At 37.9% G+C, this 288,358-nt stretch overlaps 6 protein-coding genes and 2 long non-coding RNA genes across 17 annotated transcripts in view; 3 read left to right on the top strand and 5 right to left on the bottom strand.

Moving 5' to 3' along the window:
* The window catches only part of LOC129414666 (beta-1,4-galactosyltransferase galt-1), a 23,198-nt gene extending 17,075 nt beyond the window's left edge, over positions 1 to 6,123 (bottom strand). Inside the window, exons 1-3 of one of the 3 annotated variants that reach the window (XM_073867734.1) lie at positions 5,879 to 6,122; positions 4,947 to 5,091; positions 1,961 to 2,105 (exon numbers count right to left, since the gene is read on the bottom strand). The gene's annotated coding sequence lies outside the window, so the exon portion shown is untranslated. Of the gene's footprint in view, positions 1 to 1,960; positions 2,106 to 2,909; positions 3,157 to 4,946; positions 5,092 to 5,878 lie in introns of those variants that run through there. The other 2 variants (XM_073867735.1, XM_055168741.2) reach the window with 2 other exon arrangements.
* Positions 6,124 to 25,023: 18,900 nt separating this feature from the next.
* Positions 25,024 to 29,207, top strand: LOC129415075 (uncharacterized). The gene is made up of 4 exons (XR_012369657.1): positions 25,024 to 26,928; positions 28,146 to 28,495; positions 28,587 to 28,651; positions 28,964 to 29,207. It is a non-coding gene; the product is annotated as an uncharacterized lncRNA (long non-coding RNA).
* Positions 29,208 to 41,712: 12,505 nt separating this feature from the next.
* On the bottom strand, positions 41,713 to 54,244 carry LOC129414701 (beta-1,4-galactosyltransferase galt-1-like). The gene is made up of 2 exons (XM_055168799.2): positions 53,839 to 54,244; positions 41,713 to 46,834 (listed from the first exon to the last, which is right to left on the bottom strand). Exons 1-2 carry the CDS (start codon positions 53,858 to 53,860, stop codon positions 45,522 to 45,524), a joined length of 1,335 nt encoding a protein of 444 aa, XP_055024774.2. The 5' UTR covers positions 53,861 to 54,244; the 3' UTR covers positions 41,713 to 45,521.
* Positions 54,245 to 61,978: 7,734 nt separating this feature from the next.
* ralgps1 (Ral GEF with PH domain and SH3 binding motif 1) lies at positions 61,979 to 217,045 on the bottom strand. Of its 3 annotated transcripts, XR_012369656.1 has the most exons (22): positions 216,754 to 217,045; positions 207,180 to 207,257; positions 206,208 to 206,342; positions 201,787 to 201,891; positions 200,225 to 200,275; positions 190,092 to 190,175; positions 187,668 to 187,757; positions 181,526 to 181,618; positions 151,490 to 151,616; positions 80,046 to 80,183; positions 79,800 to 79,893; positions 74,226 to 74,293; positions 70,182 to 70,308; positions 69,900 to 70,054; positions 69,575 to 69,623; positions 69,411 to 69,491; positions 69,152 to 69,257; positions 67,438 to 67,530; positions 65,433 to 65,538; positions 64,927 to 65,018; positions 62,362 to 64,783; positions 61,979 to 62,327 (listed from the first exon to the last, which is right to left on the bottom strand). XR_012369656.1 is itself a non-coding variant. In XM_073867733.1 (21 exons), the coding sequence occupies exons 3-21, from the start codon at positions 206,262 to 206,264 to the stop codon at positions 64,754 to 64,756; spliced, it is 1,746 nt and encodes a 581-aa protein (XP_073723834.1). In that variant the 5' UTR covers positions 206,265 to 206,342; positions 207,180 to 207,257; positions 216,754 to 217,045; the 3' UTR covers positions 61,979 to 64,753. The 3 variants fall into 3 exon arrangements, 2 of the variants coding, with proteins under 2 accessions (XP_073723834.1, XP_055023573.1); XM_073867733.1 differs by having other exon boundaries at positions 61,979 to 64,783; XM_055167598.2 differs by lacking the exon at positions 207,180 to 207,257 and having other exon boundaries at positions 61,979 to 64,783; positions 206,208 to 206,341.
* angptl2b (angiopoietin-like 2b) lies at positions 120,915 to 147,313 on the top strand. 3 transcript variants are annotated; one of them, XM_055167601.2, is made up of 5 exons: positions 120,915 to 121,183; positions 133,073 to 133,943; positions 143,225 to 143,418; positions 144,235 to 144,505; positions 146,677 to 147,313. In XM_055167601.2, the coding sequence occupies exons 2-5, from the start codon at positions 133,094 to 133,096 to the stop codon at positions 146,874 to 146,876; spliced, it is 1,515 nt and encodes a 504-aa protein (XP_055023576.1). In that variant the 5' UTR covers positions 120,915 to 121,183; positions 133,073 to 133,093; the 3' UTR covers positions 146,877 to 147,313. The 3 variants fall into 3 exon arrangements, with proteins under 3 accessions (XP_055023576.1, XP_055023575.1, XP_055023574.1); XM_055167600.2 differs by having other exon boundaries at positions 120,915 to 121,584; XM_055167599.2 differs by having other exon boundaries at positions 120,916 to 121,573.
* Positions 209,243 to 211,221, top strand: LOC129413822 (uncharacterized). Its single transcript, XM_073867352.1, has one exon. The coding sequence runs from the start codon at positions 210,065 to 210,067 to the stop codon at positions 210,908 to 210,910; it is 846 nt and encodes a 281-aa protein (XP_073723453.1). The 5' UTR covers positions 209,243 to 210,064; the 3' UTR covers positions 210,911 to 211,221.
* Positions 217,046 to 218,637: 1,592 nt separating the features above from the next.
* Positions 218,638 to 241,007, bottom strand: zbtb34 (zinc finger and BTB domain containing 34). The gene is made up of 2 exons (XM_055167673.2): positions 240,857 to 241,007; positions 218,638 to 226,385 (listed from the first exon to the last, which is right to left on the bottom strand). The coding sequence occupies exon 2, from the start codon at positions 226,349 to 226,351 to the stop codon at positions 224,837 to 224,839; it is 1,515 nt and encodes a 504-aa protein (XP_055023648.2). The 5' UTR covers positions 226,352 to 226,385; positions 240,857 to 241,007; the 3' UTR covers positions 218,638 to 224,836.
* Positions 241,008 to 262,214: 21,207 nt separating this feature from the next.
* On the bottom strand, positions 262,215 to 270,836 carry LOC141363945 (uncharacterized). 4 transcript variants are annotated; one of them, XR_012369653.1, is made up of 8 exons: positions 270,228 to 270,836; positions 269,306 to 269,391; positions 269,084 to 269,158; positions 268,465 to 268,619; positions 263,837 to 263,904; positions 263,625 to 263,719; positions 263,459 to 263,558; positions 262,215 to 262,342 (listed from the first exon to the last, which is right to left on the bottom strand). It is a non-coding gene; the product is annotated as an uncharacterized lncRNA (long non-coding RNA). The 4 variants fall into 4 exon arrangements; XR_012369654.1 differs by lacking the exon at positions 270,228 to 270,836 and adding an exon at positions 269,557 to 270,114; XR_012369652.1 differs by lacking the exon at positions 270,228 to 270,836 and adding an exon at positions 269,568 to 270,110.
* Positions 270,837 to 288,358: the final 17,522 nt, after the last annotated feature.

The raw sequence follows: 288,358 nt of genomic DNA, 5'->3' as shown, positions 1-288,358 counted from the left end.
GGGGGAATTGGTGATTCTCTGCCCATCTTGACTTCTGACAGACACTGCCACTCTGAGAGGCTCTTTTTATATCCAATCATGTTGCAAATTGACCTAATAAGTTGCAAATTGGTCTTTCAACTGTTCCTTATATGTACTTTTAAATTTTCTGGCCTCTTATTGCTACCTGTCCCAACTTTTTTTGGAATGTGTAGCTCTCATGAAATCCAAAATGAGCCAATATTTGGCATGACATTTCAAAATATCTTACTTTCAACATTTGATATGTTATCTATATTCTACTGTGAATAAAATATAAGTTTATGAGATTTGTAAATTATTCCATTCCTTTTTTACTCACAATTTCTACAGTGTCCCAACTTTTTCTGTTTTGGGGTTGTACTTAACCCTTGTGCATCAATTAAAAAATGTTACACATAGGTTCATACACAGCAAAATCACCAGTGTTATATTAACACTCCTGGTGTATATATGGGTACCACCAGGTCTGGTGGTACCCATATAAACACCAGCAGTGTAGATTTAACACTGAAGATTTTGCTAGGGGACAAAATGTCTATGTCCAAAAAGTGTCATAAAAATATTATAAATGTATATTTTTTTTCCACTTTCACTTATGCCATTTCTTTTAACCAACATCAGCTCTAATCACAATGACTAAACATTCATTCATTTTCAAAATTTTAACCCTTTAAATGCTGGTTTGTTTACATAATGCCACTGCTGTTTTTTATGAAAAAAAAAACGACACCTCTTTTGCAGCGGTTGTAGTTTTGTACAATATATATTTTTTTCATTCAAACTGTTTAAACACACATGCACACACACGCACACACACACACACACACACTTTCTGGTTTCCATGTTTTGTGGGGACGTTTCATAGACGTAATGCATTTTATACCATACAAACTATATATTCTATTCCCCTTACCTACCCCATTCTCTAACCCCAACCATCACAGAAACCCTTCTACTTCTTCACATTTTCAAGAAACATCATTCTGTTTGATTTATAAGCTTGTTTTCTCATGGGGACCTCAAAATGTCCCCACAAGGTCACAGAAATACTGGTATTCCTATCTTTGTGGGGACAATTGGTCACCACAACGTGATAATTACCAGGTACACACACACACACACACACACACATAAAATTTCCGGTACACACATACAAACCACACTCTGACATTCATACCAACACACCCACACAGTTATAGCTTCATAATATATCTAATATATCTCTATAAGCCGAAAACAGCAGAAAACAACAAAGTGATAATTTGCTTTATATGCCAAACCTAAAAAAATGGCACCATCTGCTAAAAAAATAGTAAATATTTAAAATTTGAAGCCTTGCCAACAGAATGACAGCCTGTTAACAAAGATTGCATCATTTTATAGTTGAATGGCACCGGGATTAAAAATTGCAGTTTTAATGGGTTTCAATGGGGACATTTTTATCCAAAAGGTCCTGAGAGGAAGTATTTTGTGTACCTAGTAGAAAATAGTTTTTTTAAAGGAAATGAAGGTGAAATACTAAAATTCCAATAAAAATACACACCTGTGGCAAATTTTATGCAGTTAGCATGAACGCAGGCAAAGTTATCAAAAAAAAAAAAAAAACTGAAAAAGCCAAAAATGTCCTCAAGGATGCACAAGGGTTAAGTTTATTTGATATTATTTATAGTAATTATGTTTCAGTTCTTAATTAAGCTTGAACTTAACTTATTTTAGTCACTTAGTTTTTGCTATAGACCGCAGCCCTGAAGTTCAGTTTCATTAATAATGTCTATTTATCTTCGCAATTTTCTTTTTCATTCTTTTCCCATGATGATGATAATGACAGCGTATTGTATTTAAGGACCCCCCCCCCAGTTATTTCATTTGTATATATTTTTTAAAGTTTATTAAGCTTTTAATTATCAAGAATTGAATAAATAAGTTGTTTTATAATTACCTGATAAAAGATGATTTTCAATGAATGTGTTGTCAACAGTGTCACCTACAGGCCGGAACAGATACTACAACTGGTCACTCAGCTCTGCTCTACTCGTTGACTTCTCCACAGGTACTTTTTGTTACAGTGTCGTATGAGCTACACACTGTGAAAAATAAGTGTGTAGTAGAAAAACAAATTAGAAGTAATAATAATAAAATGTATATTTTTTAACCCGAAACGTTTTTGTTCTATACAGATCATCAGGGGTTTCTGACAAAACATTAGGGTCTAAGCTGCTGACAGAAAAAAAATAATTTTATTTAAACACATGCCTTTACTAGTACATTTAGAAAAACTGAAATAGTCTTGAAGTGGTCCAGGGGCAGTCCTAGACACTTTTTTAAGGAAAGTGGGTTCAGACCCACTGAAAATTGTTGTATTTGTTAACATTAGTTCATGCATTAGTTAACATTAACTAACAATAACAATGAACAATACTTATAAAGCATTTATCAATCTTAGTTCATATTAATTTCAGTATTACCAAACTTTTTTTTAAAAATGTACCTGTTAAGTAAGCAACACCCAAGTTGGTAATGCAGCACAACGCGAAGCGGATTCATTTCAAATAATGAATAAACTAACATGAACAATTGTATTAACATTAATTAACAAAGACTATAATAAATGCTGATAAATTATTGCTCATTGTTGGTTCATGTTAGTTAATGCATTTAAAAATTATAACAAATACAACCTTATTGTTAAGTGTTACCAATTCAAAAACTTCTTAGCATTTGTCATAGAACTCCCTATTACAAGAAGTGAAACAGACATAAATACAAAGTCCTGGTGTACACTACAATGGACATTATTAATAAAGTAACTAGCCTTAAAAATGCAGTCAAATATTGCTGAGATATTTACTTACAAGAAACAAAGACAATTTTTTTTTAAACTTACTTACTTTACTTATGAATTTCTTTCTCAGCTTTTTTATCTTTCATAACATGTGCTTATTGAAATGGCAATCATTTTGAAAAGACAAAATAAGTAGGTTGGCAAGGCCACCCCCCCTGACATGTAATGTCATTTTAAATAGAAAATTGTGACCTTTAGGAACAATAGGATTTAACAGAATGACATGCATATAGCATGAGAGATACCAAGGACAAAAAAATCCCTGTTGACTCTGAGACAATACACATGTGGTAATCCTGGTCATGGGCAAAGTTTAACTCCAACCCTAATCAAACACACCTGAAGCACCTTAATTAGCTACTTCAGGTGTGTTTGATTAGGGTTGAAACTAAAATCTGCAGAGACACCGGACCTCCAGGACCAGGATTGGTGACCACTGCAATACACCAAGGGGTGGGGGGTGAAGGGGGGCATTAACCTCACAGAAAGAATTTGTGCCCCCCCCCCCATGTTTTCTTAACAAACATGAATTAAATTGGAGTGCTAAATACAATCTTATATTTTGAAAAAAGTGCATCTTTCAAAGTAAAACAATTGCATCAACTTGTTACATTTATATATTCTTATAATTTTTTTCTCTACCTTTCCCTGTAAACTTTTTTAAGTTGAAAAAAATATTTAGATGTAACAAGTTGACGTAATTTTTTAGGCTATGTAATTCATAGACACTAATGCAGATCGGAAACATAAATCAAGGAAACGCAACCTGTGTTGCTAAATTCCACTGCGCCGTTTTTCATTTATGAGTTGAATCATTTGCCTGAGATTTGGTAAGAGATAAGAGAGTTAATCCATGATTAAATAAATAAAAAGGAGCAGGAATCATTCTAAGTCGAATGTCAGGTAATGGGCACAACTCCTAAACTGAGCTGGCTGAAGAACAGAATCACCCTCAAGAACAGCAACATGGATCATATAGAGTAAGACATTAAAATCAACTATTGGAATTATGTATAAAAATGTACAAATAGAAAATTATATATAGTTTGTCATTTTTGTACTTAATTAAGTTTCAATAAATTAATGATAAATGCTGTGCTACAGTATCTCAACAGATGGCAGCACTTTAATGTTTTTAAATCTTCAACCAGATGACTCAGGAACATAAACGTGCCTGGCTGTCAGCTCAGCTGGCCAAGAGAGCAAGATCTATATCTTGTTTGTATCAAGTGAAAGGAGTTTGTGTATATATGTGCAATTATAGCTTCATAATATATCTAATTGGCTCTATAATATGCATAAGGCGAAAACAGCAGAAAACAACAAAGTGATAATTTGCTTTATATGCCAAACCTAAAAAAATGGCACCATCTGGTAAAAAAATAGTAAATATTTAAATTTTGAAGTCTTGCCAACAGAATGACAGCCTGTTAACAAAGATTGCATCATTTTATAGTTGAATGGCACCGGGATTAAAAATCGCAGTTTTAATGGGTTTCAATGGGGACATTTTTATCCAAAAGGTCCTGAGAGGAAGTATTTTGTGTACCTAGTAGAAAATAGATTTTTTTAAAGGAAATGAAGGTGAAATATTAAAATTCCAATAAAAATACACACCTGTGGCAAATTTTATGCAGTTAGCATTAACGCAGGCAGTTATCAAAAAAAAAAAAAACTGAAAAAGCCAAAAATGTCCTCAAGGATGCACAAGGGTTAAGTTTATTTGATATTATTTCAAGTAATTATGTTTCAGTTCTTAATTAAGCTTGAACTTAACTTATTTTAGTCACTTAGTTTTTGCTATAGACCGCAGCCCTGAAGTTCAGTTTCATTAATAATGTCTATTTATCTTCGCAGTTTTCTTTTTCATTCTTTTCCCATGATGATGATAATGACAGTGTATTGTATTTAAGGACCCCCCCCCCCCAGTTATGCCATCCCGGCGCCCTGCCTGATCCGTTTAAATGATTGTTGCAATTCTGCCTGAACTTTTGATTAAAGTTATTTCATTTGTATATATTTTTTAAAGTTTATTAAGCTTTTAATTATCAAGAATTGAATAAATAAGTTGTTTTATAATTACCTGATAAAAGATGATTTTCAATGAATGTGTTGTCAACAGTGTCACCTACAGGCCGGAACAGATACTACAACTCGTCACTCAGCTCTGCTCTACTCGTTGACTTCTCCACAGGTACTTTTTGTTACAGTGTCGTATGAGCTACACACTGTGAAAAAATAAGTGTGTAATAGAAAAACAAATTAGAAGTAATAATAATAAAATTTATATTTTTTAACCCGAAACGTTTTTGTTCTATACAGATCATCAGGGGTTTCTGACAAAACATTAGGGTCTAAGCTGCTGACAGAAAAAAATAATTTTATTTAAACACATGCCTTTACTAGTACATTTAGAAAAACTGAAATAGGGCAGTCCTAGACACTTTTTTAAGGAAAGTGGGTTCAGACCCACTGAAAATCTATTGTTGTATTTGTTAAAATTAGTTCATGCATTAGTTAACATTAACTAATAATAACAATGAACAATACTTATGAAGCATTTATCAATCTTAGTTCATATTAATTTCAGTATTACCAAACTTTTTTTAAAAAAATGTACCTGTTAAGTAATCAACACCCAAGTTGGTAATGCAGCACAACGCAAAGCGGATTCATTTCAAATAATTAACAAATAACATGAACAATTGTGTTAACATTAATTAACAAAGACTATAATAAATGCTGATAAATTATTGCTCATTGTTGGTTCATGTTAGTTAATGCATTTAAAAATTATAACAAATACAACCTTATTGTTAAGTGGTACCAATTCAAAAACTTCTTAGCATTTGTCATAGAACTCCCTATTACAAGAAGTGAAAGACATAAATACAAAGTCCTGGTGTACACTACAATGGACATTAATAAAGTAACTAGCCTTAAAAATGCAGTCAAATATTTCTGAGATATTTACTTACAAGAAACAATCAAATAATTTTTTTTTTAAAAACTTACTTAACTTATGAATTTCATCCTCAGCTTTTTTATCTTTCATAACATGTGCTTATTGAAATGGCAATCATTTTGAAAAGACAAAATAAGTAGGTTGGCAAGGCCACCCCCCCCCGACATGTGATGTCATTTTAAATAGAAAATTGTGACTTTCAGAAACAATAGGATTTAACAGAATGACATGCATATAGCATGAGAGATATAGGACAAAAAAATCCCTGTTGACTCTGAGACAACACACATGTGGTAATCCTGGTCATGGGCAAAGTTTAACTCCAACCCTAATCAAACACACCTGAAGCACCTTAATTAGCTACTTCAGGTGCGTTTGATTAGGGTTGGAACTAAAATCTGCAGGGACACCGGACCTCCAGGACCAGGATTGGTGACCACTGCAATACACCAAGGGGTGGGGGGTGAAGGGGGGCATTAACCCCACAGAAAGAATTTGTGCCCCCCCCCTCATGTTTTCTTAACAAACATGAATTAAATTGGAGTGCTAAATACAGTCTTATACACAGCAAATTTAGCAGAGTTAAAATTACGGTGTTAATGGAAATATAAAGAGTTTGGAGTTAATTTAACACTGAATTGAGTTAAAACTATTTTATTTAACTCTATAAAAATAAAGAGTTGGTGTCAAAACACAGTGTTACCACTTTTTTTTAAATTAACTCCTACAGTGTTTTGTTAGTGGAGTTTGTTAACTCTTAGGGTGTTAAATAGAGAAGACCTCCCACTTTTTACAGCACACACTGAACCGTGTTTTTGGATGATGCAGTTCAAGCAGAAGGTCGTCTCTTCACTGTAAATGGTAAGTAAATGTTTAATAAATAAAATTTTGATCAATTACATTTGAGAGTTGTGAGGTGATATGTTTTATATTGCTGTTAGTATCAAGTTTAACATTAAGAGTCATGTGTTATTGTCATTATATGAATGCGGCAGTTGAGTTTAGGTCTTAGCCTCAGATGGAGCAATTCATACTCGTATAATGGTTTTGGAAGTTTTTTTTTTTTTGCTTTATATGCTGTTTAAGTTTAAAATATATGTTTTTAAATCCATAAATGTGTTCAGGAGATTTGCTTTGGGGACTTTGGAGGAGCACAGAAATAGGCCTACATGAACATTTCTTCAGACGAAGAGCAATTTTATAACAAAGTGAGTATTTTTGTGCAAAACATAAATGTATAATTATTTTCAAAGTATTTTGTAATGTGTTCTGTATGTGAATTCTGTAATGCATTTTGTATTGTTTTTTAATAATGAATGTTTCCCTTTTATTTTTGTTTTATTAACAGAAAAGTTCAATATCTAGTCCGAAGATCTGACCGAGGATCATATCACCTCCTTACAGCTACTGGTTCATCATATTCTGCTGTTATTTTGTGAAGACCAACATGGATTTTGGATTGAAATGAAGTCAAACTTCTTTGTATGAACTGAAGCATCCCATAAACTGTGTTTATAAATATCTGTACTGTTGTTATACATTGGGAATGTGCTTTTTAGTTGTCTCGGATGTTAATATATGTTAATTTAATGAACACTTAAATGCATGATACATTGAGAACAATTTTTCTGTCATAAATAAATGTTGATCAGATGGCATTTTAAAAAAATCCTTAACAGTTTTTTAATTATAATGAAAGATTATACTGCTGTATTGTTACATTAAAAAAACTGTTTAAAAATAAAGTTTTTTGTCCCAAAAGTACCGTAATATGTTTCTGTCTTTACATTTACCATATTAACACCATAGTATTAAAAAATATAACACTACATTGGAGTTAACAAATTACACAGAGGGAGTTCATTTTTAACAAATAAAAAATATTTAACACTTATCAGTGTAAATTTATAGTTAGATTTTTAACTCTGTATAGTGTCAATTTCCTATAACTTATAACTATAGTTATATTTCCTATTTAAACTAAGGCCTAGTCCTGGATTAAGCTAATCCATGTCCGGGAAACCGCCCCTTTAAATTGAAAAAAGGTATTTAGATGTAACAACAAGTTGACACAATTTTTTAGGCTATTGTAATTCATAGACACTAATGCAGATCTGAAACATAAATCAAGGAAATGCAGCCTGTGTTGTTTAATTCCACTGCGCCGTTTTTTATTTATGAGTTGAAATCATTTGCCTGAGATTTGGTAAGAGATAAGAGAGTTAATCCATGATTAAATAAATAAATGAAAAGGAGCAGGAAATCATTCTAAGTCGAATGTCAGGTAATAATAATAATAATAATAATAATAATAAACTTTATTTTCTATAGCGCCTTTAAATGTAAATCTCAAAGCGCTGAACAACAACAATATACAATAATACACACATATATAAAACAATAAATAAAGGAATAAAATACAATAAAATAAAATACAAATGTTCAATTAAAAGCTAACCTAAAAAAATGAGTTTTAAGGCGAGATTTAAAAATGCTAAGAGTATTAGCTTGCCTTATCTCAATAGGTAAGGAGTTCCATAGTTTTGGAGCTAATGAAGAGAAAGCCCTGTCGCCCATTGATCTTAAACGAGTTAAAGGAACAGTTAAAAGGCCAGTTTCAGAAGAGCGAAGGTCACGTGATGGAGTATATGGAATTAAAAGCTCAGCCAAGTATTGAGGGGCCAATCCATGTAAAGCCTTGTAAGTAAGCATCAAAATTTTAAAATCAACTCTAAAACCAACAGGGAGCCAATGTAAAGACTCCAGAACCGGGGTAATATGGTCACTCATGCTAGTTCTAGTGAGGATTCTAGCAGCTGAATTTTGCACTACCTGCAATCTGTTTAAGGTAGCTTTTGATGCCCCTGCCAGCAAGGCATTACAATAATCAATCCTGGTAAACACAAAAGTGTTTATCAATCTCTCAGCAACAGGGAAAGACAGCATCGGACGTAATCTCGCGATATTTCTAAGATGAAAGAAGGATGTTCTAACAGTGTTTTTAATATGAGGTTCAAATGTTAAACTAGAATCGAAAATCACGCCTAGATTCTTCAATTTCGGTTTAAATTCCATAACTGAACCATCAATGGGCAAAGTAACTGACCCAGCTTTACGTAATTGGTGTGGTGTTCCAATAAGCATAACCTCAGTTTTTTCACTGTTAAAACAAAGAAAATTGTGTGTCATCCAATCTTTTATCTTTGAAATACAAGTGGTAATAAAATCAACAGGCACATTGTCATTAGGCTTAGTGTGTATGTATATCTGAGTGTCATCTGCATAGAGGTGAAATTTTAAACCAAGAGATCTCAAAAGCTGACCAAGTGGGTAAATGTAGATGTTAAAAAGCAAGGGGCCCAAAATTGATCCCTGAGGGACTCCAGATTGCACAACACTAGTTTCAGACCTGAAACCACCCATAGACACAAATTGTTTGCGATCAGAGAGGTAGGACTTAAACCAATTCAGTGCAGTATCACATACCCCAAAAACAGTTTCTAGACGATTAATTAATACCAAATGATCAACAGTGTCAAAAGCGGCACTGAGATCAAGAAGGATCAAGATTGAAAGATACCCAGAATCTGAGGCAATTAACAAATCATTTGTAACTTTTACCAGCGCTGTTTCTGTACTATAGAATTTGCGGAAGCCAGATTGCAAAGGCTCAAAAAGATTGTTCACAGTTAAATGAGAAATTAACTGAGAAGCAACCACACGCTCCAAAATTTTGGCAAGAAAAGGAAGATTTTATATGGGACGGAAATTGGAAAGGTTTTCATAACCAATATTCGTCTTCTTTGGTACTGAAGTAACTGCAGCAATTTTAAATGCTGAAGGAACAACTCCAGTACACAAAGAGTCATTTATGATACTCAAAACGACTGAACACAGGGAATCAAAACATGACTGAAACAGACTAGTAGGTATGGGATCTAGTAAAGAGGTGGTTTGCTTCATTTGAGAAACCTCCTTATGAAGAGAGATTAAATCAAGTATGCAGAAGTTAAAAAAAGGAGTACCCGAGTAAGAAAAATTAACCAAAACAGACGACAGTGAAGTTGAAGCACCTAAACCCTTGCGTACAGTATCAATCTTGGTATTGAAAAAGTCTGAAAACGCATTACATAGTTGATTTGATGCAGTAACATGTGAAAAATTATTACAATTCAGCAATTTGTTTATAGAATAAGTGTTGTTTTGGATTTTTTTGGTTGTCACCAATCATCTTGGAAAAATAATCAGATCTTACAGATACAATCCTAGCCTTATATAGTTGTAAACAGTCTCTCCAAGCTTCATAATGAACAGTCAAACCAGTCAGACGCCACTTACGTTCCATTTTACGACAAGATGTCTTCATCGTATGCAAGTCATCATTATACCAAGGAGCAGGACGTACATATGAAACAGAACGTGACTTTAGAGGTGCAAAAGAGTCCAGGCCAGACAGGAGAACAGAATTTAACATAGAGACTTTAGTCTCCACAGGATCAGATGAAGAGAAACCGTTTAATGAGGAATCAATAAAAACAGAAAAGTCAGAGGGCTCAATAGATTTCCATTTCCGATATGTCACTATACGAGAAGAGGAGACACTGGCACCAGGTAAAAACAGATCAAAAATGATAGCCATATGATCAGACAATCCAAGATCAACAGTCGACAACTGAGACAAAATTTAATGGGCACATATCCTAAACTGAGCTGGCTGAAGAACAGAATCACCCTCGAAAACAGCAACATGGATTATATAGAGTAAGACATTAAAATCAACTATTGGAATTATGTATAAAAATGTACAAATAGAAAATTATATATAGTTTGTCATTTTTGCACTTAATTAAGTTTCAATAAATTAATGATAAATGCTGTGCTACAGTATTTCAACAGATGGCAGCACTTTAATGTTTCTAAATCTTCAACCAGATGACTCAGGAACATAAATGTGCCTGGCTGTCAGCTCAGCTGGCCAAGAGAGCAAGATCTATATCTTGTTTGTATCAAGTGAAAGGAGTTTGTGTATTTTATCATGTATCTTAATCTAACCCTAACAGCTCTTTCAAAGGCAAAGATGTTCCAGCATCTGGCTTAGGGTCTCAGCCAGGTATCAGGACATGACAACCCCTCTTTTTCCCCCAAGTTCTCATTTAGACAATACTTTACTCTTCTATTAAAAAATGTTCTTATTTTCACGTTTAGCCTACTTGATCTTGATGTCCTTTTTAAAGTTTGTCGAGGTGCCCTAATGGGCCCTCTGGTTGTGAAACACTAATAATTATTGTGTGTGTTTGGAGCTCCTCCTGCTGTGAAGCGAACCGAGCAGAACAGAACAAGTGGCTGTGGACCGCAATCTTCTGCTAGATGGACATGAAACTCGCTTTCTGCTCTCTGTGTGCCCAAGTGACGGAGGACTTTACAGCTGTGTGGCAAGCAACCAAGCAGGAAGCAGTACAAAGACCTTCAATCTGAAGCTAGGTATTTGTTTGAGTTTTAAAAGTATGCAAGCTTGTGAACCTTATAAGTAACATACTGTTCTTCCTTCCAGAATTGTAGGTGGTCAGTATAAAAATACATGCATCTATAGGTAGCAGGCAGGCTCAATGGGGTGCTCAACCACAAAAAGTTAAGGCAGCTGTTATTTACACTAACTGAAAATATAAACATATGAAACATTTTTTTTATTTACAGTAAGTGACAATATTATTGCATTTTCTTAGTAATATACTATTTACAGTAGGTGAAAATAGCAAAATATTCTATATTTCTATAGATGCTATTTATATATATATTGGCTGATACTATTACTAGGGATGCAATAATAACAGAGTATAAATTATTACATAATGGGGCGGTTTCCCAGACCAGGATTAGCTTAATCCAGGACTAGGCCTTAGTTTAATTAGGAAATATAACTAGTTTTAAACAACATGCCTTACTAAAAACATTACCTGTGTGCATCTTGAAGTAATACAAAGGGCCCTGATGTATTTTAAGATCTGTAAGTGAAAGTTGTTTTCAGTTTGGAGAGCTCTTAAAAGTGTTTAAGTCTAGGACTAGTCTAATCCCTGTCTGGGAAACTGCCCCTTTATAAAATTATTAAATGAATGCTGCATTATTGTAAGAATAAAAGCCCTTCCTACACCTTTACGTTGTAATACTTAATAAACACTTCCACTTTTAAACATTTTGTTAATTTACAAATAAACAAATGCATTTTTGATGTGATATGTGATAGGAAAAGGGAGAATAGTGAAGCCGCATGGACATCGCTACTGCTGACTTGCTGAAAAAAAAATGTTGTGCATTTTTTTTACTTGAGTGAACCAACCAGATATTTTTGGGTGGAGCTAGTGTAAATAGCATTTGCCAACAAGGGACATTATTTGAAGAGTTTCGTTGCAAAACGAAATAAATCAATTTTTTAACATTTTTGTCAAAACATGTTTATTAATATGTTATCATGTTATTATTTTTGTTTTATGGTGCTACTTAGCTGTATTTTTTAAGTTATGAAGGTTTAAATCAAAACAAACCAACTGCAGTTGCATTGAAATTAATTGGAATGCACAACCAAAAAACAGGATTTGTGAACAATTAAAAAAACGGTGGTTATCTCGTTTTGCAACGAAACTCTTCATTTGCACTTTGTGTAAATAGACCCTTCGAAAAGGTTAATAAAAAAAGAATCCAAAATGAGAAAACTTTATTACATGTGACATTTAGAAAGGTGACATGGTGGCTTTTAATTAAACTATACATTAAAAATCATAGCATTAAAATTTTTCATTACTATAGCCTGGGAGTAGTGTAACATGAGAACTCGATAAACTTGGCAGCCTAAGGGGCCAGTCACACCAAAAGCGCTTTAAACGCTTGCAAACGCAAGGCGCGACGCAATGCCTTTTTTTAATAAAAGAGCAGTGCGACGTGGCTTTTCATATTGCTAAGCAACCACCGAGTCAGCTGTCTTGTCAATCAAATATTGAAGCGTGAGCGCTCTTTTGCTGTTAACTGTCATATTAGCAGAAACTTTAAAAAGAGGGCGCTTGCTCTGACCTTGTTAGAGGGTGAGAGGTAAACAAACACGCAGGAGAGAGTGAGCGAGTGGAGTCCGGTTCTTCAAAGCAACTGTAAACTTCCCTCACCACAACGTAAGGCCCGCCTCTCCCCTCATTCGATTGGACGATGGAAAGCCGCGAATGACGTTGGGCGCTTTTCCGCTCTCAGCGCTCCTTCAAAAACACGTGCGCGGCAGGCGGCAAAAAACCGCAAGGCGCTCGGCGCGCATAAACAGCGCGCAAACGCGCCCTGCCCATAGAATATCATTCAAAAAAGGCCCCTGTAACTGCCATAAACGCTTTTGGTGTGACTGGCCCCTAAAGGTGTAAACATGTTTGTTGGACTAATAAAGCCCAGAGGAAAAATTCGTAAAGTGGTTTCTCTTTTAAACCTCATGAGATTCAAGGCGATCTCAGATGTTGTTTCATTTTAAGATTAACTTTGTTTCTGTTGTTTCTCCTAAAATTAAGTTTAAAAAATTACAACAAAAAACCGACAGATGCTCTTGGAAATTTGAATCAATTACAATCTTTATTGAATGTGACACACGTGAGACTTTCTCAACATCATTGAAAGATCACAATGTTAGTAACAGCAGCAGTTAGACCAGCACCAGATCTGCGCTAGTTTTGGTCTAAACAGGTATTTTTAGCAATTATGTTTTCTTACTCAAATCTGATTTATCTTTGTATTTTCATTGTAGAGCCACCCAAGATATCTGATTCTTCATCTCCTGGGGTGTATTTCAGAAACCGAGGTTAACCTACCATCAGTGAACCCCTGAACTTTTGGTTGATTAAACCAAAATTTGCTTACCCTGATCACGTAAGTTCCAAAACACCTGATAAGAGTTAGTTCAGTCAACCTACACTGTAAAAAATTTCTGTAGAAATTACAGTATTAATGGGTATTACTGGCAACTAGCTGCCAGTAACTTACTGTAGATTTTACATTCATGTTATTTACTGGCAACATTTTGTTCAAAGTTAAATGAACATGAAACATTTTCAGTCTTTATCTTCTACAGTAAGTTAAGTTCGGGTGCTGAATAAGACAATGAGAAAGAGTAATTAGTTATTTTAACTAGCCATTAAATGTGTTTTGGTTAATGCATTGTGTATGCTGTCATGATATGGAATAGGTGAAGGATGCAGGTCTGTATACCTGCCTTGCCACTAGCCCAGCAGGAGAATATGGCAGAAACCATTGGATGGGCATTCAATGTAAGTAAACCTAAAGTTGATCCTCACTTTTAGCATTAAATATTGTAAATATACTTTACTATATTACATAATACCAACCAAAGGTCATTTGACACTGGACTTTCAAATTGATGGTGACCCTCCACCAGAGATCGAGTGGTACAAGGATAATGTCAAACTACAGGTGAGGATAGATTCATGTACTTGTCACACGGTGACGATCTTTCCAGGGGCGGAACCGAAATTAGGAGAGTTTGGTTCCGCCCGGACGGGAAAAGACGAACACCGGAACTTCCGGTAGCGCCGCGAGACGGAAAATCAGCGAATTGAATGCAGGTGTGTCTAGTTAACAGGAGCGGCTGATGATTGGAGTATCACACTGAGCAGGGCAGTATAAAGGATCATGTAAAACCACAGTTTGTGTTGATTCTGTGTGCAGTTTGTTGGGCTCGTTTGGTGCGCTTGTTGTTGGGCTGTTTTTCCTCTCAGGCTGAAGCTGGCGTGGCTGTGTGGGACGTAGTAAACCTTAGTGGTTGGAAGACGATCGGAGACTACTGGGAACTGAAACGAAAACAAAAGGAGAAGCGGAGTTAGCGTGAGTGGTTGCTATATTGAGGATATTGTGACAAAGTGAAATCGGTGTGCAACCCGGTTGGGGGAAGAAACGCCTCGTTCTGTGTGGCTGGAGTGATCGCCTGTGTGTAACAAAGAGGAGAACATTAGAAGAGATCTTACAGCGATTGTGAGTATGAAACATTGAGTTTGAAGACACACTTTACATTAACCTGTTTCGTCGCAAATGACTCCAGGAAGAGGAGGACGGCCCTACCCCTAACTAGTGTGGTGGGTGAGCCGAAGAAGGATAAACTGGGGCTATCACAGCGACGTAAAAGCGGACTGGGCCGTGCTAAACATCGCCAAATGGACTCCGGCGAAGTGGAGGAAGACGGGCGTCCTGAGTGTTCACTTTGTGTGCGGTGGGTGAGTCTTTGTTGTTGTGGAAATTTCACTTTGACGTGGTGCTGTGTACTGCTGTGTGTGTATTGTCAGAAAAACCCCCGCCTCCGCTTACCTCGCCGTGGGAGAACGAAGAGGCTGCCGGTGTCAGTTGATATTACCTAGTATATGCTGTGAGCACGCTCTGGATGTACAGTATTACTATGGTGTTGATAGCAGTCGTTCTTTGTGTCCGGGTTGTTCTGAAGAGTGGTGGTGAAGAGTTGGACCGCTCGAGGCTGTGTGAGTACAACTAAGGATTAATGCTACTTGTACATTCATCTTTATAACGCATACTGTTGCAGAGTGTGGTGTAGTAGATCCCGTCTGTCCCGAGGCCTCCTCAAAGGGGCGCCCCTGTCCGGTGTTCTACCGGCTAGCAAGTGGCGAGGAGAGGGCAGCGCTCGGCTCGGTGAGACAGCGTGGCATTCTTCCCTCTGCAACTGCAGCAACCGTCGAGAGGGTTTGTCCCCGACGTTTCATCACTAACAGTCTCGAAACATCTGGTAAATTGAGAGAACCCGGTCACTGTAAGTCCACCACATTTCATCTAAAAACTGTGTCTATATGGATTGACTGCCATTTGTTTTGGAGTGTCACTGTGTGAAGTAGAACAGGAGAAAGGGAGCGAGAAACCTACCTGCACCGTACTTACTGTACGTCGTTCCAAGTGGAAAGGTGAGAGAAACCAGCAGTCCGAATAACCGATCTTTGTGTCCCAGCCCGCAGCCAGTAGAGAGAGAAAGAGAACAAGAAACCTACCTGTACCGTACTTACTGTACATCGTCCTAAGTAGAGAGGTGAGAAAAACCAGCAGTCTGAATAACCAATCTTTGTGCCCCAGCCCGCAGCCTGTGGAGAGAGAGAACGAGAAATCTATCGTACCGTACTTACTGTACGTCGTCCCAATTGGAGAGGTAAGAGAAACCAGCAGTCTGAATGACCGATCTTTGTGTCCCAGCCCGCAGCCTGTAGAGAGAAAGAGAACGAGAAACCTACCTGTACCGTACTTACTGTACGTTGTCCCAAGTGGAGAGGTGAGAGACATCAGCAGTCTGAAAAACCGATTCTTGTGTTCCAACCCACAGCCTGTGTAGAGAAAGGGAACGAGGAAAATCTTACCTGTGCTGCACTTACCTTACGTCGCCCCCGGCAGAAAAGGTGAGAAGGAGTCCGCTGCAGTAAAAATTAACCAAGCTTCTGTGTTCTAGCGGCAGTCTGCAAAGAGAGAGAGAGAAGAGAGAGACACGTGAGCCCAAGGAACACTTTCGACAAACAACTCCCAGCACCACTTTCAACAAACAACTCCCAGCACCACGTACGAAGAGACACGGTGTTGGTCAGAGAAGGGTACGTAACGCAGGAAGCACCACAAGCCCCACACTTATCTTGTTTTCATTCTGCCTCCAGGAGGAAGAGGAGGGCGCCACGGGAACTCAAGATCAGGCGGAGGAGCCTGAGTCCTACCCCCCCCCCCCCCAGGGCACTGGATCCTCTTCTGTCCCCCCCCTTTTTACTCTTCCACGGCCCACCTGGAGGGCAGAGCAAAGAGAATAGTTTTAATTCCCTTCCCCCTCCCCATCTCCCATATTCATTTTAATTAATTTAAATAAAGTTTATGTTTTTATACTTACGTGCTCTTGTGTTGTCTGGTCATTGGGTTGCTTTGGGGACCTCCTCGAGGTGGAAGTTAAAGGGGCGTGGCTTTAGCATAGCAGCAGCCAGCCCCGACGTGTGACATACTTACATAACACATAGACAATATCATTAACTATTGCATGACATCTGGACCTTCTCATGCCCTGGCTATTCTGTGTCTTTTAGTTGGGAGGTGAAAGACCTGGTATCACAGTATCTGGAAATTGAAGATGTGTGGTTACTGGTTACCAACATTGCCGGCAGCACCAGTCTGTTTTCACTGTAGAGATTCTTTGTAAGTTGTCTGAGAGGGAATTTTGTTTTGTTTACACAAAAGTAATCAAATGGTCATACAGGTTTGGAATGATATTGAGGTCCAATTACAGGTAAGTATATTTTGGGTGAACTGTTCCTTAATTCCAGTAGGTTTTTTTAGCCAAACATCATGTTGTCATTCACTTTGGTTTAAAGCCAACATACTCTTTTTTTTTTGTTCATTCAGTGTAGCCGGTCATCAAAACAGGCAGTTCACTGATCATAGCACATGTGTGTCAGGATGCAGTGCTTTCCTGTGAGGTGGAGAGAGAGGTTTCCTCTTCTGTTTTATGGAGTTAAGATGGAGGCAAGATGGAGGCCCAGTTCCACTTCATAATGGCAGTTAAGCTTGAACCTGAAATGTCATGTTGAATCAGGCAGGATCAGATCAGCGTGGCATGGACCTGAAAGTTTACAGTACTGCACAACACTAGCACTTTATTGCAGAACTGCAATCCATACAGTAACTTGTCTTGGTTAAATCTATTATTGAGCAAGTACAATAAAAAGCTTTTAAAACTCCCCACAATGTTTTATTGTGTATGCTGAGCTGTCAGGTATGATTCTGTGGTTATTGTGAATTTGATGTAATTTAACTTTAACTTATGTAAACACAAGCATGTAAAGTAACTTTACAATGTTATGTTTCTAACAGAGATGGTGATAGAGAGGCAAAGGTTAAAGGCCGAAGTATGGTCCATTTTTTACGTGTACGCGAGGGCCTGCTTACAAGTACGCGTGACACAATTTTCGTCATCAAAAGAGTGTGCGTGTACTGTATGCACACTGCCAGACTTTTGAAACCCTGCATATATTGTTTGCATAGGTCAGCATGCATCTACAGGAGAATGTAGTGTGTAGCCTAGGAAGTGCATTGTATTATGTCGCAATGCGCATACACTGAACGTCTATGTACACGTACAAGTCAAATAAACTATGCTTTACTCTGCACATCAATAGCAAAACAATGCAGCCATGCGGGATTCTGCACTTGCTCAGCCCAAAACAATGTTGGTAGAGCCAGCCAGGGGTGTGTCACGGAGTGACTTTTTTATGGCGGAACCTATAGTGGCGAAGAATAGTTCCGCCCGGACGACTATCCATGAAACACCAGTCACTTCCGGTAACTCCGGGCAACCCAAATTTGGGTTGTATTGGGAACAGGTGTGTAGACAAGCGTGGCGATTGATGATTGGGCAATGCAATGAAGAGGAGGCATATAAATAAGGCATCGGAAGAACAGGAAGGAGAAGTTTATTCCGGCGAATGTTGCGGGTGAGACGGAGTGGTTGAGGTACTCAGAGAGACGTATTCATTGTGGATATTGCGGACTGGGCGAAGTGAAACGAAGGATTTGGCCAAAGATACACAGAGTTGAGTATTAAAGTATCTTCATTGAAGTGTTGTGTTGACATATGCTACTTACTTTGATGAGATCGTGACCATTGAAGAGTCACCGGAAACACAGTGAAAGGAGGAGGAACGAAGGAATGTTGTACTGTCAGCCTCGTATACATCAGACATCTGGAAGGTAGAGGAGAGAATTTAGTATCGACGGAACTGTGAGTACGCTGAATTGTCGTCGTGTCAGTGCTAACCTTGCAAGTGTTTTATCTCCGTGTGCTTCTTGTGAGTGAGATCAGTGTGTAAGCGGCCCCACCCGTGGAAAGGATTGGTGGGCGAACCGGAACCAGCTAAGGAGAGGAGGGAGTGTGTTGCAACGTCGTGGCCGTGACGTCTTTACCTGGTCATCCGCTGCGTCAGCTACTTCGCCTACTCAGGACGAATTCCCGGTCCAACATGGTGTGCTGACCTTAATTGACTGTGAGTGTGTGGAGTGCAGTGGGTGAGTCTTTTCTTTGACATGTATAAACCGGAAAAATTGCAGTGTTGTGCTGTGTCCATGTTGTCAGCGATCACTCCCTAGGCCGGGAAAGAAACCCTGTATTAGAGAACGTGAACTGGTGTTGGTGGACGACCCCTCTTTCTATATATGCCCGCCTGTGACTCCTGATCCCTTTTTCCCACCTGGTGGTGGCGTGGCAACGGCAACAAGTAAGGAATTGTACGAATATTGTGGGGAACGTCGAAGGAGGGAAGCATTGGCTGCTGCATGGAAGAACTATCTGTGGTGTCACTGTGTATGCTTATCTGTCTGTGGAGTGATTTCAGAAGCCTGTCCCTGTCTAGATCTCTTGTCCTGTCAGTTGGAAGAGAGGAGAGGGAAGTGTTCGGCCCATTCCCATGGTACATACTTGGTGTGACACCCTACCTGAACTTACCCATTGTGGTGATACCAGCTGAGGTCGCGTCAGGCCCAACGAGCAGCAGCTTCGACCCGTACCTCCACTTGCCCTTGTTCGAAGCCAAGAGGTGGTGTTTCTCTCCCCATATATTCACTGTAGTAATATATCTGTAAAGGGATTCCGTGTGTTTGTCTGCTGCCAGTTCTGTAGGTCCGAGCCTAGGGCTCTGTGTCATCGTGGGAGTATTTCCTTACGGTCGGAAGTTACAGTTCGAGTGTCTTTCCTGAGAAGTCTGTCCTGGTGAGGAAGACTAGAAGTTGTCGTGGCAAATACGTCTTCTCCAGTCCCCCAAGCTTTGAAGGGCTAAAGCCTGGCATCCACCTACCTGAGGGTCTGTGAGTTGTACCCATTTCCAGCTAAAAGTTCTGTGTTGTAAAAGTTCACAGGGTGACTCAAGAGCGGAACCAAAAGTGGCAACTAATAGTTCAGCCGGGACGAGAATCCGTGATGCGCCGCTACTTCCTGGTTACTCTGGGCAACCGAATTTGGGCTGGTTGTGTATAGGTGTGAAAATAAACGTGGCGATTGTCGATTGGATGAATGTAGGAAGAGGTAGAGTATAAAAAGAGTATTGAAGGAACAGGAAGGCAGTTGTTATTCCGGTTGAGACGGGTGGTGAGACGGAGCAATGAGCAGGCTGAGAGAGAGAGAGACGTACCGAAGATATTGTGGATTTGGTAGCACACACGAAGAGGAATTAATGGAGTAGTGAGTGGAATATATTTATTCATTTATATATATAAGTCTTCATTGCAACCTTGTGTTTACATGCACTGCTTGCTCTTCAGTCTCCGTGGGAGAGTGTTTTCCCTGTCTGATGCTTTGTGGATACTGGACAGGAGAAGGAAGTTGTCGTGTGCCGGCGAACTTGTGAGTACCCATGGCTATGGCCCTTTGAATGTTTGTATGAACAGTGTGTGCCAGCACGACTCAATAAGGAACAGCAGTGTGGATTATGATCGCGGGGTGACGCCTATCTAGCCATCCTTCGCGTCAGCCTGTTTATCCACCATCCCGGATCTACTCTTAAGCCAGGTGGTGGTGCGGCCTTAAATCACTGTGTGTGGATTGCTGTCGGTGAGTCTTGTCATTTGCTGTGTTTACACTTGAAGAGTGTGGTGTGGTGTAAATGTTGTCAGCACTCGCCCCTTAGGCCGAAGAGGGAGTTTTGGATGAAGGAGAGTGAGCTGGTGTCGCTGGATGACTGCTATCTTTATACATACCCAGACGGCGATCTGTGACCCATTCTTCCATCTGCGGGTACTGTGAAATCTGTAAGGAGAGGAGGTTCACTGTGAGTATTGTGTGAAGCACTTAAGGCATAGAAGTCAGTTCAACTACCATGTGGAGAAGTGGATGTGCTGTATTGTGTGTGATTACATGGTGTGAGTGTTTCAGATGCCCGCCCCATTTAGATCTCTGGTCACGTTGTGGAAGAGAGGAGAGGGAAGCGATAGGCCAACTTACACCGTACACCCTTGGTGTAGCACCCCAATCTGGAATACCCATACGAGGGATCTTACCGTGGCCGTGGTAGGCCCTACGTGCAGCAGCCGGCCTTGTACTTCCACCTACACCTTTGTGCAGCCCAGTGGTGATGTATTGGCATTTAATTGCTCACTGAAGTATTCCTTTGCTTATAAAGCTCTGTGTGTGTTGCTACCGATCCTTAGCATCAAGCCAAGGGCTCTGTATCGATGAGGGACTGTGTGACGACATGTTGGGAGCCCCCGTCTTAGTGTGTCCACCAGAAATCCGTCCCAGTAGGGAGGATCCGCTGCGTGTGTGTGAACTTACGTCCTCTCTCGATGTTGAAGGTCTGGAAACTAAAGTTGTACCCCTGCGTCTCCGGGTTGGTGAGCCATCTCCGTAAGGTTGAAGTTTCTCCTCCTTTACACTTGCCTGTATATCCAAGTCACGAGCCCAGGGTATTTGCCCCTTGACCCCCACCTGTATATTCAAGCCACGAGCCCAGTGTATTTGTCCCCTTGACACTCACCTGTGCCTTCAAGCTACTAGCCCAGTGCATTGCCTTTTTCACTTACCTGTGCATCCAAGCTACAAGCCCAGTGCATTGCCCATATTCACTTACCTGTGCATCCAAGCTACAAGCCCAGTGCTTTGCCCCTTTTCACTTACCTGTGCCTCCAAGTCACGAGCCCAGTGCATTGCCCATATTCACTTACCTGTGCATCCAAGCTACGAGCCCAGTGCATTGCCCCTATTCACTTACCTGTGCATTGAAGCCACGAGCCCAGTGCATTGCCCCTTTTCCGTCCCTGTGTATTCAAGTTACGAGCCCAGTGTATTAGCCTCTTGATACCTACCTGTATATCCAAGTCACGAGTCCAGTGCATTGTCCCCTTTACACTAGGGATGCTCATCAGTTAATTTTTCCGACCGACAACCGTAGCTTCTAAACCGAACATTAACCGTTAACTTTTAACTTTTAAAAGATTTTAATATGAAATTGTCATTGAGTAAAAATACAGTTGACGGTTGTCTGTGAACTAGTAAAAACAAAACATTTAATTTGAACGTGCAAACAGCAGATCAACAACAGAACCAGGATTCATACATTATCAGATATTCATGCAACATTACCTTAATAAAAAGCACGCGATCGGTCCAGAGGATTAATATCCAAAGGGCAGATTGTCTCTGTTTCATCTACCACAGTGGCCATTTCTAAAGCAGGACGCTTTTCAGAAAGTTTTGGTTTTGCGTCGTCTTTCTCTGTTTGTGCAAAAAGAGAGATGTTTGGTCAGGGTCAGAGGCCATCAGCGAATGTCTTTCCGGATGTGCGCGAGACGGACCGCGTCATCTTGCGCGGAAACGCGCGCGTCTCCGTTCAGCTTCCAAACACGCATACAAATGATTTCTCATACAAATGATTACTTTATCGGACCGTCAGGGCAGCAATCATTTGTGTCATTTACAGGACATTCACAAATTAAAGATAGAAAAGTGGCGAAATGTCTGTCGGCTCATGACGACACGCACCATGTATTAACAAATATTTTTTTATTTTAACTGATAATGTTAATCGGTCATAAATTCTTACCTACGGTTAAACGGTCAATGTGAACATCCCTACTTTACACTTACCTGTATTGTGAAAAAAAATTCAAGCTACGAGCCCAGTGTAACTGCCCTTTTGACATCTATCTGTGTATCTAAGCTACGAGTTTAGTGTACTTATCTGGTTCTCCTGCGTCATTGTGTAAAGCTGTGTACTACCTTCTATACTCACCTGTAGAACTCCCCTGACGTCCGGAGACGGAACGTTGGACCCTTTGCACTTTTCTAAATAACTGAATACCCACCTGTGTGTTTCCTAGGCCGTTCTAGGCTGCTCCTCGGGATCCCACCGATTCTCTGGACGTCTTCGTATACGACCACAGGATACGAATCTGCTGGACCAAACAACCCCAGGTACCGCTCCCTCCCTTATCTGTCTCCATACTTACAAGTGTACATCCCTTCTGTGCAGGAACCCAGAACGAAGGAATTGGGCTGTGAAAAGCTGTGAACAAAACAAGCACACTCGATTAGGAATACGCACGGAGAGCCACGGACGGACAAGAATTGACAAAGGCGGAGCAACCTACCCCTTGTCCCCGTGAGAGTCTAGGCGACTCTAGAGATTCCGCTCTCCCTGGGCTGGAGAGTTTTAGTGTCCCTTTTTCCCCTGCCCCTATCTCTTTTTAAATAATTTAATAAAGTTTGTTTTAATCGATACTTACTCTCTCGTGTGTCTGGTCATTGGCGTGCTTTGGGACCTCCTCGAGGTGGAAACTAGGGAGGGGGGTGACTCACTACATTTGTGGTCTGCTCCGACCTGTGACATATGTACTCCCCTGTACGCCCAAAGCTAAAAGCTAGTGTCCCCCTCTGTATACTCACCTGTACGCTCAAAGTCAAGACCCAGTGTACCCCTCTGTATACTCACCTGTACGCCCGAAGTCCAGACCTAGTGTACCCCTCTGTATACTCACCTGTACATCCAAAGCTAAGATCCACTGTATCTCTCTGCATACTTACCTGTATGACTAAAGTCAAGAATCCAGTGCAACTTCCTGAAAACCTACCGGCACGCCCATCGTACCTAGCCCAGTTTACCTCCATATACTCACCTGTGTACCCTCTAGGCGCCTCCAGCATCGAGCCCAGGAACACACTCGGATACCATCTGGACGCTCAAGCTTCGAGCCAAGGGTCCCCCTTATACGTCGTGGCCGCCAGCCCAAGGTACCCATCCATCTGTTTGTTAGTGCAACCCACGATCTTCATTTCTTTGCATCCAGGAAGGGAGTGTGGAAAGCTCCACCGGCAGTGCACCAGGGAAATACCAAAAAGGACAAAGCTGTGAATATTCCATTTGTGGTCACATGTGGAAATTAAAGAAGTTAATTTAAATTAAAACCTGTGAGCCCCCGTGACAGAGTCAGAAGCGACCCGGAACCGACACTCTCCGGCCCTGAGAGCTTGATTTTAGTTTCCCTTTCCCAACTTACCTTTTTTAAATAAGTTAAATAAAGATTGTTTTAATTTACTTACTCTCCTTGTGTGTCTGCCCACACAGCAAAAGGACTCCGTGGCGGATCAGCCGCGGAGGTATCGCGGCTTTCGGAACGGACCCGCTAAACGGACCCGTGTCGGGGTCCACTTGCGCGCAGTGACGGATCCGCAATGAAGGCGGATCGCGGACCCGCCGTGGCCTCGCGCTGCATCCGCTCCGCATCCGTGGCGCAAAATGATTCATATATCCGCCGCGGACCCGCAACTGACTCATTAAAAGTCTGACTCAAGCTCCGGGACGGATCCGCAACGGATGCAGACCGGAGCTACTGACTTCGGAGCGGGTCCGTTACGGATCCGCCCCGGAGCTTATTGCTATCAGGACCGGGTCCGTTTTGGACCCGTTTATCTCACTTTCAAATTCAAAATCCCTTCTGTTCTTACTGTATGATAAAATAGGATAAACTAAACTAAAGGATAAAACCAAAATTATCACTAGGCCTGGCTACTGCAGCAATATAGAACCTTAAATCTGCATTGCCTTGTATTTTTAACCTAACAATATTGTAAATAGGCCAAACAGAAAAGTTTCACTAAAAGATATCAATTTACTGTACAAAAGTAATTACTACTCCATGGAAATATAAAATTGCCATTTATGGACAGTTATAGGTTATAGCGTATTCTGTTTTTGTTAAAAAAAAATATTTTTGTGGTCAAAATTTAGTGCTTTATAGGCCCAGGTGAATGCAAACATAAAATACTTGATCAATTAGGCTACAACTTCAATGAAATGCTGCACTATGCACAGCTAAAACATCTGAAAATGAATAACTGGAGAAAGACAAGTTGTTCAACAAAAATGTTTTTATTATTTAATCATTTCTCCCATTACACGTCTCCTCGTTGCCCGATCTGTTGCCAGGTTGAACACAGCACCTGTAATCAAACAGACAAATGTTTATGGTATAGCATGCAAAGTCAAGTGCTTATCGTAGTAATGCCGTAAAAGTACAGTTTTTTCACTAGAAATTTACTTGAGGAAATGTATCCTTAAAAATCACTTTAAAAGCACTAGTTACCCAAAGCTGTAAATGAAATTCGTTACACACCTTTGGTTAAATCACCCTGTTAACAGACGCTCAAAATAACAGATGAGAAGATTACCAACCACACAGTCGCTCTGACTGACACCTGCATTCATTTAGTCACTGATTAGGTCACATGGCATCTTGCAGTCTGAACCGAGTAAAACAATGATTAAATTGCCAAAGATTAATTTTCATTATAAAGAAGATGGCAGATACACTACACCAAAATTGCCAACATGTAAACTTAATAAGCTAGGGCTAAACCATTATCCACGAGTGAACATGCTAAAGTTTTCCTAATATCAACGTCATTCCAATCATTAGTATACAGGATGATTAAAAAACAATGTTTACTGCCACAATTATATCAATAAATCAATACTTACTCAAAAGAGGGTTCAACTCAACCGTGTCCCAGCACAGAAAGTCTCGATTGACAGGTGTGCATCGTTTAACCGTTAAGTAAAGGCGCGTCCGAAGATCCAACATGGGTCCGTTCAGGATCCGCTGTTTGACAGTAGAATTTACGGCGCGGCCGGAGGCGGAGCTGATCCTCTGTGCGGCACCAAAATGAATGTGACAGTCACGCGGGTTTGGCGACTTGAACGCGGATCCGCATAGGAGTCTCCTGCTGTGTGGGTGGTCATTGGGGTGTTTTTGGGACCTCCTCGAGGTGGAAACTAGGGAGGGGTGAGACTCACGACATTGGTGGTCTGCTCCGACCTGTGACAGGTGCATTTCCCAAAAGCATTGTTAGCTAAATTTAGTTTCCATAACTCTATTGGTAATGACAGAACTTGCGACCAAAACAGGTAATCTGACCTTTGACCTATTTATAGGCCTATCTATACTACTGTAAAGTAAAGCAGTGATTGCTTAGTGATCAGTTAAGCAATTAGTGTTTGCACATGTGAGGAGTGTGTCTGTGTGACCTGTAGTGTAGCATTTTGATTGGTTGTGTTTGAAAAAAGGAAAGCAAGTCACTTCCTCATAGATCTTTGTGTTTTAGGTAGAGAATTGTGTGTAGTGTTTTGAAAAAAGTGTTTTATGCAATTGAAAACTGAGTCAAAGGGTGGGAGTGAGTGAGTAATACAGAAAGAAGTTTCTGATCCAGTGTGTCTAAGTAAGTGTGTGTCTAACATTGTGTGGATTTCAGTACAGTAGTGAAAAATACTTAAAAAGAAAGAAGACGCCTCCAGTATTTATACAGACTTAAATTGCTTTCCTCCTGTAATACATTGCGTTACTGCATAATGATTAAATCTTATAAAAGGGAAGGGTTTAGCTGAACCGCGTTGTACCTTCGTCATAGCTCTTAGATTTCAAACAGGTGTCTTTTATACACTGCCAACAGTACAACAACAGATATTTGAGCACACCTGTCTGTCTTCCCAGAACCTCCAGTGCTTCGATGGAAAGCCCAAAGATGGGCTCTTTGTGGTTTCATCCCCTTGCACAATGGCTCTCTGGCTCTTTACAGTGCAGAAGTAAACATTTCTCTGTAACAATGGCTGCAATACCTTTTGTACGTTTCGTGTAAATGCTTAAATAAGATTTTAAAGCCTATTCAGAGTATAGTAGGTTGTTGAATGGCCCACTGCTGCAGGTAGCTCCAAAAGGAAAGTTTGTGTCTGTCTGTTGTGTAGGAGAGTCTCCACGATGTGCACCGAGCTTTGGTTTGTCTTTTTTCAGATTTCTTCCAGCTTTTGGGGTTAGGAAGAACCAATAAATATAATAACCAAATAGTTGTCTTTGAACATGAAGGTGAACCACAGTGTCCACGTTTGTGTACATGTTCCAATTACACAGAATTAAGCATTATGGTGCAAACAACAAAACTTGATGTCTTAGGAGGTTAAAGAGAAAGAGTTTATAGTTGCCTTTATGTTGGCCAATATCACAGAGAATACAGCAGATGGCACCAGCACTCTTATGGCTCATGTGGAGAACGTTCCTCCAAGTGTTGGTGAGTGACAAGAACTACTTTACATAGAGTAAAAAAAATCTTGAACTCAACAATGTGTTATAGCATAAAAGCAATGTTGGTAATACTTTATTTCGATAGTCCTCTTTATAGATATTAATAGATAACTACAACTTTGCAACTTCTTTTCAACTACCAGTCAGTAGTAAACGGTCTACTTAATATACAGCGATTATTAACTTGAAGTAACCCATGAGATTTTAATAAAATATTTGAATAATTGAATACCACTTTGCATGTTTTACTTTAACAAAATTTTTTCATTTGTTTTAAAGTAGTATTTTGCATAGTTAATGTTATTATTACCTGTTATTGGACCTTTATCTAGTTTTCAGTTTTCTGAGTCTAATATAATCATGACAAACTTTTTATCATTGAAAAATGTCTCGGTTACTATCGTAATCTCGGTTCCCTGAGAAACAGGAACGAGACATTGCGTCAGAGGCTGAGGCCATGGGAGGTCCTCCCCTCTTTTGATTCAGACTTTGATTGTTATGTTGATCATTCATAATAACATACATTATAGTATGAGAAAGAGAAAAGTAAAAAAGAGTTTCAATAAGCTCAGTATTTGTTTTGGGGTCAAATATCAAGTACATAAAGTAAATAAGTGACATTAAGAAATCCACATTAAACTCTCCCCTAGTGGAATTTGGTGGTGCAGAAACTAAAAGTTTCACAGAAACCTGGTTGTTTGTTATATCAAGCTTAAACACAGTACAAAACTTAGCTTTTGTATATGAATATGTATGTGTCTGAATATGTTCATAACAATAATTTTACAATAATGTTTTTTATAAATATTTTATAATGTGTTCTTTTCATCATCATTTATCTGTCAAGTTTCTTCACATTCGACTAGTTCCTTTTCTTGTTCACCTTAAGTGAACTGTGTGTGTTTCTTTTAAAATGAACTAGGCTATATGTGAACCACAGTGTTGTTTGTTCCTACGTTTACAAGGAAAGTGGTCAGTAAAACCACTTCCTTGTAAACGTGGGCTTAAACAACGAGTAAAGTAAAACATTAATTTAGTCCACTCTGTTAAAACAGTGCCATAACAAAGATGTTAAAAAGAGCAGTATCAAACTATTGCATGAGCATGAGCATGTCGCAGGAAAGCAAGTCTGTTTTGCCTTGGATGTTGGTTTTGCATTGGATGTTGGTGTGTCTTTGTTTTTGAAACTTGTCTGCGTTGCAGGCCCTTTGTTGCGAGTACTCGTGTCTGTCTTTGCCCCAATTTACTAGACGACCATCTATCAATCACCAGAGACACAAAATGGTTACTTTCTTACACAAGGGCAGTTCAGACAGGAATCTCAACTGGAGTTTGAGTCTTTGTTCAGAAGCACTAACTTTATACTTTAAAGGTCACATTGTAACACCCACTGCATGTGTGTCTCTTTTGTCTTGGTATTTGAAATGACAGGAGAGATCTTGAAGTTGACCCATGTAGCCTGAGGTCTGGATGCAGAAGGGGCTTTATTGGTGGACATTGTTATTAACAGCTTTGTTCCTCCAACGCTGGTCTCTTCTAATCTCAACCTACAGGTTTCTTCTTTTAGACTTTATCATTTATCTTGATTTCAACCACTTTGAGCAACCAGTGAAGAATGTTGCTTTCGTTTTCTGTTTGCGTTAGGGGATTGATGAGTCATATGTACAGACGGGCTCAGGGCAGCTATATTCCTGGTCTTCCCAGACAAGGTCAGTATGACTGCAAGCTTACTCATACAAGGTCAGGGTTTATTTGAGGATATGTGACCTGCTCTGTAAAAACCCAGCAAAGATTTTTTTTGTGTGTGTGTGATTTAATGTTTTCTACATAAAATTATCCTATATTTTGTAAAGAACAAATAAAACCTTGATATATTTAATAATAACTAAGGTCATATCAAAGATTGAAATCAATGTGAAATCAAATGTTTTCACCAAGTTGAACGTTAGCAGATTAACAGTTACAATATATGTAAACCCAATTTGTTTGCAATTTTACATTAGATTTTGTTTGTCTTACAGATATTAACAAATGCACCCAAGGTTCCAACTTGTATCATTCCAACCAGCAGTGTGTGAACACTGTGGGGACGTATTGCAGTCAAGCCAAGTGAGGAATGGCTTTAAACCCAGTGTGTTGGGCACCAGCTGTGAAGCTTACTTTGCCATATTATTAAAAAAGACGTTTGGATTTTAGAAAAACTTTAGCCCTGGGAACAATCCTACTGATATTGGACCAGTCATTTATTAAATTTGGAACATTTTAGAAAACAATATGAATATTTTCTTAGATGTGGATGAGTGTCGAGAGTCTGTGATCTCCCCATGCAAGCAGCAGTGCTTCAATAATCTGGGCTCTTATCGCTGCGCCTGCCACCCGGGATACCAGCTAGTAGGCCATTGCTGCCTCGGCCAGTAACACTGTGTAATACTTATGTCATGTCATGTGAGTGTGGTCCTGATGAGTCCTTTCAAATATTATATATATAAATTAGTGTTTGAGGAGTGTGTGTCCAGCACATCAACAGTGCACAAACACAGATGGAGGCCATCAGTGTTTTGACAGCTGCCCAGCTGGTATGACCACAGCAGAAAATGCTCTCCTAATCCATTTAAGACTCTGTTTTGTTTGAAAGATTAATGTAGTTGATAATAAACATGTCTTCCTGGCATTAGTCAATATCGGCACACAACAAAATGGTAGTCACATTTTTTGCTATAGTCAAATATGCCAGAACACAATTGGTTGCATTTGTCCCAGAGAGTATCACAAGGTGCAGGTCGACCTTTCCTAGGTGACATTCATTTACTCAGTTAAATATCACAAATATTTAGCTTTTGAAATAACATGCATAAAATACAATAAAAAATAATATTAACATACCATCCAACAGATATGACAGTAATAAACAGTCAGACATATATTTTTAGTCAATCAGAAAAGCTTTTGGCTTCTGGGTAGTATGAGACATTTAGGATTTTCCGAATTTGGATTGGCTGACATATACGTTAAAGATAGCTTGTTGAAAATCGCTAAAATCACATCATATTAAGTATGTAAAACTAAACAATAAAGTTGATTCATTGACTGGGGTTGTTTAAAATTAATTTTTTGGGATTGCAGAAATTGACGAATGCAGGTGACAAACCCTTGTGCTTTTCATTGCCAGAACGGTCCAGGCAGTTTTTGCTGCCTGTGTCCACCAGGGACAATTTTTCTTGGTGTTGGCCGCTCTTGTGATGGGCTTGAGAGAGGACATTTGTTTACATTTACATTTTTACATTTAGTCATTTAGCAGACGCTTTTGTCCAAAGCGACTTACAAATGAGGTAAACAATAGAAGCAATTATAGCAACACAAGAAGAGTAATACATAAGTGCACTGAAAATAGTCGTCAAGTCCAACACAGTATACATAGCCAAGGGTTGGTTAGGGTTTTTTTTTAAAGAATGTACAGATAAAGAAAAAGAGAAGTAGAGATAGTAGGTCCTATATTAGGAAGTGAGGAAATGGCAGAAGAGATGGGGTTTTAGCCGATTCTTAAAGACGGCTACAGAGTCAGCAGATTGTGTCGCGACAACAAGGCGCTGCGTCTCCCTTGCCATACTTCTTGCATCCCTGTAACGCCGTCTTTGGCAATATTTCAGATAGCGATATACTTCCTGGCTCCCGCGCAGTGGTGGCGCCAGGGAGGAGCTAGGTGGTGCTGTAGCTCAGCTCCGGCTATAATATCCATAGCACCCGCCCTGCACCCCCAAGAAATATCTGTAATTTTTTATATTTATATTTTAATGTCATGTTTGAATAGTCTTTTCATGTTGTTAAAAAAAGGGAATTAAATAATAATTAAAGAGCCAGTAAGATGACAATTTTAAGCATCCTATCACTGTTTATAAGTCCCGGACAACAGGTTTAAATGCATGCAAGGTCAAAACACTGTAATTTTCTCAAAATATAAATTTAAAATTACCCCATTTCTCAGAGATCCCCAAACGATTCGTGTGAAGCCGTTCAATGACTCAGTCTGCCTAAACCCCAGCTTTCAGTAGCCTACTCTGCTCTGATTGGTCAACTGACAGAGTGACTTTGCACAGATCAGTCCCATAGACCACAGATCAGTGGCACAGACCAACAATAGTGCAACATGTATTGACCTCGTGCTAACATGATTTACTGAGAAGACATTGTCAACATCAATACACATCATTCATCATTAATCCAGGCAATAACAACGATGATTGAAACTAACAATTTTACACTCATTTAAGTATTTATGTAAACTAACTAATGCGTTAACCACTTGCTAATGTGACTCTCTGACAACGACATCATTCATCATTAATCCAAGCAATGAAAATGATGATAGACATTTTACACTCATTTAAGCAAGTATGTCGCTATAATCATACTTACAGGTTGTGGTTAGGAGACGCATGTTGTTCCAAATAAAGTGGGTACTGAACCATCTTTCATTGCCAAACGTCTAAATTCCTCCATTAAAAATTTATTTTAACCACTGATTCTTCACAGCCAGACACGTTTAGTATATCCCTCCTTGAAAAAGTCTCCTTTGGTAGTGAAAACAACACAAACTGAAAACACAGCGTGAGCTGATGTTTACACACACTAACTAGCTGTGGGCGGGTCATAGTTTTTGTTTCTCCGCGGGCAAGGCTGTAGGCGGAGATTAGTATCTCACGTGACGTGGATGCGTTTGTGTGACTTGGCAAATATCAGGAAGAAGACTCACTCCCTATAATGACTCGTTTCAGCGATTCAGAGTCGACTCCCTGCTTTAGAAGTCAATAACTTTATTAATTGTGCACTTTTTGGTTCAACTACTTTACACGTTATTTACATTGATGGACAGCTACATGACACACTGCAATAAAGGTTAGTTTCGATTTTGGATCCTTTGTGGCTCTTTAATATATATATATATATATATATATATATATATATATATATATATATATATATATATATATATATTAAAGAGCCACAAAGGATCCAAAATATATATATATATAGATATAAGTCTAAAATATCCCAAACAGGTGATCTTCTTTGGCCAGTGGGTGCAGCGCACGGTGAACCTTTGACCTTAATGCACGGCAGTTTGTGTTTGATAGCGAGTTTGGAAATTTAGCCAAGTAAAGTACACCAAAATGGATACACTAAAAACTACCCGAGACACCGCAGTGGAGACACTAGGACCAGTAATCTGGCAGTTTGGGCTATATACGGAGAGAACGAGGACCCTTGACTACGTCAACATCATTGATGATGCGATTTTGTTGTGAAGACGTCTATGATAAGTGCTTGATTTTCCCCTCTGTTGGCTTTTACAAATTGAATTAATTTTGTGGTTAAAGCACAAATCTTGGCTCTTCATTGTTACATCTATAGGGTGACCACACGTGCCACTCCTCCCGGACGCGTCCCGGCCAGGACCCCGGCGTGTCCTCTGGAAGTCGTACCCGTCGACCGCATATGCCATTCAGTTAAAAACCTAAGATATACAATCGTAGTTTAATTCCTACCTTGTAGCGTAACGGTTCCTTTTCTGTAATAATAATAGTAATAATCCTCTATGACGTATGCGGTTGACAAATACGACTTCCAGAAGACGCACCCGAAATCCCGGACAGGATGCGTCCGGGTCCGGTAAGAATGGCACGTATGATCACCCTTTGATGCTCTAACAATAGAAACAATGCTGATTCAACACTAGTGATGGTAACTGGCTGTGTGATTTTGTGATCTGAGCATTTTAAGCTGAAGCGTGCACAGTGTTTGTTGCTGCGTTTGCTGCTCCGTTGTATTCAGGGCTAGACTGTGACAGAACTGTGAAATATTATTTTCAGGGGTTTACATTGGCAGGCTTAGGTATGTTGTATCTATAGCCCTTGTGTTGAATACTTTTACATAGTCGTGGAACGAGTACAGGCTAGTTAATGCAGCAGTGTACACATGTATAAAGGGTGGTCCGATGCGACCTCCTCAATGTAACGCCCCAAAATTCAAAGCACCTTCTCTTAAGTGTTGAGCATCCCCATAGCACTTGCATCAGAAAATCTCTGAAGCCGCCACTGCTCCCGCGTCACCCTGTCTTTGTCGTTAAGCTACACCATTGGTTGAATTTGATATACACATTCAGACGCACTTACCCCTGGAGGTGTCCCCAAAGTGTCACCACAGTGATGCAGCGCAAGTTCCCTCGAAAGGGAATTGTAACAATGTATCTTAAAAGGTAACACTATATAACCTTGCTCTCTCTTGAAATGTGTCCTCACATTTACCCCTTGAATTTGAGGGTATTGGACCTGGAAAGTCTTTGAAAGGTCCTTGAATTTGAAGTTAACTAAGGTGTAACCCATTATCATCTCCCTGAAGCTAGAAGTGCTGCTCCTGTTCCTATCAATTTTTGTGAGGATTTATCTTGAGGCCGGTGCAACCACAGTTGCCCCCCCCCCCCTTCCTCACGCTGTGTTGGTTTCCAGCCCTGTTGTATCTAGGAAACATAGTAAAGGAGGAAGGAGTATGGAAGGCCGAAAGGTCTAAAAATTCTATTTATGTACATTTTATCCCATTGCTGCTTTTAGTCGCTCCGACGCCAGGAGACGGAACTCAGTCAAGGTAGTCACTGTGAGTACTTGGATTTCGGTGTGTGTGCTGTGGATAACTACGTGTGTGAATAGCCATGTGCTGCTGATGTCCGTACCCTTGGCTGTGAGTACTGGTCGATTGGAAAGGTGAAGTGTATCCTTAACTAGCATTGGATTATATATTGCAGGACTGGACTAGACGGTGTCGTAACTTCCATACTCAACATTGTCTACCTGAAAGGAAAGCCCCCTTCTGAATACTCACCACTGCCGCCTGTTGAAGAAAGCCCCAGGAAAGCCCCCTTCAGAATACTCACCGCTGCCGCCTATTGAAGAAAGCCCCCTTTCTGTAAACCCACTCTGTTGTCCATTCGTCGTGTTTGGCCTGAACGAAAGAGGCCGCAAGGAGGACTTTTAAAGGAGAGAGACTATTTTTAGACTGTTATAACTAATTTACAGTTTTTCACGATTGCTAAAACACTATAACCAGGCTTTTGAACTAAAATTTAAAACCCATAACGCCATTTTTTTCAAGAAGCACAATCATTTTGCTGAACAATAAACACTACTCCCCTGCTTTAACACATGAGTCAGATTTGATGAACTGTTACTTCAAAACTCTACACACAAATCCCTACATTTCTCAGTGCTTACACCATGTGGTCATATGGAAAGCACTAGCATTCAAAACTGTTGACTCAAGTCAGCACAGCTTAGGCTTAAATAGCAAACAATTACCAAGCTGGAAACATTAAGAATCAAAATTTAACACACATCAATCAGATCGTTCGATAGATAGATAAAATGGCCCGAATCAGTTCACTGAGCTTTGGAACAATTGATCAACAGAGAAATGAAGGAATAGGTCGAGGAGAAGGAGGAAGAGGAGGAGGAAGAAGAAGAGGAGGAGGGAGAGGAAGAGGCAGAGGAGGAGGCAGAAGAGGAGGGAAAGGAGGAGGACATGGGGAAGGAGGAGGGTGAGGACTTGCTGAATGAGTAGGGAGGAGGGTGTGGTAAGGAGAAGGGAGAGGATATGATGAAGGAGGAGGAAGAAGAGGAGGAGGACGTGGTGAAAGAGGAGGAGGGAGACGAAGGGCAAGGTGACAGGCAGTCTCAGATGAAATTCGAGCCACTCTAGCTGACCATGTCCTTGTCCATGGTATGACTATGAGGGAGGCTGAGCAACGAGTAAAGCCTAATTTGAGTTGTTCACTGTTGCCTCCATCTTCAGAGCCTTCAGGGAGGAAAACAGATAAATGTACTTACAGTAAGACTGCTCTGTACAGTAACTTTATTGTGCATACACTAATGGACTATGCTACTGGAATAAAGAAATGCAAGAGGATTTTACCCTTGCTGTTTGGCTAGGGCCAATATAGTCTGTGATGTGGATGAGATTCTCTGGCCTGACCCAGAACAAAGACAGGATGTTGAGGCGGAATATTTTTTTTACAGTTGTGCTGTGTAGCACATGAATGAATAAAAATGTGCTAATGCATACATTGATTATGTCTTTTTTGGTCATGTGAAAGGGGGAGAACCACAAGCAACTTACCAGTTTTGAATATATTGTTTTGAATATATTGCACCAGTGTGTAAGACTATGTTGTAATGTGTGAATTTTTTTTTTTTTTTGGTTTTTCAGTGAGAGTGAATTGTTTTGAGTGTAGAGCTTCATTTTTACCTTAAAATATGATATTTGGAGTATTGGGTGAGGCGTTATGATATTGTGTTTACTGTTTTGAGAATATGAGGCATAGTTTCAATAAATGTGTTTAAGCAACCAAGAAAACCTGTAATAAAAATCCAATTGTTACGTTTTTAAGTTCAGTGTCTGTCTGTTCTTTGGGGCCTCTGGGAACTACTCAAGGTGGTGTCAGGGGCGGGGACTAGAGTGCCGGTGGCCCACCCCGACCTGTGACAATAGTCTGTGATGTGAATGAGATTCTCTGGCCTGACCTAAAACAAAGATGGGATGTTGAGGCAGAATAATTACAGTTTTTGTCTGTTGCTTGAACACTGTAGACCCATGCGTGGACTAAAGTAACATAACTTGAAGCTTTTGATACCATACCTCAAACAGATCCCTACTGAACAATCCAGCTAAGACCAGCATAAGCTGGTGAGCTGGTTTTAGCTGGTCTCCAGCTTGGTTTTAGCTGGTTTTGCTGGTGTAGGAAGCTGGTTTTGCTGGTGTAGCAAGCTGGTCTAGCTGTGTTTTGGTCACTTTTTTAGCTGGTCTAGCTGGACTTAGCTGGTCAGGCTGGAAGACCAGCTGGCCCACCAGCATGACCAGCTTTGTCAGGCTGGGAGGACCAGCGTAAACCAGCTAAAACCAGCTACCAGCTTATGCGGGTCTTAGCTGGATTTTTCAGTAGGGATGTACTCATACCTTAAACCAATGCGCTTCTTTGCACTCTAGTTGCAATTCTGCAACACACTTACTCCTTTATGCAGCACACTTGATCCTGCATACTACACACTATTTCATACATAAGGCACTTCATTCAAAAATGAAATCTCAGGGTGCTATTTGGAAAACACATTACAAAACACATGGGGTAATTGAAACCACTCAAATACACACCTAAAGGCACTCACTTGCAAAACTAAACACCAATCAGCCAACTACAAAAAAGTCTTAATTTTAGCCATTTCAAGAACTTTGCAAGCATGGATGGAGGGAGAGCAAGAGGCAGAGGTGGAGCAAGAGGAGGAGGAGAAGGAAGAGAAGGACAAGGTCAAAGAGGCCATGCACGGACCCATATTTCTGATGATATAAGAGCAACTTTGGTGAACCATGTCATCAACCAGGGCCTGACTATGAGGGAAGCTGGGCAGAGAGTCCACCCACATCTAAGCTGCTTCACAGTGGCATCTGTAATAAGAACATTCCGACTAGAAAACAGGTATGTCTTCACCTCTCTACCTTCTACTCTACTCAGCTGGTATTTACAGTACTGTACTACAGTATATCACATTACCACATCACCTGTACAGGGTATTGTGGGGTGCTAATGCTCCTTTTGCAGCCAAAGTGCTAGTTTTTGTAAAACATACAATGATTACTTATATTGTTCATATACAGTCCATTCACCATATTGAGATGTTTCAGTACAGTGGATGATACAGTATATACAATAAAGTTTTGTAGGGAAAAGAAGCAAAGCGATGACAATTTGTGGTTGTATTTCTCTAGAATGACTAGAAGACCTTCTGGGGGAGGACACCAACGCCTGTTCACACAACAGCAGAAACTTGTCATTGTGGACCTAGTGAGGTCCTGTGGCCAGACCCCAACAGACGGGGGGATCCATGAGCCCACATATGCACAATTGCCATGATTGTTTGTGTTTACAGTATAGTGTTTTTTCAATTATTATCTTTTTTTTTTGCTTTAACCGGATTCACGTAACTGCAATCTACAGTGCTGCAATGTACAATATTGAGTAGGCCTATTTTCTTTTTTGGTTGTTTGAAAATGTGCCTCCTGAAAATATGCCTTCTGAATAAACAATGAAAATCAAAGACTGCAGTGTTTTATATAAAGTAGACTAATGTGTTCACCCTGATCTGAAAGTGTATGCATATGATGCAACTATGTGTCATTTTTTCATTAGAGTTACATTTTGGCAAAGGAATGTTAGGTTTTGATAGCAGAGTTTCAATTTGACACAGATGTGAATGGTATCTTTCCCAGTGTTGTGTCATGTTTACTTGTGTGTAGAGTTTTGGCACAATGAGCAAAGTTTTGCAAAATGTGTTCAAGCAACGAGCTAAAACTGTAATTAAAAAAATACGTGCTGTGTAGCACATGAATGAATAAAAATGTGCAAATGCATACATTGTGTCTTTTTTTGGTCATGTAAAAAAATTTTTGAGCGGGAGAACCACAAGCAACTTACCAGTTTTGGATATATTGTTTTGAATTTATTGCACCAGTGTCTAAGACTATGTTGTAGTGTGTGTGTGTGTGTGTGTGTGTTTGTGTGTTGTCTGAGGGAAAAGTTTGGTTTTTCAGTAAGAGTGTAGAGCTTCATTTTGACCTGAAAATATGATGTTTGAAGTATTGGGTGAGATGTTATGGATTTGTGTTTACTGTTTTAAGAATATGAGGCATAGTTTTAAGAAATGTGGTTAAGCAACTGACAAAAACTGTAAAAAAGTGTTGCAATGGGAAGCTAAAGTACATGTGTTGCCAACCGGCTCTCCTGATTTTGCCAAGTGGTTGATGTCCTCAGGGCAGCATAATGTTGACCCTGGGACAACATTTCAATCAACCAATCAGATTTCAGAAAAAAGTTTACAGTTTGTTTTAAGTTTAGGCTTACAACCAGGATTAGCTGTTTCTAGACCATTGTTTTTCACTTATCATGTCCATCGATTTTAGGGTTTGGTTATGGTTAGGGTTGGGGTTTGGGGTAGGTTTAAGTTTTATTCCGAAAAATGTTGCCCTTGGGTCAACAATGTTACCCTGAGGACATCAACCACTTGGCAAAATCAGTTTGAGCGTTTACAACCATCGTTCAGGGGTCAAAACCTGAAAATGTGAATATTTCACATACAGCATTGTGCAGTTATTAATAATTAACAATGGACGTAAAAACTTACTGTAGATACATGTTCCCATTGAAGACTTTATCACTAGCAAATTCTTTAAATCAAAACTGACGTGCATATTTAGTTGTATTTTTTGTAGTATTATTTTTTATTATGTTGTATTAGTATATTCCTGTACTGTACATTAACAAGTGTACTCTAAAATGTCTGAGAGTGTAGGAAGTTTGAATAAATGTCTTAAATGTTTAAATGGAAAAGCTTTCTGTGATGGTTTAGTTTGTATAAACTATTATTCTTTGATAATATCAAACTAAAAAAAAGACATCAACGGAAAATCCCAGCCAGCTAAAATGAGATGAGCGTGTACTTGTGTCTTATATATAAACCACTGTAGGAGTGTTTGTGTGGTATGTGATTTGACTGCTCACGACTTCTCGAAACTAAAATGCACAAGTCTACACAAGTATGCGAAGCCGGCCAGGGCACAATTAACCAAACCGTGCCTGGGCATGTAAACACATTGAATTGCCCTGGAGGATTGATATTGAATGTGTTGGTGTTAATATATCATTGTCTGTCGAAATGTCATTTACCCTAATTTGTATGTATAGAAAACCTTCAGCAAAGTTAGACTTCTATGATCAGTTAAAAGCTCTTCTCAAAAACTGTGATTTTAACAAAGAGGTTATCATAATGGGAGATTTTAACTTCAACTGGAATGATAAGTGTGGAAGAAGGAATCTTAAGAACATTACAGATTATTATAATCTCACACAGTTAATTGAAAAACCTACTAGAATAACTCATCGATCAGAAAGCAAAATAGATTTATTGTTCACAAACAGACCTGAAAGAGTCACAAAGACATTTAATCTTATGACTGGCTTGTCGGATCATAATATAATTTTATTTTCCAGAAAATTAGCAAAACAACGCTTTCATTCTTCAGCCAAATCTATTTATAATTATGAAGCAGTCCCAATTGGTCAACAGCAAAACCTTGGGACAGCCTTAGGAGAGGTGGACTGGGATAAAGTCCTCTCTACAGGTGATATAGAGAGTGACAGTAACGAATTCACTTCAAAAATCAAAGAAATTATGAGGCCTTTTTTTAAAAGGTGGAGCCAACCTAAATTAAGGAAGGACCCTGGTTAAATGATGAATGTAGACATCTCATGAACGATAGAGATCAGCTACTGAAACGATCTTTAAAATCAGGCCTAATGATTGACTTCAATGAAAAATAAAGTAATAAAGACAATAAGGCAAGCTAAAGCTAATTTCTTTATCAAAATCATTGACGATGCTAAAGGGAATGGGGAAAAAATCTGGCAAAACATTAATAAATTGACTGGTAGAAAACAGAACCACAATAATAAAGAGTTAGAACTGAACTGGTAATTGATCCTAACATTATAGCCACAGAATTAAACATCTTTTTTATAAACTCAGTCAATGAAATTACCCAACTTTACAAACAACCTAATTACCCCCCTTGTAGTGTAAATCTTACACAGCCGGGCTTTTTTATAGACCAAATAACAGAAACAGAAGTGGCAAATATCATAGGGACTCTGAAAAACTCCAAGGCTAAGGATTTCCATGGGCTTGACACCAATTTCATGAAAAGTCACAACGAGTCTCTTTTATACCCGATCACGCATGTTTAATCTGTCCTTCAGACATTCAATCGTGCCGTCAGCTTGGAAGATGGCCATGGTCAGTCCCATTTTCAAATCAGGAGAAAGATCAGAAATGGCCAATTACTGGCCAATTAGCATCCTACCTGTTGTGTCGAAGGTAGCAGAAAAATGGGTTGCTAAGCTAATGATTGAACATCTAAAGACAGGCTGTAATCCATTACATCCTATGCAATTTGGGTTTCGAGCCCATCACTCCAATGAAACGGCAAACTGCCTTTTTTTTTAGAAAAGATCAAATGCTATCTGGATAAGAGCTCTTATGTCGGTGCTGTGTTTCTGGACTTGAAGAGGGCATTCGACACTGTAAATCACCAAGTTCTTTTATCCAAATTAACATATTTTAATTTTTCTGAGCAAGCTCTCCGCTGGATGAATTCATACCTGTCCAGCAGAAAGCAATGTGTCTGTGTTAGTAACACCAAATCGGGGTCCCTCAAGGCTCCACACTTGGTCCAATTTTATTTTCACTCTACATTAATGATTTGCCTGATGTATGTCAAAATGTTAACATCCAGATGTATGCAGATGATGCTGTAATTTATACATATGGCAAAAATTATCATGAGGTTTCATCCATTCTTACATCTGCAATGATACATATTGATGATTGGCTTACTAGGTCTTGTCTTAATTTGAACACCAACAAGACCGTTTGCATGGTATTTTCAAAACAAAACACAAAGGTGATACAGTCTAACGTGTTTCTTAGAAGAGAGGAGTTAAAAATTGTAAAGGAATTGAAATATCTGGGGCTGACATTGGACTCTAACTTAACATTCAAACGCCACATAAAAAGGGTGGCAAATAAGGTTAAATTCAATCTACAGAATTTCAAACAAATCAGGCCATTTCTCAGTCTAAGTGCTGCTAGAATGTATTTACACACAGTGATATTCTCACATTTTTTTACAAATTGGTCACTAACCAATATAACAACACTTAAGCCTATTGAAGTACTCTTCAAAAAAGCCATTAAAATCTTTGATAAAAAAACGTTATCAGTTCATCACTGTAGCATACTGGAAAAACATAAATTATTGAGTTTTGAAAATTTTATAAATTTTAAGTACGCCTGCTTTGTTTACAAGGCTATAAATGATCTTGCTCCTCCCCCACTGAATGACTTTTTTAAACTGAGAGTGAGGGTAGAACGAGGGCCTCTACAAAAGGGGACTGTGTAATACCCTTTAGGCGCACCGCATTTGGACAAAATGTCTTGTAAGTAAAGGGAAATAAAAATTGGAATAGTCTGCCCTCCACAGAAAACCCACATGTTAATAAAAAGTTTGTATACGTTGTAAGTCGCTTTGGATAAAATGTCTGCATAATGCATAAATGTAGCTGTCATCAATATATCATTTTGATAACAAACATCCTTATTTATTCTAGCAGTAAGGATGTGAAGCTCCTTTTATATATAACTTCCGGTCTCTGTTTGCTTAATAGTAAACTGAACTCTGAAACAAATACCTCGTCGAAAATAATAAATGTTTTGGTTTCCTAAAGACGAGGGGAAACAGCGATCATGGATTACCGGTATTTGATGGGAGATCTGTAGTTAAGATTGCAATTAAATTACCACATTTTGTGTCAGGACATTTTGTTAGTTCAGGACATCTCTGTGTTATTTTTGGAATAACACGTTTTTGTGTTGTTTTAAAACATCTTGTGTTGTCCATTTCATTTATTTGAACTCAATCTTTAGAGCAGTGTTTCTCAAACTTTTTCAGCCCAAGGACCACTTTATCTTCCAATTTTTTTCGGAGGACCACCTAACAGAATCCCACTTTAACACGCCCCCAAAAAACAACAAAATAGGAAGGATAAGCTAAATTTAAGTTTAATATGCAACTGTTTCAAGTCAAAAACTAATTTTTTAAACACAAATGCAATGCTATGTTCAGAAATTATGATATGAATTTTATTTCATTTGAATAAGTAAATGTGAAATGAGTTACAGCTTAATATGAACAACAAACTGCACATATGAAGAAAAACTGCAATTAAACATACTATAACAGCCTAGGTCCCATTTAATGTCATTCCAAAGAGCCATTAGTTTAAAACTGAGGTGGTGGGTATATGAAGTCTATGGTTGTAACTATGGTAACAATAAAATGCTGAAAAAAATGTTCCCCTTAATGTCCAAAATCACTGAAATTACAGGGATTTTACACATGAAACAAAAACTAGTACATTACAAAACTAATAGATCTGTGGATTTTAGCTGCTTTCACTTGACGCTTGATCCTTCTTTTGACTCCTCTTTGGTTTAGCCACCGATCCATTTTTACGTTATTAAAACAGAATGGCAAGAACCAGTGTTGGGAAAGTTCACTTTCTACATGAACTAGTTCAGTTCACAGTTCACAAATTTTAAAATGAACTAGTTCAGTTCATAGTTCATATTTTAAAATTTTGAACTTGTTCACAGTTCCAAAAATGAACTAATTTATAGTTCTTTTTCCCCATATTATTATTTTTTAATTATTGCCATTATACCCCATATAGAACCACAAACAGCAATTATTTTATCAGTTTTAACACTGAAGCTAAATGCGTCAGATTTCATCTTCATATCCAACTTTAAATCCTTATCCAACCAGGGTTTACATTAGCATTGACTGTCTTTTAAGTTTTGTATTTGATTGCAGATACCTTGAAAGGCTAGCCGGGTGCTTCAAGGGGGTTTTCCGGGCGAGAAGTCAGAGTCTATCAAGATCCAGAATATGCGTTAGCAGCCTATGTTAATCGTTAACCATTTAGGACAAATATGATGTTATTTAATGTTAAACTATGTGAGCAGTGTCCAGTGCGTCACCTCCATGCTGCTATTTGTTTTCGCCTGGAAGACTCTATAGAAATCTGGCACCCTATTGAAAGACGTTAAACTGAAAGAGCGTATCGTTCACAAGCCCCAGAATGAACGAGTTCACAGTACATACATCAGGCAGTAATACAGGACGTTCAGTTCACGTTCGCCCAAAATATGAACGAGTTCATGAACTTTCGTTCAATGAACTCGTTCAGGCACAACACTGGCAAGAACTGATATCACAGTTTCACAAGTGCATTAAAAATCTACTTAAATAAGTGACGATTGTATAAACACTTGCCTAGTTTAGGTCATCTTTTGGCGGACCATTGGGGGGGTTTGGCGGACCACTATTTAAGATGAGTAGTTATACGAGCAAGTTTGGTGGTACAAAATAAAATGTAGCGCTTTTCTAAGCGGATTTAAAAGAGGAACTATATTTTATGGCGTAATAGCACTTTTGGGAGTACTTCGACTCGCCTGAAAAGTCCGCTCCCCTTCTCCCTCTCATAATGGGAGAGGGAGGGTGTTACTGCACCGAGTCGAAGTACTCCCATAAGTGCTATTACGCCATACAATATATTCTAAGATGAGGAAACTTCCTACAAACTATTGCAACATCATCATCTACGGATCCTCTATGAAAGGACATGACATTTGCATCACTTTGACTATGTTGCTTTGACGGTCTCTGCACTCAATTATATCAACTTTGCTTTTAAAGTCATCTCAATTTTAAATTTGAAGTTTAAATTTAAGTGTACTAAATATATAAAATAGTATGTTCAAATGACTTGCACTATCGATTTGATTAAACTTTTTTTTTTTTTTTTTTGATTAAACAAAGACAGGTTCTTTTTTTACAGTGTATGTAATAAAAATGTACGCAATTAATAAACTAACAAGATTTAAACATCGCTACTGCTAAACAGGGGAGGAGACTGCGAAAAACTCTTAGTTTACAGAATAAAACCTGCTCCCTGCTCGCTGTTACCCTGAAAACAGATTATGAGTATAAAGTTACCTCTCTTTCTGAAACAAACAGGCTTGACTTGCCCCTCTTTCTATCGTTTAATGCCTCCACTTATGAAACGGAAAACTCAGAGTATCCCCCATTTCAGGGTTAACATACTCAGAGTTTCCCCCATTTCAGGGTTAACATACTCAGAGTTTCCCCCATTTCAGGGTTAACATACTCAGAGTTTTCATATTAAGGGCCAATCCCATTTCTCTGTCCTACCCCTTCCCCTTACCCCTACCCCTTAGTTTTGCACGTTCACGTGAGAGTAAGGGCTATCCCAATTCTCGTTTTGATCAAGGGGTAGGGCTAAGGGCAAGTGGTAGATACCCCTTAAAACCAAGAATTGCCGCGAGCTTACTTGAAACCAAGGGGTACCCAGAATACACTGCGCAACCGGCAAAAATGGTGGCCAGAGCGTCCAGAGAGTCCCATAAATGTAAGTATTTTCGGGTTAATAATTAATTTAAAAATTACTAACGTCTTGTTTTGTGCTCTACACAGTCCTGTTCATATATATTTGAATTATGTTCTTAATTTAAATGTTTTAAAATTCCGCTAGTTTGCTACGCTAACGTTACGTTGCTGATTTGCACAACATTCCCGTATTTGCTGATTTGCACAACATTCCCATATTTCTCTAACTAGCCATGAATGGACTGCATGCTTGTCAACAGTTTTACCTGGCAGCCAGCAAACGACGATGTATGATGACGTAACCGTAACCAAGCGGTGTCTCATTTCATAGGGGTATGTTTTCACCCCTAGCGCTTAACACTTGGTTTTGAGGGACAAGGGCTAGGGGTAAGACGAAGTGGTAGGGGAAGGGGAAGGGGCAAGACAGAGAAATGGGACCGGCCCTAAGTCTTAACACTTTTTAATGATGTATAGTTGTTTAATGTAAGTACATTTAAACTAACAGTAATTTAAATTATGTAAATAAAGACCTCTTCAGTGCGCCCACGCCCTCGTGCAGGCTATTTAACCTCCTTTCTGAAATGGGCCCCTGAACTTAAAAAGCCACAAATGCAACTGACAAGTGCTTGAGGAAATAATATTACAGCGTCATTTCCTTTCTGAAATGAACATATCACCATCACAACTTCACCTGCTATTCTGCTTCACTTTTTAATTTACTTGTAACGATAAACAAAGTTTACAAGTTAAATACAAATCCCATTTTGGCAATACAAAACAATAAAATTTGAATTAATTCTACCTTTAAAACAAATTAAACATATCTGATCTTCAACAGTCCACAATCACATCTTTCATTTCATTTTTATATAAACCAGTCCTTTGGGACACCAGCAACCTAATATCATATGCTGAGGACCAGCAACCAAAACGCAGAAAATGTAGATCTCTTTAAACAATATAAATTTCACAGTATTATTATTATTATTTTTATAAAGCACACGTATTAAAACAGATGTTGCCTAAGGTACTTCACAAAAGCAGTAAAAAAACAGTAGCTAATTTAAAAGTAAAGACATCACAAACAGGACAATGTAAAAAAAAAAGAAACTAACCTACCCCTTACAATAGGTCCAGTCCCCAAAGACTATCCCCATGATGCATTTAGTAAATTAGTTTTTAAAGGGCCTTAAAAACAGCCAAAGATTTTGATGATCTAACAAGGGGCAGAAGGTCATTCCACAGAATGCTCTGTAACCTTTTTGTTTACAGGTTTGGTTTTCCGATCTAAAGGACATATATGGAGTATAGGCCGATGTTTTCTTAATATCTCTGGCCGATAAAATGGTTTAGTTCCCGATAAAAGCCATAAATAGAAATAGATATTTATTTGCTTGTCCATTTATATCCAGAATAAAGCATTGTATTATATTTTATTATAATACAATGATGTCAGCTCTAAGACTTTAACAAACCAGAAAGCTTCAGTGCATTGTCAACATTTGGTAGCAGTTCTTGTTCAAAGTCCCACAATCTTTTGTCCACATTCAGCTGATCTTTGTTAAGATGGCCCTGCAGTGGGACTCTCACATGTACAATCCTACAAACATGAAACGGGACACGGTAGGAATCACCAAAGTGTTTCAAAGAGGAATGCACTGAAGTTTGCTCCTCCAACCTTGGATTAACAATCATCTTTGTGGGATTAAAAACATTCTTTCGGTCAGGTTCTCTATAAATGTGCTCCATGATATTGATTCCAGGAATTTTACTCCATTCTTGCCGTTTGAATCGACCACTGTCATCAAATTGTGTTTTGGGGAATATGTGGTTCTCGATAAGGAACAAACCTACAGTGGGATATGCAGCTTGAAGGTTTTCCATAAGAGATGGTAAATTGTCATATTTGTAAGGCATGATGATCTCATCGATGTCATTAAGAAAAACATACTTAGATTGATACATGTGTCTGTAAATGCACTCATTAAGTGTTGTCAGCTGACCATAATAATGAAGGTCACCCTTGTGTTCCTGAAAATTCCAACCTGAAGATGGATTAAGAAACTTGTCAATTGGCCAAGAAACAATCTCCAGTATCCCCTCTCTTTCATAATGCTTTAAAAGTTTTTCCAGGTCCGATCCACAGCTAGTGTTATAGATGACCACTCGCTGAACGCCCAGAAGCTTGTACATCTCTATAGTTTGAGCAAACTGCAGCACATTGTTGTAGTCACCAAAAAGGTTGGAGATGCAAACTGTGAAGTTATACTTGAAGGTCTCACTCATTACACGATTTCTTATTGGTATAAATTTTGTAGTATGATTGACTGAATCATTAGTTGAGATGAGGACATGTGTTGCATTTTGCAAGTGTTTAGCTTTACAGATCACATCCGAGACATGAAATGGGAAGCCAAAATGGTCACTGTGTATCTGGACATCAGTCTCAACAGTTGTACATTCATTTTCAGCATTGCAGTAAATGCAGTAAAGTGGCTGAAGACTTTCTCTGTTGATTATGCTGATGACTCGAATGGTCCCATCAATTCTGTGGTCGATAAATGCAGACACCATGAAGTGTTTTGAGTCTTTGATGGGCGTTATTGAATTTAAAGACACTGGGATCTTCTGTTTATAATAAAATGAAGAAATCTGTATGTAATAAGGATGCCAGTTTGTGTAGGTCCATATCAGAATGACAATAACATTCATAAGAAATAATATTCCTAGAAGTCCATGCCATTTGATGTTTTCCATGTGCCTTTTTATACCTATGGAAAGATGGGGAAGACATATAGTTATAAGGGGATTTTTCTAAACTGTGAATGACCTATTTCCTGTTCAGGGGGCATATAACATAAACTTTTTCTCATCTTATTTCACCAAATCTTATCTCATCTCTAGTAAAGAAATCGGCTATCAACTCTTAGGTTTCTTACCAAACAAAATATATGAAGAGTTTGGTTCCAAAACGCAATAAATCCATTTTGACAAATTTTGGTAAAAACGTGTTTTCTATACCAAGAAAGCGACAAGATAAAAACCACTATTTTCTGTTACAAACTTTCACATAGCATCTTTAGGTTATAAAAACATAAAAAATTCAAGTCCATAACTTGATTTTCAAAGATTTATTATAAAAACTGATTATTATTTTTTCCACAAAATGCAATAAATCCATGACAAGTTTTTATTCAAAATGCTATAAATCTATTGAATCAATAGCCTATATAAATGTGCATTCATCTTTGTCATGTTATATTAATTTAGTTGACTACTTGTACACACTAATTGAAAATATAAACATTAATGGCATTAATCAAAACACTTACTTTGTCATATTAAGAACACTGTCATTGCGGTTATACTTGACGTCGTCGCTTAACGTTTTTCACAGCGATCAGCTGTAAAATGTTTTGGTCCAGCTCGATTTTCGTTGACTTTGAGTAAAATTATGGAAAGTTTTTTATTAGATCCCCTGGAGTCAATGTGTTATCATGCTGTCGGCCCGGGCAAACAAGCACCTGTCTCCCGAGTGCCTCTCGTGTAAATTATTAGATATTGATGGCTTACGTTTCTTTCCCGTCACAGAAAACCACCACAGGTTTATCAATGCTATTAAAGTATTATTTTGTTTTTGTTTGTTTGTTGATCACGAAGTACAAAGTAGATGAGGAAAACGCTTAGGTTACTCACGTAACCCCGGTTCCCTGAAATAACGGGAAACGAGCATTGCGTCAGTTAGCTGACGCTATGGGGGAAACTCCTGTTTACTCCGTGATTGAAGCCTATTGGTAAACGTCTGTAAAAAATACAGACCAATGACGTTTGAGCCCGCGCGCGGGATGGCACACGTCCTTATATAAGCGCGGGGTCAATCGTCAAGAGCTCATTATTATTCGACTGAAGCGCGCAGCCAGATAACACGCACTGCGTGGACGTTTGTAGCACGGCCAACTACGCAATGCTCGTTCCCGTTATTTCAGGGAACCGGGGTTACGTGAATTTTGCATTGCGTCAGTTAGCTGACGCTATGGGGGAACGTAATCCCATCACGCCGTGCATACACAACGTACTGAAGTGCCTTACCGGAGAGACACTGCATGTGGCCCTATATCCGGCATATTCACAGCTTTAAAGCAAAAGTGTAAGCACCATATATAAGAATAAGTAAGTACAGAGTCACGTTGGTGAGCTCGCTGAGCGCACCCCGATGTACACATAAAATGCATGAATGCGCGTGTATGGTTAAGCCGAGAGAACCTGCGCTCGTGGGGCAGGGACGTCTAAGCTGTAAATCTGACAAACGTAGATGGCGAAGACCAGCCGGCCGCATTGCAGATATCAAGAATATATTCCTGTAAACCAAGCCCATAATGAAGCCAACTTAGCAGAGAGTGGGTTCTAACATCATAGCCTATTGAGGAAGGCGTGAGCCAGCGCGATGGCTTCAACGATCCATCCAAATAGCCGGCATACTTAGTGAGTGATCTGCGAGGCTCACGAACGGCCGATCTGACTATAATATGCGGCAGAACGGTTCGTAGCGTGGGATTATACAGATGCCACAATAGTGTGAACCCAGGTGAGCCCTAGAGCGCATCGGGGATGCATATACAGTAGGTAATATTATAGTGCACAGGTCGGTGAGCTTCCAAGCGCGCCGTAAATGTGTACTGACCATAAATTGCACGGGCACAGGTGAACACTTGAGTACATCGTGAATGCAAATAGATGAATCAGAGTGTTATAATGCACAGGCCGGCAAGATTCTTGAGCGCGCCGTCATGTGTTCTGATAATAAATTGTGCGCACACGGGTGAACCCTTCAGTGCACCGTGAATGCGTATAGATAAATCAGTGCACAGAACGCGCCGTGAATGTGTACAGATATGATTGATGAACGTAACGGTGGGTACCCAACGCACCGTGAACGTACACAGATGAACAACAATGTATGTGTCACAAAGGATAACACAGCCGTGTATACACGTGAGCTTCTCCAAGCGCATCTTTAGTGTATACCGCAATCTTATAGTGTGCATATGTGAGCTTCTCTAAGCGCACGGTGGACACATTTAATTAAAACCATATCGTGCATACAGGTGAGCTTATGGGCGCACCTTTAATGCAACAAACCCCACTATTGCGAGGCAGGGATGTTGAAGCTGTAAAATTGACAACGTGGACGGTGGGGACCAGCCTGCCGTGTCACAAATGTCAAATGAGAAACCTCTAAGACCATGCCCGAGGTAGAGCTAATCCATACATGGAGTAGATTAACCACAAGTGAGCATCATTGTCACGGGAGGTGATAACTTCAACGATCCATAATAACCTGTATTGACAGGAGTGCTAGTAAGTGATCTGTGAAGCAGATGAACAGCTGATCGTCTGATGTACATCAGACGTATCTGTCATACAGGATCTTGAACAGTTCCAGAGCGCTGTGCCTCGGGCACCGTCCGCATCTGAGAAATGACAGGCTTATGAATAAAGTGAATAGCCAGCCGTAAAAGCGTGGTTCGCTGTTATCGCCGCTGTCCGCATCTGCGAGATGACAGGCTTGTGAATCGAAAGAATGGTCGGTCATAAAAGCATGGTTTGCTGTTATCACTGCCACATAGATATAGCGTAGGGGGAGAGAGCCGCCGTGCACGAGCCTCTGTAGTGAGGAGAAAAGTGTTCCACACCACAATTCGCGGGGGTTTAAACTTTTCGCTGTCACTAGACAGAAATAGATCAGACTTTGCATAAGGACGCGCAATATTCAGCTTTCTGGGGCTCGTCAGAGCGGTACGTGAGCCCGTCTTAAACGAGATGCCGCGCGTCTGACTGTGAACGCGCTCTGGTGTTGAGCTCGCTTTCCGAGCGTCATAGACGAAACTCATTGTGGCGGGTAGCAAGCTCACTTGAGGTTGATATTACCCTTAATATCTCTGAGTATTGGAGCGGAGCGGAGGTGTGAGCATCTTCGGATCCACTGATATAAACCAGCTATGGCCGAAAAACGTCATAAACCGATTGGCTGTAAGCCCTTGAGTGGCCGTCCGGAGAGGGCGCGATTCAAACGCTTGGAGCCATGAAAAAGTCTGAGGCTGCCGTTTCTCTAGGAAGAAAAAATAACAGCCGTAAGACCGTGCTCGTTTGCACCGTCAGTATCGTAGCAGAGTAATTGAGGTGGGCTGCGAGCAAATTTCAGCGAGAAAGTGTCAAAACCGGGGTTTTTCGGCGAGTGTCGATTCAATTATGGACGGGGGGCCGTGTGTGCGTATGGCTGACTGCTTGTCGGTAAGGCAAAAAAGTGTTTAGAGACACGATACAGCCGTGGGGTGTCAATACACAGTATATAGCCAAACCGGGGTTTTTTCGGCGAGCGTCGATACAATTATGGATGGCGGGCCGTGTGTGCGTATTACTGACTGCTTGTCGGTAAGGCAAAAAAGTGTTTAGAGACACCGTACAGCCGTGGGGTGTCAATACACAGTATAGTAAGCACAGAAATTGCTCTTAGAGGAATTCAATACCGTTCGCCACTACAGTGAAGTCGCATAACCGACAATATTACACAGTATGTTTTTTGGATAAACAGCACACAGAAAGCATTTCAGGGCAGTCCAGCCGAGGCGCGACTTAACCCTTACTCTCCCAGACAGTTTGTTCTCTGTCCACGCAGCTATGCTGCGAAGACCAGAGCTCGGCCATTCAGGTGCACAAGCCTCAGTAGTGACGGTGACCAGAGCGGCTAACAGAGCAGTATGTCTAGGTGGTTTAATGTCAGACTGGACCCATCACAGAGAGGAAGTCTGCCGTGAGGCCCGCGGTTTTGCCATTTATTAAAAGGGCAGAAAAACCGGGGTATATAAAAATTTACCAATATTCAGCGCACTGATATAGGACGGGACTGAATAAAGGGAGGTATTCGAGCCTCAGCATATTATAAACAAATTTTTTTCTGCCTCTGATTCCGTCTAAGCCAGAGAGAAATGACCGGGCAGACGAATAGTGAGCTCTACCGAAGTGAGACAGACTCAGGCCGGTTAGGCTCTTATAACAAGTGTTCTTAGTGCTCCAATAGCGGCGTCTCTGCCCTATCGAGCAGACGAATGAGATCGCGCCGCTCCAGGAGGGGAGGGGCATGAAGCTCTGTAATCATTAAACACTAGATGGCTGCATTTAGAGGCAACGAGCCGTAAGACCGCGTGCTAACTCTAAGAAGCCGCTAAGAGACCTCGCTACTGCTGGGGGAGGAGCGAGGGACTCCGTGAGCGTAGAGCAAAACAGATAGAACAGCCATACATCGTATGAACGGTATCACCCGATGCACTCGGAGGGGATTCATATAAACGTGCCAGAGATCTCGCCACTGACTGTGAGAGGAGCGAGGGACTCTGTGAGTGTAAAGCATGAACGGTTGCGTTGTGACAGAAACGGGGGGGGGGCTTAGCTCGTGTGTGCTTGTGTATGCATCCATCATAGTCTCATGGCTCGCCACGTGTTCATCTCAGCGAGAGAGGAACAGCAGGGGGAGCACGAAACATGGATAGGACAATCGATGCATATGAGAGCGGTCTCGGCGTGGGAGGTGCCAGAACGGTGACGCGCTCGGAGGAAATTCATAGTAGAGAGGCTCACTCGAGCCGCTGTGCTGGACGTTATTACAACAGCGCCTGCTCTTTTAGCTTATAGCTTTATGCTTTATATTAAAAATATTGATCTTACTAGGATTCCGTGTACTCAACGCGCCGCCATTGTTTGTTTACATTGCGTGGAGTGGTGCGCTGTAATATATGGAGAGGATTTATGGCATTCTTTAGAAAAGGGGGAGTGGCGTTTATTGCATTTTTGGGAAAAAGGGGAGAAAAGATGACAGAATAACACGGCGTATATTGGATTTGCGTAAAAATAAGAATTTACTTTTTAATACTGACCTGATATAATACTGATTCTTTAGTTTAGTTTAAGTTTAGTTTAAAGCTTTATTAATCCCGAGGGGTAATTAGTTTAAGCTTACGTACATAGTGCCCCACACAAACACTTACACATATACTAAACATCTAGTAAAAAACACAAAAAAAAAAAAAAACATTACAAATCACTTACATTTGTTATATAACCTTATTGCTTTGTGGAGCATTTAATTGCTCTTAAACGCGCTGTGAGGGCATCCACTCAAAGTCTTGATTCAACGGATGGGTACAATCTCCTAATATTTTATGTGCCATCCTCAGCACTTGCTGTTCATAATAGAAGCCAACGCTTCTTAGGGGAACACCCATAATTTTCGAACATACCTTTACAATGCCCTGCAACTGATTTCGTTTTTTTAAGGACAGTGATGAAAACCGAATGACAAAATACTTTCAACAAATCAATTATAAAATGACATAAGAACTGCTTTTTGTACATTAAAAGAATTGAGCTTTCTCAGCACGAACAATCTTTGATGCGATTTTTTGAGAATTAACTCAGAATTTTGATCAAACTTTAACTTGTTGTCAAAGATCGTGCCCAGGTACTTATATTTTTCTACCACCTCCACATGTGTGCCATTAATTACTATCGGTTGAAGTGATAGTGTTCTCCTGCCAAAATTAACAATCATCTCTTTAGTTTTTAAGACATTCAAATCCAGTTTCATATTTTCACACCAAGAGATGAAATTGTTCAAAAAATTTCTGGCAGTAACTCTTTTTTTCCAAAAATGGCGTTTATTGCGTCTTGGAACCAAACTCTTCACATGTTCTTTTATATTTCAATTGGGCAGAAAACATAATCATAATCTCAGTTTTTTTTTATATTGTTTTAGCATCAATGTGCTGCACATCATGTGAGTTAACGCTAAATTTAGCAAATGTGACTTACAAAATTAGAAAACTATTCTTCCTTAGGTTGTGATACTACATTTTAACATTGGATAGAGACATGAGAAGAAATAGAAACAGTCGAGTGAGTGTACTGTATTGTATAATGGGAGTGGTGTATTGGCCATTTGTGAATGTAAAACAGTCTAAAAAACTAAAAAACTTTGATGTTTTTCATTCTAAACATTGTTTCAAAAAATGTTATGTCATTCTCCTGCTTTCATTTAAGTTTTTAGTAAGGACAACTGTGGGTTAAAGTTAAAATCGTTGGATGTTTTGCTTAAGAGATTTGCACTGTCTCTGCTCTTACATAAAATAAAACTGGAGATAAACGGTCCCGTGTTAAAATTGGGAACAAGATTATGCTCTACAGCCTATTCCATTCAATTCAATGTAGCTTTAAAAAAGGGCTAAGGACAAATACAAAAGTAGAGACGTAGTGCAGAAATAAAAAATGGAAAATAATGAAATAATAGAAAACAGGAATATTACGAAATGTACACATCATTGAAGAATAGACCTACAATTCTGTATCAAAATATGACTTAGACTTGTTTTTGAACAACATGTAAATCACTAAACTATTAAATAGATCAAACAATTTGTTAAAATCATTTTATAGATTGCAATAGCAAACTACGTTCTAGATAGCAAACTATCTTACTACACAAACGATAGAATAATTGAATAAAACGGTTTTGCACGTTTACTTTCACTTTAAACAGCGAGCTCGATTAGCGGGATATTGTGGCTGTACTTATGTACAATATGTATTCCCGTAATAAATATGATAAACTATATTGATAGTGTACAATAATCATCACTATGATTTACAATACAATTCGGTCTCGTTTTTCTAAAAGAGTTAAAAAAAACTACAAAACATGAAAATAATAATAACAGTAGCTTACCTTTAATAACGATGCACGACATACTGGACTTTTGAAGGAGACCAAGGTCGTTTGTCGTTTACAGTTATCTCCCTATAGGCTATGAAACACTTCATCGGTTGTAACCCGAGGTGCAAAATGTGCGTCCGCTTCCGCCCATGTTTGCAAATCGTGATAACCAGTGGTGTAGTGCAGGGTATACGCTTCTTTATTTGATGGCATAGGGTATACCCACTTCTACTTTAAAAACATGGGGGCATAAAGTCAGAGTATACACTTCTCCATGTACCACTACACCACTGGTGACAAAATCTGAACGTTTTACAGAAAGCGCTAGCTGGTACAGTAACATCTTTTGGTAAACTTCTTCAGTGGCGCGCACATTGCAACAGTTACAATTTGTAGAAAACATAGCCTATTAAAAATGCATGAAAATGTCAGACCCCACCCATTTCCTTTTAGCTCTGCCTCTGACGAATTGTGAACTGGAAAAGGAAAAGCTTTTAAAGCATTACGAAAGCATTACTGGAGATTGTTTCATGGCCAATCATTTTTATAATTGTGAAATTAATGGTAAACATAAAAATAAAGCTGTTTACTCGGTGCTTTTGTTGTCCGTATTTATCTTCGGTCTGCCCATGTTTTCCTTTTACTCAGTTCTGCCGGTGTTTTCCGTTTGCTGGGACGTTTCCTTTTTTTGCATTCCCACTGTATCTCTCTTTCATTTTATGTAGTTTAATAGGCTTATGCAGTGTCCTTTGATATTTCTTATAGGCCTTCATTTTATTGATTAAAGTTATTTTTATATTTATAGTATTGACATATAAGCTTTGATAGGTTATTAAGCTTTTAAGTTATTAAGTATTAATAGTTAAGTTAATTGTTTTATTAACCGATGAAAATACGATTTTCAATAAATTAATGTTGTCAACAGTGCCACCTGCAGGCCGGAACAGATACTGTACTGTTTATTACCAATAGGCCAAATCAAGATTTGAATTTGTTAAAATCGAAAAAAAAGCATTTAACAGGGCCATGATAAAACATTAGTTAATGCAATAACATGAACAATTGTACTAAAATTACTAATATTAAAAAATACTATAATAAAGGCTGTGTTACCTATTGCTGGTTCATGTTAGTTAATGCATTTAATAATGTTAACAAATACAACCTTATTGTAAAGTGTTACCAATTATTTTATTCAAAAACTTCTCAGCATCTTTCATAGATATGCCTATTACAGGAAGTGAAACAGACATAAAGTCCTGGGGCATGTTCAATCTCACACCAGTGCACAACGTTTTGCTACAGTTTCCGGGTTGAACGACATGTTTCCTGGAAACGGTGTGCAATGGAATGCAACAGGTTTTAGAAGCGTTTTCTCTTGCTTGGTGGGTGTGTCAGAAATGTCGGCCCAATCAGCGGCAAGATGTATAAAACCACGCGGTAGTAAAGAGACAGCTCGCTCAATGGGTTCAAGTTGGAATGTTGTCTTTCATTCTAGACGGCAAAGTCAGTGACTGTAACATTGAGCGTCTTTTACAGTATTAAACACACATTTATAACGATTTCATCAGGCTTCAGAAACATTTAAAAAAGAACACAAAGAATGACCTCTCAGCTGCCATAGTTGCAACTCTTGCGTCATCACAACAGGGCGTTCAACACATCACCGTTTCTGTTTAATAAACGTTGTGCAACGTTTTGTCTGGGCTGACCTTGCCGTCCAGAATGAAAGACAACATTCCAACTTGAACCCATGGAGCAAGCTGTTTCTTTACTACCGCGTGGTTTTATACATCTTGCCGCTGATTGGGCCGACATTTCTGACACACCCACCAAACAAGAGAAAACGCTTCTAAAACCTGTTGTATTCCGTTGCACATCGATTACAGGAAACATGTCGTTCAACCCGGAAACCGTAGCAAAACGTTGTGCACCGGTGTGAGATTGAACGTGCCCCTGATGTACACTATGGACATTAATAAAGTACAGTTTTTCCTAGAAAATAATTACGCTTCGCTTTAAAAACTCAGTTAAATATTGCTGAGATATTTACTTACAAGAAACAGTCAAAGAGTCATGTTTTAAAAACTTACTTGCCTAACTTCATAATTTCATCTTTATCTCTTTCATAATATGTGCTCATTGAAATGGCCATCATTTTGAAAAGACATAATAAGTAGGTTGGCAAGGTCACACCTCCTTACATGTGATGTCATTTTAAAGAACCAAATGGTCACTTTCGGGAACAACAGGATTTAACAGGATGGCATTCATAACATGGGAGATATAGGAAATTTATCCACTACAGTGGTGGATGTCCAGGTCTCAGGAGGTTTAAAGCATTTTAAAATGCAACAATGAGTTTTTTTAATTTGTTGTCCCATTTTTTAAATATATTTACAGTTCACAGACATTACATTTCAATTTAACTTCTAGAATAAGACATTCTACAGATATTCCTTAATTTAGGGGGTAGGGATGGTTAAAGGGAAATGAAACTGCTGTTTCAGTTAAATGAAGGAAACTGAAACAAATGTATGCGTTTGATATTGTAATTTGATAATAGTTTCACACAAGACACAAATGATATCAAAAAAGGTCAATGTATCCGTATGGCTAAAAGAGAATACAGAGAATTGTTTGCAAACAAAATGTGTCCAAAACAGTATGTCCAAGTCAAATAGTATCAATAAAGAGCTGGATTTTTGTGTGCCAGGAGGGAGGCTACAGGTGGTCTCTCAATTTAAATGCCTTTACAGAAAGGATTCATTTTTTTTGTCTTATGCTTTTAAATCATATGCCCCAATTTCACATTTTCCTTTGTTTTCAGAGTTTTAAAAGATGTCTGTGCACATTAAAGATCTGTAAATTTGCAAAATTACAGTTTCAAACTACTTTGTTACTTTTGCCCATATGTTCGATTGTGTGCTGTACATTTTACAGAGGACTACTTTCTTTATTGGGGGGAGGGGGCTTAGAAGGCTGGATGTACACAAAGGTTTCGTTTAAAAAGTGGAGCAATTCCAATTTTGCAACTACAATCTGGTTCAGCCAATGTTTTCATATTTAATGAAGTTTCTACTGACAAACGCAAGTTCTGTGCAGTGCAGAGTAGCGCTTGTTTGTCATTTCTATAATCACAAATGCAGACATGGTTTTATGTTTTAGTATCCTTACCAATCTGTTACGTTCCGCTCACATTGTTTACTTCCTGGGATTGGTGATGTAGACAAGAGCGACATTACCATAAATCCTCCAGCTCCAGACTCACAGCCTGTAAGTAACTCCTGTCAGCATTGCATTGTGACTGAATCTTTCAAACATGGTAAAAAGCGTCACATTTACAGCTGACATCAGAGGGATTCAGACCAATCACAACGTACAGATTAGCTGGCTGATCAGGGACACAGAGCTTTTCAAATCCGTGCGTTTCAGAAAAAGAGTGAAATCTGAAGGTACAAAAATGTATGGTATGTGGAAAATAATGTTTTTTAAGCCTAAACCACGCAAACATGTTGTATAATTCCAAATACACAAAATAATGTTGTTTTTAGCAATGAAATAGGTGCTCTTTAACACACTATTTGTCATTTAACATGTGTCATTTTAACACATTTTATCACAGCTGATTGTAACCATTGACTTCCACAGTAGAAAAAACAAATACGATGAAATTCAGTGGGTACCATCAACTGTTTGCTTACCACCATATATTAAATTATACAACAGTTCTTTCTGGTTCTCGAATCTGATTGGCTAAGAGCTATGCGATATTGTGCTGATAACGGCACTGTAACCGCTTCACCTTTCGTATCATTCCGCCACCTAGTGAATCGAGGTCCTAAGCAGGCTCATCTCTGAATGGAAAAACACAGACTCTCCGTGTGTCTCATTAGTTTACTAGCTCATGAATCAGTCTGTGAATCCCCAATCGGAAGTTATTATTCCGTCAAAGATCAGCGCTCTTGGATGTTACGTTAAAGTTAATGGGAGAAATGTCTTGTCACATCGTGTGGACGATTAACACTTGTTTTTTCTGGAGCTATATCTCTTATCAGAACACGAAAACACCGTGGAACTGCAGGTAAGCACAACAGCTTTTAAATGTGGACATTGATCATTTACTTTTTCGTGACGTGACTATTAAAACATGTTATGAGATATCGCCACTGATATATTTATAAGCAGCATGCAAAAACATCTCTCTGACACTTATAAAAAAAACGTTTTATATAGTACTGACAAGAACAAAGTTTAATAATAATAATCAAGTGCTTGTATCGCGTTAAGAATAAATGAGAAAGCAATAGTAACGTTATACAAGTATAGTTTTATTAACTTTTACCTCGCGCCAAAACAATAACAACACAAAAGGCACTAAATATGAATAAAAAAAACAAGTAATAGTTTGATCATGACACCAAATACTGCTGATTTGATCAAATTTTGACGATCATAAACAAACAAGGCCAACATGAGAGCCAGGGAATCCCTGTCAGAGATGTAGCCCCGGGAAGGGCGGTGGTCAGCGGGGTGAGTGAACACTGACGTCCGCTCATGCTTTGGTTCTCATTCGTAACGAATCTCATTAAGCAAACGTTCAAACAGGCGCTATCTTTACTAATCGACTGCAGATTTAACTATAATACATATACATTCTTGACTGAACTAATCTTAAAACTACACTTTGTGACCAAGAAACGGTAATATAAAGTAACGGCTTTTCCGGCTTTTCTGAGTTGTTATGAGCTTCAAAGCAGCCGCAAGTTGCATCAAAGGTGTATTGTATAAATGGTTCTTTTATGCCACATTTATTTTTAAGAGTATATGGTCAAACTCACAGAAAATTGCCATCATTATCTGTATTAGTTATAGTCAGTATAGCACAGAAATAGCTGCCCAATCCCAGTTACTGCATATGTTACTGTATAGTGTAGTAAATAAGAGGTTTAATAAAAAAACTAAAGCTATAGTATGCTGTTTATTTTTTTTTCTCGCAGCAGGAAAGTTACAGCTGCTTCATACTTGGGACATCTGGCTGTATTCAAGTGTTGTGAGGTCAACAACGGGCAGATAAAGTTTACCTTCTTATCCCTGTTCATTTTATCTTTAAGCGAATTTTGGGAGGCACTGTTTTATAAAAACAATTTCAATACAGTTATAATTACATGATTACATTACTATACAAACACGTCAGCTGGAAAGACTCACAAACCCTGAAAGTTTCAAAATCTGATCAACATTTTGTACCAGTGGAAGTCACACAATCTTTTGTCCACATTAAGATGGCTCTGCAGTGGTTTCCTCACATGTAAAATCCTACAAACATCAAATGGGAGATGGTAGGAATCTCTAAAGATCAAACCCATAACGTTTGCTAACGCAATACAGAAATCAACAAATGAAGAACTGATAAAAAGAGATGGCAAAAAGCAAAAACTGTTTAACACCCCCTAAGTGTTAAGTCAATGCAAAGTTAGATTTGCTGCTTTAAAGTTTTTGTTAATGATTGAATGATTTAGTATCAAGATAACTTGTAATTATTTAATTACAGTTTTTTTATGTCATTGCACAAGAGAGACGTTTTTTCATTTGTAATCTTGATATTATTTAGCATTGTTGGGTTACATAATATTATAATAATTATTATTAAATATAATCAGTAATAGCACAATTTCCAAACTATTGCACATTTTCACCTGCCTTCGATTGCTTTACACAGAATCCTGTTAATAATTTTTGGGGGTGGGGTTATACTGTGGGGCGTGTTTGGTTTATAGAAGTAATGTCACTCTCTGTAGACCATATTTTTGCTACACATCCTCATCCCATGTCGTCAATATTTGACGCATTTGACCATGCGTCAATATGTTACGCGGAGGGTATACCTTTCGCGTCATTTTTTGACGAACTGGGGACTTCAATACTATTACGTCCGTTGCATTCTCTTTCCTATTTTCTTACCATTGTCGCGTCGGTTTAGGGCCAGATTACGCAAAATTAAACAGTGTACGCGAAATTAAACAGTTGTCACCTGGCGTTGGGGTTAGAGTTAGGTACGACAGTTATCACCTGGCGTTGGGGTTAGAGTTAGGTTTGGGTAGGGATGTCATTATGTAAATCTAACCCTAAACCGACGCAAAAATGGTAAGAAAATAGGAAAGAGAATGCAACGGACGTAATAGTATTGAAGTCCCCAGTTCGTCAAAAAATGACGCGAAAGGTATACCCTCCGCGTAACATATTGACGCATGGTCAAGTGCGTCAAATACAGCTTGCTGTCAACTGCCACAAGATGGAGCTACACGTTTGCCTGCTTCTGCAACACCATAGACCAGAGGATCCCTGTATGCAGGGGTGGGCAATTCCTGGTCCTGAGGGCCACAGCCCTGCAGAGTTTAACTCCAACCCTAATCAAACACAAATGAAAAAACTAATTGAAGTCTTCAGGACTGTTTGGAAATTACATTCAGGTGTGTTCGATTAAGGTTGAAGCTAAACTCTGCAGGACTGTGGCCCTTGATGCCCACCCCTGCCTTAATGGATAGAGGAGGAGAAAGAACCCCCAAATACACGTATCAAATTAAGACTATATTTACATACTTTGTTATGATAGTTACTAGAGATATTAAAATTTATATATTTATAAATATACATTCATATTCTACATAACATTTTAAATTTACTGAATAGATTTTTACATGGTAACCTTCATTTTAATCAAGTTTCAATTCAAACTATATTTAAGGCCCCCATAGACTGTAAAAAATATGAACGTAGTGTCTGTGATGCCACAGGTTTGTAAAAAACTTTTATGAAGCCAATAGATGGCAGAGCCTGTCATCGCCATCTTAGCTGCGCATCACTTGCGGATAACCAAAAATGGGAGGGATGTGGGTGAAGCTGAGGTGGCTGGTTGCTAAAACAACGCCTGTCTAGCTCGAGTGTAGTGACAGCAGTGTCAGTTCACCCATAAAGTGTTCACGCCCTTAATTATGCAGAACTTTAAGGCATAATATGATTTAAAAGGATGAGTTAAAAATTTACCCCCACACAGTTTTCATTATACAGACCAAAAAACACTTTTTGTGCGAGGCTGTAAACATATTAATTAAGTTGGGCATTTTAACATGGGGCTCTATGGGAATCGACTCCCTTTTGGAGCCAGCCTCAAGCGGTCAATTGCAATTTAAGTCACTTCCGTATTGGCTTCATCAGAGAGATCGGAAGGTTGCCCCTCGTGGGCCCCCCAGTAAAACCACCACAACCCCCCAAAGGGAGGTCTAATTTGGCACAGTAAGATTTCTCACAGAAAAGGTTGGTGGTGTTACATTGTGCCTAGGACAGCAGGCTTTAATCTAACTTGTCTGTGGTCTGATCCACAAATGCACATCCTCTTTTTTTCACAAATATGTCTCTGTTTGTACAATTGTAAAATGCTTTAAACGGCGAAACGAAAGTCTCGAAATCCAAATTAACAGAACGGGATAAACAACTCAGGCGTATCACCTGTTTTACAAATGCCCACCCTCTTTTTTTGCATGTGCAAATTATGATGTTTGAATACAAAATAAAACAATTAATTCACATATGTCTCTATTTGTACAACTCGATACACATTCATTTAAATTCTGAATTTGACATATTCAAATCTCAAGACATTGTAAATTCCTTTGTAACGTGCATCAAGTTCACAGATAAATGTGCATGTATTACTTCATTATTTTTAGTCTAATTTCAACCCATTCATGTCATTCCTCTCTTTGAATGTTTGTAACCGAACCAATCAGAGGCCTCTGCTTCAGTTTGGTTACAAACATTCCTCAAACTATCTTCATTTGAGAAAGAAATATATACAAGTTTGTAACAACATGAAAGTCAAATATGACAAAATTTTCATTTTTGTGTGAACTACAACTATCTCAAACTAGGGTTGGCTGAAAGTAGAAAGTCATACACCTGTGGCTTGAGGTTGAGTAAATGGTATTTAAATAAGTTTAAATCTGGGGGTGAAATATTTCTTTAAAGAGCTATGTCTCAACATTGTCACGCTAAACCAGCACGTAATAATACTGAAATGCAGCCTAGTTAGAAGCTGACCAAAATATTCATGCATGTTTCAAAGAACTTGGAAACAAAACTTTGTTTGCACCTTGATCATCACTTTATTTACTTCATAAAGCATTTAGATCAAAGTTAATTTGACATACATTTCACAAATATTACACTTTTGTGGAAGAAGTCTTTCTACACCTTACAAACATGTGTCATTGATAAATGCTGGGCTTTGCAACATTACAATTTATACAAGCTTTTTGGTGTCATATTTCATAAAATAAATAAATAATAAATAAATAAGCTGAATAATCATATGAATTATGTGAACACTGAACTACAACGCAGAGCTTCCGTGGTTTTCCAAAGAACACATCAAGAAATAAAGAGTTAATTCTGATGTACCTCCACTTGTTAAGTCATGACAAAACATACCGTGTCCAAGCCTCCAATGATTTCAAGGGAGACAGCAATCTAAACATTCACGACTTAACAAGGACCCGGAAGCGGTGTCGTGTGATGTCAGACTTATATTGACCACATTTACAATCCTTCACATTTCCCAGGAAATTATTTAATTTGAATACATACACAGCTGCCCATGCTCTGATGTCTACTAAGCAGAGATGTAACAAACAAAGTTTCACAAGCTTAATTTACTCCACGTAATGTGCTCGTGTTAAAAAAACATCTGTATTTTACCAAAACGAAAATGAGAGTTGTGGCATTACTAAAATTCACCTGTGTTTTTTCTTGTCTTTCCATTAGGCAGATACACATTATGTGCCTATGCTTGTTATTATGCTGCAGGCAGTGGCGGCTCGTGACTGCTCATCCGAGGGGCGCAAATTCAAAATAAGTGTTCGGAGTGTCATGTTTGTTGCTCGTGTTTTCAAAATATGTGTTTGTTGTGTCATGTAAAGTACCATGTGCGTCACATGTTTTACAAAACAAGTGCCTGCTGCACATGCGTCAAAACCGTTTATAAAAGAGACACGTAAGACACTCCCTTATCAGTAAACTCTGAATACGCATGAGATTATGCGAGTATCTGCCAAATGCGATCGTCTCTTTTATCATAAACCCTTTAGACGCGCCCGCAACAGGCACCCACCCTGACAAGACACGTGATGCACACAGGATCGCTCGACGCGCAGAACACATATTTTGAAATCACAAACCACACACATGACGGGCTACATACATGTTGTGACGAACTTCGCATCGAGCGCCCTCAAAAAAAGAAGTCACTGGCCGCCACTGGCTGCAGGGATAGACTGTCTTCCACCTTAACATCTAACATAAACTAAATATAATCCTACAGTTGTCAACCGATTTTACACATTTCTATAAACTTTGGTCAATGCTTATAACACAGCCGTCAAAACTGCTTTTATTTTTTCAAACCAGTGTGCATAACACTGCACTGGTTTCAGTCAATGCATCTATCAAAAGCATTAAAACTGCTGTCTATTGTATATGCTTGCTAAAGAACTATATTAGAAAAAATAGGTATTAAAGTTTTAAAATGAATATCTTTTCTATTTTGTTTTTGCATTTTGTCTATATGGGCTATAATGTGAGCCAACATACATGAAGTCATCTTCAAAATGGCAACAGTATGAGTACCAAATGAAGACTTGGCATGCATGTGTCTCAGTTGGAAAGGTCAGAGGTCACTCTGTCATAGGCGACAATGATCAAATCTATTCAGCGGTCATCTCTGAGAGAAAACAGTACTGTACACCTGGATACAGTAATAATAGATGCAGTAATGTAAAGTATGGGGGAATGATTAAAATGTGGACACATACCAGTAACAAGAAAATAAGGCTCATCACAGTCTGAATCATGCTAGTTGTTATGGTATGTGACACCATGAAGATGTTGAATCCTTAGAGACCAGCAACACTGACCAATGAAAGCAGCCATAAGCGATGACACATCTTTCTCTCTGCTTTATCTGACATTGAAGTCAATGTGAATCAATGAATTCAAGAAACCGGGTACTCTTCAGCTTGCATTGATAACTGTTTCAAAAGCATCAACCTTAAAGAAATGTGCAAAATCGATAGAGCAAAACTATAACAATACAAAAGTCATTATGTTGGCACTTAATCACATAGAAACATCAAGTAGATGATGCTATTTTATACACATTATTTACAACATATTTCACACATAGCTTCGGTTTTTTAAGGTAAAACTGAATTTCAGACAGACATCAGCTGTGACTCCAATGACCAATGTCGCTTTTCCATTGTGTGGTACGACGCGGCTCAGTTTACTTTGGCTCGATCTGCTTTTTAATGGTAGTTTAGTGCCGCTACAAAGTGGGTGGGATTATAGACTTATCGTTACAGTTGCTCCGCCTCTACTGCCGTGACATCATAAATGCGATACAAACAAATGCTCAACACTGGAGCAACGAAGCATATCGATGGAATGGTGTTCTTGATATCGTACATTAAGCAATGTCGCCAGTAGTGACGATTCTCTCTGACCAATCAGTGATCTGCAGTGTATACGCCATGTTTTGGTATAGGTACGGCTTGCTTGAAACCTTAACCGGGGCGGTACTAAAAAAAGTATTAGGTACTAGGTACTGTACACAATGAAAGTGAGCTGTACCAAGCTGTACAATCCAATGGAAAAGCGTCATAAATTAATCTCTGACTTTTGCAATATATATACAGCTTCCAGAGACTCCAGTATTAGGTCCGCTTGCATGGAGGCTGAGGTGCCCAAAACGCAGTTTCATTCTCCGAAGTGTAAAAATATCATCACCTTTTGGCTACAGATCATAAATCTTTCACATTTTGTAGGTATTCACATCTTACAATTCCGCTGATTTGTTTTTCGCTTTCCAAGACTATTCAAAAGACATGAGGTTTGCTGGTATCTGTGGAAAACAAGATGAGGGATACTGTATTCCTGCACTTGGTTCGTTGTAATCATTTTTGCAGATGCTATTATATAAATAGCTTACAAATTAGAAACATCTTTATACAGGAAAGATTTTAAATTCCGTGTTGAGATATTTACCTGTGGTTTTGTACTTCTGCAAGCCTCGGCCAGATGTTTGTGCCAGATAACTGCAGAGAAACGTGATCCAGTCTGGAACTTGTAAACATTGCCTGCACCCACAAATGAAAACAAATTATCTTGCTTGACCTTATTCAAATGATGTTTTGAAACATAGGAAAACTAAACCACATGTTTGTCAAACACAATTAACACGACTAATTTTCAAAATGTTGACTACTATGTGATTTAAGCACGTCTGGAGACGGCCATTTTTTTTATAAAACACATAAGTTTCCTCTGCAATACCGAAGTGTGGTGTAATTTTAATACAATCTGACTGACTAGCGCTTAGAATTAAAAACACATTTTCATGCAACATAAAGCAAAAGAAGAGCCATAAATAATAAGTTGATGCATGATTTGCAAGGCAGATGCATAACTAATAAATTCAACTAATAATACTTTACATAATGTGTCATATATCAGTGCATCACCGGGAAACATTAGACAGGACATTGTCGTACCTCTTTCAGGATCAGTGAGCTGGAAAATGTTTGGATGTTCAGGGTTGTCGGGCAGTGCCACCATCCAACCTGTGAGTGTGATTTTTTTACATGGCCTGGATTTGTACTTCAAGACAAAAAACAATTTCAAAGAGATATATAATACAGTAGATTAACTTTAGTAGCCTTAAATGTAAACTTTAAAAAAAATATTTCCCTAAAATGTGATGTCTCCAAATTAAATTGGACCACACAATGGTTGCTTAGGGTGCTTTCACACCTGCCTTGTTTAGTTCGGTTGAATCGTACCAGAGTTCGATTGCTCACATGGTGCGGCTCGTTTGGGCAAGGGAGAATGCAGAAATCCAACTCTGGTGCGCACCAAAAGCGGACCAAACAAGCGGATGCTTTCAAACAAACTCTAGAGCGGTTCTTTTGTGGTAAGAACACGATCCGAGATCGAACCGACCTAACTGCAAAAGTACTGCGCATTTTGGACTAAACCAGCTGCCGTAGTCAGCTGTGCAGTGCTTTATCGGATGAGGAAGTGTTTGGCCCTGTCTCATGTGGACTTTCAGTCTCGCGGCCTTAAATTGCGCATGCTCGCTTAGTCTACGAGTCCGTAGGGTGCCCCATCTGTCATTTGTACGCTCCGAAGTGTGCTCATCAGCGCCCCCTTGATGCAGTCTTTGGCGAAGCCCGCACTGCAGCAGGCCTTGCGCACTTTACCAACCCAAAAGTCCTTGCGAAAGAGTAATCAGACCAATCAGACGATGGAAGGGAGGAGTTCATACTGCCGGCAACTTCTCTTCCTATTTATGGCGTGACGCTTGAGTCTGTCCCAAAATACGACTCCGGTACACCCACGTGGACTCGCATCAAGGGTCCCTAAAGTCTGCACTACATGATGTCATTAAATTCTGGACTCTGAGGAGGTCCACAAGTCCGAAGTGTGCCATTTGGGACAGGGCCTTTGTTGACAGTTTCTATTAGCAATATTAGATCGCGGACATACCTGGAGTTGCGAGGAGGTGCGGGCGGAGCCTCAGAAAATTGGTGTGTTCGCCGTTTGTAGTGCATTAAAATGTTGTTTTTAAGTCGCCTCCGCGATTCATTCTGAAAATGAATGGTTTGTCTAGAGTGCTGTATACAAACTATGTATAACAACCACGGAGACATAATCACAACGTGCAGCTGTCTGTCCATGGTGTCTGCTGTATTTTGCTTCTTTTTGTTTAATTCCAGGGTTGTTGGAATTTTGGGCATGTTGATTCTGACCAATCAAGAAGCAAGTTAGGAAATTAGTCCAAATACATGTGGCCAATAATGTGGATCTTATCACATGACTGAATTTTGGTTTGTTTCAACTGGTGCGGATCAAAGTAATCAGTGTGGTGTGAAAAGGAACCAAAACTGCTAAAAAAGTTGCAATGTATCATTTCTTGCTTTTGGTCCGGACCAAATGAACCGCACTACAGATGTGAAAACAACCTTAGTCATGACGTGGTGCTGAATGTTTATTATTTGTGTACTATCTGTGGAAGTTTGGTAACTTCAGTCTAAACGTTTGCAGTCATTTGCAGTTAATGTTCCTCACCCTACTAGCTAAATTCAAAGACAGTGTATATGATGTCACATTATTTAAAACTAATGCTGGGTACACACCAAAAGATTTTTTACATCTTATAAGATTTTCAAAATGTGATAGACACATGTTTAATATTTACATGTTTAATATTTACGATTCGTGATCGGGCGGCTCCGACGTTGTTCTGATCAGGTATGGATGGACATTCTCAACACACCTCACACCAAGGGAAAATCTGATAAGATAATCTGTAGAACCATCAAGATAATTGGGACATAGCTAGGATTGTGGGAAGGGGGGAAATCGACCCCAAATCAGCCCGATTATCTTTTGGTGTGTACCCAGCATAACCAAAACCCAAGCATGAGCTCAATGGCACCTCATACGCTAAGTAACACTGTATTTCTTATTGAATTGAATTCATAAAGAATTACTTACATGTCTTCGTTCATTTGCTCTTAGTGCTTTAGAACCAAAATAGATAAGAATAGAGCCAGACAACACAATCCAGTATCGCCTCCATGATGAGAGCTGTCATACAGAACAGACAAAAATATAACTTTGTAAAAAAGTGTTAAACATTTTGATTTTATTTAACCAATTGGAACCCTTTTGGGTCATATAATAATTTATTTAATTCAATGTTTAAACAGGATATTTCTGGACATTTCATTCCTTCATATTACCCCAGAATATAACTTAACCTAACTTTTTTACAATTTCACAAAAAAATATAATTTCCAGTGTGTTTCTTCATTTCCAAAGTGTTTCGGTTTACCTGTGCAATCATGCCCATGAGGTAAAACACATGGGTGATTCTCACGAAACCATTGAAACACCACGGCACTAATGATTTTAGCTTTAAAATGTGTAATATAGTAACATTAAAAAGCATCAGAATTAACACAATACTGTGTTCTACCTTGCACAATGTGTGATTTCAACATAAGAATTTATAATTGTAAATTTTATCTCATTTTCGGCTGAAATTCTCATTACCGCAATGTGTCCGGCTGTGTTTGAACATGCGTTATGTTGTAATTTAATCAAATTAACACAAAAATATTAAGAAAAAAAAATAAATGGATGTTTTGCTAGACTACTTTAGATGACAGAAAAAATATTTACTGAATATTCATGTATAATAATAATGAAGAAAAATTAGGAAAATGATGTGTCCATGCCTGATGTTCTCATCCTCCGCAACACTTTTTGATAACAGTTTAAGCACACATACAGAATTTTAATAAAGTTTGATTTTGAGTGACCAAGCACATGGATCAGTTACTTCAAGATGGCTACCAGGTAAGATCATTTTTTACAGTTAATTTTAAATATTGTCTTGTCAGAATGCTTACACGACATCTTGATTATCATTACCGCAACAGATGCTTATTAAATGTTAATTTAATTAATAGAAGCATAATACTTTGATTTTAAATGCATGTGCAGAATCTTCAAATTATGTTCTTTCAGGTTTGTCATGTCATTTTGAAAATATGTCAGTGTTGATGTTTTCTGACTGTTGCGGTAATGAGATTTTTTAGGACTAATTTTTAAAATTATGTTACAAAAAGTGTTAAATGATAAGTAAAAGTTTTTAAATTAATGTTCCCATTTACTCCAGACTTTGTTTTTCAATGTCTGTTGGGAAAAAAGTAAATTTAAGAAATTTTTAAATTATCATGCTTGACATTTTTAAAACCAAGTTTTCGTGAGAATCACCCACATATTTTCGATCGCATATTATATGATCATATCTCTCATGTGTTGTTCTTTACTTTCCTTTGTTTTTGTTTTTTTTTCTTTTCTATGTATTTCCTTATGTATTTATTCTTTTATAAACTCTCATCCCCCTGTACCAGGTGTAGGCTGTTGGAATAGGATGGACTGACATGTTAAAAACTAATGTTATACTATATCATGTTGTTTTATGATTCAAAATAAAAATATAAGTTAGAAAAAACACACATTTTCTACAATGCATTTGGGAATATAATTAAACTAAAAATGAGGAAACAATCGTGTTTGGGGCTCACGATATGCCATTACCATGTACAGAACTCTTTTTATTTATCTATGCCTAGGTAAATACAGTTGTACATTTTACGCCACCATTAAATATTCAGAAAAAAACTGGCCGCACACTTACAGTTGGTTTTTTGCCCTCCTTCATCAGTGTCTTCCTTCGTAATGGCCCTTCAATGGTTATACTGCTCAGAGAACTGCATTCATAGCTGGACACAGCCCCAGAGGTACTGATGAAAAATAAATGTATAATTATTTGCTTTCAATATGACTTACCCCAAACATCCTTCAAACATGTCATTCAACACAAATCACAAAGTTTTATAGAATAACAGTTCAATTACATCAAATCCAAAGCCATGTACTTAAACATCAGCTCATACCTGTAAACATAACTTCTGCTTCTAGGGGACCTACAGACTGGAACTCGCCAGTTTGGACCGAGTGTTGCGTACATACGACCTCTGAAATAAGATCAGAAGGGATAATGTGTTTTTGATTTGCATTCAGACATGATTAAAATAAAAATAAAAAAGTGATGTCTCACCTTTCAACAGTACTTGATAATTCATCACTAAATGAACTTTCTCTACTGCCTGCAACAGAAAAATGATAAATGATGAGAGACCAATAAACAGCTTTCTTTATTTCAAAGTCAAGGGCTGAAAGAATATTGAAGAAAAGTCTATTAATGCAAATAAACTCAGATAACTGATACACAGAGACTAATGTGAAGTTTTCAGAAAGAAATAACCCAGTGCAAACATACCTAAATACTGCTGCCATCTAGTGGTAAAAACACTAAAATGACACATGAGGGATTTGGTCGGTTTATAAGGCTGTAATTTACACAAAGGACAAAACAGAATTACCCAGTGAAATGCCATTGGTGAACACTGAATCATGGGTGTGGTTTCTGACAGGACTGTGTGATTCCAAGAAACTATCGTCCAGCAGGTGTCGAGCCTTTTCTTTGGCTGGGAAAGTTGCACTTTTACTCTCCGCCACACCAAACTGGCACATCATACTGAAAAGAGAAAAAGAAAATTCGAGCTTGTTTGTTGTTTTTAATCCATTTAGTTGGGACAAGGTGACCAGTGTTTATGTCATAACACATATGGTAGTGTTTTAATGTACTGTAGCATGATACTAACTTATTTCCCAAGCTGTGGCTCTTCCTGTGTCGGGCAGGAGGAGGGGTGGGGATATAGGCTACCACTGATGTATCAGGACAGGTCGGCCGGCGGTTATATCTCACTGAAGCTGACACTTCTGAGGGACCTGTACAAACACACATGCACGGATTTACATAACCTTACATTTAGCAGACGCTATTATTCAAAGTGACTTACAAATAAGGTAACAATTGAAGCAAGTCAAATCAACAAAAAAACATAAGTAAATCTCGCAGTAAACAAAGCCATAAACAATTTTTATATTATATATATGGAAGGAATAGAACAGGAAAGAATAGGAGAAGTAGATGTAATTGCTAGTATTGACGGAAGGGATTTATTTTTCTAACTGTACACAAAAGTTTTCTTTTCTGTCCACAACAAACAACCATAAAAACTTACGATAAAATCTCTGGCTCTCGATTGAAATAATTGAAATAGTGGCATAGTTTCACAGTTAAAATAAGAACATTCAATTTTATAAACTAGCCATAATATTACTGGCCTGGTAAAAAAACAGACTTCTTTCTCCAGTAAAAACATTTCCTGCTGCCTTATGTTCATGGCCTTTCCACAATAAAACGAAACCAGAGAAGTTTTAGTGGCAATGCTGGAAATAGTTTTTATTTATTATTAGAACTGCGTTAATCATGACATTCCCTGTCTTTAAAAGCAGTTTAATAGATCCCATAGTGTACAAGAAGAGCTCAAGATTAAACAGAAACAGGTTAAACTGCCTGAATCGGAAGTTGCTTCTAATGCTACCAGGAGAGGTTGTGTCTTAGAAACCTGCAGATATCTGGGTCAAGAAAACATTTGTTTTCCTTTTAAATATGCCTTTATAGTATTTATTTTATTTGACCAAGTGTGTTTTTCATTGTCTATGACATTAATCATAGAATTAAATTAAAATATTTATAAATGCTTGAATGTAATTAGAAATTCCCACCTGATGCCTGTTTGCTCCACGTGTACTATGCATTAATGGAATGGTGAAAATAAATTCTATATTTATCTGAAAACGAGGTATGTTCAGGCACATTTTTGGCATGTTGCTATTTTGAGGAAATTAAATATTTTTTGGGTTACACTCACCTAAAGGATTATTAGGAACACCTGTTCAGTTTCTCATTAATGCAATTGTCTAATCAACCAATCACATGGCAGTTGCTTCAATGCATCTAGGGGCGTGGTCCCGGTCAAGACAATCCCCCGAACTCCAAACCGAATGCCAGAATGGGAAAGAAAGGTGATTTAAGGTGATTCTGCTCAGTTACTGGGATTTTCACGCACAACCATTTCTAGGGTTTACAAAGAATGGTGCAAAAACGGAAAAACATCCAGTATGCAGCAGTCCTGTGGGCGAAAATGCCTTGTTGATGTTAGAGGTCAGAGGAGAATGGGCCGACTGATTCAAGCTGATAGAGGAGCAACTTTGACTGAAATAACCACTCGTTATAACCGAGGTATGCAGCAAAGCATTTGTGAAGCCACAACACGCACAACCTTGAGGCGGATGGGCTACAACAACAGCAGAAGACCCCACCGGGTACCACTCATCTCCACTACAAATAGGAAAAAGAGGCCACAACCCGCATGAGCTCACCAAAACTGCACAGCCGAAGACCGGAAAAATGCTGGCCGGTCCGATGAGTCTCGATTTCTGTTGAGACATTTAGATGGTAGAGTCAGAATTTGGCGTAAACAGAATGAGAACATGGATCCATCATGCCTTGTTACCACTGTGCAGGTTGGTAGTGGTGGTGTAATGGTGTGGGGGATGTTTTCTTGGCACACTTTAGGCCCCTTGGTGTCAACTGGGCATCATTTAAATGCCACGGCCTACCTGAGCATTGTTTCTGACCATGTCCATCCCTTTATGACCATCATGTACCCATCCTCTGATGGCTACTTCCAGCAGGATTATGCACCATGTCACAAAGCTCGAATCATTTCAAATTGGTTTCTTGAACATGACATTGAGTTCACTGTACTAAAATGCCCCCCACAATCACCAGATCTCAACCCAATAGAGCGTCTTTGGGATGTGGTGGAACGGGAGCTTCGTACCCTGGATCTGCATCCCACAAATCTCCATCAACTGCAAGATGCTATATTATTATTATGGACCAACATTTCTAAAGAATGCTTCAGCACCTTGTTGAATCAATGCCACATAGAATTAAAAGGGGGTCAAACACAGTATTAGTATGGCGTTCCTAATAATCCTCTAGGTGAGTGTATTCAAAGAGTGCATTAGTAATATGCGCCTGAAAATGTGACAAAAATGCATGTACACATGGACACGCAGCAGCCCACAAACATTTTTAAATATGAAAAATTAAAGGATTTAAATGTAAAAAATGTTATGGGGTCTCTCAATTACAGGACTTTAGAAGGTCCTAAAAACATTTTTTTTTACATAAATCTTAACATGGTGGTCTTCGTCCTCTGCTTACAGTTTTTCCACACAAACTCTGCGATCTAAATAGGGAATCGGCATGGCGCGAGTGCAACTGGCTTTTAAAGTGGATGAGAGATAAGACTCTCATTGGTTTATTGCACATTACGCCCAAAACACACCCATTACTCATTACGAGAATAGGAACAACCCTTTTAGACTGTGGGCCAGGCGCATAGACCATATTTCCCGTCGTTAAACTAGCAAAAGTGGATTCGGACACCCCTTAAGTGCACTTGCGTTGTGCGTTTTAGACCATGCTCTTAGATTGTTAAAAAAGGGCTCTTAATGTGATTTAAACATGCATTATCACATCATTTACTGATTTGTGAGAATGATCATTGATGCCTTCAGCAGAACATTATCTCAATATTCTATTACCAATTGCCACACTTCTACCACAGCTGTTACAGTCATAAAATGCTTAATTTAATTCAACTTCCAGCACAACCATCTGATAGACAGAAAAAGGAAACATGCTAATTGTTCTGCTTCTCCCCAGAGGAAATTACATAAGCTATGATGATCTCATTCAAGGTCTCAAACAACTTGGCCCTTAATATTGAGATGCTTCAGTTTATATAAAGACTGTCTGTGTGGTGAAAACTATATTTTTTGGGGGGGGGGGGGGTCTAAAGCTATTTCATGCATTCTGACTTATTAACACTGTTTAACAGTTGGATTCCTTATGCTAAGCATGCAAAGTGTCCAAAAAGCAGTTGGACGTATGACCGAGTATTCCTGTGCCGAATGCACTTTGCCAGGGTTCGTACAAGTTTTGAACAGTTTTTTCAAACATGAAAGATTCATACGTAACAATCTTGATTTATTTTTTCCATGGGCAATTTCAGAGCAGGAAGTACAGTGGAAGTCCTTATATGGACATATCGCCCAGAATGGCTCAGGTTTTCCGAGAAAGTACTTGTACAGCTAATCTGTATAAATCTGATTAAACTAAAGACTCTTCGGATATATGAAGGATGTAATACTACTCTATAGGTACTCAAGATTAACATGAGATAAGCGGCAACAGCTTGTGTTATGTAAGCTTTAAATTTTCACTTTTCTGCAGGACTAAATTAGCGCAAAGGCAGCCTTAAAGGGACATTGCTGGGTTAAAAAAACAGCATTTTTAGAATGTAGGAACCAATATGAGTCATATGGGTTGAATTTTGATTTCTGTGTGAACTTGTAATTTAAGGTCTAGATTAAAAAGCAAACAACCTATTCACATATTGTCCTATTAAGAGTTAAATCTACTGCCCAAAAGAGGTTCAAAAGAAAGTTACTAAAGACTCCCGAACCACTTTAATGGTGTCAGGTGGTTCCTATCAGTCAGACTGAGAGCAATAAAGCTCATGGAAGAAGTTTCTTCTGTTTAAATAAGCGTCTGTGGGGCTTATCTATAACACCCTGAAAATACTAAGGTTACACAGGTCTCACTTTTCATTGGCCCACCAACACATGCATCTGTGAAATCCCTCCAACTAATTCTTTAGCCGAATTACTCATGATTCCTATTTTCCACTGGTTAACACGGAAGACAAGAGATCAACCTTTACCTCCAAGATCTTCTTTGGAGGACACCAGACGAGGTGAGCTGTTCCCAGGTTCAATCTTCAAAGATAGTCTGTGGTGAATGAAAACAAACAAAAAGTGAACAGTGTGAATGGCCTTTAGTACACAAAATATGCACTATATTTTATTTATATTCTCTATTGACTCAGCAAGGCGACACAGAGTTGTCTGTGTAAAAGCAGTGCCAAATGGCAGGATGTACTGTAAGTGTGGCCTAATTATTTTAAGACTATCGCAAGATCAATGAGGAACCAGAGCTGTAGTTTTCCAACCTCAGAGAGGTCCAGACGATGATGTCAGGATCCCAGATGAAAATTATTACCAGTTTTTTTACCCTGCTTTCCTTTCACATCCACCAAACCGTGAAGATGCAAGATTGCCAGAGTGTCCTGGAAGCCCTAATCCCTGTCTTAATAGTGAAATGACATTGTATGATGGCTTTATAATCTGGTAATGAGTAGGTTTTCATAGGGGGTAACTTGGCTATGAAAACCCTTTTTCCATGTATAACTATTACCACCTGGCATTCATGTAGTGACTATCTAAAGTAATACAGTATTTTAAAACAGCTCATATTTAAGAACCAAGTTAAAGACAGTCAGATCACAAAAACCGTAAAAGCCCTTTATTTACACCTTAACTAAACAGTGTGCGCCTTTGATATAAACTACAGTTTATCTTCACAACCCATTTCTTGTGCACAGAACACTGTACACAATCTACATAAACAATAATTTCCTGCATGACCTAGATTTAGTCGAGATGCGTTTCATCTGCTTTGAAAAGTAAACCAGGCATGTCATTTCTATATAAAGCCTGGAAAAAAATGTGTGAATTATGTCACCGTGCCACAAAGAGGTCGTTCTTCATCTTTTTAGGTTTTATTTTATCATTATCTTCATGGCCTGTGTTTGAAAACCTTACCAGACCAACAGCTTCAACTAATTACTGTCAGCTTGTAGAATGTGTCTGAAGAAATAATCCAGTACATTTTAATAAGATGAAATAACCATCTTCCCCTGGAATAAAATAACTCAAGACCTTGATGCTGTAGGCGCAGAGATCCGGTTTTACATACTGCACTCATTATTAGAAAAATAAATGTGGGAATTGACTGAAGTCACATTATGTTTAACCACATGACATGAAAATCAAGATTAGCACAGATCAACTAAGATCAGTGATCTTAATTTGCTATTTGCGCTTGTAAGTGTAATTAAAAAAATAAGTTTAATAAAAAAAATTATTTAGGTAAAGTAACATTGCCTATATGTACAGTTTCCAGCATGCATTGCATGGGACTGAGTAATGTTCAGTACTTGTTCTGTTGGTATTTAAAGGAAAACACCACCGTTTTTTCAATATTTTACTATGTTTTCACCTCAACTTAGACATACATCTATTTTTTCAATGTGTGCAATTAATCATTGTCTGGCACAGTAACATTATCACTCCTGTAAACTCCCCCCTCTCACGCAAACTCAGTAAAAGGAGGACTGATGATGTTACTGCACGCCGAGGTCAAAGTGCTGCAAACTAAGTGCTCTTTCGCCATACAATATAGTTCTCATTTTTATCCGCTTAAAAAATTGACAAGTTTTATTTTTTGCCACCATACTTACTCGTGTAACTACTCATGTAACAGTCTTTAAATAGGGAAAACATGGAAGTGTTTGGTGGCTTCTAAATTCATCCCTGTTTGGATCCTAAGGAATGAATAGGGCTAGGCTAAATGCTAACATATTCACAACGCACTGTACAAAGATTAAAAGTGCACTCATTGAAAAATGCATTATTCGTCTAAGTTGAGGTAAGAACATAGTAAAATACAGAGGTGGAACGTAACGAATTACATTTACTCACGTTACTGTAATTGAGTAGTTTTTTTTTGTGTACTTTTACTTTTTTGAGTAGTTTTTAAAATCTGTACTTTTACTTTTACTTAAGTATGTTTTGTTTAAAGTATTGTACTTCGCTACATTTTAAATCATATCCGTTACTGAGTAAAAAATATTTTAAAAAAGCAAGGTGATAAAGACGCGCAATGGATGATTGATGGGCGGGGCCCGCGGGGAATGCGCAAAAAGAACCATGGAGACGGACGAGACAGGCGCGCGCTAATGCAGACCCGCCTCAGTTCAAATCTCATGAAAGAAACCCCTGGTCATATTTAAGCGACCATTTCCACTGACGGGAAGCTCATTTGCACGACCCGTTTTTAATACAATGCGCATTATCCTCCGCAGTCTAGCAGCTTCGCGTCAAGTCAAACACAACTTCAGAACGTCCTCGAGAATGCGCAGGTCATTAGACATTGCAGAGAGAGAGAGAGAGAGAGAGACAGAGAGAGAGAGAGAGCGAGAGAGAGCGAGAGAGAATAAAGGTCTGACATCAGGTACCCAGATCAGGGAAGCTAGAAGACAAGAAACGTGTCAAAAGTATAAAGCCATGGCACTCATCTCATTATATGCTCATTTAAACTAGATTTATAGTTTAATAAAATAATATATATTACCAGCAATACATCAATTACAACCTTACTATAGTGATTGTATTTACAAGCTGCTGACCACCTTCAAAAGTGCATAACTCACATGTAAAATCATTAAATAATTCCATAAATGTTTCTTAGTTTAAAAAAGCTTTTTATTTTATTAACTTTTTGTTATTGCACTTTAATTGTAAAGATGTTCCTACAATTAAAAACAACTAGTTTGAGATTTATATTCCCTTGTCGTTTTTGAACTATACTAAAATCCTCCACCTTTTCCCGCTGTAAAAAAGTAACCTTTACTCTGAATAAAGTTAAAATGATTTACTTTTTACTTGAGTAGATTTTTAGACCAGTAACTTTACTTTTACTTAAGTAAAATATTATTAAAGTAACTTTACTTTTACTTGAGTACAATATTTTAGTACTTTTTCCACCTCTGGTAAAATATTGAAAAACAGTGGTGTTTTCCTTTAAAAGAGGTTATGTTACATTGTTAAATTTTAGGGGGTTATCATTGGGCATTTGCCTAGGCTAAAAAACTAGTATTAGATCTTGCTTGGATAAGAAGGCATTACACTGATAATGCCATCGATGTGATTGGCTGTTTTTACTTCATTACAACTTTGAGCTTTGTTTCAAAAATATGTTGGACCAATTAAAGACATGCATTTGACATCTGAAATAAAATTAAATTATTTTAATTATAAAATTATTAAATTATTTATTTGGTTTAGGTTAAATTAAGTTAGTTTAGTTGAGTCAACTAAATTGTGCTGACTCAACAAAACAAATCTAATTTAAATGAATAAATAAAATTTTGAAAATATTTGTTCAGTTAAATTAAGTAATTAATTCACTTTTTGAGAAAAATTTCCTCATCCTACAGTCGTTTCATACAAAATTCTGATGAACACTAAGGAAGATATGAAGAGTTTGGTTCCAAAACGCAATAAACGCCATAAAAAAAAGAGTTACCACCAAAATCTGTATTGTATCAGGTCAGTAATATAAAGTAAAATCTTAATTTTATGCAAAAGTTGATATCTGCCATGTTATTCTGTCATCTTTTCTCCAAAAACGCGATAAACGCCAGTCCAACTTCTTCGCAAAACATAATAAATCTGCCCAACAAATCACTGCACACCATGTAAACAACAATGGTGGTGCATTGACTACACACAGATTCCTAGTTTTCCTCATCTACTTTGTACTTCGTGATCAACAAAAAAACTAACAAAAAAATAATACCTTTGTTGGAATGGATAAACATGTGGTGGTATTTTGTGGCGGGGAAGAAACGTAAGCCATCAAAATCGAATAATTTCCGTGAGAGACGGAAAAATGAAAGCTGTGCTTGTTCTCACACAACTGCATTAAGCTTCTGTCATGCTAACACATTGACCCCAGGATCTTATGAAAAACTTTACATTGTTTTACTCGAAGTCAACAAAAAGCGAGCAGGACCAAAACATTTTACAGCTGATCACTGTCAAAAAAGTTCAGCGACAACGTCCCAAGGATAACAGCAGTAATGATAGGGTTCTAAATAAGACAAAGTAAGTGTTTTGCACTAGTCAACAAAATAAATAAAACATGCCAAAGATGAGTGCACATTTAAATACTGATTCAATAGATTTATAGCATTTTGAAAAAAAAAACTTGTCATGGATTTACTGCAAATTTGAAAATCAAATTATGGATTTTAATTTTTAATGTTATTATAACCTAAAGATGCTATGTGAAAGTTTGTAACAGAAAATAGTGGTCTTCATCTTGTCACTTTCTTTGCATAGAAAACACATTTTTACCAAAATTTGTAAAAATTTATTTATTGCGTTTTGGAACCAAACTCTTCATATTTTGAACCAAACCGTTCATGAGCCCCATTTACTTATCATATTATTATTTTTTCCTACTATGAAAGACAATGCTGCTCATGGCCGTTTTGGTAACAAACATTCCTCAAAATATCTTCCTTCGTGTTAATCAGAACAAAGATTTTTACACAAGAGAACAAATAATATACAAAGAGAGAATTAATTTGAATCATCCACACGGAGAAACCAAAAATACGGATATCCAGAGTTTTACAGTTCCCTGATGTTGCGTTTATAAATGTCTAGACTGCAAGAAACTGGACTGCAATAAAACCACCTGTCCCTTATTCAACACAGACAGACAGGACCACACAGTACGAATAAAGAAAACTCTGAGCTCTTGGACTGTGAGTTTGGAAACAGGAACCAGGAAAGCCTCATCTAATGATGATATCACCCTGTAAAAACATTTACGCTGTAACAGACTCAGAAGCAGAGGGTTACATACATGGTATCTACAGCATTTAACGTTTAAAAAACCTAAATTCAACTTTTAAAATCTCACTCATCATAACACTTTATTTGTCATACCTCACCATGTGTGTACAGAGTAGACCAGTGTTTACATTAAACTATATTATATAAGACTAGTAGGAAAATGCATTATAGGAATCATATGTTTCTGTGGCCTGAGGTAAAGGAAACAGGGATTATATTGCAATTTAAAGTTATGCCAAGCTGGTGCAGCTGTGGCGGGTAAATTAGGTGTTTGCTTGCCATATGGGCCATGCAGCTAAACCGAGACAACATAAAGTCCACAGACACCATGTTTTAATAAATACTATAAGCAGCTGTGCAAAATAAAGTGTTAAAACTAAGAGGGGTCTTGGTTTACAAGGGTCTTACAGATGTGAATAGTTTGAAGTGAGAGCTGGCATAGACATTATGATCAGTATACAATAAAACGCATAGGTAAGCAACAAAGCAAAACTGCAAGAAACTGTCATCTGTCATCATCAAATGTATATATGTATATATGTATATATGTATATATGTATATATGTATATATAAATATAATATATTTAAAAATATAAAAATATATACACTAATACACATACAATAAATGTGTTAAAATGTTTAATGAATTGTACAACATACAGTATTTCAACCTAAAAGGTGTGGATCCATATAAAGAGTTATTACTTAAAAATTCTGTTGTGGTAAAAGTGCAATGAGCAGAACTTACGTGTAATTGTCATCCTCAACAAACTTCTGCAGCTCTTCAATGTAACGCACTGACATCAGGTACTTCTGCACATGTGGTAACATAACCAAATGATCTGTGGGGTGAATACAAGTGGAGATTTCATTTTTATAACGTGATAAAGAAAAAAACAACGCGATAGCTTTTATTTTTTTATATACATTTTTATATTTTAACAAAACATTATATGAACAATAATTAGTTTATGTTTTGAGGAAAGAAACTGACCATAGTTACAAGACATTTGAAGGTCGGAGATGATGCGCAGCAGATTGTTCATCTGATTGGTTCTCTGCTCTGTCTCTATGATGCTGTCAGAGGCAGGGTAGGCGGAGTCAATGTAGGTCATATCAAACAGGTAAATTCCTGTTAAATGTAAACAAAAATAGAAAAGTGTTTATTATAGACATGTAAAGAAGATGGCTTAATAATGAACTTTTGGGATAAACATAAAAACTGAAGCAACTTTCAAACTGTAGCTTTTCAAGCGATAAGCTAGAGTACTCATAATAAAGTATTGAAATTATTAACTCATTCCCCGCCAGCCATTTTTTGGAAAGTTGCCCACCAGCATTTTTTGTGCTTTTCACAAAAGTTTCACAGAATGCTTTCCAGGAAAATTTTCTTCTAAAAATATATAAACATACAAATATATCAAATGAAAGAATAGATCATCTGCTTTCAAATAAACAACAAACAAACAAAACAAAAAGAATTTTTTTTCTCTGTAAACTCTTAAATATGGGTATTTTTCTTTAAAAAAATTAATAAAACATTTAAGCAAAAAGCTGAAATATTTGCATTTTGTGAAGGAATTGTGTTACAGATCAGATTCAGAATGATTATCAAAAAAGTAAATTAATTAATTAATTTACTTAATTAGATAATAATTAAGTAAATAGTAAGTAATTTTTTTGTTTCAGTTTTTTTATAAATTGGGTAAGTAGATAATCGCGGTACTACAGATTAATATAAAACATCATCAGAAACACCTCTTTTAATGCAAATTTTTTCTATAATTGACAAGATAACTCGTCAATGGGGGGGACTGAGTTAAAGTATTAATGTAGGAAAAATACTATAAAGTTACCATGAAAAATCAGTTATGTAAACTTCAAGTTAACAGCAAAATTTGGCTAAATACACTGAAACTATTACTAAATCATTACATATAATTTTAAATATTTATAGGAATTTTTGAATTTTTAGTCATTTAGCAAATGATTTACTAAAATAAATTCCAGTGCTATAAAATTAGACTTTCAATCATGGATAATTTTTAACACTTTGCATGAGTCAGAAGACAAACATTTTCAACATGCTGACCTGCAAGAAAAAAAATTAACTCAATAATACATGAAACACATTAAAAAGCAAAAGTTCAACAATATACATATACAATAATACACAATATATATCCACGTTCTATTATCCTATTTATCACAGTTTAATCATATTTTCTTCTCTGAAACACATTGCACATCTGGACCCTAAACTCTTTAGATCTTGTAAAACTTTAGGTTTTCCATTGTCCACATTAGTGGACTGTCACCCCACTTGTAGCACATCCTCTAACAAAAATGATCTCTTCTCGAGGACTTCACTGATAATTTCTAGGCGACAGGAACCCAACTAAAACCACATGCAGTGCCTGTATATGATAGCCTCAGGGTACAACCTGACAGCTCTGGCTTGCTTTTTAGGAATCTGTTTCCGCTATTGTGGACAAGGAAATGCCTTCTAATTATCATGTATAGGTTATGGGTCTCCTAATGTGGAAAATGAGTCATTAACTAAAGAGCTAAAATGTGTTTTACACATGTGTAATGTGCTGTCTGGGCTATCTGGTGCTAAATGAATTACAGGTGTGAATGAACAGACAGTCAGAAAGTCAATCAATCAGAATATGGTGAATCAGGTCATTTCATTGGTACCATGGCACAGTCAATCTGTGCAGTTAAAAACCAGATTACTTGCTCTCTGTAATTGTATGGACATTGAAGTGACACCTGGTTTTGGGTTGGGATACAGGAACATTCTTGTGGCGCTGTCATTATTGGTCAAATCATACGTGTATGTGCACTTCCACTTATTGTTTAATAACTGAATTATGTTTTTATGGTGCATGCTGTCAGTTTAAAACAATTTATATAACAGCAAAAAAACATAACGTTTAACCATTCAGTTAAGTTGTGTATTAAGTGAATGTCAAAGTTGACTTGACATTTAACACAATTACACAGTTGGACTAAAATAGTACTCGGAATTATGACAGACACTGAAGCTGTCATTTCAAGCCACAGAAATAGTCTAGCATGAGGTCAGAGGTCAGCTGTACAGATGAGACTGACCCTGACTGATACTTCCTGTGAACAGTGAAGTGGGAGGCTCTGTGACCTCTAGTGACCTCTCACTGGGTTCAATTAAAACACCAAAACCACACTGAGTGTGTTTACATGCACAGAATAAGCGGAAAACTATCAAAAATCTGCTTATTATTGAAAACAGTTTTCATGCGTACAATGCAATCAATAAACCGGCTATGAGATTTTGAGATTTGTCAGGTTTCTCGCATGTAGTTATGTCACCGCCTATATTACATATAGTCGTTAGAGCTGGGCAAAAAAATCGCCTGCAATTCTCATGCATGTCTCATCAGTAAAGCTGGTTCGGTGATTAGTAGTAAATCGGCATCACCTGCTTTCAGATGGAGCGGCATTTACTACACAGAGCTGTATTTCACCAAGAAGCTAGGCAAAATCACGTTCATAATCGAAGACGATCTTCCACGATTATGAACGCGATTTTGCCTAGCTGTCGGTGAACTATCAGAAGTGATATCTGTCTTAAGCTACACTGTTGTATCTCTTCTCATGTCTGCAAAACCTGTAAATGTAACATAAGCTTTTATTTTCGCAGTTTCTTTGCTTAAGTCCAGCTGAGACTTTTATGCGTTACTTTGCGCTTACTTCCACGTGTGATTGTTTATCTTTCACACACACAATCCTTTATAATAGTGTGGAAAAGTCTACAATAGACAAAAACTGTTCAATCAAAAAAAAAAAAAAACAACAACAACAACTAATTTGCTCGACAAAAACAAAGATTCCAGTTTAACTCAATATTTATTTTACTTTAGGTATAGTTAACTAGCAATTCAACTTTGGGCGTCTTTGGCATTCATGGTGTGACATTAAAGGTGCAATCAGGGAGTTTTAGCAACATCTAATGGTGAATTGCAAAGAATAACCTGTCCTTTTTAAAACGCATAGTAAAGCTATGGTAGCTTCCACAGGACAAACGTAGTGATAAAACGCCCTCTATAGAAAAGTTTGTAGAAACATGACAACGACTTCCATGTAAGGCGACATGCGGTGTATGTAGATAAAAACGGCTCATTCTAAGGTAATAAAAACATATCTGTTATTATAAAAGGTCAGTACACACTATTGTCACCTAATCACCTACAAAGCTTTAAATGGCCTAGCACCCTCATATCTTAGAGAATTACTATCAGAATACTATCCATCACGCACACTACGGTCGCAAAATTCGGGTCTCTTGATTATCCCTAGACTATCAAAAGTGTCTAAAAGTGGAAGGTCATTTTCCTACTTAGCCCCTAAGCTCTGGAATGATTTACCAACCGATGTCCGAGAATCAGACACAGTCGATAATTTTAAATCTAGACTTAAAACTTTTCTCTTCAACAAAGCATTCGCATAATTTGTCTAGTAAAAGTACTTAACTCGAAATGGTTATCTGTACGGAACAAAGCACTCGCGGTCATAACACAGACCAACCAAATAAATAAATAAAAACCTTATCTTAACCTATACTGCCCTCCAAAGGCTAAGTGCAGTATCTACGCAAACACTGAAACTGAGAAAAATGGCTTTAAAGTTTTTTACACCAGCCAGTCAAACATGTTACTGCAATTTTGGCACACATGTTTCTCTGAAATGGGACAAAATTGAACCAGGAGACTTTGTCACAAGACACAACAGATCTCGCAAAGCCCATTTGAACCCTTAACTCAATTTTGACCAAATGCGTAGTTACTGCGCTTTGGCTTTGTAGGGCAGTATAGTCGGATTGCGATTTTGGAACTTTCGTGTTCATGTGAATAGTATGCCATACAAACCCGTTTGCCACTGAACCTGCATTAACGACGACAGTGGGGCCTCCAGCCTTAGTCAAACGGGTTGGCACGTATGGTTGGGTTGTGATTTTGGCGCTTTCTTTGTATTGCAAATAGTATGCCATACAGACCCGTTTGCCACTGAACCTGCATTAACGACGACAGTGGGGCTTTTGGCCTTAGTCAAACGGGTTGGCACGTATGGTTGGGTTGTGATGTTGGCGCTTTCTTTCTATTGCGAATAGTATGCCATACAGACCCGTTTGCCACTGAACCTGCATTAACGACGACAGTGGGGCTTCCGGCCTTAGTCAAACGGGTTGACACGTATGGTCAGGTTGCGATGTTGGCGTTTTTTTCGTGATCTTGTAAATAGTATGCAATATAGACCCGTTTGCCACTGAACCTGCATTAACGACGACAGTGGGGTTACAGGCCTTAGTCAAACGGGTCGACAGGTTTCATTTTCTCTTAAAAATCGGAAGGTGACCCTTAGTTAACATATATACCGTCGCAGTGGGCCCCCAATTTGCAAAATCCTCAACTGTGGATAAAACAATTATGGCTCAATAGTTAGTCTGTCTGAAACTAAGCTGATTAAACCACATCACTGTGTGACACTTGCATTACATGTGAACGGCCCCTACGCTAATATGATTTTGTTTTTCTCTCCCTGTCTCGTCCCTGGGTCCCATTGACCCTGAGGACAATGGGACAAACAGACCCAGTTCCGGTAGATGTGAAAGTCGGCACACCTCTGATCTACTGGTCGTCCTTCAATGTGATGCCCAGCTGATGCCTGACCAACGACCACCGGCAGGACCCGCTTAATATCCGCTTAATCTCCGCTTAAGCTCCTTATCCGTTTATATGCGTGTATATACATGTATATCTCCCAAGGGTTTTTCCCACCTAGGACTTTTATTTTTATTTCCTCGGCTAAACAACCCGGGGTTTTTGTTTTTTTCTCCTAGGGGGTTTTTTACCCCGGGGAGGTAGCCTGCTTGGGCTTAACTTAGCTTCTTCTTCTAGACGTTACATTAGTAATATGCTCGCTCATAATGTCGCGTCATAGCCTTAGCAAATTTGACTGCTTATGCTATTGTGTATTATGTTGTGCTATCTGTCGTTTTTCTATGCTTTTACTGCTTCTATCAATGTAAAGCTGCTTTGAAACAATTGAGTATTGTGAAAAGCGCTATATAAATAAAATTGAATTGAATTGAATTGAATATTGAAAACATGGTTATGTCAATTATATTCCATTTCTGGCAATATATCCTCCTAAATTTTACACATATTGTATAAATGTGGAAAAGGGCATCCCTGCCTGACATGACAAATAAGTAAAAGCTGAAATTTGGAAGGCTTTACTTGGCATTAAACATGTAATAATTACAAATAATGATACATTATACTAGGCTTTCTGGGACACACTAAATAAAAGTCAGACTTCCTGGAAATAAATGTTCCAGTGGCTGGTTTTCAATGAGTCCAGTCCTTCTACAGTCTAAGTTCAGCTTCACACAGAGAAAGAGGCAGAAAGACAACAAAAGTCACTGTCCATAACTGAGCTTTACTGCAGTCAAAACCAAGGTCACTCCTATATTCATTCGTACATTCAAAAACAATGCTATAAAAAACGCAGGAATCCATTGATTTCTTTCACACAAACTTATTATATAACTTTAAATGTAGAACATACTGTAGCATACTGTGCAAATCTGTCTACAATCACAGTTTCTTTATTTAATAATATTCATATTAGTGTGCGCTCCATTCAGAAGTGATTACCCATATTCCCCCTGCACAGTTACTCAACAAATCATTTAATAACCTTTAATAAAGTTTATTGAGAACTTCTGTTCTAAACAAATTTACAACAGTTTCCATGATTGTTCTCCCAAATAAATGCCATTGGAAGGCTTTATTTATGGTGTTTGGAACGCACTGAGAGTCAGCAGGTGATAAACAAATGAGTCCAGCAAATATTGAGTCCAGCACTGATGTCTCTGAATAGAACAGGGAGTAACGCTGGAGCAAGATTTCCCTGCCTGTGCTACACCTCCCAAAATCATAGATCATTATCTCCGAATACATTTACAAACTTTAAGGTTTATACTCTCTGAAATGCTATACTTGTTGTCATGCATTTAATTTCTCTTCTCAAGAACTTCACAACACTGTATTATTTTTAAATACAATGAAAAATCACAGTTCCGTTCTCTGTAAACAAAAAGTCTTAATAAATTTAATTTAAAATGAATCCTGACATGACCCAGATCAATGATTGATTTGCTTCACCTGTGATCTATTGCTAATAATAAGTAAATATGATCGCATACCAGTAAACCACAGTGGAAATGCAAATGAGACAGCTGTGGATTTTGGCCTATAAATATCAAAAGCATTTAGGCCACAGATCAGGCTGGAAGCCCAGACACACTTTAGGACTACAGTGCATACTTAATTAAAAGGGGCTTCACAAATAAATTGAAACAAATCCAAATTAGCAGTTTTAAAAAGCTTTCTGCACCTGTTCATAGGGTCATCTGTCATTGGTGTCATTTCCGGGTTCTCGGTTTGCATTGAGAGTGATTCAAAAGCAGTAATATTGCGATAGTTTCATGTCATACGCTGACAAATCTGCGCAGTGCTGCATGCGGATGTATTACTGTAGATTGCATGGGAAAATATGCACAATACAGAAGTTGTGGCTCTGTTGTGGCTTTTATCAGACACATTACAATGTTACGTTATAAAAATTCCAGCTGTCATCGAAGGTAAAGACTACAACTCCCATCATTCCTCGCTCTTTAACTCTTTCCGTGCCATCATTTTATTCTTTAAAAGTTGCCAGCCAGCACCACAATTTTTTCATGACTTTTACAAAAGTTTAATGCTTTTCGGAAAATATTCTTTTTTAAATATATAAACATACAATATATCAAAATAAAAGAACAGACCCTGTGCTTTCAAACCAAAAAACTTTCATCCTATCATCATTTTTTTAATCACCAGATGTGTTTCTTCAAAAAGAACACATTTTGAGCAAAAAGCTGAGATAAATGCATTTTTGTAAAAGGACTTTTGTTAGAGATCAGATTCAGAACGAAGATAAAAAAACATAGACAACGGGTTTTTTTTGAATCCATGGATGCTTTAGTGTTTTATAAGTTGGGTAAGAGCGTCACCTGGTGGATAATATCAGAAATATGAATTGCTGTAAAAACTCGTCATTGGCAGGAAAGGGTTTTCTCTTAAAGGTATAGTTCAGCCAAAAATGATATTAAACCCATGATTTACTCACCCCGATGCTGTCCGGGATGCATGTGTCCATCAGTTTTCAGACAGGCATATTTTCAGTTATTTTAGAAAATGTCAGCTGCTAAACAGTAAAGTTACGGGGTCCACGTCCTTCAAGTCCAAAAAATGTGCATATATCCTTCCCCAAAAAAATCCAAACGGCTCCAGGATGATAAACAAAGGTCTTCTGAGGGTAATCCACGCAGTGTTGTTGTAGAAATAACCATATTTAAAACTTTATAAACGAAAATAACTACCTTCCTGTAACGCCGCCATCTTAGACTCCTCTGTATTCAGGAGAAAGTATCAGAGTACGCACTTTTTCTTAGTGACGTATGACAAATTCGGAGGGTGGGGGCACAGAGCAGCAGAGAAACCTACATAAGCTGCGTAAACTCTCATTTTGAATGCGGACGCGACTAAAATGGCGGCATAACTGGAAGCAAGTTATTTTCGTTTATAAAGATTTAAATGTGGCGCAAATTACCCTCAGAAGGCCTTTGTTTATCATCGTGGAGCCTTTGGAAAGATAGATGCACATTTTTGGACTTGAAGGGCCTGGAGCCCATAACCTCACATTTGATTAACTGAAAGATCTAAAACATTTTCTAAAATAACTGAAAATGTGTTCGTCTGAAATATGATGGACATATGCATCTCGGATGGCTTCGGGGTGAGTAAATCATGGGTTTAATATCATTTTTGGCCGAACTATCTCTTTAATCGATTAGATAACTTGTCAATGGCAAAGAAAGTGTTAACAGGATCACCAAGCTGCAGTTGTTGTTGTTCAGCAACGTCTAGCAAAATTACGCATTATGCCGTTAATATAGACGGTTTCATGGGACGCACGTGATACACTTCTGGATCCGAACGTTACTTCCGTTTTCATTTTTTTTAATTGTCTGAGTTGCTGAAACTGAACTCTTGAACAAATACCTCGTCGAAAATAACAAATGTTTTGGTTTCCTAGGTAATCTATGTTTTTTTTTGCTTGTTATATAAATAAACTACATTTAAAGAACTTCGTTGTTATTCATTCTTAGCAGAGTTTACCAGAAGTTACGTGCGGACCACGACAGCCGCTTGTTTATGTTGTTACTGCTGAAACCGTCTATATACATGGCTTCAATTCTGATTTATATGGCCTGAAGCAGGTAGAATATTGAAAAAATTTACGTGGAATACATTAATGCAAACTTTACTTAACTATTAACTAATAAAATATATTAAATCTCCATGCCCATTTCGACTGCAGTGGTGTTGAAATTTTGATAAAGGTTGATAGAGGCCAGCATACAGTAGAGGACCTATGGACAGTTAAATGTTTCACAGAGGCCAGCTGTTTCTTCACAACTTTAACGGCCAACATTGTTCATGAGATCAACAACCTAAAACCCCTGATACGAACCAGCCAGAATGGAAAACTTGAATAATGAACATGACAATGAGCAGATGTTTTGTTTTGACTCGGTGGTGATGCAATGCGAGAACAATTTTTTTGTTCGTTCTTGCAAAATGTCAGCTTGAATAAACAAGAATGTTTTAAAATCAATGAAAGGTTTTACATTAACGTTATCTGATGGGTTAAAATACAGTACAAATCAAGTTACAAATCAAGCACGGTGTGATGGCAAATGCATACCAGCACTGTGTAAAGGCATCATGTTTAGAGTTTATGACTGTCAGCCAATCCCAGTTTAAACTCGCAGGCTGCTCTTATCTAAGGCATGGTGTCAATGGTATTTATCATATAACCCGTTCTGTTAACCCTTGCTTGAATAAGCACAGAGCAATTCAGCCAGAGCTGCTAAATTATTTAAAAAAATCTACAGTATGTGCAACTTCAGTAAATGTGAGACAAAAACTTAATAAAATCAAATCAGCAGCCTATTAAAGCTGTTTTTCCTACATGAAGTGGGTCACCTCAAGCACGATGACAGACATATTGACATGAGGCGACCAGCTGAATACAGCTCACTTTATCTTGGTAACCCTCTTATACCAGGCACTTTCAACACTTCAATGCTGCATCAGGAATAAGTATCATTATAAAGTCCAAAACCACTGTTGTATCAGCCTGCGAAACAAGCCAAAGTGCACCTTTAAAACAGTGCAACAGCCATTAGTTCTTGAGAATGGGAAGAACATCTAAGTGTGGAATAAAAATTGTGGAAAACGGCTTAAGGTTTACGCTTCATAGCCATGTGTGGTTTGGAGCTGTCTGCAGTGATGAGTTACGATGGAGAAACTTTGATATGAATGCATGTTTAAGTAAAGTGCTGGTTAAAATGCAGTGACATTGGCCTGGCTGAAGGCTGAGAAAAATTCCAGAGGTGTGATTTGTCTTTCCTATCAGGGGCTTTCCAGACTGCAGGAACAACTGGGAAATGCCAACAGGAACTCCACAACATTAGATACTGTAGATCACTACAACAGTCTACAATGTCAAATAAGAAACTTAATATGCACATTTGCCTTTTATAGTTCGATTGGAGCATCTTGGTCTGCGCCAATGCATCCCTAAACACTTTTCATGAACAGCAAGGCTAAATATGCTGATATTACTATAAGCAAACTGCATGATGGAACAGTGTGCAAAACTAAAGCATATTTTAAATAAATAAGTAACGCTGAATTTATAGTCTTACATATCCTGAGACTTGAATGAACTAAAAAAGGTCAGGTGCATGTTGCAGCTTATTTGGCCTATAACCACTTAGTTAGGAAAAATATTTGCAATTTACCTGCCAAAAGTGTTTTTGTGGCCAGTTTCCTGATCAGAATTATTTTGTTGTTTATGAGTATAAACCTTTTAATAGACAAAGCAGAATATACATTTCTGTGCATGGCTAGCTAAGCCCAGTGGTGGTAAACTCTAGCACAAACACGGGATATAAAGCCTCTCTCACCAACTCGGTTTTCTAGCACGTCTGGAAACTTTAGTTTATTGAAATAGCCATGTGGATGGCATACTTTATTTACTGCAAAATGAGATAAAAGGGTCTATTGTGCTGTGACTCAAGGGTTGTTCATAAAACAGCTAAAGACAGTGGAAAATAACAAAGTCTACACTTAGCGACTTAATACACTTAATGGCTTCAGACCCACACATATGCAGAATGGCAAAACCATTTCTTGGACGATGTGACAAACTTATGCAACTGTTTCTCTTTGGTACTTTGATGTGGCCAAAACGGTTACATTTGACATAAGACTGCTGTCACATCTGTCACCTAAAATCATTTATTAGAAATTTCAAAACTTTCAACGCTATTAACATTACGCAGAGGGATTTAATACAGATAAACACAGTTAATCTGCATTTACAAACACAATTTCCATGCATAAAATCCAAAAATAACTTTTTCTGCTTGTACAAAAACATAAATTTGAGTTCAAACATCTGTAAACATGCCTATTATAAATTACAAGCAAACTATTCATGTAAACAATTAAGAGTTTTCAAGTTCATTATTAAGTAAGAAATCTTCTTTCTCAGATACTGTCCTTCAAAAATAACAACCTCATAGGTCGTTTGTGCAAGCAACTTATTCTGACGTAAAGTGACACATTATAAAACATCCCGTTCTGGTTCTTCATTCTGATTGGTTGCCGTGGTAAAATACCCCGGTAACCCCGCGGTTCACACCGCATTACATAAGTATCACTGCGCCACTGTTGCTACGTACTGATTTATGAAAATAAACACCACAGTCTTTAATCCTTTTTTTTATTTTTCTACAATTGCACTATTAATGGCGTTATCCAGATAAATGTCAATAAATATTGTTGAGTCATCTCGTCAATAAAGAGAAAACGCTTCTCTTTATTGTTCTTTAACTTCAAATTCATATTTCCGCTATTATCCACTGGGTGGCGATCTTACCCAACTTAAACACTGACACATTCACTCGACACTAAAAACAGTGTGTACGTTTTGATGGCTCTGAATCTGATCTCTTACAAAAGTTCTTCACAAAAATAAAATTATCTCAGCGTTTAACTGAAAATTGGTGATAAGAGGACAAATGAAGGTAAGATTAAACGTTCTCATCCTATCCTCTTTCATTTGATATTTTATGTTTATTTAAAGAAGATAATTTTTCTGTAAGGTATTAAACTAAAAATGGGTGGCAACTTTTTTTTAAAAACGCTGACGGGGAAAGAGTTAAGCGTGCTTCCAAGCATATTTGATCATCACTTCAACATTTGCACGATATAAATGTTAATGTATAAATTAGATGAATTTTGACTAGATGAAATTAAACACCACAGTCTTTAATCAGATTTTAATTGTATCTTGGCTGCGTCTGTGGTGCTTGGGAACTGCGCTCTGTTGCAGCCACCCTTGATTCTAAGGAACTACTTTGTTTGGCGTAATATTTGTACGAATATAATTACAACGTATTTGTGTTTTATTTTATGAAATCCTGCTATGCATATGAAGTAACCATTTTATAAAAGCAATAAGCCCCGCGAAGCAGTGGCATTACAGTGCATTTTAAAACAGCTAAGGGGCATTGTTAAAGCGTAACTAAACCCCTGGTCAGAGCCTGACTCCACCCACTGGCAATATTTGAAAAATGCAAGAAAAGTGGGCAGATCCCAACAGAGATAGAGGGGACAAACTAAGCTTGTACAAAGCATGTGGTGAGATCGTAACAAGGGCGTGGTGAGCTTGAACCTGCTTACATCACGAGTTACTTTTTGGACCCAACATCCAATAGGAAAATTCAACTGCAGTAGCCACCGTTCAACCTGAAGAGGGCAGCACTCAGACGTTTTTACACCATATATTGTAGTATTGAAACACTTTATATCCATATGTCAAAAAACTTACTAAAATCAATGAACAGCACTAATAAAGCATCATTCTTACAGATCATTAACTAAAAAAGTTGGTTAAGGGTTTAGTTACTCTTTAAGCACGACGCAAAGCGGAGCCACTGCTTCTTGGGGCTTATTGCTTTATTAAGGGTTTATTGTCCTCTAACAGTTGTTGCGTTTTAAGGTTTTTGCCTTATACATTAGACACATTTAATTTTAAGATTTGTAAATGTAGAAACGGTTTCATAAACATTTATGGTTTTAAAGATATTTTAGAGCAACTGATCCCACCCTCACCCTTATCCTAAATACAACCACTTCTCAACCATATAAAACACAACACGCAAGTACAAGTACAGTCACAGGTATTTATTGCATAAAGCAGTATAAAAGTATTACAAACCATTCGCATTGCAAACCTTGCGACTGAAGCCATACGATTACTTTATATGAAGAACTCTGTGATCAAAATGCCAGATCTCTTTCAAACATAAACCAGCATGATGTAGTCGGTCACTAGAGCCAATAGTGCTTCACAATCTTAGCTAACGTAATGATGCAATCGGTCACGAGTCACACGAGAGCCAATGCCTTTTCACAATCATAGATGACGTATAATCGCTTCTTCTCGCGGCTGTTTTGGAATCAGTGTTGTTCACCGTATCCGATATTTAGTCATCACTTTTACATCTTTTCTTCAAATAAATTGATCGTTTGACCTCGGTACACATGGAATATTTTAAGTACATTTTTAAAAAGTTGTGACTGTTTTGTATGTTCTGTTTATATCATATAATAAATAAATTGGTATGGTATTTGTCTTAAATGCCTGAATAGTGTAATGTGTAATAAAATACAATTAAATTGAAAATCTTATCCCAGTACATATCATCATAGCAAAATTGTACCCTAAAATATCATTTTATACCCTAATATATTAAGCTTCACCTACTGCCAGTGATTTAGTAAATGCATCTATTGGTCATATTTAGTGAAATGGAAAAATGATCAAAGCAATTGTATGGGTTGGAAAATAGGTTGGTCTAAATCGGTATGGTCTGATATAACACTTTTGTTAGCAGCAGAAGCCAAAAATGTAGACTGTGGTTAGACTTACGCCTTCCAATTGGCTTGCATGAAAATTTTATTTTCATAATATAATGTTTTGATAATTGTGACATTTCACATAAGGTTTAACTTGCATGTAAACATTTATTACACTTTGCCAAAAATAGAGAGGTATTTATCGCATATTGCCGTGCATCCCAAAACATCCCTGATATAAATTTCAGTCAACATCGCCCAGCCCTAATTGTGACCTCCTGAATACTGCTGCTTCCTCTCTGGGATATCAACAGGGATGTGCCTGTTTTTGATCAGCATGAATTCTGCGTAGGTATTCTATTTAATGTTGGGTTGATGGAAACAGAAAATGTCAATTGTCACAGATTTAGCAAACAGTACAATAGAGCAGAGGTCCCCAACCACTGGGTCAGTCTCCAGACCTCCGTGCAGCGAGAAATTTTCCGGCATCCAAATCTCCGATCACTGCTAATTTTTTTCTCTGTGCAGTTCTGTTACTTGAAAAAGCCCGGCGTCAAGTTTGTGCTGCCTTTAAGGACAGCAAGCCAAGTTTGTTTTCCGTTAATTATTAAGAATGGGCAGGTGAACTCGTGAAACAATGAAAGTAAAAACAATCCGGCAAAATGTGGTTCTGCCTCTACTAAAATTAAGCTGTTATTATTTCCTCATGGATGGTTCTTTGATCTTTACTTCTGTTTAAAACTTTATACATTTCACAAAGGAGGATTTTCAGCACTGACAGCCACTAATACTAAGTGATGGAGCAGGTATTTGCAACACATTGTACCAAATACACAAAGTAACGTTGTTTTTAGCAATGAAATAGGTGCACTTTACCTAACAAAACAGAAATTATTCGAAACCAGTACAGATAACCTGTTTCACATTTAGATGATCCAAAATATAAAATTATATCATTTTAAAGATTTAATTTTTGTATGATACAATACATAATCTATTCCGAATTTAATTGTAACTAAGTAACCATAGGTTTATTTCCCTAAAATGTGTATGTGTATGCATATTTATTTTGCGACGTTAGTCACTCATAAATGACACGTTTCACCTTCAAATTAATAATACATTACATAACTGCTCCTAGGTGTTGATGGATCTACTGTACACCACCAACACGCTCTCCAAATCCACACTGCTGTAGGTTCATTTCCAATAAAAGAAGTGAGGTAAAATGATAGTCAGCACTGATCTACAGGGACTATGGGAGCTCTGAGGATGTGGTCAGGCTACTGTTCAGCTCTGTGCTGAAAGACGTTGCAGACGTCTAGCCAGACAATGAGCTCATGAGGTTCAGCAGGGACCACAGTGGAGGGCTGGGGAGTATTTTCCATCCATCCCCTCTTCTAGGATCTTGCTTTCTAAATTTCATTACAGAACCTGTGGGTGTCAAAACCGCTAAAAAGAAACCCTCCTTACCCATTACTTATTAGTGTCAAAATCTGCTTTATTCATCAGAATCGAATGGCTGAGGTAAACTTTTGAAATAAATTAATTCAAGCCTTTGACTGAAAAAATTATCAATGGGGAAGTACACCTTGCACTTACAGACGTCACATTAATATCGCAGAGGTACACATTGGTACCAAATGTTTACATATCTGTACCTAAATAGTAGCACATATTAGGACATTTTAAAGGGTACTGCCCCAGTGACAGCTTGGGATCATTTCTAGACTATTTTTTTATTAAGAAGGTCAGACAAAGTTGTAAAAATGCACCATATGACATATTTATTAAAACGTAATCTGTTCTGCTTGAGATAAATTCTGCACATTTTAAGGATATCTAAAATAAATACAAAAAATCTCAAGGTACTGTGGGAAGTGACAAAGCCATGAGCAATGAAACAGCATTGAAAGCTAGCTGCGGTTGATTGAGGCACTTCTTTCAATCAGGCAGGAATCATCATACTTACTGAACATGGGAAATAATAACAAACGGCGAGTTCCTCGCACCGGGTATGTGCTGTGCTTGGAACCTCTCTCTAACCACACCATCAAATAGCCTGAGGCTGACGCCTGGATTTTTCCATACTGCTCAGGGTTGTAATGAAGAGCTATTGTTTGTATAGTATCAAAAGATGGAAAAGGGCAGATATTTGAGAATGGAAGGTTCTCCAAAGGGACACGGGGGTCTCAGAGGAAACCTTGGCTCCAAAACTAGCAGACAATAAAACACAAAACCAGGCTGGTTATTTAACCGTAAAAAAGCTTTAGAAAAACTTTGGCTAATCTTTAATAATGTGGTTGGAGTAAAAAGATCCAAGATTTTGTACAAAAAGTAAGCATTGTGGCTATTAGGGCTTTCATAGCCCTAAGCTAATGAGTTGTTATATTTTATGCCGTCAAACAAACACGTAAATCCATTACTGGATGACTGATTTAATGACTGAATATACAGAAATCCTTTAGGTGAGTGAATGTGACACACCTTTCACAGTTCTGTCAGCGAGTGGAAATATCTCTGGATCTCTTTTATGTAAAGTTAATTCCATGATTTTTTCCTAGTGGAATAATAACTGATTTATAAAGTAAAAGGCTATAGAGACAAAAGGAGAGGTTTATATCAAGACAGACTTTCAGAATAATAAAAAAATATTTGGAAAGCCATCCAAAAAAAGTTAAACATGGAAATAAAATTAAGAGGTAGAGGTGACAAGGTAATGAATTGCTTCCTTTTCCATCCCTCTGCTTTTCTCATTTCAAACAGCAGCTCTTTGCATTTGTCATTTTAAGAGTAGTTTGTGCAATGGATATCAGTGATGATTTGTATGCTCACATGTACTGTATCAACTACAGAGAAAAGACTTGTGGATTGAAACACGTGTTTGCACTGCTAAGCCTTATTTTCTCTTAAGTATATAAATTATATAAAATAACCTAAAACCACATAAATTAAAAATAATAGTAAGACTGGCATCATTATCAAATGACTTGACGATCTGATAACAACCTCTAAAACTACACAACTAAGAAAGGATGTGTGTTAATTACACATGTTTTATGCTATAATACTATTTAACACATTACGTGCTATTTTGTGTTGATTTTCTGTTCAAATAAATAAAAGGGACAACACAAGATGTGTTAAAGCAGTGTGTTGTTCCAATAATAACATTAAACGTGTCCTTAACTAGACACAACATGTGTTGTTTTAACACATTTGTTTTAAGAGTGTAATAACACACCAATCGGGTATTACAAATAATCTCGACAGATGCACTTTAATACTTAATAAATTAAAAATAAATATGCATAATTAATAACATATAAGAGATTATATAAAAAAAAGATTAAACCAAACTTCATAATTGTCTTGTTTGAACTTTGGGCCTTGGTTTACAACTACTAGGCAACAGGTTTTCTTTGAAAATTGTCTGCATTTGATATGGATAAGCTAAAGAATATTTCACATATTGTGTTCATATATTTGCTATAGCAGGTGTAATTTGTGTAATAATGTATAGCCAGCCAAGTTGATCCCGAGACACAGGGATTTATTTATTTTTTATTTAATTATTTGTTTAGGAGTTATACCTAACCCTAACCTAACCCTAACCCTAACCATACTTTATTCATTTGTTAAGTCTGCACTGCACCTCATGCACTGGTTCAGGTTCCAACCAATCTCAAATGCCATAGGGAAAAGAAAAAAAAAACACATGCTAATATACACTTTTTAGTGTATATTACAAAAAAACACAAATACTACTTTTTATCTCCATTACAAAATCTGAGCAGACCAGACATGGACTCATAGATACTATTTTTTAATCAATTATTAATATACTGCTGTCGGTGATTCTGTGAGCCTGGAGAATGCTGTGTTCACTGTGAGTTTATAAAGTTTTCGCTTAAATATGTATTAAGAATAAATAGTGCTCATAAACGACTGTTTAAATAATATCCTCTATTGAAATGAGTGGAGGTTTGGACCCGGAAACAGTATTCCTTACGTCATGACTTAACAGGGAGATTCTTCTTACACAATTGAGAAATTCTCTAAAACAAGTTTCTCTTGCTTTAAGCATAACAAAATTTTAGTGTGTATGACTTTTTCTGGTAAATGAGCATCTTTTATCGAACCCAGTCTTACAGAGTTGCGTATAAATAGCACAAAGTGTAAAAATCATTCAATATGGCAAATTCCACTTTGGCGTGCATATGATACGCCAGTCCTTCCAATTCACCTAAACGGTGCATCTTTTTTTGTCGTTTTATTTATTGGTTTCTCCTTTTTTGCTTTTTTTACCATTTTCGCTTAGGTTTAGGGTTAGAACAACGTTTTGTTATATAAAAATGACATCCCAAACCCCAATTCTAACCCCAACTCCAAGCGACCATGGCTTAAATATAGACAAAAACATGGAGAAACCTGTATATTAAATAACCTCCTTAAGCAAATCTCAAATCTAACCCTAAACCCAAGCGAAAATGGTTTAAAAATCAGAAAAAAAAGAGAAACCAATAAATAAAATGACAAAAAAATGCGCCGTTTAAGTGAATAGGAAGGACTGGCGTATCATATGCACGCCAAAGTGGAATTTGGTGTATGTATTGCACGATTTTTACACTTCGTGCTTTTTATATGCATCTACATGAGACTGGGTTACTTTTATCAGACTTTTAATGAGGCCGGGATTAAGTGGATTTCAGGGTGGAAGTATTTGATGAACGTATAATACGTGCCTAGAACATTCAGTTAATATAATTATCTCATTTTTGATGAAGGTGGTGTTTATTGGCTTTTGCCAATATTTTCTTAAAGTCCAATCATACAGAATTTGGCTTCTAAAATCATTTTTTAATTTTTTTACTGGAAAAAAACATTTAACTGGAATAAAGACAAAATGTAGAGAATGTTAATTAAGTTAAAGGAGTATACTTTAATATAAACACTCATGTATTTACGACTCCATAATGACAGATTAGAGGATGTAACGTCTGCAAAGCTCATTTTGACTACAAATGGAATGGAAAACTAAGTGCCAACAACACTTCATTCAAAGACAAAACTGAGATTGCATTCCAGAAGAGCTGAGAATCTGCACTTGGCAATTAAGAACCATTGGCCAGCAATCTCCTGATAATTCAGTTCTGCATACGGATTGGAGTAATTTAAAAAGGGCCGATATAAATGCAGTTGAGCCAAACTGAGAGGAGAGAACAGAATGAAGTGAATAAAATATCGTGCTTCAAGGTTGAGCCTTCAAAAAAGGGCCCTAAAGACAGAACGGTTTTGTGTGGGGTGCCATGACGATCCAAAACAAACAATGGCTCTTTCAAGTGCAGCGATCACATGCTGAGCACATCCTTCAAAGATACAAGGTCTATTGCTTTACTCATCCCTGCTTCTCCTAGAGGAGGTCTCGTCCTTGCCTCTCTACCGAGATCTGCACGGAGGTCCTGAGCAACATAACATAAACATTGGTACAGGGAACCTAATGATGCACATCAGAACAAATACACTAATAAATCACTTTAATCCCAAAGTCTCCGAAGGCAGAGGTCTTCAATGCTTTTATGTCGAAACAGGAATGAGCTGAAACTCAATTTATTTAGTATATTATGTCAGTTTATGTAAACATGGACCACAATTTAGGTCCATTTAAATTAGTCCTTAATAATAATAATAATAAAGTACATGAAGAGAAAAGAAAGTCACAAGGTCATAATGACAGATTGCATATTTTTGGGCGAACTGTCCCTTTAAGGACAAAGAACGAGGTCATCTCATGTTCCTGGTTTTTGTGGGTCGTATTTTGGTTGAATTTCTCGAAACTATAGTGTTTCCCAGGGATTTCTCCTGTAGACAGGATATGATCTCATGCTGATCTTTGGCCTGCTTCAAAATGAGAACAAGAGTCAAGTCTTAAGGACACTCAAGCTATAATGATGAACCAAAAAGCAGAGGACAAATTCACAAAACACATTGCATTGCTCAACTAAAGATCCGCCACCATCCAGTACATTACCAGACGTCTGAAATGACTTCTGTTTCTTTAACTAAAAAGGATTTCATGAAAAGCATCGCTATGTATCTGCCTCATAAACTCCCATGATGTGGTGACATGTGCGGTCAGTCTCTGCTCAGACGTGTTACTTGCCCCCTACTGTGAACAATGTCTAAAAAGGCTTTCTCATTCTCACATGGGAATAAGTCATCCACTCAGCAGGAGAATGACATGTACCATGCTGGCTCTCGCTGCACACATGTTGCTTACATTTCACAGGACTCTGAATGTGAGGAGGACAGAATGAATTACGGGTATACACTCACTTAAAGGATTATTAGGAACACCTGTTCAATTTCTCAATGCAATTATCTAATCAACCAATCAAATGGCAGTTGCGTCAATGCATTTAGGGGTGTGGTCCTGGTCAAGACAATCTCCTGAACTCCAAACTGAATGTCAGAATGGGAAAGAAAGGTGATTTAAGCAATTTTTAGCGTGGCATGGTTGTTGGTGCCAGATTGGCCGGTCTTAGTATTTCACAATCTGCTCAGTTACTGGGATTTTCACGCACAACCATTTCTAGGGTTTAAAAAGAATGGTGTGAAAAGGGAAACACCCAGTATGCAGCAGTCCTGTGGGCGAAAATGCCTTGTTGATGTTAGAGGTCAGAGGAGAATGGGCTGACTGATTCATGCTGATAGAAGAGCAACTTTGACTGAAATAACCACTCGTTACAACCGAGGTATGCAGCAAAGCATTTGTAAAGCCACAACACGCACAACCTTGAGGCGGATGGGCTACAACAGCAGAAGACTCCCCCGTGTACCACTCATCTCCACTACAAATAGGAAAAAGAGGCTACAATTTGCACGAGCTCACCAAAATTGGACAGTTGAAGACTGGAAAAATGTTGCCTGGTCTGATGAGTCTCGATTTCTGTTGAGACATTCAGATGGTAGAGTCAGAATTTGGTGTAAACAGAAAAAGAACATGGATCCATCAGGCCTTGTTACCACTGTGCAGGCTGGTGGTGGTGGTGTAATGGTGTGGGGGATGTTTTCTTGGCACACTTTAGGCCCCTTAGTGCCAATTGGGCATCGTTTAAATGCCACAATCTACCTGAGCATTGTTTCTGACCATGTCCATCCATTTATGACCACCATGTACTCATCCTCTGATGGCTATTTCCAGCAGGATTATGCACCATGTCACAAAGCTCAAATCATAGTCCCCCTCCCACAGTCACCAGATCTCAACCCAATAGAGCATCTTTGGGATGTGGTGGAACGGGAGCTTCGTCCCTGGATGTGCATCCCACAAATCTCCATCAACTGCAAGATGCTATCCAACATTTCTAAAGACTGCTTTCAGCACCTTGTTGAATCAATGCCATATAGAATTAAGGCAGTTCTGAAGGCGAAAGGAGGTCAAACACAGTATTAGGATAGTGTTCCTAATAATCCTTTAGGTGAGTGTATGCTTATATATTAGATTATATTAAGAGTTCCAGGTAGTTGGTACACACACACACACACTCTATGCAGGGTCAATGACTAGCAGTCACTTCCCCCTACAGTTAACACAAGCAAATCAGGCAATATCTTAAGCATGACGTGACACATACTGTGCCAACTACATCGCTCCAGCTTTGTTTCTCAAAGCAGTGAGCATTAAAACCATCAGACCTAAACCTAAACAAGCATTAACTCATCACACATCGACAGAGCACACCTTGTTTTCTGCAGCTATCCCGCTGTGACTTAACAGGAAACACTCCCACAGTCACAAGTACTATTAAGATCAAAGCTGCCTTGTTACAATTTTGTAGACACTTGAAACTTTAGGACCGTGTAGCATGAGAGATCAACACCCGAAAGGGAACTGAAAACATATAGTCGAGACCTTTACGCTGCACTGATGGTTACAATTACATCTAATATTTATGCATTTGGAAGACACTTTATCCAAAATGACTTACAGTGCATTCAATCTATACACTTCAGCATGTGTGGGATCAGTTCCCTGGGAACGTTGTGTTGTTGGTAACACAATGCTCTACCAAATGAGCAATAGGAACACCTGGCAATAAACAAAGAAATACAGGACAATAGTATAGATCTGGAATGAAAGCAGTCTACTGTGAGTGAATTTCAACAAGGAAGCAGGCTGAAACTTAGGACTACACTATTTCAAATGGAGCCTTGTGTAAGACACAATTAGGGATAATTATGAAAAAATGCAATTCATCAAAGGTGCTCGACGAGAGGCATGAACTTTTGAATTATTTCTTAAAGAGTTTAGGAACAGTAGAATAGGCATGTTAAAATCTCAAACTTTACTTTATACAGAAATTCATTTGAATTTAAATTTGTTGTGTTATATATTTAAAGGGGACTTTTTAAGATGTCAAATAAATATGTGGTGTCCCCAGAGTACATATGTGAAGTTTTAGCTCATAATATCATATAGATAATAACATGTTAAAATTTCCACTTTGTAGTTTTGATAAAAATGTTCCATATTTGGGAGTGTCCTTAATGCAAATGAGCTGATCTCTGCACTCAATGATAGTGCCGTGGTTGGATAGTGCAGATTAAGGGGCGGTAATAACCCTTTCTGACATCACAGGGGGAGCCAAATTTCAATTACCTATTTTTTCATATGCTTGCAGAAAATGCTTTACCAAAACTAAGTTACTGGGTTGATCTTTTTCACATTTCGTAGGTTGATAGAAGCACTGGGGACCCAATTACAGCACTTAAACATGGAAAAGTCAGACTTTCGTGATATGTCCCCTTTAATATTATAAGGTAGTATATAAATATGATGGAAAACAAATGATGATTTAAATTGTGATATTTCTAAACAAAAATTAGAAACATCACCAATGTAATGAACAGAAGTTATTTAAATATACTACAAAAAAAATAAGGACAAAATTCACAAACACATGGTATTTGCAAGCAATTCATTTCAGAGGAAACTGTAAAATAAAGCATCCAAAAATGCTTTGCAATGGGTTATGATGTAACACAGCACAACAGATGCATCAATGTAGATGGCTTTACTGATCGTAATAGGAGCGATTTGCTTTTGATGCGTTTGATGGTGTAGACAGCGTCAGGTTCGAATTCTTTGGTTTCAGGTTTACAAGCCTCTGGAAAAAAGTAACTCAGCGGTTTTATTAGAAGTGTGCATGGTTTCAATCTCAAATTCTTTCTCCCACAAAAGTTCAAGGGAAAGTATTTCGTGGCAAAAGGAAAATATCTTCCGATATATTGTTACATAGCTGAAGCTTCTCCTCATCCTCTAAGGTACAACTTCTTAAGTTGTTGTTGGCAGCCGAATTTCATTTTCTTTAAGATGGGGAAACTATGGTAAATGCTCTTTCAGTTTATCTCCCTGGCAGAGATCCAAACATCACTCTGAATGAGATTTATCTGGCATCTCTGATCTTCCTCAGCAGTTAAATGAGACGTCTTCTTACCACAAGCACAATGTTTACATTAAGCACAGCTACTGAATGATGACCCCGGGTAACATACAGTACAGCAGATGGAAATTAAATGACGTCTTTAAGAATGCCTGAGGTTGGGATAATTACTCGAAGGAAAAATGTGTCTTCATCCCTATTTAAGCTGCATTATCTCAGTAGTGGTGTCACCCTATAAAAGCCTTGCTCTTCTTTTTTGTAACATTTTACTACAATGGGCCTCTAAGGTTATACAATAAGGCACCTTTTAAAAGCTTTATAGATTCATAGGTATATAGAAATTCCTTTGATGTAATGGAGAACTTTCTGCATCTGGAATCTATAGGTTTACATGATTTTACATGAAGTATACATTAAAGGTGCAATGTCGGACTTTTATAAGGATCTCTTGATAGAAATACAATATAAATAACTATATTATCAGTGGCGTAAAAAGACCCTACAAAATGAACTGTATTGATTTAGGCACCGTGCCATTTCTACCCCCTTAATACTTTTATTTGGTTTTGAGTGCCCTCAACAGTAAACTCCCCTCACCGAGGGAAGTGGGGGTTCAAATCATTCCCTATGAAATGGGTCACCACTATATGGAAAGTAGCATAGCGAATCTGCGCACCTAGGTCACGTGCAGCGTGATTATTATTAATATGATTTAACTCTCGATAAGCCCGGGTTATACGTGTTCATGTGAACGCCGGAACGCACGTCCCGAATATTGACAAAACTTCCCAGATCAGATGTATATATGATGGACAGACTCTCTCGAAGCAGTCGGGAGCAGAGTTGTATAGTACTTAAGTATTTTTACTTTCTACATAAAAGTACATTTGCAATTATTCATATTTTATTAGTGTTTTTCTTTGGAAAACAAACATTCCAAAACATATTATCATAATTTTTACTCCACTACATTTCATAATTTCAAGTTTTTGGTTTATATTTAATATTTAAGTACATTAAACATCTAGTAATTTTTTGTACTTTTACTTAAGTAAAAATTTTTTTCTTACTTTTACTCAAGAAAGTAAAAGTACACAATTTTTATGTAATTAGGAATTAAATCAATTTTAATATGCAATATATGATGAATACACAGTATGATTTTATGCTTTAGAATGTAGTGAACATTTTTTAGTAAAGAAAAGTAAATTCCCTTTCAAGGGATACTTGACGCTGTGTCATGTAATGACATTATGGGGAACGCTATGCAGCGTGACGCGCGTGAATATTGTGTCAACTAGGTCTATATATAGACGCCGGCGGATGACGTCAAGAGTGACGTGGCAACGCGAGGCTATAAATAGGCGGAAATAATATAGGTCAAACAGCTTCTGCTATTTCAGCAAACGCTTGTGTGAATGTGAATGTGTCTAAATCTATATCTATATCTAGTGAGATTAGATTAGATTAGTTTAAAAAACTAGGGAAACATGGATAAGAGAAAGGGATTTAGAAGTGTGTTACCCCCTGTCCTAGATTATTATTGACGGGGATAGCACGAGCTTTGTGTGTTTGGTGCGGACTACACGCACGCTTTCCCCGAGGGGCAGGCGTGCGGGCATTGTGAGAAAATACCATTCAAATGCTCCGCTCTCGATGGGTTTTCGCTAGCGTGGTTCAACGGGTGCCCGTGAGCGGCTTCACCCGTTTTATCCGCGAGTGTTGTGAATTACTCTAGTTCTGAGGATCTAGATGTAATTAATGTGTATACAGAAAACACAAAGCTTACTGATTTATACCCTTTCTCCATGCTACGAAGAACTATTATGTTGTGACCCGATCGGCTGTAACAATCTAATATTGACTTTACTCACCAGCACAAAGTGAAGGCTGCCAGTGAACTTGACGAAAGAGGTTTAACTTTCTTCCCTGATTTACACTGATAAGTTTTTAAACGGAAGACCACGCAGATATGCAGACTCCTCTCATTTATTGTTAAACACATCAGCGAGTTTCTTAACCCTTTTTGGGGGGGTTTTAAATAATGCAGATACGGCAAATGCCCGTATTGAAAGTATCTCGCGGTTTATTTGTTGCGAGAGACAGCAACAATGTAAATGGATTAACAAGTTTATATGGTCGCGGGTCGCGATGGAGCATGCCTTCGCAATATTGGCATTCTTCACGCATATCAAGCAGATATTGTATGAAATAAAGGGTGAACCTGAATCCTGTAATATTAGATGAGCTCAGGAGAGCGGCGGAGCTTTCTCTCCGTGCTACTAAAGAAACAGGTTTTTCCTCGTCGCAGTTTCCCCCGAGAATCTGCATCTAAACAGTATTAACACAACATACAGATAACAAAAACAGAGTGTTGTCTCTCGTGCCCCCCTCTCCCTCAGAGAGCTTGGGGGACGAAACAACAACCAGCAACCAGAGAGGCATATAAGGCTGATCTGAGAGCAGTCATTATCTCAAATCATAAGGCTGCGTTAAAGGGGTCCTGTCGTTCACAAGTGGCCTCTTAAGGCACTTCTCATGGGGCACGGATAAAACCTGTGCCCGATGTGCCCTCACATACAAAATAGTTTGTTAACCCCTTATGTTCCGTCTTCATTAAAGAAGACCTAATTTTTGTCTCCATTAAAAAAGACATATAAAACAGAACAATAGGGCATTTTTAGTAGCTCAGCTGTGCCCTGCCGGTCCTCCGCTTCAGGGCAGTGAGCATTCTGGAGTCAATCTCCTTTTTAGAGCATTTTTTCTATGAGTGAAAAAAAATAAAAAAAAAAAATAAATAAAATTAAAAAAAAAAAAGTCACAAAAATGGCTGCTAGAGGTTATAGAGAGAGGTACATAATTCAGTTTGTTTCCCATCCTCCCAGGTTCGGAGGGGTTTTACCCACCGAGGTGGGCCCCGGAAAAAGACCACCTTATTAAAGGAGTAGGTCATTGCTTTATAGCCATTATTTTATTGTACCAAAGAAGGATGGAGGGCTGAGGCCTATTTAGATCGATCTCTGAAGAGATAAAAATTCTAAAACTGACAATTCCTTTTATTGTGGCGTTAATCAGGTCTGAGGACTGGTTCGTCATGATACATTTTAAGGACCCCTATGTCCATATATCTATCCTCCTGCAGCATCTGGAAATCCCAGGTTTGCTTTCGGGGGCAAACCATACCAATATCGGGTTCTGCCGTTCAGAGTAGTTCTTTCACAGCGCATAATGCATGGATTTAACCCTTGCTCCTCTGAGACTTCAAGGGATCCAAATACTTAATTACATAGACTATTGGCTTGTGTTAGTCCAGTCTCGAGACATGGCAGTTCGGCATCGAGATGTCGTCCTTGCCCATATGAAGCGCCTAGGGCTACGGAACAACGCCAAAAAGGGCATTTTAACCCACTAGCAGAAAATATTATTTCTTTGGGTAACTTGGGACTCAGTGAGGATGTAGGCACGTATGTTTCCTACACACACAGAGTCGATCCTGGCATCAGTGTCTAGGATCAGATAAGGCCAATTTTTACACCGTAAAGCACTTTCTAGAGTGTTAGGTTCGTTGGCGGCAGCATCTAGTATTAGGGAGGCCTGAGGTCGCGCCCTCTATACAGACTGGCGCATCAGGTTCTCCTTTGGTCTCACGGAAATTTTTTTGTCATTCAGACATCCCCAGGGTCCAGAATGTGAGAGCAGACACCCTGTCGAGGCAGCTAGGGGCTGAGGTTGTAAAGCCCATACTATTCGAAAGATTATGGTTTAAAATGGAGATTACTCCAGATTTAAGATCCACTATTTCTGTTTTTATGCTCCTATTACTAAGGGCTCTCTTTAGTGTTTCGAAAGCCCTTTTCATGGCCTCTTTCAAACACATTTGACTTGTGTGCAGATGCATTTCTGTCACTGAAGTTAGCCTTTTTATTAGCCATCATAGTTCAACAGGTGCCCGCAAGTCGGCTTCATCCGTTTTAACTGTGAGGGCTGTGAATTACTCTAGTTCTGAGGATCTAGATGTAATTAATGTTTATACATAAAACACAAATGAGCTCCACACAAAATTAAAACTATTTTAAATGGAGACTATTCACTACTCGGTTTAGTGACAAACATTTATTTCCAAACTGCCCAGTGGCTTCAGTTCTGGAATTTTTACAAAATCGGTTTTCATCCGGTTTATATCCATTTACTACCAGAGTATAGGCTGCGGCTATCTCTGTGTCTATGCTCCTATTTCTAAGGGTTCTATCTGTAGTGCTTCGAAAGCCCTTCTCATGGCCTCTTTCGAACACATTTGACTCATGTACAGATACATTTCTGTCACTGAAGTTAGCCTTTTTTATTAGCCATCATGGTTCAACGGGTGCCCGCGAGTCGGCTTCACCCGTTTTAACTGAGGGCTGTGAATTACTCTAGTTCTGAGGATCTAGATGTAATTAATGTTTATACAGAAAAACACAAATGAGCTCCAGATGAAATTAAGGCTATTTTAAATGGAGGCTATTCACTACTCGGGGTAGTGACAAACATTTACTTCCAAACTGCCCATTGGCTTCAGTTCTGGAATTTTTACAATACCGTTTTTTCATCCGGTTTATATCCATTTACTACCAGAGTATAGGCTGCGGCTATCTCTGTTTTTATGCTCTTATTACTAAGGGCTCTATCTGTAGTTGTTTCAAAAGCCCTTCTCATGGCCTCTTTCGAACACATTGATTCATGTACAGATAAAGTTCTGTCACTGAAGTTAGCCTTTTTATTAGCCATCACTTCTCTGAGGAGAGTGAGTGACTTCTTATTCATGCCTGGAGTTCGCTTCAGACGAATTAAGGCTATTTTAACTACCTGGTGTAGTGACGACATATTTAGTTCCAAACTGCCCAGTGGCTTCAGTTCTGGAATTTTTACAATACCGGTTTTTTATCCGGTTTATACCCAGAGTATATGCTGAGGCTATCTCTGGTTTCACACTCGTATCCCTGAGGGCTCTATGGGTAGTAGCATCACTTCTCTGAGGAGAGTGAGTGACTAACAAGCTTATCGCTGCTTCTTCATGCCTGGAGTTTCGCTCCAGGCGACATTTAAGGCTGTTTTAAATGGAGATTATTCTCTACTCTGTGTAGTGACAAACATTTACTTCCAAACTGCCCACTGGCTTCAGTTCTGGAATTTTTACAATACCGGGTTTTCATCCGGTTTATATCCATTTACTATCGGAGTATATGCTGCGGCTATCTCTGCCTTCACGCCTTATTGCGTGGTACATTTAGGATGAGGCCTCCTGCTCAAATCAGAGTTCCAGTATGGGACCTGGCAGTAGTTCTGAAAGGGGTTCTTTATGGCACCTTTCGAACCCATTAACTTGTGTACAGTTAAGTTTCTGTCACTGGAGTTAGCCTTTTTATTTGCCATCACTTCTCCGAGGAGAGTGGGCAACTTCCAAGCTTATCAGCTTCTTCTCTACCCTGGAGTTTGCTTCAGGACATATTAAGGCTATTTGCACCCAAGACCGGGTTATGTTCCCAAGGTTCCTAGCAATGTGGCTAGAACATTGGTCTTTCAGGCTTTTCATCCTCCTCCTCAAGAGTCGGCGGATCAACAGAGGCTACATCTTCTATGCCCTGAGGGGTTTTTAGAGGTTTACATTAATAGATCTTCCACCTTAGAAGATCCGACCAACCTTTGGTCTGTGTTTGGTTCTCCAAGAGAGAACATTCTTCCTCTAAACAAACAATCAATAATTGATTGTGGAGGCTATTTTTATAGCGTATGAGGTGCACATTATGTTTTCACCTCTGCGAAAATTAGGGCACACTCGACTAGGAGTATGGCGTCTTATCTGGCCCCTTTGTCAGGGACCTCCATGCTTTGTGGTGTGGCAGGATAATCTCCCCCACACATTTTTATGAGGTATAATGTTTTTAGACCTCCCTTTTCTACCGGGATCTCAGGTCTTTATGTCTTAAGTTGTGCGTAGACACCTTCACACTTACAGACAGTCACAATTAATTATGGCGTAGTGGGTATCTCGTTCCCCATAATGTCATTACATGACACAGCGTCAAGTATCCCTTGAAAGGGAACGTCAGGTTACGACTGTAACCGTGGTTCCCTGAGATAGGGAACGAGACGCTGTGTCCCTTTGCCATAACTCCTTGTGCCTGTAGCATTCGCTTCAATTTTAACAGAAGCTGTTTGACCTATATTATTTCCGCCTATTTATAGCCTCGCGTTGCCACGTCACTCTTGACGTCATCCGCCGGCGTCTATATATAGACCTAGTTGACACAATATTCACGCGCGTCACGCTGCATAGCGTTCCCCATAATGTCATTACATGACACAGCGTCTCGTTCCCTATCTCAGGGAACCACGGTTACAGTCGTAACCTGACGTTTTTTCCCAAGACAAACACTCTGATAAAGCATAGATGCTTGGAAAATGTAACTAAAATACTTAAGTATTATACACCTCTGGTCGGGAGATGTTGTCAGATAGCTTAGTAAAATATTTTTTAACATAAGTGTTCAAAACTTCACAAACATAAAACTCGTTTTCAAACTAACAATTTCCAGAATGTTAACATGCTTATTTGCTAAAATATAGTTGTTCTTTTGCAGCGACGTCCACCATCGTTGTCGAAAACTTTGACTAGCTCGCTGGGCTCGCAAGGTGTTAATTTCATCTCCCACTTCGTTTTAAGCCTGCATCGGTCCTAACTACATTGTTAGAGTTGATTCTAAGGGGAAAATAGCACTCCGTCTTGCTCCCTAAAGTAATGGGACGCCCTACCCCTACACGTGCACGTGCAAAAGAAAGGGTAGTGCAAAAGTGTAGGGGAAGGCGAGGTATTGGGACGAGCCCTAAATTACCTTAGAATGAGTCGCTTTTATCTACATACACCGCAAGTCCCCTTAAATGGAAGTCACCATTTCGCCCTGCCATGTTTCTACAGTAGCCCTAAACACACAAACTGTTCAGATGACATTTTGAACCTTTAAAAAACTAATTTGTGTCATGCCTATAATCACTCACTAAAGGTTGTATGTTACAGTGACTCTACCTTTACCTGTGGAAAAATCACTGTAAAGCGTATGATGACTTTACAATCCTAACTGCAGGGTGTTTGTATTGCCAAGCAATAGCAACATGCCGCATGAATACACAAAGTGCTGTGATATGTACACTGTACGGAAACTCTGAATGTTGATTCAGACAAGTTCATCCATACACACGTCAGGGGAGGGGCAATTTGCATCTTCAATTCACCTAACCTGCATGTTTTTGGCCTGGGGAAGGAAACAGAAGTCTCCGGGGTAACACCTGGCATGTAAAATACAACAAAATTTCTACAATTCGATAGTTAACATAAACATTACTGTTGGGACCCATAAGCTCTGAATACCTTTTATAAAAGTCATAATTTTTCAGAGAAAACCGTGGGTCTGTTGTTCCTATCAACTGCAAATTTACGAGCCTCAAGAAACCCTGAGATGTCATAACAATTTTACAATAATGTCTACTAGGCCAAGTTTTTGATCCTTCCCAAAGGAAGTTACAGAGACATTACGAGGGAGACAATTTTATTACTAAGACTACCAAACTATGCAGGCAAAACAGATTTAAGTTCAGATCATTCATATTTTTTAGCTAAGTGCCTGAGCCATTTTTGTCGACAGGAGAGTGTGAGGGATCCGGTTAAAATAACTGGAAATCGCACCAGGACCATGCTGCTCAAGTCGAAAATATGTTATGCACAGCGGGACAATAAAACTTAGGATATAAGAAAAAGAAAATTAATGATGGTGAAACAGAAGCTTTTTATGTAGGGACTGGGACATAGTTAAGTTCCTTCATGTAAAAGCATTTATGTAGAAGACAATAATTAATGTTGAGAGAAAGCCATAAGTAATATGTCTTTATAATGCTATTAATGCTGGGGTAATTCAAATGGTCAATGATCCATTCATTTCCTTTATGTACAGTGCATCTTTATAAAAACAACCTGAATGACCAAGTTACAGTAAGTGCAGTGTTTTGCAAAATACAATAAATCCTGTATCATAAACCTGATAAATCACTCAATAACGGCAGCTGTTTCCTTACGAAAACAAATACATCATCATAATACAAACACCGGTACCCACAGGAACAAGCTCACTTTCTATTCACTTGATATGCCAGGCGGCCAGGTGCAGAATCAACAGCCGGATCTAATTTTTCAACCAAAGCGAACATGTGTAGGCCCCCACCAGTGACACCATGGAAAATGACTTGAGGTTGAGCTACTGTTACATGCGCGAACGTGCTGATGTCAAGACGTGAGCTGTTATTCACAGGTGAGGCAGGCAGCTGTGAGTCAGCTCAAAATGAAGTTGTGGAGACATTAAACTGCATGCACAGAAGTATCAGGGGGTCAAAATGTCTATTTAAAAGAAACTGTCAGAATCGATTTCTCAGCTGCATGGTTGGTTACCTCTAACAGGAAGCACAGGACGAGGCTGCGCAACTGTAACAGGAGACGATTGCTAAGGTATGTTTCTGCAATCAAACTCATGAGCTAATGGAAAAATGTATTTATCTGCCTGGGAGAAAGAAATGAGAAATAAGTGAGTCATTATATAATTAGGGATACATGTCACGTCCATGCACTCTATTATATATTTTACACATTTTTCATTAACGTTTCACTTCAAGCAATGATCACTTTTATAATAGGGGACATTTCTAATTCATTTAATCCAACATATACCCATCTTTTATCTTGCAAAAATTGAATATTTTTATACTGGAATATGCTGGTTTTGTGCTGTCTGATTAGGTAAATGTGAGGTTTTCCTTTTCAGATTTGCTCTGAAATGCTTGTTTCTGTATATATATTTTTTATAAATATTTGTCAAAAATAATCATTACATTGTGAGAAAAGTGTTTTAAAAAATACTGTGCTCATGCATCTACATTAAATAATCAATTTTGTGTATAACTCAGCAATGTCAACATCACGTGATGTAATTCCTTTTTTTCGAGGGATATTTGAAGTCATAACTTTAATATATTTTCTATATTGTTGTCTGCACATTGAGTAGATGAATTGATAGTCAACTGTGTTACCAACATGTTCTGGTGAACTTGCGTAACATTATTTTTTTTAATGTGTAAAGAAAGATTTTAAAAACATAAGTTAATCAAGGTCAGCTATTAACTAATCCAAGGCAAGCAGTTTGCACAAGGCCCTACAATGGCCGAAATGTCAACTGTGTTACAGTTGACGGGTAACACAGTTGACAGGTAACACAGTTGATATTTAGGCCATTGTAGGGCCTTGTGCAAACTGTTGGCCTTGGATTAGTTAATAGCTGATCTTGATTAACTTATGTTTTTGTATTCTTTCTCTACACATTCAAAAAATAACGTTACGCAAGTTCACCAGAACATTCTGGTAACACAGTTGACAAGGATTAACATGTTTGACAATGCTGACAATTCAGTTTAATTGTAAACGTTACTTTTAAAAGTAATGCATTACAATATTAAGTTGCTCCCAAAAAAAGTAACTAATTGCGTTACTTAGTTAATTTTCATGGAAAGTAATGCTTATGTTACTTTTTAGTTACTTTTGCGTTACTTTTTCTTGACTGAGGCTTGATTTCTTTCAGGCATTGCGGATGTTTTTATATGACTGAAAAGTTCTGCATTCAGAAATTGCATATTTTATCACAAAAATGTCGAGCTCTGGCCCGCCATCTCAGTTTCTGACTCAAACTGTTCCCACACAGGAGAGGAGCAAAAGAGCGCATAATGTGACTACGTTCAGTTTAATTCAGTACATATTTTTTATCTAATTAATTGGGAAAAGATTAATCGCGATTAATCGCATACAAAATAAAAGTGATTTTTTTCGGCATAATATATGTGCATGTACTGTGTCTAATTATTATGTATATTTAACCACACACACATTCATATATTCATTTCAGAATTGTTTTATATAAAAAAAAATTTAATTTATATTTAATATAGAATATATAAAAATATAAATAAATATATATAAACATGTAAATGTTTTTTAAATACATACATGAATGTGTGTGTATTTATTTATACATAATAATTACACACAGCACATACTCATATATTATGCCAAAATTCACTTTTATTTTGTATGCGATTAATCGCGATTAATCTTTGCCCAGCACTACTAATTAATTAAACTAAAAAAGAAACTTTAAAAAAAAAAGTATATATAATATATATGTGCGTACATTTAAAAAGTAATGTGTTACTTTACTCGTTACTTCAGAAAAGTAATATTATTACGTAATGCACGTTACATGTAATGCGTTACCCCAAACACTGGTTACATACATTTGTTGCATAAAAAGAAAGTTTTCATCGTAAAGAAAGTTTTCTCTTAACCTTTTAATGTGTCCTGTCAACAGTGTTATTCTTGTCAACTGTGTTACTTTGTCTGTCAGCTGTGTTATGTGTGGTTTTCATGTCATAAATCTTTTTAATGTGAACTAAACCATCAGAAAAACAGATGGGGATTTCTCTGGAGATGGAAATCTTGGGTAAGGATTGTGAATAATACTAAATTCAGCATCTATGTTGAAGAAAAGTTTCATTCTTTATGATAGCATCCGAACAACGGCCATTAAATTCATATTTAAAAATCATATACATTTTCTTTAACATATTTAAAAAGTCATTAGTGCTTAAGCTTTCCAAAAAATTAATTTAGCACATTAAGAGTGTATATTATTCAACCACCTATTTATTGATCAAAAAATAATACAGATTTCCAGACCTTTTTGCTGACATGAAATGTACCCCTAAATATACAATGACTGGAGTATGTTTTTCCTTTTTATAAATGTCAAGTATTTTTCTACTGCCTAAAGTTTGTACTAAAATGCCTTTGTATCTGCCGTAGGCTAAAAATAAACATAAATGACTTGATGCTTAGACCCGTACAATAGTTGGTAGAAATCATTGTAAGAAAGTATGACTAAATGAAAAAATTGAATCAAACGAATCTTAAAATGTGTCATGAATATAATGTATCTATCACATCTGGTCTATCAGCTGATCATATGGCATATCTGGCATATCTAAGCAATTCCCCTTGACTTATAATACACAGTAATACTGAAACATGCAGAGTAATCTGGCGATTCTTGATTTGTATTAGCATGCCAAAAATGTGACTGAATACTGTAGAAGCTTATGAAACAATGTGATATAAAACTCCATGTTAAATCCAAGCTCATACTCTAAATATGAGCATCAAAGTTTGATTTCAATCATTAATATCACTCTAATTTCAACATTTGACATACTGACTTTACAAGGTAACTAGTTAGGGTAATTTTCCTGCATTTAAAACAAACCTCTTTTCAAGGAAGTGTTGTCAGTTATATCAGAGTGGAGTGGATGAGTAATCTGAGGCTCTGGGGGTGAAGAGGTCACCTGAGGTCAACGTGAGCACATCCATCATCGATGAAGACAGGAGAACACTTCAGCCTTGTTCTGACTTATGTTTACCCACCCAGCTAAATCCATGCGGTGGACCTGCTAAAGAGGTTTGTGTGTTTTTGGACTATTCATATGCGTAATGTGACTGCAAAAGAAATCCACACAATTCTTGTCAACCTCCACTCGATAAAACTTCAGTGAAATCAGTAGACAAATAGCTTAAATAGAAACAGGTTACTCAATCCCACATAATTCCTGATTCTTGCAGCTGGGATGATGTCACAGATCATTTTCTTGGTACGGTCGACCTCCGCTATAATTAGACTTTCACCCAGTAAAGCCCTTTTTATCATCAATGAGAAACACTCACGCTCAGGAACAAAACCTTTGTGCCATAAAACACTGAATCACTGTATTGGCGCCTTCCGAGCGTTTGCGACCTAAATAACATCAAAACTTTCACAACAATGCCGTGAACTGTTGCCTCTTGCAAGCTGTTCTAAGGAATTGTCCATGACCTCAGATGTTCACTTTTTCCATGGCTGGAAAACTTGAGCGCATGAATCTTCACGCACGATAACAGCACATCATTCAGGATTAAAAGTTATCACATTTCGTATCTCATATCTTTCATACCACAAACCTTTTAAACAAATGATGTGATTTGACAATTAAATCAACACTTTGGAATGCGTATTTAAGGAACAAATATTGTGACATTGACCATGTTAAGACAAGTGCAAAGGGTCAGATTTCCAAGCTTTCAGAACACAAAAAGCTGGAACACATGGTTTATAAGGATTTGCACAACTTGAGGAATCCATGCCAGTTTAAGTGCATGATGCTATTAAATCAGAATAGGGTACAACAAAAAACTGTCACTTATGCTGGTATTCTAAATTTATTAAAAAACATTTTTTTATATTGTCACTATAGTGTTTATAGTGTTAGTGTTATTAGTGTCTCACATGTTGAGTACATCTACCATCAAAAAACAAATGATACCAGACTGCTTGTGAACAAGGTGCGCTACAATAACCCAGAACACAATCAGTAACTAATCTTCCGGATAAACTATCATCATTCCTGTTTCCTTTGAACTCATTGTCCACTGTCTGATTATCTGCAGTTTGCCCTCGACGTGCTTTCAAGTCACAGCAAAGAAAGGCAGATATCATTAAATGTTCTCATTGTGCAATTAAGTGGCTCAGGGCCCGTAACTGAGCCGAGTCCAGGCATATACAACAGAGCTTTGTTACCAAATACAAGTCTGCTTGCTAAACAAAAGTACTGGAACAAACAAAAAACAGATGGTAAGTAGAGAGAGGGAAGGAGGACGAAAAATAACAAAAGAGGTGAAACAAAACCGAAGAAGTAAATGTCAAATGTGATTGCTTTTGACATAAATGCTGTGATACAGAATTAAGATTAAGAAATAAACAGTGGCGGCCGGTGACTTATTTTTTTGAGGGCGCTCGATGCGAAGTTCGTCACAACATGTATTTAGCCCATCATGTGTGTGGTTCGTAATTTCAAAATATGTGTTCTGCGCATCGAGAGATTCTATGTGCATCACGTATCTTGTCAAAATAAGTTCCTGCTGCAGACGCGTCTAAAGAGTTTATGATAAAAGAGACGCTTGCGTTTGCCAGATACTCGCATAATCTCATGCGTAATCAGAGTTTAATGTTAAGGGAGTGTCTTCTGTATATTTTGTGAATGTGAGCATCTCTTTTATCATAAACGGTTTTGACGCGTGTGCAGCAGGCACTTATTTTGACAAAACACGTGATGCACATGGTTCACATGACGCAACAAACACATATTTTTTAAATGCAAGCAAAACACATGACACTCCGAACGCATATTTTGAATTAGCGCCCCTCGGATGAGCAGTCACGAGCCGCCACTGGAAACAAGCCAAATAAAAAAGCACATTTATATCACATTCATATCCTTTCTATGGTGGTGATTTAAATAAAACAAACATTTACAGTATTTCTTGATGTTGTTACATGTTTAGTGTAGTTTAAAAACATAGCATTGCAATTTACTTTAAACTTCCTAATTTTTGCTTTGTTTTCATTATTGTCCCCCATCTTTTATTAATTTTAAAGCTACGATCCATAATTTTTTTTACAGCGAACGGCTGGTTGGGACTACAACCCTCTACTTCCCGGTTGAATGACGTCAATAAAAACAGTTTTTGACTAAACTCCGCCCACAGGAATACGTCAGTTGGCAGCTTTGACTCAAACGCTCTGCTAAGCTAAGCTGCTGTCGAATCACAACACACTAAACAAACTACACAATCAGAACTTGTTACGTATTTCTGTAGGAAGGACTTCATAGAACAAGGAAGACATCAGCCTGTTATAGAACAGTGAGAACAGCGGTATACAGATAAATAAATTGTGTGAAAAATACCGCGTTTTTACACATGAAACATGAACCCGCTATATTGCGCACTGTAAATACAATCAAAGCTTCAAAAACACAGAAAGAACAGGACCTTTAAAAGTTGTCTGGTCTGAAGATGTCTGGTCTGAGTTCGCGGAAAATGTCAGTTTGATGCCATTTGACATTTACGTTGCATTTGTCAGAACCAAACATTTATTTAATCAGCAGATATAAAGAGTTCCGATGCAAATGCCGATAAATGGCAAGTTTGTCAAAAATGAGATAATGCTCTCGGCATGTGTTATACGTTCATCAAATACTTTTGCTTCAAATCAGCCTAATCCCGGCCTCAGGCCATTCAGAAATAAAAGTTTGTTGGCCGTTAAACACCACATGGACTTTTCAGCAAAATCCTCAAAGTGCACGTAAAACAAATGTGAAACAAATGGGAATCACGTCCAGACTTGGACCCAATTACCCAATTTAAAAGTTAAAGGGGCCATGGCATGAAAAAAAAAACTGACTTTTTCCATGTTTAAGTGCTATAATTGGGTCCCCAGTGCTTCTATCAACCTAGAAAATGTGAAAAAGATCAACCCAGTAACTTAGTTTTGGTATTCTCTACCATTCTCTACAAGCAGATGAAAAAATAGGTCATTGAAATTTGGCTCCCCCTGTGATGTCATAAGTGTCAGGGTTTGAGATGGGGAACAAGAGAACCCAAGTGCAGGCGATATCAGGGAGTGAACATAGAACATTTATTAACTGAGACATGAAAACAAAAGTCCACGAGGGGGCAAAACTACATTCAACATGAAATATAAAATACTAACCTGACATTACCGACTAGACTTAGATATAAAACTAAACTGAAATCAAACACGAACTCAACAAAGTACGTACAACACGTCGGTACACAAAGAACCAGCACAAGACAAGAGACAAGAGGAGATTAAATAAGGAAAACTTAACAAGATAACGAGGGCAACACAAGTGAATAGGATAAACTGATAATGAATAATTAACAGGGAGAACAACGGGGCGGAGACTAGGAACGAGACACCATAAACAAATATAAAACAAAACTCTTATGGCAGAGTCCTGACAATAAGCAGCTCTTATTATAATAATACCACCCCTTAATCTGCACTATTCAACCACAGCACACCATTTAGTGCAGAGAAAAGCACAATTGAGTTTTAATTGCAACAAACCACCATCCCTGTGATCAGTGTTTGAATTTCATCACCTCATTTGCATATTAAAGGACACACCCAAAACGACACATTTTTGCACAAACCTACAAAGTGGCAATTTAAACATGCTATAATAAATTATTTATATGGTGTTTGAGCTAAAACTTCACATATGTGCTCTGGGGACACCAAAGATTTATTTGACATCTTAAAAAAGTCTTGTGCCATTGCCCCTTTAAATAACAATAAAATGACTAAAGTGATTTTTTGTGAAAAAAGGCATTTCAATTAGCCTGACTAAAATCATCCTAAACATTAAATGCATGTGCAGGACAAAATTTTGCATAAGTGTTTAATAAATAAATAAACATCTGAAATGTAATAAACGCACAAAGACGACTATTAGCTGATGTTTGCATGTCTCTGCTGACAATGAATGAATCACTCACATCTGTTCAGGAAATTATGATGAGTTTATCATGAGATGTTTCACAGTGGGTAATCCTAAATTGAGAGGGATAATAGCCTCACATATTATTTTCACCCATCACATAATGATTTCTGCAGTCGAATGACTACATGCAGCAACAGACGCTTGTTTTCTTTAAGTGAGATGCCGGTTGGGATTTTTTTTATTAGAAATCACTTTGCCTTCCCTCACTCAGTGAAGGTCACTAACAACCCGAGATCCCTACTAAACGTCTGCGCTCTTGCTAACGGTTTCGACAAGTGTGAATGTGCTTTCTCTTAATTTACCCCACGTGGCCTAATTTTGTTTCCAAAAACACTGATTGATCGCCAGCACAATACACAGGAAAACATTTGCTAGCACAGCTGCACCTGTTTTGGATTAGCAATGGAAAGAGAAGCCCACAGTTACACACTGTTTCTGGATGAAATCCAAGCGCACACTCCTCGACAAAGAATCTGACACAGTTAACTGGGTCTATGACACAGATTAGAGCTCTATTCATGAACCACAATGCTGCCTAACCCTGTGAATCACACAAAACGGGGGGAGCTGCACATGGTGCTGTTTGTCTCACCGCAAGCATGTGGAAAACCTATGTTCACATTTAACGGCATTTCTGATCAAAGATCACTTTCAAGAGGTTGCACCTATAAAGTCCATGGTCTGATACCACTTTGTGTGTCTCTGATAATATACTGTTAATAAATGTAGCTATGGTAACTGCACTTTTATTACCTTATACTGAATATCACAACCAATATTTTCATATTGTCATTGTTGTAGTAGATTACAGACAGACAGACAGATATATATTAAAATAATTTGTCGCTCCCTAACACATCATTCAGCGTGTACGTGGCATAAAAGCTTCATAAATAATATTCCAAAACTCTCTTTCCATACAAAACTTTACTGCTTCCTGGCAAATCACAGAAAAAGTAGGGGTTTATTTCCAAGACATTCTGGATATCAGGCATAGCGTTCAATACTTTAAATTGTGTTCCAGGGGAGAATTTCTGCCAAGAAAAGCAAAAAAAATTACCAAGCACCAACAAAATAGCTCCAGAGAGGCCAGATGAATGAAATCCAATTAATTAAAGATCTCCTGTCCTTACAATCTATTCACATTATATTGAAAAAGTATTCATTTGTTAAAAAGTGCACATTAGCCACATTTATTTAGCTCTTTATTTCCACATAAACAATGTACTAAAGAATGTTCTTTTTTATTTTCTTGGCTGCACAATCATTTAAAAATCTGTTTTCAGTACTAAATCCTGTTTTATTGCACATTGTATTTTTATTGCACTTGGTTTTAAAAGTCATTTCTACTTAGATTTTTTAATCTTAACTATGTGTTGCTGTACACTGTAAAATATTCTGTAGAAATTACAGTATTACTGGGTATTACTGGCAACTAGCTGCCAGTAACTTACTGTAGATTTTACATTTATGTTATTTACTGGCAAAAGTTTGTTCAAAGTTAAATAAACATGAAACATTTTCAGTCTTTATCTTCTTCAGTACGTTACTGGCAACCAGCTGCATAATTACTTAATAAATGTATCTTAATAAATAAAGTTAAACCAACTTGTGCTAATTCAAATTTATTTTATAAGTTACAGCAACACCTCACATCAAGATACCATTTTAAAGTTGAATTGACTTGTAAAACCAAGTTGATTATACTTAAACATTTAAATGCAATTTTTTACAACCCTTGCGACATTTCTTCAACGTTTGAAGACTGGAAGTCTTTTCACGAGTTAAAAAGGCATCAGATCTTGATTGATCAGGGACAGACGATAGTGGGGCAGAACTGATCTCCAAAATGTCCCACTCTCAGCTGTTCTTCCTGAAAACCAGGTGAGCTTTGACCCTAACAAGAAACATTTTCTGTTTAACATCTGCTGAGAACACCTTGTGAGTCGGATGGACTCCACAGCGAAACATCTCACGGCTTGTAAATACCCATAAACCGATTTCCTGTTTGGGAAAATTAAGGATTTTACAGACCTATCATTGTATGCCAGAAATTTTATGAAGAGCAGGAGGAAATGCTTAATAAATAGATCTGAAGTGTAAAATGGTTACAGAACAGATTCTTCCTTTCATTCACGTTTAAACATCTAACACTTACAGCAGTACTATCAACCAGACCTTCCAGCTTAAACCAAAACAAGAGTATTAGGAAGATCAAGGACTGTTGTCCCCAAAACAAAATGGGATGTTACCAATAAAATAAACTGAATCCAGATCGACCCCACAAAAACAACCACGATAACGTGTTAATCAAAATAAACAAGTTGTTATGAGTCAAGGTATTACCAAACTACGAAAAGCACCAAGCAATCTTTTTTTTAGGAATAATAAAGACACACTGGCCAGGACTGTTATTATGACTTGATATAAACCAAATGTGTGTAAGTAACGCCATTATTCAATTTAACAGTCCCTCAGGGAATAGACACAATAAGTACTGCTCACCCCGTCTCTTTAACCTTCCTTTTGATCTTTATACCCCTCACTGCCTTGTTTCTAACCATTGAACACACACACAGTATATACGGCCAATTAGGACCTGATTGCTGTGACATCTCTAAACTCTAGACAACAGTTGCAGCCGGTAGCCAACTAGAAATAATCAGAGAGAAGGAGATGTGAACCGCAGGGGTTGTGAGTATGGGTGGGGGATAAGAAGCTCATGCCTCCAGATGCCTTTGTGCCAAGGGGAGGAGAAAAGTTGAGAGGGGAGTGGACCAACCCCAAATTCACTGCCTGTTGTGAGGAGGAGAGGGAGAGAGAGTAAAAGCAGTGGAGAGGGTTACTGGAACAGGAGTGATGGACTTCGTCCAGTCAGACTGACAGAGCTCACCACGGCTCCTCTTATTTGGGTTGTGAGGAGCAGGCTGACCATGCTGTGGACCTTCTGTGCTTTCAAAACACACCATATGGATTGAGGAGCACTTAACTTGATCTTCTGAGGTTCTTCAAAGGCTGAGGACGTCTGACAACTTGAAACTTCAATACTGTTCATCTGTTTGGCACACTATTTGGTGAACACCTCAACAATATTTCCTTCTGACTGTTTTAGAAACATTCACAGTACTTTGGTTTTGCATACTAAAGACTGCATGCTTTAACATTTATTCAAAAGCTTGATTTGACCGGCACCGGCGTCTGTCTTCTGAGGTTTCACAGGCTTTTGCGTCATCAGAGGTGCTTAATAGAAAGCTTTATGAGGGAAAACCTGACACGGAGAACATACTGACAAAGAGAAAAAGTGTGGGGGGGATTACAAGGGACAGAGAGACGGAAAGAGAGAGGGAAACCCCACAGAGCTATTTTTACCGGTTGTGATGAGTCTTTTCACAGCACTCTTCAGAGTTTCTTCAGGATATCGACGGGATTGAAACGGGAGCCGTGCAATAGACCGGGGTTATCTGGTAAGGTTAAGGTGAGCCCTGAGGCTCTACTCGCTCTGCTAAACGCTGGTAACGTTATCTAAACGTGTAATTGCATCTAGCTCACCACAATGCAGTGCTTGTGCTAATCTTGGAATTTACTTTTAAACACCTGTTTATGGTCAGCGGTGAGCTTGTATTGTGCAATGAGATGCTTTCGTTATTGGAGCCCAGAGGAAAATTTGATTGCCAAAGGTTGAAGACGTGGTGTGTGTTCCTGTAGCTCACTTAATAAAGCATTGCATTAGTGATGCAAAGGTGATAGGTTTGATCCAAGGTAACACACAAGCTGATAAAAATGACTTTAGATAATGGTGTCTACGAAATGCATAAGCATAAAAATTTTGTTTCTTTTAAAATTCCATGGAATTGGAAAAATGGAAACAACTCCTTCTTCTCTTATCCTTTAATCTTTGCTCAGGAGAAACATCTGAGAAGCAGTAGTCTCTTGATGACCTTAATTTATTTTCATTGCTGTCTAGTACCACAGAGAATGCAGCAAGATCTTTTTGCAAGATTGTGCTTCCTTAATGACTTTCTGTGTGCTTTGACAATTGTTTTAAAGCTTTGCCACCCACCCCGAGACGTCTACGGGGGCTGTGGATTAGGTCAGTTGCCTTGGGCGACATCTCATTTTGATAGTTTTAAGTGGAGGGTTAATCTCTGCAGGGTTTAAAGGAAGTCCTCTAGGCTTGTTGAAGACAAAGGACACAAGTTATTTGGGAAAGTGCATTTCAGTGGCAGATAATTGCTAATAAAACCCAATGCTTGTTATCAGCGTCTCTCATACAGTCAACTAAGCAGCTTCAACAAGTTTTCAGAATCAATATACCTGTCTGTGTTGAATTTAAAGCAAAAATGTATATATATGTCGCTTGTACTGTCCAGGTCTAGATAATTTTGTAAATGCGCTGCGAGGTGTGAATTATAAAAAGAAAAAAATTGGTTTGTAACAGCACAAAATCTAGGGGGAATGTTTTACAAAATGCATTTACTTTACACAGAAAGTTTTTTTAAATAGAGGGATGCAGGATATAAGGAGGCACGCTACAGTAAGATCTACATCTTGCTCCCACAGCGAAAGCTTTAGATGGGACAGGATGCAGGAGACTTTGGATGTGTCTCTTTCCCTGAGGAAGCTGTAGCGATCAGAGTAGAGGCCGATTCTGAATTAGGCTTTGTTCAGTCAGGGTTTCAATATGAATAACAGAGCTTGCGTATTAACACGTAAGCATTTCTCGAAATCAGTAACACGTCAGCCTTTTCCATTTCCCTTGTCATAGATGAGGACGCCATGGCAACGCATGCACACAACTCATAATTGCAATTGTAAGTACTAACCTCTCAAAATTGTTTATACAATGGTCTAGACAAGGATTACTCAACTACTTTGTATATCCACCCCTCCAGACTGCACGTTTTAAGTGTTTTGCTAAAAATCAAGACAGATATACTAGACATCATATTCTTGCCAACTTTGGAAATGTCCAAAGTTTGTATAATTCAGAATATAACGAACTTACAAGCACGGATCAAATTTTAAGCCCGCTGTGCACGGCCAAAGGAAAATTTTAGTACTTCGAGATTGCTCAGGAGATTTGGCAGAGTTTTTCATTTGTTTCATTTAAGTATCAACGTTTATTTCAAATTTTTTAATATTGACTTTGATTGCTGAATTGGCAACTCTGAGTTCGGCTTGTGACATTGTTAAAATCTAATTAGGGCTGCATAACAACTAATCGCAAATAATTGTTTGCAGAATAAAAGTTTTTGTTTACATCATATATGTGTGTGTGTGCGTATAATAATTATGTATATATAAATACACACACATGCATGTATAATTTTAATAAAAAATTTGTGTATATATTAAGTATTTATAATAATATATAATACAAATTAGATATAAATATAAAAAGTATATACATATTTCTTAAATATATACATGTGTGTATTTATATACATAATTATCATACACAATAAACACACATATATGATGTAAACAAAAACTTTTATTCTGTAAATGATTAGATGTTATGCAGCCCTAAATCTAAAACTCTAATTTGTGAGATTACTGGGTCTTTTACTCATGAGAAATATCTGAGACAGGAGACATAAGCAAAAGTTTCCATTGCTCTCTATTTAATCTCATTGATGTCTATGCGAAAAAATTGAGACAAAAAAATGTATATGTGTGTAGTCTCATTATTCTGTGTGTTAGCAATGCATTTGTGTGTCAGGACACTTAGGCTTAAGTGTTAGATGAGGGCCTTATCAGCCTTTCACCAGTCTATGTGTATGTGTGTATACATGGCAACTTTTCTCACCCTTAATGAAGACTGGAATTCAAGGAATGCAATGCTCAGGTTGAAATGAGAAGAGCAGACGAGTGAATGACATGGAAAGAGAGAGCGAGAGTGCGAAAGAGAGAGAGAAAGAGCATCTAACAGTTGTGTCCCCTCGCCCCTTAATTGTCAACCGGAACACTGAAATACTGTAACAGCTGCAACGTCAGTTCATGTAACACTAGCTGTGAACTCTCTTATAATTGCACGTTTCACTAAAGCTACTGGTTAAGATCGTTGGAATAACTGGAATCGGAATGACAATTGGAATTTCATTAGTCCTTTATTTTATGAGTTCTCCATTTGTTTCCTAATGCAGCTCAGACATTACATTAGCAGCACAAAGGCCATGTGCTTAATCCTAGGGAACACAAAAACATATAGGGAAACACATAAAACATTGTATGTTATGTACTTCACTTTGGATAAGAGAGTGTGCAAAATGTGTCAATGAGTACGTTTACATGCACAGAATAAGCAATAACAAAATCAAAAATCTGCTTATTTTAAAAAACTTTTTCATGCGTTTACAGGCAAATCAATAAACCGGCTATGCAGACAACTGCGTTTACATGGGACTTGGAGATTTGTCAGGTTTCTCACAGGTAGTGACGTCATCGCGTATAGTACATAATAGTCGATCAAAAAGCAGACGTGAAATCTGTCTTAAGCTATATTGTTTTATCTCTTTTCGTGTCTGTAGAACCTGTAAATATAACATCAGTTTTTATTTTCGCAGTTTCTCTGCCAACTGCTATAGAAGAGCAGAGACTTTTATGCGTTACTTTTTGGCGTTTATCTTTCACACACGGAGACATGCGCACATGGTCAAAACCGTGAGAAAGCCGGTTAAGGTGTTTACATGCCACGCGTAATCGGGGTAATTAGCAAAAAACTACCTGTGATATAAAACAAATTACTTGTATCAAAATTTGGAACTAGAAAGATCAGTGGTGAAATTTTAATCATTAAATATTAAAGAGCACCAAATATCTGATTCACGTTTTACATTTCCTATGATGTGTAAGTGTGTATTAGTACATGTTAGCGATATGCAAAAGGTACAAACCCCAAAGTAAATAATGACGCGAGTTATTGTTTCCAACGCAAATTTCATGGATTTGTAGGCAACAGTTTACTTCCTGCACTGTAAAAAAATTCCGTAGAAATTGCACCTGGGTTGCCGGTAATTTACCGTAGATTTACATTTATGTTATTTACTGGCAAGAGTTTGTTCAAAGTTAAATGAACATTAAACATTTACAAGTCTTTGTCTTTACAGAGTAAAACTAAAAAAACAGCATCAAGCAAAACATTATGGGAAACAAAATCTGAAGCAAAAAACTGAAAAAGGTTGATGATGATTTCTGATTCCCAGAATGCTTTGCATGAGGCTGTTATTGTATAGTTTTATTCTGTAAAGATAAACACTTGTTAATATTTAAAATTTATTTAACTTTGAACAAACTCTTGCCAGTAAATAACATAAATGTAAATCTACGGTAAATTACCGGCAACCCAGCTGCAATACCATTGAAACTTCTACGGAATTTTTTTACAGTGTGGGATTGGTGATGTAGACAAGACTGACATTATCATAATTCCTCCCGCTTGGACTAACAGCCTGTAAGTTAACTCCTGATAGCATTGCATTGCATATCTTTCATACATGGTAATAAGCATCACATTTCCTGCTGACGTCAGAGGTATTCAGACCATCACATCATACAGATTAGCTCGCCAATCAGGGACAGTTTTTGAACAAAATCTGTGCGTTTTAGCAATAAAAAAAAAAAGGGAAATCTGGAGCCACAAAAATGTAACGTATTTTGTTTTTAGCAATGAAATAGGTGCTCTTTAATGTATTGTAACTAAAGTGTTGTGTGTATGATATTATGTGCAATATGTAATTCATACTTTGCTTTAATAACAACTAAATTTATGTTAGTACTACTTTATTTTCTTAACTTTATTTCCTTAAAATCTAATTCTAATTATTATTCTGCATACTTGATGGGGTGTAAATCAAACATATTACCATGATGCTATATGATTTTGATGATGATTTGATTTGTGATAAGATTTTTTTCTGATATCTGGAAACATTCTGTGAATTGATTTCGATTTATTGATCAATTAATCAATATTTATGAATCATCCAATTATGGATAGTATCTGACAACGGACACAAAGTTTGCTGAGTTTATTTTTGTTACCACCGCCGCGTTGTTGCATCACAATCTACAGCACAGGCACACAGTTTTTTCAGTAAATCAGTGGAGAGTGTCAAAATAAAGTTACTTCATATCGATGTTTTACGTGTGACATCGATCATATTGTTATACATATCATCAATATCCATGTATTGTTACACCCCTAATAATTGCGATAGTTCATCCACTCAGTTTAAGGAAATGACATCATTCGTAACATAATTCTGAATTACACAATCTTAGTCAAGACAAGGCAGAACTCGCTTTCATCGCCTATTGCTCTTTGCCTTTTGAAATGTTTCTTTATCTTCTAGGGATATGTCGGAAAGTTGAATGCCAGCTCAGTCATGTAGTAGCTTGTAGCTAGTCATGGCACATCTGTAATGGAAAACTGGACGACGTAAACGTCACTTTGGCCTGTCAGGACACTTCTAAAATGTTCTTCAGTTAAGAAAGGACAGGCTTCGGAGTATTGTTTTGTTCCCACCAACGGAAATAATGACAGCCCTTTGAATTAGGCAGATGTGCTTTCTCTTGTCTGTGAGTGCCATCTGCTAAACCCATGATCACAAATAATCCCACAAAAATTCACCACATCTAAAAGTATTTTCACTGTCTATTGAAGGAAAGTCCTTGTGCTCAAGACTTGGGGTCTCCACTGAATTTCTGTATCGCATGCTCTCAAACACATCTTATGTTCCACTGAGCAAAACCACAGGTATCCCACAGTCCTAGAACACACAAACACAAGACACACGCACACACAAGCTCACACGCCACAGAGAAACCGCATCCCGTCCGCAGCATTAGCTCATGCGAGACAGTGCCTGCTGTAATATCCCTGCTGTCCGACAGCCTGTCAGTATATCCAACAAGTCACAAGTCCAACCTATCATTACTGGGCTGTTACACAGGCATGAGGGGGTTCCTCTGCACCTCCTGGGAACAAATATGTGGAAAGAACACCAAAATTGCTACTTTTGTTATTTTCCATAGCTGACATGAGATTGTCATGAATAACTTTCTTCCATTCATTATTTGTTTTATTAAAGCCAACATGTCTAACTTCTGCACAATGGGTGTCAAGCTGAAAACAATGACGATAGGTTTGCCTAAATGCTTCATTGTTTGCCATTGGTCAGCTGAGCAAATACTGTAGTCCCGCCCTAAACCCACACCATTGGTCAAGCCAATGTGATAGGATGCTGAAACAAGAAGCAGTTATAGGGGCATAACACAAAAAATGTACGCGGCTGAAAACGCCTGGAGGACACCGAATGCCAGCTGTTTTATTCAGCTGAGTGCTTTGGAAGCTGTGATACTTGAGCTATAAGCCGGTTGGTTGTTGTTAGGGATGCACCGATATGGAAATTTTGGCCGATACCGATAACTCTTTAAAATTGGGGGCCGATAACCGATATATATATATATAGGCCGATAAATATTCATATTATTTTCACAATGAAAAACTCCCAGACCGCGGACATCTTGTCTTTGCGCTAGACTAGCATACTCTTCTTAAGCCCGCAACACGTGTCATCTTCATACTATGTCACAGAAAGCACCAATCAAAACTCCACATGGCCAGCAATGAGCAAGTGAGGTGGTTCAACAAACCAAAATAATCCATCATTTATCGGCTTTCATTTATCGGCCTAATTTAGCTATCAGACCGATAACCGATAATATTAAAAATAAGCAGATATCGGCCGATAACAATATGTCGGCCGATATATCGTGCATCCCTAGTTGTTGTGATACTTGTCCCGCCCCTTCTCCACTGTGATTGTACGGCCGTGTGAGAACAGACATTGACGAGCGGAGCTTTTCAGACAAAGTTGAATCACTTTCAACTCTCGGCGCTCAGACCTGAGCACGGAAAAAATGCAGAGCGCCGGCTTTCATCGCGAAAAAAAAAACGCTAGCTGCTGGCTTATTTGAAAAAACGCAGAGCTTCCATTGGAAACGATTGAAAGCAATCGCCGGCCGCGGGCGTAAAAGCTTTGATGTGCACGCCCCCTTAGGGGTTGTGCACACCAAAACGTTTAAACTCGGCTGAAAACGCCTGGAGGTTACCGATTGCCAGCTGTTTTTTTAGCTGAGTGCCAGCTCTCTTCAGCTGAGCTCTTTGGTAGCTGTGATACTTGAGCTGTGAGCGGGTTGGTTGTTGTGGTAATGTCCCGCCCCTCCTCCACTGTGATTGGACGGCCGTGTGAGAACTGACATTGATGAGCGGAGCTTTTCACCCAAAGTTTCAACTCTCGACGTAATGCGCCGAGCGCCTCAAAAAGCGTTGAGTGCCGGTTTTCAACACGGAGAAAAAAGGCTAGCTGCTGGCTAATTTGAAAATGCTGAGATTCTATTAAAACAATTGAAAACATGCGCCGGCCGCGGGCATAAAAGCTTTGGTGTGCACGCCCCCTTAGTGGACCAGTAAAGCTTAGCTGGTGAAGCTAGGATGAATTGCTAGTTAAAGCTAGCCAGGAAGCTAGTTGGGGTCATCAGAAAAACAGCATCCCATGTTGGGAATCCATTACAAAATAAACTCTAAAACTGCTATAATTTTTGAAAAGTGTTATTTTAACCCAACATTGGGTCCAAAAAGGGACAAACCCGGCCGAGCATGAACCCAGAAAATGTTTATATTTGATTGTCTTTCAACAGTGTAGAAACATTGTTTATACATTTGGGAAAAACCAACCAACTAATGATTTAGTCATAATTATCTCTGTATAATAAGCTGAGATAGGAGACCGTTCTTAACATCAGAACAAGTATACACATTAACACAATACTATGTCAAACCAAATCTGATCTAAACAGCTGTCTCTATAGATCTTCTTTGTCAGTCAACACCTTTAAAACTGCGCTTTCCTTAGTATTAATATCTAATAGAGAAACTATTTGTGAAGAGGGTCACAACTGAAGACACATGTTTTTCAGACTGCACACCAGTCATAATTCATCAGCAGAAAGTAGCCATGAGAATAACATGTTTTTGTTGAAAGTTGTTTTTCCCGGTGAACGTGTGATGAGCCAATACTGTGACAAACGGGCAGGGAATGGCAGGACATTTACTTATTTGCTAACATAAAACACTTTTTTTTTTCAAGTAATATTGTGTGACTCAGATACCGGAAGTACTTTGATAGTTTGGCAGTACACATAAGTACTTTGTAAACAGTTTTAAGATCACCCCGTTTCAGATCTGTATGTTTATGGTGACCTTAAAGCGTCCAGTCAAGGGATCCGAGAAAAAGAACGAGATTTGGCTAAATCCAAGCTGTCTAGATGAATAAATCTGGGTGATTTAGTTGTGGATGTTGAGATTGCGGATGAGTTCTTGTTGGGTTGACTTTATCTGGGAAATAAGATCCGTCATTGTAGTTACTCCTGAAGATTGCTTCAGTCATGCCTCAGTGATACCAGACAGACTGCTTGACACAAAACCCTTTGATATAGGATCTCTTCTTAATATCTGCATAGTATAAATACTTAGATTTCAATTTGAAATCAATGACAGCCATCAGTGCTCCTGATTTTAGCAATAAAATCAATCCCTATCTGGCTGTGCTCCCAGAATATGCAACACAACTAATGAACAGTCCAATCCTATTTCCTTTCATATTCCCCAAAAAAACTCTGTTGTCAGCTTTGTGAGTATTCTGTGCTATTATGACAACAGCATGACAGACTATTTTGGATTTGTTTACAGAGCAAAGAGATCTTTACTCGACTGACTTAGGTCATGAACAATGACAGTTCATGATTTGCTGTATTATATAACAGATCCAGTCCTTTAATTTGTTTGGACAAGCAGTGCTTCAAAAGGCTGTTTCTTATAGCAGCACTGGAACTATTTGCTTTTTGTATCAATACACTTGTCAGTTCCAGATGTCAGTCTGTACCCTGCTAGACAAAACGCAACCGTTTAATCTTCTTTAGTTTATATTTGTATTGGCAAAGTAAAAGGAACCAAAACCACAGATTATCCAGTGTCAAAAATGTATGTAACTAAAAATTAATTTACATGTACACATTAAGGTTAAGATTTACAAATTAACGCAACCCCCCCACAAAAAAAAAAAACGCAAATGGGAGTGGAAATATTTGCGGGTTATTTACTAAAAACGCACAAATTAAATAACACAGGCACAACAAACAATTTCCATGATGACCAATGCAATCTACTAAGGGCATTGCAAATTAGTTCAGGGTTGCAAAAAGCAGAGCCGATCTTGAGTTCAGCACCACGGACATCGCAGCGGAAAATTTGGGGTGTGTAATCCCAGCTAACGAAGCCATAGTACACTGGAGAGAACTGGAGGACATAAAATGAATGTTTATAATAAGTTTCGAAATGTCTGGCATTGTGAGACTTATCTTAGTGTGCAAACACTTGGCAAACAATATTTTTGAATATGTTCCTCTGGCATTCCAAATAAACTGTTAGATGTTAAAACAATCCTTTGCATTGTATCATGCGTTCTCTGATCCTTGTGATGCCTCTTTTTTTAACAATAATTGCAGCCATTTCAAGCGCAAAGTAATTTAAGACATGCTTTTTTCGGCGTTAAATAATGCCGCAAATATCAGTCATAACACACTCGCAAACATTAGTAAATCGCATTGCGTGAATCATTTAAATAATTTCCTCCCAAAAATGTAGCGTCTGAAAGGGAAACTCCTAGAAATGCATATGCAATAAGGTCAGTCGTGAAAATAACTAGACCACACCTATTAAGAGCTAATTATACACTTCCACGTCTTAAATAAAAAAAGTCGTTATTTAACACCACAATAGCGCAAGCTGTTAGTAAATCTGGTTCGAAGTCACTTAAAGGGCCGTTCACATTATAACGATAACTGTAACGATAAATATATTAGCGTCCACAATCATAACGATAACTTTATGCTAGCTCGCACTTGCGCAAATAACTTGCCTTTAATGGCATTAACTAATATTGGATATTTCTTGTAATGTAAACTTTTGCAATTGTTTACGTCACTGAATATGTAAATATGCTGTTCTTGTTGCATTTGCACAGCGGGTAACCAGCAGATGCTGCGTTTTACGTAACTGTAAACACTGAATCTAGTAATTTGTGTAATAATATCTTACCTGTTGGCGTAGTCAGTGTGGGAGGAAAAAGCATTACGTAGCGAATTTTAGAGCCTGAGGTAATTTTATGTTATGGACCTCAGCAATGAGCTTCTCCACTGTCATTTCACGTGCGCGTGCACTTAAAGTTCAAATAGATTTGATTGACTGTCAATGGTTTAACGTTCATCAGGTGGGGAAAAAATGTTTAGAAAGTGATCCCAACGATATAGTTTGTTGTATCTTTATCGTTATAGTTGTGGTGTAAACTCCGCTATTCTCTTAAATATTAAACGATTATCAAAACTATATTTTTTAAAGTTATTATATGTATATATAATGTGAACTTCCCTTTACAGTAGGGTGGCCATTCGTGCTTAAGACGCATGTGTATACTGTAGATGCGTGCGTATTTGTGTATGTGAAGATCAGAGAACCTGCTCGCAGCAGGTCAGAACGGTGTTGCACAGCAGCATGCTATAACAATATCCACCAGCAGCTTTCAATTAAAGTTCCCAAAGATGAAACCATCTTGTTATCTTCCCTTCATGGGAAGCAAAACCTTAATCTTCTATCTCCCACTGTATCCACCCTTCCAAACACCCTCAGGGGGTTTTAAAATAATACACTTGCTCACTTTAAAACTTGAGGTAAATAACACAAAGTAGCTTCATGTTATATGAAAGGTCATTACTGGGTCTGACAGAATGGCTTTTATGTAATTGGTTTTTTCAGGGTGAAAGAATAAATCATGTCGTAATCACTCATGGTGACTGTGTAAAAGATTTCGAAAGAAATCTGTTTAAAGCAGGTGCCCAGATTTGACAATTTCAGGATTACGGATCATTGAGAGCTTTGCAAGACTCTCACATTGCATTTAATGCAATGCATTCTGATGATCGGACAAAAACCCAAACGTGTGCTTGCGTGAACAAAGAGCTACATCACATTTTCCATTCTCCCTCAGCAATGCGCGAGCCTCTGGCAGGGTTAAGATAACCAAGTGGCGTCATGTAGCCATTATTCGTGTGGCAGCTTCCCAGACCTGGATCCCGCCAGGACATCAGTATTGACCAAACACATCCATTCATTTAGCAACAGAGGCGGCTTGATTATGCAAAGCTTGGAAAAGATGCACTGGAAGGACTTGGCGCACTGGAAACCAGTCATAAGTTTCATCTCAAAAAGATTCAATATTTGAATGTCTCTTAGCCAAAAACGTACAAAAAATAGGACAGGAGGACCTCGTAACTCCACCCAGAAGCCCGTCACTGTGATACCCAGCCACACTCCTGTCTGTCTCTCAATCAGCACTGGAGAAACACGGTGGCATGCGGGATCATTTATTCTCCAAGTGAAATCTAATCTGTCCTTGGAGATCATGAACTTTCATGGCTGGCTTAGAAACAGGGGCAGATCACTCCATAGTAATGAGCTCACTGGTGCGTCTAAGGTTCAGAGGAACAGAGTGAGGTGCCAGATCTTCTGTCTAGATCAGTTGGGGTTGTGTTAGTTTGGTTAAACAGACATGTTCAGACAGATTTTATCATGCGTGAACCTATAGGTTGTAAAAATATATCTTTACACCCGTAGGGTGGTATTAAAGTTGTTATGTATTATTAGATTTTAAAGATTACTACAGACTCAGTTATACATACAAAGGCAACTTTAGAAACTGTAAGTGTTTTGACGCAAATGGGACATTTGACCTGAACGGTATTTTTATACTTGAGTGGTTGTTGGTTATGCAGCTGCGATTCTCTATCTAATCCATTTTATTTCCCTCCCCTTCTATTTTTTTCTCTTCTTATGTTTTTCCCAGGCCTGTGAGGAGTGTGTGGTCATGGATCTTCATGTGATAGCAGGGTTGGTGTTGCTCCTGGTGAGTGGACCAATCCAAGGAACAAAGGGTGGCGCTCAAGAGTTTGACAGCAGCGATGAAGGTCCTAAGGTTGAATTCCTGTCAACGTCTCGAACCCGACGGGCCCCCGAACCTATCCCTCAAGACAAGTGCTCTTACACCTTCATTGTACCCCAGCAGAAGGTTACGGGAGCCATCTGTGTGAACTCCAAGGAGCCAGAGGCTGTGCTGGAGAATCGTGTCAATAAGCAGGAGTTGGAACTTCTCAATTCTGAGCTCCACAAGCAGAAGAGACAAATTGAGACTCTACAGCAACTTGTAGAGGTCGACGGTGGTATAGTCAATGAGGTGAAGCTTCTGCGCAAAGAGTCTCGTAACATGAATTCTAGAGTAACCCAGTTATACATGCAGCTTCTGCATGAGATCATCCGCAAGCGCGACAATGCCCTGGAGCTGTCGCAGCTGGAGAACAAGATCCTTAACCAGACTTCGGAGATGCTGCAGCTCACAAACCGCTATAAAGATCTGGAGTACAAGTATCAGCACCTTGCCTCACTGGCCAATAACCAGTCAACGCTCATTGCCCTTCTTGAGGCACAGTGTCAGAGGGGACCACCAGTTATGGCCCCAAGGGTACAGCCCCAGCCTCAGCCCCAACCTCAACCCAGACCCTCAACACCTCTCAATAAACCCTACCAGCCACCTCCCTTTAACCGCAACAATCAAATCACCAATGAGATCCAGAGCGATCAGAACCTTAAAGTGCCACCCGCCCCTCCTCCTACCATTCCAGGTGCAACTCACAACACGTCTACAACAAACAAACCCTCCGGTAAGATTCCGTTTTATTCTTTACATAATGCTTTGGTGACAATTAACTATATGGATTCCAAAAACATTAATAGAAACACAGTAAGTGCTAAGTCATGCAGATATTATACAATTCAGATCTCTTAGGCCATGTTCACATGACAATGATGTAGTTTAAAACACAAAGGGGCAGTTTCCCGGAAAGGGATTAGCTTAAGCCAGGACTAGGCCTTCGTTTAATCAGGAAATATAACTAGTTTTAACAAACATGCCTTACTTAAAACATTACTTGTGTGCATTTTGAGTTAAAACAAAGGACACTGATGCATTTAAAGATATGTCAGTGCAAGTTGTTTTTAGTTTGGACAGCTCTTACATTTATTTTAGTCTAGGACTCGACTAATCCCTTTCCGGGAAACCGCCCCAAAAGGTTTTTTCTTTGCGTCTTTGAAAAATTTAATGCACACATGACAATGCTGTCAAAAAGATCCTTGTTTACACAGATCCGTTAAGACTAAAAACACTGTATTATGCATCCTAGGTAAGGAGATGGCAATGTTAATTTTTAAAGAGCACCAATGGTCGGATTGACGATTTTACATTTCCTTTGGTGTGTATTAGTACATGTTAACAATATGCAAAAGGTAAAAACCCCAAAGTAAATTACGACGCGAATTATCGTCTCCAACGTAAATCCCTCTTCTTGGACTTCAACAAACACACGGATTGTAGGCAACAGTTTACGTCCTGGGATTGGTGACGTGGACAAGACCGACATTATCATAATTCCACCCGCTTGGTGGAACATCGTTTTTTAGCAATAAAATAGGTGCTCTTTAATGGAAAACTAAAATCCTGCGCACATACACATTCTCCACAGAGTGATAAATATAAACAGTCAAGATGGCAAAAGCAATGAGAAGTTTTGTTTAGATGGACAATGGGTGACCCCAGACTAAGTGCCAACATTTTGTAAACTTTGTTAAAAAAAGAGTTAATCAACTCAGTATATTGAACAGCACAAACACAGTCCTGAAGGCCGCCATTGTTGTTTGTTATACTCACGCATGTCTATAGACTTAATGGAGTTACCATTGTTACACATTTGCGGATGCATAGTTTACACAGGCGTTGTTTTCAAAAACACAGTTTTTTTTTTAAGTTTGTGTTTTCAAGACCCCAAAATGCCAAATAACATAGACAGCCAAATCACATAAAAACTTTCCTGTTTACAGTTGAAAACATTGTTATGTAAATGGCCCCTTATTTCCATGACATTTTCTATAAATAGGTCTTATCTTTACAAACTTTGCAGTTTGCTGACAAGTTTTTCCTCCATCATTAGTCATCACCACTGACTTTCAAAGTTCATTTATCTGAAACTGGGTCTGCATACCAACTCCCACACATTTACTGATGGAGACTGACAATAAGCATCTGTTGTTGTCTCAGCTTACAAAGGGCAATATAGTGTTTGTTAACCTGGTCACATGATGGACATTATGGGGCGGTTTCCCAGATCAGTGCTTAACAAAAATAAATGAGCTGTCCAAACTGAAAACAAATTGCACTGACATATCTTAAAATACATCAGTGCTCTTTGTTTTGCCTCAAAATGCCCACAAGTAATGCATGTTTGTTCAAACTAGTTATTTTTTCTAATTAAAGGTCTAGTCCTGGCTTAAAGGCGGAGTCCACGATGTTTGAAAGCCAGTGTTGATATTTGAAATCACCCAAACAAATACGCCCCTACCCCAATAGAATCTGGACCTTCTGTTGATAGACCCGCCCCACACATACGCAACCCGGCATTTGATTTGATTTGATTGGCTATAAGTGTGTTTTGGTAGTCGGCCCGTCTCCTTTTCCAACGCGTTTTTCAAACATCGTGGACTCCGCCTTTAAGCTATTTACTGTCCGGGAAACCACCCCTATAAGTAATATCATTCATATAAATTAAAACCGCGTTATTACATTTTATGGCTAAATGATGCAGAGCAAACAATACTTATTTTATTGTAAAAGAGCAATACTTCAAACATTGACAAATATTTATAACATTTTAAAATCTATTTGCATTATATTTTCAGTTTGCATTGTTTTTTGTTATCTCCCTCTCAAAAAATAAATAAATTATATAAATAAAAAATACCATAGCAATGGAGATTTGTGCTTATATCACCAATCCTATTTACGCAGCACCATCATCAACTAAACTAAATTAAAAAATAAAATAAATAAAAAAGGCTGCTCTCAGTGTCTGTCTTTCCACTAAATCTGGTCATTTAAGCAATTTCCTGGCTAAGTCTACTTGCATTTAACAGCAAATATTCCACAACCTCAGTTCAATGAAAGTCTAGTGTTCACAATGAGACTACAGTATAAGAAAGACAGAAACAGAGAGAAAGATTCTGGACGGAGGACAAAATATTGAAAGGAACAGACAGAAAGGTCTACAGGAGACGTTTTAAGAAATGGCATAAGAATGTGCCACCATAAGGACAATAAAGCTGAGGTAGAGAAAAGCTCAATTTTCCACTGCAATGAAGTCATTTATTCCAGTAGTACCAGACATGAGCGAACTAGACACAAACACACTTTTCTATCTGGTGTGTGTCTTCTGGTAAACCTTGAGAGAAAGGAAGAGACAGACAGAATGGCCTGCTGATGGATTAGCTATGTTGTTTTAACATGACCTGCACCAATGGAAATCCTCTTTGTTTCCTCTTCCTTCTTATTTTATCTTTCTACAAACGTTAAGTTGACTTGATGGATTTGTCTTTAGCTCCAGGTCATCACCTCATCCATCTTGGTGAATGCTAGCTAGATTTCATCAAATGTGTATCTTGTGTAGCATTAGCACATTCGTTTTCTTTATTCATATTTATGAGTCTTTTATGGCACTGCCTGTTTCCATCTTTCATACTTTGTCTGCCAGACCCAGCAGCTGTCTTCATTTTAATTTCTCTTATCTTCAACTGCCATTGTAAAACATTAAATGCAAATAATCTAGTTAGAAATTCAGATAATCCACAATGAAGTCCACACTGAAATTTAGAGATTCAAAAAGTTACATCCAATTTAAAGAGGTCCTATACTGTCAGAAAAAAGGTAAAAAATGATCCCAAACTGTCACCTTTAGAAAGCTCAAAATATGTTTCATTTAGGTACAGATATGTATACATTTGGTACCAATATGTACCTTTTATTCAGATTTACCTGCTTTCTTTGAAGCACACAAGATGTTCATTGGATCAACATAACATGAATTATCAGGTTTTCATTCCTGGAGTTCATGCCAGCTGAAATTCTTTGCTGAACTTTACTACCTACTTAAGACTGCAATGTTTTATCATGAGTGTGTATACAGTTACAAGAGTTACAAATGATTCAGTTAAACCTATAATTTCAGCTCTTCAGTTTCCATGGCATAAGTTTCCTGTGTCCAATTAAACAGAAGGATGAATGGTTTTGAAACATGCTGACATGCAGACCTTTCAACTAGAGAGTAAGCAATGTAAGAGCTCAGAGATAATGAGTCGGGGAATGCAGAAAGAGGTGGTTTCAAGGTTTATGTACCTAATCAAATAGGACACATGATATTCAGTGCAAATCACTGATAAAACAAACACTTGGATCCAGAAATCACAGTTTTGTGCAAAAGAAATATCCGAAACTCTCACTAGAGACTAGAAGTGAAAAATGGCTCAGATTAACCTTTTTATTTTTGCAATTAAATACAAAAAAGTTAAATTATATTTTCAGCATAACAAATTATCACTATTTTTATATGTAGTATGCACCCCATTTTACTTGCAAATTATTTTCAATTTAATGTAAAAAATTAGCTGTAATTTATGCAGCTGGTTGCCAGTAACTTACTGTAGATTTAAATGTATTTATTTAAGTATATTTAACATTAAACATTAATCTTTATCTTTAAGAATACAACTATGTGATAAAAGATAAAGACTTGTTAATGTTTATTGTTCATTTAACTTTGAAGAAACTGTTACCAGTAAATAACATACACTTAAATCTACAGTAAGTTACTGGCAAACAGCTGCCAGTAATACTGTAAACTAATTTCTACTGAATTTTTTACAGTGTTTGATTTGTGACATAAAATGCAGAATCATATGGTACTTGTCTGGCTTTAAATTAGAGTTTAAAACATTTAAAATACTTTGGTTATTTCCAGGTTTAAATGACAAAAGCGGCAATTCGTAACTTTTGCCTCTCTATCACCATCTCTGTTTGAAACATAGAATTGCAGCTATTTGTAGAGTAATTTTTGTAAGCGTGTTGTGCTTCACCCTGCTACCCGTGGATGAATCTGACATCTATGATCACCACATTAGAGCGGATCTGTTATTATACATTGACATGACATCTTAAAAGTCATATATCTTAACAAAAAAAAAAGATTTCATAAAACAAGTTGTTGTTTTACATTTAATACTTAAAGGTGCAATGTGTAACTTTTTGAATGATCTCTTGACAGAAATATAGATAAATATATTATCAGTGGTGTATAAAGACCCTACACTGTAAAAAATACTTTGCTGCCTTAAAATGTTTTGTTAAATCAACTCAGATTTACAAGTCATGTCAACAGAGATGAGAACTTATAAAATATAGTTGAGAAAAGTCAACTTAGTTTTATAAGTTATAACATCTCACCTGTAGTTATAACAACTCATCTCTAGTCAAGATAAATAATAGTTAGTTGAAATTACTTGTAAATCTGAGTTGATTCAACCAAAAATTTTAAGGCAGCAAAGTATTTTTTACAGTGTACAGTATTGTTTTTATTACCTTAAAATTAACCAATTTAATCTACATACACCGCGGCTCTCCTTACGTGGAGGTCGCCGTCATGTTTCTACAGTAGCCCTAAACAGACAAACTGCTCTACAGAGTGCGTTTCGTCCCAACGTTGGGACATGTTTGTCCTGTGGCAGCTACCGTAGCTTCTTATTGTGTTTCGAAATTGAGGTTGGTTGCAATTCGCAATCTCACCTCTAGATGCTGCTAAAACACACATTACACATTTAAGTACATTAATAATCTAGAAGTTTCTTACTTTTACTTAAGTAAAACTTCTACTTACTTTTACTAGAGTAAAAGTTAAAAAGCACTAGAATTTAAATATAATTAGTTTATAAATGAAATTTAATTAAATACATTTGTGGAATAAAGGTATGAAGTAGTGGAATAAAAAGTATGAAAAGCATGACATGCTTCAAAATGTACTGTAGTGAAGGAACAATTTTCTAAAAAAAAAAAAAAAAAATCAAGAATAGATACTTGAAAAAGGTACTTGAGAAAAATATTGTCTACCTCTTGACATTCACAAAACATTTTGGCACAATATATAACACATTTTTTATCAGACTCTAAAGTCTGGGAATGCTTGAAAGGATTCAGTTGTGATCACAGTAAGTGGCTAATGAGCCCGGTCTGCATAGTTATCTTAAATTTGTCAGGTAGTGTGATGTGAAAATCAGCCAACCAGAGAGAAATTCAAAGGCATGGCACAATCCAGCTCAGTGGAGTGTACAATGAAGGCTATGAATCCAGCAATCCCACAGCTAATAGCACAAGCACAACCCAAATATCTGTGACAGATGTGTGACGAATGCAAAAACACACAGGGATCTTCAGAACACTACATTCTTTCCCTTGAGACTACGCAGTCTGTCTCGGCATGCACTACACCAACAACACTATGTTTCCAATTAGTAAAGCCTGGTGTTTTGTATTAGCCTAATCTTTCAAAAGTGAAATATTCCTGTGGCTCAGAGGATAGAGCTTTGTGTTTGCAACGTAGAGGTCATGGGTTCGATCCCAGGAAAACAGATACTTATAAAAGATGTAAAAATGAAATGCACTTTGGGTAAAATGCGTGTTATATATATATAAAATAATTACACACAGTACACTCACAAAAATATTATGCATTAAAACACAGACTTTTATTTTGTATGCGATTAATCACGATTACTTATTTGACAGCCTTAAAAATGACTATATAAACATCTAAATATGCCACAAACTGATTAAAAAAATTTAAATGTCCCCATACAACACGTTTAAAGGGATAAAAAATAAAATTGTTGCTTCACTTCTTTTTTTTTAATAGTTCCTTCCAACTACTATTGTTTATCACAACATATCATTTTACTGTAATTCATACAGTAGCAGCCAACACCAAAATCCACTAAAGCAACAATCAACATACAGTAAAGGGGCTTAAGTGGCTAAACGCTGTTGGCCAGCCATCAGGCATGACGCCTGCTTTTTATAAGGTACAAGATGAGAGTAAACACTTAAATGTTTCCAGACTATGTAGGTAAACCACAGGGCCTCAGAAGTACTTTAAAGACTAAGATCTAAGATAACAAGACTGTCTGCCAGATTTTGACAGTAAGGACCGCACATTTAAAATACACAAACAATACTGGAACATGTATCATCGCCATCTTGTTTTAAGCCTCAGGTTGGGCTCAATTTCAGCATACTTTAAAATAATGACCGCTGTCCAGATAAATGTACAGTATCTGGAAAACCTATCAAACTGAATATTCCACATACTCATATATTTATTTAATCAGTTAAAAAACAAATAAACAACAAAGCCGGACAATAGCGAACGTTGGTTCCTTCAAAAGACGCAGATTTCGAAGTACACGAGGCGAACTAAAACGAGACGTCTAGCTTCCGGAAAATCCATTGTTGCTTCACCTGCTTTACCTTCCATCATCTTAAAGAGCACCTATTGTCCTATTCATGTTTTTACATTTCCTTTGGTGTGTAAGTGTGTATATGTACATGTTAACAATATGCAAAAGGTACAAACACCAAAGAAGAGCCCGACCGATATATCGGCGTTTTCCAAACTATCGGTATCGGCATTATATAATGGCCGATAAATGAAGATTTAAAGCTCACGTAACACACGCTGTTTCTGCATTTCTGATGTTAATCTGGAGTACCTATAGAGTAGTATGACATCCTTTATATCTCTGAAGAGAAAGATTAGCTTTACCGAATCTTTCCGATAACGTAAAAAAAATGAAGAAGGAGGAGTTACTACCGCAGGAGGAGCGAGTACGAGTCATGCAACACTATACAACACTGTTTTAACTTATGATTCACTACATGTTCGTGTCATTTATATAATATACACGCGCCTATTTCCAACATAAGACAGAAGTCTTACTTACCACGTGTAACTCGTCATGACCCGGTTCTGAAAATCCACAGCATCAAACACACACGCAAAACTCTGCTGCTACCCCGGATAATAAACTATATCCATTGTTTCCATAAGGCTGGATGTCTTCTCCTTACATCCAAAACCACACTTCTTGTTGTGCCATTGTTGACTTTTGAAATTAAACAAAGCTGAGTGGCGTGATAAGCTGTTAGCAAGCTCTAGCGTCTCCCGCTGACTGACGGCTGGGCGGGGTTTTCCGGGGGAAGTTTTCCGGCGGAAGCCCATATAAAGAAGTGATACGTATCGAAAACCCCTGAAACGTCAGTTAGAACTGTAATCGAAAAAAAATAGCCGAAACTTGTACGAACCCTGACGAAGTGCATTCGGCACAGAAATACTCTGAAACACGCCCAACTGCGGTTTTTACACTATGCCTACGTTTAGCATGAGGAAACAACTCTATAACTGTGTTAATAAGTCAGAATGCTTGAAATACCATTAAACCCCCCCCCCTTTAACAAAAAACGGACGAAACAGCCTTCAACCATGTTGTTATTTATCAGAACTTAACAGAATTTGTCTCCAGTCCTATTCAAAGTTATATTATGAACCAAGTCTTTTAAAACTGGTAACTTTGATTTGGTTGTTGTTGTTTTTGTTTAAAGGCCTTTACGTTTCATATCTTAAGTTTGTATTTTTATACATTTTATTCATCAGAACTGTAATATATTTTGATGTTCCTCTGTTCTGTTGTGACAATAAAAGAAACAAGTTTCTTTTTAAAATGCATTATCATATTATTTGAGTTAAAAACTCATAAATAACTACAAATAACTAATGTTAGGGAAATCTGTTAATGTTTTGTTGCGCGTTTCAGAAATAAAAAAGGGGAAAAATATCGGCTGATATATCGGAATATCGGATTTTAAAACCAACAAACATTTGTATCGGTATCGGCCTTCAAAATCCTTTATCGGCCAGGATCTACACCAAAGTAAACAATGATACGAGTTATCGTCTCCAATGTAAATCTCTTTTCTTGGACTACAACAAACACACGGATTGTAGGCAACAGTTTACTTCCTGGGATTGGTGCACTTTATATATCTTAATCAAAAGACTTTGTCAACCAACTTGATTTTGCGAGTGTGCAACATTGCTATGTTAGTCCCCTAGCTATTCCAGCACCAAACCGGCATATTAAATCTTACTAGTCTAAGTTGATTATTTTAAGCCGGACATTTTTCAATTACTTTGGACTGGCTATAGAAAATGTGACCTTTTCCATTCACTGCATGTGGATTCATTTAGACCAAACGATGATATACGGGGACTTAAACAAAATCAGAATAAAATCCTCTACTTGAATTAGAGAACTGTTCTGAAGACAAGAATAAATTATGAACAGCCTTTTCCTCTGCGTCTTTTTGAAAAAACAAGGAAGTTGGAGCCATATTTGACCCATCCCTATAAAAACACTACTCTAAGCCGGGGGAACTTTGGAAGTGCTTGTTAATCTACTTGCTACTGTTGCATTATTTAGCAAACGGGTCTTTCTTTGGCCTCAGTGCCAGGGTTATGTTTGGCTGGAAGGGAAGAGGCAACGTCCCAGGCCAGAATGACAGCCAAGGTCAATCCTCTTTATACTAAAGGCTTTTCCAGCTGTGCGAAGGATAAAGACAGAGCGGGAGTGTTTGCCATTCAGAAGAAGTCAGCTTCTTTGATTTTACAATGAATGGAAATATTTTTTTTTCTTTATTTAGATTTAAGCTTTAAGCAGACACTTTTATCCAAAATGACATAAAGTGCATCCAATGTATATTTTTCTTATCAGTCATGTGTGTTTTGGAACTGAGCCATGCTCTACCAGTTGAGCTTCAGAAATCTTTATGTTTAACATTTCTGCAGCTCTGCCCCTGAATTTCCCCTCAAGCAAAAGAGTATGTTTGCCTGTCATGCTGTCATGTTACTGATGTAAGGAACCGCAACAGAGAATGGGAACAGAGCAAATGATATGCTTAAATAAACCGGGTCTGACTGAATGAGGTAAAAAAATTTACTTTTTTTTTTTTTTGGCTAAGGTCCATGGAAAGACTGTCTGCAGGCTCTAGAAGATGGGCACACTAACAGCGACATGTATCTAGTCAAACCAGAAAACACCAACAAGCTGATGCAGGTATGGTGTGATCAGAGACATGACCCTGGTGGCTGGACGGTCATCCAGAGAAGAATGGATGGATCTGTCAACTTCTTCAGAAACTGGGAGACATATAAGGTAGTCATCTGGATTTTATATGTAAGCTTACATACTGTATTCAGTACAATTCAATTTCAAAGTGCCAATGAAGTTGGATTTGTAAGATATTTCATCCAATGCTTCTTCCACAACAGCACAACCTCTCAGACTGATTTCTGAAGGATTGTAAATTTATGTTGATAGGTTGCTGTGATAACAACTTGTTTTTACTCAAGTCGCTCAATGTCATATGGACTATAATTCTTCACATAAGCTAAACCGGAAAGCAGTCAGCTCAGACACAGACCATTAAAGAGGTTTAATAAAAAACATATGCCAAACAGAAACTACTACACTGAAATGCCTCATTGCAAATTGGAAACCCACTGCATTATTTTCTGAACATTCATTTCATGCTTGATACTGTATACCATTCATGCACATAAATGAATAAAGTTTTGTACTCATCCAAGCTTTCAAAGAGGCCCTATCTTACATCCTAGAATGTAAAGATTTTTAAGACTTTTTTGTATTGTTGCCAAGTTCAAGGCAAGCAAGTCTCAATGCCCTGGAGATGTAGTATTAAATACACAGCAGGCTCAGAAATTACAAGTTTTTTTAAAAGCTCAGAAAGCAGATTTTCATTTAAAAAAAATGTGCTGGCTAAAGAAAGACCTACTAGTAAAACTAGAAAAAAACCAGTGAGACATCTGACAAAAAGACATTGAGAAATCCAAACTTTCAGTTATAAGAACATGACAAAATATTGTACAGTAAGAAATGCAGACTAAAGACAAATATTTGACTTGGTCCATCAAATTCTTAATGACAGGACCCCTCTCTGTTTTCTTACAGCAAGGGTTTGGAAACATAGATGGAGAATATTGGTTAGGACTGGAAAACATACATTGGTTAACCAACCAGGGGAACTACAAACTGCTGGTGACGCTGGAGGACTGGGCTGGACGTAAGACGTTTGCCGAGTATGCAAGTTTCCGTCTCGAGGCAGAATCGGAGTTCTACAAGCTCAGGGTTGGTCGTTACCACGGTAACGCCGGCGACTCTCTGACATGGCACAATGGGAAGCAGTTCACCACTCTGGACAGGGATCACGATGCATACACAGGTACGAAACAGAGAATGTTTAAAATAATTATTTATCATTTTATGTGTCCAATATGTTATAAAAAGACACAGGTTTACATCTGGTGTATAAGATATTAAATACCAAATGTAGTTAATTTTTTTTCCGTAAGAAGAAAACACAATGGGTCTCATTCACTAACAATTGCGTACACTTTTTCGTATTTATATGCACCTTCTCACAAAAACTTTCCGCCTAAGTCACAACATGTGCGTACGTGCATTAATTTGTTTTTATACTTGTTCTTACGTTAGTGAATTTGGAGGAGTGTTCTACATTAGCGGCCGCGTACACAAGATTGTTTATTTTCTATAAACCATGCCCAAACCAGCTCCATATAAAGGCTTTCTGCAAGTGCCGCACTGGTCCACAGAAAACTTAAGCGCTTTTTGTCATAGAAACAAAAGAGCTCAAAAAGAAATCCATGATCATATTTATTATTTGTAAAGTTCCATTTTGCTTAGCATTTTTTATTTGGGAGGTTTTGCTGTGACCCGAGTAACATTAAAGAAGCATTGCATGCGTTAACGAATATGACATTTAATTAATATGACAGAGATGCGCATCTGTATCTAAAACAAAACAGACAGAAGATCAAGTAATTGACGTTTGGACTTCTCATTACTTTTACATGACGTGTACATTACTGTAGGCATTAAGCAGACGCTTTCATATAGAGATTTAAAAAGATTTTTCCTTACGTGCATCTTCTTTATATGTGTAGAAAAAATAAGTAGGTTATAATAAATGTAAAATATAATGTATATAATAATATAGATCACGTATAATAATATATAATACAGAAAATATTATAATATAAAATATAATCATGTATATTTTATATATCAACATTATTATAAATATAAATGATAATTATAGCCTAATACTTGATTTTAGCCTACGTGATCATTGCATACAAGTGGTTTTAAGTTTTTTTGATTTTTTGTGTACATTTAGAAGAAATTTTGATACGAAAGTTTTTGTTGAATCACGTTTTGTTCGTGAAAACATCGTACGCACTAGAGGGTGACACGGGAGTGGATTTTCAAACCTCTCCCGTCCCACTCCCACAAAAAAATCCTGTCCCGTCCCGAGCCTTGAAGTATGAATCCCATTCCCTCCCACTCCCATGTTATTGTTTTTTACCGGAATCTGTCAGTTACATTAAAATACAGTACAGATAACAGCATAGCACAGTTTATGTTACTTTATTGAACTGAAAGCCAGTTTAAACAATGCACATTAAACACATTTAATTTCCTGTAAATCATCCATGCAAACACACACAGAGGCACGCACGCACACAGTTTATTTATAGAAACTGTATATTTGTGTTTAAAGTTGGTAGTTTTATTACGATTCCCGGTCCCGCCCACTCCCGTGGACATTTTTTCCTGTCCCGTCCCAATCCCGTGATTAATAGTGATCCCGTAACCCGCGGGATTCCCGAAAAAATGTCAGCCTCTAGTACGCACATCTCATACACAAATTTGTTTGTACGAATGCTATGTATGCAAGGAACAGTATGTAAGAAATGTATATCAATTAATCATAAAATGGCCCTGATATGTCACTAGACATTAAGAAATCATTTTCATTTCAAATACTTATATCACTGACAACAGTGGTATGGCCAGGATATTATCATTTAAAAAGTGGAGTTGCAGCCCTCAACTGATGTTTATGTTGTCATTTTGTGTATTGGCCACCAGTTGTGCGATTGCAGTACCAGTTTTGGCCACAATCCCACATACTGTTCCTTTAATTAATGAGACCCAATGACCCAAAACAATGTACGTACGAAACTGACAAATGTGTGTATTTACAAACATGATCTTATGTCAATACATACCTATTTTACAATTTGATTTGTACATATTAATGCAATTTGCTTTCACCTATTTAACGTCTGGGTAAGGGCCGGGTTTCATTGATGCTTTATTTGGATAATTGTACACTATTACAGTACATGATTCGCATTGAAATGGTCTTTGTATTTGTTTCTTTTTAAAATTGTACCATTAAGATAATTTAGCACGATTGATTTGTATGTAACCCCGAACTAAACTAATGGTCACCATTTAAGAACCCCAAATGAAAAAAAATCCCTTTTAACTTAATTAACTTATTTTATATATGTGTGTTTATTCTAGGCAACTGTGCCCACTACCAAAAAGGAGGCTGGTGGTATAACGCCTGCGCCCACTCGAATCTAAACGGTGTGTGGTACAGGGGCGGCCACTACCGCAGTCGCTATCAGGACGGAGTTTACTGGGCTGAATTCAGAGGCGGCTCTTACTCCCTTAAGAAGGTGGTGATGATGATCAGACCCAACCCAAACACTTTCCACTGAGCAGCACACACACAGGGCATAAACTGATGACTGCTCGCCCATCTTCACCCTATACAGTGCAATTCACTTAGACTGTGTTGTTCAATTATTATGCTTCTAACGTAGATACAGTCAAATATGAACATTGTTTTGGTTTACGTAATTGAAAACTACATAAAAACTAAATTGTCAGTGACTAAAAAAAAACATAACACGCAATTACTGCGTGTCCATCATGGTTTGGCCTATGCCTTTTCAACAAATATTGCAAATAAATGATCAGTAGTCATTACTTGTTACAAGTCATTACTTGACACAGGACATTCAATCCAGTGATAGCTTACGCTTTCCTAGTTTATTCAAAGCTAAGAGAATTTATATATACTGTATATTGCCTTGTGAGATGAATGACTCCTAATTTATTTCAGGGACATCATTTTTAAAATATTCATATACATGTCATAGTTTAAAAATACGCATAGAAAAGACTCATTGCCAAATTTTAAAACAGTTGCTCCATCAAAAAACTGTATTTACTGTGTAAATTATCTGTTGGTATCAAAAAACCAACACATGTTTATGTACATATAAACGCAATATTGTTGAAAATAATGTGTAATTTGTAATATACTATATATTTCCCCATGTACTGTCAAATTGTTGCAATAAAAGATGTACAGTAAGAGGCAATGTCTGTTACTGGTATCAATGTACTATACACAGGCTAACTGTGGGTTTACACCAGATGCGAGTTCAACGATTTGCGCGAGTAGATTACATACAAAGTCAATGCAAAGACGCGATCAGATGCGTCCTCACGTGGGGTGATGCAAATGATGCGATATGGGCGGTGTGTTTGCCGTGAAAACACACGCTATTCGTCTCAAACGCGTCTTCGTCCAAGTTGAAAATATTCAACTCGAGCGAAAAATTTGCATGACACGAAGTTAAATCCCGCAAGTAATCTAGAGCGAGCAACGCGATGCGATTTAAAGGGACACTCCTTTAATTTTTACCGTTTTGGAATTCATTCACCTGATCTCCGAGTCTGGTGGTACCCCCTTTGCATAGCTTAGCATAATTCATTGAATCTGATTAGACCATTAGCATCGCCCTAAAAAATAACCAAAGAGTTTTGATATTTTTCCTATTTAAAACTTGACTCTTCTGTAGTTACATTGTGTACTAAGACCAACAGAAAATTAAAAGTTGCGATTTTCTAGACAGATATGGCTAGGAACTACTCTTATTCTGGCATAATTAAGGATTTTGCTGCCGTAACATGGCTGCAGCAGGTGCAATGATATTACGCAGCGCCCAAAATAGTCCCCTGGCATTGAAAGTAACCAAAGGGGACTATTTTCGGGCAGTGCGTAATATCACCACGCCATGTTACAGCAGCAAAGTGCTTAACTGGTGTTGAGACTACACTTGGAAGAAAGTCTGTCTGTGCCTTAGATGATAGTCCGGTCACATTAACTTTCATTAGCGTGCATAACTTGCACTTCACCACATCCATAAATCATAGAGGCAACCAATCTTGACAAAACCCTTCTTTATCCCAATGGGAAATGGAAAGGGCCACTGGAGAAGCCAAGTGGAAACACAGATAAGAAGTGACAGCCTGTTAAACCTCAGCCACGCCAGTCTTTCCGACCCTGTACTTCAATAGCTTGCTGTTGAGCGATGTCTCCTTCCTTAAAAAAACAGAAGTATATTTCTAAAGTTCCCTTTGACTTGGCCACAAGGTACAGGGAGCAGGTATGGCGCTTTGCATGGTGTTGCAACTGAGAAAGCGCTCTGTTTTTGCATTAGGGAACACCGTGCCAGAAGACATCCTGTTTACTGACACTTTCCCTGAGAGGAAGCAGACATTCAATGTGAATTATGTAAAGGAAATTTTGTTAATAAGAAAGACGTGTGCGGTGGGGTGCAGACAGGGTACGTCACTTCAACCCGAATGTTTACCTTCTTAAAAAATTACTGCCGCTCTTTCTGCATTTCAGTTTCGATTAGACGTTTGAAACTAACCAGCCCACGCAATACAGACCAGGAGACAACTTGAGTTACAACCATCTGAAGTTATCTCTGACTGCCCTGTCATTTATTTGCATTCCAAAATGGCACAGAAGCACCTGGAAAAAACAGCTCAGACTGTGAGCATGTGGCAATGTACGGTATGCTTTGTTTTGTCATCAAGCACCCATGTCTAAACAAACACAAACAACTCTTCTACTAAAACAAGACGGTGGTTAAAATCTGATTCAAACACTCTTTGGCAAAAAAGCCTCTCATTCCTTTTTTAATGATTCAGGTTCTTTGCAAAACAGTAAGATCAGGAATACAGATCATGTGGTGTAATCGAGTGAAAGAGATCTGGGCCCTGTTCGACAGGAGAGTGATGGTTTCTAGGTATTCATGAGGGAGGCATTTATTTCCAAGTGCTGTCATTATAACCTGCAGGATCACTGACGTGTCTTTAAATCATTCTCACCAATCTTTTCCAACAAAAATACCTTTTCATAAAAGAGAAATAGCAGCTATCAGGGGCGATTATTATAGGCAGGTGCGTGACTAGTGTTGGAATTAGAAGATAGAAGACACTTTTGGCATTACTAGGATAGCTGCAAAAAGATTAAAAGCAGATATACATGGGCAGCTTGACACCTTAACACCACAATCCTCAATACATCAGCAGAATTCCAAAGATTCCATTAAAGGATTTGATCTGCGTTAATGTCCTATTAAAGAAAAAAAAAAACATTTGGGGTGCATCCAAATTTAGGAGGTGCGGCCTTCCAAGACCGTATTTGAAGGCCTTCACATGCAAGGCTCCATATGTGTCCTTTTCTCCCATGAAACAAAAGATCCATAGATAAGTCCTTCGCAGCCTTGGAAATCCCAAGGTTCAATGCGTGCCTGTGACGTCTGGGTATTTTAAAAATAAATATTTAAAACTGTAGTTACATACAATTGTATATTTTGCAAATGAAAGGTCCTTGTCACTGTTTTACTATTATAAATGATATAGTATGTTGTTTAGTGATGTGAATTAATATTTTTGCTGCAATATTGTGCGTGTTGCGTTTTGCTTTTGTATATTTCTAAGGTTGGTGAATTTTAAATACTGTTGGATAATTTAAATAGTCTGATAGGTCTCAGCTGTTGTGTCCCGCTAACAAGCGTAGTGGGCGGGAACAGCAGGTGACACAATTCCCCCCGAAGGCTAGTCCATCAAGTTTCAGTTCACTTGTGGACTCCGCAACCTTAAAAGGATCCAGACCCTGAATTGGGATGCACCCTCTGTCATTATTTACTTACCATTAAAGGTGCAATCAGGGAATTTAAGCGGCAAGACTGTGAATTGCAACCAACGACTCAGTCCAAAGGTCACCTGTCCTTTTTGAAACGCATAGGTAAGTTAAATTTTACACATTGCACGTTTAGGGGCCGTTCAAATGTCACGCCTAAAACGCAAGGAAAACGCTAGGTGCGTAGGTTCTTGTCACATGACCTGCGGTGCACTTGCAGCATTCTGAAAAGTATAGATGTTGGAAAAACGAGGGCGTCACGACCGCGTCGCTTCCATTATATGTGTGCATACCACGTGCCTACATTTGAAATAACAAACTTGAGCGTGCAAAAGACGCGATACATGATTACGCTGTTTCAAAGCTGTATAAATGTCTTTGTTCTGCCATGCAAAAATAAAGATCGTTTTGAAAAAAAAAAAAAATCTGGGGCACCATTCACTTTTTCCTACTATGGAAGTCAATGGTGCATTGGTGCCCCAAATCGGCTTGTTTAGAAACATTCTTCAAAACATATTTTATAAAAGTTTGGAACAACAGCAGTGTGAATAAATGATGAATTTAAATTTTTTGTGAACTATCCCTTTAAGGTAGAGTGTTGTACTATTAAGGTAGGATATATGCAGACTTGTCAATAGCCTTGTCCTTTCAAACGGCTTTAATATTCAATTCAATTCAATTTATTTTTATATACCACTTTCACAAATACATTTTCCTGCTAATAATCTAATCTAAAATAAAAACTAACCTCAAACTATGATTATGAGATTATGAGCAAAGTTTTTTTTACATGGCCTTACACAGTTAATAAAGATATCAAGGTTATATGTTCTTTACATAAGATAGGATTATTTTATGTAGAAAACAGTAAATCACAAAAAAAATTAGATTTTAAAAGTGTTTTTACAGACTGGGTCACCTATTTAGGGTGCACGAAAAACACCAAGAAAAATGCATGTGCAAATGGCATACAACAGTCTTATAATGCCTTATAATGAATTTCCGCAACACAATTTATATTAGTAACACACTTCTCAATCAGTACTGAACTAAATCGGTTTAATAAAACACCCTCTGCTGGTCACAGAGCCCTGCCAACACCAATCATCTACAGGTGCGAACCATTTAGATGTCATATTTTAAGGGATTTATTAAAGCATCAGTGTACAGATAACTGAAAACTGGATGAAGTCCCATTGGGCAAGATGTTTTGGTAAGAGCCAAGGATGAATACAGTTACCAACTGTGAAAATATATAACATACCGACTGTGCAAAAAATAAAACATTCCACGTTTGATTTGACAGATTCACCTTACACTCACCCAAGTAGGGAATACAGGGGGTCATTTTGAGGGATCTGATGTACTCTCTCATGCGGTTGTAATTCTCCTCCTTTGACGTAAGGAAATCCAGCTTCTCGAATGTTGCCTTGTCCTTTCGACTGATCAACTGTGCAGAACACAGGAAAACAAACAGGAACAACAATTTAACAGACTGTCTGTTCTGATTTGTGGTGTAGACAAAAAAACTACTGATCTAAACAAGGCCAATGTCATTTTTCCATCCGCAAACATGTTGAATATTAAAGGCAATACATAATTTTGGGAGGTTGATGAAGTTGTGTTATGAGAACTCAGGGCCCGAATTACAGACCCGCTCCAGACATACAAATATGTGCTGTCAGCACAGGATATAATTCTCATTAATGGGTAAAACAAAGTTATATGAAACAAATTCAGTGTTATTTTTATGAGAGGAATAAATCTGGCCAACACCTCCATTTAACAGCACATGTGCCACTGAATGCCAGACAGCAGCACAACCATGTGTAAAATACCTGTTAAGATTACATAACACATTAACCCTTAGAATTCAGAAAGAAACCTATACGATCTGTGCACATCTGCTTTAGAAAGAAAATGTTAACTCCCAAATGTTTTCAGGGAAAGTATTAACTCAACACTTTTGCAAGCCAAGGAGAGGCAGGTTTCCAAACACTTTAAACAGCTTGTTGCTGAGAGCACGCTGTGTTCAGAAGTGATATTATACTGTCTATCCAGAGTACTGTTAGTGTTACTGCTCATTAATGTTCACGTGTTAACTCAGCATGTACAGTATAATGCCCTTGGACTTTCTTTGTGACGTCTTGTCTCGTAAATTCCCATAGACCCCCATATTAAAATGCCCAACTTTACAGTAGAAAATAAAGCAATAAGCCCCAAGAAGCAGTGGGTTACCAGTGCATTTTATAACGGCTAAGGGGCGTTGTTAGGCACGACGCGAAGCGGAGTGCCTAAAACCCCCTTAGCCGTTATAAAATGCACTGGTAACCCACTGCTTCGCGGGGCTTATTGCGTTTATAAAACGGTTGCTTCAAATTATATATAGCAGGATTTCATATAATAAAACACAGCAAATAAGTTGTAATTATATTAGTACAGATATTAGTCTTCCGCCAAACAAAGTAGTTCCTCAGACTCAAGTGTGTCTGCAACAGAGCGGTTCCCAAGCAAAACAGACGGAGCAAAGACACAATGAAAATATGATTCATTAAGACTGTGGTGTTTATTTTCATAAATTAACATTCATCTAATTTATACATTAACATTTATACCGTGCAACTGTTGACGTGTGGATCAAATATGCTTGGAAGCATGCTTAACACTTTCCCTGCCAGCGTTTTTTAAAAGAGTTGCCACCCAGCTTTAGTTAAACATTAATGCCTTCCAGAAAAATGTTCTTCTTTAGATATATAAACATACAATATATCAAATGAAAGAACAGACCCTCTGCTTTCAAACAACAAAATAAAAACGTTTCACCCTACCTTCAATTGTTCTTTTATCCTCTCAAATTTTGAGCAAAATGTTGGGATAATTCCATTTCTGTGAATGACTTTTGTTAGAGATCCGATTCAGATCGCTGATCAAAAAATACACTTGAGTTTTAAAGTGTTGAGTGAAAGCATCAGTGTTTATGTTGTGTAAGATCGCCACCACTGATCAGTGATCGCCACCCAGTGGATAATATACGGTACAACTACTCCTCACGGAAGCATTAATCAACAAGAAAACTCAACAATATTTATTGACACTTATCTGGATATCGCCATTAATTGTTCAATTGTTGAGGATTATAATTAATACAATATAATATAATTAGCCCACCCAATAAATCAAAATTGACAACAAAATCCGACATTTTGACAGTTATTTTCTACAGTACACAACAACAGTGGCGCAGTGATACAAGCTATGTAATACGGTTTGAGCCGTGGGTTTACCGGTGAGTTTTATCACAGCTGAGAACGCGTTTCAACCAATCAGAATGAAGAACCAGAACTGGCCGTTTTATAATAATGTTTACAGCCTAGTACAAAAAGTGTTTTTGGTCCATATAGCTAAGTTTGTACTTCATGACAACTGTGAGGGAGGTGAATTTTTTATAAATCATCCTTTTAAATTATATTTAGCCTTAAAGTTCTGCATAATTAAGAACGTGGCCACTTAAGTGATGGGTAAACTGCCACTGCTACCCTTAAACTAGACAGCTTCACCAGCCTCAGCTTCACCAACGTCTCGCCTCTTTACCCATTTTCGGTAACCAGCAAGTGATGCGCGGTGACGTGCGGCCAAGATGGCGATGGCAGGCACCCCTTACTATTGGCTTCTTAACATAATCCAGCGTCACCGCCATATTGGTTTGGTCTTCTCACTCTACTCTAGTATTAGAGTCAACCAGCAGCATCGGAGAGCGAGCAACTATGCAGACTTTGCATTCTAATACTATAACGTGTTTTTTTTGGTCGAGCATCCAGCTAAGATTGATATGTGTGCTTTTTGAATAGTCAGTAGCAAATTCCTTAAATATGAAAACATATGCACAGGCCGTGAGTCAGAAGCGACAAATGCATTACCCAAATTGTGGCATTCACCCGACGCAAATTTCTGTCTATTCGCATCTTTGCATTGACTTTGTATGTATGTATTTATTTATACTTACCTACTCAACCAAATAATTTTTCGTTTCATGTTCTTTAAAAAAAACCTCACATTTTGTTTAATGTCACACTGATGACATTACGTGTGAATGTGTGCATGCGAATAAGCATGCAAAATGTCTGATAAAAAGTGAGGTCTGTAACAGCCTGCAATAATCTATTAGTATTACAACAGCTGTGTTTATAATATTTGGATACATTTATAATGCAACAGCTTTGTTTTTTCAGTTCTTTCATAGTGAAGCAATGCAGTTAGGGAGTGATAAGATTAACAGACAGTAAATGGTCTCTCTGTGTAATATAAATTTATCCAAGCGTTTAGATGTTGGCCTAAAACTTAAGTTAGGAATTTAATAAGCACCAAAATGGATTCTTCAACTGGAAAGCTTTTGCTCTATATAAATGCGTTCTTTATCTAAAAGGAAGTGCTAGGGATTTTGGTTTATTTTAAAATGTCCTGAGAAAATCAATAGCATGCAGTTAGATTGCAACTTGGTGTGGAAAAGAATAATATTATGACAAAGAGTTGAAAAACTAATGGGAGCCAAGGGAGACTCTTTATACCATTTTAAAGAGAAAACTAATTACAAAGCCATTATTCATGATGAACAGGCTAAATGATGCTTACAGTAACGTGTTTCAGTAAATGTGATTTCCATCTAAGTGTATGAATGCAAGTGTGAATGTGTCTAACAAGCTTAGCAGCTGTACTCTGTCATTTTCTGCCTCAGTTAGATCTACCAAAAACAAGTTTATTATCTGATGACCTTCACCAACAAAATAAAATATTGTTAATAGCATATTCCCATGGTGTGATTTTTTTTACAGTAACGCATAACTGGCTTTGATTATAGAAATTAACTCATGGAGGCCAGAAGTCAATGCCAGATCACAGTTAAAGCCTCCACACATCAGCAGGCGTAAAGACGGCACGGCGCTGAGCTCAGGGTGCATTAGTTTCCACTTAGCCTATGCATTTTGTTGAGGATGAGGCTTTCAGCAGAGAGCAATGCTGTTATATGCCAATAGGTCAATTTCATCTTTCTTGTTTAAATTAGGATAAAAAAACATTAAGGGGATTATTTTTATTTTTTTTTAAAACAATGAGGCTTAAGTTTAAAAATGGGAAAGGGATTTCGAAAACAAGAACTGCTGAGAATATGGAAAATGTCGTTGCACAAGACTTGTTACACTGAGGATACTTATAGGAATCAATGAGCTATGTATCTTGCTGTCAACAACCCCTGTCTTCTCTCATCTCATTTCCAAAAGCTTTACCTCTTTCATTCTACTGTCAACAGCCCTTCAAGCTCTTTTATTGCCTCTCTTCTCCAAACATTTTCTTTTGTTCTGACTCTTGTCTCATTGTTTTTCTACCTTATAAATCACTGTATACTGTCCTAATATCAGAATAAAGTTACATTTCTGGCTAAACATTTTACAGTGCAATGTGCATGTATTATATTCTGTCTTTTACTGTGTGTGCTTTTTTTGTTTGGGTTTCCAATAATGTTCGTCTGAGATGCATTGTTATTGTCTGTTGATCAGTGTCAGATGTGAAGTGCCTCAATCTGAGTTTACATGATTTAATGTCTGCATGTTCTTGCTCAAGAATTACAGTGGCTGTACCATTTCCATTGTAAAGAATTGGACAAATATTAAAGATTTAAATTGTTTGGCTAAAAGTAAGCATCTAAAGTGAAAGTAACAGAAGCGGTTCCGCCCCCTGCAGGCATTTGTTATAATGCATAATTCTGTTTTTTTAATTATTTTTTTATTTTTTTATATTATTTAAAGAATATTTTCTATAATGTGTTTACATGTTTTGATACCTTTGATATGCATTTAGGGATGTGCTCAGTTACTGGAATTTTCACACACAACCATTACTAGGGTTTACAAAGAATTGTGTGAAAAGGGAAAAACATCCAGTATGCGGCAGTCCTGTGGGCGAAAATGCCTTGTTGAAGCTAGAGGTCAGCAGAGAATGGCCAGACTGATTTAAGCTGATAAAATAGTAACTCTGACTGAAATAACCACTTGTTACAACCAAGGTATGCAGCAAAGCATTTGTGAAGCCGCAACACGCACAAACTTGAGGAGGATGGGCTACAACAGCAGAAGACCCCACCGGTTACCACTCATCTCCACTACAAATCGGAAAACGAGGCTACAATTTGCACAAGCTCACCAAAATTGGCCAGTTGAAGACTGGAAAAATGTTGCCTATTCTGATGAGTCTCGATTTCTGTTGAGACATTCAGATGGTATAGTCAGAATTTGGCGTAAACAGAATGAGAACATGGATCCATCATGCCTTGTAACCACTGTGCAGGCTAGTGGTGGTGATGTGATGGTGTGGGGGATGTTTTCTTGGCACACTTTAGGCCCCTTAGTGCCAATTGGGCATCGTTTAAATGCCACGGCCTACCTGAGCATTGTTTCGACCATGTCCATCCCTTTATGACCACCATGTACCCATCCTCTGATGGCTACTTCCAGCAGGATAATCCACCAAAGCTTGAATCATTTCAAATTGGTTTCTTGAACATGACAATGAGTTCACTGTACTAAAATGGCCCCCCCCAGTCACCAGATCCCAACCCAATAGAGCATCTTTGGGATGTGGTGGAACGGGAGCTTCGTGCCCTGGATGTGCATCCCACAAATCTCCATCAACTGCAAGATGCTATCCTATCAATATGGGCCAATATTTCTAAAGAATGCTTTCAGCACCTTGTTGAATAAATGCCACAGAATTAAGGCAGTTCTGAAGGCAAAAGGGGGTCAAACACAGTATAAGTATGGTGTTCCTAATAATCCTTTAGGTGAGTGTATATGTAAGATATATCTGTAACTCTAAATGTAACCGCTGTCTTCCTCTCAATTCACTGCCTGCCCACTACAGGAAATCAGCAGTTAATCTTTAAATAAGTGGAAACAAGGCCTTGAAGTTGAGATTCAGAAACTGGCTGGAACAAATGAAATAAAGAATTACTCACTCTGCTTTGTGCCATAAGCAGTGAAACATAAACCATTCACAAAGAAAGTCACTACAGTTAGCCAGCAAACACATAGAAGTGGCTTTTCATAATGAATAGATCAATAAGTGCAATGTTAAAATTAAACTGGGCTATACTTTAATGTGCACTTTTTCCTAAATGTCCTTAAAAGAAATACCAGATACGAATCTGCATATCACTGTAGCTCCTAAGTACATTCAAAAGATTAAAAGAAGGCTAATGAAATAAAGTGATGGATTGTGACAGCCCTGTGATAATGTCCTCAAAGAAACATAATTCTGTGGCAGAACTGAAATTACATACATCACCTAAAAATACATTAAACACATACAGTAACAGGACAGTCAGTGAACATCTTATAACATTACTGCAGACCAGCCAGATCCTAATGTTTGCCAATCTACTGAAACCTCTCTGCAGACGAGAACGAATGCTGGCATGTGACATGCTTTTCTTTAGTAAGACTCATTATGGGATGCATAAATTTTGCATTTCTTTTTCACTAGGCATATATTAGGGACAGTATGCATTTCTCTTACATGGTTTCTGTTTTTGTTGCATAAACCACAAAACCAAAACCACTTAAAGCATGACTTATTGTTTTAAAGGAAAAAAGATGTTAATGCTGTAATAGGTAATTTGCTGTATCAGTAAATATGAATAAATTACACTGATGAATTAAATATAGTTAGCATATAAATAAAAAGTAATTTTCACTTATTCTATCTTATTTAAATGTCAAAATCATTGTCAAAATACCCTTGTGACAAAGCCACATGCATTGCTAGAGAGTTAGGCTTGTGGTATCAGACACCCGTCCACGCCACAATTACTTACAAATAAAACGCTCATTCCTTTTCCATCTTTTCTCAATTTGGAGAAATGTTGTGGCAAGATCTGGAAAGTCAATGCTGGCAGTTTCACTTTTCCCAGATTATTAAGTTTATTGAGTTTAAACACCACTGAAAATTAGTATCAGAAAATAAACCTGCTAGATCTGAAATCTCATTTGTCTTGCAGTGTCATTTACTACCCATTCACTGCATTGAATGTCCGTGAAACCTTATCCGTTTACACCTTGTATTAAATAACATGCATCTCAAAATAAAGCGCACATGTAAGATTAAAATGAAGAGATCTTGCAATCAGATGGACAGTATGCAGTAGGCATGCGATGACCTTCAAGTTCACTCCCAAAGAAAACAAAGAGGATCAGATAATAAGTCAGATCAATGGTAAATGATTCATGTTCCCTTGCCTCTTGAGAAAAGTGGATTTAATTTACAAATCAATGTATGATGCAGAATAATGGGTTTAAAGACATGGAAAATAAAGACATGCAATGTGGTACACAGAGCTGTAATACAATAACATCTGGGGAATAAATAAATATTATATTGTACTTAAAAATGCTGCATTGACAATAGGAACATTATTTAAAGCAACACTATGTAGTTTCCATGTAAAAATGACTTACAGCTCCCCCATGTGGTTTAAAAGCGCAACAGTGCCTGGTATCAGACACTCTTTTGCAGGCAGGGGAAGGGGAGGGGCTGTGTTTCCTACCCTCCACCGCCACTTTTAGAGTGTGCTTGTAGCAGCTAGGAGGCTGCTTAGGTTGCAGCAACAGTACAATTTGTCCAGTTAAAAGTTGTTCTATCATTGAAATAATTTTAGAGACATTATTTAAAGGTAAAAAAAACTACATAGTGTTGCAAAATCCGATACCCGCCGTGTTATTCTGTCATCTTTTCTCCCTTTTTTCCAAAATGCGATAAACGCCAGTCCTCCTTTTCTGCAAAATGTAATAAATCCGCTTAACCAATCACAGCGCACCATTTCACGCATTGTAAACAATAATGGCGGCCCTTGAATACACACAGAATCCTAGTTTTCCTCATCTACTTTGTACTTCGTGATCAACAAACAAACAAAAACAAAATAATACTTTTGATGGCATTGATAAACCTGTGGTGGTTTTCTGTGGCGGGGAAGAAACGTGTTGTAAATATGACAAAGTAAGTGTTTTGATTAATGCCATTAATGTTGATTTTTTTAATAAGTGTATACCACAAGTCAACTAAATGAATATAACATGGCAAAGATGAATGCACATTTATATATTGATTCAATAGATTTATAGCATTTTGAAAAAAAAATTGTCATGAATTTATTGCATTTTGTGGAAAAAATAATCTGTTTTTATAATAAATCTTTTAAAAACAAATTATGGATTTGAATTTATAAGGTTATTATAACCTAAAGATGCTATGTGAAAGTTTGTAACAGAAAATAGTGGTTTTCATCTTGTCACTTTCTTGGTATAGAAAACACATTTTTACACAAATTATTGCGTTTTGGAACTACACTGGTGTATACCAGTGTACTGGTGCATTACTTTAACGTACACTATTATTTCTGATGAGCCTTACTCATAACCATATAATATTAACTTCACTTGTCAATTTTATTTATATTCAAGTTGTGCTTTTGTATAAACAGAGCTTATGCAGTTTAATGTTTTTCCTCCAGAAAAGCCAGAGGTTTTAAGACCTCAATTTGTGGTAATGCAAACACTTATAAATAGATTTTAAGCTTTGGTAATAGTAAACAAAGGCCTTGGAAGAAGCTCATTCAAAATTGTCCAAATCAGGAAAATGGGATCAAATGGATTCACTCTCTCACTGTAATAATGCATTCAGACTGCTGTGTGCTCTGTTTATCTACATCTCTGCAAATAAGATCAATGGAAATCCAAGAGTACTGGGGCTCTCTGGAGAAAGAAATACAAACACAGCACTGGCGGCTAAATCACAGCAGCAAACAGCTACTATTTAGTGGTTAAACACAATACATCCCCTGTGAACAGAATATTAAAAGAGATTTTTCTCTCCCGTAAAAAAATACCACTGAAAATCCCTGCGTAGTTTGTGCTGTAGAACGTTTGATAGTCTTTAGATCACAAATAAAACAATCAGATATGTAGTCTATATTTTTTAAACACATTTTAAAAAGGGTTTTCAGGTACAGACTGTACTAACTGCACAACACAACTACACAACTATTAGTACAATACTAAAATATTACTTCTTTATATACTTCTCTGTAAATGCTTGCATGTACTTTAAAGTAATGAATTAAATGTAGGGCGCAATATTTAGTGGTCATAAAATCTAATTTCTAACGTAATGAGTAATGTACTCCAATCCGGCATCTAGTGGTACGATTGTGAATTGCAACCAACGGCTCAGTCCACAGCTCACCCCTCACTTTCTAAATGCATAGAAAAGCTACAGTAGCCGGCACAGGACAAACATGTCATCGTCTGAGACATCGTATTGACAAAACACGCTCTATGGAACAGTTTAGTCCATTCAGGGCTGGCCCGAGGCATAAGCGAACTAAGCGGCTGCTTGGGGCCCCATGGCCCCCCAATCGTTTATATTTTTACAATTAACTGCATATTTTTACAATCAGGCGTCACGGCGTACATGATCGACCCACAGTTCGGCTCGCATGCAATTCGTGGATTAATACGCACATTTAAATAGGGAAAGTTTATCATTTCATGTGTTTCAAAAACTTGCAAAAGTGATTTTAAACCATTTAACCTGCAAAAAGGTGCTAAAGTGAGCAGCTTTCTGGACGCACATGCGGTTGAATTTTGTCAACTGCATGTGCATACATTTGAGGAATAGAGCACGAAAAAAACAACGTAACGTTTTTATGCTGCACCATTTGTAATTTGTCCTCCGTCTGTGTGTGTGGGCGCACATGTTTAAGTGCACTCAGTAGTGCACACATGGAGAGATGCGTTTCAGAAAGCAAGCGAACATAAAATCTTTCTGTTCTTAACAGGGCACATACAAACAAAATGATCTCCACAGTATTCTTTTTCCAATAAAAACATTTGTTTATGTCTTAGGTTTATATATAGATTAGGCTGAAACCAGGTCCTTGCTTCTCTTAAAGAGACAGTAACCTTAACTAGATAGAAAAGTTTGTTGACAAACTTTATGTTGGCTTGACAAAGCCTGGCCTGAACGTTAAAAAACGGTTTGACAGAAGTTTAGTTTAGTAGGCTATCTGGCTGTTAGTATGTTTAAGTATGAAGCTAGCCTGATTTAACATAAAGTTAGCATGATTAGCCTGAAGCCAGCATGAAGCTAACATGATTAGCATGAAGCTAACATGATTAGCATGAAGCCAGCATCAAGTTAACATGATTAGCATGAAGCTAGCATGATGCTAACATGAAATAGCATGAAGCTAGCATGATGCTAACATGAATTAGCATGAAGCTAGCATGAAGCTAACATGATTAGCATGAAGCTAGCATCAAGTTAGCATGATTAGCATGAAGCTAACATGATGCTAACATGAATTAGCATGAAGTTAGCATGAAGCTAGCATGATGCTAACATGAATTAGCATGAAGTTAGCATGATGCTAACATGAATTAGCATGAAGCTAGCATGATGCTAACATGAATTAACATGAAACTAGCATGATGCTAACATGAATTAGCATGAAGCTAGCATGATGCTAACATGAATTAGCATGAAGCTAGCATGAAGCTAACACGAATTAGCATGAAGCTAGCATGAAGCTAACACGAATTAGCATGAAGCTAGCATGAAGCTAACACGAATTAGCATGAAGCTAGCATGATGTTAACACGAATTAGCATGAAGCTAGCATGATGCTAACACGAATTAGCATGAAGCTAGCATGATGCTAACATGAATTAGCATGAAGCTAACATGATGCTAACATGAATTAGCATGAAGCTAGCATGAAGCTAACATGAATTAGCATGAAGCTAGCATGATGTTTAAATGAATTAGCAAGTTAACATAATGTTAACATGAATTAGCATGAAGCTAGCATGATGCTAACATGAATTAGCATGAAGCTAGCATGAAGTTAGCATGATTTAGCATGAAGTTAGCAAGATTTGTTATGAAATTAGCATAAAAGCTAGCATGAAACTAGCATGAAGCTAGTATGACTTAGCATGAAGCTAGCATAAGGCTAACATGACCAAAAGAACCAACCCCCATGCCTCTATGATGTTCGGATACAGAGATATAAGGCTTTGTTTATTATGTTGCTAGGGTGCTCATATTTGGTTGCTAGGGGCGTGGCTTAATACCGCAATAAGAATCCTCAGAGACTGATTGGATGCCTGAGTAAAATGAGCCCACCCCCATGTCTCTGTGACACTCTGCTGCAAAGATATCCATCTGGGCATTTTATAATGGCAGTCTATGGAAGATGTTGCTAGGGTGCCCAAAAATGGTTGCTAGGGGCGTGGCTTAATAGCTATGGGACGATCCTGAGAGACTGGTTGGATACCTGAGTAAAATGAGCCCACCCCCATGTCTCTACGACACTCTAAAGTGAAGATATTCCATCTGGGACGCTTTTATTCCCTTATATGGGCATGTTCCCTGCCCCATTATAAGTCAATGGGGAAATTTGGGTGCCTCTTACACCCCAGGGGTGAAACTTACATCCCAATATGATGTATGTTCTTACAGAGCCTGCCAGCCTCTTTAAATGTGGTAACCCACAAGTTTCTACAAATTCCTCGCTTGCAGCTATGACCCGTCAAAGTTGGTCGTAATGTTAAGTCAATGGAAAATTTGGGGTGTTTGAGCGCCCCGTTTAGGAATTCGGTAGGTCCCATCAGTTAGAAAAGATATAGCATAAATCTACGTACCAGTCTTAAAAGTTTTGTAAAGTTTTGTGGGTGTAGCTTGAAAGCTCTAGGAGGAGTTAATGTTAGAAAAAAGTGTGAACAGAAGAATAATAATAACTAGATAGAAAAGTTTGTTGACAAACTTTATGTTGGCTTGCCAAAGCGTAGCCTGTACGTTTAAAAAGGTTTGACAGATGTATAGTTTAGTAGGCTATCTGGCTGTTAGTATGTTTAAGTATGAAGCTAGCATGATTAGCCTGAAGCTAGCATGAAGCTAACATGGTTAACATGAAGCTAGCATCAAGTTAGCATGATTAGCATGAAGATAGCGTGATGCTAACATGAAATAGCATGAAGCTAACATGATGCTAACATGAATAAGCATGAAGCTAACATGATGCTAACATGAATAAGCATGAAGCTAACATGATGCTAACATGAATTAGCATGAAGCTAACATGATGCTAACATGAATTAGCATGGAGCTAGCATGATGCTAACATGAATGAACATGAAGCTAGCATGATGCTAACATGAATTAGCATGAAGCTAACATGAATTAGCATGAAGCTAGCATGATGCTAACATGAATTAGCATGAAGCTAGCATGATGCTAACATGAATTAGCATGAAGCTAGCATGATGCTAACATGAATTAGCATGAAGCTAGCATGATGCTAATTCATGTTAGCATGAAGCTAGCATGATGCTAACATGAATTAGCATGAAGCTAGCATGATGCTAACATGAATTAGCATGAAGCTAGCATGATGCTAACATGAATTAGCATGAAGCTAGCATGATGCTAGTATGAATTAGCATGAAGCTAGCATGATGCTAACATGAATTAGCATGAAGCTAGCATGATGCTAACATGAATTAGCATGAAGTTAGCATGAAGCTAGCATGATGCTAACATGAATTAGCATGAAGCTAGCATGATGCTAACATGAATTAGCATGATGCTAACATGAATTAGCATGAAGCTAGCATGATGCTAATATGAATTAACATGAAGTTAGCATGATGCTAATATGAATTAGCATGAAGCTAGCATGATGCTAACATGAATTAGCATGAAGCTAGCATGATGCTAGCATGAAGCTAACATGATGCTAACATGAATTAGCATGAAGCTAGCATGATGTTAATATGAATTAGCATGAAGGTAGCATGATGCTAACATGAATTAGCATGAAGCTAGCATGATGCTAACACGAATTAACATGAAGCTAACGTGATGCTAACATGAAGCTAACATGATGTTAACATGAATTAGCATGAAGCTAGCATGATGCTAACATGAATTAGCATGATGCTAACGTGAATTAGCATGAAGTTAGCATGATGCTAACATGAATTAGCATGAAGTTAGCATGTTGCTAACATTAATTAGCATGAAGCTAACATGATGCTAACATGAATTAGCATTAAGCTAGCATGATGCTAACATAAATTAGCATGAAGCTAGCATGATGCTAACATGAATTAGCATGAAGTTAGCATGATGCTAACATGAATTTGCATGAAGCTAACATGATGCTAACATGAATAAGCATGAAGTTAGCAAGATTTATTATTAAATTAGCATGAAGCTAGCATGAAACTAGCATGAAGCTAGTATGACTTAGCATGAAACTAGCATAAGGCTAACATGACCAAAAGACCCAACCCCCATGTCTCTATGATGTTCGGATCCAGAGATATAAGGCTTTGTTTATTATGTTGCTAGGGTGCTCATATTTGGTTGCTAGGGGCGTGGCTTAATACCTCAATAAGAATCCTTAGAGACTGATTGGATGCCTGAGTAAAATGAGCCCACCCCCATGTCTCTGTGACACTGTGCTGCAAAGATATCCATCTGGGCATTTTATAATGGCAGTCTATGGGAGATGTTGCTAGGGTACCCAAAAATGGTTGCTAGGGGCGTGGCTTAACAGCTATGAGACGATCCAGAGAGACTGATTGGATGCCTGAGTAAAATGAGCCCACCCCCATGTCTCTACGACACTCTAAAGTGAAGATATTCCATCTGGGACGCTTTTATTCCCTTATATGGGCACGTTCCTTGCCCCATTATAAGTCAATGGGGAAATTTGGGTGCCTCTTACACCCCAGGGGTGAGACTTACACCCCAATGTGATGTATGTTCTTACAGAGCCTGCCAGCCTCTTCAAATGTGGTAACCCACAAGTTTCTACAAATTTCTCGCTTGCAGCTATGACCCGTCAAAGTTTGTCGCAATGTTAAGTCAATGGAAAATTTGGGGTGTTTGAGCGCCCCGTTTAGGAATTCGGTAGGCCCCATCAGTTAGAAAAGATATAGCATAAATCTACGTACCAGTCTTAAAAGTTTTGTAAAGTTTTGTGGGTGTAGCTTGAAAGCTCTAGGAGGAGTTACTGTTAGAAAAAGTGTGGACCAGAAGAATAATAATAATAATAATAACTAGATATTAAAGTTTGAGGACAAACTTTATGTTGGCTTGACAAAGCTTGGTCTGAACGTTTAAAACAGTTTGACAGAAGTTTGACAGAAGTTTGGTTTAGTAGGCTATCTTGTTGTTAGTATGCTTCAGTATGAAGCTTTTTAAAATAAAGCTAACATAATTTAGCATAAAGCTAGCATGATTTAGCATGAAGCTAGCATAATTAACAATGAAGTTAGCATGATTTAGCATAAAGTCAGCATAAAGCTAACATGTTTAAAGACCCAACCCCCATGTCTCTATGATGTTCTGATGCGAAGATATAAGGCTTTGTTTATTCCGTTGCTAGGGTACTAAGTATGGTTGCTTGGCAGAAAATTGGCATCCAATAATGATCACACTTCAAGCCACAAGTAAAACGGTCCAACCCCCGTGTCTCTAAGATGTTCTGAAGCGGAGATATAAGGCTTTGTTTATTCAGTTGCTAGGGTACTAAGTTTGGTTGCTAGGGAGAAAATTGGCATCCCATAATGGTCACACTTCAAGCCACAAGTAAAACGGTCCAACCCCCGTGTCTCTATGATGTTCTGAAGCAGAGATATAAGGCTTTGTTTATTACGTTGCTAGGGTACTAAGTTTGGTTGCTAGGGAGAAAATTGGCATCCCATAATGATCAACCTTCAAGCCACAAGTAAAACGGTCCAACCCCCGTGTCTCTATGATGTTCTGAAGCGGAGATATAAGGCTTTGTTTATTCCGTTGCTAGGGTACTAAGTTTGGTTGCTAGGGAGAAAATTGGCATCCCATAATGATCAACATTCAAGCCACAAGTAAAACGGTCCAACCCCCATGTCTCTACGATGTTTTGATGCAGAGATATAAGGCTTTGTTTATTCCGTTGCTAGGGTACTAAGTTTGGTTGCTAGGGAGAAAATTGGCATCCCATAATGATCAACCTTCAAGCCACAAGTAAAACGGTCCGACCCCCGTGTCTCTATGATGTTCTGAAGCGGAGATATAAGGCTTTGTTTATTCCGTTGCTAGGGTACTAAGTTTGGTTGCTAGGGAGAAAATTGGCATCCCATAATGTTCAACCTTCAAGCCACAAGTAAAACGGTCCAACCCCCGTGTCTCTAAGATGTTCTGAAGCAGAGATAAAAGGCTTTGTTTATTCCGTTGCTAGGGTACTAAGTTTGGTTGCTAGGGAGAAAATTGGCATCCCATAATGATCAACCTTCAAGCCACAAGTAAAACGGTCCAACCCCCATGTCGCTTAGATGTTCTGAAGCGGAGATATAAGGCTTTGTTTATTCCGTTGCTAGGGTACTAAGTTTGGTTGCTAGGGAGAAAATTGGCATCCCATAATGATCAACCTTCAAGCCACAAGTAAAACTGTCCAACCCCCGTGTCTCTAAGATGTTCTGAAGCAGAGATAAAAGGCTTTGTTTATTCCGTTGCTAGGGTACTAAGTTTGGTTGCTAGGGAGAAAATTGGCATCCCATAATGATCAACCTTCAAGCCACAAGTAAAACGGTCCAACCCCCGTGTCTCTATGATGTTCTGAAGCTGAGATATAAGGCTTTGTTTATTCCGTTGCTAGGGTACTAAGTTTGGTTGCTAGGGAGAAAATTGGCATCCCATAATGATCATACTTCAAGCCACAATTAAAACGGTCCAACCCCCGTGTCTCTATGATGTTCTGAAGCGGAGATATAAGGCTTTGTTTATTCCGTTGCTAGGGTACTAAGTTTGGTTGCTAGGGAGAAAATTGGCATCCCATAATGTTCAACCTTCAAGCCACAAGTAAAACGGTCCAACCCCCGTGTCTCTAAGATGTTCTGAAGCAGAGATAAAAGGCTTTGTTTATTCCGTTGCTAGGGTACTAAGTTTGGTTGCTAGGGAGAAAATTGGCATCCCATAATGATCAACCTTCAAGCCACAAGTAAAACGGTCCAACCCCCATGTCTCTTAGATGTTCTGAAGCGGAGATATAAGGCTTTGTTTATTCCGTTGCTAGGGTACTAAGTTTGGTTGCTAGGGAGAAAATTGGCATCCCATAATGATTAACCTTCAAGCCACAAGTAAAACGGTCCAACCCCCGTGTCTCTAAGATGTTCTGAAGCGGAGATATAAGGCTTTGTTTATTCCGTTGCTAGGGTACTAAGTTTGGTTGCTAAGGAGAAAATTGGTATCCCATAATGATCACCCTTCAAGCCACAAGAAAAACGGTCCCACCCCCGTGTCTCTATGATGTTCTGAAGCAGAGATATAATGCTTTGTTTATTCCGTTGCTAGGGTACTAAGTTTGGTTGCTAGGGAGAAAATTGGCATCCCATAATGATCAACGTTCAAGCCACAAGTAAAACGGTCCAACCCCCGTGTCTCTAAGATGTTCTGAAGCAGAGATATAAGGCTTTGTTTATTCCGTTGCTAGGGTACTAAGTTTGGTTGCTAAGGAGACAATTGGCATCCCATAATGATCACACTTCAAGCCACAAGTAAAACGGTCCAACCCCCGTGTCTCTATGATGTTCTGTTGTGGAGATATAAGGCTCTGTTTGTTCAGTTGCTAGGGTACTAAGTTTGGTTGCTAGGGAGAAAATTGGCATCCCATAATAATCACACTTCAAGCCACAAGTAAAAAGGTCCAACCCCCGTGTATCTAAGATGTTCTGAAGCGAAGATATAAGGCTTTGTTTATTCCGTTGCTAGGGTACTAAGTTTGGTTGCTAGGGAGAAAATTGGCATCCCATAATGATTACACTTCAAGCCACAAGTAAAACGGTCCAACCCCCATGTCTCTATGATATTCTGTTGTGGAGATATAAGGCTTTGTTTATTCCGTTGCTAGGGTACTAAGTTTGGTTGCTAGGGAGAAAATTGGCATCCCATAATGATCACATTTCAAGCCACAAGTAAAACGGTCCAACCCCCGTGTCTCTATGATGTTCTGTTGTGGAGATATAAGGCTTTGTTTGTTCAGTTGCTAGGGTACTAAGTTTGGTTGCTAGGGAGAAAATTGGCATCCCATAATGATCAACCTTCAAGCCACAAGTAAAACGGTCCAACCCCCGTTTCTCTAAGATGTTCTGAAGCGGAGATATAAGGCTTTGTTTATTCCGTTGCTAGGGTACTAAGTTTGGTTGCTAGGGAGAAAATTGGCATCCCATAATGATCAACCTTCAAGCCACAAGTAAAACGGTCCACCCCCGTGTCTCTAAGATGTTCTGAAGCGGAGATATAAGGCTTTGTTTATTCCGTTGCTAGGGTACTAAGTTTGGTTGCTAGGGAGAAAATTGGCATCCCATAATGATAAACCTTCAAGCCACAAGTAAAACAGTCCAACCCCCGTGTCTCTATGATGTTCTGAAGCGGAGATATAAGGCTTTGTTTATTCCGTTGCTAGGGTACTAAGTTTGGTTGCTAGGGAGAAAATTGGCATCCCATAATGATCACACTTCAAGCCACAAGTAAAACGGCCCAACCCCCGTGTCTCTATGATGTTCTGAAGCGGAGATATAAGGCTTTGTTTATTCCGTTGCTAGGGTACTAAGTTTGGTTGCTAGGGAGAAAATTGGCATCCCATAATGATCACCCTTCAAGCCACAAGTAAAACGGTCCAACCCCCGTGTCTCTATGATGTTCTGAAGCGGAGATATAAGGCTTTGTTTATTCCGTTGCTAGGGTGCTCATATTTGGTTGCTAGGGGCGTGGCTTAATAACTCTGTAAGAATCCTGAGAGACTGATTGGATGCCTGAGTAAAATGAGCCCACCCCCATGTCTCTATGACAGTGTGATGCAAAGATATCAATCTGGGCATTTTATAATGGCAGTCTATGGGAGATGTTGCTAGGGTGCCCAAAATGGTTGCTAGGGGCGTGGCTTAATAGCTTTGGAGAGATCCTGAAAGACTGATTGGATGCCTGAGTAAAATGAGCCCACCCCCATATCTCTACGACACTCTAGAATGAAGATATTCCTTCTGGGACGTTTTTATTCCCTTATATGGACGTGTTTCCTGCCCCATTATAAGTCAATGGGGAAATTTGGGGGCCTCTTACACCCCAGGGGTACAGCTTACACCCCAATGTGATGTATGTTCTTACAGAGCCTGCCAGCCTCTTCAACTGTGATAAGCCACAAGTTTCTACAAATTTCTCGTTCGCAGCTATGACCCGTCAAAGTTGGTCGTAATGTTAAGTCAATGGAAATTTTGGGGTGTTTGAGCGCCCCGTTTAGGAATTCGGTAGGTCCCATCAGTTAGAAAAGTCATAGCATAAATCTACGTACCAGTCTTAAAAGTTTTGTAAAGTTTTGTGGGTGTAGCTTGAAAGCTCTAGGAGGAGTTACAGTCAGAAAAAGTGGGGATCAGAAGAAGAATAATAACTAGATAGGTACATTTCCTGAAGAAAATGTGAAGTGGTGCTTGCCGTGGCAAATTTCTGGGGACAGTACATGATTACACTTCCAGTCACGAGTAAAACGATCCAAACCCCGTGTCTCTACGATGTTCTGATGCGCAGATATAAGGCTTTGTTTATTTGGTTGCTAGGGTACTGTATTTGGTTGCTAGGGAAAAATTTGACATCCAATAGTGATTACAATCCGGGTCACGAGTCAAACGGTCCAACCCCCATGTCTCTACGATGTTCTGATGCTGTGATTTAAGGCTTTGTTTATTCGGTTGCTAGGGTAGTGTATTTGGTTGCTAGGGAGAAAATTGCCATTCACTAGTGATTACACTCCGAGTCACAAGTCAAACTGTCAAACCCCCATGTCTCTACGATGTTCTGATGGGGAGATATAAGGCTTTGTTTATTTGGTTGCTAAGGTACTGTATTTGGTTGCTAGGGAAAAATTTGACATCCAATAGTGATTACACTCCGAGTCACGAGTCAAACGGTCCAACCCCCGAGTCTCTACGATGTTCTGATGCGGAGATATAAGGCTTTGTTTACTCTGTTGCTAGGGTACTGTATTTGGTTGCTAGGGAAAAAATTGGCATCCCATAATGATTACACTCTGAGTCACGATTCAAACGGTCCAACCCCCGTGTCTCTACGATGTTCCGATGCGGAGATATAAGGCTTTGTTTACTCTGTTGCTAGGGTACTGTATTTGGTTGCTAGGGAAAATATTGGCATCCACTAGTGATTACATGCCGAGTCACGAGTAAAACGGTCCAACCCCTGTGTCTTTACGATGTTCTGATGCGGAGATATAAGGCTTTGTTTATTCGGTTGCTAGGGTAGTGTATTTGGTTGCTAGGGAGAAAATTGCCATTCACTAGTGATTACACTCCGAGTCACAAGTCAAACTGTCAAACCCCCATGTCTCTACGATGTTCTGATGGGGAGATATAAGGCTTTGTTTATTTGGTTGCTAAGGTACTGTATTTGGTTGCTAGGGAAAAATTTGACATCCAATAGTGATTACACTCCGAGTCACAAGTCAAACGGTCCAACCCCCATGTCTCTAGGATGTTCTGATGCGGAGATAAAAGGCTTTGTTTACTCTGTTGCTAGGGTACTGTACTTGGTTGCTAGGGAAAAAATTGGCATCCCATAGTGATTACACTCCGAGTCACGAGTCAAACGGTCCAACCCCCGTGTCTCTACGATGTTCTGATGCGGAGATATAAGGCTTTGTTTACTCTGTTGCTAGGGTACTGTATTTGGTTGCTAGGGAAAAAAATTGGCATCCCATAATGATTACACTCCGAGTCACGAGTCAAACGGTCCAACCCCCGAGTCTCTACGATGTTCTGATGCGGAGATATAAGGCTTTGTTTACTCTGTTGCTAGGGTACTGTATTTGGTTGCTAGGGAAAAAATTGGCATCCCATAATGATTACACTCTGAGTCACGATTCAAACGGTCCAACCCCCGTGTCTCTACGATGTTCCGATGCGGAGATATAAGGCTTTGTTTACTCTGTTGCTAGGGTACTGTATTTGGTTGCTAGGGAAAATATTGGCATCCACTAGTGATTACATGCCGAGTCACGAGTAAAACGGTCCAACCCCTGTGTCTTTACGATGTTCTGATGCGGAGATATAAGGCTTTGTTTACACTGTTGCTAGGGTACTGTATTTGGTTGCTAGGGGAAAAAATGACATCCACTAGTTATTACACGCCGAGTCACGAGTAAAACGGTCCAACCCCTGTGTCTCTACGATGTTCTGATGCGGAGATATAAGGCTTTGTTTACTCTGTTGCTAGGGTACTGTATTTGGTTGCTAGGGAAAAATTTGACATCCCATAGTGATTACAAGCCGAGTTACGAGTCAAATGGTCCAACCCCCGTGTCTCTACGATGTTCTGATGCGGAGATATAAGGCTTTGTTTACTCTGTTGCTAGGGTACTGTATTTGGTTGCTAGGGAAAAAATTGGCATCCCATAATGATTACACTGTGAGTCACGAGTCAAACGGTCCAACCCCCGTGTCTCTACGATGTTCTGATGCGGAGATATAACTGTTTGAATTTTTTTTTCTAGGGTGCTCAAAAGTGGTTGCTAGGGGCGTGGCTTAATACCTATGTAAGGATCCTGAGAGACTGATTGGATGCCTGAGTAAAATGAGCCCACCCCCATGTCTCTATGACACTGTGGTGCAAAGATATCCATCTGGGCATTTTATAATGGCAGTCTATGGGAGATGTTGCTAGGGTGCCCAAAATTGTTGCTAGGGGCGTGGCTTAATAGCTCTGGGATGATCCTGAGAGACTGATTGGATGCCCGAGTGAAATGAGCCCACCCACTTATCCCTACGACACTGTAAAGCAAAGATATCCCATCTGGAACTGTTTTATTCCCTTATATGGGCATGTTTCCTGCCCCATTATAAGTCAATGGGAATTTTCGGGTGCCTCTTACACCCCAGGGGTACAACTTACACCCCAATTGCATGTATGTTCTTACAGAGTCTACCACCCTCTTCAAATTTGGTAACCCACATGTTTCTATGAAATCATCGCTCGTACCTATGACCTGTCAAAATTTTTGCAATGTTAAGTCTATGGGATTTTCCCCCATTGACTTTTCATTGGGGCACTTTTGGGCGCCTCTTACACCCCAGGGGTACAACTTACACCCCAATGTGATGGATGTTCTTACAGAGCCTACCACCCTCTTCAAATGTTGTAACCCACATGTTTCTACAAAATCCTCGAGGGGAGCTATGACTCGTCAAAGTTGGGCGCAATGTTAAGTCAATGGGATTTTTCGGGTGGTTTTTCGCCCCCCTTTTGGAAATCCTGCACCCGATCGCTTATAAAAGTCATAGCACACCTCTCCTCAATAATCCGGTCGATTTAAGCCCTCTTTCATGGGTCTACGACAAAGCGTGCGGGACGAGTTACGCGCCGAAAAAAGTGTCCGGATGTAAGAAGAAGAAGAAGAAGAAGAAAAATATCCCTGAGGAATAGTAATAGTGATGCTTTGCATAAATGCAAGCACCACTAATAATAAGATTAAGATGAAGAACAGTATGTTGGCTTTTTCAAAGCCAACATAATAATAAGCTTAGATCGAAGAACAGTATGTTGGCTTTGTCAAGCCAACATAACTAGATAGAAAAGTTTGAAGACAAACTTTATGTTGGCTTGACAAAGCCTGGCCTAAAAGTTTAAAACAGTTTGAGAGAAACTTAAAACAAGTTTAGTTTAGTAGTCTAACTTTCCATAAACATGATTTAACAAAAAGTTAGCATGTTAACATGATTTAACATGAAGTTGGCATGATGCTAAGATGAAGTAGCATGAAGCTAACATGATGTTAACATGAATTCGCATGAGTTAGCATGATGCTAACATGAAGTAGCATGAAGCTAGCATGATGCTAACAAGAATTAGCAATGAAGCTAACATGAATTAGCATGAAGCTAACATGAATTAGCATGAAGCTAACATGAATTAGCATGAAGCTAACACAAATTAGCATGAAGCTAGCATGATGCTAACATGAATTAGCATGAAGCTAGCATGAAGCTAACACGAATTAGCATGAAGCTAGCATGAAGCTAACACGAATTAGCATGAAGCTAGCATGAAGCTAACACGAATTAGCATGAAGCTAGCATGAAGCTAACACGAATTAGCATGAAGCTAGCATGAAGCTAACACGAATTAGCATGAAGCTAGCATGAAGCTAACACAAATTAGCATGAAGCTAGCATGATGTTAACACGAATTAGCATGAAGCTAGCATGATGCTAACATGAATTAGCATGAAGCTAGCATGATGCTAACATGAATTAGCATGAAGCTAACATGATGCTAACATGAATTAGCATGAAGCTAGCATGAAGCTAACATGAATTAGCATGAAGCTAGCATGATGCTAACATGAATTAGCATGAAGCTAGCATGATGTTTAAATGAATTAGCAAGTTAACATAATGCTAACATGAATTAACATGAAGCTAGCATGATGCTAACATGAATTAGCATGAAGCTAGCATGAAGTTAACATGATTTAGCATGAAGTTAGCAAGATTTGTTATGAAATTAGCATAAAAGCTAGCATGAAACTAGCATGAAGCTAGTATGACTTAGCATGAAGCTAGCATAAGGCTAACATGACCAAAAGACCCAACCCCCATGCCTCTATGATGTTCGGATACAGAGATATAAGGCTTTGTTTATTATGTTGCTAGGGTGCTCATATTTGGTTGCTAGGGGCGTGGCTTAATACCTCAATAAGAATCCTCAGAGACGGATTGGATGCCTGAGTAAAATGAGCCCACCCCCAAGTCTCTGTGACACTGTGCTGCAGAGATATCCATCTGGGCATTTTATAATGGCAGTCTATGGAAGATGTTGCTAGGGTGCCCAAAAATGGTTGCTAGGGGCGTGGCTTAATAGCTATGGGACAATCCTGAGAGACTGATTGGATGCCTGAGTAAAATGAGCCCACCCCCATGTCTCTACGACACTCTAAAGTGAAGATTTTCCATCTGGGACGCTTTTATTCCCTTATATGGGCATGTTCCCTGCCCCATTATAAGTCAATGGGGAAATTTGGGTGCCTCTTACACCCCAGGGGTGAAACTTACATCCCAATATGATGTATGTTCTTACAGAGCCTGCCAGCCTCTTCAAATGTGGTAACCCACAAGTTTCTACAAATTCCTCGCTTGCAGCTATGACCCGTCAAAGTTGGTCGTAATGTTAAGTCAATGGAAAATTTGGGGTGTTTGAGCGCCCCGTTTAGGAATTCGGTAGGTCCCATCAGTTAGAAAAGATATAGCATAAATCTACGTACCAGTCTTAAAAGTTTTGTAAAGTTTTGTGGGTGTAGCTTGAAAGCTCTAGGAGGAGTTACTGTTAGAAAAAAGTGTGAACAGAAGAATAATAATAACTAGATAGGTACATTTCCTGAAGAAAATGTGAAGTGGTGCTTGCCGTGGCAAATTTCGGGGAGCATATGATTATACTCTAAGCCACAATTTAAACCATCCAACTGCCATGTCTCTACGATGTTCTGATGCAGAGATATAAGGCTTTGTTTATTCGGTTGCTAGGGTACTGGATTTGGTTGCTAGGGAAAAAATTGGCATCCACAAGTAATTACATTCCAAGTCACGAGTCATACGGTCCAACCCCCGTGTCTCTACGATGTTCTGATGCGGAGATATAAGGCTTTGTTTACTCTGTTGCTAGGGTACTGTATTTGGTTGCTAGGGAAAAAATTGGCATCCCATAATGATTACACTCTGAGTCACGAGTCAAACGGTCCAACCCCCGTGTCTCTACGATGTTCTGGTGCGGAGATATAAGGCTTTGTTTACTCTGTTGCTAGGGTACTGTATTTGGTTGCTAGGGAAAAAATTGGCATCCCATAATGATTACACTCCGAGTCACAAGTCAAACGGTCCAACCCCCGTGTCTCTACGATGTTCTGATGCGGAGATATAAGGCTTTGTTTACTCTGTTGCTAGGGTAATGTATTTGGTTGCTAGGGAAAAAATTGGCATCCCATAATGATTACACTCCGAGTCACAAGTCAAACGGTCCAACCCCCGTGTCTCTACGATGTTCTGATGCGGAGATATAAGGCTTTGTTTACTCTGTTGCTAGGGTAATGTATTTGGTTGCTAGGGAAAAAATTGGCATCCCATAATGATTACACTCCGAGTCACAAGTCAAACGGTCCAACCCCGTGTCTCTACGATGTTCTGATGCGGAGATATAAGGCTTTGTTTACTCTGTTGCTAGGGTACTGTATTTGGTTGCTAGGGAAAAAATTGGCATCCCATAATGATTACACTCTGAGTCACGAGTCAAACGGTCCAACCCCCGTGTCTCTACGATGTTCTGGTGCGGAGATATAAGGCTTTGTTTACTCTGTTGCTAGGGTACTGTATTTGGTTGCTAGGGAAAAAATTGGCATCCCATAATGATTACACTCCGAGTCACAAGTCAAACGGTCCAACCCCCGTGTCTCTACGATGTTCTGATGCGGAGATATAAGGCTTTGTTTACTCTGTTGCTAGGGTAATGTATTTGGTTGCTAGGGAAAAAATTGGCATCCCATAATGATTCCACTCCGAGTCACAAGTCAAACGGTCCAACCCCCGTGTCTCTACGATGTTCTGATGCGGAGATATAAGGCTTTGTTTACTCTGTTGCTAGGGTAATGTATTTGGTTGCTAGGGAAAAAATTGGCATCCCATAATGATTACACTCCGAGTCACAAGTCAAACGGTCCAACCCCCGTGTCTCTACGATGTTCTGATGCGGAGATATAAGGCTTTGTTTACTCTGTTGCTAGGGTACTGTATTTGGTTGCTAGGGAAAAAATTGGCATCCCATAATGATTACACTCTGAGTCACGAGTCAAACGGTCCAACCCCCGTGTCTCTACGATGTTCTGGTGCGGAGATATAAGGCATTGTTTACTCTGTTGCTAGGGTACTGTATTTGGTTGCTAGGGAAAAAATTGGCATCCCATAATGATTACACTCCGAGTCACAAGTCAAACGGTCCAACCCCCGTGTCTCTACGATGTTCTGATGCGGAGATATAAGGCTTTGTTTACTCTGTTGCTAGGGTAATGTATTTGGTTGCTAGGGAAAAAATTGGCATCCCATAATGATTACACTCCGAGTCACAAGTCAAACGGTCCAACCCCCGTGTCTCTACGATGTTCTGATGCGGAGATATAAGGCTTTGTTTACTCTGTTGCTAGGGTACTGTATTTGGTTGCTAGGGAAAAAATTGGCATCCCATAATGATTACACTCTGAGTCACGAGTCAAACGGTCCAACCCCCGTGTCTCTACGATGTTCTGGTGCGGAGATATAAGGCTTTGTTTACTCTGTTGCTAGGGTACTGTATTTGGTTGCTAGGGAAAAAATTGGCATCCCATAATGATTACACTCCGAGTCACAAGTCAAACGGTCCAACCCCCGTGTCTCTACGATGTTCTGATGCGGAGATATAAGGCTTTGTTTACTCTGTTGCTAGGGTAATGTATTTGGTTGCTAGGGAAAAAATTGGCATCCCATAATGATTACACTCCGAGTCACAAGTCAAACGGTCCAACCCCCGTGTCTCTACGATGTTCTGATGCGGAGATATAAGGCTTTGTTTACTCTGTTGCTAGGGTACTGTATTTGGTTGCTAGGGGAAAAATTGGCATCCCATAATGATTACACTCTGAGTCACGAGTCAAATGGTCCAACCCCTGTGTCTCTACGATGTTCGGATGCCGAGATATAACCGTTTGAATTTTATGTTGCTAGGGTTCTCAAAAGTGGTTGCTAGGGGCGTGGCTTAATACCTATGTAAGGATCCTGAGAGACTGATTGGATGCCTGAGTAAAATGAGCCCACCCCCATGTCTCTATGACACTGTGGTGCAAAGATATCCATCTGGGCATTTTATAATGGCAGTCTATGGAAGATGTTGCTAGGGTGCCCAAAAGTGGTTGCTAGGGGCGTGGCTTAATAGCTCTGGGATGATCCTGAGAGACTGATTGGATGCCTGAGTGAAATGAGCCCACCCACTTATCTCTACGACACTGTAAAGCAAAGATATCCCATCTGGAACTGTTTTATTCCCTTATATGGGCATGTTTCCTCAATGGGAATTTTCGGGTGCCTCTTACACCCCAGGGGTACAACTTAAACCCCAATGTCATGTATGTTCTTACATAGCCTACCACCCTCTTTAAATTTAGTAACCCACATGTTTCTACAAAATCCTCGAGCGGACCTATGACCCGTCAAAATTTTTTCAATGGTAAGTCTATGGGATTTTGCCCCATTGACTTTTCATTGGGCATTTTTGGGCACCTCTTACACCCCAGGGGTACAACTTACACCTCATTGTTATCCATGTTCTTACAGAGCCTACCACCCTCTTCAAATGTTGTAACCCACATGTTTCTATAAAATCCTCGAGCGGAGCTATGACTCGTCAAAGTTGGGCGCAATGTTAAGTCAATGGGATTTTTCGGGTGGTTTTTCGCCCCCCTTTCAGAAATCCTGCACCCGATCCCTTATAAAAGTCATAGCCACCATCTCTTCAATATACCGGTCGATTTGAGCCCTCCTTCATGGGACTACGGCAAACCGTGCGGGACGAGTTACGCGCCGAAAAAACGTGCAGACATAAGAATAATAATAATATCCCTGAGCAATAATAATAGTGATGCTTTGCATAAATGCAAGCACCACTAATAAGCTTAGATCGAAGAACAGTATGTTGGCTTTGTCAAGCCAACATAATAAGCTTAGATCGAAGAACAGTATGTTGGCTTTGTCAAGCCAACATAATTAACCTACTTAAGTCTCTGTCATTATTGATAATCAAACAATCCAAGACAAAGAGAAAATCACTTCTGTAGCTTTAAAAAAAATAATTATATTTAAGTCTTTCCCCGCCATTGACGAGTTATCTCGTCAATCTGCAATACCGCTATTATCCACCAGGTGGCTCTTCCGCAACTTTTGCGGAAGTATTGCCTTAGGGCAAACAGCTGTATGTCCGTGTATGTTTTAAAGATCGCTCTGCATCTGATCTCTATCAAAAGTCCTTCACAAAAATGGAATTATCTCAGCTTTTTGCTCAAAATTTGGTGTTTTTGATGAAACCTGCCCATATTTGAGAGGTGATAAAAACAGAACACGTCAAGGTATGATGAAACGGATTTTTTTGTTTGAAAGCAGAGGGTCTGTTCTTTTATTTCATGTATTGTATGTTTATATATTTAAAAAGGAGCATTTTCTGGAAGGCATTAAACTTTTGTGAAAATCATGAAAAATGCTGGCGGTGAAAAAGTTAATTCATACAATAAAGACAGTTTTACGATTCATTTAATTTGATTTCTGTACCTTATGCTACTTTTAGCCCTTACTTAATGTGCAACTTTGTTCTTTTTATAAATGTTTGTAATTTCTTTATTTTATAATAAAAAAAGGGGGCCCCCAAACAAATTTTGCTTAGGGCCCCTAAGAGGCTTAGGCCGGCACTGAGTCCATTTAGGGCTACTATAGAAACATGTCGGCCCAAAATGGCGACTTCCATTTAAAGTGCACCTATTTTCATTGCTAAAAAAACAACATTATTTTGTGTATTTGGTATAATACAATGTGTTTGTGTGGTTTATGGTTAAAAAAACATTATTTTCCACAATCCGTAAATTTTTTGTAGCTCCAGATTTCACTCTCTTCCTAAAACGCACGGATTTGAAAAGCTCTCTGTCCCTGATTGGCCAGCTAATCTGTACGTTGTGATTGCTCTGAATACCTCGTCAGCCGGAAATGTGACGCTCCAAATCAGAAAGGTGATCAGCACATCCTTGAGCTGCGCCAGGGTCAGACAAGTCAGACCACAACATCAGAAAGTAGTTACGATGTCTGATTTTGAAGCAGTTGATGGTAAAACTTTGGAAGAAACAGTACAGCATCTTAAAACATCAACCTGTGGCCTTGACACACTCCCAACATAATTTTACAAAAGTGTCTTTAACTGTTTAGAAGCAGATCTCCTAGAAGTGGTAAATCCATCACTTAACTCCGGGACTTTTCCAAAGTCCCTTAAAACTGCAGTTGTTAAGCCCCTCCTGAAAAAGAGCAACCTGGATAACACTGTGTTGAACAACTACAGACCAATCTCAAATCTTCCTTTCATAGGCAAAATCATTGAAAAAGTTGTTTTCAATCAGCTGAACAAATTCATAATTTCTAATGGTTACTTTGACATTTTTCAATCTGGTTTCCGACCACACCACAGTACAGAGACAGCGCTCATAAAGATAATAAATGATATTCGCCTCAATACAGACACAGGCAAACTATCAGTGCTGGTGCTACTCGACCTCAGTGCTGCTTTTGACACTGTCGATCACAACATACTTCTTGACAGGCTGGAAAACTGGGTAGGGCTTTCTGGGGTGGTCCTGAAATGGTTCAAGTCATACTTAGAAGGGAGATGTTATTATGTAAGTATAGGTGGCCATAAATCTGAGTGGACATCCATGACATGTGGAGTCCCACAAGGCTCAATTCTTGCGCTACTCCTATTCAACCTGTATATGCTCCCACTAAGCCAAATAATGAGAGAGAACCAAATCACAGTTATGCAGACGACACTCAGATCTACTTAGCTCTATCCCCTAATGACTACAGCCCCATTGACTCCCTGTGCAAATGCATTGATGAAGTTAACAGTTGGATGTGCCAAAACTTTCTTCAGTTAAACAAAGAGAAAACTGAAGTCATTGCGTTTGGAAACAAAGATGACGTTTTCAAGGTGAATGCATACCTTGACGCTAGGGGTCAAACAACTAAAAATCAAGTCAGGAATCTTGGTGTGATTCTGGAGTCTGACCTTGGTTTCAGTAGTCATGTCAAAGCAATAACTAAATCAGCATATTATCATCTCAAAAATATCGCAAGAATTAGATACTTTGTTTCCAGACAAGACTTGTGCATGCTTTCATGAACAGCAGGGTGGATTATTGTAATGGGCTCCTCACTGGCCTTCCCAAAAAGACCATTAGACAGCTCCAGCTCATTCAGAACGCTGCTGCCAGGATTCTGAGCAGAACCAGAAAATATGAACACATCACACCGGTCCTCAGGTCGCTACACTGGCTCCCAGTTACATTTAGGATTAATTTTACATTATTATTATTGGTATATAAATCACTCAGTGGACTAGGACCTCAATACATTGCTGATATGCTCATTGAATATAAACCCATCAGATCACTCAGATCATTAGGATCACATCAGCTAGAAATAGCAAGGGTTCACTCAAAGCAAGGAGAGTCAGCTTTTAGCTATTATGCCAGTCACAGCTGGAACCAGCTTCCAGAGGAGATCAGATGTGCTCCAACAGTAGCCACATTCAAATCCAGACTCAAAACACATCTGTTTAGCTATGCATTTACTGAATGAGCACTATGCTGCGTCCAAACTGATTGCACTATATTTTATATGCACTATTTTAATTCTTTTCATTTCTCTTGTTTTTATTCTTATTTTTAACTGTTTTATACTTTTATTGCTGTTTTATTCTTTTTCACACATTTAAACTGTTTTTATTAAAATCACATTTATTTTGTTTTAATTTATATTTTAAATTCATGTGTCTTTGATTTTTTGTTTTCTCATTTCTATGTAAAGCACTTTGAATGACCTCTGTGTATGAAATGTGCTATACAAATAAACTTGCCTTGCCTTGCCTTGCTCCTTACCATGTTTGAAAGATTCGGTCACAATGCATTGCTAACAGGAGTTAACTTACAGGCTGTGAGTCTGAAGCTGGAGGAATTATGATAATGTCGTCTTGTCTACATCACCAATCCTAGGAAGTAAACTGTTACCTACAATCCGTGCGTTTCTTGTAGTCCAAAAAAAGAGATTTACGTTGGAGACGATAACTCGCCCCATCGTTTACTTATGTGTTTGTACCTTTTGCATATCGTTAACATGTACTAATACACACTTACACACCAAAGGAAATGTAAAATCGTGAATTGGACAAAAGGTGCTCTTTAAGGGGACCCAGAGTGTATGTAGATAAAAACGTCTCATTGTAAGGTAATAAAAACAAGATTCATTTTGTACTTTTTACACCACTAATAATATAGTTATGTATATTATATTACATTTCTGTCAAAAGATGAGATCCATCTAAAAGTTACACAATGCACCTTGAATCATTAATATAATCTGATTAAAAATTACTTACTGCCCAGGTTTTGCTCAGTCTGAAGATGGGGGCACTTTGAAGGGCAGAAACCACCGACACCAGAGAGTGCAGGTTATTCAACTCCAGCAGTTTCTATAAATATACCAAAAACACACAGCTTTAATAAGCATACACCACAGGCATCATTCATCTCTTTTGCAGACACATTCTGTGCTGGTTTTGGGAAGAAAATAAGGTTTTTAGTTTCCATTTAATAGTAATTCATTATTCTGTTTAACTTAATCAACTGTGTCTAGGGCTGTAACAATTAATACAAATTGTTATACATATTTTTCTGTGCTTCATTCATTAAATAATTGTCACAGACTACACTTTAAAAAATCCAACTTTAAAATGTTCATTCAACAAAGAACAAAGATAACTTGAACAAAGATTTATTTGTTGAAGGGCGTCAATTAATTATTTTGTGTTCACTGAATGAAAAGAGCATAATCATTCAGCTAACAAATATTATTTTGTTGACTGGACTTAGATCTATAAGTTTTTGTCCAATTCGTTCACCCAACTTGCCAAACTGAGTAATCCGAACAAGCAATTTAAAAAAAAAACAATGGTCGGAATGGTTCCCAGCATGCATTGCGACATGTTCACTTCTTTGGTTAATATTTACTAAAAAATATGACTGTTTTAATGTTTGCTGGATTTGTTTTATGTTGTTATGTTGTTAATGTTAGTTATATGTTGTATTTAGAGTATTTTTTAAAGAATGATGTTTGTTCATTGTTACCATGATTGAGAAGTGTGTGTTCAGTGTAGAGGGCAGCACAATGAGTTAGCGCACATCATTAGCCGCTTTTGCACTATCGGGCCTGTGCGAGCCAGGGCTTCAAACGGGCCTCACGGAGCCAATAGCCTCAGACCTCCAGCTGTGTAGCCAAAATCACGACGCGTTTGCATTGTCAAGCCAATAGTGCCGCAGCGCTTCAGAAAACCCCGCCCTTAATACGCCTACCTGGATGTAACGTCACACAACTCCGCCTGTTTTACTGTGAGGAAGTCACTTCAATCTGTCAGGAGACGGGAGTGAGATCGCATCATCATACAACAAACAAAGAACATAACTAAGGCGGCTGTTTGCACGGTGAAAGCCAAGATGAGAAGATAGAGATGTTTGCTCCATCTGCGGTGTTACTCTTGAAGTTTATGTTGGCTGCACACGAGCGATCTCACGACGAGACAATATCTGATCAATAGGATAATTACAAATAAAGCGTTCATCTACCTAATGTGCCATTATACTATATACACAATATTTTAAAGAATACAACGAGTCCTAGTTTTACATTTATGTAAAATAATCTTATTTTAAAATATGCACGTGTGTCTAAATATGTAACGTTAAGTTTGTTATTATAGTTCTATGGCGATGTAAACATACTTACACATTATAAGATATCTTTGATATCTTTAATCATGAAAATGTTAGTTGAGCATCACATGAAACACAAGGTAACTGTCTAGCTATTTCAATAATGTGTCAATCAATAAATACTTTTGTCTATAAAGAACTGCCTCGAAAAGCTGAATAGGACTGAAAATCGCTTTACTTGCATCTTAAAATCAAAACGTTTGAGAAATCATTAGAAAATGTACTCGTTAAGAATCAACTCTGAATATACACAAGTATTTAAAAAGCTATGTTACAGTGGTTAAGTTAATGATGGTTATATTTACCATTTTGTGGCATCTTACCATTTCTGTGTTTCAGATGTGATCCTTATTAAGCAATCATTTTCAATAAACTGACAAGCAGCCGTAGTAATAGCGCGGTACTTTATTTACATAGTGTATTTAAAGACATCTCCTCCGGACGGATTTCAACATCCATGGCTCCTGTCGTCTCATCATCATCATCTTCGTTTCATCTCCTGCTCTTTCATCTGTTGCTGTATCATCTCTCATATACAAAATAAAAACTCCTGGATGACAAACTGAAAGCTTTACGTTGGCATTTTTCTGTAAAACGGACACAAAAGAAAGCAGAACATGTAACGTTTTGTATAAAGGGTTTGTAAATACACATACAGTATACCGACATATAATGTTTGCTACATTCATATAAGAGTTTAATTAATCTCCAAAATACCAGAAAGCATGGCTATGACTAATATAATAAAACCATGGTTACTTTTTCTAAGGGCTGACTAAAAAATTCAACAGAGATGACACTATAACGCAAAAAACACAACAAACACCCATGTAAGACACTTCTGCAATCGTTATTTGTATTTTAAGTGTTTTGTATGCAAACGTAATGTAGCATTTGTATTTATATTTTAAGTGTTTTGTATGCAAACGTTATGTAGCATGTTAACTCACCGACTGTAGATACCATCGTGACTCGATCGCTTCTTTAATACATGGAGTGATGGACGATGAAATGATGATTCAACACACATCTTTAATTTCTCAGCACTGTTGCACTTTAAACACTTTGTTCTGTGCCCGAAACTTTATAAACTTCTCCTGAACCGGTAGCGGTGTGCGCCGGATCCTTAGCATGGCGAGTTCGGCGTTGTAACGCGTGTTTGTTTTTTACATATGCAGATCATTTTCTTCAGTCCGAAGTACAAACATAGCAGGCATCTTCCGTGAAACTGGTGATCCCGGTTATTTTTAAAGTTTTAAATCTGCAGACAGATGGATGCGCATCTTGCCAGAGACTCAGATAAACTCCGCCTTTGACCTTTACCACTCCCCTAGCCCCGAGAAGCCCGCTCTGGCCCAACGATTTCGGCGGGCCAGAAAAGCCGGGCCTTAAGCACCAACGAAGCACCAGTGAAGCACGATCATGCCCCGGAAGTGACAATGCAAACGCCACATGCCTCGGCAGGCACTGGCACGCCCGCTTGAAGCCCGATGTGCAAACACGGCTATTGTTGCCTCACAGCAAAAAGGTCTCTGGTTTAAGTCAGACAAAGACTTTGTTCATGAGACCTTTCTGTGTGCAGTCCAAAACATGTAGATTAGTTAAATTTGGATATACTAAATTACTCTTTACCCAACTTAGCCACTAGTTGAGTAAACATAGAAATTTGCTTGTTACCTAATCAGTTTAAGTTGGTTCAACTTTTTGGTGTAAGTTGACATTACTCAGTAAATTGAGTTAGGTGAACTACATCATCCAAACTCAAAAAAGCTGTGCAGCAAGTTGCCTTGAAAATTTAAGTTAAAGCAACACTATGTAGTTTTTTTACCTTTAAATAATGACTCTAAAATTATTTCAGTGATAAAACAACTTTTAACTGGACAAATTGTACTGTTGCTGCAACCTGAGCAGCCTCCTAGCTGCTACAAGCACACTCTGAAAATGGCGGTGGAGGGTAGAGCACACAGCCCCGCCCCTCCCCCTGCCTGCAGAAGAGTGTCTGATACCAGGCACTGTTGCGCTTTTCAACCACTTGGGGGAGCTGTAAGTCATTTTTACATGGAAACTACATAGTGTTGCTTTAAGTCAACTTTTTATTTTTTACAGTGTACTGTGAATATTTAATTTAATCCATTGTAAATGCATAATAAGATTAAAATGTGTAGTACATTTAAATAATTACGTTTTTTTTTTCAATTAGGAAAATGTATTTCAGAAATTCTGTAAACAGATTAACCCATAAATGCAAAGCTGATATGATTCGAATGATAGAGAAATGTCATTTGAATATAACAATAAGTCCAGAGCAAAAATGGTGGATGTACTGTAGGACTGCTGCAGATACTATCTTTACAACTTCATGCATTTGGCAGTTGTTTTATCCAAAGGTATCCTTTTTTATCAGTATTCTGGTTTCCCTCGATCCCATGACCTATTGTGCTGCTAACACAATGCCTAACCACTGAGCTAAACGTCATCTAATACAGATAATACATATTCACTAAAAAATGGTGCTAAACAGCACTAAAAGTGTTTTAGAATCATAAAGTGGCTAGTAATCATAGGGGAATTACTTTAAGTGATATTTAGCACCTATGTAAGACCATAAGTGGTGCTATAGCACGACCATAGCACCCCTTATGGTTTTACATAGGTATAGCACTTATAGTAGTTCCACTATGACTACGAGCCAGTGAACCACTTTTAGTGCTATTTACTGTAGCACCATTTTTCCTATGTACCCTTTGTGTGCAATAATTGCAGTTATCTGAAATAGTCACAGTTAGGTCAAATAGCCACGATCAGATGGTTAATAATTGTGGCAGCCCTATGTAGCGATTGTAAGAAAATAATCTAGAAAATAATTGATTTAGAAATCTCCCCCTGCATTCCCACTTTTATCTGCTTGTCCCACTTCATTTTGAGTCAGATGATGTCATGCTTATGTCATTTTTCATTATGTTTGACCTCTGTGAAGCACCATGCATTGCCGGTCATGGGCCCGTAACAGGAGGAAACCAGCACCTGGTTTGGTTTAGTCATTGGCTGATCTGCTTTATTCATTTAATGCTGCCCACTCAGACTCACTCATGTATGTCTGCTGGTAGCAAGGTATACAGGGTAAGTCCTGCGGTTTACAGGCTTTGCAGGTAGTGCAGGTTGAGTGGTCAACCATATAGAGTCATTTAGCAGGTTTTCCTGTGTTATGGTACATTAAGTTTCAGGAGAGACTGATTGAATTCACAGAAGTGTGGGTCTGTGTGACTGTGTATGAGAGAGTGGTGACACAGATAAAAAGATTTATGATATAAGAATAAAAATATTACAAATTAAGTACCAAATTAACAGCAACAACAACAAAAAAAATTATAATATTATTTAACTAAACCTTTTATACATTTTCATAAAATATCACATTTTATGTGGATTGTTCTGGAGTAAGCAAATACTTTATTTTGCTTTAAAAAATCCAGAACAAAACCTAAAACCTATAAATGACATGTTACTGGTAATTACAGCAGTTTGCATTCTGAACTTGATGCCTCAATTTCATTTTGGTCAGTTTCCCATACTGTACCGCTTTCAGTAGTAAATTATATTTTAACATCATTTACAAGACACATAGAAAGTCAAATAAAATGTTCAAAAATATGAGTTAAAGAGAAAAGCATTCATCTAAGTCTTTCATATGAGAAAATACACTTACAGTATTAAACAACAATGATAATTTTCACAATAATGTGTCTTCATTGATAATCTTTCAGAAAGTGACTTATGTTCAGGAATGTTTCTGATGTGAATGGAAAGATATTTGAATTTGTGATTTAAGATTTAAGCAGGCCTACATACTTTTTGCACTACTTGCATTATTATAAGAAATTACAAAAATAATTGTTTCCCAAACACTCCTGCAACCTGCCACTGCTCTGGCATGACATTATATTATTAGCTATTGTTAAAGGGGACTTATCATGAAAATCTGACTTGTTCCATGTTTAAGTGCTATAATTGGGTCCCCAGTGCTTTTATCAACCTAGAAAATGTGAAAAAGATCAACCCAGTAACTTAGTTTTGGTAAATCATTCTCTGAAAGGATAAAAAATAGGTAATTCAAATTTGGCTCTTCTTGTGATGTCACAAGGGGATAATACTGCCCCTTAATCTGCACTATCCAACCACAGCACTGCCATTTAGTGCAGAGATCAACTCATTTGCATGCTTAAGAACACCCAAAACCGGCACATTTTTGCTCACACCTACAAAGTGGCAATTTTAACATGTTATAATAAATGATCTATATGGTATTTTCAGCTAAAACTTCACATACATATGGGGACACCACATATTTATTTTACATTTTTTAAAGTCTTGTGAAATGTCCCCTTTAAAGGAAAATTCTTGTTACCCATGACAGTCTACATATTTAATATATTCCTTTAATTTCTAATATAAACAATTAAGCTAAATAACACCAAAATGAATTCCCCTATGATTATGAGCAATTTCCCCACTATTAGTACTATTTAGCAGCATTTTTATTAGTTAAAGACAACGCCATGTGCAATTACTACAACATTTACTTAATTTAATTCAGATGTGGAAATAAACAATACTCAATATTTAACTGAATTTAATAAAACACACAGGGTCAGTTACAGTATATGTCTAATTTCATGGCTAAATACAGAGTGTTTCGCTCAAATGACAAGTGAATAAGCCAAGGACATTAGGCTGCATTGCAGAATTTCTCACCTTTGCAATTTTGATGTAATGGCCCAATATTTCTGCTCGTATTTTCAGTGTTTGAGCTGTCAAAATCTCCCTCACTGCCCAGAAACTCACCTAAAAGAACATTTTAAACAAACATTCAGATTAATCCCATAACACAACAGCAGAATGCCTACATTAGCAATCTTTATGGGTTTAGAGTATTATTTTAAAGCTACAATGAAGACATTGTTATTATGGCATTTACATTACATGTTTAATGTTTCCATTCATACTTTGCAAAATGTCATTCCTGACATCATCCTGTCATGATAAAATAATTATTCTGAACTTGAATGAAAACAACAGAAATAAAAAACTGAGATGCTTTTAACAAAGAAAAATGTTAAGGGTCTTTTTTAAAAGGAAAGCATTCTGAGAGATTTAGGCAAGTTCCTGCAGGGTGGAAAAGCACAAAATCAATATATTACAAAACCCTATCAATCCTATCAAAATCAAGCCAAATCCTGATATAATCAAATGCATTTACCCTAAAACAAACAGGCCAAGTGGAATGAAATGTCATCTTGACAAACAAATGATTGTCTTTAATCTAAAATGCAAAAACTGAACAAAATGAGACTATAGTTTTTGAGGGGCAAGATTAAAAAGAACTGAAATGGCAAATGTAATTGCAGGTCTTAAATGGCCTTTTATATTCCAAGACATTTAAGCTTTGCCAAAATGAAATTCCATGTAAATACAAATCATATTCATTCCTACTGGAAACTGCCCTTATTCAACGGCTATTCCTAGGCATATTTTCAGAAGTGGGGATAAAGAAAGTGCTGTGCGTTTACAGTAAAAGCATGTGAACGGATGATTTGTCAGGTCATGTGTGACCCTGCCTGTAAGAGTCGCATAATCTTATAATGAGATTTGAAGCATCAAATTTTGATTTTAATCTTTGACATGGCCTTATTCAGTCAAGTTATTATTAAAAAAAAAAATCAAGGTTATATTTTTACAGAATGGTTTTTGCATTCTACAGCAGTAAATCATAAAATGTGGGCTATCGCAGGCAGGGTTCACATATGTGTACAGAAGTCCTGTGAAAAAATAAAGAATATACCTGTGCAATAAACAAAAAATAAAACAAGAACAAAACATTAAAACCATTAACAGTTATGCGCTACATTAAAGATTTTGTCTAAAGAACACATTTTAGTTAATATCCCAGCTTAAACACACAGCTTAAAGACAGTTTTCATCTGTTTGCACTTGATACATTAACTGTGAAATCAAAGGAGAAGCAGCTTGTGACAGACAAATTTCATTTGAAACAGCCGAAGATGTGCACTACATCAGCAACATATGGACACATATTGCACTAATACACTCTTATGAACTAAACTTAAAGCAGAAATTGCAAACAAAGATGCCACTCAATAGGGTGATTCTCGCAATATTAGACTTATGATGTGTGATGAAACATTTTGATAAAAAAGTAAATGCTATCTAAATAAGAAGCATACAGTTATAAACATCTCTTCATCTCTACATCCTATTTTGCACATGATTTCAAATGACATCATACAAACCAATTTTGTTTTTTTCCATATTTAAGGGGATATTTTTCATTACCGCAACGTGTCCATAACTGGATTGGGTTCTTTGACATGAAAATATTTATAATTAAAAAATCAAAAAATTAAAAAGCTTCAGTGCATGTTATACTTATAAATATTTACAGTAAAGAAACATGTGATATTTGATGATCACTGGTAAATGTAGAGACAATAATAAGGAATATAGTATATGTGTCCAAGAGCAATTTTCTTATCCTCCACAACAATCTTCAATCATTGTTGAAGCTCTCAATGAACTAACATTTAAAAAAAAAAAAAAAAAAAAAATAAAAAAAGAAGGGACATAATTGACTGTGACACTCAAGATGGCTACCAGGTAAGCAGTTCTTATTTTTTCTCTCCAGATAAAAGTTGAAATTTTGTTTGTCATAGTACCTAGACAACTTTTTAGTTCTCATTACCGAAACATGAGTTTGTAAATATATTTAATGTAATATCATGTTGCGGTAATGATCATTCTTGATAATGATAATCTAAAAAAATTTAATAATTCTAGAGAAAATATTTTTAAATCCTCTAAAAATAATGGTTATAATAAGTTCAGACCTTAATCTTATATGTGCAAAAAAATAAAAAAAAGTTGGCTTCTGATGCTGGACACCTAAATCTGGATTTCATGAGAATCACCCAATAGTGTTCTTGTTTTTATTAAATGTATGAGACCCATTCACCTGTATTATCTGATTCAATCTGGTGGCAATAACCCTCCATCCTTGGAAAGGGGCAATATGAATGTGAAGAAGACTGTCCTTAAGGGGAAGGAGAATTTATATCTGCAGACGGCAGGTGCGGTGTTTAATAAGGCTATAATAGATCTTACCTGGTTGAATCTCCGCGTGAAGGCCACAACATTGGGTGAAAGGCTGTGCTTCTCCTTCTTGTTCCATCCACAGCTGGCCAGCTCCTACATAACCAAAACCCAATGATGATATCAAAATGAAATATTCAGATCTGATGCATGTGTCTTCTGTGATATTAATGACATTACATGCACAATGTCGTTTAACTCCTACAGCATTACATTCAAACAAAAAGTGAAATAATATGCATCTGCCATTCAGTCAAAATAAAAGAAAACTAGAAATTTCCATAACTGTACAATTTTTGTACAGTAAGGACCTTTTTTTTGTGATGTGACACTGAATTTGAAACAGCATATTGTACGTTCTGCATCTATCATCAATTTATTAGTAATACATAGGAAATTTGTAGAAATGTGATTATTTGGTTAGCATGTTGATTTACGGTGTGTGCTTTTACTTTTATACATTAAAATAAAATTCGATCTATCAGTTTTCTTCAACTCCCTGACATGAGATTATTACAGGAGACTTTACCGGGACTCAAGCCTCCTTGGGTTTACATAAGCAATGAATACTAATACATTTACAGTATTGTGCAGTCTGCAAATAGAACATGTAAGTTTCCATGGAAAGTGAAGTTTCGTGTGAATATGTACCTCAGTCTTGGTACAGTACTTCCCAAAATATTTCAGGTCTGTTTGCAAAGTCATCATTTCCAGCCACACGTTTTCTTGGACTCGAGTCAATGTTAAAGTACAACCACACTCGACAAAGTAAACGCTCTTGTCTGGATCTGGCTAGATGACCGATATGAAAATTGTCATGAAACAAAAGCTGAAATGTATAACGCCATTCACCTTATTACAGTATCATAATGGATGATGGGCAAAGTTGCTCAACAACACCCAATTGGTATAACTGCTGTGTAAACATGAATGCTCATGTGTTAATGCATTTGTGTGACCTTATTGTAAAGTTGTAGTCTAAAGTCACAATTTATAATTTTTTTTATTTTCAAAACAATCATTTCAGTACATCATGCAAAAGGACAATGCATGGTCACGTTCTGCAAACACCACTAACAAATAAATATATGTTGTAAAACCACCCAACATCTGAAATCTATTCATCGGCTTCAAAAAATCTTCAAAACAGACTTGAAATATTGCTGAATGAACCAACAGTATGTGGTCAAACGCAAAAACGTAACTATAGTACATATGTGTATTTCCACAGACGGGTGAAACTTACAGGCAAAAGTCTCAACAAAAACAAGACCACGTTCATTGTCAAAAATGTCAGGGTTGGAAAAACTGATTGTAATGAATGAGTCGAGAATTAGCGGCTGGGGAAGTTAAACTCAGCATTTTTAAAATGAGCTCTTTTCCAGTGGGAGCCCCAAATGTAACCCAAATTAAGTCAATGTGCTTCAAACTGCTGCTGTCTTGGAAAAAGTCTTTTCAGGGATAGTTCGCTAAGGTCAATGTTTGTATTTTTTGCAAACAAAATCAGTTAACCAAGTAATTTATGTAAACGTGTGCACAGAAACAGGGAAATCATTCATCTCGTTCTATGCGCATAAAACAATATTTTATTTTCCAAAAATCATACTATTTCGGTGAACACTTATTAAAACCATTTGAGTCAAAAACTGACATCTTATGCAACACTATAAAAGCACTGGCAACATTTCGAGAATAGACTTCAGGGTAGGAAGGGTTAAAATACCGCATTTCCATTTCCTATAACCAATCCAGGCAAAAAGCAAATGCCTAGGTGAATAGTCCTTTATGCAGTCAGACAATGTATCATTTTATTTAGGCTATGATGAGTGAAAAAATAAAAGTTTTGCCTTTGCCCTTAGAGAAATTTCACATACACAAAAAATGGTGTTAAAAAAATTCACATTTGATCTGCGAAGATGACTAAATATGCTGTATCATGTGTGCCATGCCAATAGATGCCGATGTTTCTTTGGAAAGAAACACTACACGCCTGCGCACATGCACCTTCCACTACAGATCGATAAACACAAACAGTTTAAACTGCAAAAGCGTAGAGCAGTTTTGTTTAGATAGGCGATGAGGTAGGTGTAAAGTGACTCTGGACTATACTGCCCTCCAAAGGCTAAGTGCAGTAACTACGCAAACACTGAAACCGAGAAAAAAGCCCTTAAAGTTTTAACACCAGCCAGTCAAACATGTTACTGCAATTTTGGCACACACGTTTCTCTAAGATGAACCAGGAGACTTTTTTTTCACAAGACACAACAGTTCTTACAAAGCCCATTTCAACCCTTAACTCAATTTTGACATAATGTACTGCCATTGTACTGAATCCACCCAATCTGAGGCTATGTTTACATTAATGCGTTTATGCTTTAAAACGCGTTACTTTTGCTACGTTTACGCCTTTCATCTACACTACATCACCGTTTTCGACCCTCATAAACGGATTCGTTCGCAGACGCTGAAGACCCTGTTTTAGTTTGAGAACTCAGACGTTGCTCTGAGTGTAAATGAACGTAGACGGAGTCTTATGTAAACGACCAGCTGACGTTAACGTGACAGCGCATCATTTTCAAAGTAAAAATTATTTTATTCATGTAAATATTGGTTTGCAACGGAGGTTTTTCCAAAAATAGTAAACATCTACCAACCAGCTATTATAAACGCTATATCGGATTGTTTTAACATGTATCCTTTAAGATAATGTCTGTTTTATATTAATGTTTGAGTATTGTTGGGTTTAATGTGTTTATGTTTTGTTTAAATTTAGTTAGCTTACGAAAGATAGACTGTAATTTAAGCGCCATATAGGCGTTGCAAAGGCCAATATGAAGGGAGAATTGTAATGGGTCAGACATTATTTTCCAGTTTAATGTAAGTTTTGTTTGCTTCTTTAAAATGAATTTCGTTTCAGTTAATTTGTCTCTTAATTTTAATCGATGTTTTGTTGATAAGTTTTGTGAATATAAATTAATAAAAACAATAAACTCAACGTCATTAATATAATGCTCGTTTAGGCGCTTGGCTTTTAGCTATTTGTGTGTTGCTAGCGGAGGACGTGCACGGACCTCGCACACTTTTAAAAATTAATGCAATAAGCATTTCTGGTAGGCTAAAGCAATACTTCACTTCTTACTATGTTTGATTGAAGTTTGCATTTGCGTAAATTTATTTTTGCTTCAAGTTCGCTACTGTTTACTGTTCACTTGAATGCTTTCTTTTTAAATCATAAAGACCTTTCTGTTTAGTTATAAAATTAAAATTAACCTATTAATCATATTAATATGTTGTAGGGGGAGCTAGAACAGTATAAGTGTTTATGTTTTGTTTAAATTTAGTTAGCTTACGAAAGATAGACTGTAATTTTAAATGCCATATAGGCGTTGCAAAGGCCAATATGAAGGGAGAATTGTAATGGGTCAGACATTATTTTCCAGTTTAATGTAAGTTTTGTTTGCTACTTTAAAATGAATTTCGTTTCAGTTAATTTGTCTCTTAATTTAAATCGATGTTTTGTTGATAAGTTTTGTGAATATAAATTAATAAAAACAATAAACTCAACGTCATTATTATAATGCTCGTTTAGGCGCTTGGCTTTTAGCTATTTGTGCGTTGCTAGCGGAGGACGTGCACGGACCTCGCACACTTTTAAAAATTAATGCAATAAGCATTTCTGGTAGGCTAAAGCAATACTTCACTTCTTACTTTGTTTGATTGAAGTTTGCATTTGCTGAAATTAATTTTTGCTTCAAGTTTGCTACTGTTTAGTACTGTTCACTTGAATGCTTTCTTTTTAAATAATAAAGACCTTTTAATCAAAATTAACCTATTAATCATATTAATATGTTGTAGGGGGGAAATAGAACAGTATAAGACTTTCCCAAACACATTTTTATAGGTTCAAAAATAGTGTCTGTTATAGTTGCCAGCAAAGGACCCATGTATGAATTTTTGTCAATATCGCACACACCCTAGGCTGCGTAAACGTGCAAAGGTAAGCTATTATTAGAGTAATAAGTTATTTTACACTTTTATGCGCATGCCCAGTTACGTGATTGGTCATGTTTCATGCGTTTATGGTGGTGTATAGTGTGGATGAAGATTCTTTTTAAAATGCCAGTATAAACGAGGATCGTTTTCATTTTAAAATGCCGTTTTAAAACGCAAATGCTCTAATGTAAACATGGCCTGATATTTATTTAAGCAATATCGCTCGAGTAGGAGTGTGATATAGCTCTATATCATCACGGCTGTGATTAGGCCAGAGGCACGAGGCCGCAGGCCGAGTGCCGGAGGCAATCACAGCCGTGATGATATAGAGCTATATCACACGACTCCGAGAGCGATATTGCTTTTATACAACAGTTCGACGGCACACGTTTGAAAAACGAAAACTAGAAAACAACAACGGAGTTATTTTAAAAGCCTCTTTGTTTGAGAACTACTTCTTCCGCCACGGATTTGAGGGCGGCCAGAATGACAGGTAAAACTTTCGGCTGCTTTGAAGCTCATAACAACTCAATGGACGTAAAAGCCGTTACTTTATATTACCGTTTCTTGGTCACAAAGTGTAGTTTTAAGATTAGTTCAGTCGAGAATGTATATGTATTATATTTAAATCTGCAGTCGATTAGTAAAGATAGCGCCTGTTTGAACGTTTGCTTAGTGAGATTCGGTACGAATGAGAACCAAAGCATGAGCGGACTTCAGTGTTCACTCGCCCCGCTGACCACCGCCCTCTCTGGGCTACATCTCTGAAAGAGATACCCTGGCTCTCATGTTGGCCTTGTTTGTTTATGATCGTCAAAATGATATCAAATCAGCAGTATTTGGTGTCATGATCAAACTATTACTTGTTTTTTAATTCATATTTTGTGTCTTTTGTGTTGTTATTGTTTTGGCGCGAGGTAAAAGTTAATAAAACTACTTGTATAACGTTACTATTGCTTTCTCATTTATTCTTAACGTGATACGAGCACTCGATTATTATTATTAAACTTTGTTCTTGTCAGTACTATATAAAACGGTTTTTTATAAGTGTCAGAGAGATGTTTTTGCATGCTGCTTATAAATATACCAGTGGCGATATCTCATAACATGTTTTAATAGTCAGGTCACGATAAAGTAAATGATCAATGTCCACATTTAAAAGCTGCGGTGCTTACCTGCAGTTCCACAGTGTTTTCGCGTTCTGATAAGAAATATAGCTCCAGAAAAAAAACGAGTGTTTATATTTCTCTTTCCAAGTGTTAATCGTCCACACGATGTGACAAGACATTTCTCCCATTAACTGTAACGTAACATCCAAAAGCGCTGATCTTTGAAGGAATAATAACTTCTGATTGGGGATTCACAGACTGATTTATGAGCTAGTAAACTAATGAGACACACACACGGAGAGTGATTCAAACAGCGCGTCTGTGTTTTTCCATTCAGAGATGAGCCTGCTTAGGACCTCCATTCACTAGGTGGCGGAATGATACGAAAGGTGAAGCGGTTACAGTGCCGATATCAGTACAATATCGCATAGGTCTTAGCCAATCAGATTCGAGAACCAGAAAGAACTGTTGTATAATATTCAATATTCTATAGAAGAAAGAAGTGGAATTAAAGGTAAATTATTACTGAACTCTCCCTTTAAAGGGGTGTTTCAATGGTATTTCATGCATTCTGACTTATTAACACAGTTATAGAGTTGTTTCCTCGTGCTAAACTTAGACAAAGTGTCAAAAAAGCAGTTGGGCGTGTTATGAACTTCGCCAGGGTTCGTACTAGTTTTTGAAAGTTTTTTTCAATTACGGGTCCAGCTGACGTTTCAGGGGTTTCTATACGTATCACTTCTTTTTATGGGCACTTCCCCCGGTAAACCCTGCCCACCCGTCAATCAGCGGGAGACGCTAGAACTTACAAACATCACATCACACGACAGCTTTGTTTAATGTCAAAACTCAACAATGGCACGAAAGAAGATGTGTGTTTTTGGATGTAAGGAGAAGAAAGCCAGCCTCATGGAAACAATGGATATAGTTTATTATCCGGGATAGCAGCGGAGTTTTGCGTGTGTGTTTGATGCACTGGATTTCATTGAAAAGTCCCAACCGGGTCATAAGTTGTATGCGGTAAGTAAGACTTCTATCTTATGTTGGAAATAGGCGCGTGCATATTATATAAATGACACGAACATGTAGTGAATCATAAGTTGAACAATGTAAAGTGTTGCATGACTCGTACTCGCTCCTCCCGCGTTAGTAGCTCCTCCTTCTTCATATTTTCATATGTTATCAGAAATAATCTGTAAAGTTAATCTTTCAAAGATTAAAGACTCTTCGGAGATATATGTAATACTACTCTATAGGTACTCCAGATTAACATCAGAAATGCAGAAACAGCGTGTGTTATGTGAGCTTTAAATGTAATTTAATTCCTGGTGTGAACTGGGCTGCGTTCAGCCCCGACAAAACGTTGCGCAACGTTGCACAATGTTTATTAAACAGAAACGGCGATGTGTTGAACGCCCTGTTGAGATGACGCAAGAGTTGCAACTACGGTAGCTGAGAGGCCATTCTTTGTGTTCTTTTTTAATGTTTCTGAAGCCTGATGAAATCGTTTTAAATTTGTGTTTAATACTGTAAAATACACTCGATTTTACAGTCACTGACCTTGCCGTCCAGAATGAAAGACAACATTCTAACTTGAACACGTTAAGCGAGCTGTCTCTTTACTACTGCGTGGTTTTATACAGCTTGCAGCTGATTGGGCCGACATTTCTGACACACCCACCAAACAAGAGAAAACGCTTCTAAAACCTGTTGCATTCCGTTGCACACCGTTTCAAGGAAACATGTCGTTCAACCCGGAAACCGTAGCAAAACGTTGCGCACCGGTGTGAGATTGAACATGCCCCTGGTAAGTCACTTTGCCAAAAAAGGACACTCCAAAATGTTTAACTCTTTCCCCGCCACTGAGCTATCTCGTCAATTAAGAGAAAACATTTGCATAAAAAGTGTTCCTGATGAATTTTGTTAATCTGCAATACTGTGATTATCCAATTTATGAAAAAAACTGAAGCCAAAACGTTATTTACTAATTTTAAACTCTGTTTATGTTTTGATAATTGTTCTGAATCTGATCTCTAACAAAATTTCTTAACAAAGATGCAATTATTTCAATCTTTTTTTTCCCTGTTTTGTTTGTTTGTTTGAAAGCAGAGGGTCTGTTCTTTCATTTGATATATTTGTATGTTTATATGTTTTTAGAAGAAAATTTTCCTGGAAGGCATTTTTGTGAAACTTTTGTGAAAATCACAAAAAAGCTGGCGGGCAACTTTTCAAAAAATGGCTTGCGGGGAATGAGTTAAAGGAACAGTATGTAAGAAATGTATATCAATTAATCATAAAATGGCCCTGATATGTCACTAGACATTAAGAAATCATTTTCATTTCAAATATTTATAACACTGACAATAGTGGTCCGGCCAGGATATTGTTATTTAAAAAGTGGAGTTGCAGCCCTCAACTGATGTTTATGTTGTCATGTTGTGTATTGGCCACCAATTGTGTTTGCAGTACCAGTTTTAGCCACAAGTTTTGTGATTGCAATACCAGTTTTGGCCACAATCCTACATACTGTTCCTTTAAGTGCTATTATTTTGCCCATTTTCAATTCTGTAAGGTTAATGTCTTTACCGTCAACCCAAAACTACACCAATGGCTGAGCACACCAGAAGAGATTACATAAGAGCCATTTACAATGTTAAATCTGTTGCTACCTGGATACACAAATCCAATCAAATAAATCAAGCCCATGGCCTTTTTAAACAGGCCCACTTTTGAATACCAGTGGCTGTCTATGAGAAATAGTACAAATTCAGTTCCACACACTGACCCATTAGCATCAGCGGGTCACAGAGAGAATGTCACATTAATTATGGGCTAAAGAAAGATGTAAATCAACAGACTGTTCATTATCATACTTCTATGACATTCACATCACTTACACCCATATACACACTCTGGATAGTTTCAACAATCCACAGTCACTAAATGGCAAAACCATCTGCTAATGTCTTTAAAAAGGTCAACATAATGGGAGCAGAATATTCCAGACTTTTGCATTTTGAAGTGTAACTTGTGTAAGATCGAATGCCAAACATATTGCCAGGCAATTATCCGCAGAAGCATTACACTATCGAGAGACTTGGAGAAAGCCAGGCTAATATTTCTTCAAGGTTTTCTCACCTTTCAAATGATTTAACATCTTGTAAAAATATTGCTGAAGATTTAATATTTATGAATATGGATTTATGGGTAGCCCATTTTAACTCTAGCATTATATTGTTACATATTGCTTTATATGCTCCTGTTCCTTTAAGAAATGCATGTAGCTTATCTTCTCATCTGTGAACTTTAACTGTCTCAACTTATCGTTCCATTGACTTCCAGTGATATGCAAGCGAACGCTGCAGACCAGAAGCAAAAGCACGTTATATATCTGGTTGCATACTGACCGTCTAGTGCAGGGCTGCCCAAACTCTGTCCTGGAGGGCCGGTGTCCAGTTTAGCTTGCCTCAGCACCCCTTCCTGGCAGTTTCTAGTATGCTTAGTAAGACCTTAAGTAGCTGCTTCAGGTGCGTTTAATTAAAGTCGGAGCTAAACACTGCAAGACACCGGCCTGGGCACCCCTGGTCTAGTGTGACCATGCATTATACATGAACTAACATTTTAAGATGCTTTACAACAGTAAAAGCATTTTGGAAACCCTTAAAACGTGCTGTACCACTATATAATCTCCAGAAACTGTGGTAAACACCATTATTAATAGAAAAGCTGAGCGCTTTCGCTATTGTCACACATCCAAGGAAATTCTGGTCCAAATCTACACCATATCTGTTACGTGCTTTCTATTTTGATCCACACATACAATGCTAATTTAGGAAAGTACTGAGATGTCTGTAACAAAGACCAGAGAATAGCCTGTGGTTACAGTAATGGAAGAAAGTAGAGCTAGATGCGGTGGCTAATGCGGTCTGCCAGGACATTAATGGACAGTTAGCGAGGGCCGCCACGTCACGCTAATCTCTAGCACCAAAGCGCACATGAGATCAGTTCCAAGCTCTATTGTTGCGTGTGGTTTGAGTTTGGCTGACCCAATGAAATGCACTTTGACTCTCTCCATATACTATGGTCTTGATAAACCACAAGAAACCCAGAAATATGTAAGAGAGACTGGGGCTAGTTGTCACACTTTTTCTATTGGAGAGAACACATTACAGATGTTTTTTTGTAGGTAAGTTTATGTAGCACACCTTAAAGTCTTGACTAAAAGCCTATTAAAAGCTTTTTAGCTAAAGACTAAAAATAAAGAATGAAAATGAAGTACCAATTCAATATTTAATATGCAATATGTGTTGTTATATACTCTTAGCGGAGTTTACCAGAAGTTACGTGTTGACCACGAAAGCCGCTTGTTTATGTTGTTACTGCTGTAACCGTCTATAGCTGACCCTTGTCTGGATGTATATTTCTTGTAAATGTTAAAGAGCACCTATTTCATTGCTAAAAAATGTTACTTTGTGTATTTGGTATGATACAATGTGTTCATGTGGTTCTTCTTGAAACGCACGGATTTGAAAAGCGCTGTGTCCCTGATTGGTCAGCTAATCTGTACGTTGTGATTGGCCTGAAAACCTCTGACATCAGTCGGAAATGTGATGCTCCTTACCATGTTTAAAAGCTTCGGTCACAATGCAACGCTAACAGGAGTTAACTTGCAGGTTGTGAGTCCGAAGCGGGAGGAATTATGATAATGTCGCTCTTTTTTACGTCACCAATCCCAGGAAGTAAACTGTTTCCTACAATCCGGGTGTTTGTTGTAGTCCAAGAAAAGAGATTTACGTTGGAAACGGTAACTCGCATCATCGTTTACATTGGGGTTTGTACCTTTTGCATGTCGTTAACATTTACTCATACGCACTTACACGCCAAAGAAAATGTAAAATCGTGAATCGGACAATAGGTGCTCTTTAAAATCTCATGCGATTGGACATTTGATTTGTTACGCAGACGTAGCACTTGTGACAACTTTATCTATGTGACAACTAACCGCGATCTCCCTGTTTAGTTGTTGCAATGAATAGGTCTCACCTCAGGCTGTATCGCCTTAAAAACAGGAGCATCCATCAAAGTGATCTGACTCTGCAAAACAAAAAAATGCATTATCACGCACATCAAGCTGCCTATCGTGTGTAAATGACATGTATAAGTAAAAGACCATTTAAAGATGCATTAACTAATGCTTCAATGAGACAGTGATCAGTGACTTTATATGACTGGAGTTTTCATCTCATGTGAGTCTACACTGCTTTAAACATGTTTCAAAAGTACAATTAATTTTTGTAGGGGTTAAGGGTTTTTTATTTTTATAATGCAATAAGTTATAATGCACCTTAAAGGATTAGTCCATTTTCTTAAAAGAAAAATCCAGATAATTTACTCACCACCATGTCATCCAAAATGTTGATGTCTTTCTTTGTTCAGTTGAGAAGAAATTATGTTTTTTGAGGAAAACATTGCAGGATTTTTCTCATTTTAATGGACTTTAATAGAGCCCAACATTTAATACTTAACTCAACACTTAACAGTTTTTTTCAACGAAGTTTCAAAGGACTATAAACGATCCCAAACGAGGCATAAGGGTCTTATCTAGCGAAACGATTGTCATTTTTGACAAGAAAAATAAAAAATATGCTCTTAAACCACAACTTTTCGTCTAGGTCCGGTCCAGCGCGACCTAACGTCGTAAATGCGTAGTGACGTAGGGAGGTCAGGTGTTACATATATAAAACGCACATTTGCAGACTATTGTAAACAATAAACTGACACAAAGACATTAATTAGTATCAGTTGACATACAACAACGTAGGAACGGTCCTCCTTCTCAACACTTGTAAACACTGGGGCGGAGTTTCGCGTTCGTCCTCTGTGACCTCTTGACGTCATGACGTATTGCGTGGAGTCACGCTGACGCATCACGACCTGATCTAGACGAGAAGTTGTGGTTTAAAAGTGCATATTTTTTATTTTTCTTGTCAAAAATGACAATCGTTTCACTAGATAAGACCCTTATGCCTCGTTTGGGATCGTTTATAGTCCTTTGAAACTCTGTTGAAAAAAACTGTTAAGTGTTGGAGTTAAGTATTAAATGTTGGGCTCTATTAAAGTCCATTAACATGAGAAAAATCCTGTAATGTTTTCCTCAAAAAACATAATTTCTTCTCGACTGAACAAAGAAAGACAATAACATTTTGGATGACATGGTGGTGAGTAAATTATCTGGATTTTTCTTTTAAGAAAATGGAATATTCCTTTAAATAGGACCAAACTGTGCTGCCATAAATAATACAGACCAATAACCAATGAATAGACAATTAAACACTTTCCTTGAGCTGACATGTTTTATTAATGGGCTAGAAATAAATTAAAAGAAAAAATATAACTAGGTCATTGTGCACTTATAAATGTCGCATGAATCATATGTGTAATGCTCTAACACTATAGCTATGTGCCACTTTTGTCCCTTTTGATAATAAACTACCTTAAAACACGTCTGAGGAACATAATCTGTGCCAATATTTAAATAAATACTTATTCCCTAAAAGTATGCCATGTATTTAGGCAGATGTTGTTGTTTGTGCGTATGAACTCACAGCAAACTCCTCAGGTGTCACTTTGAGCATGTCAAACACCACCGCATCAAAACTCTTAGCAGAGTCCAAGCTCCGTCCATCCAGAGACTCTGAACTGCTGCTGTCCTGCATACAAATGCAACAGAGCAGAAATAAAAAATGAGTACAAAACCAAACATAATGTCAGTGATAAGCTGTCATACATCTATTAAATCCACATGGGCCAAAAGCCACAGCCAGTTTAGTTCTTCATGTGGACACTAAATCAGTTTAATTGCCATTTTCCAATTGAGTTATTTGATTTCTTTTGATTCTTTGGCCCAGATGGTAAAAGTGGACGAGAACAAAGACATATCACTTATATATTTTATTAACAGGCAGTGTGCCAGTGCATAATGTGATTAAAGCCAGACCAAAATAGACCACATAACAAAAACCCAAGAATACAGTCACTATAAAAAAAAGATACAGTTTCTCTTCAGTAAATCCTTAGACAGATCCTTTGAAGTTTAATATCCGTATTGCGTACACTGTAAAAAAAGTCCGTCAAAAAAATATCAATGTTATTGCAGCTGGGTTGCCGGTAAGTCACCGCAGATCTACACCCATGCCATTCACTGGCAAGAGTTTGTTCAAAGTTAAATAAATTTTAAATATTAACAAGTCTTTATCTTTATAGAATAAAACTATACAATAACAGCCTCATGCAAAGCATTCTGGGAACCAGAAATCATCATCAACCTTTTTCTGTTTTTTGCTTCAGATTTTGTTTCCCAGAATGTTTTGCTTGAGGCTGTTTTTTAGTTTTACTCTGTAAAGACAAATACTTGTAAATGTTTAATGTTCATTTAACTTTGAACAAAATGTTGCCAGTAAATAACATAAATTTAAATCTACGGTAAATTACCGGCAACTCAGCTGCAATTTCTACGGATTTTTTTTACAGTGTATCCATGAACTCATTGTAAAACATCTTACAGGATTATTATCTTCCCTGGAAATCGTAAACGATAAAATCATGCCTCATAGTAGGTCAGTAGTGTTCAGTTTAATACCATTGATAGATACATCTGTTTTAAACAATACTGTATAAATGAACCACAAGCGGGCTGTTATTTTAATATTACAAACTGTAATTGTCACACACACAAAAAACTTTTATAAAACGGCTCAATCTGGTTCTTCATTCTGATTGGTTGAAACGCGTTCTAAGTCGTGATAAAATACAGAAGTATCACTGCGCCAATGTTGCTACATTCTGATTTATGAAAATAAACACCACAGTCTTTAATCGTTTTTTAATTTTTCCACATTTGCACAATTATGGCGATATCCAGATAAATGTCAATAAATATTGTTGAGTCATTTCGTCAATAAAGAGAAAACGTTCTCCGAGTTGTTTTTGTCTTAAATTGATATTTCCGCTATTATCCACTAGATGGCAATCTTACCCAACTTAAACACATTCACTTGACACAACAGCGTTGTGGTGGATTTAGCGTGACGTGTAAGTTTTGATGGCTCTGAATCTGATCTCTTACAAAGTTCTTCACAAAAATGGAATTATCTCCGCTTTTAGCTGAAAATTTGAGAGGTAAAACTGATAAGAGAAAAAAATGAAGGTAGGATGAAACGTTTTTTTCTTTTGTTGTTGTTGTTTGAAAGCGGATGGTCTGTTCTTTCATTTGATATTTTATGTTTATTTAAAGAAGATATTTTTTTCTGTAAGGCATTAAACTAAAACTGGGTGGCAACTTAACAAAAAAAAAAAAATCCTGACGGGGAAAGAGTTAAGCATGCTACCAAGCTTATTTGATCATCACTTCAACAGTTGCACGATATAAATGTTAATGTATAAATTAAATTAGATGAATGTTGATTTATAAAATAAACACCACAGTCTTAAATCATATTTTCATTTTGTCTTTGCTGCGTCTGTGTTGTCTGTGAACTGCGCTTTGTTGCAGCCACACTTGATTCTGAGGAACTACTTTGTTTGGCGGAAGAGTAATATTTGTACTAATGTAATTACAATATATTTGTGTTTTATTTTATGAAATCCTGCTATGTATATGAAGTAACCGTTTTATAAAAGCAATAAGTCCCGCGAAGCAGTGGGGTTACAGTGCATTTTATAACAGCTAAGGGGGTTTTAACCCTAACCCTAACAACGCCCCTTAGCTGTTATAAAATGCACTGGTAACACACGGCTTCTTGGGGCTTATTGCTTTATTAAACTGCTAGCAATTGATGTTTGTTGACTTAACAACCTGGATCTGCCATTTTCATCTAAATCTCTTAGATATGCTTGTGCTTCAATATTTTATTTAATGTTCAGTTTATTGTGCCATCCACTGCTATTTCATTAAATGAATTAAAATGATGCGTTTTGATCCTTTTGATGCGTTTCAATTCAAACAGCATGTTAGAAGTCACATTGACTCACTTGAGCAACATCTTGTCAGTTTGTATCAGCACTGATAGATCAATGAGCTGTTACAGTACATTTCCCTCATTCCCTTGGCAAGCAAAAAACATGACCTAACTTGGATGCTGTACTCGACACTTTTGTAAAAAAAACTCAACAGCGCCCCCATTCTTCACACATCGCACACTTACAAATGACAAAAAGTTTTCACATCATTACTTGCAATATGTTTTATTGTTTACTCCATGTTGCTTTGTTTAATAATCATTGCTAATGCATCAGATATTACAGCCCTCATATCTTCTAAAATATAAATATATACTGTTGTTAGCAGGGATATATCTCATGTGTTTCCATGTTTATCAAAGAACATGGCATGCTGGGATGTGGCAAGTGATTTTATAGGAGTAGGCACAACATACTAAAAAACTTAATGGCTAAAACAAATGCTGCTGTTGGCCAATTCTACTGTTTTAGACATTGACGTCATTGCAGAGAATCTGAAACCGCATGTTTGTAGATTCATGGGAATGATAAAAACACACACTGCAGACACATCTGGGTTTGGAAACCTTATAAAAGTGAATTTTGCCTGATAGGTCCCCTTTAAAGGGGACATTTCGCAAGATTTTTGTCAAAAAATAAATCTTTGGTGTCACCAGAGTACGTATGTGAAGTTTAAGCTCAAAATACATATAGATAATTTATTATAACATGTTAAAATTGCCACTTTATAGGTGTGCCGTTTTTGGGTGTCTCCTGCTAAATGCAAATTAGCTGATCTCTGTACTAAATGGCAGTGCCGTGGTTGGATAGTGCAGATTAAGGGGCGGTATTATCCCCTTCTGACATCACAAGGGGAGCCAATTTTTTTACATGCTTGCAGAGAATGTTTTACCAAAACAAAGTTACTGGGTTGATTGTTTTCACATTGTCTAGTTTGATAGAAGCACTGGGGACCCAATTATAGCACTTAAACATAGAAAATGTCAGATATTCATGATATGTCCCCTTTAATGGTTACGTTGCTAATGATGCCGCTTAACTTTTTTTAAAGTTTAGCTGGTAGAGCATGACGCTAGCAACATCAAGATCAAAGGTTCAGTTCAAGTACACCTTGAATGCATAATAAGTTGCTTTGGACATAAAACTGTCTGCTAAAGACATAAATGTATAACAGTGTAAGGTAAATAAATGTCCACCCTGTGGTCAAAATCAAATTTTTACTGTTGTTTTTAATAGGCGTTAAGACAAACCATGTGCAAATACATCATTCAAAACAATTGCAGAGTATTTTCTATATAAAATTGAAGTCATTTTATTTACACATATTTTAAAAGTCCCACAGTTAAACAAGTGGATCAGGCAGTCCAAGCCATAGAAATGTATGCTGGATACTGCCTAAATCTTCTGCGATGTGAGCAGAAAATATGTGCTGCAAATGCGCAACTCACGTATGCATTGTGAAACCGGCTGCTACGTGTCAGGATGCAGCATCTATTTACGTATATATATCTATGGTTTGAGTCGGTGCGACTGAGTAGAGGCAGGGACAAATTTGCATATTCATAGATCGCGTATACTAAATGAGGCAAGGGTGTAGAGTTACATTCAAGCTATTTTAAGGCATGAAGTAATTATTATCACAGGAAAAAACTTTTACATAGGCTATTATGATGCACCAAGATGAGTTTTAAGGGATAAATTATTAACTACAGGGGTATTTTAAATAACAGCCGTGGTCTAGTTTTTTTAACGTTTATGAAATCTCGATTTGACTGCACCTATTGTGTGGGAAGACAGACCCTGGAGTGATATGAGCAACATTAAACAGCACAGGGTTAAAAATTGGTGGCCTGGGACAACATGCAGTCATGAGTTTAGTACTTATCTGACCACAGAATGCTGACCGGCCAATCAGAATCAAGTATTCCAGAGAGTCTTGTAATACATTATAGCACAGACGTTGCTACAGCTGAAAACTTGAGTACACACATGGGATGTGTTTTAATACCTGTGTGTGGCCAGAGGTGATGCTGACGCTGGCAGGGAGCCCATTCCTCCTGTACATGCTCTCAATGTGTAGAGAAGATCCAGATCACAGCCAACCTCAGCTGCTCACCACCACACACAACCTCTCAGCCATCCCTGTTACACACAGACACAGACACATTTAGCATTAAAATCATTTTACGTTACTTTATGAAAGTTGCAGGCTATGTTAAACCTATAAAAAAGGAAAGTATGAGTTAAAGAGGAATATAGAGGAGGTCAAAAGATTAAGATAACTTGAAGCAACTTTTCTAATTGTTGATTTGATTTGTAACAACAATTAGCAAAACATATAAATATAGAAGTATATATATATATATATAATGCCTTGTTTAAAAGCATATTCTTGGAAATAAGTCTGATATTTATTACTTTTTCTGCAAATCCATTCAGTTTAAGAGAGTATAGTAAAATTACAAAAATAATAACAAAAAAAAAATTATATAGCCATTTTATAATGTTATATTATATTATACCTTTCCAGTATTATACAGGTTAAAAAGGGGAGGTTAATACAACATGAAACAAGTCTGGAAACTGCTCTACTACTTTATTAGTGAACAACTGCACTGCTTGATATAGCCACAAGAGGGAGACATTTAACACAAATTCCCCCTCTATTTTCTCAAAACAAATTTTCCTTATGGCCAGCAGTATAAAATAAAGAAATATATATTAACAATATAATTATGAGATTAGAAGCATCAAAGTCTGATTAAGGGTCACTTTATGTGATAAAAGACAACTAACAACTTAAGGAAAATTGTATAGTTTACTTCTTTCAGCAGGTTAATTTTGCGTAAGTTTTATATATTAAATGTGTACATGTAAGGCATAACATTTTGTTCCTTCTGTATGTCTCTACATTGCATAATGCCAAGAAATCTCACTTAAACAATAATAATGTAGTACAATATGCAGAGATTTTCATCCCCATTTTGTTTTGCCAGATCTTTCACATAGTTAATATCTGCGTGATGCAGAGGCCATTCCAATCTGTGCTCCTGCAATACTGAAAAACAGAGAAAAAAATAAATATATATCATTACGAACGCAATAAATGTTTATGATTCGTTATGATTATTCAAATTGAAGCTGTCTATAAGTGGTTGTTTAGCAGTAAAACATGAACATTTACATTATTTTGATTTCTCTATTTTGAACATTTCTCAGAATACTGAGAGCAATTCCAGCATTATGGGTGTGACATTTGCAGTCAAAACTTGAAATATAAATTCCCAGATAATGAATTTATTACCAATATATTGAACCATCTGTTTATATTTTCCTAAACACTTGATGATGAGAGTCCAGACATCAAAAATATCTTTTTTTTTTTTAAATAAGGGAAACATGCATGTGTTATGATGTGACAAAAAATAAGTTTTGGAAGATAAAACTACTTTCTAGTAATTCTGTGAATTAAAAGGCACAAACTAGAAGCAACAATACGCAACTGCTTTTTTAAAATGTATTTATTCATGCATTTGGCAGACGCTTTTATTCAAAGCAACTTACAGTGAATTACAAGCTATAGACGGTTTCATCGGACACACGTGCGCTGACGCGATACACATTTGGATCTGAACTTTACTTCCAGTTTCGTGTTTTTAATGTTCTGACTAGTTGCTAAAATGATCTCTTGAGCAAATGTCTCGTCGAAAAAAACAAATGTTTTGGTTTCCTAATCTATGTGTTGTATTTTTTTGCTTGTTATATAAATAAACTATACGTTTAAAGTACTTTGTTGTTATTTATTCTTAGCGGAGATTACCGGAAGTTACGTGCGGACCACGGCAGCCGCTTGGACTATACAGAAACAAATTAGGAAAACTAATGGAGAAGGGGCAGCTTTTCGAATAACTTTTAATATTTATTTAAATTTAATTTTGTATGCGCCTTTAGGGTTAGGGAAGAAACAACGTTATGGCTGTGACATTTTTCCGTTATGGACGTGACAATTTAAACTTTAACATTAATGTTGAAATGTGAGATCATTACATTTACATGAAATTGACCATGAAAGTTTCTGATATAGTCCATAGGACAACTTTATTAACTTTTATCCAAAATAAATACACAGTATGTACTTTTTTACATACCAATTTAAAATAAAACAGCATGGGCCAATGTACACAACGTACACTGTTTTGTGATATCAATACCGTATTTTCCGGACTATAGCCTCCTTTCCACTGCACACGACAAATGACGGCCGATAAACCGGAAGTCATGCATTTCCTATAGAGAGTCACAAAGCTGCTGTGTGAGGTGCCGACCATCTGCGATGCGTAATTTTCTAATCTGTTTTGAGCATTGGATCCGTAAAAATTTTGAACTTGTGCGACAAAACCGCATGCGATACCGACCGGAAGTGATGTATTCCAGTGTATTCCAATCAAAAACTGTGTGTGAGGTGAAAATCATTTAATTCTTTTTGTTTAACTTTATCATTAACACTTGAATCCTTTAAAAATGATTTATTACTGATAAGTAATAAATGATTAATTTAATATGAATACGTTATTTTAATCTTGTCTCAATTTAAATTTAAAATATTGGTAGTCTTTGTATGCAGAGCTGTTTTTGTTTCATGTATTTATTCCACTATGGTAAATATTGGCACTGAAATGACCTTCTCTCCCATGTTAGGATTAAACTAAAACTTCATTACGACTGCCACTAGGGGGAGAAGTCCGACATTCGCTTCTGTATGTCGTGTGCAGTGAAAAGGCGGCTTATTAGTTGCTCCGGAGTATAAGTCGCATCAATCAAAAATTTGTCATGAAGACGAAAAAACATATAAATCGCAGTGGATTATATGTCGCATTTATTTAGAAAATTATTTCACAAAATACAAGTTAATGCAAGTTATTCAACTAAACAATAGCACAAAGGACAGCAGGCTGAATAGATGTCTGTACGTTAACGTACTACAAACAGTTATTTACATGATACACAATAGCATACAGAACATACCCGAATAAATGAATCAAGTTCGCAGGCTTGTCATTCTACATCAATGAATTCACTGAATTACATAAATACAGAAGGAGCATATAGCAGACTCTTGCGGCTGTAGACGATAACGTTGTCTCTTGGTTCAAATGTCAAAATAAATTCATTCTGACTTACAAGTCGCACCTGACTATAAGTCGCAGGACCAGCCAAACTATAAAAAAATTGACTTAGAGTCCGGAAAATACGTTATATTGTAAGTAAAATATACACCACTTCAATGGCTACACTGTTCACCTCAGAAGTATGAAGCTTAATGATGTGAACTATTATATTTAGTCAATACCGTAATGCTTTTTGACTCTTTTAATTTGCATTTGTTTCTGCATGTTTCTGTATGGTCTTCTAATGGCTCACATTACACAAATACATCAGACCAGTTGGTCAGACGTGTCTGGTGTCCGCATACATTTATGTAAATTTGTAAACAGCTTGAGCTGTTAGGTACAAGTGCATTTTACCATGGTAACCACAGACAAAGCCAGTAACTACAACACATGTAAAGCTCTGAAGCTCACTTAAACTGCGCCTGCTGATTATAATCAACAAAACATACACACCAACCTGCAATCGATTTACTTTTATTAAAAAGAACCACAGGTAAGAAAAAACTAGCTTTTTATTATTACTGCATCAACACAAAATTTTACACTTGATTTGTCTTGTTTTGTTATGCTTTTCTATCGCTTTCTCAATAACCATTTTTGCTTCATGCATATTCATGCATGCATATCCAAATTTTTCACTTGAGGAAAGTAAAACTGTCCATACTTTGAATTAAAACAGATATTGCTAAACTCAATGAGTGCAGACGGACACCCCAAAGTGTTACAAGGCACCATGAGGGTTCCAGTAGAGAGGGAGTACGAGTTAGGGGAACAGACAGAGGCGCGCCTGAGGGAAATGAGTGCCCGCTGTGTAGGAGAAACCATAGATGTGGAGTACTATTATGATACGGAGACCTTCCAGCTGGCATCTACACAGACATGGTTGAATCAGCACAAGGGCCAATGGGGACTGATCCTTACTCTCAATCTATCAGAGGAGGAGACCAAATCATCTGAAGTAAACTTAATACAGTCTAAGCAGAAGAAAAGCAGCATGGTTGGCTTATCACCTGATGAAAGACCTAAAACAGACACTGGTTGTGCAAAAAGACCAGGTAGTGATTGTCCTAAAAGTGACGAAATATATTCAGCAGCAGAAAGTAAGAACTTAACAGCCAAAAGCCAAGTTCAGGGTACATCCTCAGATGATATATCAGCAGGATCCATATACACAGAGCTGAATGACCCACGCTCCATTATGATGCACATCACAAAGTGTCTGCAACTTCCTTTGACACACTCTGAAATACAAAATATGACTATGATGAACTTCTTGAGGAAGGCCAGAATCCAGATTTACGACAGCTGGATGAGGTCCAGATCGTTGAAGTATTCTCTGCCTGGTGGCTTCACGTTGGCCATGGAGAGAAATTACAAAACTCCCACCGTACCCCCCTCTGTGTTTTTGACAATGGATGCAGATGTGCTCAACATCAGCAGTGAACTGGAAAGAATGGAGCAGCTGCACAAAGAGTTGGGCCTTAAACTTAAGGCAAGCTCAGATACAAGATCACAGATGATTGATGGAGCCATGATTTAGTGATCGGAGCATATGTTTTGATACGTCAAGCTGTGTTGCTTATGGATGTTTTGCTTTTAACTTTGTAAACATATTGTGCAGTTTGTATTCTGTTTCCGACCAGTGCCTAAAATTAATCAACACTGTGCCAAATTTGTGTAAATCAGCATTGGCGTGGGGAGTATATAAAACGGTGTCTATCATCATTTGGCCGGTGACACTTTTATGAATTCTAGGATTTACAACATGAAAATAAACATTATATTTTTATAGCATTGATTTTTGTTAATGCAAGTTGATACAAATATAATTGTTTTTTTAATAATAATAATAATAGCAGCTGATAGTCATGGCCAATCAAAAGAGAACAGGAAAATGAAATGAATTTGAGCACTGTGAATTAAAAATGAAACATTACTAGTTTAATGTTCAATATTAATGGTCATTATATGAATAAATAACATTCAAATTTAATGTTCAGAATTTAGTTAATACAACCACTACTATCGGTATCAGTCTGAATAAATGGCTATTGGTATCAGTGGAAAAATTGTTCAATGGCATCAATCTAGAGTGTACAAATAAATCTCATCACACCCAGACAACATTTTGTAATTAAAATGCCAAAAAAAAATGTATTATATACAAATATTTATGGATGTTATTGTTCCTGTCTGTTTAATTTGAGGTGATCTACTCCACATTCTGCCAATATATAAAAACACATATTATTATTTATGATTATTTATGAAATGTACCATTTCATTATAGAAAACTGTATTATATGCCAAATTTAAGGTGATAATGCATTTTTTCACTGTCAAATTAAAAAATAAAATGCAATTGATACGCAAGACACAAAATTAAAATACAAATTTAATAAAAATAAAAATATTGGCACATATTTTGTGCACTGTTTTCTATAATGAAATGGTAAATCTGGTTTTACTTTTTATTTAATCATTAATTCATTTATTTAAAATTCAGATTTTACTTATCAGCATCAGGCACATTTCTTAAAAATATTGGGTTGGTTTAACCCATGGTTGGGACATTGGACAGAACCCTCGACTGGGTCACAAATAAAGAAATAAACCCTGGGTTCTTTTAGCTCATTGCTGGGTAACAACAAAACAGCATAGGTTTATTTATAACCCAACAGTTGGTTCCGTCCAATATTTACCCAACCATGGGTCAAACCAACACGATGTCTTCTTTTTCTTTTTCAGAGTGCAATAATTGTTGTATAATTTTTTGTTCAAGTTAATTCATTGGTATCTAAAATTTTTAAAGTTACAAAATTTAAAATGTTAAAACTAGCATGTACTATGATTAATAAATGCTTTAAAAGTGTTTTTTATTGTCAGTTCACACTAAAGTCACAGTGAAATTAAAAACTTTTGTAATATTGTGGTATTTTTTGCAAATTACTTATCTGTGAGCTTCTTTACTTAAAAAAAAATTAATGTGCACTCACAGGTCCTCGAATTCTTGCCTGGCTGCCAAACCTCTCCACACAGTTGTGATCTCCCCTCATCTTTAGCAAACCAAAACATTTTATTTTCGACAAGGTATTTGTTTCAGAGATCAGTTTAGCCAACAGCCAGACCAATAAATAATTTAGACCGGAAGTTTACTTTGGTCCAGGGTGGTGCATAACCGCGACAACATGTGCATCTGATGAAATGTTTTTTATCGGACAATAAGGTAATCTACTAGTTGTTTATTTCGCTTGGTTATAGAAATAAACTACTCGAAAAGAACTCTTATCCATTTATTGCCCGGAGGAACATTACAGTGACTGTAAGTGGGGAATAAAGGTAATTATACAACAGTTCTTTCTGGTTCTCGAATCTGATTGGCTAAGAGCTATACGATATTGTGCTGATAACGGTACTGTAACCGCTTCACCTTTCGTATTATTCCGCCACCTAGTGAATGGAGGTCCTAAGCAGGCTCATCTCTGAATGGAAAAACACAGACGCGCTGTTTGAATCACTCTCCGTTTGTCTCATTAGTTTACTAGCTCATAAATCAGTCTGAATCCCCAATCTGAAGTATTATTCCATCAAAGATCAGCGCTCTTGGATGTTACGTTAAAGTTAATGGGAGAAATGTCTTGTCACATCGTGTGGACGATTAACCCTTGGAAAGAGGAATATAAACACTTGTTTTTTTCTGGAGCTATATCTTTTATCAGAACGCGAAAACACCGTGGAACTGCAGGTAAGCCCCGCAGCTTTTAAATGTAGACATTGATCATTTACTTTATCGTGACGCGACTATTAAAACATGTTATGAGATATCGCCACTGGTATATTTATAAGCAGCATGCAAAAACATCTCTCTGACACTTATAAAAAACCGTTTTGTATAGTACTGACAAGAACAAAGTTTAATAATAATAATCGAGTGCTCGTATCGCGTTAAGAATAGACGGGTTGCACGGCGACGTCACTAACTGGTTGCGTGCGCAACCGAGAGGCAGAAAGAAGAGACGTGCATTGGGTTGTATGCTAGTAGCGGTGTCTGTAAGTCAAAATGCCAAGGAATTGTTGCGTGGAAAATAGTACCAACTGAGTCAGTGCTGGGTGCCTGATGTTAACATACCAGTAGATGCGACTATTACGTTACTAGCATTAAAATTATAACATTATAATTTATACATGTATCACAGTGACACTGCAAAAATAAAGACAGAAAAACAGATCCAACTAAAATCAAGTCTTATTTATATACAAACAATAAAGAACGCTTCAATAATTAAGGTTGTTGCAGTAGCAGATCAGCTCACCAATCGGACTTTCTGCCTCCTGGATGCGCGCGCACCCTGCAATGTTTGTAAACTTGCAACCCCTCTATAAATGAGAAAGCAATAGTAACGTTACACAAGTATAGTTTTATTAACTTTTACCTCGCGCCAAAACAATAACAACACAAAAGACACTAAATATGAATAAAAAAACAAGTACTAGTTTGATCATGACACCAAATACTGCTGATTTGATCTCATTTTGACGATTATAAACAAACAAGGCCAACATGAGAGCCAGGGAATCCCTTTCAGAAATGTAGCCCAGAGAGGGCGGTGGTCAGCGGGGCGAGTGAACACTGATGTCCGCTCATGCTTTGCTTCTCATTCGTACCGAATCTCACTAAGCAAACGTTCAAACAGGCGCTATCTTTACTAATCGACTGCAGATTTAAATATAATACAGATACATTCTCGACTGAACTAATCTTAAAACTACACTTTGTGACCAAGAAACGGTAATATAAAGAAACGGCTTTTCCGTCCATTGTGTTGTTATGAGCTTCAAAGCAGCCGAAAGTTTTACCTGTCATTCTGACCGCCCTCAAATCCGTGGCGGAAGAAGTAGTTCTCAAACAAAGAGGCTTTTAAAATAACTCCGTTGTTGTTTTCTAGTTTTTGTTTTTCAAACGTGTGCCGTCGAACTGTTGTATAAAAGCAATATCGCTCTCGGAGTCGTGTGATATAGCTCTATATCATCACGGCTGTGATTGCCTCCGGCACTCGGCCTGCGGCTTCGTGCCTCTGGCCTAATCACAGCCGTGATGATATAGAGCTATATCACACTCCTACTCGAGCGATATTGCTTAATTAACTTTACTCATATAATTTACACAATTTAATCCTATCTGACAAACTGGCAAAGAAAAATAGCAAATACTGGTAGACAATCACACACACACACATGCAAGTTGTTAGTGTCGTACTGAACAACATATTCTGCAGACAACTGATGCTCATTTTTGTTATTCTTTGCAAAAGTACTGATTTATTTTAACTGTACATTACGCAAGGTGCACCACTGTGTGGTTGCCATATAGTCAGTAAGTAAATCTTAACAGGATTCTGAAAGGGTGACACACCAATAAACCAAACAAACACATATTATTTGGTGTGTCAGTGAAGTGTTGCTGTGCATGTGGTGCTGGCAAGAGATTTAATGCATTATTTACACAGAAAGGTAGACTATTTAAATTCAGAGACTATTTTAAATTATTATTTTTTTAACATTAAAAAAAGGTTGACAAATTAGTCACTAGTCAGTATTTCAACCGTGTTTGTACCAACATGTACAGGCAAAACAGCCATTGCTATTCCTAACATTGTAAATAGACATCAATAATGCATGCATTAACTGCCCCCTCAATGATAATAAACATAACCCTTAAACATTTAATTCTTCACATTAAGTGTGCACTGTAGGGCGAAACAGCAAGAAGTAGACTTTTCCACTGAATGCTGTAGTTATCAATATCAATAATAAGCTTTCTAAATGTAACCAAATCCCAGAGACAGTGACACAGCAATGTAACCAAATAATAAACCAACGTTGTGCTCACAATTCCTTTACTGCAAAATCTGTAGCAAACTCAAACTGTAACACCTGGATTCGAACCCGTGACCTTGTGCACTGTTAACGCAAGGCTCTACCACTGAGCTAGACAAACATTTAAAGGGACACTACACTTTTTTTTGAAAATATACAAATTTTCTAGCTCCCCTAGAGTTAAACATTAGATTTTTACCATTTTGGAATTTATTCAGTCGATCTCCGGGTCTGGCAGTACCACTTTTAGCATAGCTTAACATAATCCATTGAATCTGATTAGACCATTAGCATCACACTCAAAAATGTCCAAAGAATTTCAATATTTTTCCTATTTAAATCTTGACTCTAGTTACATCGTGTACTAAGACCGACGGAAAATTAAAAGTTGTGATTTTCTAGACAGATCTGCTTAGGAATTATACTCTCATTTCGACCTAACAATCAAGGACTTTGCTGCCGTACCATGGTTGCAGCAGGCGCAATGATATTACGCAGTGCTCAAAAATAGTCCCCTGCTATTGAAAGTTACCATGGGGACCATTTTCGGACGCTCCGTAATATCATTGCGCCTGCTGAAAATATTGAAATTCTTTGGAATTTTTTAGCGCGATGCTAATGGTCTAATCAGATTCAATGGATTATGCTAAGCTATGCTAAAAGTGGTACCGCCAGACCCGGTAAATGGTAAAAATCAAATGATTAACTCTAGGGGAGCTGAAAAATGAGCCTATTTTCAAAAAAGTGGAGTGTCCCTTTAAACATTAAAACACATAAAAGGATTCTGGTCAAATATATCCCACATTTATAATTAAAACTTGAATACTGACACTAGCAACACTTTCTAGAATGTTAATGTGAAAGTACAACTAAAATATACAATAAAAGTAGGTGCTTTTCTATAGTGTCATCAGGAAAAAGAGACATGTAAACATTAATTTATCCAAATAAATTTTTTTTAAATTACTTTGCTTAATTCAAAGAAAAGTGTATACACAATAACTTTCATCATCTATCAACAGTAACTATTTAGAGATAAACAATCTAGAACTGCTTAAGGGCGTCATGACCCTGTCATGCATCACACTGTTAATAATACAAGGAATTATAATAGGAAAGTAATGGCTATGTTTATACTATAATATGGCAGGGGCGACATAACGGGCAGAGAATATATTTGAATGTTGGTAAATATTATGATAATTCCTCCCACCACAACATCCACTCAGCATCAGACATCAAATTTCCTCATAAAGCCTGAAAATTATTCAGTTTATGGATCTAGTGACAAAACAGCGTGATTTAAAGCACTGTGATAGGCACACCACATTCTATCCAAAGCAATGGCGTATGCATTATATTGACAAAAGCCGGGCAAATGCAGACGACCATGCAGACGACCCCTCGTGACGCAACATCGTCTCTGTTGCTACTGTACTTGTTTTCGTTGTTTTGATGTCCTTACTGTATGCACAAGCACTGATGTCAACAATACGTACAGCTCACCTGTGAATGTAAATACAAGACGTCCTCGCGCCCTGAAGATGCACGCGCCAATCTACGCAAAGCGTATTTCTCTGTAGCACGACCCTTCGTGTCTTAAAATTTAAAAGAAACGTTCTTATCCGCTGACAACTGAATATATTCTGAGGCTAATGTGAGCCTATTTCAATTATTCCGATTGTGCTAACGGGTTATTTTGCTATGGCATAAAGACGGGCATTGAAGGCAGTCGTGATGCGCTGGCAAGATGTTACCGGATGGTGGAGACGCGGGGCATTTCACAACAGCTGGGCAGCGACATCAGTGGCCGTATCTCTTTTGGAAGGATGCAGCCTCCGGAGGTCGCATTGGCAGGCTGCATACGTCATAAAGATTGTCTAATTTCAGAATGTTCACAATTAAATAGTTGACAATTATTCTTAATTGATCGTAATTGGTGTAATATGCTTATGACTTGCGAATGTAATGCTCAATTAAATTAAATAAAGCAGGCTTGTTTACGTATGCAGCCTGTATATGCGACCTCCGGAGGCTGCAGCCTTCCGATTTAGAAACGGCCAATAGGAAGTGCTGGTACGCGACGCAATTTGATTTACAGACACATTGACCAATCGCGTCGCCTCTGGGTGAATTACAAAGACCGCCTTTATAAAGACTGACGAATCACTAATTAGGTCAATACTGTCGCGCGCGTATGTCGCCTCTCGTTGTAAATGTGCATGCAGGAGAAGAAATAATATTTTTTAGCAAAATTCTTGCGAAATAGTATCATTATTACGGTAAATACTGTATGTTTTTTCTTAAAATAGTTTTTTTTAAGTATTAATTATAATAGAATGTTTTCATAATGTATGTTGTGGTTGTGATTTTTTTATGTTTTATCAGAGATTTTACATTGTATTTTATTACTTCAAAAATACGTTGTTTACGTGTATAGTCCAATATCAGTTTCATTAAGTATTTTAACTTAAATAGATTTTCCAGATACGATCTGAATAATATTGAAATAATAATATATATATCTATATATGTGTGTATATAAATTATATATATATATATATATATATTAATAATGACATTATTGCATTAAGACGCACATTTGCTTTAACACAACGGTATTTAGTTTGTAATAATAATGAGAAAACGGTAATTACTGCATACCCATGAATAACATTACTGCTAATCTATATTGCATATTGCTAGTTTAAGTAATAGCATATTTTCTGTACATGTGCTCCATCTAGTGGAAAATGGCTGTCACAGCACAACTCCCAATACTGTACTACTACTGCATATTACCTAGTGTGTGACATAACATTATGACCACCTGCCTAAAATTATGTATAGGTTCCTCTTTCGCAAAAAGCCCTGACCCACTAGACCTTTTTATCTGAACCAGCATTCCCTTTTTCAGCAATTTCAGTACAGTAGCTTGTCTGTTGGATCGGACCACACAGGCCAGCCTTCGCTCCCCACGTGCATCAATGAGCCTTGGCTGCCAATGACCCTGTCGCCGGTTCACCGCTTTTCCTTCCTTGGACCACTTTTGATAGGTAATGACCACTGCAGACCAGGAACAACTCACAAAGATGCAGTTTTGGAGATGCTCTGACCCAGTTGTCTGGCCATCACAATTTGGCCCTTGTCAAAATCATTTGGATACTTACGCTTGCCAATTTTTCCTGCATCTAACTTTGAGGATAAGTGTAAATGATGTGTTAGAAGCAGGAAAAATGGGCAAGCGTAAGGATCTGGGTAACTTTGACAAGGCCTTCACGTGTCAGGGCTGTTTTGGTGGCCAAAGGGGGACTTAAACAATATTAGGCAGGTGGTCATAATGTTATGGCTGATCGGTATATATATATTCAGTTACCAGACAAGAGACAGTTTGCCAAATCAGCATCTTTATTGTACAAACAAATGCATTTTTATCTATTGACATTTCTTTGTATCATAAAAAAGCAATATACAAGCTTTAATAACGAAAATAAAAAGCAGCGCAGAATGATTATGAGTAAAATATATCATTTGAATAAATATAATTGTATATTTCATGCTATAAAATAAAATTCATAAATGGCGAGTTAATTGTTACAGCATTAGCGTCAGCTTTATGTACTTCATAGTTATATAAAACAGTAGAGTTTTGAGGTTCACAGTTGAATTGTGAGGTTGTACGTATAGTGGATGACAGAGAGTCGGACAGAGTGCTACTTTAATAAGAGCTAAAGATCTTCTGTATTCCTCTGAGCTGAACTCTGCAAGTCTCATGCATTCGGAAAGCAAGAACGGAAACATTAAGGTGCATCTTACTGCACCTTTGAGGCATACTGTTTTTTGGGAACCAATGACTGAGGAATTGTTTCCCCACCTGAAGTAAAAGTGCAAGCTTATTTTTGGACACACAAAAATCATTGCATATCCAAAATGGCATTAGTTGTACTAGTAAACCCTGAGTTCTACTTTTTCTTGTTGCCATTTCACAGATACATGAGAACTACAGGCTCACAGCATTAAAAAAAGTTAACGTTACAAATGTTGCCTCTCTGGCTTGTAATTGGCCAGTTTTATCTCCAACCTATGCATCAAGGAGAAGATCTTTAGCACACAAAATAGCAGCAGGTTCTCTCGTCCAAAGATCCCTTTCGTATTTGACACTGATAAAGAATTCCACCAAAGTCACTGAGGTGGCAGGTAGATGATCGCAGACACACAAACGCATGTATCTGCATTTAATGAAAAATAACCACAAACAATGTGGACTATGATTACCACAAAAACAACAAACCGCACCCAAGAAGCATATCCGCCCAACCCATCCAAATTTTTACAAAAATGTATATATATATTTTTTTCCAAAATAAAAATCCTCTCCTGCTCATGAACTCCCTGACACCCTGAATACACTTACTGAGACATAGTCCTATACTGCAATCTGAGAGGCAGACGTATTAATGGAAAAACTGCTCTTACAAAGGTTATTGCTTTTGCTTATTACACAGTGGAGACATGTTGGAAGTTGATAAGCAATGGAAGACTTTTTTTAATATCTCCAAGTATATATATATACATATATATCAGTGTTCATAAACTACCTGAAGTAAGTCAGTATTAATAGTTAAAAAGGACCAGCTGCACAATCAAAAAGTAGTCCAACAGCCTATCCTGTAAACACTTCTATTTGATTACTGTGCATGGCACAAACAGAACTGGTTTTAATGTGAAGAGAATGAGTGAATATGAGCCATGAGTCTCTAGTAGACGCTCTCTAGACGCTATTAGTACAATTCATAAAATCATTAACAAGTGTATGTTAACCCCTATATCACAATTTAACATCTTTTTGATTAAATTATTTAAAAACCTGACCAGTTGTAAAGCACCATTACAGGGAAACACATCCCAAGCAATAAAATATTTGAGGCTTTATGAGTCCCATAAGTTGGGAGTATTACATGGTAAATCAATCCCTTATGGAATACAATTTTATCAACAACAAAAAAATAATAATCATTAAGGTCTCTATAAGGTTATTTTTAAGTGCATGCCAGATGAAGAAAATCTCTGTTTTAAGTTTTAAGACAAAAACAAATGATCTTCTGTATTTCCATAACAATGTGAAGGGCACCATGCAATTCTACCTTAGCAGTAAGTGGGCCGGCATGCAATTTCCTAACCCCCCATAGACATCAAACAATATATATGATATAGAGATCTGCTAACCTGAAAGTGTCATTATTCCAAGACTACTATAGCCAGGCAAAAATCAACAAAAAACTACTTTTTATAGAAGAGGAAGCTTCTATATTTTGAAGCCGTCTGATTGTCCCATTTTATTTTAGTATATTATCCTGCTGTCAAAACTGCATAATGCTTCTGATGCTAAATCTCTGTTGCTTTATTTATAATATCAATGCATATCAATCCCCTGCAAATGGGATGTCCCCAGGTAACAAAAAACTTACTCAAAATCAAAACTATACAAGGAGAACCCTTACGACCTAATTAATCGACATGTTACTTTATAAACATTACCATTAGGTCAATATTCAAAAGCCCAGACTACACCGATACATACATAAAAACAAATTTCCCTGTTTTTGCAGAATTTCTTAATCTCATTCCCATAACCTGTAAGGTACACCGAAAGAAAAATAGTACCTACTGTAGCTGTCACTGGGGCAGCAACCTTAAAAAAGGTCCTTATATGTACAATTTTGGTACAGATATGTATACATTTGGTACCAATATGTACCATAATAAACTCTTTAGGTACAAACGTGTACTTTTTAAAAAAGGGTACCACCACAGTGACAGCTAGGGGCCATTTTTTTCCTGACAGTCTATGTGTGTCACATAGTAGGGATGCATAACGATTAATTGTGATCAATCTATAATATAGCAGAATAAAAGTTTTGTTTACATCATGTGTGTGTGTGAACTGTGCACAACAACTCTGCATAGACAAATGCACACACATATACACCGTATTATCCAGACTATATGTCGCATCAGTCAAAAAAAATCTAAATTTTTTTATACATGCATGTGTGCATATTTATATATACATAATTATTATACACAGTTCACACACACACACGATACAAACAAAAACTTTTATTCTGCTATAGATTAATCGCGATTAATCGTTATGCATCCCTATCACATAGCCTTTGTTTCACGGCAAGGCACGGGTTAAATCATATTTCAAACATTCTTGACAAAACACATCTGACTTCTCAACGCGTTCTTGCCCTCCTCTCTACACCACAAAACAACATCCGAAGCCTGTTTATCAAAAGCTAGACTTTACACTTCTCTTTGAAACACAATTTTAACAATATAGACCAGGATATGTCTATCAAATGACAACAAATACATTTCGTCCTTGTGTGTGACAGGTTTCAGAGCAAACATGTGATGGGGGATATGACAAAGAACCATTCACGTTTCTGAAAGAGATTTGTTGGACTTGGTTTTGGTCTCTCTCTCTCTAGTCGGCTGTGCAGCGTACTACTTCACAAACCCGTCACAATTTTTGGTTTGCTCTTTGGTTAGAGGCCAAAGTCGTGTGCGCAATACGCAAGATGAAAGGCCTGGTTAGATATGATAGAGAAACAGAGCAAATCTAAACACATTCATGGCACAAAGCAGTCGGGATTACATGGTTTTAAATGATATGTGTCAACACCAAAAGATGCTCTGTCAGTAGTATAAGGACAACACATCTAATATTTTCTGCATTTAGCGTTTTGGCTTTTGTTAACTGGAATCACACAGTTACCAAATTTGGCTCATTGTTCGAAACTGCTGTGCATCATTTGTTAAAAGCTAAATATATTAAACCATTAAAGATGATTCGTGCACCCCTGCCAGTAATGCAAGCACGCAAGTGGATTTTAATGGCACGGATATCATTTACTAGAAATCATGAATTTGAAGAAACAGTGAGAGAAGTGGGTATGCGTGTCATTTCCTTCTGCTTTTATCAGTTAAATCATAAAGATATTCACTCAAGAATAAAAAAATCTGTTTTAACTTCAACTCTTTTAAAATGATGCACATGCCATTGTTTCTAAAACAGCATGCATATGCAGCGTTTTAAATTATGCTAGTTATGCATCTTTTCTGCATAAAAGCAATGTAAGTAAATGGTGACTCAGGCCCATATTATCCCTCTTTTGTGTTCCACCAGTTTGGTACGATATGAGGATGAGTAAATAATACCAAGCATTTCATTTTGAGTGAACTATTCCTATGGGGGACTTAAAAACATCCCGGGACCATCCTGGGGCCTACTAAGATCTTCTATATGATATAAGGTACTCATTGGCCCCATACAAGGCCTCATACTATTCAAGGTTGTTGTTGTTTTTTTAACTGAAACAGTGATGTGCATGTAATTTAAAACAAATGTGAAATGAGTAAACATTATACTACACAAACAAGAATGAGCACCATAATGGAAGTCATATTTAAATTCTCTACTTCACTTTTAAGCAAAAAGGTGTGACGCTGGCTGCATTTCACAGAATGAAGGAGGTGTCTTTATGGGATAAAACCGCAGTCTTTATACAAAGGGCAATCCTACTTATGCTAACTGAATGTACGAAGGGTGTGTTCAGGTATAAACTATTTCTAAATACTATGTCGGGAGAACTTGAAAGCACTTGAATCTGACAACCGGGCATGTTTAAATCTGTCTTAGCATCAAAATCTATTATTTAAATATATACTTCAGACTGGGAGGCAAATGAGAAATGAGCACTATAAAATATGAACCAAGTATATTGCTCACAAGGAAATACCAATTCTCTTTGAGATAACCTGAATGATCTATTAGAAAGATCCAAGACAGTGTGGCGATACGTCATAATCCCATCTATTTAATATTGGGATGTGACAATTCCTTTAATGAACTAGTCTTAACTAACCACAATTCAACAGAAAAAAGTGAGGTATGTTTTTTGCACTACTAACACCATAACAAAAACTGAAAGAAACAGATAACCGGCATCTAGGGTTTTCATTTCACAATACCAAATGTGTAAAATAGCTGTTTAATGTAGTTATTTTTCTATTGTAGTATGGAAACCAAATTGGGTGTATCTCTTACATATATAATATACCTCCATACCATTTATCATTCATAACTGCAGGAAGTCAATCTTAATAAATTATTAATTTCTATCTTGAAACACTGAACCTTTTGGTTGGTACAGATGCATTAAGTGCGAAAAGCAGGGGAGAGCTTCTTATAATCGCTGTCCAATTTAAGCAAAGCCTATACAATACTTAAAGCACTTTAAAGGCCGCTAAATACATTAAAAGTAGTTTAACAACTGACCGAGTAAGGAAACCAATGCAATAATACCCCCCCCCATCTTTCTAAGGTGGTATGGCCCCAAGGCAATTTCCACAATGTGCATGACTCCTGCACCTAAACATATATTTATATATAATTTTGAAGGTTTCATCTTTTGAAGGCACACCCTCCACATAAGCGCCAGGAAAAAACTAACTGCAAATGACTTGAAAAGATAAATGAAATGGCACCAAACTGATAGCAAACACATGAAGGCCAAAAAGTTGACATTAACACGTCTTGGGCTGCAACTTTAGCACTTATTTGTAACTATGCTTTGAACGTTAACGCTACACCGATACTGAATTGGATAGCACTATATGGATACAGATTGTGATTCTGTAATCACAATATCGCATTATTTAAAAGTATTTTGTACTGGATCCTTGATCCTGTAATACACACCACAGGTACACCTTGTAGTAGCACTTTCACCCAGACATAGATAAAATGGCTGCTAAAGAAAACTGAACTAGAACAATTCAGAATTCATGTACAATCACTAAGGAATATATATAACTGAAGATGTTTTGTTCAAGGTTTTCACCACCGCATCCATTCAAACCCGGTGAGAACAAAACAAGAGTGTCTATCGAGATAAGCTTCTTCCGCTCCTTTTAGGTTCTTTGCTATGAGGTAAAACCTGGCTGGAGTTGACAAGAAGCTAAAAAATACTGTCCAGTATGAGTATGTTGAGGTTGTATAATGAGGTTGTATTATGAGGTATTGAACGGATGTGTCACAATTAGCCTTGCACTGGCAGAAAAATCATTCCTTGTGAGTGAGTGACCTACAACGGGCCACATGTGCAAAAATAGGTCAGGTAAAAGCGTGATATGACAAGTGTCTCATCTGAGCTTTCACATTATTCGTTATTGCAACATGCCTATATTACTCTGTAAATATGTTGAAAAACATGGAAATATATATATATATATATATATATAGAGAGATATATAAAAATGTGATAAAACTCTCAGGAGGCCTTGAATACACAGATCGTCTCCCCTGTTATTTGTTTCCCCGATTATAGGACTCCTTCCCTTTGAAAAACTCCTTAAAAACATTCTCTTGATCTTAGTCCTGTGAAGAACTTCCACAAAAATGGACGAGTAGAAAATGCGCAAGGCAGGTTCACTATTTCTTGTCATTCTTTAAAAACAGATGAGCTTAATCTTGAAAAGATTTATGCCAAACACCCAAACAAATGAGGCGTATTTCTCAATAATCACATTTGGACGCAGGGGCTTCTTCTGGACTACACTTGCCACTTTCTTCACTTGCGTTTTTAGTCGACGCATCATCATCAACGTATGCTGCTCGGTAGGCTACTTCGCCCTCTGAGGCGTCCTCTTGCTCCCCCCTCTGGCCATCAGGTGCCTCTGCCAGCAAGTCCGTGTGATTGTTGACTTCTGTGCCGGAGATCATGTGCTTCTTGCGCAAGTGCTGGTTGAGTGTGCCTTGGAAAGGGAAACATTTGCCACAGATCTGGCAGTTGAAGGGCTTGTTGTCCGTGTGGCCGCGGATGTGGTATTCTAGCTGATCTTTGCGAGTGTACTTCTTGCCGCAGAACTTGCAGACGAAGGGCGTTATGCCCATGTGCAGACGCATGTGGCGGTCCAGACTGCCTTTCTGGTTGAAGGACTTGCCGCAGTAAATGCAAATGAGGCGTTCGTTGTAGGGGTACCACTGGCCACGAATACTTCGCTCCCGTACATCGTTCTCAAATCCGGTTGCCGCTGCAGCTCCATCGCTTTCTTCGGCCCCAGGCTTGAGTTGCGATAGCAAATCAGCTGGAAGAGGCACGGGACGTTTTGGCCGGGCGCGACCACCACGGACGCTGCTGAGCAAGGAGCGAGAGGGACTGGAGGAACTCAGGCTGACGAAACATGGTGAAGGCAGTGCAGAGTAGGTATATCCGGCAGAGGGATGTATGGGCCCGTAAGATCCAACGCTAACAGCTAGCACCTGCTCGCCATCCACTAGCTCGGTGTGGTAGCCATCATCACCTGCCGACGAGCTGTCCGAGTAACTGGGCCGTTCCCCTTTCTCTACCTTGATATGGATGTCAGTCACTTGCCCATCCTTTCCTATGAGTTCCACCTGTTCTGATTCAACCTCCATGGATGCCTCCTGCTCAGAAACGCCATCACTGCTCGCCCGGTCTGACTGTCCTTCCTCCACTTGCTGCAACACCCCCTTACTTGAATGATTCTGGCGTGAATAGTAGGGTGGCGAAATCTGCGTTGGGTTTACAAAAATACCTCTGTCTTTTATACCATTGCATACAGCCCTTGAGGTGGCGCAATCGCTGTCCGGATCGGTTTCTCCAGGCGATGGGATGCTGATCTTAGAGTGAATGCCCTCGAGAATCTGTGTGCATTTGTCTATCACAGCCTGCATCTGGAGGAAGCTGGCAGCCGTGAGGAAACTGATGACGTCGCGCAGGCGCAACGCCATATGGCCGGTGTAGCAGAAGGCCAGCAGCTGTTCGAACACTTCAGGGCTCTTGATTACCGATATGGAGAGGCCACTCATCGTGCCCAGCGCAGAATGATCGCGGAAGTACGGTGAACTGGCGGCCAAAACGGCCTTGTGGGCACGGAACGGCTGGCCCTGAATGTGGACGATGATGTCACACAGCTTGCCCTGGAGACGGAGCTCATTGAGCTGGTTAAGGACGGTGTTGCTGAACTCGGGTACATCAAACTCTATGAGGCTGCCGCAGTCCTCCATGACTCATTGACGTCTCTCCTAGTTTGTAGAGAACCTGAAGAGAAAAACAAAAACGGATGTAAGAAAAAGTATCAAAGTTACAAAAAATACATATCTTTTAGTACTTGAGTCACTTATTTGCAGTTATACGCAATAATAATGTACAATGTTTTTGTTTTAATGCACTCATCAAATTAATTAATAGGATCTTTGCAGCAAAGCTAAAAGAAAGGTGCCTTACACAACAAATGTATATTAGCAACCAGGGCTACCGCTTCTATAGCCAAATTTACACTTTAAAGGAACTGTATGTAATATTGACCTCTTCCAGCTAAACTTGGTCAAATCAAAAACCCGCCACAGAACTTCAAAAGTATTTAACTGGCTATAGCATTGTTTTTCAGAAACATTTTAAGGTAACATAAAATATTTTAGGTGAAAAACCTTCAACTCTTAAAAACAAACAACAAGAAGCCTTTGGAATATTGGTGCAGGATTTTAGTCAGCTTGCTTACTGTCTGCCCACACGTCACCAGGTTTTTTTACACATGAGAGCAAACATTATATGCTAAACAAAGTTGTACTATGCCAACGTAACATTTACACGAGAAAGCAAACTTGATGCACAGAACTAACAGGCCAAGCATTCACTCATTGAAGACCATTTGCTGACCAATGCACTTTATCTTAAAATAGAGATATATTTTAAAAACATTTATTTACATGCATTTGGCAGATGCTTTTATCCAAAGAAACGTAGACTGCATTCAAGCATTACATATTTTACAGGGCTCAACATTAACACTTGTCCAAGACAAGTGAATTTTTGGCGAGTGAAAGATAACTTCACAAATTATGACATAGCTATGACAATGATGTAAGGATTTTTTAAAGTTATTTTTTGCCCATTTTGCCTTTATTTTAACAGTGAGTGAGGAGAGGACAAGAAAGTACAGGGAGGAGATAAGGGTATAGAATCGGCAAATGACCACAAGCTGGGAATCGAACTTTGGTCGCCAAAAGTGCGAAAGCATCACATGTCGGAGCTCTGGCCACTACACCATTGGCTCTGACTTATTTAATTATTCTCAATTATTCATTTCAGCATCTATAGCTATATTCATTGTGAGAACTGGTTAATCCACACAAGACAATTTATATACAAGTATACCGAAGTACCCGGAGTAAACCCACGCTGACACAGGAAAAACATGCAAACTTCTTCGAACCGGGGACCTTCTGAGACTCTTTGCAATGTAAGGATTAAAGCTTTGATTTCTGACCACTGTTTACGATAAAGACATACAGCATGACAGTAACTTTTTTAATTCTGTCAGGACTCAGTACACATTAACCGTTTAAAAATCACATTGCATCTGCACACATTTACATGTCATATTGCATCACTTAACTAACAACGCCTATTAGGGTTAGACAAAATCATAACTTATATTTGCATATTCTCTTTTGGGTAAACGTTTGAAAACGTTTCTAAATATGCAAACTGTTCAGTTCAAACCCCTGCTTTGAATTTGCATGCTTTGAATTCCACATGTTTGATGCATCAGAATTTACATTCACTGTTATGCATTAAAGCTTGATAGGATGCCCTGAATTAACTATAATTTAGTCAAGGTTAAATAAGGATTTGAACAGGATGTAAAGTTTAATCTCGCTGAGGTTAAGAAATGTTTCCACATAATTATTACAGTATAACAAGTAATGATTTAAATATGCACAATATTATTGCATATTTTAAGGCATATCTTTAAGCTACATTCAAACAAAAAAATAGAAAAACAAAACAAAAAGCCTTTGTTTAAATGTAGCTTAAATAAATTGATTGCAACCACTTACCTTTAAAAAATTGAGTAAATTAAAGCTCACATAACACATGCTGTTTCTGCATTTCTGATGTTAATCTGGAGTACCTATAGAGTAGTATGACATCCTTTATATCTCCGAAGAGTTTTTAGTTTAATCAGATTTATAAAAGAAAGATTAGCTTTACCGAATCTTTCCGATAACGGACGAAAAAATGAAGAAGGAGGAGTAACTACCGCGGGTGGAGCGAGTACGAGTCATGCAACACAATACAACACTGTTTAATTTATGATTCACTACATGTTCGTGTCATTTATATAATATACACGCCCCTATTTCCAACATAAGACAGAAGTCTTACTTACCGCATGCAACTCATAACCCGGTTTGGAAACTGGGTTGCATCAAACACACACGCAAAACTCCGCTGCTACCCCCGAAAATAAACTATATCCATTGTTTTCATACGGCTGGCTTTCTTTTCCTTTCAGTCATCCAAAAACACACTTCTTCTTTCGTGCCATTGTTGAGTTTTGAAATTAAACAAAGCTGTGTCGCGTAATAAGATGTTTGCAAGTTGTAGCGTCTCCTGCTGATTGACGGGTGGATTGGCGGGGATTTCAGAGGGAAGTGCACATACAAAGAAGTGATACGTATAGAAAACCCCTGAAATGTCAGTTGGACCTGTAATCAAAAAAAACTTTCCGAAACTTGTACGAACCCTGGCGAAGTGCATTCGGCACAGAAATACTCTGTAACACGCCCAAATGCTTTTTTGACACTTTGCCTACGTTTAGCATGAGGAAACAACTCTATACCCATGTTAATAAGTCAGAATGCTTGAAATACCATTGAACCCCCCCCCCCCTTAAATGAATATTTTTTTCAGTGTATTGTATGTCATTTCAGAAGGGCTGTAGTTCATTACTTTTTACTTAGTTAAAAAAAATAATCATAAATAATAAATGAAGACAAGAGCACTTTAGAGACTTAAGAGACACTCCACCTAAAGGACAAAGACACCCTGTGGCTGCTTATCAAATGCACCTGAGAAAACAAGTGCAGGTACACCTCTCTGATGCATTACAGTGGTCTACATTGCAAAACTGGCTAAGTATGTTATCTTTAGTCCAGAGCAAAGCCTAAAAAGCTAGACAATAACCTAATGAGTTATTCATGTGCATCTGATTCATTGTGTGCACCATTAGAAGATCTAGTGGATGCATAAGCAAAAACAATCAGAGTAAGAGTAATATACCATTATAATTGATATAAGCTAAAGTACAAGGTAAGTGGGCAGCAGTGAGCAAAAAGCGTTATCTGCACAGTATACAAGCTGCATTAACATGCTTATTCCTCTTAGCTCCCATTTGAGATTCTTCTTTCCTGATTCTACTTAAGCTTCATCCAACTCTAAAGTCTTTGCCTCTCACTCCCTTTTGATGCAATGTGAACTGTCAGCAACTGGGAAAATATAAACATTTTCTCCAACTGGCAGGACTTGCTGAGGCACCCGTCTTAACGCCCATATGCTGTCATCATGCTATCGCTAAAAGAACGAAAATGGGAAAGGTGGGACGAGATGACTCACAGAAACACCAGAATATTATGAATATTGTGTGTTTTAACAGCAATTGCATTTTTGTTATTCCCCCTTGTCTCACACAAGTTGTAAAGACCACAAAAACAAAACAGAGATGTTTTAAAGTTAGTATCTTTCAATGAATCTGTTCAGTGATTTAAAACTTGTACATCAAATATCCATGTAAATCTCCATGTGGCATTTTTCTTAAAACATGTACATAATTACTATTTGTATGTGCTGTTATATTGCTACAGATGAAAGATATTTGAAGTAACCTATTAAATATGTAGTGAACAGCGGATAACAAGGCATTCCAGTGCACCTCCTCAACTGCCATGTTGAAGAATGGTTCCCTACATCGGAATTGGATTTCGGTGAGTTAACGTAAACCCCATTCACACAGACCTTTGATCCCAGAAAATACCCGTAAAATTGCCAGACAAGCGTCTGTGTGAACACAAACTTGTCCCGTTAATCTTCTGGGACCGTTGCCGGAAAGAGGACCTAGTCAGATACACGGATAACCCTCGGTGTTAACAAGAAGCCGAAAGAATGCCGTAATGGGCGTGTCGTAGTAAGGACGCGCGCATCATCACAACAAAAGTTATGGTTCAGCTCCTTAAAACGAGAGATAACATGCATATAAACATTCACAACGAGAAATGTTGCAAACTAGATTGAAGCAGTTAATCAGGAAATGATAAATGAGACGCATAAACAATGACGCACGTGCCGTAGTGTGGATGCGCGTGTCATGGCAACATGAAGTTGGTTCAACTCTTTAAAATGAGGGATTTACAACATTCGCGACGAGAAATGTCAGCAAACTGGACTGAAGCAGATATCAGGTAAGTTAGCTCGTTACTTACTGCGTTGAAACGGAGATCATTCAGCAGCATAAAAGAATATCGCGTCACGTGCTCATTTGAGCTATAATAAACGAAAATACCTGCGCGTCATCCCAACAAGATATATCGTTCAGCTCCTCAAAATGCGGGTTTTAAATGCATATAAACAATCACGATGAGATATGTCTGAAAACTGTATTAAAGCAGCGATCAGGGAGCTCGTCAAATATCCACTCTGAAGCCGAGATCATTCACCAGCATTAGAACGGCGCGTCACACGCTCCTTTATAATCTTATCATAAACAAAAATGTCTGGAGCCCTGTTTTCATTGCATTAAAGTTAAATTACTGAACCTACCTGTAAACATAAGAGTCTGATAAAAAAAATGCTCATTTACAAAAAAGTAATTAAATGCACGTTATGAACAACTCCAACTCATAATGATTTTAGATTGATAAGGACTTCCTACTGACCAAATGCCATAGTACACGCACAAGCTGTGCATGAAACAATGAATCGCAGCCCTGCGATTCAGAATCGATTTCAGACAGGCATTTTTAATGGGACACGCGATTTAATCGTTACATCCCTAGTGGTGGCGGAAGTTAACAGTAGGGCTGAAACGATTCATCGAGTTACTTGATTTACTCGATTCAAAAAATTCCTCGATGCAAAAATTCTGCCTCGAAGCCTCGTTAAATTCCTATGACGCGCACTACACGCACCGATATCTGATTCACACGGAACGTTGTTCAATGTTCAGGAAGCACGTCATAGCGTGTGGTACATTTTGAATTTAGTTTGCGCGATGGCGGAGCGAATATGTCCATAAACGGAAGAGAGAGAACGTCTAAAGTTTGGGATCATTACATTATCATTACATTCAGCATCTGAACCGAAAACATCCACTGCTGTTTCACCAAGCGTTGATGAAACAAGGTAACGTAGCTTCTGCTGATTTTAATCCCATACTGTATTTGTAGCGATGTCGTTATGCGGTTTGACTAGATATGATGTTAAGCTTTGATGTTTTTAAAGGTGACATAGATTGATTGAACGATGTGACATGTAGACAAAAAAATTTTTGTTTGGGTCTGTAATGCCTTAGAAGCTTCCTAAAAACCTCTCTGAGATAGCTCTGTTAGGGTGGGGGATTTTAAACAAGTGGTTTTGCACCTATTTAGCTCCCCCTACTTGCTTAACTTGCAATCTCATTACTGATTGGCTGACTTTGCTGCCACTCAAAAAATGTAGCCAATTATTTTAAAGTGGAGGGGCAGTTAGATGCCTGTTATGTCATAAGCATCAGTTTTTCAGATTGGGCTGTTTTCTGGCTGACATTTCTAAAAGAGGAATTTTATGAGACTGAGATGTTTAGCACTTTTTGTATGTTCGTGAATTTTTTCAGGTTTTTCATTCTCTGTCCCCTTTAAATAGTAAACGTATTCACGTTCAATTGCAGGAGAGTATAGCTTAAAAAAGAACCCCTTCACACACACGCATGCACTTTATAGGTGTGTGTACCAAAAAACGGCACCACAGTGCAATCATATATGGGCAACTTGTAATCTGACATATTTTGTTCAATAATAATAATCTTTGTATTATTGGAGTTTAGCATAAGTTATACTCTCACGCGAGTCAGACCGATCGCGCAATGCATCTCATATGCTTAAACATTTATGTAGCCACGCAACAATAATTTCAGCATGCATTCACTGTATACAGCGGTACGTGATGTTGTGATTTTTCGAACGGATTCTTAACCTAAAATGCACCGCAATGCAAGTGATGCAAACCAAATGCAGCGTTCTATTGAAAAGGAATGTATGTATTTCTGCCATACCAAAATGCAATGAAGCAACTGAACGTCTGACTGGGGTGACACTCTTCCTCACACACAGAACGCGTGCACACACACAAACACAAGTGCACGTGTGCGCGCATACACACAGGTTGTTACCATAGCAAATAGGCTCACCCCAGAAATGATATATTATATGTTAGTAGCCTAATGGTAAATGCTGCAAGTGTAGAAATTTACATAAACCAGATATTTACTTTGATGTCAGGTAGGGATGTAACGATTCAATTGCGATTCAATCGCGGTCCTCATTAAAAATGCCTGTCTGAAATCGATTCTCAATCGCAAGGCTGCGATTCTTTGTTTTATGCACAGCTTATGCCTGTATTACGGCATTTGGTCAGTAGGAAGTCCTTATCAATCTAAAACCATTATGAGTCAGAGTCGTTTATAACGTGCATTTAAAAAAGCAACACTCAAAATCATTCAAAATATTCTTTATTATCATGAAAATACCTGAAACAATTTGAAGAACAGCGTATAAATATTCCTGTGTAGACATTTCTTGGAATAGCATTTGTAATGCTACTTCTTGTGTGGCACAAAGGGAGTTTCTGCATGAGAGCGCCCCCTGGCGTTCGGATGTGCCCGGATTTCACCGTAATTCATTCAAATTTATTCATTGAGAAAATGCGCATTTGCACGATTAATCGTTACACCCCTAATGTCAGGGCTAGACTACAGCATGAAACCTGTTGTGCATATTAATAAATTAAAGTGTTTAATTGTTGGCACTGGCACTTATAAACACTAAATGAGTAAAAATTGAAATAAATAGGCTTATTTTTTAGAGCCAAATACCTCTGTTTTTTTTTTTTAGAAATAAAAGCCAAATGCTTGAACATTTTACAGCCACATCATTTTCGTTATGCATTATTTGTCGTGGTTGTTTAAAAACACATACCGAATTTTTATCCGATTACTCGATTAATCGATCGATTTAGTGCTAGATTAATCGATTACAAAAATAATCGATAGCTGCAGCCCTAGTTAACAGTTCCTTGGTACAACCAGACTGCACTTACTGTCTCCTGTGTGTTAGGGGTTAAAGTGTCCTTTTTAAAGTTTCTGGTAATAGGACAGTTAACAGCAAAAGATCGCTCACGCTTTAATATTTGATTGACAGGACAGCTAACTCTGTGGTTGCCTAGCAATATAAAAAGCCACACCCTTATAAAAAGCCAATATAAAAAGCACCCCTTGCATTTCCAAGCGTTTAAAACCTGTTTGGTGTGATTAGCCTTTTAGAAAAAAGCAGTTGGGATAAAACAATGTGTACATAAAAGAAGAAAATCAGGTTTTATCTCAGTATCATCTCCTTTACAATCACATACACTGAGACAAGTTACAGAAAGGTTGTCAGTCAATGTTATGAGAACCAAGCTGAATGTAAGTTTGACATATTGCCAGAGAATGTATACTCAGTTGATCTGATGAACTTAAGGGGACAAGCATGCTGGCTACGCTCCATGAAGATGGATTCACAAGTTTCTTCATGAGCATATGTCCTGAGGGGGATTTTATCATAGCTTTAAAATGATCAAAACTACTTCCTCATATTCCGAATTGCATAAGTAACAGACCATATACGTACAGTGAACGTATGGAATGACTTATCGTTATAGGAGTTTCTGTGTGATAGGGCGGCCACGTAAACAGTGGTATAAAAAATTCTGGCAGCAGCCAATGTGCATTTCAATGGGCTATTTTTTCTGCACCAAAGGGTTGTTCCAGTTAAAGTGATCCCTTCAAGAGTCACACTGGTTCACTGCGTGACACATCTTCACTTTAAGTTACTTAAATAGCAGGCAAGCAAGTATGTTTGTTTTAGAGTTATAATTTAGCAAAGAATTTAGTGCACCAAACCAAAGAAGATGAATAAGCTAAACACGATTCCGATTTTCTGTAGGTTTGACCTGCCGATACCAATTTTTGCCAATTCCGATTTCTTTCGAAGAACTATAATTGACCGTATATAGGCTACAAACAAAAATCTACTTTTCTTTAATAAAAAAAGATATAATATCATAAAATAAATGATCAGGCTCACTGACATTATGATAGATGTCCAAATATCAGTTGGACAGCTGTGGTTAGAAGCATAGTTCCTAGTTAGTATGACGCATAGACTTATGCTTTTTAACAAAATAAGCAAGCAACACGCAGTGCCTTTTACTTCAGTCATTCTAAATAGATACAAAGCCCATTTCATCTCTTTTAGCATGTGCACAGACCCACGAGCTTTAGGACCCTGAGGAATCTAAAGAAAACTAAAACATGACAACAAAAGCAGTTTTTAGATGCAATGTACATTATTTACAGCAATAATCTGACATTCAATCGATCTGAAGAGATTAATTAATACTTAATAATCTACTTCAACTATATTGTTGAATCAACATGGTTCAAACAAAGGATATGCGACAAAGTTGCTATTTTGTCGGGAAACAGTCATGACAAGCTAGTTAGATTCTCCAACTATGCATTATTCTAGGGTGGTTCAGCAGTGAGTTATGCTGTTGTTTGGGAAATGCACCTCTGAGCAGAGTCCTGCACATGAGCAGGTGATACGGGCAGGAATCAATATAGGCACGGCGTACTGCACGGATGGTTCAGGTCGTGGTCTTTATGCAAAATGGATCACGACCGTAACGTTATTGCTTGTGCAAGTGGCAACAAAAAGACTGTAACGGAATTGGAATGTTGTGAGACTGACTGGCCGGTTACCGGTCCGGCCGATCACCCGTAAAATCGGCCAATTCCGGTCTCTGGATGGTTGAACAGTGCATCTCTAATGTTTCTCATTTATCACATTATATTACCCAACCGAGATAAAACAGACAACAAACAACAGAGGAAGTAAACCTACATACAGTACCCAGAATCCCTAAACAGCATTAAAAATGAAAACTCCTGGATAACTCGGAAAACGTCTTCTACCGGTTCACTGAGCATTGCAGTTAAGACTGAAAAGTGCCATATCAGCATTGGCAAATGAACACTGCAGAAGGTCTGCTTCAAGATAAGCAGCTTTTAGCCTATTCTGCAAAATGAAAACCTAGTCCAGTAGTGCCAAAAATGCTTAACATGCAGAGTTTGGCAGGAGGAACTTGATAAAACCCACAAGGGGGGCAGCCAGGGTTTCTCAAAAACTTTGTGAGGAACTATTTTCAAGAAGTATCACGAGATGGCTAAGAAAACAATATGACTTTTCTCAGCAACACTTCGACTTAATGAGATAAAAGTTATTCTGAGTTATGCTAAGTGCCAAAAGCCAAACACACAAAAACTGGAGGCAAGAACCAAAAAAACAAAGTTTCGCTTTGAAAAGGCAGTATACATAGATATTCGCATGTATTTTTAGATCAATTATGATAATGTAGTATTCAACAGCTAAGCAGTAGCTGGCTCTCAAGGCAAACAAAAAATGGGTCAGAAGCTTTGCTACATACTCAGCCCCAGTCATGAGGTTACACCAAAGGAATCTTCAGTTCAAACACTATCGTAAAGCTCAGATCATAACAGGAGAGACCATAAAAAGGCCAACGTACATTAAGAACATAGTCTGTGCCCCTTCTGTGTACTAAAAGAAGCTCTTAACCATTGCAGACAAGCTAAGCTGAGATTCACATTGAGTCCAGCAATTTTGATGGCATGAAAGGAAGAAGGATACATAAAAGGGAAACTGCTGCACAAATTCAAAAGGATAATTAAGAATCGCTATAAAGGAATTGGCAAGGGAAATCAGCCAGGCTTCACATATCTACCAGGCATAATCAGAGTGGATAAAAATACCACCAAGTCAGCCTGTTTTGCTTCGGCTGTGCAGGTCAATGGCATCCTTTCATCCAGCCAAAGCTGCTCTCCATTGAAGCCCTCCAAGAGACAAGGAATACACAGCCAAAACCCACTGTTCCTGAACTGTGAGCTTTAGCCAAAATCTGTAGTTCAACATTCCAAAAAAATTCAACGAATACGCTCACAACTATGTCATTGGATTTAGAACAGGAGAAAATGCCATGTGTAAGATACAAAAATGCAAAAACCAGACAATCTCTTCTCTATTTCTGTTTGCTATAAAACTGCCATAACAGGGCCCTCCAACCAAAATGCTTTTCAATAGCTAATCTTAAAAAGAACCATGACCACGAACATGTAAGGTTTAACGAGTGCAAAGCAATAATGCCTGCTCATGCACATGGCTTAATTGGTTTGGCTCCGTCTGTTCTGACAAGCCTAGTTGGAAAACCTTCAGACTGGTTGGGAGGGACATTCGCGTTACCATAATGCACCTACAGACAGGAGCAATGGGCAAAATGTTTTGAAATCCACAATGAAGGCTATTTTCATGAATAGCAAACAATATCAATATTTAAACGTTTTCTATGAAGTAGGATAAATGTGTACATGCATGAGTCAAAGCCTCATGAGAGATGTTACAATCACCATTATTAAAACAGCCAGCGTATGATGAAAATAAATTCAAAGACAAGGTCTTCCTCCATGTTTGAAAATATACAGCTGCACAATGTGTGAGCTGGCTGGAAAGCTTACGTCTGGCCTCAATGCACATTTCTGGCACGGCTTCTGTTGCAAAGAAGGAGGGTCATATCAGATCATGCCAATATAGATTGCATTAGTCCCTTGCACACATACAATCTTTACTGGTAAATTGCAGTTAACAGATCATGTGTGAACAGAACCTTTCTGGTAAGTCAATTGTCAATTTACCAGTAAAAGAGGTTGTAAGATTACCAGTAATTGACTGGTATGATGTTATGTGTGAACAGGAAATAAGATTGCCGGTAAGAGCATGTAAGACATCTAAACATGCAGACAGCTTCGGGCCAATTATAACGTTCTGACAGATGACGCATTTACCCCCACGCTGTTTATGAACGTATCTCACCACCACACGCATGTTGCTTAACTCTTTCCCCGCCATTGACGAGTTATCTCTTCAATTTCCCTGCCAAGGGTGCTTCCTTGTTTTTACGTTAATCTGTAATTCCGCTATTATCCACTAGATGGTTACGCTCTTACCCAATTTAACTGAAGCAAAAACGAATTCATACTAGGGATGCTCCGATCGATCAGCCGATAATGCTTGCTATGTTTCTCAATGAATTACGGTGAAATGCCGCTACATCCAAAAGCCAGGGGGCGTTCTCGTGCAGAAACTCAAAATGCGCTGTAGACGAAGAACAATACACACGCAGCTGTGATGACCCGCAGCTCCATGAAATGGCTGAAGGATATATTTATATTGCTGTTCTTCAAACCTTTTCAGGTATTTTCATGATAATAAAAAATATATTTAATAATTATGTTTGACGAGTTTTGCTTTTTCAAATGCATGTTATAAACGACTCAAACTAACAGTGATTTTAGATCGATAAGGACTTACTGATCAAAAGCCGTAGTACATGAAATAGCTGTAATAAGATCGGCTGTCCGAGTCAGAATAGTGATCTGCAACGTATTATTAGTGGAGATCGGCATTGATCGGAGCATCCCTACTTCATACACACTTTAAACTCTGTGTATGTTTTGATCTTCATTCTGAATCTGAGCTCTAACAAAATTCCTGTACAAAAATGCAGTTATTTCATTTTTGTGCCTAAAATTTGGTATTTTTTAAGAACCCTAGTACCCTACCCATACTTAATAGGTTATTAAAAAAAAAGAACAAATGAAGGTAGGATGAAACTTTTTTTCCCGTTTTGTTTGTTTGTATGGAAGCAGATGGTCTGTTCTTTCATTTGATATATTTGTATGTTTATATATTTATTAAAGCTGCCGTCGGCAACTCTGGAGGATTGAGCAGTTTCCAAATGTTTACAATTTCATGTCCCTCCCCCACTACCTCCGAAGAAACCTCCCTCAGAGCACGTTCTCGTCAGCGCGTGTGCAAAAGTATTATTGTGAACGCATACTTAGCAAGAATACTTAGATTACTTACATAACACTCCGAAATACAATCAATGGTTGATAAAGCACAATTACCTGTTGAGAAGAAATGTGGCAAGCTCTGCATCCAGCTTGAAATCTCGTAGATTCCTTTCAAATGCCGGTCCGATATTGATCCTAGTTTTAATACGGTCACAGTCGCTTTCTAGCGTTGTTTCCTTCTTTTCATTGGTTGGTTTCCTAGCTCTAGTTGTTAACCGAGAAATCGGAAGTTTGTTACTGAAAGTTCTCTCCGCCATCACGCTGTTCAAACCAAAACAACTATGAATTCAGGCGGATGCACGTGATATTGTAACGCGCGCGAGGGGGATGGGGATCCGTGGCGCGTGCAGGTACTGTGATTGACAGGCAGATTTTACACAGCCCTGCGCTGATTGGACCAAATGAACCAGCCTGCGCTGATTGGACCAAATGAACCGGGAGCGGTGGATTTTTGCAAAACAAAAAACAGGCTCCAGGTGGAGCTAGAAGCGCGGGGTTTTTTCTTAAACAGTCTAGTTGATGTTGTTCTATCGGAGCATAGTGTTGGTTTCAGTGAATATGATCAAAAAATATGATAAAATAAGTTCCCGACCGCAGCTTTAAAGAACATTTTCCTGCAAGGCATTTTGTGAAACTTTTGTAAAAAAATCACAAAAAATGCTGACGGAGAATGAGTTTAAGTCGAGCACACCTGAAGTTATCGAGCACATCTCTTCGCCAAAGCTGTTTAAAACAGCTTACCATCTATTTGCCGAACTGTCCACGTTCTTAGCACACAGTCTGTGAAGCTTAATGTGTAAACATTGCCACCGTTCTAGATGAAGATTGCAACTGTTTTTCCCTACAGTTCAGTCTGAAGTCAATAAAATGTTGTTTGGTCAAGTGCAAGTGTCAGCATTTGACACAAAAGTGAAAACAGCAAAAATATAACGTCATAACCCGCCATTGTTTGCAACACAACACCGGTCTCGTGCGCATGGTGGTCTAGAGATAAATTCTGCTTTCTCACTGAGTTTACTGGTATTTTGGTACTGATATGTAAATGATCTCTTACCGATAAAAAGACGAACGTTGTTGCGCGCGTGCGTGCGTAGCAGATTTTTGTATGGTAAATTCATTCTGGTAGATTCATGGTAATTTACCAAAATTACTGTGTGAAAGAGACTATTGTCTAATCCGGTATCCCACTGAGAAAAATGCTGATATATTACCCAAATTCAATATACCACCTAGCCCTAACATCAAGAAACAATGTGAAGTCATTAAGCAGACATTTAAACTTATAAATGAACAATAATATAAGCAAGAGCAGAAGCTTACATGCAGATAAGTACATCACATCTAGTTTTAGTTTCACTATATGTAAACCATCAGCTAAAATGAAAATGTTTTACCCTATCTGCCCTGAATGAAACCCTGGTCTTTGGACCCCTGTTACCTATCTATTTATTATGTGTGGTGCAGATTTACTCCAAGGCAAGCACACCTCTTCTGTCACTAAAACTTTGTTGTCTTACGGATAATGATATAGACATAGACATATATAGACATAACAAAACACATACAAAATACACACTTGACTAAAATTGTAATTTTGCTTTAACGAAGAACCTGTTACAATAAAACTATACATACTACTTTAAATGCTTTAACTACTACTTCTTCTTAGTCTACTAAGTCTTTATTACATCAAAACAGTAAATTAAGAAGGATTTGTCTTACACTGAAGTGTGTAGGTTCAACATAGGTTGTAACAGAAACGAAAGTAACACGGACCCAAATGTATTCCCCTATACACGCGATCTGTTGTAATTATTATGAAAGATTAATAGTGAATTTCAAGATCAAGTTACGAACCAATCAAATGCCGTTTCACTTGACCTGCAAATATATCATTAACACAAATCAGTAACATCTCAACTGACATACTGGCTCACTCTCAAAACCTAGTGAGCTGCATAGACAGCATTTTAGCAACCATAGATTAGTTATTATAGGTACAAAAGCAGATCTTTCATAAGTAAGCGTAAGGAATGTACATAGTCCCGGCTCAGAAAATAAAGTTTGCCTTCTGCTTAAAAACTAACAGGCTTGAGGCAAACTGGCCCACTTGCTTATGATTGAGGGAAAGAAAAATGTGGAGGCTGGTAGCGTACACTGACTACATATCAAGGAAATAAACCTTTAAAAATCAAATCAAATACTTATCTAAGATAATAAACAGAAACTACGCTTGTTCCGATCAAATCTACGCTGAATAACTTACAGTTCAAACTCCCATATCGCATTTTTTCGCTAGCCAAGTTACTGCCAGGCTAGCCCGTACCAGAGCTGTCATGGAATGCTAGCAAGTTAGCCAGTTAGCTATATATATTTACATTAAACTGCGTCAAATTAAACACCAACTATGCCTGATCGAACACACGGCGCCGTTGATAATATCCCATCTCACCTTCTTTGCAGTCAAACGTCGCCCATTCCCGTGCACAGCGACTCGCGTTAGCTCCAGCCTGACCTCCTCCTTCCCCAGCTGTGCTGCTGCTGATCAGCCGTTGCTATTTTCCAGCTCTCTGCCCCACCGGAAGTGGACGTGCGCGCGGTCTCAAGAGGACGCGCTCTGCCTCGTGAGTTTCTTGACGTGGGTAGGATTCGCCCGGTAGATGATATAGAGATCAGCGCTTGTGCTCGACGCATCACTCACACTTTCATTGCAGTGCAAGGGTCAAGGTATGTTTAAGGATGTTAGCTCTGTTGTAATAATTTAGGAGAAGAGTGTCCAGTTTCCATGAAATGCGCGGTTATGGGCTAGCGTGGGAATGTAGTCTTGTCATTAAATAACTTTATTAAGGCCAGTTTGTAATTTTTAGGTTTTAAGTACATACATCTAAGCAGCAAGATAATTAAAAGTAAAATATACACTTTAAAAAATGTAAAAAAAATCTATCTTTATTGTTACATTTTCCTGTAAATAAATGCCTTATTTTAAGGAATAAAAAATAAACAGACGAGGCATTTATGGAGCACATGGAGAAAATGAATTAAATATTTTTATTTTCAAAATCTGAACCTTTATTAAACGATTAAAAAATACTAAATAAAGTCACAATCCGTCCTTATCCTGCTGGTCAGTCTCAATTTGATATAATGTACGTCCAACAGCAGAGGGCGCCACAGGATAATAAACACGAAAAAGGACCATTAATATACAGTAGCCTTTAGACATCCTATAGCAACTATAATAGGCTCTGATAATCTAAAATTATCACTTGACATAATGTGTTTTAATACAGAACAATGGGTTAAAATAAATATATATATATATATATATATATATATATATATATATATATATATATATATATATATATATATATATATATATATATATATATATATATATATTATGTTTTCATATGCAGAACTGCAACAATTTTTATATCAACATTTATAGCATGATAATAAATACAATATTCAATTATAACCAACAAGAACTTGATATTGACGTCTTATTTTCACTTTCACATAAATTATACATTTCTTAAGAAAACTGGAACCAGTGCACGAATAGGGGTGTGACTGAAAAAAATTTAGTACTGAAAAAATGTCAAAAATGTGTTCAGTAGTTTGGTCTGTTCAGCAATCGCATCAAGTTCACCTACTAAAGGCTTGATCTGTTTGATATTGAATACCATTTGGATGCTGATCATAGATATTTTGATATTTAAAATACAGACATAAATTCAACAATTGTTAAACTAAAACATTTCAAAATCATGCTACCACCAAACACATAACCTGTCTATTGCCTCAAAATAGTTTCACTGCAAAAAAAAGTTTAAACAACTTGACTTAAAAAAAAGTTGGTATAAATATTAAAAAATTAAGTTGAATGGGCTTTATTTACAACTTTTTTTATAGCAACTTCTAAATAGTCAAAAAAATGTAATTATTAATTCAAGTTGATTAAATATAAACAATTAAGTGCAACAAGGAATTTTTACATTAAAGGCATGTCTACATGAATCAATAAGGCTAATTGTAAACATATTGGTGGCATTATTTTTAATAAAAGACAAATGAATGTATATACCTATAAAGGAACAATAATTAAACAAGCTTTAAAAAATTATGTGCATCATTGTTCCTCCCAGTGGCACATAATTCTGTTTCAGTGTTAGTTTTTTAATCGATGAAGAATGTAATTCACGATGAGCTTTTCATCATTTATTTGAGAGACAGCTTGGCCTCAGCACTGAATATCTGACCTAATCTGAGTGCAGGTGGGTGACCGGTGTAGGGAGCAAAAACCGCTTTGTCATCGCACGTGCTCTTGAGCGTGGTCCATGTTAAACAAGCATCCCCTCTATTCTCTGACAGTAAGCTAATTCACTTAGTTTTTTCTCCCATGTTCGCTTTCTCCCATTAAAGAATGACACACACAAACGCACACGCAAACACATGAAAATAAGTAGCCACAGGTATGGGTGATTAGAAATGGTTTTCTTGACCCCAAGGGGTGATGGTGATATCGATAACATTTTCAAACAGTCTGGCTCATCAAAGGGTTTCCTGTTAAAGTTGTAATCTTCCTTGAAACAGGGCTTTGTTAGCTCCTGCGCCATTCACTTGACCGAGAATTCCTCTGCAGTAAGCTAATGGGGATGATTTTGAGCGGGGTCAGCATCGGGGATCAGAGCGGGGGACCTAAGCGCGGTGGCTCTGGAGCTCAGAGGTGCCTTGCTGTGAATTTGCAGCCCAGGTGACTTTGCAAATTCCCCTCCTGCTTAAGACAGGCCTGGCTGAGAGAAACTAGATCATCATTTTCTAGGGCTTTTCCAAGTCTGCATCAGGGATCAAAAGCAGTATGCGATTAAAATTCCACGAGTAGACGACAGTCTACTATTTCTTAAAGTGTAAATGCGCAGCATACAACCATATGCGTTTTCGTTGATGAAACTATTGATTTCCCCAATCAATAAATCATCCAGTCTTTACTAATGTTATTTACACATCAAAAATCTATACGTTCCTCCTTTAATGCAATTATAAAACTCATTACCTTTTTAAAAAACCATTTGCACACAACTGTGTCAATTATAGAGAAAAATTCAAGTGATGATGGATTGTCTGCTGTTGATAGATGCAGATACAGATCAGAGCACCCGCGTTTACAGGTGCACTGCATTCTTGGCCAGCCAAACCTGTGTCACAGGTGACTGTCACTCCAGTCCGATAACTGATTTTTAGATTTCTTCAAAAGGGTAGTTTGACCCACAGATCGGTGGTGGATATTATAAATGAATTATACATTTATATCTATGCATATATTGGAATGCTTTTTAATATTATAAATAAAACTAAATCTACTTTCTTTACATCGGGAAAGTTATATGAAATAGAAATACTGACGCTATTTTTCCTATAGGCTACTAAGTTACATGAATTGGCCATTGTGTTTGTATGTGCTCCAAAAGTCCAGAAATACCTTGGCTGTCAGCACTAGAAGAGAACAATAGCCTCCCAGTCCTGTAAAACCCAAGATCACTGAGGGTGAACATACTTTCCAATAGCAGGTGCTTGAGTCTGTCAGTACCTGCTCCTCACCACGGCAGCCGGTGAAAGGCTCGGGTTGTCCAGGTGTGCATGTGTGTGTGCATGACTTATTCTTCTAAGGTTACGGCTTGGCAAAGCTGGAAAACATACTATATGATTCAGTGATCAGATTATTGAACATGCTTATATCTCATGGTTTTTGTTGGTGTAATGCACATCATTCACACATCGTAAGATCAGAACACTTGTTTAAATAGTTATACTGGAATTATATATCTGATATGCGTTGAAATAGCTTTTAAAGAGGACGTTTCACTTTTTTAAGATGTCAAATAAATCTTTGGTGTCCCCACAGTATGTATGTGAAATTTTATCTCAAAATACCAGATCATTTATTATAGCATGTTAACACTGCCACTTTGTAGGTGTGAGCAAAAATGTGCCGTTTTTGGGTATGTCCTTTAAAATGCAAATGCACTGATCTCTGCACTAAATGGCATTGCAATGGTTGGATAGTGCAGTATTATCCCCTTCTGACATCACAAGGGGAGCCAAATTTCGATTTACTTTTTTCCCACATGCTTGCAGATAATGGTTAACCAAAACTAAGTTACATGGTTGATCTTTTTCACATTTCCTATGTTGATATAAGCACTGGGGACCCAAGTATAGCACTTAAAGGGATAGTTCACCCAAAAATGAAAATTCTGTCATTATTTACTCATCCTCATGTTGTTCTGGACCTGTATGAATTTCTTTTTTTCTGATGAACACAAAATAAGATAGTTATATGTGGTAAACACACAGCATAAAGTGTCCATTGACTTTCATAGTAGGAAAATAATATTTTGGAAGTATTGTGATAAATGATGAAGAAAATATTTTGATAAATAATAGAAAGCACACAGTTGACGCTACCCATTAAATTCCATCATATATTATTTTATTCCTACTATGGAAGTCAATGGACACTATATGCGGTGTGTTTAACATCATTTATAAAAAATACTTTTGTGTTCATCAGAAAAAAGAAATTCATACAGGTTAAAAACAACATGAGGATGAGTAAATGATGACAGAATTTTCATTTTTGGGTGAACTATCCCTTTAAACATGGAAAAGTCAGATTTTCATGATACGTCTCCTTTAAGGCTGGTTTACACTTTTTCAAAAAAGCCTATAAAATGTTCATATGGTTCTACCAAACTGTGGGCAAGTGTTATTTATGCCTTAGGATACAATCACGGTGACATCCATTAATCTGTAACTAAACAATTTACTTTTCAAATCACTTTCTCTGTCTTTTTGTGACTCAGAAGAACAATGTTTATTTAGCTGGAAAACTAAATTTTCTTAGTTTCGAACTTCCTGGAAACATTTGAATGTGTTTATAAGCTTGTGAAAGCAACTTTCAGTCCCATGAATCAAATGTTCTGATGCCGTATTGCAAATGCATTAAGTAATATGAACAAAAAGATTAATTACCTGAAGTTTAAGTAATTTTTCAATTTTTATGGAGTCTTTTATTTTTTCTTTAGACGAGCCAATTATAAAAACTATATCTCGATATCAATCAATATCATTGTCTATGATGTATTCAGGATATTGAAGAGTCAGTGATGTAATCCAAAGACATTAATGTAACATCGCACTCAGCGGCAAATGTCTTTTTGCCTTCAAACCCGTCCAGTGCAATAGTCCAAACAATATTCTCAAGCAGTTCACATGAGCGTTGTGATCTGCAGGCTCAAGTTCCCATATGCAGTTCATTCTCTTTCTCCTGATAATTTTACATCTAATCGCCACTTTAGCACTGAACACCCTCAATATAGCGAGCTCTAATGACAGATGATAATCATGCAATATATGCCTGAAGCATATTGATGTGAGGTTTCCCACACAGAAACGCTGGGGTGATTGAATTTAAGAAATAAAGCTCTCTCATTTGGCACCCAGTGGGTGATCACAGTTATTCAGCAATAGTATTTTATAGCATTTGCCAGAGGCGATGATGACAGATAAACACAGGGGTTATGTCACAGACTGTTTTTATGAAGTATTGTTTTTCTTTGAATACCTGATTGTAAGGTTTATACCGTATGTGTTTCGCATACACTATCAGAATAAATTGTCATGTACCCCAGCTGTCAATGGGGCGGTGCTCTTTCAATACGTGCAGCTTTGGACCTAAAGAGTTCATATAGTACCTCAGAGGTACATACTGGTATCAAATGTATATACATATCTGTACCTAATGAACGTATCAATACCTTTTCAAAGTGTACTGCCCCAGTGACAGCTGGGGTAAATATTTTGATCATTAATCTAACATGTGCATATACTAGGCATGGGCCGGTATAACATTCTGGCGGTATGATAACCTTTAGCAAAAATGAAAACCTTTAGCAAGTTGCGGTATTGCCATTGCAACACTAAAATGTGTTCAAATGCCAGGTAAAAATAAAGCCTTTAAATTATAATATGCTTTTAAAAAATATATATTATTTTCGTAATGTATACTAAATGTAAACATCAAATCAATCACATGACTTAATGATTTACTGAATTTTGTATATACACAGCACATACCTTGGAGACGGTATGACAGAACATTTTAGTGGTTTTGAAACCATGACTGTTTAAAACCTCGTGTTAGATCTGGTCTCCACACCACAGAAAAAATATAACGATCCAGCCCCGGACACCAGATCACGTCAGAAAATATAAGTTTACTTTGTTAAAGTATCTGTCAGATACAAGGCTGATCAATTGTTGCTAGAAGAGAGCATAAACAGAGTCGTAAACAGAGTCGTGAGACGGAGGTTCTAGATGATAAAATAGAACAGAGTTTTATTGATGGACAATTGTTTCAGTTGCATATGCCTCAATGTTCAAACCTCGTCCACCCCGTCTACCCAGGAATACAGCATGCACCTTGTTATATCCAAATTGCTCAGCTGCATCATCCCTTAGACCTTGGGCTTCCATAAACATTCTCTTTATCTATCTTGTTTACACACAGACAGAACAGTTCTATGAAACTTCCCAAATGTGAAACTGAACCACAAAGAGACATATAAAATATAGAAATACAATGAATTAATGAATGATATAATAAAATATAGAAATATAATAATGAATGAATAATGAATAAAAACAATAATGAATAAATGAATTAATAAACAATAATGTAATAATAAAAATGATAATAATGAAATTGATAATGATAAAATAATATCAAATAATCAAATTAAATAATTAAATGGATAATAACTAATGATTATAAAATGATTATGATGATTATGTAAATAAATGATTAAAGATTAAAAAAAAACACAATAATAAACACATTCTGCACGTGAGGATCTAAGGTAGGATCCTTCACTCGATATACCTTGAAACAGGTAACCGGCCCATATAGCATATACATGCGTGTATTTCGTTTTAATTTCGTGTTAGCAATAACAATATTCTTAATTTAATATTCAATAATTACATCAAATATTAAAACTTAACAGTATTCATGCTGTAATAATGCAGATGCCAGTGCCCAAGTAAGACCAATATATTTCTAGAAGATTTTACTTAAATTTTCCTCAAACTTACAGTAAAGTGTCAAATTGATTGTTTTCAACAGATAGCCGTTTTCATTTCCAAACACTAATTTTAACCCAAACTGTTTTTGTTCACATACAAAACGTATGAGGTACGAATAAGGTTAAATGAAAATAACAATCAAGAGATTTTATACCTCTCCACAGAGATGCATTATCACATTGCGGTTGCCTAAGAAATTAAGCCAAATTGTGGATATAATAGCCAAGGCTTGAGAGAACACAACGTGGGGCCTGAGGGGGGGAGTGGATGAGTGATTCCTGGCACGACCGGAGAGAAAAGAGAAAAAAGTAGGAGCCAGAACGAGTAAGAGCGAGAGAAGTATACTGACTGGTGCTTAGCTCGAATGAAAGCTCCTGCTTAGCGGACCAGAGATCAAAACTGCGGGGGCCGGTCCGGGTCTTCACCTGGGCCCTTTGTCATTGATAAGTCTGTCATCCCTGCTGATATTGAAGCAGTAATGGCAACCGATGATTAGCCCACTCCTGAGCCATTAACCACATTTCTTATCCCTCCACAGGGGAAAGAAACACAATGAGATCCTTTATAGCCCTTCAGCCTTAAACTCCAAGGCTGGATCCACCTGACCTGAAAGGCACAACTGTTATGTCCCTTCGCTGATTTGGAGAAGAAGGCCAGGATGAGATACATGTCAAAGGTCGCGGCGTGGTGCTGCTCGAAATGAGGGGGTTCTGACCGACTGGCTCGCTGAAAGAGTGCCACGCCGAAAATTACAGAAAATTGTCTGTTTTGTCAACATTTCATCGGTAGATCTGCAAAAGTAAAAGACCCTCGGCTGTTCTTTCTGTGCAACCCCACCACCTTCCCTCAGATAGCTAGAGGGATTGAGTCGGTCAGAATTTGACTGACAAACAAATCTCCTCATTATTTCTCTCTCTATTCCCCCTCAGTACGCCTCTTAACCAGCGATATTTAATATGATCTCTTTTTAATGATCCTTAAGTGGCTGAAATTACATCTCCTGAAAAACATGTAAGGTTTGATGGAGGTATTTGAGTTATGGGGCCTCAACTTAAAAAAAAAATTGGAAAGAAAGAAAGAGAAGAAATTTGTCTCAGCGGATCATTATGTAACTGAGAAATTGCAAGAAAATAAGCCAGGTAACATTTGGCTTATTAAAAAAGTGAAACATATTAAAAATGAATAGTACTTTTGAGAAATATAATAAAATAATGGACAATCAAATGAGATAAAAACACATAACCGTCTTGGATAAAGCAGTTTTATTTTACATGCAACAGTCACACATTTGATGAGGTTACAAATAACAAAAAAATTTAGTAAAGTTATGCAAGATTTTTTTTAAAGATTTTTAAAAAATATTAAAACTAATGTTTTTTTAATTATTACAGCATAACACATGGCAGTTCACCTCTAGCCTTTAAGATGTTTATTTCAACTCTTGTGCACCCTAAACCATTCAACTGAAAATAGCTCACTGTGGCCAGGGTTAATCCTGTCAAAATATTTTTCCAAAAGCCAATGCCCTAACTATGTCTCAGACACTGTCTGCTCCCAGGATTTAAACTTCCTGTTTGTAAAGGACGCAGCAGGAAGTGTTTTGACTCTTCACACACCTCTCCAGGGTGCTGACCATTTACTTTAAATCACATTGACTGTCAGATCGTGCCTGTGTGCTATCCATGATAAACCACCTTGATATGATTCCTCACTTAAATATGGCTTGCTGATAAATAATAACAGTGAGAGTATTTATTACCATTTTAAATTCTTTGAACATTTATGACCGTGACATGCAAGATAAAGTTTCTTAATGTGAGATTAGAAACTTTACTTTGATTTCAGTCATTGATTTCAAGGTTATATTTTTATTATTCACAATAATACATGAATAAAAATGAAAATGAATTGTGATTTATGCTTTATATATAAATATATATATAAAGAAAGACTGGTTTATGGGGGTGAGTAAATTATAGCATCTTTGACAAATCATATGGAAATTCTTCCAAAGATCTCCTGCTTCATGAAAGTTTTACAGACGCAGCTGAACATCTTTGAAATGCACACGACCTTCCCATGCCAAGACCATAGGATTATTCGTCTATAGCCTCCCAGTGGCTCTCTATTACTTGTGTGTGAAACGTCCCAAAAATATCATTCATTGAGTCATAAAACCAGAGGAATAAGATACCGGCTCTCGCGATAAGATCTGGTAATGCTGTAACATGGAATTATGGAAAGACAAAATTGTCATTTTCAAACTAAGCACCTGTGATCTTGGATGAGACCCTAAAAGCCCCTATTTATGGGCTCAATATGCCGGCAGCATCGAGAGAAGGAGAAAAATAAAGACAGGGAGTGGGGTTTGTACAGAGCAAAAGCCTGAAGCGGTAATATCTCAGTCATGAAGGGTCATCGCTCGGGGAACAGACAGTGAGCTCAGGTGCTCGCCAGAGAGAATTCAAACCCCCTTTGGACCGTAGCTCTCATAACCTGAGCCAGACCGAGTTTAACCAGCCCTGACCCATAGCTGTGCTCACTCATGTTTGATTTTTGTCAGTCTCATTCAGGCAAAGTGACTGCCGGATACCCACAGCTGTGGAACACAGGTTAACCTTTGCACTTCACCAAATCAACCTTTGACCTTTGCTGGTGTTGTGGCATTTTAATGGGAATGCTTTTTACTCTTTTTGGAATACCAGTTTTAATAAAAATAATGATTTTCTATTTATGTGAACATCAGCTTTTTTGCATGACAGACTGCTTACCTTTGCTTGACCATACAAACAAAAGGTTAAAAGTTTACGTCTTTGCTTCAATGATGTCGTACTCGACGGCCAATTAGCAGCTGAGATTACAGATGATCTAAAGCCGACGGGAGTCTCAGAGCAACCCCGTTTCCAGTCCGAGGTTAAAACTACATTTACAGGATATTTGTGATCACGTCATGTTCGGCTTAACGGACCAAAATCTCCGCTGTGATCTGGCACTCACGCTACGGATTCTCAACTCTGTCATTGCGGGTTAAGATGGCTGCCAGACAGAGACAGCTAGCAGTTGACACCTCATAGAGCAACGGGGCAATCGGTGTCCTGTCTGTCCAACTGCTCCGCTTCACCTAATTACCTTCAGATTACTCTGACAAATTCTTTGTTTCCGTTCCTAAATGGAGAGTCTGGCAATAACGCTTCCTGTGGTGGTTAACATTCCCAAAGTGAAAACAACCTGCCCATTCGTTTCATTTTCCAATCTCTATAAACATAATCCTCATGCACCAGCAAAGTGGCTAGAGAGGTACGCTTCACCTTCGCAGCTACCTCGACCTCCGGGGACGAGTCCAGAATGCCCAGCCAAGAGACTTGGAGGCAGTGGCTTGAAGATATTTTGTGTGTGGGGGGGGGAGAAAGGGTATTGTGCTTCTACCAATGTATTCCTTTCTCATCTGGATAGCTTTCTCATCACCTCCTTAAATCTTTAAATGTTTGGCATGAGGCCTGAGCCGGGCCCTCTTGAGGGTTTCCACCAAAAGCACTCGGGGTCAATGGCAGCAGTAAATCTTCAGATTTTTTTGGTTTGAAGCGTCGTGGAACTTCATGTGGAACACAAATACATTTCCCTTCCGTTTAATTGCTCGGTCTCCCTCTGTGAGATGCCAACGGATGAAATCATTTTTATGCCACTTTGAATATCTCAGTAAATATGTATGAATTTTACTTCACGGGCGCCAAAAGATTATACAGCTCCCCGCATACAGTAATAGGCATGTCAGTCTCCCATTGGCCGTGATGTTTTAAGTCTTTAATAAAGGGGCGCATGCAGAAACTGCACTGCAATTTAATTGGTTCCCTAAAGATGTCCGTGGAAGGGACCTGAAAGCCACTTGGCAGAAGGTTCATAGGAACAGAGACAAATGTGATAATGAAACATTTTTGAGGCCATGAGCTGCACAAGTATTTCCACACAGCTGACAAAGGATGATGGCAGCTGTACAGATGTGGTATTTGTCATGCATTAACTTGGATTACTATAGGAACTTGATGCGCAAGTTTGTTGTCTACTCATAAACTCGAGATGAACGTCGTCTCCAGCTTTTAAATGGGTGGTTTTCTGGAGGAGAAATGATGGCGGACATTTTTTTCACACTTCATTCCAGAGCAATGCAATAAGTGACATGACTGTGGCCCCAGCCGAAGGACAAAAAGTCATGACCTTCATTTTTCTTTTCTGTGTCTCCTTAGCCCCTCCCACAGATCTGGGCTCTGGTTTCCTAAATAAAACAAACGCATGTTTATGTGGACACAGCTGAGCCAAATATACATTCTTGAGCCACTACTCACAGTACTTAAAATGAACATGGTGAGGACAAACTGCAGGTACAGATCAGGTGGATAATAGTGCTTGGAAATACTTCACACATGCATGACTGAAGCTAAAGGATCTATGCAAAACAGTTATGGCATTTGGTATGAATGAATATGTACTCGTTATTTATTAAAGTAGGTATAAAGAATGTTACACTTTAAAAAATGCTGGGTTATTTATTTTTAACTAAGTTTTTGGTCAAAAAGGGACAAACCCAGCCTTCGGGTTAAATTAACACATAAAATGTTTACGTTTGTCCCAACAATGGGATACACAACCAAATTACACCCAAGGAGTTGGCCTCATCCCGTTTTAACCCAAAGCTGGGTTGAAAATAACTGAGCACTTTTTAGAGTGTATGAGAAAGAAATGAGTAGAAAAGATCTGTCTATCTGCCATCTATCTGCAGTGTCTGTCTGTCTATCTTTCTATCTATCTGAGTCCAGTCATTATGTTGTTCTTAATGTTATGTTATGCTATGTTGTCACTCCTTGAAGAAGGTCAAAGCAAAGCACTAATTTCATGTACAAAGCAAAGTTCGTCATGATTCAAGAAGGGCAGAAGTTTAACACAATATTTACAAGCAGTGTGTGAGACTCAAAGCATAATTCAATTAGTCAGGACCTCACCCCGTCTTTGGGTGAAAGTTCAGGTCACCAGCGGAAGCAAGCGTGGTTGTTTTAGCTGAATTTAAAGAGATACTCCAGCCAAATATCAAAATTACCCCATGATTTACTCACCCTCAAACAATCCGAGATGCACATGTAAATCATCTTTCAGACGAACACATTTGGAGCTATTTTAGTAAATGTCCTTGCTCTTCCAAACTTTATAACCATAAAAAAATTGGATTGGGAAACAACTTCTGACTGTAAACCTAAAAAAATGCGTCCATCCAAAAAGTAATTCACACTGCCCCAAGGGGTTAATAAAGGTCTTCTGCAGGTAATCGATGCAATTTTCAAAGAAAAATATCCATGTTTCAAACTTTATAAACTGTACACTGCAAAAAATACTTTGCTGCCTTAAATTTTTTTTGTTGAATCAACTCGGATTTACAAGTAATTTCAACTTACTATTATTTATCTTGACTAGAGATGAGTTGCTACAGGTGAGTTGTAATAACTTATAAAATTAAGTTGACTTTTCTCAACTATATTTTATAAGTAGTGACAACTCATCTCTGTTGACATGACTTATAAATCTTGTTGATTTGACAAAAAACATTTAAGGCAGCAAAGTATTTTCCACAGTGTAGCAACTAGCTTCCGGTAACGACGCCATCTTGCGCAACGTACCCATGGCAGGCAACCGTCACTACTCTAAAACGTGAATTAACAATCGTCCAAGATGGTGTCATTACCGGAAGATAGTTTTTAAAAAAAGTTTTAAATATATTTCTTACAAAATCGCATTGATTACCCACAGAAGACCTTTGGAGGACCCTTTGGAGCAGTGTGTATTACATCTGTGAAGAATGGAAGCATTATAGAGCACACATTATCAGATTCATGACTTTACATTTCCTTTGGTGTGTAGCTGGCCAATCAGTGACTGCACTTTTTAAAGCATTGAGTTTTTTGTACATAATCTGTGCGTTTCAGGAAGAGAGCAAAATCTAGAGGTACAAAAATGTATGTTATGCGGAAAATAGTGTTTTTACCATAAACCAAGCGAACACATGGTATTATACCAAATACACAAAATAACATTGTTTTTTAGCAATGAAATAGGTGCTCTTTAAAGTCAGAAATTGTTCCCTGATCCCTGTTTTCTACCATTTAAAGCTTGGAAGATCAAGGACATTTACTAAATAACTCTAAATGTGTTTGTCTGAAAGATGATGGTCATATGTATATTGGATTGCTCGAGGGTGAGTAAATCATTGGGTAATTTTGATATTTGGCTGGATTATCACTTTAACTTACTCATAATCACTGATCATTTAAGACCTACATTCTGGTATCAGCTCTAACAGTGTGACGTTTAAATAATATTATTATGTATTATAATTATTATGCTTGTTTAAAATACTTTTATTTAGGACTGTAATGTTGGGTGTACTTGGAAATATTATCTCTCACGTCTTTGTTTTCTTACGTTCCAGACGTAGATGCACAGCTGCGATTCTGCATTGTGGATGATGATGTAGAGCCACGCAGCTCTAAACGACAGAAATCACATCTGTTTGGCCCTACAGGAAAAAGTGCTCTGCTGAGATGAAAAAACAAGTCGAACAAGAATGAAAATTTATTGCATGCTGTGAAATGCCATGACAGCTTGATACGGGACATACATAAATCAGTAGCAATTTGTAAAGTTGCCTTTTGATTTAGTTGTATTTAACAATTGCAGCAGTGCATACGGAGGGGCACATTCAGTATATGTGCATATACTGTGGCCTCCGTTCAGTGTGAGAAAATAGTGAGAAAAATGGGATAAACTACCTACAATTCATCCAATATCATGATATGGGAGTATAAAACTGGCATATTTGACAGGTGCAGACCACACAAGAATAGATGTGGGTGAAATATCTGTCTGGAAATCTACAATCTGGGATGATATTGCACTGTAAGATTGAAAACTTACTATCCGGATCAAAACAGTTTGAAACCTGACCTGTCAAAAAGGGGAATAATAACTAAATGCAGTTGACATTCACAATAAAAATGTCAAAGAAAGATAAAACATTCCAGACAAGACATTTGTTTTAGGAAAGCCGAACACTTCAAAATATAAAAAAATAAGTTTTTGAAAGAAAGAAAGATTTTGGAATTCACAGCGAATTATGAAACAGCCTGGTTTCAAGGGTTAGATTTTCTTTATTGTTTATTTAAAGATGGATGCAGAGAAATATCTCCTCGCAGCTTTATGAAAAAAAATGGGATCCCTGTCAATCACAAAAATCGTCTGGCCCTTGTGTGTATGTTCCATTAAAGGGATATTTAATCTTTCACTCTCATTCTGGTAAAAATCTACATTCCCATGTTCTGATGAACATAATGGAAGATATTTTAAAGGATTAGTCCATTTAAAAAAAAAAAAAATCCAGATAATTTACTCACCACCATGTCAGCCAAAATGTTGATGTCTTTCTTTGTTCAGTCGAGAAGAAATTATGTTTTTTGAGAAAAACATTCCAGGATTTTTCTCATTTTAATGGACTTTAATGGACCCCAACACGTAACAGTTTTAATGCAGTTTCAAAGGACTCTAAACGATCCCAAACGAGCCATAAGGGTCTTATCTATCGAAACAATAAAAAAATTCACTTTTAAACCACAACTTCTCATCTTCCTCCAGTCGTGTAACGCGCCAGCGCGACCTCACGCAATACATCATCACGTCAAGAGGTCAAGGATGACATATGCGAAACTACGCCTCAGTGTTTACGAGTGTGTTGAAAGAGGACCGTTCCGACGTTGTTGTATGTTGAATTATACTAAATGATGTCTTTGTGTCCGTTTATTGTTTAAAATGGTCCGAAAATGTGCGTTTCATATATGTAACATTTGACCTTTCCATAGCATTACGCAATTACGTGAGGTCGCGCTGGCGCGTCACAGGACCGAATATAGATGAGAAGTTTTTTTTTTTTGCCAAAAATGACAATCGTTTCGTTAGATAAGACCCTTTTGCCTCGTTTGGGATCGTTTAGAGTCCTTTGAAACTCCTTTGAAACTGCAATTTTAAACTGCATTAAAACTGTACGCGTGTTGGTGTCTATTTAAGTCCATTAAAATTAGAAAAATCCTGGAATTTTTTCCTCAAAAAACATAATTTCTTCTCGACTGAGAAAAGAAAGACATCAACATTTTGGATGACATGGTGGTGAGTAAATCATCTGGATTTTTTTTAAGAAAATTGACTAATCCTTTAAAAAATGTTTGTAATTGTAACCAAACCGATCAAAAGCCGCATTGACAAAGTAGGTAAAAAGAATGGAAGTCAACAGGGCTTCTGATTGGTTTGGTTACAATAACAAACATTATTTAAAATATCTTCCTCGAAAACAATTTAAAATACATTCCTCTTAGCTTCATTTGTGTTCATCAGAAATATCTATTTATACAGGTTTGTAACAACACAAGAGGAAGTAAATTATGACAGAATTTTATTTTTTTGGGTGAACTATCCCTTAATACTTTAGTGAATTTGATTTTGTCCTACTTCCACTTTATAATTATCTCTGTTTAACTTATTTTACAATTTTCAAAAAAATTTACCCCCATCCAAAAAAAAAAAACTTATTTCAAAAATTGTATAAAAGGTCATAGATTGTGCCTGGGCCTGCAAAGGTGACATTTTCTTCTTACCTCAAACACAATCCATTGTTGGTTTTATGTTAGCTCAAGTCTTTCCCAGCATTTTGCACAAAAGGGATTACTCTCACTTATCTTGGTTTTTCAGAATGAAATTAAATTGTGGTTGGTTTTGTGGTATTTCTTGTATCTCCCGTGCAAGCATGAAGCCAAGAAACACCCTACAGTAATCCTTCTTGTAGCATCCATGCTAAAGTTAGCATTGTTAGTGCATGCCATTCACTGCATCGCCTCTAGCTAGCCATGCTAAGCTCTTGTGTGTTTACACAGATGGTGTTTTGTCTTCTTCTATCAACCTCTTTAATAGTTTCCAGCGTAACAACTTCCCTTAAATGAAGCCTTTGAAAATTTCCAAAAGCTACATGCACTTTGCATTTTAATAAGAGAATAGCTTCATTCGATACATATTGTTCAGCATCCTGCTCCTTCTGGTGCATCTAAGACGGGATTTCCGAGCCTTTCGTTGCGCCCATCTGAGATATCTTTCTCACAGACAAGGGCTGGGAGATATGAGAGATTTTGTAAAACACAAACCATATGTTAGTAGAAATCTCTTCAATGCCCAGTCTCTGCTGTTTGTTTTCTTAAACTTCATAGTCAAGGCACCTCCAAAACCCTAAGCCATAAAGAAGAGGAGAGTTTGTGTCACAGTCTCAACATATTATTTCGCTTTACAGTACTGAGAAATATTACAATGCCATGCACTCTTATTTTTTACCCTGTCAAAAAGGGAAGAACCCAACCCATTGGGCAGTAATGTAACCCATGGGTTGTTTCGACCCAATAACTATAGTTTTAACTATAATACACCAGACAGCTCTTTCAATATAATCTGTGATATATTGTCAATTACCCATAACATACTTATAATACTTTTAATCACTTTTAAAAAGCAAAATGTTAACCGGCAATAAGAGATTGTGAATTTAAACACAATACTAGCTTATATTGTTGTGAACTTGTTTTAATTGGCCATATAAAACCAAACAGTGCCTCCAACAATGCGATATATTGAGTATTATCTCTACACCCGCTGTAGGAAAACCATCACTGAGCAAGTTGTCATGTGTAACAGGGAAGCCTCGGGGTAAGAATATCAGCTTCTCATCAATTATTCACAATGACTCAGATGAGAAAGTGATAACAAAGGGAAATCAATGCTGGGGAATTGCCAGTGAATCAATGATGAGGAATTTTTTATAGCCTCACATTTTTACTACACTACAGTGTAATACAGTCTTTGCTTACCTATGATGGTCTCTCGTGTGAATAGGTCAAAAACGCATCTAATTTGAAAACTCAAAAGGTCAAGGGGCCACACAATGATAACGTTAATGGGCGGTGCTTAAAAAGTCCAGCACTTAGTCAGATCTCCCTTTCTGGATGGAGCTTATGTGACATCCATAACAATGCCAGTGAAACTTCCCCATCAATTGTCTGTCATCTGTGTAATTTCTATCCAATTTGTGCTATGCCCTTCAAATTAATCCTTATTGTGAGAAAGTAAAGAGGCAACAGTGAAATGATACGACTATGTGTGTGTGTGTGTGTGTGTGTGTGTGTGTGTGAGAGAGAGAGAGGGGCTTGTCATCCTGGCTCTCAGGTGAATAATAAGGGATTAGGGTGCAGGTGAAAGGATTTTGAGTATGATGATGACAGATGATACGGACACAGGGCCCTTCACGGGGACACTCATCTAACTCAATGGAAAGACATTGACCAAGCAGGGCCCTGCCTAACAAATAGGATATTTGTTGCACTAATGAATTAAGGGCCGTTTACACTTTAACGATAACAGTAACATTAACTAAGTGACTAAGCACTTAGAGGGTTTTGAAGCGAAGAACAGTCACATGTGTTTAATACTGTACCAATGAAATGACTAAAGTGACAAATGTGAAATAAGGCATTTAAATGACTGAATAATAACCTTTTCATTGCTATTAAAGTGAAATGACTAAACACAGAAGCCTGATAAAAAGCTAATTTACAAGAAAACATGTCTAATGCACAGAGGGTTTTGCATCTGAACTCCTAATAGAGGGTATGCAACGACGTCACTTTTCCACATGACCACGACGAAGCTCACCCTGTTGAGTGGCAAAACATTTAGCAAAATGGCTGGCTGTTCTAGCGGCGGACGCGGAAATGCCAGTATAACTGACAATTATCACCAAAAATTAAATTAAGTTGGACTTGATAGTGACCCTAACAACTTGTCAACCAACCTGTGGGCAGTGGACGTTGGCATGTGGCCAGACATTTATACCTTATTTTGACTTTCTTCGAAAGTAGTGAAAAACACAAAATGGAGTTTACATTTTATGGACATGAGCCAAGTGGAATGGATTTGAGGAAGCAGCAGCGTGGAAGTCAAGACTGTAGCTAAAACGCGGAACAGAGTTTAATTTATTAGGGCATTCCTCTAGTGGAATGGATTTGACTGACGGTGCTCTGAGAAGTGAACAGACAAATGCACTAAATTAAAGAAAAAGTAAGTAATCTTGTCCCACCCACATATAATGGTTTCAACGCTCATGCAGTAGGGGAAAGTGGGGCACAACCTAACGTTTTTTGACTTTGGCTCTTTCGTTTAAAAAATATTTAAATTAGATTTGTCATTTTTTACACAATCAACATACACATCTCTGCTACAAATGAACACTTAAAGTTTGTTTGTGGGACCTGCTGTTATCATACACCTACACCGAAAGTGACAGGAATGCAAACGTTACAACTTACCCCATAGGGTACCTGCTAGTGTCAGAGTTGATAACTGTAATGATACTTTTTATAATTTCACATAGACTGGAACTATAACAGAAACATAAACAATGACCAACAATTTTGATTGAATAGTATTTACATAGTTTTCATTTCATTATCATTGTATACTGGAGGCTTGTAACACTGTGTTACAACTAACCCCACTGTGTAATTTTTTTTATCCCAGCTATCGGTTACTAGAAGTTGCTGACATGTTTCAAAATGGGGTTATGTTTTAGGTAACACGATAGTGATTAAAATAATATAAGGTTGAATTTGGTGACCAACTCAGAATTGAAAAAAACATAAGATGAAGAAAACTTTTCAGAAATTCACAGGAGATCATCTTCTGACAGTAGAGAGAAAAACCAAAGGCACAGATTGCTCGGCCCAGAAATATGTAAAGTAGCTGCGTTACAATTAGGCCGTGATAAGATTCTGGCGGTAATACCACAGTTTAACAGTGTTGCGGTATTGCAATTGCAACACTAAAATGTGTTATTTCAAATGCCAGGTAAAAATAAAGCCTTTAAATTATAATATGCTTTCAAAAAATATATAATATTTTCGTAATCTATATTAAAAATCAAATCAATCACATGATTTAATGAATTTTGTAGAAACACAGCTCATGCCTTGGAGACGGTATCACAGAACATTTCAGTGGTTTTGAAACCTTGACTGTTTAAAACCTCAGTATACCTTGAAACTGGTAACCGGCCCATGCCTAGTTACAATTAACCACGCATTAGTTTGTGTCCCGCTCACCCCTACTGTGCAAAAGTCTTAGGCCACCAACATTAGATTTCTTTTTCGTTTTTACAATGGTATAGTCATCATATATAATTATTTTTCAATCTTTTTACTACTACCAGAAACTACAGGAAATTTTAATGTCGTTTTAAAAACAGTATAAAAGTATAGGCTGAAGTGTCATGTATTTAAGGTAAACTCCCCTTCCACTTGAGCAATAGCAGGCAACTGTAGGATCTCTTAAACCTAAATGAAATTAAATCCAAATTACTAATTTTAATCAAATAACGTCAGGACTTCAGTCTCCTCAAAAATGTATATATATATATATATATATATAGGGAATATAAGGGGAAATAAATGTACAAACCTTTTATTAGGACTGTATATTGACTCATTTATTCTTTTTAGTCCACTGGACAGTGCATGATGTAAATATTTGCTAAAGATCAAGCAATTTTTATAATATGTAGCGCAGTGACAAGCAGGCTTCAGTTCCTAACTGGAAGTATATGATATTTTGACATTTTCTCTCACCCCCCTTTTTGTTGACCAATTTAATAACACACCAATCGATATTTCGGGGAAAAACATGTTTTAATAACAATTCCTTGACCTTAAGGTTGACCTTTGATAGGCCACATCAACCTTGAAAAACAACCTTGATATTATCAAATGTGACCTTTGCCCAGTAACAAATATCAAGATCAGATTAATTAAGTTATAGAGTTGATAAAGAAAGCTACACTTTTAGAAAGGATGTGTTAATTTTTTACACATCTTTGTGCGTTAAGCTTTTAACACATTATGTGTCATTTTGTGTTAAAGTTGATTTTGTGAAGTTGTGTTAAAAGTAACAATAAATGTGTTGTTTTAATAATAACACAGAGATGGGTGGATTATGGGACAACACATTTAGTCTTCCAGTGTCCCAGAATCAACACTAATGTGTTGTTTTTAACACATTCGTTCTAAGAGTGTACATTTTAACATCAATTAAATTGTAATTTTATATTTATGCATATGTGTCTGCATACAGTAGCACACGTTTGTCGACTGCAGTGTCTTTGCGTCCATCCGAAAGATGTCTCACTCCGTCTTATAGTCTGACACTAACCCCACTGAAACCTTGTCTCAGGTATCTTCTCTGACCTCCTGCATTGTCCGACACTAGAATACAGCCTTTTGTCTACAGTTTTCTGTAGGTCATTGTGCGAAGCGCTTCTTAGTGTCTGCCATAATTTGGCCAGTTACTTGATCCGGGATGACTCCACCTCAATGCCATTCATCTCATCATGGGACAGTGAGCAGGCGGTATCAGCCCTCTTTAATGCACCCAAGGGAGAACTTGTAAAACTTTGTTGCTTAAATATTTAAATGGAGGTAATAGATGTCTAAAGGACTGCACCAAGAGTTATAATTCGACCCGAGAAGCAATCGTTACTGAGAGGAACCGCAAGAACCGCTCAAATGACATAAACGACTTATCTGAGAAGCCTAAAGACGAGCAGAGGGGAAAGATGAGGGTGGAAGATATGGAGAAAAAGAAAAATGACAGACAAAAACAGCTCAAATTACTCAAAGACAAACAAACAAAAAACGTTTCAAAGACGTTTTACGCCATGAGAAGGTACCGGAGAGCCAAATACAAAGCTTCACTTCTAATCACTGATGATTGGATTTTAGTTCTTAAAATCACACACACGCACACGCGCGCGCGCGCCCACACACACACACACACACACACACACACAGATGTAACTCCCACTCTCTCTTTCATGGGCGCACTGATCAGCATGTCTCTGTTTCATCACACTTCAGTGAGCACTTTAAAGTGGTTACCCTTGCCACACACACACAAACACACGAGGGAGTTCAAACATGCACATTTGATACATAAGAACATGCAGAGGACATAACCCATTGTCAAATTATTGTTGAAAGGCTGAGTTTAAGCTGGTCTCCAAACCTGGTCAAGCTAACGCTCATTTGCTTTAGCCATCTGAAAAGTCATTTGACCATCTGAAAATTGTTCAAACTCTCTCTTAAAGCAGTCACGTGATCAGCCTGACCACGCTAGACCCAGCGGGCATTTGATGTCAATTTAACATCAATTTGACATCAAACATCGACGTCAAAATTACGTCACAGAATAGGTCAAAAATGAAAGTCATTTTGACGTCAAAGTGACGATGTCAATTTGATGTCAAGATTTTGACCTCTGCTGATGTCATTTTGATGTCAATTCTACATCTATTTGACATCAGGATGTTATGATGTTGATGTCATTTTAATGCTATTTTGATATTCCAGCCGGCATTTTAACGTTGATTCACCATTGAATTTTATCTTTTATAGATAAAAACACATTCTTTCAAACAGTTTCCAGTTAGTAGTGCAAAAGTGGAATATTCCAAATATAAAGTAAAATCATAAAATAAGAAAACAAGATCATGTTTAAAAGTCATTTTATTTATAACTGCAAATATGAATTTTGTTGTTGGTTTAGTTGACAGTCTTTTTATGGTCACCACCACCCATCCATTCTGGCTTATGCACTTAAAATATGATGACAGCATCTAAAGAGGAAAAACAAACCACATGTTATTCCGTTGTCAAAAATGCTATGTTTTTTTAGCCCATGTATAAATTTTTTTTATTGCACATTAAGGCAAGATGTGTGGGTAACACTTTATTATAATGTTCATTAGTTAACATTAGTTCTGGTATTAACTAACATCAACAAACCATGAGCAATACATTTGTTACAGTATTTATTAATCTTTGTTAATGTTAGTTAATAGAAATAAAGCTGTTCATTGTTTGTTCATGTTAGTTCACAGTGCGTTAACTAACGTTAACCAAATTTTAATAAAGTATTAGTAATTGTTGAAATTAACATTAATAAAGATTAATAAATGCTGTATGATTGCAGTTCATCATTAATTCATGTTAACTAATGTAGTTAACTAATATTAACTAATGAACATTATTTTAAAGTGTTACCGATGTGTGTTCTTTAATGGTCTGACTAAAAACATAGCATAACTGTCTGATGAAGGAAGAAAGCTGTTGTGTTTACAAATGTGACAATGAGCTTTAATTAAGATAATCTACAGTGCGTTCAGAAAGTATTAACACCCCCTTCACTTTTCAATGTTGTTATGTTGTTGCATGATACTTCAATTGTTTACATTTTTTTCTCATAAAATTGATTTTTAAAACGTTTGCAAATGTATCAAAAAAGAAAAACTGAAATATCATTTTTACATTATACATATTCAGACCCTTTGCAACAATACCTGGAATTTAGCTCAGGTGTCTCCTATTGGTCTTGATGTTTCTACACCTTAAAGGGTTCTGATGAACACAAAGATATTTTGAGGAATGTCTGTAACCAAACTGACCAAAAGCACCATTGGCTTCCATAGTAGGATAAAAGAATATTATGGAAGTGAATGGTGCTTCTGATCGGTGTTGCAAAGCTTGCTGCATCACACCCAAAAAGACCTGAGGCGGTAACTGCTGCTTCAAAAGGTGCGTTAACTAAGTACAGAGTAAAGGGTCTGAATACTTGGGTGATATTGACTTTATATTGTTACCGCCCCAAATTTAGATGCTAAACAAAGCAAACATTGACTGTTTGCCTTATGTGTGGGTCAAACAGCCTCTTGTGCAGTCATGCAGTCACTTACCAATGAAAGCTAAGATGGACTCCAGACCTTCTGGACTGTCTGTGAGAGACTTCAAACTCAAACCAGACCAGCAAGGCATCACGTTGGCAGACACCCCTACCTGATCAAAAATTTTTGATTAGGAGATGTTCTTGTCCTATTTTTAATACACATTTTACAAACTTACCACAGATAATCTGGCAAAGCAAAGACTTATGAAACAGCATCTTCCCAAATCTCCTCTTCAGGCTCATCTTGGCTATCATGGCATTTAATAAAGTCCTTAAAAAAACATATTTCATTAGTACAGAAACATACAAAAAACTGGCCCAAGTACAACTATTAAAAATAAAGAATGTTTCCATTTTTTGTCACGGGACACCATTATTATTTACTTACTTTTTGAGGGGTACAGATTTTGGCATCTGGAAAGACACATGACTTCACCAAGTTGCACGGTGATTTGCCTACAATAAAACACATAATAAAATAAAAAACAAGTCATAGCCCCTTTTAACATAAATTGTGAAATACAAAACACTGCATCTTAATTATTAGGATAACTAGAATTTGATCTGAATACAATCCAAAACAAGTACAAAATATATTGTAAGGTTCCATTAAAACATGATAGCTTGGTGGTGGATTACAATGGTTGGTGGTAACTTTAATTTTATAACTCATGGACATAGCCATCATTTTAAAAGTGATGATTAGAGCCATAATACATATGGTAAACTGCAGCCTGCGGTTGGCTTGAACTGATTTTGCCAAGTGGTTGATGTCCTCAGGGCAACATATTGTGTTGACCCAAGGACAACAATTTTCTAAATAAAACCTAAACCCACCTCAAACCCCAACCCTAACCAAACCCTAAAATCAGATGGACATGATAAGTGAAAAACAATGGTATAGAAACAGCTAATCCTGGTTGTAAGCTTAAACTTAAAACAAACTTTAAACTTATTTCTGAAATCTGATTGGTTGATTGAAATGTTCTCCCAAGGTCAACATAGTGTTGCCCTGGGGACATCGGCCACTTGGCGGAATCGGGAGAGCCCTGCGGTTGCGTGCACGTCACAAACTATGAAAAAATATAAAGTACAATCTCCCCCAGCGAGATATCTTCAAGTTTGTGTGAACGCAAACAGCCAGGAGATTCAGAGTTAGAGCGCTATTTGCAACTGATATCAGTGATGACCCGCTAGCTTTCGAGCAGAACAAAGGCAAAATATTCTTTCTTGGTCACTCAAGGTTGTGAAAAAGTATCAATCTGCGCTACCCGTACACCATCAGAACATGTTTTTAGTGCTGCTGGAAACATTATAACCCCAATAAGGTTTCTCACTTTTTGTTTCATGGTTTGAAGTGCTACAATAAACACACACATAGGCGCCAATCCCGTGGGTGCTCAGAAGCTCGGCTCTAGCACCCAGCAAAATGGCAAAGCACATATGCTCAGTTTATTCACATTAAAGGTACGGTTTTCCCTGATCGCAACTTTAGTTAGTGTGTAATCTTGCTGTTTGAGCTAAGGTATTATTTATGCTCTAAGTTCACTGCCAAGCAATATATTCCCCTTTCAAACTGTCGGAGTCAATGGAGTGACTTTTATCGGCGGAACGAAAAGGGCAAAGATCCTTCCGCCCGCATGAATTTTAATGAAACACCAGGTCGGTTCCGGCCAACTCCGGGTAAACAAATCGAGGATTAGAAGGATCAGGTGTGTTAAGCAAGTGTGGCGATCAATGATTGGGCTTTGAAGAGGAGAGGAGGCCCATAAAAAGGGCGTGAAAGAAACTGAAGGAGAGCAGTTGTTCCACGAGTTCGCTTTGGGAGCCTGCTGGATTGTTGTGAAAGAGGGCGGGTGAGGGCAAGCCGGAAAAACGAAACGAAGAGTAAAGACGAGCATCTGGATGAAGGAAGCCAATGGCAGATGAAAAGTAGCCTTCAACGAAGGAGTGAAAAGCCACGTTTGTTCCGGCGTTCGCGGAAGAGCGAAGCGGAGAAACCACGGTGGCCGAAAAGACGCGTCTGGGTGCTCGTTTTCCGTCGATCGCTGTGTGTAAAGCGGAGGTCTATGGTGTGTTTGGAGAGACATCTTTTGTGTGGATTTGTAGGCTGGGCGAAATCAAGACGGGAGAATTGGGCTGAAATAAAGACGGAGATAAGTGCTGAACTCATTTATACTGCAGTGATGCGCTGTTGATTCTACAGTGTATGTTGAAGGAATCTTATATGTCGAAAGGATGGAGGAGTCTGCATAAACAAGGCCCTGGATGGTTGGGACATCTGTTAGGAAAAAGGGAAGAAGGAGTTAAAGGAACAGTGCGATACGTTGGAGTTTGTCTTGTTATCACTCTGTCACTTGCAATATTAACCATACTGTCCTCTTAGTTTGTCTTTGTTCCCTGATTGAGTGTGTTAGCCCCCAGCTTGTTGTGAAAATTCATTGACACATTGGAGTCGGCCGAGGAAGGGGAGGGCTCAAGTAGTCGTGGCCTTGACGTTTACATATGGTTGTCTTCTGCCTTAGTCATTGAACGATACAGGACTCTGAACACGGCCCAACGGGTGACCCTGACCTTCATCACCGTGAGTGCGTGGAGTGCGGTGGGTGATTATTTTGTGAGAGTGTACACTTGGATTTTTGGAGTGCTGTGTATTGTCAGTGTTGTCAGCGATCACTTCCCAGGCTGAAGAAAGAGACCTGTTTCCGAAGAGCAAAGTGGTGGCACTGGACAGCTGTCTTTTATTCCTATACGACTGGGACCGATTCAACTCCCCCCCGCCTGTGGTGGCGCCTCGACTGTAGCAAGTAAGGCTGGGCTGTGAACATTGTGTTCGACATCTGCAGAGGGAGAGCTTGTATCTATCTATTTGTGTTGGGGGAAAAGTGTACTTACTCTTGTTGTGTATAACTATACACGTGTCAATTGTTTCCAGATGACAATCTATGTCCATATCTTCTGCCTGGTTGTCTGAAAGAAAGTTGAGGTGAAGTGGCTGGCCCCGCTCTTGTAGCACGCTGTACCGTACGACCCCCCACGTCCATCTACCTACCTCTGTGACCCCATCTAGTGGGTGCGTTTGTCTAAACAACAAAGCCGCCTCACCCGGTGCCTCCATCTGCCCCTTTCCTGCCTGAAGCTAAGAGGTGGTGTAATCCTCCTTGCATGTTCCTTGAAGTATTGTTATTGTCGAAGAGATTGTGTGTCTTTGCTGCTAGCCTGCAGGTCCGAGCCAAGGGCTCTGTGTCGTCGTGGGATTGTGTTATCCTATGCCCTGAAGTCGGCGCCTAAGTGGTCGTCGTAAGTCTGTCCGAGAGAGGAAGACTAGAAGTCGTTGTGTGCCTATACGTCTGCTCCAACCACCAGAGTGTCAAGAAGGATAAGCCTTGTACATCCGCCCATTCCCTTGCCAGTAAGTTCAAGTTGCAAAGCTACTTACCAGTGTACCCACCTGTATACCTCCCTGTATGTCTAAAAGCTAAAAGCCCAGTGTACTTACCTGTATACTCCCCTGTGTACGCCCAAAGCTACCTACCAGTGTACCCACCTGTATACTCCCCTGTGTACGCCCAAAGCTACTTACCAGTGTACCCACCCGTATACCTCCCTGTACGCCTAAAGCCCAGTGTACTTACCTGTATACTCCCCTGTGTACCCCAAAAGCTACCTAACAGTGTACTTACCTGTATACCTCCTTGCACGCCCAAATCTACTCACCAGTGTACGCACCTGTATACCTCCCTCTACGCCTAGAGCTACTCCCCAGTGTACTCACCTGTAGACCTCCTTGTACGCCCGAAGCTACTTACCAGTGTACTCGCCTGCATACCTCCCTATACGCTCAAAGCTACTTACCAGTGTACTCACCTGCATACCTCCCTGTACGCCCAAAGCCACTTACCAGTGTACTCACCTGTATACCTCCCTGTACGCCCGAAGCTGCAAGCCCAGTGTACTTACCTGCTTACTTACCAGTGTACTTACCTGTATCTATCCTTCTGAGCTCAGGAAAAGAGGCTAGAAACGTTCACTTGTAGTTCACCTGTGAGACGCAAAGAGAGGAAGCCGGGAAGACTTACCTGTAGTTCACGTGGAGACGAAGAGAGAGGGAAAGTCAGGAAGACTTACCTGCAGTCCACGTGAAGAGTCAGAAGTGACTCGGATCACTGTTCCCTCAGTTCCAGAAAGCTCACCATTTTAAGAACCCTTCCCCTTTTCCCTGTTTTTAATTAAATAAAGACTGTTACATTTTATTCCTCTTGTCTGTTTGGTCATTGGGGCATTTTGGGACGTCCTCGGGGTGGAAACAGAAGGAGGAGCATGACCCGCGACAGGGGCGGTCCGCTCCACTCCCACCTGTGACAAAATCGTACAGCGAACGGCCAGTTTGTACTACAGCCCTCTACTTCCAAGTTGAATGATGAGCTTTGACTAACCTCTGCCCACAGGAACACATCAGGCGTCAGCTAAGCTCAAATGGCTCTGGCTGCACAATTAATTACACACGATTGTCACGCGCATTTCGTCAGTAAAGCCAGTTCCTTTATAAGTAATAAATCACCATCAGCTACTTTCATATGAAGCGCCATTTACTACACAGACCCGTAGTTTACTGACAAAAGGGGAAATCATTGCCGACTATGAATGCGATATTTATTTCCCCTTTTGTCAGTGAACTATGGCGCTGTGTAGTAAATGGCGCTCCATCTGAAAGCAGCTGATGGTGATTTATTACTTATCAAGAAACCAGCTTTACTGACGAGATGCGCGTGACAATCACGTGCCATTAATCGTGCAGCCCTAGCTCTGGCTAAGCTAAGCTGCTGTCAAAACACACTAAACAAACTACACAAGCAGAACTCGTTACATAATTCTGAAGGAGGGACTTCATAGAACAAGGAAGACATCAGCCCGTTGTGAGGACAGTGAAAACAGCGCTATACAGTAAATTGTGTGAAAAATATTGTTTTTACACACAAAACATGAACACAATCAAAAACACAGAAAAAACATTACCTTTAACTTTAATATTCGCATCTAAAATCACACGAAAACGTGACTGCACTGCTTTCCACCTCTTCAAAGCTTTTGAGCGCTCCAGAGCACCTGGCGTTGCTAAGTAAAGCTAGAGGTTGTGAGGAGCACCCACCGGTGGAAAAAGAAATAACCGCCTCTGAACACACACGTTTGTTAAGAAACATCATATATGATCTTTGTTTACATTTTTTATTTTTATATATATATATATATATAAAGATATATACCTCCCCCCTCACACAAACACATTATATAATTATGTATGGTAAAATACTGTCACAGCCATAATAAAGATAAGACAGAAAGAAATGCTGTTATGTACACAACCACAAAGATCCATTTTGTCTGTCAATATGAAGCCTCTTTAAAACTTGCATCAACATCCACTCTGAACTATGAATTAACTTCTGTGTCTGTCTATTGAAAACGAAGGGTCTGAAACATGTATATACTATAGAGGGAATAGTGACATACAGAAGAAATTAAGTGCTGTGCTGAACAGTGACCATTGCATACTGAATTATTTTCTTATATTTTCCTAATGACAATGATAAACCAGTACTGAGAAACAAGTAGCAGGTGTTTTTAAAAAGCTCACCTGTGAAGTTTCTTATGTTTGTGTGTCATCACGTTTCTGACCTGACAACTCTTGTTGTCTGTTTCTTGTTCAATCCTGACAACATATAAAAAAGTAAAATTAGTGCAATAGTAAAAGATAATTCTATAAATGATGACCTTTATCAGAATGTAATGCATACACTTGCATAATGCATTTAAGTATATACTGTAAAATATCAGGGTTAACATGTCACAACATTACCTGATCCAGACAGATGTAATGGCTGTTGATGCATTAAAATCTCAGCATTGACAAGATCACCATCACTATGTTTAATTTGAAGGGCTCTGATAACAAAGACATTACAAAAGATTTATAAAAATACACTGAAAACAAGAGCACATTTATATATAACTAATATTTTCAAGTTTCATTAAACGTGCTAATTATTCATCAAGAGAAGTAAGCAAAATAGCACCATTACACTTCATTTCAATTCAAATAGCACATACCAAAAACTTACACTGCTTGACTTTTTCTTACAAGGGAGTTAAGAGTCTATTTTCTTCTTTAAATCATGGATACAGCGCGAGCGACCGCAGGTACAAGCATAAGCGTGTGACGTAACGTGTGATTGCCTGATAAATGCAGTTATTGCAAATTCGCGAGCCATAAAACACCAACATATCATCTAACTTTAAGTATAAACACTTAATCAGTAACACGAAATTAAGCAAGCAGCATTAATTAACTGACCGCACTCATCCAGCTGCCATGCTGCTCCTCTTTACAAATGACTCTGACAGAGGTGTCTGTGGCGCCTGTAAGACCTCTCGGATAACTTAAACTGACTGAACTACGATATCAACGCTTTTCTACCGAACAGTTGTCCAAAAAGCCCTTACATTTATGTGCTTTTCTGAAGCAATAAACAACAATGTGGTTAAGTTGATAACACCCGATATAATATTAATTGATTAATATTCATATTACAATCATATTAATGTAACCGTAGTCCAATTTCGGCGGGAATAGCGAATCAACCATTATAACGGATACGTTTACAACTTACAGAAAAATACAATTAATTGGCATCGTGCTTTTTGTCATACAACATTTTATGTGTGAATAAAATTATGTTACGCGTTTTAAACATTGACTTATTGACTTGATATTTCCTTACCTCGATGCACTTCTCGATGATCACGCAGACAGCCGTTAAACTCTCCAGTATCGTGTAATCTCGCGAGATTACCTCGCTTCTTTTTTGTCAGGATCAAACATTCCAAACTGACTTGTATGAATGAAACATATAAACGTCTTGATGTTATTTTATTATTAATGGTATTCTTCAAATTTATATTTAAAATGTTATATTTTAGACACTGTGATGAAAATATAATAATAATAAAAAACAATAATAGTTTATTTGCACGTGTTTATTACATTTTTAACTCTCCCCATTACAACTTTCAAGATGTTAAAAATGAGTCGCATTGATTTACCATGAATAATAAATATACTTTTTCAGACATTGTTTTGACATAAATTTAACATCAATTTGACATCTTATTTCCTGACATCAAATCAACATCAATTTAATGTCAATGATATTGACCTGAGATATAGGGACCACAAAAAACATGTCAGTTTGATACCTTTGTTGGGCCTCTTTACAACCACAAGGAAATAATTACAAAATATAATGAAAATATGCATATTCATGCACGTCATACATGGTGGTCAAAATCTTGACTATTTGTTGATGTCAAATTGACGTCAAGGTGCCCGCTGGGGAAGACCAGTTTAGACCAGCAAACCAGTTTACAGGTAGTCTGGTTTAAGATGTTTTAGCTTCTAACTTCTTCTTTTTCAGATGCACACGAGAACACACCATGCTCAAGCTTACAAAATCAAAAGTCTTTGATCTCATTCACCCTAATTTTTTTTTTAATCTAATAAAGACATAAACCAAAATGACTCCTTCTCGGGTCTGCTAGCACGACTCTGTATTCAAGCTACACGGAGGCATAACCCAGTTCAAGGCAAAACTTTTAATAATTTGCAGATTTTTCGAATTTTTCCTTCTACCTCCCAGTTCTTCTGTCTATAGTTTGGATCACAGTGATGCACAGAGACAGAAATATCAGAGGATCGGTTTTCCAACACGGCACACCCCAGCGAGCGAGCGGCCGCAGATCAAAGCTTCCCGAACCACCCCCTCATGCCTACCGCAGTGCATCCTTGACAGGCCCGGACAAAGTGCGCCCATTGTGCGGGCAGTACCAGTCGAAGCTAATGGACAGTGACCAGAGACGCCCCCTCAGTGGGGCTGAGTTGGGGTCACTTGCCTGCAAGCACGGTACTAGATGCACATTCCTCTTCTTCACGGGGCTGTGTCATCAAACCGTAGCCATGTCATCCAAAATGCCTTCACAATCAAAGAGCTTTCTGAAGAGCGTAATTTGCATCGAAGACCTGCTGGTGTCTAACATATGTGATACAAATGACTGCTTGAGAATCCATTGTTTGTATAAAGGGATTATAATCAAATGATTGGTTAATGCATTGTGCTGTAGTCCTACAGATGTATTTTGTAACATACTTAACCATAGAAAAACTTTATTGCTTAAAGGTTACGCTTTCATATATCAGGAGATTTGATGGAGCTCTCGGTTTTAAATATTAAAATGCATTAAGAGTATGGAGCTGTAAAATTAATGTACAAATTGAATAAAATAATCTGGATTTAGGTACATTTGATGAGAAATGTTTGAGATTATATTAAAATCTTCAATGTTGACTTTTGATAGCAGACTTGTCAAAGTTGAGATCTCTTCTGAAACTCTTATATGCCTTATTCAGCCTGCCGCCATGCCCATGTTGATTCCAAAACGAGGCTCTGAGGAATGGACGTCTAGAGTGTGCGCTTTAAACCTATTGTTTTGTATCAGGATGCTGGTCATTTAGCTATCAAATACGGAAAATACATTATTTTACAAATTTTCACGGGACAATATGTGACCTAATTTTGAGATAAGAGCAGCGCAATGTGTACATACAATCTGTTAGCCTGTTGTTGGCTAATCATTAATTTCTAATGTTGTAAGCATGCTTAATTTTCTTTAAAATACTAATATAGTCCTAACTGAGAACATGTCTCCAATTCGTACAGATTACAAAAAGCGCAAGGCATGAATACATTAAAAACTTTTCTTCAGTAAATTTTTTACGCACATTGACTGGAATCAACAAAAGCAGGATTCATTTCTAACTAACTAAATAACATTTGTACAGAACATTGGGGGTTCATATGGGGTTTTACCTCTAACAATATTTGTACGTAAATAGCTTGTTATCAAGTCAATCACACGTTATCATGGTTCCTGACTTGAAAAAAACATAACAGCGAAAATACATTGAACATACTCTTATGTTCTATATACAAACTGGAGATGTAAAGTTAGTTGTTGTCATAAAATATTATATTGTTGCACTATGTTCGTGGTTTTTAAACAGACTGATCTCATGGAAAGTCGTGTTATAGTCACGCAAAATTTGATATTTTCTTGGTGTCCAAAGTATGAAATTCAGCTTTTTTTCGTGCCTTGAGCAGGAATGTCTTTTTCGTGTCACTCTCACAAATTTTTGTTAATATTTTTTCGTTTCTGTTGCACAACTTTCTTTTTCGTTTCTATTTTATGTATTGTTTTCTCATAGTTTTTTCCCTATTATCTTGTCGCTTGGGGTTTGGTTTAGGATCACTTTCTGTTACATTTTTAGACATCTTAACAAAGGGGTGGGCCGATCTGATATTCAGTATCGATATTAGTCCAATATTGGCGAAAATGGCTGGACCGAATATTGTAGAAGTCGGGGAGTACAATCCGATCCGATACCAACGCGGACCTTGTCATGGCACCTTGGCGTAAAGCGTGACTTGCTGAGCAACATGAATTTGCACAAAGTTGCACTTTACATTGTCCAAAATTACAACTTAAATTTCATTTGGAATGTTTGTGCTGACTAACTAAAAATTTTTGCTAATAGTCTGTTTGAAACACTTAAATAAAAATGAAGCAGCAGTATTGCACAATGTTTCATTGAGTCTTGAATTTGCACAGTCATTTGTTGCGATAGAGATGGTATTGGATCGGTATCAGTATTGACAGATACGCAAGGTTGTGGTATCGACATCGATATCAGACATGAAATAGTAGGTTTGGCCTAGCCCTAATCCTAACCCAAACCCCAACTCTAACCCCAAATCCAGGTGAGAATAGTTTTAAAAGCAGAAGAAAAACATGTAGAAACCAATAAAATTACATCCTAACCCAAATCCCAAATTTAACCCCAACCCCAAGCCACAATGATTTAAAAATAGGGGAAAAAAAGAGAAAACAATACATAAAATGACATGAAAAAGAAAGTTGTGCCACAGAAAACTATTTATTTGTGCCAGTGACATGAAAAAGACATTTGTGCTCAAGGTATGAAAAAAAGCTAAATTTCATGCCGATGACACGAATAAATGAAATAATATAACATGACTTTCCATGAGATCATGTTCTTTTTAAAGAAAAGTAAACATGCTTACAACATGAAAAATTATCGATTAGCCAACAGGTTAATATCCAAACAGTTAATATGTACACAATGCGCTATTCTAATCTCAAATTAGGTCATATATGTCCCTTCTAATTTTAACAATCCACGTTTTCTTAGGTTCTTTGTCCTGTGGAAATTTGTAAAACGATGTATTTTCTGTGTTTTGAATGCTGAATGACCAGCATCCTTATACAAAACAATAGGTTTAAAGCGCATGCTCTGGACGTCTATCCCTCACAGCCTCGGTTTGGAATCAACATAAGGTGTATTTGTGAGATTTTTTTTCTCAGGATAAATATCTGAGACACAGGAGACTTAGGCAAAAATGTACATTTGCTCTCCGTGTAATCTCACTGATGTCTATGAGAAATAATTGAGAAATTAAAAATATTTTTTTAAAAATCTAATGTGAAGCATACAAAAATATAGAATAGAATAGAAATTGAATACATGAAATTCACACATATAAACAAATGTAAGCAGGATTGTACAGAATATGGATGAGTATAGCTGTAAACCAATATGCAGTGGCAGCCGGTAACTTATTTTTTCGAGGGCGCTCCATGCAAAGTTTGTCACAACATGTATGTAGCCCATCATCATGTGTTGTTTGTAATATCAAAATATGTGTTCTGCGCGTCGAGGGATCATATGTGCATCACGTGTCTTGTCAAAATAAGTGCCTGCTGCAGATGCGTCTAAAGGGTTTATGATAAAAGTGACGCTCACGTTTGCCAGATACTCACATAATCTCATGCGTAACCAGAGTTAACTGTTAATGGAGTGTCTTGGGTGTATTTTGTGAACATGAGTGTCTCTTTTATCATAAACGGTTTTGAGGTGTGTGCAGCAGGCACTTATTTTGACAAAACACGTGATGCACATGGTTCACATGATGCAACAAACACAAGGAACACACATGACACTCCCAACACTTATTTTGAATTTGCCCCGCTCGGATGAGCAGTCACAAGCCGCCACTGCCAATATGTAACAAAAGTCCCACCCCTAAACTAAGTGTCACCAGAGCAAAAGCAGATTTAAACATACAATTGAGATTGTATGATTTCATATGAATTAGCCACTAGCCATAAAATTGCCATGAGATTGTGTTGGAATGACCCTGCAAGTAGCATCCCAGTGTCTCGGTCCCTCAAAAAAATGTCTTTTCAAGAAACAGGAGGAGAATTTCAAACTATAGGTAACTATTTCATCTCTCTCTCTCTCTCTCTCTCTCTCTCTCTCTCTCTCTCTCTCTCTCTCTCTCTCTCTCTCTCTCTCTCTCTCGCTCTCTCTCTCTCTCTCTTCGTTTGGTATTCCGCTGAAGCAGCACCGTACAGGATTTGGTTTTCATCAAACCAGCAAATCTCTTTTTTCTTCACTCCTCCCAGAGAAGCCACATCCGCTCCTATTCCTTTGTAAATGTTCCGTGCCATTTCAGAGTATTGCGTGATGAGAGCTCTGATAACTATTACAACAAATAGACACTCCGCTTGCTGAGAGTGCATTCGTCTTACTAAACAAATCTCACTGGGATACACGGCCGATTTCAGGCCATACCTTACACACACAAAAAACTGCATCGCCTCTATTTCTTGCTCTCGTCCGGCCCCATCTCACGCCCTGTAGTGATTCATGCTGTTTTTCTGTCGCAGACAGACTGAGCCTCTCCGCTCTTCAGTCGGGGATATGAGATGTGTGTCTGGCCGTCGTGTGTGCTAGCAGCCTTGCGCCCCGACCCCGCTCTGAACTCTGCGTGCACTATTCCTCGGTCTGAACTTCCTTACAAAGGCACACATTATTACCCTCAGTCTCCGAGCCTCATCCATGGAAACTCTTGGAATCAAACCTGGCATGAGGCAAGCTGGGACCTAGACGAGACTATAAAGAGGAATAAAGCGAAAGGTGGGGGGCAATATGTGCATAGACCGGTCCAACTTTTGCTGAACCTACTCACTTACACATACGAGACACAGAGAGCACAAGGGGGTCAAGAATGCACGGTGCATCAAATAGGCCTCCTGTGGTACCTCTGTCCCCACCTAAATCTTGAGAGGCAGCCTCTGGGCTCCTCAGACTCCCACAGTCCTGCACCCTGCCAGCCACTCTGCCCTGAAGGCTCCTCCAGTGTGCTCTCAGGAATTTAGCATGGGGATCGGACCAGGCCCACAGCTGGGAGGGGGATTTATGCCCTCGGTTCATTCTCCTAAACTCGCTATTGTCCGGACTGGACTCCTGTGGAGTGCTGTGTCTGCCTTTATGATTCCCGAAGTCAGCACTGTTTCCTCGGCCGGAGGTTAGAGCATCGTTAGTGTATCCGAAACACTTATTAGGAATTCTAACAGGATACTAGATAAGAAGAATATGAGGAATATAAGAAAACAAGTATGTGGAGAAGACTGAGTAAGACTTAAGAAAGAAGATGAGACAGTAGAAAAGAATAAAACATTGATACAGAACAAACATGAGAGCCCATCTAAAACTATGGATGTACTGTAATATCGCTGTGATGATTATATAGCATATGAAAGCTGTGATTTGAGCCATAACTCAGGTTAGCTACCGGGTGAATGGGTCTCGGGAGGGGTCGTGTCTAATAATGATGAGTTTTATAGCCCTTTGATTGAAGGCAAGCTTTTTCTTAATAGCATTAATTTTAACACACACTCATCTTTCCCTATTGTGCCGCCGATGGACGTTGATGAGCGTTTATGATTACACCTAATAAAATTACAAATACAAATTAGATTACTGCTTTTTGCAGATAGACGCAGCGAGAAGCCCTCGGTAAAATTTGAAATCATTAACATATGAGATGAATAACAGCATGCATCTGAAAAAGACATTTAGCAGAGCACAATCAATACTCTGACCATATTGTGCTTTGTTTTGTTAAAGAAGTAATTATAGACCAATCAGAGATCAAACAGATGAACACTTGTCAGCAACTGCATTGTATGGCTGTAAATTCTAAGCAATGATATTGCATTGAAAAAAAAATAAATAAGATGTATATATAACAAATTATGTTTTTGACTACTGTTATGAAAAGTTTTGATTACCTTTAATTTATTATTTCATTATTTTTAGGGGCCACTGACTTTGTGTCTTATCCTTTTAACTGTAATGCACATACTGTAATGTAGAGGGCAGTATTGAACTAAGAGAGCTCTTATTTCCATACTATTGAGTCTGAGCTGTGAATTGCTTCAGTTTTTGAAGAGTGACATAACATGCATTTAAATAGGTTGAACATTTTGTGCTACACTGTGAAACATTATGTCGCCACAATTAACATCTGAGAACAAACATGCAAAACATGTTATCTAACCAGTTTGTGTTCATCACTAGAATAGATGTAATCGTTAAAGCTCTCTTAATAATATTACTAAATTGAAGAATTAAGTAGTAAGGTTTATTTAAGAAAATTTTCTCATCTGTAGCTATAAACCCAAATAACAAATAAATGCAAAGGTTGTGTTCTTGTACCCCTGCTAGAGTATTAATACTTCAATCAGGAAATGCACGAAATGATAAAATATATATATCTTGAATGCACTATACTGTAGTTCTTTGGATTTGACTGCAAAATGCATACATTTGAAATGATGCATGTCTCTTAATTTTTTTGTCATCTAAACCACATAGACAGGTTAATACTTGTGCAGTTAGTGCACAAGACTTTCGTCTTAGTCATCCACATTTGATCAGAACTGGATATATATATATATATATATATATATATATATATATATATATATATATATATATAAATATATATATAATACATAAATACAAATATTTGATTTGTGATAATCTGAGTAAAATGGGAAAATCTCTGCAGGTTCTTGAAATTTTATATATATATATATATATATATATATATATATATATATATATATATATATATGTATATAAATCTGCAAATTAAACCTAAAACCATTTAAAGTATAATGGCTAAACACAACTTTTGCATACATTTCAATTAAACCAACAGTGACTATGTGAAAGTGTAAATACTCACAAAAGCGCCTATTTGTTATGTTTTTGTTGTTAGCCTAGATTGTGTGTATTGCTTTGTTACTTATACATTTTATGTTATAATGTGTTCAAAAATAATATGTTATAAACATAAAAATGTCAAATAATGATGGGGATGTATAAAAGTATTTTGAAATACATTTGATTATCAACATACAGTATATATATACAACAATTTCAGGTCCTGATGTTGTAGTGAGGTATAAGTTAAAACAGTGTATTACTAATTTGCATAAAGTACAAAACGTTTGTATGATAAATATAATATGTAAATAATTTCAATTCACCCCCTAAAATACAGTTTTTTTTTACATATGCTTACAAAAAAGTTCTACATATAAAAGACTTAAACTATTTGATGATCTCAAACTGAGAAAATTGGAGTGACAGTGAGAACAGAAGGTGTTTGCAATTGCTGCTCTAGTTTAGTCTATGTGGCAGGTTGTTGGTATTGTGGCGCATATGTAGCCCTGCAAGAAACTCAGCTTGAGTTGCTTTGACTGGGAAAGGTTTTAATCATATCGTCTCCAATTACTCCAAAATCTCGACTGGGATACACCATTCTCCCACCACTTCTGCTAACACTATTCATACTTTTTATTGAAGTCTGACCATGAAATTTAATACAATATTTTAATAGGACAAAATATTACATTTTTTAAGCACAATTTTAATAGATTTTCTTTATTTAACTATTTTGTTATGTCCACTGAAATATTGACCATAGCAGCAAATACAGACAGCACACTATAAAACATGCTGGGTTGTTTTAACTCATGGTTGAGTAAAATATAGACAAACCAAACCGTTGGGTTATATTAAAGGGGCAATGGCACAAGACATTTTTAAGATGTCAAATAAATCTTTGGTGTCCCCAGCGCACATATGTGAAGTTTTAGCTGAAAATACCATATCAATAAATGATTACAGCATGTTAAAATTGTCACTTTGTAGGTGTGTGCAAAAATGCAAATGAGCTGATGAAATTCAATCACTGATCACAATGATGGTAATTTGTTGCAATTAAAACTCCATTGTGCTTTTCTCTGCAATAAATGGCAGTGCTGTGGTTGGATAGTGCAGATTAAGGGGTGCTATTATTATAATAAGAGCTCCTTATGACATCATAAAGAGAGCCAAATTTACACTACCTATTTTTTCATGTGCTTGTAGAGAATGGTTTACCAAAACTAAGTTACTGGGTTGGTCTTTTTCACATTTTATAGGTTGATAGAAGCACAGGGGACCCAATCATAGCACTTAAACATGGAAAAATTCAGATTTTAATGCCATGGCCCCTTTAACCAAAAAAAAAAAAAAATTTGAACAAGGGTTAAACCAACCCATGACAGGTTAATTAAATCCCAACGGTTGGGTTTGTCCATAATTTACCCAAACATCCCTTCCAAAAATTAACTATGGTTTTACTACAAAAAAAAAAAAAAAAAAAACACAAAATAATCATAAAAAATGGTTTTGCTGATAGTAATCAATACACCAAAAAAACATGGTTACTACACTTTTACCACAAAAAGCATGGTTAATTTTCATAAGGGATTGGTTTAAGCAACCGACCATATTTAACATCTTTATATTATTTTTATAGTTATGTTTTCCCCTGTCATTTTTCTATTTACTCACATAGTCATAACCAAACTGTGTGTAGTATGTAACTGATACACATTAAAATGACCAATAAGGTTTATTTCTGGATGCCACTTGCAAATACTGTACTGCAACATTTGTACCTATCAAACATTCCTTATGAATCAGAAATATCTAGACACACAGAAAGACCTTTGTGATTTTAAAAAGGAAACTCAAGCACAAACCCAGCTGCATTACCGTTAAAGAACGTGCAGCACTTTAACTGTAACAGACACAAATATACACACAAACACACACGCATAAATACAACACACAACCCTCCCCAATCTTCCTCCCACCAGCCCCACAAACACACACACACAGCTCCATAGGGACTCAATTGCAGGTGGTAGCTGTCTGGTGTCCTTTAGTAAGCGTGCCCCCTCGGCTCAGCCTCGGGCCAGTCACATCACCCTGTTTATTGTGCCTCTGTGAGTCTACTTGATAAATGCCGAGCACAGCACACAGTAACAGCCAGCGCTGCTGAAGATGGATGCCCTGATTCAGAGCTCCCCCACCATATGAGCCAATTTGTAAAGGACAATAAGTTTAAAAAGAACTAAGGATTCAAAACACAGCCATTCAGAAACGGCCTCGCCTGCTTTTGGATTTTCTGTGAAATATTACCGCGAAATAGCCGGCAAGGTTCACAAGTGCTTTGTATTAAGACTATTCCAATTGTTTTAAGCCACCTCCTGGCTTTAACTTAGTATTAGTACTAAGATTACATAGTCACAATCATTATTTCAAAAATTTGGCCTTATAGCAGACAACAAAACAAAAGTGATGGTGTGCTGGAGATGCTGATAAACAAACAAATTCCTCCGAGTCGGAGTCAAGACAGAATCTCACTAAATCTGTCCATACGCAGTCAGGACGTATTGTATTTCCGAGGTGATATTTTTAAAATGACTTTTGAGATGCTGTAAACTCTCCCTCGTAAAATACCAGGCTGTATAATTCAGGCTCAGAAACGAACTTTAAGCCCGCAATGTTTATTTCAAGCATCTTTTAAAGATGTGTTAGGCATTCACTGTAAAATCCTCTGCATCCTGAGTGTGCACGTGTGCGTGCGTGTGCTAGGCACAATGGGCCCACAGAGGCGGCCGAACGGGTGGACAAACACTAATAGGAAGCAGGTCAGCATTGGTGTGGGAGTCAGGGAAATGTCAGCCTGGGTTAACTATCAAAGATGAGTGCAAACGTATCCCTGTGGAAAAGAAGACTGTTAGGAAAACATCAGCCTCTGCCATGCCAGCCTCCTAAAAAGTGGGAGTATCCCGCTGTTAATTAATCCAAGACTGTGAGACCTGCGTTTCAGCTTTTCCTCTCTCCGTCGGCCTGAGAGTTCAAACACAAGACCAAGTGATTAGACACAGTCAAGTCAAATCAGCAGCCAGGCCCATGTCTTTTGGAGAGTTCGTAGAAGGAAAACACTTTTTTTACTTTTAATTTCGAAAAGGCACAAAAGCACAGTGCTGTTTTCTGAGATACTGTAAGAATGGAATTTAAATATTAATTATTAATAAATTTTTTAATCAATTGCACAAAAATTATTTGTCTACATTCACACATTCCCTTTTAAGTTTAGATTTAGTAAGTCCAATTAAATAACACATTTTGTATCTACGGAGCCCCTAAGGGGACATGGAGCAAAATTAAATAAAGTTTAGTTTTGCGTGTGCACGTGAAACTATCACGTGCTTACGTGAAACTTTCGCGTGCGCACGCGAAACTGCCACGTTTAGTTTCGCGTGCTCACGTGAGACTTTCGCTATCGCGTGCGCACGTGATACTTTCGCTTTCACATGTGCATGCAATAGTTTCACGTGCACATAAAAAAGTTTCAGGAGAGCACGCAATAGTTTCGCGTGCGCACAAAAAAGTTTCAGGAGAGCACGCAATAGTTTCACATGCGCACAAAAAAGTTTCAGGAGAGCACGCAATAGTTTCGCGTGCGCACATGAATCTATCCCATGCTCATGTGAAACTATCACGTGCGCACGTGAAACTACCACGTTTAGTTTCGCGTGCGCATGTGAAACTTTCGCTATCGCGTGCGCACGTGATACTTTCGCTTTCACATGTGCATGCAATAGTTTCACGTGCACATAAAAAAGTTTCAGGAGAGCACGCAATAGTTTCGCGTGCGCACAAAAAAGTTTCAGGAGAGCACGCAATAGTTTCACGTGCGCACAAAAAAGTTTCAGGAGAGCACGCAATAGTTTCGCGTGCGCACATGAATCTATCCCATGCTCATGTGAAACTATCACGTGCGCACGTGAAACTACCACGTTTAGTTTCGCGTGTGCATGTGAAACTTTCGCTATCGCGTGCGCACGTGATACTTTCGCTTTCACATGTGCATGCAATAGTTTCACGTGCGCACAAAAAAGTTTCAGGAGAGCACGCAATAGTTTCACGTGCGCACAAAAAAGTTTCAGGAGAGCACGCAATAGTTTCGCGTGCGCACATGAATCTATCGCATGCTCATGTGAAAATTTTGCACGCGCACGTGAAACTATCGCTTTCGCACGTGAAACTACCACGTTTACTTTTACTTTCGCTTTCACGTGTGCATGCGATAGTTTCTTGTGGGCGCACAAAATTTTCAGGTGAGCATGCGAAACTAAACTTTTTTATAAAAAATCAGCACATAAAGGTTTCGCGTGAGCACAATAAAATTTCACGTGAGCACATGAAAGTTTCACGTGAGCACATTAAACTAAATTTTCCATTTTTTTTTTACTCAAATGTCACCTTAGGTTCTCGGTATGTATCTGCTATAAACTCAAACTTCTGTCATCACTTACTGTATCCAGCCTCATAGTCTCATATAAAAATCATATGTGTTTCCAGGCCACATGACGAAATCTATGTCAAAATGTTTAACCAGCTCTTTCCACACAACAAAAATTAACGTCGTCCACTGAATCTTAAATTCAGCTGCAGTTTTAATATTATTAAAGGATCCCCCTTGCACAGACCTCAAAATCGCTAACATTTTTTAAATACACTGGTCACAAGATGTCTTTATCTGAGCTTTTGGTTTGTTACATTTAATGGTTTTAATGGTAAACAAATATTTATTTCCACAGCTATGGAAAAATAATTTAAAAGATATTCATGGTTAACCGTGGCGAAAATATGGTAATACATTTATTATAGCTTTCTTGTTTAGGGATTGTCAGCAACACCCAGTGAGCTTGAAAGCCACAGACTGATAGACAGTGAAAAACCATATAAAAATAAAGACAGATGTGGAGGCCCAATGTTTCGTTCGACAGAAGCTGTAGCAATGATGTGGATGTCTAGACAGTTATATGAAATACTGGCACTGTCATTTTATACTATTAAATTAAAGCGCTGTTTCAAAATATGATCTAGCTCAAAGCACAACTACAGTATGGCAAAACTGAATCCAAACTATGATCTCTGCCTCAGCTGTACAATAGGAGCAGGATATCTTTTAATATCTTTTCAAAAAGAGAGAATGGTTGGCTAAATCATATGTATTCAGCGGCAATAAGGTATCAAATACAATAGAATACAAACCCTTGGCAAACACACACACTATGTTTGGCCATGTCTGGAAGATACAACCTACACAAATAAACAACCTGAAAATATTTCTATCCAGAAATATCTCCAATATGAAACACTTCTCCTACTTCAACATCTCATCACAGACATACACCTGCTTCTTGGCCCCTGGGCCCTCATGCAGAAGGGCATCGGGCCCTTGATCACTGCCACCTCTCCTAGGAGACTGAAAGAGAAGCGTGCAGTGCTGTTAACTGATCCGCTCCTCCCTTTCTCCTCCCAGCTTTTGTACTGATGACAGCGTGCTTTCTGTCCTGCTACAGCTGCCACACGTCCAATGTGACACTTGCGTATACATACGTCTGAAGATGCATGTACAACCATGCACATGCATGCACATTTACATGCGTGCTGAACTGATGAGTTGCATTGAAAAGAATGGTTTGCAGAATAATTTACACAGAAATTTGTTCTGCTTGTGTTTCATGAATGGGCTCTGTGGGGAGTAACTCACACCTGCTAGTTACACAAATGTGTGTAGTGCCATAATAGTCTAGTATCTGGTCAACATTATTTCTGCAGTGATATTAATTCACAAATGCGTCTCCTCTTGTCTGGTGAATTAAATTTAGCTTAGACCAGTATGAAATTCAGTGTAGGTACAGACTGGTTAATGCTAGTTTGGGACTGGTCTAGTTGGTGGACCAGACGCTGTTTAGAGTAAAAAATTTAAATAAAAAACTAAATCCTGTCCAGAATGTCATCCCATTACAGTACATAGTTGATATTGTGTATTAAATGTCAAACAATTTTTATGCTAACACTTTATTGTAAGGTTGTGTTTGTTAACAATAGCTACATGAACTTACAATGAACAAAACTTCTACTGCATTTTTTAAAAGTCACGTTATTTTTGATCCCATTTTTAAACCCTAGTTAGTGTGTAATATTGCTGTTAGAGCATAAATAGTAAAATGATGAAGCTCAAAGTTCACTGCCAGCCGATATATTTTCTCTAACAGAATTTGCTTTTCAAAGCCTACAGCGAACGACCGGTTTGTACTACAGCCCTCTATTTCCTGCAATAACGTTAGTATAACATTTTTTTGACTAACCTCCGCCCAGGAATACGTCAGTCGGCAGCTAAGCTAACGGCAAGCTAAGCTAACGGCAAGCTAAGTTAACGGCAAGCTAATATAACGGCAAGCTAAGCTAACGGCAAGCTAAGCTGCTATCGAATCACAACACACTTAACAAACTACACAATCAGACCTCGATATGTATTTCTGAAGGAGGGTCTTTATAAAACAAGGAAGCCATCACCCCGTTTTTGGGACAGTGAAAACAGCGCAGTAAATTGTGTAAAAAATACTGCTTTTTTACACGTGAAACATGAACACATTTTATATTGCGCACTGTAAACACAATCAAAGCTTCAAAAACAAAGAAAGAATGGGACCTTAAATTAATTTTAAAAATCTAAAGTTGTAATTGTTAACATTAGTTAATTATTTAATGCATATCCCTGCTGAAAAAAACAGCATACCAGCAAGACCAGCATATGATGTGTTTTGGTGCTGGTTTGCTGAACACCAGCTAAACCAGCATCAACACCAGCATTAGCACCAGCTAAACCAGCATTAGCACCAGCCAAACCAGCACCAAACCAGCATTAGCACCAGCATCGCATGCTGGTCATACCAGCAAGACCAGCATATGTTGTGTTTTGGTGCTGGTATGCTGTGACCACCAGCTAAACCAGCATCAAACCAGTATAGACCAGCATAATTCCCATGCTGGTTTGATGCTAGTTTTTCAGCAGGGATGATTTAATATGAACATTTGTATTGGCATTAACTAAAATTAACAAAGATCAATGAAGCTGAAAATCTACATTATTTATTGTTAGTTCATGTTATGCATTTACTTATGTTAACAACTTTACAACTACTAACTATTGTAATATTTTTAGTGCTCTGAATCTTCAATTTACTTGGCCAGTAATGATATAAATGTGGTATCTGCATTACTCATAAACAGGAATTGGTATTTTAAATCCACAAAATGCTTTACATTTATCAACAAATGAAAATGGTGTGCTTGCTAAAAATGGCTGGTTATAATCAGTGGTCATGGCATGAATTTATGTTAAGCCAATGAAAACACAGAGCTTGTCATCTGAGAATATCACGGCGTGTGCCTCCGAGTGCTGGTTAGCCACAGTTTTAGCATATAGTGGTTTGTGGTTTAAAAAATAAAACAAAATGAAAAACAAAGCTTAAGGTAAGCACGAGGTCACACAGTACAGCGGACAGACCCTTTAATCAAATCTATAAATTGATACAATTAAAACAAATAGAAGAATACATTGAGCTCTATGGAGTTTTTTGCATAAACCATAAACCAGACTACCCAAGGGAATGCAAGGTGACGATAGGGGTATGCAAACCTGATTTGGTCTGTGCAGTGTTGCATGAAGTACAAACAGTGCGGTGTCAATGTAAAATAAATGGTCTAATCAAATTAGCCAATCAAAAGCTTACTTCACGGTTATCACCACCGTCATCCTAACAAGAGAAATTAAAATTGCTTGCTCACATTTGATCAAGAAAAAGCCTATGTTTATTGAATTTTTTTATAAAATGCTTAAAAATATTTGAATTCAAAGTTATGTTTCTATATGAATATACAGTGTGTATATATATATGTATTTTTCGTGCCTAGTGTAATCTTGTCTTGTTATTTGTGCAGTTTAGTGTTATATATACAGTGGATATAAAAAGTCTACACACCCCTGTTAAAATTGCAGGTTTTTGTGATTTAAAAAATGAAAACAAGATGAATCATTTTGGAACCTGTTCCAACTTGATTCCATACTTCCAGCCTATATATTAAAGTTAATAACAATAAGAAAACTTTTGTTGTGAAAAAATGGCAAGTAAAGTTGTACAATAACCAGGTTGCATAAGTGTGCACACCCTTAAACTAAAACTTAGTTTAAGCACCTTTAGATTTTATCACAGCATTCAGTCTTAATGGGAATGTGTCAATCAATTTAACACTTTTTGAATTTGCAATATTTTGCCATTTCTCCTTGCAAAAGCATTTTAAATCTGTCAAATTGGTTGGGTGTCTCCTGTGCACAGCCCTCTTCAGATCACCCCATAGATTTTGGATGGGATTTAGATCCGGACTCTTGCTGGGCCATTCCAAAACCTTGATCTTGTTTTGGTGAAGTAATTCCTTTGTTGATTAGATGTGTGCATTCTGTCATTGTCATGCTGTGATGTGAAATTTCTCTTCATTTTAAGTGTTTTGGCAGAAGCCTTTAGGTTTTGGGCCAAAATTGACGGGTATTTGGAGCTATTCATTATTCTATCTACCCTAATTAAAAACCCCAGTTCCAGCTGAAGAAAAGCAGCCACAAAGTATGATGCTGTCACCTTTATGCTTTACTCTGGGCATGGTGTTCATTTGGTGATGTGATGTGGGTTTTATTGCACCAAATATATATTTTGGTATAACGGCCCAAGTTCAACTTTGGTCTCAATGGACTATAATACATTATTCCACATGGATTTGGGATATAGAAATATTTGTTTTTACAAACTTTAGATGGACTTGATGATATTTTGGTTAAATAATGCTAATAGCCCAAACATGAAGAATTCAGGAGATTTTTGTCACATGTAGGGAGCAAAAAGTACTTGCCAGATATTGTTACAATTCTTTTAATGTTGCTGTAGGCCTCTTGGCAGCCTTCCTTACCATTTTTTTCCTGGTTTTCTCATAAATTTTAGGTGGATGCCTGGTCTTAGTAATGTCAATGTTGTGCCATATTTTCTCCACTTGTGGATTATTGTTTTTACAGTACTCTATGATATATTCAGTGTCTTGGAAATGTTTTTAGCCCTCTGTTGATTGATATTTTTCAACAATGGGATCATGTACCTGCTGAGTAAACTCTACACAGACAATGGCTTTTTCAGTGGGATGATACACAAAAAAATTCTTTAGGGCCAGGCACACTTCATTAATAGTTAAAAACTTATTTTAATTGATGAGAGGTATGTACTACTTCATATTTAACTTAAGTCTAAATGTGATTGGTTGCTTTTGAACACTGCCACAATCACTATTGTAAAAGGGTGTGCACACTTATGCAACCTGGTTATTGTACAACTTTACTTGCCATTTTTTCACCACAAAATTATTCTTAATGTTAATTACTTTAATATATAGGTTTGAAGTAGGGAACCAAGCTGGAACAGGTTCCAAAATGATTCATCCCGGTCTCACTCCACAAATCACAAAAACATGCAATCCAAACGGGTGTGTAGACTTTTTATATCCACTGTATATATCTATAGTTTAGTGTCTTGATCATCTTGGTTTTGTTTTTCTGTTTTTTTGTCAATGAAGTATCTGTATCATTATATATATATATTTATACCACGGGTCTGTTGAATGCTGCATTCTGATTGGCTGAGAAGTGTTCTATGGGTGTTGATTATTTTTCTGTAAACCGCACACCTAACTTTTCAAATGTCTTAAAAATAGGCACCAGAGCAATGTTTGTGGTAACCGTGGTATAAGCGGAATAATTGACTCCGGTCCTTTGAATTATTTGAAAATAATGCACACCTGCGGTGTAACCTGCATTACCACCTTGGTGTGCATTATTTTCTTATAATTCAATGGCCCGGAGTCAATTATTCCTTACATATATATATATATATATATATATATATATATACACATTCTTACTGTGTACCCCACTTTCTCAAGCACAGTCACATGTTTACACTATATTAATACACAATACACAGTAAGATTGTGTCAGGATCCTGTCAGGATCTTGTCTTGTATTACATCTAGTTCATTGTGACAGGGTTCTGACAGTACCACATTTTATGTGGGAGATGCGTGGTTTTAATATTGGCTTATTCTGACCACGCATTTCCCGGTTCTCGTCACTTTTTCCTCGATCCCTTACTTGATTTCCAGTTGTATGTAATTTATTTTGTACCTATTTAAAGTCCTTGTATTTGCTGTTCTTTACACGTGCGTTTTGTTCTTCCCTTTTCCAGTCCTGTGTTCTTGTGAGTTTTAATCAAAGAGTATTTTTCGTGCCTAGTGTAATCTTGTCTTGTTATTTGTGCAGTTTAGTGTTATTTATATATATATATATATATATATATATATATATATATATATATATATATATATATATATATATATATATATATCTTGTCTAGTTTAGTGTCTTGTTCATCTTGTTCTGTTTTGCCCCCCTCGTGTCAATAAAGTATCTGTATCATTCAGCCGCCGTCTGCACTTGGGTTCTTCCACACCAAACCCTCACAGATTGTTTGTAAAAATTTCGGAAAACACACTGAGTGGAAACATTTCACTTACAATAACAACTTTTCAATAATGCAGACATTTTGGGGTGGTTTCCCAGGCAGGGTTTAG

Source organism: Misgurnus anguillicaudatus, chromosome 5, assembly GCF_027580225.2.
Source record: "Misgurnus anguillicaudatus chromosome 5, ASM2758022v2, whole genome shotgun sequence".
Taxonomy (NCBI): domain Eukaryota; kingdom Metazoa; phylum Chordata; class Actinopteri; order Cypriniformes; family Cobitidae; genus Misgurnus; species Misgurnus anguillicaudatus.
This window is presented reverse-complemented; position numbering and strand designations above follow the sequence as displayed.

Excerpts from the sequence above, each read along its gene's own strand:
- LOC129414701 (XM_055168799.2), bottom strand. The coding sequence starts at position 53,860 with ATGTCGTGCATCGTTATTAAAG. Across the intron at positions 46,835-53,838 it reads GTCGTGCATCGTTATTAAAG|GTATAAAAAGGCACATGGAA; the intron begins GTAAGCTACTGT and ends ATCTTTCCATAG.
- angptl2b (XM_055167601.2), top strand. The coding sequence starts at position 133,094 with ATGGATCTTCATGTGATAGCAGGGTTGGTGTTGCTCCTGGTGAGTGGA. Across the intron at positions 143,419-144,234 it reads GAAACTGGGAGACATATAAG|CAAGGGTTTGGAAACATAGA; the intron begins GTAGTCATCTGG and ends GTTTTCTTACAG. Across the intron at positions 144,506-146,676 it reads GGATCACGATGCATACACAG|GCAACTGTGCCCACTACCAA; the intron begins GTACGAAACAGA and ends TGTTTATTCTAG.
- ralgps1 (XM_073867733.1), bottom strand. The coding sequence starts at position 206,264 with ATGTACAGGAGGAATGGGCTCCCTGCCAGCGTCAGCATCACCTCTGGC. Across the intron at positions 190,176-200,224 it reads TTAAGGCGATACAGCCTGAG|GAGCTGGCCAGCTGTGGATG; the intron begins GTGAGACCTATT and ends TTGGTTATGTAG. Across the intron at positions 69,492-69,574 it reads TTATCAAGTACTGTTGAAAG|AGGTCGTATGTACGCAACAC; the intron begins GTGAGACATCAC and ends ATCTTATTTCAG.
- LOC129413822 (XM_073867352.1), top strand. The coding sequence starts at position 210,065 with ATGAGTGCAGACGGACACCCCAAAGTGTTACAAGGCACCATGAGGGTT.
- zbtb34 (XM_055167673.2), bottom strand. The coding sequence starts at position 226,351 with ATGGAGGACTGCGGCAGCCTCATAGAGTTTGATGTACCCGAGTTCAGC.